Source organism: Phaethon aethereus (assembly GCF_964289735.1).
Source record: "Phaethon aethereus genome assembly, chromosome: 4".
Lineage (NCBI taxonomy): Eukaryota > Metazoa > Chordata > Aves > Phaethontiformes > Phaethontidae > Phaethon > Phaethon aethereus.
The window spans coordinates 2882691-3167156 of NC_138578.1; the positions used below are offsets into that span (position 1 = coordinate 2882691).

The 284466-nt window shown below is 46.4% G+C and overlaps 6 protein-coding genes across 6 annotated transcripts in view; 3 read left to right on the forward strand and 3 right to left on the reverse strand.

The window, feature by feature from the left end:
• Nucleotides 1–9149, forward strand: part of MRPL1 (mitochondrial ribosomal protein L1) — a gene marked incomplete at its 5' end in the record, with an annotated part of 15816 nt that extends 6667 nt beyond the window's left edge. Inside the window, 2 exons of the mRNA XM_081999355.1 lie at nucleotides 6444–6525; nucleotides 8467–9149. Of these exons, the coding sequence (XP_081855481.1) occupies nucleotides 6444–6525; nucleotides 8467–8615 (231 nt within the window). The 3' untranslated portion in view covers nucleotides 8616–9149. The remainder of the gene's footprint in view (nucleotides 1–6443; nucleotides 6526–8466) is intronic.
• A 13321-nt stretch (nucleotides 9150–22470) lies between these two features.
• On the forward strand, nucleotides 22471–193584 carry FRAS1 (Fraser extracellular matrix complex subunit 1). The gene is made up of 73 exons (XM_081999099.1): nucleotides 22471–22561; nucleotides 27197–27228; nucleotides 83155–83262; nucleotides 86447–86539; nucleotides 88422–88581; nucleotides 89177–89310; nucleotides 92011–92094; nucleotides 92733–92834; nucleotides 92938–93129; nucleotides 97342–97431; nucleotides 99025–99172; nucleotides 101489–101632; nucleotides 101914–102048; nucleotides 109496–109639; nucleotides 111361–111501; nucleotides 111926–112066; nucleotides 112975–113148; nucleotides 115573–115713; nucleotides 117766–117909; nucleotides 125059–125211; nucleotides 128072–128218; nucleotides 131693–131839; nucleotides 133303–133443; nucleotides 133673–133813; nucleotides 134443–134586; nucleotides 135208–135478; nucleotides 136686–136770; nucleotides 139687–140013; nucleotides 144816–144969; nucleotides 148782–148960; nucleotides 151800–151916; nucleotides 155526–155646; nucleotides 156131–156268; nucleotides 157065–157097; nucleotides 157824–157955; nucleotides 158677–158802; nucleotides 159629–159876; nucleotides 161414–161562; nucleotides 162004–162166; nucleotides 162923–163058; nucleotides 164109–164305; nucleotides 164704–164857; nucleotides 165431–165694; nucleotides 165808–165996; nucleotides 166392–166511; nucleotides 166952–167131; nucleotides 169214–169338; nucleotides 170028–170168; nucleotides 171116–171343; nucleotides 171628–171741; nucleotides 172999–173149; nucleotides 174002–174161; nucleotides 174634–174796; nucleotides 175265–175511; nucleotides 176445–176789; nucleotides 177082–177242; nucleotides 177614–177761; nucleotides 178689–178894; nucleotides 179375–179531; nucleotides 180197–180397; nucleotides 181740–181927; nucleotides 182114–182389; nucleotides 183216–183448; nucleotides 183820–183980; nucleotides 184779–184993; nucleotides 186403–186553; nucleotides 187606–187713; nucleotides 187871–188030; nucleotides 188426–188542; nucleotides 189202–189368; nucleotides 189676–189881; nucleotides 191086–191232; nucleotides 192167–193584. The coding sequence occupies exons 1-73, from the start codon at nucleotides 22486–22488 to the stop codon at nucleotides 192749–192751; spliced, it is 12000 nt and encodes a 3999-aa protein (XP_081855225.1). The 5' UTR covers nucleotides 22471–22485; the 3' UTR covers nucleotides 192752–193584.
• A 10055-nt stretch (nucleotides 193585–203639) lies between these two features.
• On the reverse strand, nucleotides 203640–208710 carry GSR (glutathione-disulfide reductase; the record flags this gene model as incomplete). The annotated part of the gene is made up of 13 exons (XM_081998675.1): nucleotides 208166–208710; nucleotides 207343–207369; nucleotides 206981–207069; nucleotides 206475–206544; nucleotides 206160–206307; nucleotides 205990–206044; nucleotides 205810–205909; nucleotides 205206–205292; nucleotides 204858–205019; nucleotides 204530–204641; nucleotides 204319–204450; nucleotides 203986–204119; nucleotides 203640–203789 (listed from the first exon to the last, which is right to left on the reverse strand). The coding sequence occupies exons 1-13, from the start codon at nucleotides 208292–208294 to the stop codon at nucleotides 203640–203642; spliced, it is 1395 nt and encodes a 464-aa protein (XP_081854801.1). The 5' UTR covers nucleotides 208295–208710.
• Nucleotides 208711–209052: 342 nt separating this feature from the next.
• Nucleotides 209053–222026, reverse strand: PPP2CB (protein phosphatase 2 catalytic subunit beta; the record flags this gene model as incomplete). Its single annotated transcript, XM_081999100.1, has 7 exons — nucleotides 209053–209125; nucleotides 209743–209861; nucleotides 210732–210893; nucleotides 212359–212448; nucleotides 212996–213169; nucleotides 213424–213633; nucleotides 221925–222026. The coding sequence occupies 7 exons, from the start codon at nucleotides 222024–222026 to the stop codon at nucleotides 209053–209055; spliced, it is 930 nt and encodes a 309-aa protein (XP_081855226.1).
• A 30042-nt stretch (nucleotides 222027–252068) lies between these two features.
• On the reverse strand, nucleotides 252069–253218 carry PURG (purine rich element binding protein G; the record flags this gene model as incomplete). Its single annotated transcript, XM_081999444.1, has 1 exon — nucleotides 252069–253218. The coding sequence occupies one exon, from the start codon at nucleotides 253216–253218 to the stop codon at nucleotides 252190–252192; it is 1029 nt and encodes a 342-aa protein (XP_081855570.1). The 3' UTR covers nucleotides 252069–252189.
• A 3609-nt stretch (nucleotides 253219–256827) lies between these two features.
• The window catches only part of WRN (WRN RecQ like helicase), a gene marked incomplete at its 3' end in the record, with an annotated part of 43843 nt that continues 16204 nt past the window's right edge, over nucleotides 256828–284466 (forward strand). Inside the window, exons 1-22 of the mRNA XM_081999443.1 lie at nucleotides 256828–256935; nucleotides 258260–258375; nucleotides 259321–259466; nucleotides 262261–262409; nucleotides 264731–264880; nucleotides 266832–266904; nucleotides 267870–267981; nucleotides 268580–268982; nucleotides 269898–269978; nucleotides 271206–271350; nucleotides 272542–272617; nucleotides 273630–273697; nucleotides 274069–274177; nucleotides 276537–276605; nucleotides 277136–277218; nucleotides 278377–278483; nucleotides 279210–279397; nucleotides 280273–280450; nucleotides 280991–281172; nucleotides 281605–281706; nucleotides 282076–282168; nucleotides 283518–283659. Coding sequence (XP_081855569.1) covers nucleotides 256840–256935; nucleotides 258260–258375; nucleotides 259321–259466; nucleotides 262261–262409; nucleotides 264731–264880; nucleotides 266832–266904; nucleotides 267870–267981; nucleotides 268580–268982; nucleotides 269898–269978; nucleotides 271206–271350; nucleotides 272542–272617; nucleotides 273630–273697; nucleotides 274069–274177; nucleotides 276537–276605; nucleotides 277136–277218; nucleotides 278377–278483; nucleotides 279210–279397; nucleotides 280273–280450; nucleotides 280991–281172; nucleotides 281605–281706; nucleotides 282076–282168; nucleotides 283518–283659 — 2868 coding nt within the window. The 5' untranslated portion in view covers nucleotides 256828–256839. The remainder of the gene's footprint in view (nucleotides 256936–258259; nucleotides 258376–259320; nucleotides 259467–262260; nucleotides 262410–264730; nucleotides 264881–266831; nucleotides 266905–267869; nucleotides 267982–268579; nucleotides 268983–269897; nucleotides 269979–271205; nucleotides 271351–272541; nucleotides 272618–273629; nucleotides 273698–274068; nucleotides 274178–276536; nucleotides 276606–277135; nucleotides 277219–278376; nucleotides 278484–279209; nucleotides 279398–280272; nucleotides 280451–280990; nucleotides 281173–281604; nucleotides 281707–282075; nucleotides 282169–283517; nucleotides 283660–284466) is intronic.

Consider the following 284466-nt stretch of genomic DNA (forward strand, 5'->3'; position numbering starts at 1 on the left):
TAAAACAAAAAAAAAAAATCAAATAAGCTTTTTTTAAAGTAAATGAACTGTGGGCTATAAGTCTGTGGTCAGTATGCACAGGTGGATCAAAAAGTGTTTGCTTTAACCTAATACTTAAAGATACATTTAATTTTGGTAACTTTAGTTCTAGACTGGAGCAAAAAGTGAGAACTGGTTGCAGTACATCTGAAATATAAAATTAATTTGTGCTTTGCTGTCATATAAGAAATTTGGTTATATAAGAGTATCTCTTCTCTTTCTCTCTCTCTTTTTTTTTTTTTTTTTTTTAGGCCCATAATATGTTTTCCTTAATTATTTTTTTATAATGTATTTTCCCTGCTCCCAACTTGTTGGGGTATTTTGTTTTCATTCTGTTTTGTCCTGCTTGATTTGTAGTTTTCCTTTTCTGTACCAGTATCAGTTAAGGAAGTGTACCAAATAACTAGGTGCTGAAGCTTTGTCTGACAGTGTTAGAGAGAAGCAAGTTTATTAATTCTGGCTAGCTGCCCTGAGTCGAGCAGGTGAATTTCCAGGGCTTGCTCATCTATACGATACTCAAAAGTGAAGTTGTTGGGACTGTTCTGCTGAAGTGTGTTATATATTGCACTTTGATACAGGCAGGAAGTATCTTTAGTTGTCAGTTTAATGGACTCCTAAACACCTCAAATCTGTAGATCAGTCTTGGTGTTGAGTATTGTGGCTGTATTTAATATTTTTTTTGGACTGCTTAAACCTTAATCATCTTATACTGCAGGTCAGCGTAAAACATACCTGTGAATTCCACTTACTGTAAAGTTTCTACTCGTATAGTAAGGAAGAAGAGTGATGTTTTTAATCAAGGTGAATGAAGAGCTCTGAGGTCTTGATGTAGAATTTCAGCAGGATTTCAGTTGGTTCTGTTTGGCCACAGCTGCAGGCCGCTACACTAGGGTTTCGGAAGCGAAACACCACGTCCTGTTACTGATGTTAGACGTTGGTGTTCTGGATAACTTTAGGCTCTGTGTCTGGCCAACTCAGCCCTGCAGCTTCATGGCACTTCAGGAGGTTTGGTGCAGCCAGAGATGTCGCTTTGTACAAGGAAACAGTAGGTTCTTGTGAACAAACTCTTAATCTTGGATCAGAAACAGTACGATGACGGTTTACTTGCAGACAGAGTTCGTATGTGCGAAGTTCATGTCAGCAGCATGGCAGAGGTGACTAACCCTGCACATGCGGTGTGGCATGCTCTGTGACGGCATTGTGTGTCGAGTTGTGTGCGGAGGGATGAGTCAGTGGTTATGGCTCGTGTAAAATCGTCTCCACCCTCTCTAGCTACTATCCTTTACCTGACCTAGTTTTCCTACTGTTTGCGCAGCGGCGCTGGAAGGAAATTGAGTGCGGGCAAGGCTCTGAGAGGCAGTGAGAGAGCCTTGAGGGGTTATGCATATCTGCTCACCGCTAAATCAAGAGCTTTGTAAATTTAAATCTTGTCAGTGATAAAATAATAATTTATGAATTAAACAAAAGCATAAAGATCTATTGCTGTAGTCCAAACGGTAGCGTAGATGTTTCTGGGAGTCTGCCAAGGTGGTTTTTCGCAAAGAGATGTTTTCCCTCAGTGCTGCTGTCTCATGTTGCCTGTTAGTTCAATTATGGCCCGTGGCTTGATGTAATGCTGCATTCCCATATAAGTCGACAGCCTCGGTGGTGTTTTCTATGTAGTGGTTGAGCTGTTTTTGAAAAGCCCAAAAGTTGGAAGCAGTTGAGTTGAATTTGTAGGTCTGCAGTTGTGAAACAGAGAAAATAAAATGTTCTTTTAAGACATGGAGGTTAAAGCAGAAGGCAGACAAATGAGCACACCTGGGGTATCTCTTTCAGAATCAAGCTATCTGCAGAGGGCAGCTTAAAGTAATTTTCTTCAGGGTTTTGGCATAGCTCCTGAGTCCAGATAGGGTGCTGTTGATCACTACAAAATATTCTTATTCCCGCGCTGGAGTTGTCTCCAGAAAAACCAGAATCCGAATGTGTCACCAGGAAGGAATTTCTAGTTTATCTTGCTGTCTGTGCAGAGAGCTGCCTGCAAAATGGCTCTTCTGTGGAAAAGAGTCAGATGGTTTCAGGACGTGAGAGTTTAAGGTTAGTTCAGAAGACTGTATTTTCTGGTAAGGGACATCTTTACATGAGCACCGTGTGATTCGCACGGTCAGAAGTATGGAATGGTGTGTACCGAACCAGAGATCTCTCAAACTTGGTACAGAGAATGTACAGAGAAGTGTATGGAAATGAGAGTTAGGGCAGGAAACAAAAATGCCAGTTTGCACTAGAGGAAGCATCTATCTCCTTTGTCTGTTAATGTGATTGAAGGCTGAAGCGTGAGTGTCCTTTGAAATGGGGGGGTCATGAAGGGAACAGTGCAAAGAGCGTAGGTTGTTACAGTTGTCTTTTGTTAGGTGTTTGAGCTGTTCTCTATTGGAGATACGGCACTGAAAGGCTTGCTTTTTACAAGAGCCTCAGTAAGGGTATTTTTATGCCTAGTGATTTTATTTTCCTGTAGACTGAATGGGGCTACTACCTCAGAAATGCACCGAGCTTGAGTGCCAGGCGAGAAAATGCTATCGGCATGGTCTATGTTATTATGGCTCCTGCACAGAACTCTTGTGTGTTCCCTTATTCTGACCTTCTCTCAAGAGCTGTAGTAGGGAACTTGGAGTAGATTTTTTTGTTGTTGTTGTTCCTTAGCACAACTGTAAGCCCAGTTACGGCGCTCTGAGAACTGACTTAGCTTTCTGATTGAATGGTCACCAGGCAGCCCAAGTCTCTTACATGCCATGAGATAAAGCCATAAAAATTCCCATTTCATTTTTGGAATGGATAGTCTTTAATGACTGTCTTGTCTTGTAGCTCTTCAGGAAAGCTGAAGAGAACCTGAGTTCTGAGTGAAGGTGCTAAAACTCTTCATTTTACTGATTATTGCAGCCTTTATTATAGGACTTTTAAGTCCTGGTGACTTGATGTGGGAAGCCCTGAGTTGAAAAAAAATCTTGGAAGAAACATGGGTGGCTTGATGCTAGTGTATGTATTCGTTCTGGCAACTTCAAAATGGGGCAGGAGGGAAAAATAGGGTATTTGTTCAGGGAATACAGCGTGGACCAAACTGGCTTGCTGTACTAGGCGTTATTTTAGGAGTATACATTGTCGCATTCTTAATACAGCTTACTGGAGAAACGGATTACGCGAGTGAGATAGAGGCTCAAGCTTTACACCTCATCTAAACTTTTTGTATGTTGTGCGAAATGAATGTGTGTGGAGAAAGAGTAAAAGTCTATCTACCCTCCTCCAGGCAGAAGTGGGTAGATGAACACAACATGGTCACGCAGGTGGGTATTACCGGACTCTCACTGGACACGGGAATAAGGGAAGCCGGACTGACTCACTTGAATTCAGTTGGTATTTCATGTTTTCTGTATGCAAACCATTTTTATGAGCAATGCAGCTGTAGTCATATGCTTTGGTCTGCCGTGGAGTTTTCCTGTTGACTTAGGGTTGTCATACCTGTTAAAATAGTTTCACTTACCTTTATTCTTTCCTACTAGTTTTAGATTTATTTTATTTGATGATTAATTAGTGTTAAATTAAATAGTGTTAAAATACTAGAGGGACTAATGTTAGTAGCTACGTGTGTGTTAGATTCTAACTGCCTAGTAGTTAAGTCTGCAGTACAGTTTCAGTGCTCCGAATGATCTCTTGGCAAAGTTCTCTAAACTCAGTTCAAAAAAGCAGTTCTGTGGTTAAAGCTAGTGTTTTAATAGCAGGGCATCTTTTTGTTCTTCATTTGCATATGTAGTCAGCAAATAGCTGAGTGTCTCTTCTGTGTATTCAGTTGCAGTCTTCTAAAGATCCCCAAGAAGATCAGGAGCATTGACACTTCATGAATCAAGTTCTAAATATGATCTGTTTTGGTGAAACTTGTGCAGTGCTGAATATTAATAGGCAATTTGCCACTAGGCAGCAGAGTTAGTGGGAGGCCCTTTTAAAAGCAAATATAACATATGTTTCTTCTTCAAAAAAAAAGAGGAACAAATAACTTCCCTGAACCTTTTTACAGTACCTTGTGCTGCTCTAGAGAGGTGTCCTAAACTTCAAACAGCGAGATGGCTTAACAATTCATTTCTGTGTTCTGATTGTAGTATATACTGTCATTTTTTAAGATGCTTTGTGGTTAGGTTGTATTTATACAAAATAGAAATTGGTTTATAGTTGCTCCTTCTGCAGGCATGGTTATTCCTCAGGAAGGCTCAGGATTTAAGAATACTTGGTTCTCCCCGCAGCCGGTCCAAATAGAGTAGCTTGCACAGCCTTGAAGATGTGGTCCACTGTACTTTGTCAGTTTGGCGAAGGTTCGAGTTAAGCTAAATATCTAAGTGCTGATACACAGTGACTGTGTATACACAAGGATTTACTGTGGAATACTTATTTAGAAGTTGGAATGTTTATTTGGATGTGGAAGCTATTTTGAAATACTTGGAGCCCTCTGAGCATTACCTGTCTTCATTACGGAGATGGCATGTCAAGTATATTATGGTATGTCATCTCTCGGGATGTGTCATGTTGACTGACTGAATGCGAGTCCCTCTGTTGTATTTTCCTGTCTTAACAAATACAGAATATTAACTCATGTCTTCGAGATGGTTCTTGTCTCATAACATGTTATATTTGTAAACCTTTATAAGAAGTTGGAACTTGTTTAGAGCAACTTAAAAATTCTGTCCCTTGGGAATGCTTCTAGACTTTGTTACAGATGAGGAATGCCAAGCAGCTCACTGAAATTGTGCAACTGAAGGTTTGCTAAGACCTGACTTTGTTTAATGTTTGGAAGCAAATGCTATTTGAAGTATAGCTTCTAATTAGTTAGTAGCAATGAATTATTTTGTGTAAATGGTTTTGAGTATTCCTTTATTTTTAATTCAGTGCAGCATGGGGAGTCTGACAGCAAAGTGAAATGCTCAGAATGAACAAACAGATTTTTATGTCTGTTAATTTATGAATGATTAAGCACATTGCAGTCCGCATGACAATGATAAAGACAAATGTGCTCTGGCCTGCCGAACAGAGGAACTGCATTTGGATTGTAAATCTGCCGGAATAGCATGAAGAGAGATTAATGGACCAGATCTGGGAGGAGAGTAGCCAAGTATAACAGTATTTCTCTTGCAAAGTAATGCATACATTTACAATTAAGTGAGGTGTTTATAAAATCTGCTCATGCTGCTTCGAGTGGTGACGGAGAGGAAAAGGAGACCCCAGTGATGCCTGTACGCTCCCCCTAAAGAGAGTTAATTCTGTCAGAATAACTGCTATTTTCTCCTTCATTCCATAGCTGAAACATCTGGAAAAAGAACTTGGTTTTTAATTCGTTTAGAGATATGTGGATGATACGGTGAGACCAAATGGCAAGTTAAATAGCGGGATGTTATAGCAGCTGAACATTAAGTCTGAGAAATGCATGCTAAGGTCTCCAGGAGCTGAGAGGTAGGTCAGCCCTGGCTTTGACCTGAGGGTGTTCAGGTTGATGTGTGTCTCGATCGTGAGTTGCACGTTCTTAAAAAGAGTCCACATGAGATGAATAGCAGTTATGGTTTCAGGTGATTGGTGTATGAGGGAAGATGGAGTTACTAATTTTTTGGCAACGGTGTTGGTTCACTTCCAAGTGTCTGTGGTGCGTGTAGCGAGGGTCACGTGTGTGTTTGAAGTGAGGTGTGCTTAAGTGCTGCACTAGATGAGGACATTGGGCAGAACGGGGAGCCATCAGTCCACAGTTCTTGTTGGAAAGTCAAGAATGCCGTGGATGGGAACCAGGGCGTGTAAAGAGGGTAGGTACAGAATTGGTATATGTTTAGAGCTCAATGCTTCCATGTACTCCGTGTAAAAAAAAAAAAAAAAAAAAAAAAAATATTCCCTGTAGTGTGTTAAAATGGGAAAGAAAAAAGGAAGAAAAGTTTTATAGTTTTTAAATGATTAATTTGGTGCTGTTAAAAGTTCTTAATGCATTCCAGTTGAGATGCTTGTGTTTTATGAGTTGATGTATGTCATCTTTGACAGCTACTTCTTGAAGCTTCTTACCTCGAGTCCTTTGTTTTAATGTGATTTTTGTAAAAACGCTTGTACATATATTGTTTTTTAAGACTTTTTACGTCCTTAAGGCTACATGTTGTTATGGAGCAATGGGAATTTAATGTCATCAGTAGAAATATGGAGAACATTGATGAGCATGTAACCATGTATAAAATACCTTTTTCTCCAAGTCATTTGGATGAGGCTGTTAGTGGCGTTTTTAAGTTCTTAGCAGGGAACACAGAAAAACAAAATCTATCCAAATGTAGAATAAATATGTACCCAGTGCTTTCAGATTTATTAATCTAGGCTTTAAGTATCACTATGGCTAACTATGTGCTATTCTTTTTCAGCTGGATATGCCTACTGAGCAGATAATTGCCAATCTAAAAACAGTTATCCATGACATCTGCACATTCAAGCCATCATCTTACGGTAAGTATCTGTTCTTCTAATGTGGTAGTTGAAGTTAGAGTACTACACAGCTACAGCTGAAGTAAACAAAATGAAGAAATGAATGTTCTTTACCGGCTTGTCATTAAATGACCTTGCTGCTTTGTCTGCCTTGGGGTAGGAGGAGGGAGCTGGTAGGCAACTGGGTAAGTTAGGACCAAAGCACTTTACAGCCTGTAAGGGCATGAATAGCATCTGTTCTTCTCGATGAGAACTCTGGTTGCACTGCGGCACTACGTAAGAGACTGTGTGAGGAGGGGAGTGAGGTGGTGTACAAAACTTAAGTTTTGCAGGCTTGATGTTTAAATAGATGAAAGTCGTACCAGGAAATCCCTCTGAGACATGGAAGTCTTCAGCTTCTGTGCGCATCGGTTTTACGCCACTGACCTGACCCTGTTGTGGCTGAATGCCAAGAATCTGAACCTGGAATCCACCTGTGGTTTCCTTAGTTAAAAAGTATGCCTCGGTTAACATCTAGTCTGGTTAGCTGCCCTGTTTGAAGGTGTACCACCTCTTTTTTTTTTTTCCCCTCCCCCTATTACCAAGGTATTTTGAAAATTTCTGCTGCTCCAAGGAAAGAACTGTTAATTTTTTTTAATTCCTTAGCTAAAGGATCGGGTTACAAAGGAGTAAAGGTTTGAATTCTGCATGTTGTTCCTGTGGGTTCTGCTCGCTCTTCTGAGCCACGAATGTGAACAACTAATACGCTATGTACTCTTCATTGTAACGAACTAAACGTTAAACAAATGTCATCTGTTTAGCTGGAGTGGAAATGGTGATTTATGAACATGTTTTTATGGATGAATAGCCTTGTTTAAGCTAAGAAAACAAATTTTTATATTAATACTGCCTTGATGTTTGCAAAAAGAATCATCTCGCATCTGTTCCAGTGATGCTGTTAACAGCAAACTCCTGTACAGAGAACAGACCAAGCACACATACCTTCAGAAGCGTTTCAGCCCAAATAAAAAGTTTAAGGGGGTGGCTGACTTGAAATATAAGTAAATAGAAGCAGAAAGTAGTGGTATTTTTGTCCTTAATGAGGTTATACGTGTAGTACACCAACCTAGTCAAGTAAGGGTAAACTCTTCTGGTCTTAGTAGTATTTCTACTGATTTTGTCATATCAAGCTTGGTTATTGTGGTGGGTCTTTTTACTGCCTTAGTGAAAAATATTTGCTGTTTATAGGAAGCAAACTTGATAATTAACACATCTTTACAAGAGCGGAGTGTAGATATGCTAGCAAACTATCAATGACTTAAACCAAGTATAGCTAGCTGTTCTTTCATTCCTTTCAGACTTTCCATGTGTAATAACATGCCTTGGTGCAGCTATGTAGTTATCACTAAAACGGCATTCCTCTGAGTCACTTCATCTAATACGAGATTAAAAAAACCACCAGGCAGATGTTCTCACAATATCACGTAGATCAATTTAACCTTCCTTAAAGAAATCTGACTGGTTTTGTAGTTCTTTTCAAAAGGTTCCCTCAGCATTTCACAGTAGGATGCTGAATAAGGAATGATCACTTGGGTGATCAACAAACTTCCCACCCATACCTTGCCAATAGGCACCCCTTCCCAAAGTGAGCTCACCTGTATTTCATTTTTTTGGAGGAGTGTGTGAGTGAAACATTACTTGTATGTTATAAGGCCCAGGGGCACCAGGCATGTCAACTGCTGGTGAGGTGCTGAAGCAGTAAGGTAGCCATCAAGTTAGTACCTTTTATGGCACCAGAGTGCAAGTCGCGTTTTGAACCCAATATGCCAGGGTGGATGTTAAACTCTCTGTGCTTCATGAAGGGATGTGTCTATGTGTATAGTTCTGATTCCGGTCATGGTATGGATTAGTGCTAAGATAAATCAGCCTGGAGACATGAAAAGCGTTAGAGTGACCGAATTGGTGGTGTTCTTTGTTTTCTAGGTCCTTTTGTGCAGAAGTTGGTTATTAGATCTTCAACCAGTGAAGGTTTGCTATTGAACCTTGATGGACTTCTACCTCAGGTGGAGAAAGTAGAAGAAGAAAAAAATGAAGACAATGAAGAGAATGACCAAGAACCTGTTAGTATCTGATGTCTTTCACGATGATCGAGCTTGGAAAGCAGATGGTGTAATTCAAATCATACTTTCTGAAAAGAAGAAATAAATCCACCTTGTGAATTTCGCTTGTAAATTCTGTGTAACAAGAAACATTGTCACAAACAAGAGTCTGTTGTCAAAATGGAAGACACTTTAAATTCCCTTTTTTGGTACCTGAAAGCTCCCTAGTTTGTGTGTTTGGGTTTTTTTTTTCTCTGCACCTAGTAGTTCTTACTTTAATAAAAGTATTTCTGTAACCTCTGAAGTATTGCCATCCAATTTCCACAGTTGTGGCCGAAAGGCCAGAACATGTTATGTCCATAATGCTGGGCTCTTGACTCTTGCAGAATGTTCAATGCTTCTGTTGTCTTGACTCTGTCCCCCGCAGAGCAACTAATGCAGTTACTTGTGGAAAGCTGCTGTATAGCTCGCCGATGAAGGAGATGAGGCTTTATTTACCATTGCGTTTTTCTGTAAATTCAGACATGGTGTTCCTGTTGAGTTGGTGGGAGTGATGTCTGCATGATGCTTGTGATAGCTCACTTTGTTTTCATTTAATCTGCATGCGTAGATACTGGAGGGGTATACTGAGGATTACTGCTCTGCTACTTTGAGCCTCTGAATGCAGGTTAGTCTTTGTAACAAACTGTGATAGGTGACATTTTTCCAAGGCAAAATTGGATGTATTCCGTGGGAGGACTGATCATGCACCTTATCTTTCAAATCATGTTGTTTCATCTATGCGTAACTGATACGACGCCCCTCAGAGAATCCAGTCAGTTAGTGGTTTGTTTGCACTGTCCTGGAAAGAATTAGATTTACAATGTTTTGGGATGAAACCTGAGTGAAGGTACAAAGTTTATAAGTGTCACTTCCTTGTCTGTTTTCTATTGTAGAGGTTGTTCTTCATAGGCTTGCAAATAACCCCTTGGGATAAGTGGGTGGATTTGGGAGAGCGGCGCAGCCTCACAACAAGCAGCAGAAGATCTCTTTTCCTTAGAGGTGACTCTCAGAGGAAGGCTCCTGTGCTACACTTACTGATGATTTTTTTTTTTTTTTTTTTTGGCCTAAGAATGCTGACAGATGCCTGATGTGGATTTAATGTGTTGGTGTGGAATTGAAGAGAACGTATGCAACGGGAGCAGCTAGGAGCTGTGAGGTTGTGATCCTGTGCTAGGTTAGTCACCTTGGAGGGGCAGTAGGCTCCGTAGACCTGGCTAGAAGACACTGATTTTCTAGTGACCGGATGGAGGCTCCCCAACCCCTCTGCCAGTGTATGGGAGGGGGGAAAAAAAAGGCTGTGAGGGTCACCTTCTGTTATCTACCTGCTTAACTCTGTTCCTGTGACTCTTAGTAGCAGTGCATACCACTTAAATTTGGCAGACAAATCTTGAAAATAAAGACTCTCTAATTGAAATGGAGGTCTCGTAGAAATAGCACAGTTTGACATAAGTGGTAGTCACCCAATAAATGAGTTGAACTCTTGTTGGGGTTTGAGCTCTTAAACACCACAGAAGGCTCAACTTGGCAGCGGTTGCATTTTTTGGACAGTTGGCTTTTCGTTCTTTGGGGCTGGTTGGTGTGGGTCAAACATTAAAACCGAAGCACCAACGCTTTTTTGCAACAGACAGTCTTGAGTGTGCATGTAATATCGTCTTGGCATTCTACCCGACTTAATTCGGTCTGTGACAATTGCTGTGACTTCTTATTTTGCTTACCTTACTTTCCTCCAGCATACTTTTTAAATATAATCTGGAGACCAACGTAAATATCCATGCGTCTTTTAGCTGGCCCTTTAAAAATAGGTATGTTTGGCTTTGCTGCAGAATTTCTTTCCCAGTTTTTCCCACTTGTTTCCAGCAGGTGGCATGCCTGTTCCCTTCTGTAGAGGGGTTAGGAAAAGGGTTGGGTTTTTTGCGTTTTTTTTTTTTTTCTGGACTTTGTTACTAAACATATGTGGGTAAAGTTGCACCCTAAAATGTAAGATGGTTCCAGAAAGGATTGGCTATTTACAAAAGGGATGAGGGTATCCAAATCTGGAAGGGTGGTTTGCGTTTGCAGCTTTAAATCATTCCTATTACTGGGGTTACCCGTATCTGTCTGCATAGAAATTCCTGTACCTCCCATCGGAAGCATTTATTGGGCTGCTGTCGGTCGGGGTGCTTGACAGATGACCGTTAGGCCACACTGCGATGGTTTTGATTATGCGGGGTGCTGTGCTCAGAGTTTGATCAGAAAATTCCCTCAGGGGTAAAGGAAGGCTTCACCCTGACTTCAGCAGACTTAGTAGGTAGTGTGTGGAAAAAGCAATGCCAGTGCACTTGAATAGCCATCCGAACAAATTTTGTACTACGGGCTGTGCTCATATGCCTAGTAGGAAGAAGAAAATTAAATCTGTTGCTTTTCCAAGTCAAGAGTTGATGTGACTGGCAAAAATCTTGTCAGCTGTGCTCAGTGATGTTAACTGCCCTAAACATCCCATTTGGTCCAAATGTTCTTACGTCAGGAATGGGTGATGAGGAGGCCAGTAATGGTAGTCATTTTTAAGTATCTTCGGAATGGATAATGTCATCATTTATTATCTTTCCTCCTTCCTCTGTCTGCGGAAGTTCGAGTTGGAGAGTAAAGCTTTTTTAGCTCCCTAGTACTGATATCTATTCATTTCTGGTCTGGAGCACCAGATGCGTTTTGGAAGGTAGGTGAGGGTGGGTAATCAAGAGGAAACAGTGGCTTGGTTTTTTTTAACTGTTTCAAATGTGCAGGTGTCTTTCCGCTCTGCCCTGTGCCTTGATCGATTGTACTGATTTCTGATGTCGTATACCGGAAAGTCTAGTCTATGCCAACGTAGAATGGGGTAGCAACATAATCGGTTTGCAGCAAGAGGCTTGGTTACTTATGACGGGTTTTACCTAGATGTTTTTTTTCTACTGGAAAAAAAAAATATGATCGTTGTGTAAGCCCCTCATCTGCAATATTCCTAGCTCCATTAGCTCAAGTACAGCATCCCCTTCAAGTACATCAGTTACGCTCTAACCTCTTGCTGCCTGGAGGTTGTGCTGAGGATGCATGCTTGCGTGAACGGAAAAGATCAACCCAGGGTGGGGGTGTGTGTGCTTTGTTTTGAGGACCTGTCTCTTAACTTAAGTGCATCTCAAGCCCGTCACGAGCCGTTGATTAACGCTCTGAATTTTAGCAAAAGATAGGAGATTGTTTTACAGGCACGTTTCACCCTGCTAATAACGCTTTGTGCCCACGTCTAAGCAAAGAGTTCTTCTTATGCATGAATTGCATATACACAGAATATTATTAGATATTATCGTAGTTATGTGCTGTTTGCGACCCAAAAGGAACAATACGACGGTAAGTTACCTGTTGGTGTAGAGGAGCAAGGTTTGTTACATCATTTGTACAGGTTTCTTGGTCTCCTCTCTTTTTTTTTTTTTCCTTGGCCTATTTCAAAGACTTTACTATCCATTATGGGAACAAGTAGACCTGCCCTTTTGAAGATGGGTGGCTTTAAAAAAAAAAAAAAGTGATGCTGAAACATAAATATACAGGTGAACTTAAGTTCTACGCTCAGCAGTCTGAGAGCTCACTTTCAAAGAATAAAAGTATGGAATAATAAACATTCCTGCAGAAAGCTGTACTCTGACAATTTGAACACGACGGGAGTACTGTAAATCTGAACCTCTACAAGTCAGGCGACCACAAACAGTAGCTCATGAACTTAGCAAATTGTCAGCTGCAGTTTTTTAGGTGTAATCCTGCGCTTCTGAATGCATGCTACTAATTGATCAAGTAATTTATTACATAGCCCCTGGTCTGTAATACTGTGATAGCGTTATACCAGCTGTCGAGTACGTTGTGATTTTTATCCAGAAATGTTTGATTGACACGGAGGAGAGATGAAAGGGAGGAAGACAACATGAGATTATTCCACTTTAATAAGCTTGGTCTCAAAACATGCCTTGCTGGCTTCTCGAAATGAATGCTAGTGTATTCCTTGCAAAGCATGAGGTTGTAACGCTTTAGTGGTTTCTGATGAGTTAGAGCAGTATATAAATAGGTTATCTGTCCTGAATGTTAAGTTCTTCTAAGTCCTATGTAATAAGAGGCACCCTTTTTACTGGAATTTCTACTAATGAGTGCTTAATACTCCTTTGGTAGGTACATAGAGCACAGATCTTCTATCAAAAGCAAAACGGCAGTAACTCAGGACCCGGTTATCCAAATATGTGGTGAGGCGAGAAAGGATGTGTTACAAGGCGTGAACCAGTCCATGCTAGCTGCTTTAGTGTGACGTTACCTACAGTAAGTGGAAACTTATTTCTAAGTTACTGCATAGTGAAAGGTGCTCTAGGCAGGCTCTTTGCGTATCCTTGGTCGTGAAAGGACATACCCTTGGTTCCTGCAGAGCAGCTGACAAGTTACTTAATGTTATCCCCTGTTAACAAACCATAGCTTGCTCTGCACGCTTGGGTCTTGGCAAGAAGGGGGAGATGTCCGAGAGGGTGGCTGGACGAACGAGACCACCTTCCTATATACCACACAGGGGAAGAAGGGTGATCGTCATGCCTGGAGATGCCCCAGCTCTCTCCCAAAGGGCTTTGTGTCTTTCACTGCGGTTACCCTTCGTTCTCTCCTGCCTAATTTTTAGCAGCGCAATCCAAGCTATGCTGAATGCGGTTGGCAGCTTCATTTCAACCAAAAATACTTCTTGGTGAACTATCGGGTTCTGGCATTTGAGGTCGCAGCCTCTTTGCCTCTAAAAGTGTGCTCTTACTGATGGTGAGAAAGCAGCAGTTGATGTGTGGGGCTCGGAATCCCCACTATTTATGAGTACTGAGAAAGTTCACTCATGTCCCTTGCGGGGGGGGAAAGGGAGTGCTGCGATACATATAGTAGTGCGGTTGATGTACGATTGCCTTCAAAATTGTCTTGTATGTATCTGCTGTGAGTTTAACTAAGGAGAAGTGGGCAATGAACTCTGATTCACAGTTAGTGCCTACAGAAACATTTGCCCAAACAAGGAAGAAATCGCCACGGAGGCAGGGGCGCAGTTGCGAGGAATGAAGGGTTTAGGCTGACGGCTTAAACGCGGACTTGTACGGGAATTAGTTGCACTCCAAAAAACTTTACATCTGTATAGGTCAAACTGAGTTCACGGGGCTTTTGCTATAAATTACGGCGTAGAGGTGAAGTTAGAAGAGCAGGACGGGGATGTCACAAATGCCAGGATCAAAACCGGCGCAAGAAAGGCTAGCCCCTCCGTACCCACTGGGGGTTTGCTGGGGTGCTAGCGGTTAGAATTCACACTAGGCCCACCGTTGCTGTTCTGCTGTGCTGTAGCTGAGCATAGTCTTGGAAGTGGGGGGTTAAAATCAGCTCTATACACCTCCTGAATTTAACTTGTCGGGTACAGACACCGATTTTAATTTTCCCCAGGGACTGAGCCTTCAAGTTCTGCTGTGTGTCTGCCTCTGCTCTGAAAGTTAGGCTAGTCTAAGATGTCGGGCTGAGCGCTTGATTTGAAGCATGCAAAACTGCTTGGAAAGATCTGGGCTAAGCACAAAGCCCATCCAGACGATGTCACTGGTGAGGTCTGTTCTAAAAATCTAATTGTCCCTACAAGGGGTAAGAAGTTTCTAAATGCTGAGACAGGCGTTAGGAAGGCTTACATTCGTATTCTGTGGTACCACTGGTATTGTCAGCCTCCAAACTTTGGGTGAGGCTAATGACCGTAGCCTAAATTCTGCCTGTATTCTTGCATTTTTACTTAAATAGGATGGAGGAAGAAAAAAAAAAACTAAGGCTGACTAAAAATAGTGTTAGGGATAAACATGGTTATTGTACAAGGAGTCATTTCTGTCGGTACCTCAGCTTGCAGGTGACTAGAGGCTCCATCCCACTACTACATGAAGCGGGAGTAGTCGGAGTGAATTCCTGACGTACCTTGCAGGGCTGGCGTTCGGGGCATGCGCAAGTAGTTTGCACGTTGGAGGCGAGTGCTGTGTCACTCAGGTGGAAAGCTGGTTTGGGAGGAGAGCAATGGCCTTACTTCCTATTCCTGTTCTTAGAAAATCAGACTTCTATGCCGTGAGGATGAGCAGCATGGGAATCGGTCCATCAGGGACTCCTATTAGCATCCTGCTGAGAGGAGGCGGCTTCATGGGACACTTGATTTGGGTACACGTATTGTTTTTAAAGGTTTAGTGCTGTCTTTCACCAGTGGCCTTCAATATAAGCTGCTCGGTTTTAGGGTTACCTTTACCCCTAGTGGGTGGTGTTCTACCGCTTAGCCAAGGCAAGTGCTCGTTTGTGAAGGTTTTAAGAGCAAAGATCAGGCTTTCTGCTAAAACTGCCTGTGAAAAATGTGAAAGTAATCTCAAGAGTATGGAATTTCTTAGAGTCAAATCCTGTTCAGTTAAGCATGAACTTCTTTAGCTACAAGAGTACTAGAAAAACAAGGGGAAAGCCCCAGTCTTCCCAAATTGCAGGTACTGGGAAATGCTGGGTTAGGATAAAGGATTACTGCACATGGTGACTATGCAATGCCATATTGTTCTGGTCACCGAGAGAGCTAGACAGGTGTGTGTCAGCGTCCGTGGCGCTTGGAAGCTTTGTGTGGCCCTCAGTGGGGTAGCAGGTCTTTTCGTGAGCCTGTGTGTTGTTCTAGCGGGCATCTTTCTATCAGAAACCTGTGCTGACGGCCTTTATTTGCAACTGGAGTTGTAAAGGTCTTTGTATTGTTAAAATGGAGAAACACTTGGGGGACTGTTCTCTCAGCCTCAAGAAGGCTGGAAAAAAAAACCCCAACACCTTAAAGTTTGTTTTCAGTAAAAGGGATGGTGATTAAAAATACTCAGTTCTTTCCTGGAAGCTTCATCTTGCCAGCAGGAGGAGTCCTGCCATTATATTGCTAGCAGCATGGGCTCCGAGTGACCGGGAGGACGAGTGACCGATGTGGAAATGAGAGATAAATAAGGAAGGCAAGAGGTTTTTCTTTAAGACACCCCTTGTACGAAGTCAGGTCAACTTAATTTCCCAGTAGTAGTAGAAATGGTTATGAGAAAAAATTTGCAAGCGACCTGTACGCAGGCTAGCTGCTTTTTAGAGCTCTTGGAAAAGAGGGCATGCTGACGAGGTACACGCTGACCTTATGCTAGAAGTGCCCTGTGAAAAATTAAGTTTTATTTCAGGGACTTTGAACCGTTGCAAGCACGGTTCCTGTAACAGGGCTTTCCCAAGCACGCCTGCTTTCAGCTCCCGAGGTTTGTTGGGGATGGGGGGGTGGATTTTGTGGACTGGGACAGCGAGATACATCGTCCTAGTTGAAGCTAAGAATATGCACGTGCCACGTAGTAGAAAGACAGTGACTGTTTCTGAGGTTTCTGGAAGTGCCTGCTGGATTTACTACCAGTGTGCTGCTGGAAAGCTGTGCCGCGTGAGAGCAGGCAGTCATATGCTTCCCCCAAAACTGAAGACCGGGTCCGTGTGTGCTGCGTAGCACACGTAAGTGCACATCTGGGTTTGCTATCCCCAGCGGAAATACGGCCCTCCCCCTCCGCCCCGGCACAAAGAGAAGCGAAGTAATTTTGCGCTGGGCGCTCAGTTTGCAGAAGGGTGGCTTTTCTGCTTCGCGAGGGCTTTCCAACAGGATTGTGAAGAGATGAGATGGCAGTGAAAGCTCGAGTTGTTCATATTTCAAGAGAACTAGTTTTAATATGTTTTGGATGTTTTGGTTTTTGGGGTTTTTTTTTTGTCAAAATCCTTATGAGCAGCCATTATCAATGGGTAGTGGCTTGAGAGAGATGCATTTTTTTAATGGGTTAATCGCACTGTGTTTTCAAAATGTTTATTAACGAAATCTGTAGTATTATATGTAGTGCATCGAAGTGGTGTCTTATTCCTTGCCTGTGTGCATAGCCGTGGGGAAAAGACTGAATTTCCTTTGTTTCAGTAGCGATTTGTGGTCTTGGATGTTACGTGAAGGGGTGAAATGTCTACTAGATATAGAGCTTCCAGCCTCTGAAATGCAGAGCCGCCTTAAAGTGTGTCAGAGTGGCCTTCAAATTGTCATTTACTTTCCAAAACCTTTGTGAAAAAAGGTGTTGTAAAGGCTACCTAGCAAGTTGGAGAACTTGAAACTAAAATCAAGGACAGGAATTGTTCCTCTGTGTGTGTGTGTATTGAGCTACAGACACTTAGGTATTTTTAAAGTACATTTTCAAGTTTCAGAGAGAGATTGACCAAGTGGAGAGAAGCTCAGAGTAATAATCTTGGAAGAGTAACTCAAAGGCATCATGTTAAAAACACATCTGTCCTCTCCAAGTACATGTGTTGGTAAACAAAGCGGTTTTGCTTACCTCTGACAAAGGACTGACTGAAATACACCCTAGCCATCTTTGACTACTACGGGTTATATTGGGCTTCATCCGGCATGACAGAGAATTTAATCTCCTAGTCTTATCACAGCATCAGAATGTTACAAAAGGAAGTTGTTTTCTCTTGGGCCAGAGGAAACCCATTCAGTGGTTGATCTCACTTACATAAGGAAAAAATCCTTTCTTCTTTAAATTAAAGAAATAAATCCTTCATCCTTCCGGGTAATACAACACCATCTGTAAACAACCATGAACACATTAAAGTCAAGAGCCAAGCTTCTAGTCGATGACAGTGTCTTGATCTGTTAGGGAATGACTGTGAAGTCCTCTCTCAAAAAGCTTGTGCCCTTTCTTATGGCATTTATTTACTTTGCTTGTGAGAACTGTGAATTACTTATGGCACAGTTGTGGCCGCTGGCACTTCATTGTTCTATGCCAAGCAAAACATCCACCGGTAGAGATTTTCATTCAACTTTGACAGGGTTTGCCGCTCAGAATTCAGCGAAGCACTCTTACCTAAGATGAATTGGTTTTGCTATTTAATATTCATTAGGAGACTTGCTTCTGGTGTGCACTTGTTAACTCCAGGGAAGGGAAGAAGGTACAGTGTGATTTTTTTTTTTTTTTTTTTTTTTTTTTTTTTGGTCATTTGTGGATTGTTCGTACCTGTAGCTATTGCTTCCTTTACCCTCAGTTTTCTCCGTGGAAAAAGCCATCTACGCTTCAATTTTTTTTCTTCTCAGAGATGCTGAAAGCTCTGGTGGATGCAAGTGCAGCACTGATACTGTTTCTCATTGCAGAAGGTCAGTTCGTTATACTGTTCCCTGGACTTCAACCGATAAGACTATTCTTAAGGAAGGCAGAGCAGAAATGGACCAAGATGCCAGAAAAATTCCAGCTATGGCAAGATTCCGCTCCCAGGACAAGCTGGAGATGTTAACAACAGAAGAAGGAAGAGCTGTGCAGAAGGTAGATTCTGGCCTCCTGTTTACATTTTTCCACAGAAGAGCAATGACCAGTTGGACCAGGAGTTAGAAGTTCAAAGTGATTAAATGTAACGAATACATATAAAAATCATTTATGTAACTAATTTCTGTAATTTAGCAGCCTTAAAGAAAAGAATGCATATTCATATCCATTTCATAGTTACTTACGAGGGTTTTTAATTATCCCAGAAAGCAACTGGCTTGAAACAAGCATAGGACTACATCTGAGTCTACTTCTATCTGACAAGTTCTTTTATGAAGGTCATGATCTTCTTTGGAAGCCTTAACCCACAGATTTCTGAGTATGGACCATGTGGGCTAAATTCCAAGAAATTCAAAAGATGCTGAGAGGAGGCCTCAGCCAGCAGAGCTGGAATGAGACGGACCCTTTTCAGAAACATGTTTCTTCAGCTATTCTGTGTAAGTCTCTGCTAGCGCGTCCCTAGCTTTCAATGAACGTAAGTTATGTCGGGCTCGAATCACTGGAACCAGCGATTTGCATGCCAAACTGAGCAACGGATCCTTAACAGCAATGTGCAGAAAATTGACCTCGGCCTAGAGATTTGAAAAAAGGATGGTTAGAAACGGTTTATTCCTACAGCCTCGGTGACTTTTAGCGCTGCTAGTTCCAAAGTACACGGCTGCAGCTGACAGTTGGGTCATTGCTTTGCAAGATGCATCCGTGAAGCTTTCACTCTTAGGGCATTCTCGTATTTCTCTAGACAGTCTTGAAGTTTATTCTGTAATTTCATTTGCTGTTAACTTGTAGATAGACTCAAAATAGAAATGCTGCTTTTGTACTGAATTAGAAGTTCAAAAAAAAAAAAAAAGGCATGTGAAGGACAAGACTTTACAAAACTGGGAATTTCTGAAACAGTGTGGGAGGCCTTGGTGCAAAACTTGAGAAATGTTGTATTTTAAATGCATATTTTCTTTTCCAGAGGGAAAAGCTCTTCATTTATGTTGTGGATTACGTAAATTTCCAAAATGATGTCTATTATGGATCTTGAGTTATTCTGACTTTAACAGCTTCTTTGGAATAGTGCTAATATTAATGTAAGTTACTTCTATGGCCATCTCAAATTATTTAAAACCTGTAACACCATCTGCCTTGACAGATAGTGGCAAAATATCTGTTCTCTCCATGCGACAGAAAATCTACTTTTTCAGGTCTGGTGAGACAAAGATGGTGTGAACTCTGACCAAGAAGCCTTTTGCTTCTCTGTGGGGGTACGTTGGTGAGGCAGGAAGGAATTGATTTCAACCTTTGCTTTTTTCCTGTGTTGCACCGGGACTTACGTTACGGTCTGACATAGCTTTGTGTAAGAATGGATTCCCTCAGGGATCACGTATCTTCTGTGGCTCAGCTTGGATCTTTCTTTCCTTGCCTGCTGGCTATTAACACGTGCCTTAAGGAGCTGCCTTGGTTGACTTTGAGGTCTCCTGAACTTTGTTCTTAAATCCCTTAGTTTCTTAAAGGGCTGTAGGGCTGGTAACGTGTAGTAGTAGGGCCCAGCAGGACACAGCATGGAGGGAAATCCATCACGGTGGGAGGGTTGGAGCTGGTGGCCGTAGGTGAGAGCTGGAATATAGGCGACTCCGGTAGCAGAGCGATCCTGCTGAATAGGTACCAATGTTGATAGGACTAATAAAAAACACACTGAGTGCGAGGAAGCACAGCAGGTCTCGCCTTGCTAAACCTGATTTCCTTAAAGGCAGTTTGAGCACAGAAAATAGCCTTTTTTAGTAAAGGAGTTGGATGCTGGCAGTGTGTTTACTCTCCAGTCCCAGAAAGCAAAACCTTGTTGCTTTACGTCTCTATAGGGTGTCAGCAACTGTCCACTGTGCAGCAGGACCTCTTGGAGGAAAGCTAGAGAAATGACCAAAGCGAGATGGTGGTGTGGGAATGATGAGTAAGTTGGTAGTCCAGAGGTGGGGAGACAAGAGGGAAGGAGATTTAAGTTCAGAAGAGCAGAAAGGAAGGTAGGAGAAATAGGGAGGGGGAGGCTGCAGCCAAACAAGGGAAACAAGTTGTAAATCCATAGAGAATAGTAGCAGAAAGATGGACAGGGTGGGGGGAGAAGACTAGCATGGAACTGAGCACAGCAATGGAAAACACATGTGGAAGGAGAAGACTAATGAAATGGACCTCTCAGGTACAGTTGCCATTGCTTAATAATGGCTTATTTCTGTCTCTAGGGAAGGACCTGTCTTGCTTCTGTTAATGCGTTGGTCAGAATCACAATCTCACTGAGAGCTGGAGCAGATGATAAATTTTTGTTTCAGCTGTTATGTGGAGTGGTGTCAATCAAAATGACCTTATCTCACTAGATGATGCTGTCTCTTGGAGCTTTTCTCCTGCCTGAAACACTCAGATGTCAGAGGCGGTGTTCCTGCACATTGTGGGATGATCCAAAGCTAAGAGCCAGACGGCTCTGCAGCGGTATATGCGAAAGGAGCTGTGCGCTTCGGAAAGGTGGTTATGTGGCAAGAAAATATTGGCGGCGTTGTCTTCGGTTGCCTTGGTTTTACCAGTAGTTAACAGTAAGCGAGGGCAGGAAGCAACCAAAAACGTTCCAAAAATGAGTCGCTGCTTTGTTGAGCACGCAGCTGCTATAAGAGCGTCTTTAAGTGGCAGGCATCTCTTGGACTTAAACCGTCATTAATGAACCCTGCATGCGCCTGGCTCTTGTTACTATTTCCACCTGTTTTGCCTTGCTAGTGCTCTTTTGAGGCTGGTCAAGTTGTCCTGAATTTCACTTGAGTGATTAGAAGGGAATTAGGGCTTGTGTATTTACTCCTTTCATCATTCCTACTGTATTTGAAAGTGATGTGAAATGTTTGGTTAGTGTTGGTGTGTGCAGGGGTAGTTGTTATGTCTCTCTGCTCCTATTTTAATAAAAAGTACCTCCTACTAATAGCTAATCAGTATTAACTCAGTAAAGCCGTGAGAAACTCATCATGCAAATTGCTGTTTGAATCTTGGATGAGTGCCATGCTGTACATATCACTTCTTACACTGGTTGCTGGAATTACAGTACGAAAATTAATGGCATACAATCCTGAAAAAAATTTGACCTCCAACTTCAAGGCGGTAGCATTCATGAGAAAGTGAATCAAAATATAACAGATTGAATGACCATGAGGAACAACTTAAGTTTAGCTGGCGTAGTTGCACTTCATGAGACAGCCTTTTGTTTAAAACAAGCGGGAGAAGGCGGCTGCAGCAGTCCAGCTTTCTTGTACAGCTTGGCTGACTGCTATGTGATAATTGGGATACTGCTGTGCAGCAGGGACATCGAAATTAGCTGGGGGAAAAAAAAAAATGTCCTTCATAGACTGGTATAACTAGGATCTTTTTTTTTAGTTCAGTTTTAGGCTATTGCATGTAGCAATTTAACGGCTCTGACTTCAAAACTTGTGGCTGGTTTTCGTTATCCTGTGGCTTCAAGGAACCCAACTTTCATACTGCAGAAGCACTTGGAAAAGTTGGCTCCCATATCTTCTGTTGAGTGCGCAGTGCTGGAGGTGTGAAAGAGTAAGTTTTTAGAGAGTGGCCGGGAGCTTGGACGTGCCACAGGTACTGGCTGTGTGGGGACGCTCATGAAGAAAGAAAATGTTATAATGGCGAGAGTCAAACTTGGGCTTTGTGGAGCGCTTGGCTGGTTTTTCTTAACTTGGGTGGTTGATGTGTGAGTGCTGGTGTTTGTGTCTTCCTTTGTAGAGGAAATCTGTACCACGGGTGTAGGGCAAAGGAACTGAAATGGAAGGAAGAAATGAAAAGATTACTTCAGTACGGATCTACGCCAGAAGAAAACATTCATGTTAGTAACCAGACCCTCTCCTTTCCATCTTCTTTATTTTTTTAATTGTAAATCCTGCTCCCTCAAGCCGGATGCAACCAACCCTATAACGAAAAGCCTCCCCCCCCACCTCCGGTTACGGGCTTTTCCCTTGCAGCCCGGGGCTGCGGGACCAGGCCCCAGCCGGCACTTGCTCCCTGCCCTCGGCCACACTCGTGGGCTCCCACTCCTGACATGCATTCCCACCCCACACGCCTTTGGCTGTGCCTAGTCCTGCCACAAACGACCCCGTCGCAGCGCGGCCAGGCTCCCGATTTACCGGGCGGGCAGCCGGGGGGGAGGATGGGCTGGGCGCCTGTCGGGGGGGCCGGGGGGGCCGCCGCTGGCTTCGCCGCCCCTGTGTAAGGTGCCGCGGAAGGAGGGGGAAAGCGCTGCCCGAGGCGGGGCCGGGCGGGGCGGAGGGCGGGCGGCCGGGCTACGGCGCATTTCTTGCGGGGCCGCCGCCGCTTTGTCTGCGGGGGAAAGTTTGGCGGCGGGGTGGGGGGCGAGGCGCTGCCCGGGCACCTGCCGAGGGGGCGGCGGCGGGGACAGCCCCCCTTCTCCTCTCCTCCCCGCGCCCGCCCGCCCGCCGCGGCGCCTCTCCCTCTCTTCCCCTGCGGCCGCCGAGGCGGAGGGGCAGCGCGGCGGGGCCATGGGCGCCCCGGCCGCCGCCTGGGCGACGCTGTGCCTCCTCAGCGCGGCGCTGGCCGCCGCCGCCGCCGCCTCAGGTGAGTCGTCGTGCCGGGCCCCGGCCCCGTCCCGCGGGCGGTTGGTGCCGTGAGGAGAAGCTGAGCGCCGCCGCTGAGGAGAAGTCCCCCTCACCCGAGGGATTTGGGGCATCTTTCTGTCCCTGCTCTTTCTCCCCGGCCCGGGCGGGGGTCCGCCTCCCGCCATTTTGGCGGCCTCTCCACAGGCGGGGCGAGGGGGGGCCGGGCGAAGCCCGTTCCCTCACCCTCGGCACCTTTTCCTGGCGGCGGGAGGGTGAGGAGGCAGCCCGGGACGGCAGTAAGCGCCCTGCCGAGCTGAGGTGGGGTTGCCCAAAAAGGCTTTTGGGGGGGTTTAATTATTTAAACCCCGCAAAACCACCCAGTGCCCCCGTGTGAGGTGGGTTGAGCTGGGTCGGTCAGCGGCAGGGCTGGAGGCAGAGCCAGCCCTCAAGCTGCCCTGGCACACTCTCCGCGGGTGTTCGTGGCGGTGGCGAGGGCTGAGCTGCTTGCCCACGGGGCTCGGAAACGCTGCGGTGTGTGCTTGGGGGGGTCTGCCGGCCGCGGCAGCCTGGGCAGCGGTGACAGGAGCTGTGGAGGGCCGGTGGCAGTCGTCCGCCTTTCCTGGTCTGAGGAGAAGGGAGCCGGGTTCAGCTTGGCGTGTGGGGTTGTTGCTGCAAGAGGCATCAAGCATTGGCTTCTTCTGTCATGAAAAAAAGTGTTCTGGCCAGACTTGTAAAAAGCGTGACGTTACGATGCTCTCGGGCAGTAAAGTTACTGATGTTTTGAGTTTGGGAACTCATTATGGATGTGTTTGTGCTCTTGGGTTGTTTTCCAGCTTTTCCTTTGACAATGTGACTGTCGGTTGTTGGTTTCCAAAGTGGCAGACTCCCCCGATACTGCTCCCGCTGTACCACTGTGGTTCCCATTTGATATAGTTGTCCACATAAATAGCTATGTGTGTGTGTGTGAGCTGAGGAGCTGTTAGATACGAATTTGGGATATGTATTTGTTGGCAGTGCCGTGGTTTAAGCCCAGCCGGCAACTCAGCCCCACACAGCCACTCGCTCACTATCCGCCCCCCTCCCCTCCGATGGGCTGAGGGAGAGAATCGGAAGAGACAAGTGAGAAAACTTGTGGGTTGAGATAAAGACAGTTTAATAGGGAATGCAAAAGGTGTGCAAAAAGCCAAGCAAAATAAGGAATTCATTCACCCTATCCCATCAGCAGGAACAGGTGTTCAGCCATCTCCAGGGCAGCAGGGCTCCATCACTCATACGGTGACTTGGGAAGTCAAACGCCATTGCTCCAAACGTCCCCCCCTTCCTTCTTATTCCCCCAGCTTTATATGCTGAGCATGCGCCGTATGGTATGGACTATCCCTTTGGGCAGTTGGGGTCAGTTGTCCTGGCTGCGTCCCCTCCTAGCTTCTTGTGCCCCCCAGCCTCCTCACTGGTGGGGTGGGATGTGAAGCAGAAAAGGCCTTGACTGAGTGTCAGCACTGCTCAGCAATAGCTGAAACGCCTCTATATTCTCAACGCTGTTTTCAGGACAAATCCAAGCATAGCCCCATACTAGCTCCTATGAAGAAAAACAACTTTATCCCAGGCAAAAACAGCACAGGCAGTACTCTGAGGGACTTAACTTTTAGCAAAAAATCCAGAAAGCCCCGAGCCAGAAAATTACCCTGCCAACTATCTGCACACAAGATGCCCAACACAAAAATACCAAGGCAAAAAGAAAAAGCTTCTTCCCAAGCTGCTTCAGTATGTGAAAGGCAGTGTGATTGATTGAGGAAACCCTTTCAGGTGAGGTTTGCAAGAAGTCGCTAAGTCACACTGGTGACTTGCAGTTGCATGCAAAGCCAGGGCACTATAACAAAGAGCAATATTGCTTCACGTGCATGCAATGTCTTGGGCTCGCTCACAACTAGAAATAAAAAATAGCTAAAATGTATTTGTTAACTAAGGATTTTCCAAGTCCTATAAAGATGGGTTATATCTGAAGATCCCCCTTGGTAACTTCTCTACACGTCTTTGCTCTAATGTAGAGGAAGAATCGGACTTTGTGTTTGCTTTCTAGTCCCGCGTGGGCTGGGGTGAGCCTGTCTCCACGGAGTGCAGTGGAGGGAGTAGGCTGTAGAGCTGAGAGAGAAATTTTTTAATGTCTCTTTCCTTCCTGCTGTTGCCTGCCTGGGCTATTCGAGGCAGCTGCTCTTGCACTGCTGCTGCCTTGGTCCCTGCTCCGTGCTCTGGCTCCGTAGACGATGAGCTCTTTGGCACATGACCACGCTTTCGCGATGTGTTTATAGTGCCTGGCACAAAGGGCCCTAGATGTAATTACAGCCTCCTAAAGCAAAAGTAGGAAATGCTGATTTTTTTTTTTTTTTTTTTTATTGTTGGTGATAGTTTTCCCTTGTTTCTTTAAGGTTTTCAAATCCTCAGTGGGTGTCTGGTACCATATTTCACATTTTAGGGTGTGAAACCATTGGTACTTTGTTACTTTGGTACTTTTAAACAACTGTAGCTGCTTAGTAAGCAAAAAAGCGAGGCCAGCCAGTCTTTTTTTAGGATTAAAACAGTCGAGTTGTGCTGGTCTCAACTAACTGATACTAAATGTATTTATTTTTTTTTCCACATGCCTTCCAACAGTACATGACCTTGGGTTTTGCACTGAGTTTTGAGGTGCGCCTGGATGATGAACCTTGAAATTCTCCTCTTTTGCCAAAAGAAGAGTGTGGGGGAGGAGAGAGAGGTGGGGGGCAGGAGGATAATTGGGATTTGAAAGTCAATGCAGTAACATGAAGTCAAGAAAAGGTATGGTCAAGTGTGGTTTGTTTGGTTTTCTTGGGGTTTTTTCCTCCCTGTAAACACAAATTGCTATGAGAGTCAAGTAAGTAAATGAGCAGGTAATTGCTGAGAGTCTGAGCATTAGTGCATTCACATACCTTGGCACTACCATGAACATGCAGAGCTCACTCGCCGCATGCGAAGTGGTTAACCGCACAGTTCGTGGTGTGGTGTGAGGGGGGGGCCGCATGGATGCGAGAGTGAAACCCCGTGTTTCAGCACGTTAGTCCTCCTCAGTGCTCCGTCTGAGCATGTGGTGGGTAGGGCTCCATTTGTTTACTGTCAATATGAGTAGAAAGGCATCTGCTGAACTTGAGAGAAACACGATTGGGCTCTTGTGGCTCATTGCCTTGGCAAGGGAAAATAATTCCTGATGGTGCCTCTGCAGCCTCTTGTAGCTGAGCTGAAGACAGGCTCGAAGGAGGAGCTTTTGATTCAAAGCGGTGTAGCTCCAAGGTTTGCTGTACAAATTTGTCTAATCTGCATTTTTACGGGAAACACCGCTCTTTGACGAGGAAGTTCTTAGTTCTCTGTGTGGTCCCTTGGGGCAGCTTTTCCCGCGTTCTCTTTTCTTTTCATTTTTGACTTTCTTGGGTTTCTTTTGATTTCACATTCTTGTCATGTTTTCAGTAGACAGATATGTGTAGTTGTTTGAGAACGCTGTTTCCCAGAAAATCAATGAGAGAACTGTCATTTAACTTATTCATGGTTTTATTTTCTAACCTCTTACTTGATTTATTGAAGTAGAATATATAAAGTATGCTTGAATGGGTGTATATCTCGCTTGCTTGCTTGGAGAACCTTGCTCTCAGCCGGCAGCGTCAATGGTGAGGACTAGGAAGGCTGAAGCAGGAGGAGTCCCGTCAGCCCGGCCGTTAGGTGAAATGTGCCCCGTGGCCCATGGAGGAGTGATTTAGGAGCGGGAATTCACATCGGCTCTTCTCGCCCTGATTGCAGTTTTATGTGAATATTCGTGGGCTTATTTGTTTCTCCTGTAAACGGTAAAAGGATTTGTAGGAGCAGAGAGAAGAGGCTGCTCTTTTGCATGTGATTTAAATGCTGTGTAACCTTGCATTTTTAAGGGCCGTATTTTGCCCTTGAATAGCTGTGGCTGCCCTTTATTTCAGTGAGAGCTCAGGCAATTATTCAAAGTTGAAATACAATTCTGAGCTTCATCTTATGCGTATATTGTGAGAATTCCCATCTCGGGGTGGGGGGCAGCCTTTCTGACAGCGGAGGGAGAGAGCAAATCCCCCTCGCACGAGTGGCACCAACTGTCTGAATTTGTTACCTGTCTGAGAGAGCGTGAGGTGATTGTGGGAATGGGTTATGGTACTAGGCCTGTTCAAAAGCGGGTGATTATGGGTGATGGTGCAGTCAGTCAGGTCCTTGTGAGGTTCCTGCCCGCCCCTCTCTTACTGCCTTGCATTCTCCTGCTTGCTTTGATTGTTGTCTGTGTCCTTGAATTCTGCCTGAGAAAGGTTGGGCAACTTCTTGCAATTTTAATGCCCTGATGCTTCGTTTGTGGCCTGGCGAAGTGCTGCTAACGCCTGCTTGAAGATGAGCTGCGTTACTTTGGCAGGTCTGCCCTTTCGTCTCTACCTTTTTTCTGCCGCTCTCCAAGTTCTTGTGTCCATCTTGGCCAGAGTCCCTGACGCTGCAAACTGAAGCTCACCCAGAGGTTGCCCTGCTGCACCACAACCGCGTTTGTTTTGTCGCTGGCAAGTGCGTGGCCAGAGGTGGCTGCTCAATGCCGCTCGTATTGTGTTACTCGCTCCTAATGTGTTTTCTTATTTTTTTTGTCCCGCAGGTGCCTGTGTCTACCAAGGCATGTTGTTTGAGGTAGGTAAGCGTGAATGTGTTGTGGTGGGGAAGTGTTTGAGAAGGTGCTGTTGAACTTGACTCTAGTTTCTGGTTTTTTTCACCCGTGCCGCTGCGATGGCTGATCTTGCAGCAGGTCACGGCGTTGCAAGCCTTCAGCCTGCTGGAAAACAGCAGCAAGATTAATACTGCCCTCGGAGAGGTTAGAAATTCTCCTTGGGCCTTTGAACCCAACCACTCTCCTTCCCAGCACAGCTCTTGCCTGCTTCTAACTGGGTCTCCTTTGTCCGGTGTGTGAACAGATGTGAGAGATGTCAAGGTTGTTGGAAGCCGTATGAATCGCAAATGTGCGCTTCTAGGCAGGATAGCGGTTACGTTTTGTAAAATGTCGCTGTCATGTCACGGTATGTTCTGTATTTTTTTTCCCCTAAATTAGTAAGGTATTATTGACAATAGTTTAACACCTTTTCCTCTCAGCTGATTATGGTGAGTACTGTGTACCCTGAGTCTTCTTTAAAAACACAGAATATTTCCTTTTGTAGTCTTCCTTTTCGCATGTATGTAATCCATGAATAACTTTGTACAAGAATCACAGTTTTTAAGAATTTATAAACAGAGTTTTGCCCTGTAACACTTGTCTGCCTTGCTTCGGTACTCTCGACTCAAAGAAAATGTCTGAGCAACTTCCCGTTTCTGCAACGCTTCTCTACCTGCCTTCAGTCCCACAGCAGACTGGTGCAGGGATTTGTCACCGTAGGCTGGGAAGGCAGCGTGCAGCAGCTGTCGGGGAAAGCCCGGATTTTTATTTCCCTCGGAGCTCTCCAGCAAAGCTGGACTCGTGCTCTGCGTGGGTGACAGGTGGCCGCTGGGTATCTTGGAAGTAACTGGTGGCAGGTGGTTCCTTTGGCCTTCCAGGGTCTTGGAAATTTTTCTGCTCCAAGTAGGGAATGTAGGGGGAATTGCCAGAGGCGAATGGTTTTGGTGGGTGCCTTGAGGGGAAGCTGAAGCAGGCTAAATGTGTTTGCTCCTCTTAATAATGCAGCGTGGAGCATCAGTGTCTTAACAGCAGTTGGAAAGTTCGTCTAGATTCCAACTTCAGTGAACTGAATGGCAGGTTGCTTTCGGCTGAGCACTGCAGCTCAGTAAGGGCAGTGTCAGAGCTGAAGGGTGAGCCAGTGAGAGGCTTCATCTGTCACTGATTACTACTGCCATGTCAGTCACAGATTTTTTTTTTTTCCTTTTGTGTTTTCTTCGTGTTCTGATGTGTGTTTTATCTCTGCTCTTTCTTTCACTGCTGCGGTGTGTTTGAAATGCTAGGGTGGGTCTTGATAGATATTCTAGGTTAGATGCTTCCTGTTTAAAGAACTTGCTCCCAGCATCTTTGATTTTTGTCTTGATCTCTGTATTTATTGAGATTATAGTGGTTTTATTAATGAACTACCTTTGGAACTGTGGTAGTTTTCATTAGCTGTACAAGAGGATTGCTCTGCAGTAAAACTCAGAGCAGACACAAAACTGATGCAGGTATACAGCCGACATTTATTATCAAGTAAAACTTGAACAACTCGAGCTTGTCATCCTTGGAACAAGGACCTGCCCTGTCTCTTGTTCATTGTCGTGTCTGAAGATGTGCCTGCTTTCCTGAGTGACGCTTGCTGTGGGAACAGGCCTTTGCTTGCTTCTCCGTGGGTATTTCGGTATGTCTTCTACTTCATAGGCACTAGTGTAACAACTTGTGGTGATTCTCTGGAATTGAATATATATCGAAGGACGGGCTCTGTGGCTTCAGCGAGCAAGCTTGGAATAAGTACTAAAGCCACATAACTGACTGACTCCGATGACGAAAATACTACATGCAGTGAACCAAACCTGTGGGCTAGGTGCATCTCTCTCTGTAACGCTGCTTCACGGGTGATGTCGAGGCAGGCAGTGCTTGTGGATTGGTGGCACATAGCCGTGATAGAGCTGCAGAGCTCGTGTTAGCTTTGCAGAAGGCCGCAGTCTCTCAGACAGCTCGGTTTTGAAGTGAAAGATGACAAGAACAGCAGTCCGGTCTCTGCCATCGTTCTGCTTCCTGCAATTTCCCTGGCTTCAGAATGAGCACTGTATTCAGAACATTTGAAATCTGAAGAGCATGTGCGAGGCACTTGCCTTGCTTGTTAAGCTTGGTGCTTGTAAAGCCTTGATGCAGCTGTCTGACGAAGACTGTGAATTATTGCCTCGTGGCTTTGCTGGTACAGTTGTCTTTACTGGAGCTGGGCAAGAGGGTCTTCCTGAACCACTGGTTTGGGGTTCTTGAGGTGCAAGTTGACATTTCCTATCAGTTACACTGTTGTCTTGATGAACACGATTGTCTTTTTCTCCTTTATCCCAGATCGTGAGGAAAAGTAAAAGCCTATTCCGCCTGTCTCTGTGTTGTGCTGTTTAATTTTTCCGCTTGGACTGGTGGGAGCTGTGTTCGCTGGCCTTTCTGTGCTCGCTCCCTAAACAAGGCCTGGCACGTGCGTTGCAGAGTCGGTGATGTGCTCGGAAGGATGGTGGTGCGGGGTAGTTCTGCTGGCACTTGCAGCTGGCCTGGCTGGGAGCTCTCCGTGGGTCGCTTTTGTAACGCAAATCCCTTGGGTGGGTGTGTTGAGCTGGTGGGTTTGTATTCTGCTGCGTGCGTCTCTTGCTATCTGTCTTTCCAAAACAGATATGCTTGTGCTAACATGGACAGAATAATCTATGGAATGGGAGAAAAATGGCGCTCCTGCGACAAGTTCGGTCCCTTTCAGCTGCGTTTCTGTACCTGTTTGGTAGCATGAATGAACCCTTCTTGACTAGAGCCAAGAAAAGCTTTGGTCTGTTCCCCAAAGCATTACCCAGCCTCCAAGTGTAGCTGGTCTTGAACTTCAGCTTTTTCATGTTGCTGTTTATTGACTTGTTCCTTTTAAGGCTGTAGACAAGGTGAGAGGCAAGAAGCTGGGCAGGGGAAACAAAGAGGAACAGATGGACAACTATTTCTTCAGCAGATACTGAAGCCTCTTGTGCACGCTGCAGCTGCAAAAGGAGCCTTAATACCCTGATTATAGTACCAGGAGGAGGAGTCTGGTGGTAACATGGAGCAGCCCCAGGTTTTGTAAGTGTGATGAGTAGTGGTGTTATCAGCTAAATGAAAAGGAAAATGTAAGCACAGCTTGAACCTGTGGCTTGACAAAATCAGACTGTTAAGATGGCATTGAGAAGGGATTTCATTTGGATATTTTTCTAGCAGTCTTTTCGTTAGCAATGGGCCAGAGCAGTATGTGATTGATTTGCCTTGTGCAGCTGAGTTGGATGTGGGTGACGAGAGCAGAGCCGAGTGACTTCTTCCATATTTGAGGTGCTTCCTACGCTGGCCTTGTGAGTTGGGCTGTGCTCTGAAAAGCCAGCGTGTAAGGGGAGGCCGCACGCCGTGTCCCAGCCTGGGCACCTGCCTGCTCACGGCTATTGCAGCGCAGCTGGAGGGAAGCTGAGCTCGGCTCTGCACCGCCGCGTGCAGCAGTGTGGGAGCTCTGGCTTGAGCTCCTCATGCTTGTCTTCTCTGCCATCGGCTGCTTCATGGGTTAAACTGAGTTTTACAGATCTGGGGCCCTGACACAGGAGAGCGGGGATGGATGTGACAGCAGAATTTGGCTGTGGGATTCCTCGCTAGTGGTGCTGCGATGTGCCCAGAGAGGAGCAGCAAAGCAGACTGGGGGATAATTTTGTGAGTCTAGCGTTTGTACACGGCTTTGGAAAGTTGCATGTAAAAGAACGTGTTTCAGTGAAGAAATCCCAGTGACAGGACAAACGTGCGAGCTAAGGATGTCATCTCTATCAAATCTGCTCGGGAGGAGGACAGTGCCTTCTGGGTGTGTTTGCTTACAAACCATTTACTCACTGAAAAGAAAGCTTTTTCTGAATGACAAGAAGGCATCGGGCCAAACACTGCAGCCTCACCTGATGGCTCTCACCTGGAGTGGCGGCATCACCGTATGCCGGTGCACTAACGGAGCTGTTGACAGCCTCCAAGAGAAAGCCATAGAAACTTGTTCGTGTTTCAGACTAGGGTTAGAAACACTGCTTCCTTTCAGTGTCCCTTGTTACTCAGGGTTTTTCTCAATGTTTCATGTACCAGTAGTTGTAGGTGAGCTGTCGATGGGTTATTGTAGGAATGCTCTTTGCTGCAAGTCTCGCTTTATGGCATTTGGCTGTCTTGCTGGCTTCTGCTGCAAACCCAAACTCTGACATCACTTGAAAAATTCTTGGTGCATAAATCAAACATGTAAGCGTAGTGAATGCAAGCACTGCAGAGCTGCTTGAATTGTTAACGCCGCAAAAGTTCTGCATCTTGCTTGATGGACTTAGCTGTTTGTACATCAAGGGTCAGCTTGTGTTCCTGTGTTTCCTCTGATTTCCAGCTGTACTGAGGAGGTTTGCATTCCTCCCTCTGTCTTTGCTTTTGAGGGAGTTTTCAGATCCACACAACCAGCGCAGCCGATTTCTTTACTTAGCAAAGAAGAAAACACACGTTACGTGGGTTTTCTTCATAGCTGGAGGGTAGTGTAGGCGGGGTGAGGAGACATTCATGCCACAATGAAAGTAAATGTGTGTGGGAGGTATTGATCGAGTCCGTGTCTGCATCTCTCTACCCACTGGCTTGTGCCAAGAAGAATTTTCAGCCCTGGCAGAAGAAGAGGGGAAGCACGGGGCTCTGAATTAAGGTGGGAGTTGGTTTAAATGGAAAACGAGACTTGATAAATGACACTTCATGGTGTCTGGTGGACACTGCAATAAGGAAGGACAAGTCCAGCTGAGCCATCTCCAGTAGATTTTTATTTTGTCTGTGTTAAAATGTGGATGTTATCTGTTGCAAAAGCTGCTGGTAATGCCTGTAAGGATGAATTTTTGGACTGGCAGGTTCCTTTAGAAGCTTCATAAGACACATATGGGGCTTTTTTTTTTAACACTATAAAGCACCAGGCAAGCCAAGCAGCAGTGGAATATGGTTTTGATCTTGGGACTTGGAATGAAAATCATGAACAGAATAAAAAGCCCTAAATTAATCCACAGTAAATGGTACTGTACCTGTGCTTCTACCAAAAATTTTGCTTTCCTTTTTCCTTTTGAAACTGCCTGAAAAAGGATTCAAGTTAATTGAAATGCTTAGTTGACTTGAACATCTTAAAATAAGAGACTTTGGGTTTAGCAGTCAGTCAAAAGAGCAACATGCTTTTTCCAGATTAAAAAAAAAAGAATCGTTGTAGTTCTTCAGGTAGTTCAGCTTTTCATCTTTTTAATTCTGCTCTGCAATCAGTTATGGTAGAGGTCACAAAATAATAAGAATTTTCAAAAAATCATATGTTGACAGATACCTATTGTATAAATACAACTTCTGTCACTTCTGTTATAAATCAGATCAACAAAATGTATGCATTAACTGTAATTTTTTATAAACACTTGCAAGGAGCTGGACTGATAGGGGAGAACACCAGCAAAAGGTAAGGAGTTAAAATGGTCGAGGAATGGAGCTGTGTTACGCTGGAGGTAGCTGCTTGCTCAGCTTCAGAGATTTTTTTTACATAATTACATTTGGCTTATTTAGCTCATTTCAGTAGTAAGTGTAATCAGAGTGGAGAAACAAAGTGCTAGTTTCGAGTTGTGTGCCTGAAGAAAAAAATGCATGAAAATGTTGGTGCTGAAAGTTTAAAGTTTGTGACAATAGAACAATTCCGAGTATTTGATGGTACTGACTGCATATAACACATTATTGTTCAATAAAAAAGTACCCCTTTAAATCTTCTGATAAACTTGATAACATCTTGCAGTTACATGTGTACATTTTGCTGTCAGAAATTTAAAGAAAGCCTGATTTTTATGCTGTCTGAATCAGGTTACTGTTTCCATCTGTAGTTTGTGCAGAGTCAGAAATGAAAGGGGAAATATAATAAACTGAAAATGCTTTTTTTTTTCAAAATTTGAAATCTCCCACTCTAGATAGCTTCTATTCTGAATGAATTTAGTGACTATTTAAAATAAATGTTAACAAGTGCAGAGCATTTCTGATTAGGGAATGTTTCAAATTGGCAATGGAAAATGAGCTTCACTTTGGAAAGATAACAAGTTACTTCTGAAAAAGATATCAGAATTGAAGATTTTAGTTGAAGGTTTTGCTTTCAAACTTTTACAGTGGTCAAAAAGTTTGGGGTTCTGGCTTTTTTTTTTTCTTTCTTTTTAAATAATGCGATTTAAATGCCACTACTTAGCCTGGGGGTACATCCTCTGCTCCACCAGGGAACAAAACTATGCATTTCTGTTTATAATACGAATGTAACGCTGTGTAGCTGTAAGCTCTAGTTTACAGCAGCATCAATCTCCCTTCTGCGTAACGCTCCCATGAACGTTTCACAAAACACCATGATGTTTTCCAGTTCACTGTGGGGGTTTCCCTTTGAGCAGCTTGCACTCCGCGCTTGTGATTCGCTTTCCTGCGGTCCCCCACATTGACATGAGTAGTCGGGACGTCATGACTGACTTGTGTTGGAGACTTACAAGATCAAGGTTGCTTTTTCCTGCTATTGCAGGCTGGATGTATTCTCGTAGACGTGAGTTGACTAATATCCTGTATATAAAGATTTGTATGTATTAAACAGGTACAAATAGAGGCCGTGACTCTTCCAGGACTTCGAAGGGTGGTGATGGAAAGACTGGGGGCATTTGGTGCAGCGGGGGCCTGATTCTGCAGTGTGCTGTTTTGCAGTCTTTTAAGCCTGTTTAGAGCAAGTGCGTAACACTGAATTACTGTTTTATGCGCTGTGTAGGGCTTAATATCCAACTTACCCTCATTTTGTGTGGCTATGAATGGACGTGCAAGGTGATAGGAAATAGACCTCTCAATTTACACGAATGGTCTGCAGCTAAGGTTTATTAATACAATAATGAGATGCCTCTCCTGTAGGAAATCCCTTCCGCTTGTGGGTTACAGAAAGCTGAGACCACCTGAAGATCAAAAATAAAGACAGAAGTGGTGGTTTTGTTGTTGTTTTTTTTTAATAAAGCATGTGCTACATGTGTGTTCCTTCTTTGTGTTCCTTGAAAATAACAGTATAATATTGAAGAATGGGGGTAGGCTCTGTGTTTCATGGTACCACGTAAAAAAAGCTTAGATGTAAGATGAGTATTATTCTCCTGAGGATGTAGTGAATTCTCATCTCTTAATCAGTCAAGAGTTGGGGTGTTTTTGCACACATTTTAATGTGTAATAATTCTGCTTTTATCTGTTAGTGATTCTCATACAGAAGATTTTTACATGTCACGATTTGGTCTGAGAAAGTGAACTCTCATTTTATAAGGAAACAACACTGTTAGCGTAGCTGAGAGCTGGTATGTTCTAGAATTATCACATTGATTTTGTTCTGTAGCAACTTGAAACTTGTTCTGAATACCAAATAACACCTAGTAAAAACTTGAGGACTTTTTCATGTTAGATATGCATCTCAGTATAAGCAGTGAGACACGGTACATACAGACAATCAGTACAGTTCACTTATCGGTGGGTTTTTTTCATTCCTTTTTCACTTTCACCTCTGAAAAGGAGTCCTGTGGAGCTCTGACATCCTTAAACAAGTCAACTCTCTATAAAACTACTAGTGAGGAAGTGCTGAGAGGTGGGTGTTAAAATATCTTAAAAAAAAAAAACAAAAAAACAACCCCACAGGATCTGCCCTTACCCTACTGTAAGCAGAGGTGAATGACACTTTAGTCGGAAAACTGTGGCCCTGAGCTAGAGCCCTTTGACAGGTCGGTAGGCTGTTGCCCTTCAGAGGTTTTCACGTTTCAGGGGTGCTGTGAGGGTATTCGCGCGCCGGAAGCGAACTGCGGCGTTGCTTGCAGAAGGGTAAATGCTGCTGCTCTCCCTTGCTGCCTCTGTGTGTCAATGAAGAAAGCAGCAACTGACACAAGCTGCAACCGGAGGGCTGTTCGTAATATGGCAGGCAAATTCATCCAACGCAAACTTTGTTCAGCAACTGCCCGTATATAGTCCTGTAACGGATGCAGAAGGAGATAAACCTGGGGAAGGGGTTAGGGTGGCTGGGCTGGTCCTGCCTCTGGGGCCAGGCGCTTTTCTCCTACAGCTTGGACCTGTTGTGGGTCTGGCAGAAGCAGCATCTTTCTGTTCCCCTTGTGCTTGGAGCTGGGCAGGAGTTGAGGTCCCCGCAGCCCCTGCATCTGGGAGCAGCAGGGTGCATCTGCAGGGCACCCTCTTGGTTTCTCCGAGCACTGCTCTCGGTTTTCGTGGCAGACTTTTCTACATCGGGCACTGTGCCTTAACGCTTAAGCTGATGGAGCTGAGGCACGAAGAAGATCTGAGAAGATCTATCTGCCATACTTACCCGAGAGAGGTATTTCACAGCTCTCTCTGCAGTGGGCTGCAAATACACTAAATTTATCATCCGGTTCCCTCCTCTTCCGGTCTTCTGTGCCTAGGTACATGTCTGTCTTTTTTTCCTGGTACGCTTGCTGGTCAGAAATTTTTCCCCTCTGTGTAAATGGAATCGCAGGTTCTAGCAGTCCGGGGTGCGGCAGTGAAATTAGGGATCCTCCTCAGTTGTCTGTGCAGGTTTAAGAACAGCCTTTGGCCCCAGGTTTGAACCTGCAGGGTGCTCTTCCTAAACGTTCAGGCACGTACGGTGTTTGTGGCAAAAAGAGATTTTGAGGCAACTCTTCTTTAGATAGCACAAAAGAAACATGGAGAAATTAATGAACTGAAAGAGACAGTTGTATGGGTTGTGGGGCTTTTGAGCTGGAAGCAGAGACTCTGGGCTGTCTACAAGGACTTTATGCAGCCTGGGTGGTTTTTTTTTTTTCCTTGAAGGTGTGAGTGTCTGCTGGCTGTCGTATTCTGCTTTGGGGCTCTTTTCTCTCCATTCTCTGTCCTGGCTGGTGAAAGACTCATGCTTTAATCTTCACTGGGTAGTGGGAGGTGATCTGGCATCAGCCGTATTTGGAGATCAGGGTCTTTACAAGAGCTGCCCTGTTCCACATTTTCCATTTCAGTGATCTTCCTGGATGGTAGCTGTTCAAGCGCAAACACTGACTTAAGTAGATGGTTAACATTTAATAACACAGTTGTAGGAGCTATAGGCAGGAGCCTTGGCAGGAGCTGTTGGATTTCTCATGGATTCATTCACCGGGACCACAATTTAACAATTACCCAGCCTTTATAAATTTCACAAGTCATTGTGCCTTCCCTCTTTCCGGATGCACTTGAAGAGAGTTGTTTAGGAAATAATTCCTTATAATTTGTTGTTTACTTTTCCTTTTTGAAATTCCTTATTTTCTTTGCTGGGTAACTAATTCAGCTTGTGCTTCCTCATTCCTTCCCTCTCCTCAACCCTGTCAAAACCTTGACCAGGCTTCCCGTTTGCATTTTCTCTTTAGAGTAGGGGTTGCGATGTCTAGTTAATTGGTAAGGGAAATGCTAGAAATCAGGTTTTGCCAGTGGAAAAAGCCTATAACACATTAAAAGTGGAGGCGTGTGCACAATGGAAAGGTGACAGCTTAACATCAGCTGGGGACCTGCCTCAAATGTAGTTTCTCACTGGGCTGACATGGGCAACAAACCGTTGTCATAAGCGGGGGGGGGGGGGGCAAACCTGGGCCTTGCGCTCAAGACTTCCCCGTTCTTGGTCTGGAGGTACCAAGCGCCGGGTTTGGAAATGGAAGCGGTGGCCCACAGCTGATAAAAAAGTTGGGAGGAAAGCAGATAGCTGTCTCTCTAGTGGGTTACATGATACAAGCAGGTGTGGTACTCAGCAAATCCGTACATTTATTATATTCTGCTGTAGATTTGTTATATTCTGCTGGCGCTTATGAAAGCGTAAGCCAGCGCTGTTCTCTGTGGAGCAGCGAAGTATGGCTGCAATGGAGGTGGGAAGCGTTCTCGTTCGTGGGGGTAGGCTTATGCGCACCTATGCGTACGTGAGACTCGGCCCCTTTCTCTCTGAAGAACTTTCAGTTGTGCCAGGCCGCGGCAGAGCTGCTGCAAGCCGAAGAGGCTAGCGGGTGTTTGGGTTGGAAGTCATAGCCTGCTGTTCCAGAATTGTTTTCATGGTATCTTTGTGTGTCAAACGAGATTTTTAGTTTTGGAGAATCAGCGCTTGCTTTTCTTCTTTCGCGCGTGAGTCGCAAATGACAGCTCACTCGCAAACTGATTTTCCTCCTCTTCGGTGCAATAATTCAGAGCTGCAGAAATCACCCGGTGGGGCACAGTTCTGGAGACGGTCCTCTTGCCGCTTCTACAGGCTCCTGAAAAATCTGTAATTATATTCCAGGGACATAACATTAATGTTCATCAGATGACTTTTAAAGGTCTTTGATCAAGAAAGTCAATATTGTTTTAATTATCCCCAGACAGCGTTATACAAAAGTCGTGTTTACGCTCCGAGTATACGTGTCCTTCAATAGCTTTAGGAGAGAGAAAATGAAGAGAGAAGGCTGGAGCGAAAAAGTCAGGAGAATGTGGTTCCTATTTGGCGTTAGAAAAGAAATAAAAAGATCATATATTGGAAAGGAATTTGAGAGTTCGCTGCTGTCAAAGGAGCCCACTGAAGGTGATTTAAGCTCACTTGCTCGTAGCTGGCAGAGGGAGGGGAATGAAACCTTCAGGCAGACTTGTGAGAGTAAGTCTGTTTCCAGTCTCACCTTTCTGCTGGCACATACACGCGCGCTTGCCAGTCCCCGCAAGGCAGCGGTTTCTTTGCGTGTGTCTTTCACGTTGGCATACGAGGTACAGGATTGTTGCGTTGCCGTGACCGTAGCATACGCTGCGACCACACGTAGGTACGTCCAGCACCCAGGAGACGGTGGGGAGAGGTTTACCGCTCCCTGAAGAGCAAAAGGAGTTGTCTGACACTTTCTGTGCTTTGAGAACAGATCGCTTTAGCAAAAGAACTTGTGACGTTTGCTTCCTTTATTTGCTGTGGCTCAGTAGAGCAAGCAGTTGCCCTAATGTGTGTGTCTGAGATGTTCTCTCAGCTTCCTAAATACATGTAGATTCTCTCTCTATGTATCACTCTGTACATGTGTGGGTCAGTCCCATTGAAGGCTCTTGTGATCTGGGAACTCGAGCCGCTTTCTTCTAATGTCGGTTTTCTCTGGGAGGGGGGCTGCCAGATACCGAACCTGAAAAAGATACTGTAAACGCCAAAGCGGTTTTTCGGGGTGGTTTTTTGCCACCTGGTGTCTCCTAGTGGAGAAACAAACTTGGTTTTGACTGTTTCATTTAATCTAATAGGTAAAACCAGAAAAGATGTGAAGAGGAAGATAACCCCAACACCCTTTCTGCGGGAGGCAAGGCTGACTTCTAATGTTGTAACAGTAATGTCACGTCTCCTCTTTCTTCTGTCACCTGAGTGCTCGGTGGAGCTGAGCAAGCACGTTGCTTAATGTCTGCGGGCAATTGAAATTCCACCTTAACGGTGCTCTCTGCAGGGCACCTTAGAAGATAAACATGTGATTTCTTTGCATCATAAGAGTGCATCTTTTTTCTGTCAGCTCTGGATTTTGTCAGTGCTTTTAATTTCTATTGTAATACTAGTTACCAGAGGTTTATATCACAGCCATGAAAGTTTTCTTTGGAATGACGCTGGGCATCTTACTGAGGAACTTTGTGCTAGGATTTTTTTGGTAGGTTGAAAAATAATTGGCCCTGGATATGACTGCCAAGAACTAATAGAACTTTGCTGTATGTTTTTGATGACCCTGGAAGAACTTTTGGACTGAATTTGTAAGATAACTGAGGGAAGTGGATCCTCAAGTCCTGTTGGCATTGACTGGAAATTGGGCGCTTTCCTCTAGTAAAGGTACAGGAGAATCCTGGTCTTAATTTTTAGATAGAAACACTGAAGCTACTGGTATGTATCAGCAAGAAACTTTCTCTCTCTATAGAGAAAAATAAACCTAAACCAAGCTGGTTTTGTTTAGAAATGGAAAAGAAACTTAGTACAGACTGAATTTCTTCTGTCCTTCCCATATAAACAGCTTTCTGTCTCTTTGCAGTACGGTATCAGTAGACAGGAAAATGAGTCAGGGCAAACAAAACAGCCCTGTTTAGATGGATCTGTATAACACAAAATGACACCGAATATATAAAAGGCAGTTTGGATGTGATCTATTCAACTGACTCTCAAAATACCAGACAAGTCTATTAAGGCTGAGCTTTGCATCTGGGCAGCTGAATAGTCATGTAGGCAGCAAAAAAGGGCCTTTAGTATTGAAAAGCGTGCTCTGGTTCAGTGGCCAAAGCAGAACTACTTGCATTGGCAAAGCCTAGAAATGTTCATCCTATGTCCTGTTCCTTTAGGTGTGCTTTCAGGGAGACAGCTGGGAGAAATAGCAAAAGCTATGGAGAAAGGCTGCTGAGGAATTGGGGAATTTGTGGGAGTTCTGTCTGCTCCTGCGTGCCCGAGAGCTCACTGGAGAGGCAGCTTTGCTCTCTGCTAGTGCCAGGCTACGCTTGCACATTTGCCAGCCCAGGATGTGTTCGAGACCGTGTTCTTCGTCCTCAAAACATCTTGGGTGAAGATGTTACGAGGAGCTGGTGAATGTCTGCTCAGTCTTTTGAAATGGATTACTGGTGTTATAATCCGTCATAAACCTTAGGCAGAATTGGACTGCTGTGGCTGGACAGTGGTCCCATGTGGAATTTCTCATCTTCCAGGTTGGTTTAGTTTGTTTCTTTTTCCCTTTTTTTTTTTCCCCCTTGAATAAAGGGATGTCCCCATCAGACATGCCAGTCTGAAACCCCCTCACCGTTACAGTTGTTGCACAGGTTTGCTAAATTAATTGATTCACAGTTGTCCAGGATAAATGATGCCCTGAGCTTTTCAGTAAACATTAGCTCTCAAGGTGTTGCTATTGTAACTGCTGAATTTCACAAGGACCCTGAGAATATTCCTAGGTGCTTTCAGGAAGACATACAATAAGTAGAAAAAATCCCAAATATGAAGCTCTTCCAGATGGGTGCATTGATTTTATGTCACTGCTCAGATCTGTCAGTCTTGAAAGCAGCTGTAAAGAGAGCCACGTCATGCTGTGGTGCTCTGAAGTTTACGATGCCAGGATGTCTAGATTTCTGCCATGCGTATTAAATACCTTCTAGTGGGAATATATACAACAGGCTTCCATTGGAAGACCACTGTAATTCTCCTAGCGCTGTGGTTTACTGTTGAGCTGTAGATTAAGGAGACCCATTAGGATAAAATACTTAGTGCACACTCTATTTTGTAATCAGTACAGCTACTTCAGAATCATTCTGTAATGAATCCTCTAACTAACCCCATGAGCTCAGCATCAGAAGTGTCTTTATATTGCCAGTTGGAATACTACGGCTAAAGGAGAGTCCTAGGCATTTTCAGACACCCTTAACTGTGTTTCTGAGGATCAGTAAGGGGAAAAAAGCGTGCTCTCCTCCCTGAAATGATAAATCCTGAACATGATTTCTTCCTGTATTGATGTGAAGAATTTTAAGCCTCCGAAGCTTTGTTAACGCAGAAAAAAGAAGACATTTCATAAGGTGCTTCCTCTGTGTTTTGTGGAGATCAAAATTAAACTTTTTTCGGGCTCAGAATTGGGAAATTTTCATTTAAGTTTGATTTCAGTGACATCAATGGGAGCTGAAAGTTACGCTCTTGCAGCGAGATGACACAGATGAGAAATTTTGGACCTTGCAGCTGTATACATACCCTTTTACTTATCTCAGTTGTCAGACTAGAAATCTTATTTCTAATGGGAATGTAGTTTCCCTTAAAATTTTAACCTTTTCATTTCTTGGTAATTCATCTGTTGTCCTGCATTAATAGATTTGGTCATAATCATGCGGGAATAATTACTTTTGGATGCTTAGCCAGCACAAGACCAATATGCTGAAAGTGAAGTCTTCTTTTGTGGTTCATGGATATTCATATTTTCAAAGGAAGCACAGGGTCGCTTGTTTAGTTATGAACTTGAAAACCTGCGCTGATTTAGACAGAGTTGTCATTACTGACACACTAATAGCTAGTTCTGAGTTAGTGGATGCAGTAAATCCTTTTACGCATTGAGTCTGGTAGAGTGGTTTCAGGTGAAAACATGAGCAAACTTGTTAGCAATTTCTTTCCCACATTGTTTGCAGTTTTATAGATTCGTCTATATATGTAAAAGGCCTGATTTTCTTGAGCATTTAAGGAGTTAATTTACAGTTGCATTCTCTGTATTACGGAGTAAAGGTAACTTGCTATATTTTTATTCCAGTGGAATTATTTTATTTTTTTAAGAAATAGAATTTTCGAAGTGTTCCATTTTGAAAACCTAGGTTTGATTTTAAATTGGAGGCACTTAAAAATTGCATATGCTCCTTTCTATCCCAGTTCCTCAGCAAAACTGTGGGATCATCATCCGGGGTTATGGAAAGGGAACCTAAAAGTGCCTCAATCTACTGCTGTGGGGGAACCTTCCAAAACAAAAGTGAATTATGTGCTTCTGATGCGTGACCTAAGGAGTAATTCTTAAGTCCCTCTTCCGTGTTTTGTTTAAAACAGAGATTCCCAAAATGAAACAATAAACTTAATGAAAATCTGTTTAAAATTTAATGAAATCCTTAGGACAAAACAAAGTCTAGTATGTTACTTTCAAAGACATGTGGAGACATCATATTAGACAAAATGGAACTAATTGAGATACGGTCAAATATAAATTGAACAGCATTTGTCCCAGAATTTAACTTTGCATTACCTTGGCAAATAAATTGAACTCTCTTTATGTGCCTATTACAGACCAGAAAAAAATGAGATGCAGTGTTACAGGGCAAAAGAGACTGAAATAGTCCGTAATGTGCTCCCTGTGCCCGTGAGCACTTTGTACGCGTATTCAGCGCGTGTGACTCGTCTGTCATCGCAAATGGGCTATGTTTGCGTTAGGGAGACTCAGAGCTGTCAGACTGACTTAGTGAGGAATCTTGCATTGCAGACTTTCTTTTGAGAATGTAAACATTATCAGGAACGTCTTGGCTTTTCTGCTAGAAGTTACAGGCGAAGCGTTGAAAGGAATAGCAAGGCGTCATGCTGGAAGCTCGGTTAAACCGCGCCGTCGTGCAAGGAGCTGCGTTTTGCCTTGACAGGTTTTTCAACGGGCAGGCAATCCCACTTCCTCTGAGAGGGAAAATGCAAGTGTGGTATGTTGGAGAGCTGCAGACTTTTGTCTCTTCTGTGTTTACGCTATGTTTCATCGACGGCATGGTCCATGCTTGAATGCCGTGTCCTGGCACAGCTCTGTACTTTTTCTGCTTTAAGCAGAACGCTGTCATCGTAGTCCTGTTAATATTGGGCAAGTTGAAGGTGACACTGTGGTACGTAACATAATGAGGAGGTTTTCAGTCAAGACCCTATGGTTGTAGCCATAAATGAATGTGGCCATAAGCCCTGTTACCTAACGGTAGTAAGTTTTGCAACTGCAGAAGTTTGGGCATGACTGCAGTGTAGTGTTTTGCCATTTTATTTTTTTTTTAATGCTGTAATTTTACTTCCTAAGAGGTTTTTGGATGCTTGAGTGTAATCCAGTAAGTGATCCCATGTATGCGATGTGTGACTGACAAGGTAAAATGAGGGTGTGTCCGTGATGACACGGGGTAGCTGAGACACATTGGCATGGTAAAAAGTAGAACTGCGTTTAAAATTGTTTACCGCTGTAATGTAGCTTTTTTTTCTGTCTGGTCCGTTAATGCTTTGATTCTTCGGAGCAGACTTAATTAAGACAACACTGACCCTACTGTTTCTTTTGGAAGATGATCTGGCTTAACAACCCTGTGTCTGTCCTGCTTTGGTGTTGTGCAGCATTGGGGTTCTCTTTGTCACTTCAGCAACAGCCTGGCCCCATAAGGTCAAGGGGTTCTTTCCGATGAGTTTCAGAAGGATCTGTTGGCTGTAGAACAGTGATGAGACCTCCTGTGGAGAGCAGTGTGCTGGAGTTACCACAGATACTTCCATCTCCTCTGACCTACCCTTATTGCAATACATAAATATCTTTTTGTGGAGGAAGACCTAAGCTCACAAGATCTAAACGTGTCAATTCTCTTCAGGCAGAGAGATATCTGTGAGATCAGAGGCAAGCCTCTTGAAATCCCTAAGAAAAGGCATCATCCATGATACTTTGCATCCTAGCAGTGGGCTGTGCAGTTATATATGTATATAACTATATAGTTCTCTATCTAAATATATTTATAGAGAGATATATATAGTTATACATAGCTGTTTTTTCTGCTGCGAATAGCACGCTGTGTGTTGTCCAGTTATCCACATGGTGTGGCATTTCTGTCTGGTAATAGTTGGATGTGGGTCCCCGTTACGTCACGCTGTGTGTACCTGTCCAGGCTGTCAGAAGCGTTGATTTGTCATATGAAACCCTCTCATCAGCAATTTTTAATTATTATTGTGATGTTGATTTCCCTAATAAAAATAGGAAGTGTTAGTATCAAAAATAAATTGGGAGCCATGCTTTCTGAGCAGAATGTTTTTGCAGGGCTTCCACTGCTTATCAGCAAGGTATCAGCAAGTAGGCTTGGTGCTTTTGAGCCTGTGGCTTTGTTAAGAATATGCAAGATGCAGGCAGCTCTGATTTGGAGAGTGGACTCAGCCTATGTGTTATTAGGCTTGTTTCAGTTTGGAAGCTTAACAATTCTTTGGTAGGTGAAGTGTGTCTAATATTGAAGTCTAGCACAGTGGACCACAGCAGTTTGTTAATATATGATCATTTCCCTCCTTTTAGTCTTAGATGTGAATATGTATTTTGGTTTGCCGGTACCAGCAAGGGGGCTGATCTGATCTTCAAGGTCGTATCTCTTAAACAGTGTCCTGTTTACACAGATGCCTTCTTTAGCCTCTACAAACAGCTGATAAATCCACATGTTCAGGCTGAGGAGATGATAATTTCTCATATGGCAGCTTCAATAAGTAACCTCCTTGTTAAAATCAGTAGTAATGCTGTCTATGTAAAAAGCTGCAGTGAGGTCTTTATGCATAATATTTTCCATGCATTCTGTATGATGCCAGCATGTTTATAACCTTACTGAAGTAATTTCATGCTTCTGTAATTCATTGGCTTTTTAGAGTATTTATAGAAGCCACTTTTTCAAGCACTGCAGTAGAAATGATGAGAGCATCTGGTTAAATCCATCACATCTTGTAGAGCAACCTCTTAACGGTTATTCTCAGTTAGATGAAATAGGAAAAAATAACCTTGGTAATTGAGCCTTTCCCCCTTTAGATGCTTACACCAATATTTTAAAGGCTTTAGATATTTAATATAATTAGAATTCCATAAGTGTCACTGCTGTGCTTTTCTGTGATGGAAACCGCCTAAGTTAGCTACGAGACCTGTAAGAACAGAGACATGTTTCAGCTTACACTTCGTTCCAGGGAGCTCTGCTTACATTTTACTGTAACACAATAAAGAATCCATCTGTGGGAGCTTTAATTTTTCTAAGGAAAGTTTTCTTTCTGTTCTGGAGTCATCTAGTTTCTGTGGCGTTCCAGACCAATCTGTGCAAGCCAACCTACAAGCGGACTGAATTCAGTGCCTCAGTCCAAATGTGTGACAGGGTTATAGGAAAGGATACCAGGTTTGGATAGGGAGACGGTGACTTACTTGGGGTTAGGTTAAAGCCATCTAAGGGCCCTAGACTAAGCTGAGAGCTGGGTAAGGGTTTCGTTCCCTCCTGGCTACATTATGGCCCTTCCCTCTCCTGCCGCAGCTGAGAACGGGTTGATGCAGGTGCTGGCTTCACATTGCAGAACTTGCTTCCTCCCAGGGAAATCCCTGCGTTGAGTGGTGTCTGGTTCGCTGGGAGTGCGGCCTTTCCCGTTATCCCCGATCAGGAGTTCCCAAACACTCATGTTGTAGGTCAGCTGTTTTTTATGGCTGTTGCAGTGACTGATGCTGAGACTGCATCAAGGATCAGAGGGAGGAGGACATCTGAGGGAGAACCGTGCTTTCCTAACATTGCCTAAGCCCGTGGTGGGGGAGTGCTGCCTTGCAAGGGTGTAATTTGGAAGGATCTAATTTGTGTAATCTCTGTAGGGATATAACTCATCTGGTGCAGATTTGGCTGCCAGATAGCTTTGTAGTGTTCTGTGCAGGGGATGCTTTCTGGTATTCACTCTCCCAGCAGTAAGGAAGTGGAAGATGCGTGGAAGCAAGAAAGCTATGATTTGTTGACTTTTGTATTTGGAAACCTCCCTGAGATGGTGTTGACAGCAGCATCTGTCCAGAGTGAGAGAACGGGGCTATGCAAGGATTGCTGGGCAGGTCAGAAAGCCAAGAAATACCCGCCCTGTGCTGGCATGGAGAGTTGATCTCTTTCTTAATCTTTCGGTCTCTGGAAAGTGATGCCAGAGTGATTTAGACGGTGATTGTAGACTTGCCAGTTTACAGTGTTGCAGAGAAACTGGAGGTGAGGCCAGAGTCACTTCTGGAAATGTGATCAGCATACTTCTATTTGGGGAGCCCACATTCCAGTACTCTTCAGCTTTAGAGGGCTGGGTCCTCAGCTACTGTAAATGGCTTTAGCTGCTTTGATGTCAGTGGAGCTGGGCATTTTACCAGCTGAGCACTTGACCCTAACGCTGGCAGTCAGCCTTCAAGCCACTGAGCTTATTTAATACGTAAAGCAGGGCTGCAGAATGGCAACTGGTTTACCAGTTGGTGTTTTCCAAACAGAGCACGGGTTTACCTTTTAACTTTACTTGCCAGAGATTTGCGGTAAGCCCAACTGCTGCTCTGTCTCATGTTCTTACCTCATCTTGGCCCTACACATGAAGTTTTGGCTCCTTTCCTTCGAGCCAAACTCACACATACACATAAAAAGAAATGATTTAGCATTGGATACGAGGCAGTGGTTATAGAGAAAGCTGGCTTTGGGGAACGTGTTAAAGCAGATGTGCTGATAGTGGAATTGGGATTCCTTTCATTTGGCCATTGAACCATCCCTTCATTTGGTTCACCCGAACCCTCTGCTTCCCCTGGTGGGAATGGCAGTTCCTCGTGTTACTCTTGTGCTTCTTAACCATTTTTGTGGGATGGTGTGAAGTGAGGGGTGTTGATAACTGTTTAGGATACTCGGGGGCAGGGAGGGGACTCACCAGTCTGTGAGACCTGCCCTAGCGTGTAGCTGGTGGTAGGGGTAAGAGAAGTTATTAATTAATTTGTCCCTTCCCTCTCTATGCTGTTTGCTCTCCCTGTGCATATGAAGATATCACCCGTAAAGCTTGACTGGTAGGTTTGAACCAACCTGTTCTTGTCTTAAACCAGTCAGTGCTGTGTTTCTTCTGTGCGTTATGAAGAAGTGCCTCTCATGGGGTAAGGCTTCGTCGTGCCAGCTTCCAAATACAAAAACAATTGTTACTTTGGTTTTAACAGACTACCGAGCAAAGCGTAACGCTCACATCCTCTGGGCTTTTGTAGGCATTGCGTGGTATTCGGGGTGTCTGAAAGCTTGAGGTTAACGTTGCAGCAACATCGACACTTGTGTTAGATTAGGGGTGTTGGAGATTGCGTGTAGATGGAGAGTTGTGGGCTTCTTCTCCGCGAGAGATGCTTTTGGTGTCACCCCTCTGCCTTTTTTAGTATCATCTGTGAGCTACTAGTGTGTGCCGAGACCTGCGTTGCTCCATACTCTGCATTAAGGCTGGAGCTGATGGTGTGTGCTGGGCAGCGTGCTCTGGCAGCCAGAGGCTGTAGTCTGGGCTGCAGTATGGGAGCCCTCGGAGCAAAGGCGTTGGGTGGTTTGATACCCCCTCCCTTCACCCACTCTGGTGTCCTCAGCATGGGTACAGTCCGTGACCTGCTGGGGTTCCTGTGACTCTGTGAATTTGACAGAAAGGGCCGTATTCTGTGCTCTGCGCATGTTTCTGCAGTAGTTTCAGTGGGGTTACTCTTACTCTAATCAAACATGATTATCCTTGCCTTCCCGGGCATTTTGAGTGTTGGAAATCCATCCGTGCTTTGCCTCTGGCTTCCCTGGGAACAGCTCCTGGCTCTGCTTTGTGTTTGTGTCTCTTTTTTCCTGGCAAGGCAGTTGCTGTGACTGCTGAGAAGTCAAATGAGGTCTTTTACTGCGGTTTATTTTTTTCTCGGCACCGTCAGTTTGGTTGCTAGGAAGGTGATGATCCCCATGTGTCTGAAGGAATTGGAAGATGGTGTTTTAGGAATTAAAAGAAAACTGCATTTCTGTCTCGTCTCCCCTTCATTTCCCCATTCTCTTAATCGTCGTTTTACATAGACTTCCAGAGGATTTTCTAAGGAGCTTTTGGCCTCCTTGTGTTCCAATTGCTAGTTTATTGACTACGTTGTCCATATGGTGACCTTGAAATGAAAGCAATGCAGTGTAGCAGGTGTGCTGGAGTCTTTTGCTATCATTAACACAGAAGGGAAAGTAAAAACTTACCAGTGACAAGATTTTTTATAGGGAAGTTCCTGGCATCCTTCCCTTCTGCCATTCTCTTTCTCCTAGTGTTTTCCCTGTTTTTTTAATATGAGCCTTGTATATGAATAAATAAAAAGTTCCTGCAGGCATCGTACTTTTCTGCACAGTACTTTTAAAGAGCTACACTTACAGGAGCCTGTTTGCAACGTTAGAGACTTTCGGAAGGAAAAAGCATCTCCGCTGTCACCTGTGAACTTTACACACTCAGTGGCGGCCAGAGTTTTAGTCCTGTAGGAGAAGACAGGTCAACAAAAGAGCATTGTAGTAGTACTTGTTCCGAATCCCTCTAAGAAGCATGCCTGTGTTAGGAGTTGATTTGCAGAGTCATGGGTATTTTCAGTGCATCGATGCTGAAATGCCATCAAGCGAACTGATTTGCAATTGTCTTCAAACATCCATTAAATGATTGAAAAAAACACCATTAAGCTGAATTGCCTGCTAACCAAAACTGTGCAGTGTGGTTGTTGACGGAAGGTGCTAGGACACCTGGGAATTCAAAAGCACCAAAGCTGATTTTTATTCCCAGAGCCCTTCGTTGCAGTGCAGAATTAATTCTGAGATAAGCCCTGTCGGAGGGAAGGTGATGCGATACTCGGCGTCGGGTAAGCTTTTTGACGGGACTTCTTTTGCAAAAACTACTGCTGTGTCTGGAATCCATCAAACCGTTAGCAGGGGACCCTGAACATCCTGAAGACCAAATGTGTAGGTGCTGTATCTAATCCAGCTTTTATCTGGTCGTTCTGGGGAGTATTTTGGCTGCATAAAGCTGTTCTGCAGCACCTTATTGATGAAGTTGCCTTCTGGGCAGAAGGTGAACCTGAGGACTGTGTGTCACTTAGGTCCTGAACCCCGTTCCACAGATGTGAAGGAAGGAGTCTGAAAGGTTTCTTGTCCTTCACGCTCCCGGTGTGGCTCCCAGCTGGGTGGGTCTGCTGTGAAGAGAAGCCAGGGCTCAGGGATATCCACAACAGCTGATTTGTGTAGGGGTAAGCACATACGCCAAACCTTTGAAGTGTTAAAAGTGGGTATGCGCATCATGTGCCAGATTTTTGAGAAAGGTGTGTGTACCCTGTAAAAAAACAACTTGGAAGTTGATAAAAAAGGTGTTTGATTCTATTTTTCTGCCCTTAGGTTTACTGGAGATTTGGTTTCTGCCAGATGTTTTGCTGAGCTTATTTCGTGTGCACAAAATCTGAAATATGATTGTTGGTAAATGCAGTACTTTGGGGAGTTCCTTGGAATAACATTTAAAAAAAAAACCAAACAACAAACGCTGCAGAATTTGTCGGTCCAAACAGAAGAGGTTGTGCATAACGTTTTTTGTTTGTTTTCAAAATGTTTTTTATTTGTAAGGTTTTGGTTCCAGTGTATAGTCCAGCTTCGGTAAACACGTCACCTTTTGTGGGGCTGTAGATGAAGGTACTCTGGTGAGAAACAAACACTTCTGCTGTCCCCTTGGCTCCGGCACCGGCACCCCCCAGTAGTCGAGCAAAGTCCCTGCTCCTCTCCCAACTGAACCGTCCGCCTTTCTCTCAGCTTTAGGTTATCTCTGCAGCAGTTGTGGGAACTGGCACTTGCTGTTTGCGCAGAGCACTTAGGCTGCGGGAACCCTGAGCCCGTCTGGGTCTCCCAAACTCTGTAACACACAGAAGAGTCATTAGCAAAAGTTGCTGAGGACATCGTTGTGAGTAGAGATGCTTAATTTTGTTATTCTCACTTTGAAAGTTTTATCAGAGCTGAGGTCTTCTTGCTGTGGTTTCAGAGGGTGGTAATTGTCCCTTTCAAACGGGTGTAGAGGGAGGCCTGCTCCTCTGTTTAGAAAAGACTGTGTGAATGAAAGCAGCTTGTCTCTGAGTCTTCACGTGTCATTCGCGTTAAGCATCCATCCAGCGTGGGATCATTTGCCAGCCCCGAGGAGAGGAAATCTAATTTGTTCAAGCGAACAAACTGTGGAGGGGTTCAAAAGTTTAGGAGGTGCTCCTCGTGGTTTGTCTCAACCAATTTTGTGAACTAGAAATGCAAAGATGGATTTTCTTTGCAAGGCAGTGATTTATTGTGTGGAGTCAATAAACATGTTTGCACATGACTCCTTTGGGCATGCATAATAGTTTATCTTGGGAACCTACCACAAAAGCATTCATTTCTTCTTATCTTGCACCAGAGGCCAGGGCCAGTTGCACATTTTTGTTTCTGTTGCCAAAGAACTGGCTGCAGGCAGAGACGAATTAGAGGAGAAATGTTCAGCGTCTTCAGGCATTCAGCATTTGACATGTTTCCTACCTGGTCATGCTTCCCTATTCTCAAAGAACAAGCTCTTCCAGCTTTTTGCCTTTATTTGTTCCCCAGTGAAACAAGGTAACACAGTTCAGGGACGCTTTCTTTTTAATTTCTTCTGTTGTTTTTAAGGAGTTCAAGTGTGCTGCTAAAGAAAAGTGTCTTCGAACGTGGCCTCGATAAATTTGGCTGTAAGGTATAGGAGAGGGCAGATTTGGGAAATCCAGTTTTTGTATGCTTTCTTGTTTAAGGTGTCTTTGGATGACCTGTTTAAGAAACCAGGCTGACATAAAATTAGCATGGTTTCTGATGGATGGATTCAAATCTAGTGGGATGGTCTAAAAAAACGGTTCCCTTGCCTGAACTGTTCAGTTCATCTGCCTGATGAACTCTAGTGAGCCCCACAGAGCTTAGTTATTTTAACTTGTGAGCTTTGAACGCTTTGTTGGTAACTTGGCCTGCCTAGTAGGTATTTTAGGAGGCGCGGCAGGGTGGCTACGCTCAGGCAGAAGGGTGTGCTTCAGCGTGACCGGAGGCAAGGTAATGCATTTAGGAGCAGCCAGCGGGGACCCTGTTGATGCGGTGGGTGTGTGAGCAGGGCTGCAGTGCCTCTGAAAAACATCTGAGCACTCATGGTGCATTAACACCGGAGTGCTAAGGGGTGATATAATTTCTCTGTGAATATTAGGGGCTTACGGTTCAGGAGGAACGGCGTTGTATGGACTGGGTATTTGGCATTGCAGTGACAGCTGTAGGAATACTGGTCTGATTTTTCACTGTTCAGTGACACCGGTTTGGGGGCAGGGTGAATGTGGGGGGATGCTCAAGGATGGAGGGCATCTGGAGGAGAGGCATGATGGACTCATATCTCAAGAGACTTGAGCTCAGTCTGAATCATTTCTAGAATCACAGAATCATTAAGGTTGGAAAAGACCTTTAAGATCATCAAGTCCAACTATCAACCCAACACCACCATGCCCACTAAACCGTGTCCCAAAGTACTACGTCTGCATGTTTTTTGAACACCCCCAGTGATGGTCACTCCACCACCTCCCTGGGCAGCCTGTTCCAATGTTTGAAATTTTTCCAAATATCCAGTCTAAACATCCCCTGGCGCAACTTGAGGCCATTTCCTCTCATCCTAAAGGGATGTCCCCTTCTCAAAGGGAAGGCTAAGGGGTAATTTGTAGAAGGCTGTAGAGGGAACAGAAATTCTTACAAATAAAACTGTTCTGTCTATAAGAACATGGAATAGCCAGAAGACAAAAGCTAGATAAATTTAGTTTAGGTAGATTTTTACTGTGAAGATAGGAAATAATTGGAACAGTTTCCAGAAGTGTGCTATGCATTACTCTGTATCGCTAGAAATTTTTAAATCATGGCTGGCTTTTTTCCCTTAAAGTTATGCTATGCTTAAATTGCAGCTTTTGGACCAGAATCAGGAGTTCTTTTATGCAGCGATGTCAACTAGCGCAGGACTGCTTGCATTGAAAAACAGGCAAGCTCTATTTTGGTATGAAATCTGTGAAAGTACAGTAGCACACAGACAGTGTCATGAAGAAGGAGTAGTATTCATCTCACCCACTTTTTAATGTCATGCCAAAGGGGAGGCTGAAGTGCCGTAGTTTTTTCTCTTTACTTCACTGCTACTCCTGTGCATAAGTTAGTAGAAGGTAAAAACCATGCCTGTTCCAGCGTTAAAGGCTGTGTCTTGATTGCACGTAAGTCTTGCTGAAGAAGCTGTGTGCAAAATATGCAGAAAAGGTCTGCAAACATGGATGGTCAAATCATTTGTGTGCTGCTTTACTTCTTGCTGTGGGAAAAGGGAAGGGAAAGAAAAAGGAAAGGAAAGAGGTAAAGCATTGCTTCCCGCCTGCGGTTACTGGTAACATCCAGCTCATTTACAACCTTCTCCTGTAGGTCCTGTTCTCCGCTGGCTGCTCTGACTGGCCAAATGAACGCAGAGATGTTACGACGGCATAAAACTGATGCGAGATCAGAATTATGGAGGTTATAAGCTTGTACCACATTAGAAACACAGCTTGCAGTAACAAGCTGTGCAGCGTTCTAGCTCCTGGGAGGATTAATTACAGATGGTAGCTGTGACGGCTAAATCAAGTACCTATAATGTTGTGTAAACCTCATTAAACAAACTCGGTAGCAGTGCTGTAATCTATGAGAAATGGGATAGGATGACGAGGGTAGAAAAGGCAAATACTCTGTGGGAAGTTTAAAAAAATCTTCAGTGTCTAAATCTGTTGAAGCAATTTCTTCTACCTCTTATGCTTTAGTGGTAGAATTTTAAACCACAAGCTTTTAAACTTCTTATCTGGTAAAGCCTTGGTAGCCTGAATTAATAACAGCTGTCTGCTAATGTTTGCTGAGTTCCTCTTAGTCAGCAAGTCCTGTTTTATCTGATATGCTAAATCCTTCCTGATGTTCTGCAACCAGACGTATTTGATCAACTCTTTCTTCCCTGCGGAACTCAGAGAGGAAGAAGCACAGATGATCAACTTCATTGTTGCTGCTATGGTTGATGATGGTACAGGGTTTATAGGAGGCTTTGATTCTAACTTTGGCTGCAAGTTTGCGTTTTAGTGTAGAAGTTAAGCATTTCTGTATGTTGATCTCATAAGCGATAATTTCTAATTTAAAAGGAAAGTCCAACAAATGCAAGTTCCCCATGTGCCAGCTGTCACCGGTAATGTGAAGGTGTCATTTAATATTGCTCCGAATCGTAGGTAACCTTGTGCTTCTGCAGAAAGGGGTGGTCACATACTCCCCTGCCTCCCTCAGAGGCAGAAGCCTGAATCAGGAAAAAGGGAGTGATTCTCTGATGGTTGAGCAAGTTGAATCTGCTCCGCACAGGGTCCCACGAGGGTCAGCACTGGTGCTGGGAAGCAGGGCATGAAGCGGGACAGGTCAGGGGAGAGAGTTCACGATAGAGACAACGGTGGGATTAGTTACCTGCAACTCATAATTTCACCCTTAGCAACTCAGTTATTGCAGTAGTGACGAACTGAAAGGCCAATTAAATTAACTGAGCTTTTACTTTCCAAACAGGGAGAATTAATCAAGGAGGAAAAGCCAAGCTTCTACTTTGAAGCACTTCTGCTTTTAGCATGCCGTGTCTTGGTGGCCAGTGCAAACAGTTTATGTGCTTGTTTAATTCAGTTGTTTGTTTGGAATTGAAAAGTTGGCCTTGTATTAGACATTTGTGACTATATACACTCACAGCTGTGTCCCTTCACCTGGTTGAAGAATAAAGCGGATAGTATCTTGTCCTTAAAGAAACTGCAGTGTATCTAATACCCAAGGGAGTTTGGTCTCCCTCAAAGCAACCCTATCATCTCTCCAGCCTCTCCCAAATCTTTGTCTATGGACTGTTGCTTTAGTGGTGACTCGTGTAGCTCTTTCAAGATCAGGAGGCTAAAGCTAGGCTGTGGATTTAGGGATCCTGATTGTATTTTGATTCTCCTCTTTGCTCTTTTAGCTGTATGGTGGCTCCCCTTGATTTGTGAAGGGTCAGCTGAATATAGTATTTTTTGAGACTAACACTGAGCATATTGATGCATAAATTTAGGCTTGGGAGCTTGACTTTACTCACCTGTTCTGGAAAATGTTGGCTTTTAAAAATGTAATTTTTCTCTTGTAGTTTGAGAGGGCTTAAAAGAGAAACCGGTCTTGCCTAGTGTTTCTTTTCGATGTAGGAAGCAAGTAAAAAAGTCGTACCATTTAAATAAAAGTAAATTTCAGGCAATCAAATTATTTCAGCTTTCATATTGGTGTTAAGTCAGTTGTGTTTTTTTTAAATGCATTTCTGTCTTTAAAGTCTTCTTTAAGGAACCCGGGACTAGAAGGCTGACCCTGCACTGGCCTGTAGGTAAGTGCTCACAGGAATTGCTTCTGGTTCCCCACAGTTTAGAGGTAGCTGAAGAGATATTTTGGCCTTTGGGCCTCATCAGATAACGTGATATAGTCTCCGTGTTTGGTGGGTCAAACACACGTTTTTAGGAGTAGTGTTGGAATTTTTATAATTTGTCATAAAATCCTGCGAAATTCCTTTTTCTTTTCTTCTCAAAGCTATTCCACGGAATCCTTAGTCCTACTCTAAAAATGCTTTGTAGCTGATTATGCTTTCTTCTTTCAGTAGGCAACAACACAACAACCAAACGCTGCCTGTCCCTTCCCTCCCTTGCTCTCTTCTCCTTGGGTACGGCCCAGGAAATCCACGTATGTTTTGTGCCCTATGTTTGATTAAACTTGAGTAGTTTTACAAAGCTGATGAATGAAGTATCAATGGGATATCTGTTAACTTGTTTTTCAGCAGGGAGGCACATGGCTTTCCTAAGACTGTGAATTAGGCAAGCGGCAATCAACTTGACTACCAAAAATAATAAAATCATGCAAGTCCAAACCCAGCTGAATTGCAAACAACTTTCAATGGTCCTGAGCTTTAGTCAAAGTGAGGATGCTTTTTTTTTTTTTTTTAACAGGTTTTTATCTTTTTCCCCATGGCCTACTGCTGTGACACATACATCAGGTCTTCAGACCCTGTTTTGGGACAGGTTTTGTGTATTCAAACTTTACAGTAAGAAATTTCTGTTGCATTAGACGGGCAGACACATAATGTGCTTTTGCAGATCGGAAGACGGTGCACATTCGCCCTTGCTGTAAAATCATGTACCCCTGTGGTCTGTATTCAGTTTGCCATCATGGTACAAAGGTGGCATTCATCCCATTTTGCAGGTGACGTGCCGAGATGCTAAACCATTTGTTCAAAGCCACTTTGCAGCCTGTGACGGAGCTGAAAACCTGCCTCTTCTAATTTCTGGTCTGTTCTGCAGCCTTCACACCTATTTCCTTGAACTTTTCCACTCAAGACTTTTTATGGCTGTGTCACTTCTGTGCTTGCGTGCGTGAAATGATAATCTGTTTTGTGGCTCTTTTCCCAAAGGGATGAGGAATTTTACCTTTCTCCTGGCTCTCCTGCTGTTCCATAGGTTTACAAAGCCGCCTATTCGTTTTTATAGTGCGTGGCACTGTGGTGTTCTGCAGTATCGGCACGTGGTCTCTAGCACAGATGGCTCTTAAACAAGGCTCTTGCCTGGTGGCGATTGTCCCTTTGTAATCATTGCTTCTTCTAAAGCTGACATAAAATGATACGTTTCTGAGGTTAACAAACAATAAAATCCTTGTTTGCAAGTGCGGGAGATAATAATGGTTTGAACTATTGTCTCTTCCCTAGAACCACTAGCTAGTACTTGACTTCAGTAAGCATCAAGGGCAGAGGCTGTTTTATGTGAGAAAAATAATTTTAAATGGCCCTAAAATCACGAATTACAGGAGATTGCAAGTTTTCGGAGCAAGACTCCTGCTGCAGTAAATACTTTTTAAACTGTGGCTGTTGTTTCTGCATGGTCTGAGTGTTGAGTGGTTATAGCAGAGGCTATAATGATAGCAAGGTCTTTATTCCTTTTTTTTTTTTCTTAAAGTACAGCTTTCTGTTCACTACAGGGATGGTATGTTGTTTGATGAAGTTTCAGCAAAGAAATCACTCTTGTATTGGAGTGGCATGAAACACGATTGCCCAAGAAATATGGGTCCCCAAGCAGGACTCTGTCGGCACAAGGGATGTTAAAAATGGCTTTGCTAATTCTTTTCCGTTACAGCCTGCAGTTCACGTCGCATCTTGTTTCTTCTGCCTTCTGCTCTGGGTCCAACGTGTAGCTAAACTGTTGGAGTGAGGCCTGCGATGACCTGACGTGGGCAGGCGGATTGGCAAGTGCTGCGTGGGCGCTGTCTGTAGGTCTGTAAAACTCAGAAGGGTTCTTGAACAGGGAGGAATTCTTGTACAAACTATGGGCGTGAATCAAGAGGAAAAAGATGACAAATATGACTTTCCACACATTCTTTATAAATTTGGGGATTGTAAAATGCATCTGTTCTCCACTGCTTTTTCCTTGAGCATATTGGCTCATAGCGGAGATGTAATTGCAAAGTTGAAGTCAGTTAAAAGATATTTAAAGTCATTGTGAGGATTAATGGTTGGACTTGATGATCTTGAAGGTCCTTTCCAACCTAATGATTCTGTGATTCTGTGAAAAACCATAGCATTTTGTATGCATGTGGGCGACTAAATTGCTCTCCAGACTTGATCGAGTTATGTGTAGTTTTAAGTGTTGTTTTAGGAAATAGACGTGTAAAAAACGGAGCTGATGAAAGGTGGAGCGATGAAACAACAGGCAGGAGAGATGCAATTCTGATAGTTCAGAAGTCCACAAGGACAGAGAGGAAAGACGGATTAGTATGTGCAAACGTGCAGTCTCCTGTATTTCTTTTTTCTGTGCTTTACACCTAAAATGAGAAAAGGGCTATAAGGATTAGGGGGAAGTAGGAAATGAAAGCTAGTTTAGTCACTGGTAGAAAGTCTGGTGGGAATGGATGGCGAATACCAGAATCTTTTTGGCAAATGTTAGTGGTCAGGCCGCAGGGGACCTAGTATGAAATCCTGCTGCTTGGTCTGTTGCATGGCTGGATAACCCCCATGGGATGAAGTTGTTTTATCGCAGGGAGCGTGGACGCATGGTACGTGGGGCTTTGTGACTGACCTGCTTGCCAAACGCCGTCACTAAAAGTACCAGCCCTATTCGTAATGGTTGTACGGCTGAGAAATGGTGTTCAGCAAGCCTGGAAATGTTCCATGTGCCTCCCGTCTGGTGTCAGCTCAGCGAATTTTGCATCCAGCGTGCATTTTCTGAAACTGTGTTTGCATCTCAGCCCTGTTACATAATTTATCTTGTGACTTGTGAAATTTCTCTCTGTATCTGTGGCTGCTGGGGAAAAAGGCTGTTCACTTCGGTGGCTGAAAACATTTGAGCGTTTAGTAGCTGTAACAATTGGCAAAAAAAAGTACAACATTTCACATCTGTCAAACTGAAATCAAAAGACATGACCTGTAACAGGCTTATTTGGTATTCAGGACTTTATAGCACCTTGTCTCCTACCTGACCCAGCAATTAGCTGTGCATTTGGCTCTTTTTTCCGGTTTTGAACTTCCTGCTGCTAGCAAATGTCAACACAGGCCAAGAGGATATTTTTATATTGACTATACTTGCATAAATGGGCATAATGCAGACTTTTTAACGATACACAAAGAAATAATTGTACCTGCAGTGTTACTGTGTAGAACTACATTAATTTTTGCTAAATGCTGCAAAGATCTAACTTGTATCATTATTCCTATTCATCTTATCCTACCTCATTCATTCAAGTAAGGAATGCGTAAGTCTGCAAGATCAAGGATTTGTTCTGACCAGAGCTGATTTTGCTTAGGGCTGGTTATCTCAGAGCAAGTGCATCGTGCCGTTACACTGGTGCATTCCTGTTTGCCAAGGTATTTATTTTTTGCGTGAGGTCTGTGCCAAGCCAGGTAAATGCTGGCCTGCAGATGCCCTGAAAAGGAACGCTCCTGGAGAAATCTTAGGTTTGTGATCATGTGTTTAACACCTTTTCCTTCCTGTTACTTGGAGTTACCTGTATCATTGAGAACTGCGCTTTTTCAGGAAATGTATTTTCCAAGAAGAGCATTTTCTTGCACTGAAGTTAATTATTCACAAGAATTGCAGAGCTTCTTCTGTCTCCTTGTTCTCATCTCAACTGCCTCATCCCCAGGGTATTCATGGTAATTAAAAAAATCTTGCGTAGACCTCACTTAGTTTTTGCTAGTTGCTAAATATGTTCTTTTTCCTGGAAGCGGGAAATAGCTCCGTCTTGTGAAATACGAGCGAACCATTTGTTGTGTGTTGAGAAATGACTCTTTGATTCAGAAACAGGAACGACACTAAGTGATTTTTCGGGGGCTCCTCTTTCTGCAAAGTCATCGTGTCTGATAAATTCTGCACGTTGCTTGCGCTTTGTGAAGGTACTTTGTGTGTAAAATGTCTAGCGCAATTAACGGATGATAGAATAAGATGAAGGGTGTAGGGTCAGGTTCCAAGTATTGGCATCCCTTCAATGGAAAGCTGAAACATAGATCACCATCTGGGTCAGACTGAAGCCTGCTCTCGTTAAGAGCCCTGGATGGGATCACAGGTAAAGCTCTCCCATCTGGGCAAACATACCGAAAAGGGTATGCGTAGCTCATTTCAGTGAGGCATCTAGGGATAGCTTGCCTCACCTTTTTCAATCATGACTTACCACATTTCCCTGTGGAAGATAACCCTGTTAGCATTAAAAGAAAACCTAGCTAAAAGCATGGATTTTCCTGATTGTGAAATGCAAAGTGTAATGTTCTTCTTTTTATCATAAAGGAAACCTTTATTTTAGGTGACTGAAGAATAGGTCAGACTTAGTGAAATTGCGATAATCCTTTTGCATTGAATCAAATCGTGCTGTCTTGTGTTTTGAGACTGCTCCTGGATATGAGTAAGATTCAGAAACCTTTGCCTCCTTTGTAGCTATTACTGGGCATAAAGCAAGAAAGCATCTGAGAGAGCGTCTGTATTTCACGACCATCACCTCTAGGGATAACCTGCATAAACTCTAGGAGACTTCGATTCATTCTGCCCATTGGGCATCCTTTTTGTTTATTTGGGTCCTGCTGTAGACCTTTTTCTTGGGCAAAGCTCACACTGAAAGATCATCTAGGCATTAGCAGTGGGTAGTAACAAACTGTACCTTGGCTGTCATTCATCTTTGTTCCCCAGCTTGTTTTTTTGTTGGCAGGCCCTACGTCTGCTTTTTGTGAGGTACCTTTTACTACATGGGAATTTAAAAAAACATATTCTTAATTTGTTTCTTCTTGAGATGTCTGTTAAATGTCTGATTTTGGGTGGTGTTTTTTTTAATTTTTTGAGTCTTTTTAGAGCAGACAGTCTTCTTGTGGTGCACTGCTGGGAACTGTGTTTCTCCCTGGAGTTCCTCTGGATTCTCAGTGGAGAAGCAAGATGCTGCGTTTGTGCAGGCTCCAAACCCAGATCCCCCCTTCATCTTCCATTTTAGAAGCTGTGCTGCTGAAGTGGCAGTGTGAGACGAGAATAGGCTGTTACGAGTGGGATGAGAGCCGATGCAGGCTGGAATGCGCAGGGTTAGATTTCAGCAGGAGAAGAGGTTCCCCCCTTACTTACTTTTGGCTCCTCTTTGTCTGGAAGAGGAATTCGTGTGAGAGGAGAGGGGTTTGTAGCAAGAGATAGATGTTAGCAGGGGCTACGCTTCACAGCGAGCTGTGACTTGGGTGTCTCTGCATCTATAGCTGGTGTTTCCGCTTCGTATTTTCCTGCAGATACTCTTGTTTCGGGATGGTTTCTTCCACAGACCAGCTGGTCGTACCACGCACAGGAAGATACTGCCTGGTACCGAAATCTCCCAGGTGTAAAAGCGTCATACTCTTGCATGACGCTTTTCAAATGGATGAGTGCCAAAAACCCTTCAAATCTAATAATCCTACCAGAAACAGGTCTGTAAAGACCATACCTCTGACTTCAGCAGCGTTCAGTGGTTCTGCCTGTTAAAAACATCCTGCCAGGCCTTGCCGCAGGGAAGCCTGCAGGTGGACTTAAGGTCTTTAAGAGAATATACAGGGAGTGCAGCGTGGTGTTGCATGTGTTATTTGTGAGCACCAGTCTTGGTTTTCCTCTCTGTCTGAAAAATCCTGCTGAAGTTTGAAAGGGGAGAGGGCAGCAGTGAATGAAGATCATCGTTTCACAGACAGAGACGAGGGTAGAGTGCGACCGGGCAGACTTTTATATGCTGGTAGGCAGGCAGGTGCTGGGAAAATTCCCGCCCGAAATTCAGATCCCAGCCAGGGCAAAATGCTCCCCACCTCACTGCCCCTGGAAGACTGTAAGACATGGATTCTTTGGGAGGCTTTCCAAAAAGCCAGGACAGTTTGGTACTTTGGAGTCAGTTCTTTTTTCCTTGCTTTAAGAAGACTAAACTAGGTTTTCTGGCCTTACGGGTAAACCTTGACTTAATCGGCATCCCTCTTACCTACCTTTGACTTACGGGAAGCTTCAAAATGTCTCTAATTAGGAGAAACATTTAAATGAAAAAGCAATTAAAAAAGAGTTGTTTCTGATGAGGTTTTAACGCCAGCACTTGTGCTGGGAGCACGAACTTAAAGGAGGAGGGTACTGTATGTGTGCTCTACGGGGCTGAATAACTGGAAGGGTTTGATAGATCTGGTTAGCCACTGGAACATGTTTTGCGGCTCTGGGCAACAGTGAAATTACTGTTGGCTATGTCTTATTTTTTCACAACTCTGCATGGTGGGAAGTAACAAGCCATATCTGCTGCCCACGAATGGAGATGAGAGCAGCCTCAGACTCCCGGGAATTGCCACTTGATTTAGAAGCAAGCACTGGCTGCAGAGCAAGCCACTTCACTGGGAGCCTGCTTTAGATAGCTCCTCACCCATGACCATGGGATCTGTCAGGAGAAGGGGAGCTGGGTTATTTTGGGGACTTTGCAGGCAGCATAGAAAACTGTTTTGGGGAGAGGTTGGCTATAAGTGTTCAGTAGGCTTCAGTCAGTAGGAAGATGATGTTGTAAAGAGTCTTATTGATCACATCTGCACTGTTCGACCAGCCTCAGCATAAATTGATGAGCAGTTGCTCAAATGAAATTATGAGTGCCTGTTTCAGCACTGACAAACAAGTGTGATAATGAATGTTAACAACTTGTACGACTGTGGTTCGTGTGATGCATTTAATTGCAAGTTCCTGCAAGTAAATGACTCTTAGGTATCAGTGTAAAAGAATTAAATCCTAATGGCCTAATGACCATATGATACAAAGCCCTGTGACTACTGGATGGATGATAACGATTCCCTCAGTCGATGGAGATGTAAACAGACACTTCACACACCATTTGCCCTGCAACTGTGCTTTAACCCTGCTTGTAATTGAAGCGTTAGTTGTCCTGAATTTAACCAGATATGAAGAGGGAACGAGTGAAAAAGAAGAGAGGAAACCTGTACTTGCTCATGTGTCTGTAAAATGCTGAACACACAAAGATCAAGTAATTGAGACAAGGCAAATGTTTATACCGGGGCATTTCTAGTGTCTCCATCCTTCGCAGGACTGAAGTTCAGTTTGCCTGGAGGTTAGGATGAAATGAGATGATTGTAGACCAGAGACTTTTTTTATTTTCTTTATCTGCGGGAGAATCGAAGCAGGGCAAGGTACATCTTTGATGCAGGGTCAAATGTGTGTTTAGTTAAGTGTAGATTTTGTTTTTGATTCATTAGCTGGAAGTAGAGGGAGGAGAGCTTGACCGGATGAACACCAGCAGGAATAATTGTTTTGCTGGGAGAAGAAGAAAAGCTAACAGTGGAGTAAAGGGTGTGTTTCTGCTGACTTTTTTTGGACTCCAGTATTTAAGAAGTGAGGAATAACGGCTTTATTTCTGGACTGCTCATTGAGAGATGCTTCAGAAGGGCAGCTGCCTGCTGTTAGCTGGTCCCTTTTAAAGAATTTATTGTGGAGCACCTTCTCTTGTTCCTTTTTACACTCTTGCTCAAAGGTGTTTCCTGAACTTGCAGAATGGAGATCCCCTTATGAGGAAGGTGGTTTTGCTCACTTTTATAAATTATCTCCTATCTATTAGCACTTTGATGTGTTTCAGAGTGGCAGCCTGTTTGTCCTTAGGTGTACTGAACAGCCAGCGTTCTCCTTGAGTTGCCAGCCAATATACCTGGCTCCTAGAGGCAGAGTTTGGAGGTTTTTGAGATTCTTGCTGTTGCGTAACAGACGCTAGTACGTCATCGATGCCTAATACTTTTGTTGAAAAAAATGCTAACAAGGGGCATATTGCAGCGAAAATTTCCATAGGTACCTTAGTTTTGGCTGCTCCCGTCTGTTCTGATGGCAGTGCTTTGTGGGGATCAAAGATCAATTCTTCCTCTTAAGAATTCATTTGGTTTTGTCTCTTTTGCTGAAATTGTCATTTAAGGGGACACTCAGCTCATTTTACGAAGGCCACCAACCAGGAATGACCGTCATTCATTACCAGTTTGCCAAAACAAGAGTGGAAAGCTCTGCTTTTCTGCCAGTTGCCTAAGAGGTATGGTTCCCTGCTGCCTCCTTCCTCTGAATCTGTGCAATTTGCTGTCACATTGGAGCAGTGGGCAAAGTACGAATATTGTGTGTGACAGGCTGCTCCTCCTAGGACTTCCATCTTGCATAAATCACTTTTCTTATGCCTCTCTATAAAATTTAAATGACATCTGGAAGGAAGGGACTTGCCAGACTTATCCATCTGAAATATTAAAGTTGTTTTACATTACATTGGTATTGCTCAAATCAAAATCTCAGCTCTTGGGATGGGACGTGTGACCAGCTAAAATTGAGGGCACAGCATCTACAGGAGACATTTTGGAGAGAAAAGGTAATACTTTTTTTTTACCCTAAGTGTGTTTGAGCTTTAGGTTTTCTTCTGGTGTTACACTGGCTGCTATAGCTCTTCACTGAGAGCAGTGACTACTTACAGTCCTTGGGTTTTGGGTCAGCAAAACTGACAGGCTTGGGTCTGCCTTACATTCTGGTCCATTACGAAAGAGTCCCCGGCTGCCAGCTTCGACAGACGGCGTGGTAGTAGTGGTTACCTTCAGGCTGCTTGCATTTTTTTCTTGTGCTGTTCGAAAGACTAGTATCAGCACCAAAATTGTGGAATGATTTCAATCTAGGAACTGAGGGTTTTACCACTCTGTTATTGTTAGGTGTTAACAAAGTTGCATAGAATGCTGTCCAAAATGATTTACCTTTGAACAGTTAGGTTTTGGAAACAAATGTTTTCGTGAGACAAGATGGTTCGTTGGAATATTTCGCTGTATTTTTCCTCAGAGGTATTTAAAATCAGCACCAAAACGTCACCTCCTTTCAGAGTGTTTTTACATTCTGGAAAAGATTAAAAAATTAAAAGATTCAGAGACTTTGTAATCTGAAGATTTTGAAGACATTTGAGTAATGAGGCGGCACAAAGATGGCAAAATTTGGATATTCCATTTGTCATAATGTGACTTTCCGCAGCTGGTAAAGTTTTGAAAAGTTACAGAAAGTAGCAGTCTCGACCAACAAAACAAAACGAGTGCAGGGGCAAGTGGGAAAGGGTAGATGAAGTAAAATGGCCTGATTATTAAGAATTTAATGCATGATGGCAATAAGAAATGGAAAAATAGCAGCGAGAAGAAAGGGGAAATGACAGGAAAGAAGTACGTTATATGAAGATATAAAAAATTATTCCCTCCGCCGTACTCAAAGCATTTGAAGTAACTTCTGACATTATTGATTTTCTGAAGATACTTTGCCTTTTTCCAACCAGCATCTTGCCAGGCATCTGAATTGCAGTTCGGTTCCCTGAGTGTGCGTAGCAGGGCTTACTGGGGTCACAGTGTAAGGCTGGATTAACATTCCTAACAGGCTGTCATTTTTGGGTAGTCTGTGTGATCTTATCCGCTACTGTCTGGTGGGAACCATGTGCCGATGATTCCTAGCAGGTGATAGAGCTGCAGGAGATTATCAGAAGTGCCGGTCCCTTTTCTTTACCCTGGCCGTGGCTTGGAGAGCCAGCAGGGAGCCTGGGGGCCTGTCCGCTGTCCTTCTGCCCCAGCTTTTCTTTCTTTTTGCTCGTGGAGCTAGATATGTTCCCTTTAGCATAGCAACATGAGTAAAACCCCATCCTTTCCTGGCATCCTGGATGACATATTTTTCATTATCCTTACAGACCCGATGTGTAAATGCAGCTGTAATAATGTATGAATGACTCTGCTACAAAAGTTACACTGGCATAGCTAATCCTCTTCCTAGAGAGGAGACTCTCTAATTTTATAAAACTCTGTTTCCACAGTGCAAATTGTGGGGTGGGAAAGGGTGGGGTGGACGCGATAAGACTTGTGTGTGTAGCTCGTGGGCACTTTCATCTTGGTATACTGTGTCTGCAGACATGGGAGTGGTACCCAGATTAATCATACAGGTAAGAGTAATAAAAAAATCTGTGTGTTGGCTTGCTTTCAAGCCAAGTATGTGCTGAGCTAGGCTCTGAAATTCTGTATCTCTCTGTTCCTCTTCAGGGCATGGGAAAACTCTGCAGATCAATAATGGGATAAGAAGCAATTTTTTTACCCCTCAGTAGACCCCTGTTTCCAGGCACAGAGTGGTTTGGCTGTCTTAATGTCTCAGCCTGGCGGGGGTTGGTATCGGATGGGGAATTTGGGATTTCCCTTGGGCAATCCGCTTCTGCAGGGAGAGCCCTGGCTCTCTCGAGGCTTTCATCAAGCATCTTTCATCGACCGAAAGAAGTAGTGTGGCATGCAGGCATCCTCCCTCAGCTACACGCCACGCTTTGTAGGCTTCAAAAAGACCGATGTCCCTTTGAAGGTGGGGGGAAGCTGGAGAATTTTTAGTGTGCTGTGCTGAGAAGAGTTGCAGGTTTGCTTTCGGTAACCCTCTGTGTTTCTAGGAGTCTGTTCTCAATTTGAAGCTGCCTGGTGCGTGCTTTCAAGGGGAGGGTGCTAGATGGCTGTGTTCAGGCTTCACAGGTGCAATTCTCACTTGGTCTAGCTGCTGTTTTAGAACACGTTTGTCCTGGAAGGTGATAATGCAACCGCTTCCCACTCGTCTGTCACCGCACTGCCTCTGTCTAACATTTCAGTGGTTGTGCAAGGACGCTCATGCATTCCTACAGATACGAGACGATCATGAAAGGAGACTGGTGAGTCAACACCGCCAGATGTGTGTGTTACAGCCTTTTGTACCACTAATGCCAAACTGCGCACAGTTTGATTCTAGGCTTGTATTGTATGGAGGCACAGCAACTTAACGTAAATCCAACTCTGGGATATTACATGGTGATCTTCGGGGGTTTTTTGACTAGAGGGAGGAGATTGCTTGAACTCTTTGGCAAAGGAATGATGGTGGGGACACTGCCCTGCACAGAAATGTTCTTGTTTAGGGTAAGGGCTACATTTACGATAGCTTCTTTCAGGCTTTTTCAGCTTATGGGTAAAAACCCATAAACCTGTACTTCAGGTCCTTGAACTTGAAAGTAAGATTAATAGCAGGACTTAAACACCTATGGGGTGGATTTCAAGTGCAATATTTACTGCAATATAGAAGAGAGCACTGAAATACTTAATGTTCCCAAGCAGCTGAAAGACAGGCCGTCTCACCATGAATGTACATTATGGCAGTTTCTTTCCAGAGCCTTAAATAACATTTCTCATGGCGCTGAGTAGGAAGCATTAGGCACAAGTTCAAGGTTGTGATTTGGGATGTGCTTTTCACTGGTACTTCATTTTCTCTGGGCAGCTCCTGAGTAGCAAAGTTTCTTTGATTCAGGACAAAAATGGCCATCTGGAGAATGCCGCTTGGACATGAGAATGGCATGAGGACAGCTAATACCACCATAGCTGTCATCTCCTCCAGCTGGAGGCGGTGGGGTGGACTGGCTCCGGTGCTGAGGTAAGATGGGAAACATCTGATTCGCACTGGTGCAGTCCAAGAGCTGTGCCACGTCCAGGCAGTACTGAACTGGGGAGTCACCGTTGTTTCCCTTCAGGCAGGAAAGGAGTAAGCCTGACTGTGAGCTCCATTCTGGTGACCCACATGACTTTCCTTTTTTCTTTTTAAGGTAAAACTAACTAAAGTTGCAGGGAAAGAACATGGCCTCTGGAGGTCAAAATCAAATGGTGAATGCAGGTGTTTGGAAAATCCATCATGCTGTTGCGCGTAGACCTCTTGAAAGTACCGCAGTACAGAGGAGTAAAAGAAAACTCTCCAGTGCTGGAGAGGATAGTTTGCCTGCTTGCTTGTCTCTGGTGTTGGCAGTAAAATAGAGTTATTTCTCTTGAGCTAACCCTATTGTCATTAATATGGTGTGGATTTCTCCCTGGAGTTGTATCATCTATTCTTTTCAGAGTACTGCGTACCTGAGCAACATTGCATTTGCACACGTCCTGCATCACCTCTGCAGCGCATCACCTGTCTTAATTACAGTTCCTGGCAGATGCTTCCAGGTGTCTCAGGGTAGCAGAGATGGTTGATTATAAGTTTCTTTCCTTCTCAAATTCCTTGCATTCTTGACTGTAATCTGTTATGCTGTCTTTACAGTGCACATTAGTGAAACTTGGGGTATGTTTTGTTTTAACGTCATTCAGTATAACAGGCTTGTGAATCTGCAGTGTCTTTGAGTTCAGATCAACATTTACTTGTGTGTTGAGGTTTTATTTCTCCTCTTCCCAGTTACCAGGTGCCCAGAGGTAAATATCCTACAGAAAAGAAAGCAAATTCAGTATTCTTGCATCTCCCAGTTCAGCTTTATTTCTTTGCTGGGGGAAAAAAAAACAGGGAAAGATAGGAAGAAAAATATAATAGAATATTCTTCTGAATCCACTACCCTTTTTTTAGTGTCAGGTTGTGCTTTGTTTTTATGCTGCGGATTTGAAAAGCATGGGAAGTAAGGTGCAGACAGGGACGTGAAAGTGTTAGAAGCATTGAGGCCTTAGCAATGGGAACTCCCGTCACTAAGGTCTTCGGGAGAGATGCTTGCACTGAAACAAGGCTTGTGATTCAAGCTGCTGAAAGTACTTGTCGGGTCTTGTAGCTCTGGGCACGTTTCTTTGTGTTTCGCAGCAGTGTTCTTAGAAGGAGGTCTCGTGCAGCAAAGGATTAACCTGCTTTTCCTTTGTAGGTCTTCTTCCTTATAACTAAGTTCATCCCTGCAATCAGATAGGTCACGTTCATACCCTTTGTGGGTTTCCTATAGCTCTAGGAAGTCTCCAGGCTGCCAGTTACATCAGCTGCATTTATGGCACAGTGCAAATCGGGAGGACGAAGGTGGGGAAATGAGAGTGTGAAATAATCTCTCAAGACTTACAGTTGTGTGACCGGGGAGCCTCTCCTCCCTCCCACTGTAGCTCAGACTGGCCAGGACAACAATTAAACCCGGAGTGTTTTTCCAGGTACGCTTTATTCAGAGAGTACTTAAGAGCTTCCAGAAAACAATGTGTACTCAGATTACAGTGCTGCATTCACCCTGCGTGTATCTCTCACAGCTGGATGGAAGTCATTGCCCTAGGAACTCTTTGAAGCTGACCATGTGCTGGGATTCCAGAAAGGGGTCAGATATTTTATGTGGCTCATGAGCTCTTGCAGCTAGCGCTGGTCAAACTTCTTAAGGGCTATGAAATCTCATAGCTGTGGGTTTAATGCCATCTTGGGCTACTAGACACCCAAGTGGGCTTTTATGAGAGGCACTTGTCTACTTGCAGCAGGGCTGCTTGTACCTTTGGACCATCAGGTGCCGTTCACTGTCTCTGAGTTGGGCTGACCACTGGTTTGGTTTGGTTCTCTGTATTTCATTTGCAGCTGATGATGTTGGAGGACTAAGCCTTCTTGAAAACTTACTGTTTTCCAGACCACGTTGCACACTTCAGCCAGCCAAGCTCCTTTGCTTGTTGGGTGAGGACAGTAGTTTTGGTCTCCTGACAGTTGCCTGACGGTATGCCTAGGAATAGGTGATGCATGGATCAGGAAGAAACTGGCCTAAACTTGAAAGAGAAAGACCAAAAAATGCAAATAGATTTTTTTTTTCTAATGTGTGTTGGGGTGCCACTTCTAGATTTCTTATTCTGAGTATCTGAGTAATGGCAAAGTGAACAAAATGCTGGGACAGTCATCTGTGCAGCAAGCGGATAAGCCCAGTTTTGTCGTGACTCCTGAAATGGTGTTATCTGTTCGTGCACTTGGAAAAGACGCTGTGAAGCATCTACCCACCATAACCTTTTCTCAGCAGATTGTCGTCTTTGGCAGTGTGTACGTTTACCTGCAGGATCGTATCTTTCCCCGCACAGAGAAGAGGATGAGTGTGATAGCTGTTCTGCTTTGTGACCCTCTCACAGCCTACGGTTGGCTGTGGTAGAGGTGCAGGGTAGGTTTAGTGTCGCGCTCTCCCTACAGCTGTCTTCATGGCGACTCCGAGCTGTACTCCTTCCTGTGAGAGCGAGTGGGTAGGTGAGAGAGGAATGGGAGACGCACTCTCTATGCTGTGAGTTTCGTTCCTAACCCATTCGGTAGGGAGGACGGTTCCCTAAAGAGGGTTTCTTGTGTCACTTTTCCTAAATCTCTTAATTCTTCAGGGAAGCTGTGAATCATTTCGTGTATAGGCAGCGGTCAAGCATGGGATTTTTCCCAGGCTTTCTCAAAGTAGGTGCAGACGGAGGAAAACTGAAAACCTTATCAGAATCCTGCAGGAACCTGGAGTTAAAAGCATTGTGGGGATGTTTCGTAAGCCCTGTAAAAACTACCTGAGCAAAATTTTGAAAAATCTGATTTCCTTCTTTGAGGTAAGAAATTAATTAAAAATACCTGGGCTCTGTAACAGTTTATCTGTTTCATATCTTCTTTAAGAAGAAAAAAAAAAGGGAGGAAAAAAAGGGAAGAGAAGAAAATTGCAAAGAGTCATCATACCATATCACAGTGTCATTTATTAAATTTGTAATGAGGCAGCAATTATTTCTAGCCAAGCGTGAAGTAGCACGACAAGGATTAGCTCGCGCCATGTCAGTGAGCAATCTTCAGACTGGCAAATATCCATGGCAGCACTGAGAGTGATGTGATGAAAGCTCTCTGGTAGGCTCTTGTCTCTGAATGCATGTGGACATTGATGCCTGAGGCTTTATATACCCGAGAGATGTGCTTCGAAACACACGTTAGCAAGCATTCATTTAAACTTTTTAAGGAAAAACAGAATTAAAAGGGTTAAAAAAAGCAAATTCTCAGGTGTTACTTTCAGTAATATTCAGACTATTCTTGCATGCCTGAGGATGGAGGGAAGATGCATTTTCTTCTTTAGCCTGAACTTAAGGGGTACATATGTTTTGCCTCTGCTAAATATTTCATAGAGCAGCTTCTGTAGATTAAGACAGCACTATGGTGAAGGAATAAAGTGCTTTGATATAAAACTGTCCCTTTTTTAAACCATGAGCATTGGAGAGATTTAAGGACCACCCGTTCTGTTTTCAAGAGTCTAAATAACTGCTTATGCATGTGCTCTTTCTTACCCTTACTGCTCCAGTCACCGTTACGGGCTTGCCATATAAATTGTTCCCGAGCTTTTACCACAGATGTATTTTGAGCAAGGTGTTAAGTAAGATGAGAGAGGAAAATTCATGTGATTGAGCTGTAGAGGTTATGGTAATCTTTGTCCCTTAGCTTGCTTCTATTGTGGACAGTCACATTTTGTAAAACTAGTTTTTCTATAGATGAAAAACTGTAGTAAAGGGAGCAAATTGGAGAGATGTGCGAAGTACGGAGTGTGTTTATTTTCAGAGCAACTCCTGACATCTCCCTGGCATTATATTGGAAGAGCAGTTTCCTAGAATCATGGTGTTACACATTCTTACGCATCAAAAAAATAAATATACTTTAGATAGGCTTATAGGGCTTTAATTTTAAATAACTTTTTTGGCCGTGACCTTTTATACAGTGCTCCTGAATAATGAAAGCAAAATGAACTGTTCCAGCACGAGCCCAAAGACGCCTGCAGTTTATTTCCCTTTGAATGCTGCCACTTATCAATGGATAATATGATTTATTTCTGACTGATGGCTAATAATGCTGATTAACACAACGGTACTTCTGCTGAGACTGGCCGTGCCCGGTTTTGTGCTTTTCTCTTATCTGCCTCACGAGAGGGAGTTTAAATGCCTTACACAACTGTTTCTTATCCTTACCTCCCCAAAAAGCAATGGCTCATGATTCATCTGACCACCCTTTCCAGCCCTGAAGCTGTTTCTTGCCTCCACTGCGCTTGCTGGCAAAGACTGCTCCTCCGTAGGCTTTCTTCAGCAGTTTTTGCCTCGGCTCCCTCAATTTGCTCGCTCCTCCTGAACCTTTGTTGCATTTTCTGATGCCAACTACGCGGTCCCAACCTCCAGTTGAGGGTGTAGACCAGATCTGGCTGATTGTCTGTGTTTTCACTACTGTGACTCAGTCTCTCTTGATTTATTTTGGGGAAAATGCTTATGGATGGCAATTTCGGCATTGCATAGCTTAAAGTTTTGTTGTTAAAAAAGGATATTTGGCATTGGATGTGGATGGGTTCGTAACCTTAATAAAGAACAATGCTGGGCTTGCTGTCAGTAGCCTGTCAGACTGGAGTACAGCGGTGCTGAGTGCCCAGCTGAGGTATGGAAAGGTGGTTCTTGTACTGACAAGAAATCATCATTTCGGGATGAAACTGCAACAAAGTGGACATATTCCCTGCATCATGGCAAGGTCTGCATGTTTCTTTCTAAGAATCCTTGTTACAGCTGGTGACTGGTTGCTTACAGGAGGAATTGCCCTTGGTTCGTCAAGGATGTGTTTGTCCCACTCACCTTGTTCTGCTTTCACCATTTCCCATCTTCAGCTCTTTCTTGTTGACTTCTGAGCCGTGCGTGCAAGCATGTGACTTCGTTATTTAACGGTGCAATAAAGAAAGAGAAGTTCATAGAAACTGAATAATAAGTGAAGAGGAGGGAAAGAATCTAGAGAGAATTAAAAAAATCCTGTTAACAGGGATGCGTGTGGAGGCAGTGAAGAAAACAAAACAGACAGGGTAACCTTATACCCGTGGAATTCCTTCTTTTGTAGAGCAAGAGATAATTAGCTGTAATTCTCCTCGGCTTGTTTTGCATGGGGTACACTTGGGGGTCACTGTGTGCATCATAAAAAAATTATCATTTTTAGAGCGTGTGCGAGCCAGTGAATAGTAAGGACCATGTTGCTTAACTCAACTGCTTCTGCTCTCCTTCTTCCCATGCTGTCACCCTTGACCTGTCCTGATAATCAATCGTCAGCCCAGTGCATGTCTTGGAAATGGTTTGAACTACAATTACAGGCACATGTAATTTTTTCTTTAGGTAGTGAGTGTGCTAGAGGAGATTATTGGTGTACACAGATGGAGGGATGGGCACAGGAAAGTCTTTCTTCGTGTCTTCCCTACTTGTCCAGCAGTAATCTTGCTGGGAGTTATAATCTGCAATTACAGTGGGAGGTTTTGTTTTTTGAAAATATTTGTCACTACCTGGTTTTTGTTGTTGTTGGGTTTTTTTTGAAGTCAACCAGGAAAGAAAACCAGTTCTGGCATATTTCAAGGTGAAATGGTTGTGTGTAATGTTTTTCTCCACGCTGCCCAGACAGTCAAATGTGCTGATAGTGCAGATAATGACTGGACAGATGTAATCCCAAACTCAAACAGTAACAAGAAAAAATGTACTGCGGGAGGAGTTGCTGTTTTTCAGGTGTAAAGGTAGCACCCCCATCTACCCCGGTATTTCCTTCCAGACCCTGTTCCTTTTCCTTCTAATCACTTAATAAAGGAACTTAATTCATTGTAGGATGCTTAGACTGGTCATTTGGGAAAACTCTTATTTCTCCACTTGCCAGGGCCTTGAGATCTGTTCTGCTGCTATACCTGCTGCTGCAGCCTTCTACTGTTGCTACCCTTCAGTGCAAATAATTGTTGTTGAAATGACCGCTTGATGGAAATTCCCCCTCTCTTGCCAGACATGCTGATTGTGTTCAAGCGTCTGTGCTAATCGCTTTTGCAAATGAACTTTTTCCACCCGTCCTTTAGGAGCTGAGCACTCATATTTAATAGATTGATGTGTATGTTCTTTACACACACGATCTGTTGCTGTTGTGAATCCAGTTATTGCCATATTTTGGTTTATCAAAGGTGAGTTGCTCAGGACAGTCCCTCCCTCTGTGGGGCAGGCAGGAAGAAAAGCCCCTTTGTGTTACCTGATTAACACATGGGGAGGAGGAATGCGCTACAGAAAATTTGTTATATAAAATAGAGAGGAAATAAGGCAAAAGACGGATGTACGAAGCTTTTAAAAAACAGTGTCTTACTACATTTTACCTATCAAAAACGGTCACAGAGACCTCTTTCCTTAAAAGAAGCACACAAATACATATATCATCTTTGCCCTTCTCAGGATATTTTAAGCCTAATTTTGTTTTCAAGCCTGTAGTTTCTATGTGCCAAAGTCAATTAATTTAATCGTTTGTAACAGAAGGCAACATGGAGCCTGTGTATTTGCATAAAATACTAAGCTGTTACATACCTTTTGTTGCCATTAATTTCAATTTGTTGGGTCGTAAAATCACCACCTTGTTAAATCACCAGAGGCTCTTGAATCAATACTAGAGGACATGAAGACAGCCTGCAAAATCCCTCTTTCTACAGCCCTTTCCTAATCATTTTTGTTCGGTAATGAAGTTTTTGTCCACGAAGATTAATGACTCTGCAGGACTTTTGCAGGGGTCCCCTTCCCCCTTTGAAGGAAAGAGAGAACCAGTTTATTAATCTACTGCACAGGGAGCTGAGATTGAAGATAAGGACATAAAGGGTTGTGTTTTCTGGGAGCTGTATGAGAGATTGCGGTGCTTGGGTCCACAGTAACAAGAGTGGGATTCGAGCCACATAATTCCTTGCTTTGCACTTTGAAAGGATACCTCCTAAATATCCAGCTTCGAATCGGAGATAACTATATATTTGCTAAAGTGGCTTGCAAAATTGCTCTAGAGGGTATTGTTGCTTTCAAGAAGTAAAAATAGAGTTACGTTTCGCCTGGTACAGTACGTCTGAGGGCCCTGTTGCAAATGACTTCTACTGAAGGGTGATTTCTGTCTTTGCTGAATCAGCTGGCTGAGCTGCAGTGATTTTCATGCCCTGATGTTTTTTTGTTAGAAATGGGATAAAAGGCTTAGCTTATCTTGTTCATTCTTCCCTGGCTAGATACAGTTAACATTGAAGCATTCGGCCCAACATAGCCTGCATTTCAGCAGCACGACAGGATGAATTTGAAATTGTGCATCCTGCTGGCAATATTACTTCATCATTTGACATATCTGTGTTGGGACTACACGGATAGTCCCTCCTCCTTTTGAAAACCTAAAAAAAAAGCTCAAAAGGCCAGCAGTGTTTCCTAGAGGGTACAGTCAGGCTGTGCTCTGTAGGGAATCCCTTGTAATACATGCACTGGGTTAAGTTGGTTTAATGGCCAATTTCAAACCTGTGATTATTTTTTTTCAGACTGTGGTTCTCTACACGCTAGTTGACAGCGGTTGCCTGCAGTTCTGCAGCCTTCGGTATTTGATGTTGTCTGCTAAAGTCCTGGCAGCTTTCACAGGTTCAATTCTCAAACAAGGTGCAGCATCATTTTAAGGAGGTAAAACATAACCTCCTTGGTGCTCTTGGACAGGTAAAGCTGTGCTTTGCCTTAGGTACAGCTGCGTGCTTTGCATGTACACCGGCGCATCACGTAGTAGAGACTGGGGCTCCTGCTGCTTCAGAGATAGCCATTATATGGTAATAAATGCTGTAAGTAAAGCCGTGATCAAGTTTAGGTTAAATTAATCCCTTACCTTCCTTCTTTTCAACAGCTGTTCAAACAAACGCTCTGGGTTTGATATCTATTCAGCAGTCATTTCTGGGGAGGATGTTTGAAATTTGCCAGTTGGCAGGTTAGGAACTCTTTGAGTAAAGGCGGAAAAAAAAAAACCCAAATCAGCAGGAGGACCCGAAATGCTTTTCCGGATGCTACGGAGAATTGCTGGTGTGTGCAGCTCATCAAACTGAACACACAATTTGGCATGGAAAAAATTTGCATCAAAAGAAAATAGAAGAAAAAACCCCAACTTTCTCATTCAATGATCATCTCCCCTGAGTGCCCTTTCCAAGCTTATTGCAGCAGAGGAGGGTGCACGAAGGGTTTGTTCATGGCGCGATGGCATCAGCAGCGTCCGGCAGGGATCAGCAGCGCTGCCATTTCTTGGCTGGCCCAGTTGAGCCACCGTGGCATCGGCTTCTTTTCAGGCCTTAAGATCAGAGCACGCGATGCCAAATGCTGGGGAAGGGTGTAGGAAAGGCTGGTCCCAATGCCAGGAAAATCGCAGTCGGGGCAGAGGCAGGACTGGAAGGGCAGTGCAAGCACGGAGAAGGGAAACGTCTTGCCTGAGATCTCAGCAGTCACCTAAACAAACAGGAATTGAGTGTAGATCTAGGGTTTAACCTTTCTTCTCTTAGCTCCCCTCCTGCCCTAAGCTTCTGACCAAGGAAAATCCCTGTTCTCTGCAAGGATCCAGTGTGTTAATCATACCGTTTCTTTGCCTGACCACTGGTTTTGTCCCCTTTTTCATAACAGCACGGTGCAGGCTTTAGCTCTCCACAAGGGAGGTGCTTTTTTTTCGCTCTGTGTGTGATTTAAGTGCTAAAACCTTGCTGTAACACGTTGATGCTTAAAGTTTATGTGAGTTCAAGGGGAAGCTGGACAAATTCACAGAGGAGAGAGCCACGAGAATTATTAAATGCAGAAACATGACATCGGACTTAAGTCACTGAACTGTAAACTGCATGGAGGGTGTTTTTGGAATAAGTACCATTTTGTGTATTTGTATTCTCAGCTGTCTGGTTTTGGCTGTTGTCAAAAGCAAGCTCCTGGGCTAGATGGATCTTTACTCTCGCTGTGTGCAGCAGTATTAAAATTGCAATCCCTTGCCTTCTAGTAATTGTTTTTACTATTAGTTGTTCACCGTGTCCTTTGATAGACGAACTCAATGTGTGAAGAAAGTCTGCAAAGAAGCTGCAAGGTTTTCCTTGCTCCTGCCACATTGTTGGTGCTTGAGAAAATATTTTTAAAACAAGTCGAGGAAAAATGGAGCTGTGCAAAAATGACTCGCCATCAGTATTCACACCTTTCATTTCTTAACCCCCGTAACGCTGTTTGAAGAGCAGGGTGTGTTGTCGATGGTTAGGTGGTCAGAGCCTCTGGGTGCTTTCCTCCAGCAATGCTGTGTGGTTTTGGGTGTGGGTTTTCTTACCTGGGGCTTCACGATATCAAAGTGCGAAACAACTGTGTATTGCCAGATACCGCTGTTTTCTGGGAGGTGTCTTGTGTTTGATTAGATAAGAGGTGCCTTATTATTGAAGTCCTGAAAAGAGGAAATAATTTATGATTTCAGTTCCAAAGAAAAAAGGAAACCAAGTTCCTGCTTGTGGTGACTGGGTAAAAGCTTAAAAATGGAACCAACTTTGTACCCTCCAGGCCTCAAGAGAACCTCATCGTCTCTGGTTCTCTCAATCTTCTGGTTTGGGGAATGTTGTTAAAATTGTGGGGTTTAATCTTTTTGTTTGTTTGTTTGTTCAAAATTCTCTATTGGTTTACAACGGGATGTTGAATACAAGTTATACTTTTATTCAAGAGGGGAAGAGGGCTCAATTATGTGCAAGGAAGTATAGTCTGAGGCTCTCTCTGGTTGGGGTGATGTTTTCAAGTTGTGTATGTTCCCAGATAAGAAAACTGAACTCAGCGCTGAGAGAGAAACTCAAAACCTTTTCTCCTCCCTCCTCCTTTGTCCCCCACTTCTTCTGGTGCTGATTTTATAACTGGGTTAAAAGTTCCTGGGTTTTATGAAAAAACCATAAATATAATTTAAAATTACTGTTCCCACAGCAGAGATGAAATACAAGATGTGACAGCTGAAAAAATGAAGTCCTTGGATGTTGCTTAGGTTTGGGACGTGAGTGCAGAAGGGAGAGGTGTGTGTGAGAGATAGCAAGTGTTGCTGTGGTCTTCCAAGTATCCGTTATTTATTGGTGCTGGTATTGGACACATGCTTAACATCCTGTCTCACATTTTCAAGCTTATCTCAAATACCTGCGTATATAAATGTAAAAGAAATTTAAAACAGAATGGAAGCAGAAAACTCGTAAATTAAAAGAGAGACCAGCGCTCTCTATTTAAATCCAGTTTGTTTTGCAAAAATGCATTTGAAATTTTGACAACCGATAGGAAGGCTTAAGCATATTGTAGTTTCTAAAAGTCATGTACATTAATGAATGAAAAACAAGCAGGATATATTTGCAACCGTTTTTTAAAAGTCAATCTATTGAGCTTCTGGCTTTTTTTCAATAAATATGTGGAATGCGTACAGCGCTAAATCCATTTCTGGCAATGGTATCCCTCTATGCAGGGACCAAGGAAATAATTATTAATTTCAGTGTATTCGAGTGGTTTATCCTTTTTCCTTTAAAGCTAAGGCGTAAAAAAACAGGGGAAAAACCCCCGTCTTTCGATGATAAAAACTGGGCTGAGATCTACTAGGTCCAAAAACAGTGTGATGCAACTATGTTACCTTTAGTTACTGCTTTTAAATGCAAAATGTTCTCCTAAGATTATTTTCCTTACATACTCATCACAGAGGAAGCTATTTAACTAATAAAGATGACTTTAGAGACAGTACTGCCGTTAATTTTTCATTACAGAAGCGCTGATAGGAATCGATTAGAAAGGGGGAGGAATGCAAAAGAATCAGAATAAAAATGTGGTAAGCTACAGTCCCTTAAGTGATTATACGTAGCACCGTTTCCTCCAGCCAGGGCAAAAACAGAGTGCAGTGTTTAGCATAAAGGATATATTTGACCACAGGTGAATCTCCTTTAACAGCGACCAACCAAAAGGCATTAGCCTTTATAGAGGAACACTGCTGCAGAAAAACGATCGACCTGTAGGTCTGACTAAAGATTTCTCTATGCTGATTTAAATCTGATTAGAACCAATGATTTTCAAACATTGTTTTAATTCATCCACCCTGTCTGCTCTGCGCGTTCGATTCGTTTGGGCCCTTTCCCAGCGACAGTATGAAAGATGTGATAAAGTTTACGACAGCACCTAAGTAATTGAAGGATACATTGGAATATCATAGTCTTCCCATCCCTGAAGTAGCTTAGGACTACTGTAACTTTTGATTTGTGGTACAACTGGTGAAAGACTTAACAGTTCGAAAACGTAGAGAAGCATCAGACTAATGAACCATGAAAACAGTACCTTGTTTTAATTTGTGTAACTTTCTAATTCCCTAGTTGGAAGAAGAGAAAAAGTAGATCCTGATTCCTGAAACAGCGTGTTCATGTTAGTGTGTTGTTCACCAAGCTGTACACTCTGCCTTAACTGCTCTGTTCTTTCCTAGAAGTGTAAAGCTAAAAGTGTTTCCGCTGAGATGAGCTGGATTTCTGTTTGGTTTCAGAGACCAAGCTGCTCCTGTGTTGTTCTGCTTGTGGGCATGCTGGAATAAGCCCGTTAAAAGCCCATTTTCAAGGGTTTTTTTTATTATGTGCAAGCACATAGCAGATTTGAAAACATACTCGGTGGCGGCACCAACAGCTCCCTATTGCAAAAGGTAAAACATAAAGTCTAAACCCAGATGGACACTAGGAATCCTTTATGTGCCCCTGAATTACTTTCAGCTCTTCATCGCTCCATTAACGGATATCCCCGCAGACCACGGAGCACGCTCTCAGCTTCCCTTACGTTTGGGTTTATTCTGCCAATTGCCTGGTATTGTCAGCTAATTGGAGCGGAAATGATAAACGAAAGCGGCGTTACTGAGCTGCCAGGTCTCCTCACTTGGCAGCCGCTGGGTGATTGCTACCAAAAGCGTAATTGCTCTCGGCTCTGCCTACGATCTCAGCAAAGCAGCTGGGTATTCCTGCTCGCCAGCCGTTGATGCCTGCCTTTCCTCGGTTGTCTCCGGCGGAGGACGGCGTGTGACGTAAATCCAGCCCGGTGCTCACATCCTGTCGTGGGGAGCGCTTGGGCTGGGTGCTGCGTTGGTGCGGCGTGCCCAGCGGCGCGGCAGCCCCTCTTCCCCGAGCTGCGGCCTCCCCGCTCCCCGAAGCAGAGACCCTCACATGCCAGAGCAGCCCCTTTCAAAGTTAACCGCGTGAGTTTTACTGGTTTCTCATAAAAGGAGGAAAGGTAGTTAGTAGGGTACACGATGAGCGATAACAACCACCTTGTTTTCGGTATGACAGTAAAAATTTCAAGCTTTGATTCCTGGCTAACATTAAGGCTTCTGCTGTAGACTTCTGTTTTCAGCTTGCTTAGTAATTGCGGCCATACCACCAACCAGATGAAAGGCTTTACGAGTCTGGCATGCTGCAGAGGACAATCCAGCATCCAGTGACATTTTATGGATCGACTGAATATTTTCATGAAGCTGTCAGAAATGGAAAGGGGGCTGAGGGGAGGACACAAACCAGCTGTTGTATGCTTCTTATTTCCACAGTCACTGCACCAGAATAGAGCATGGATTGTTATCTAGTGTGATGATGTCCCGTGTTAAGCGGCGTCTGATCAAATTACTGAGGCTTTTTGTGTATTAATAGCAGACTCTGACTATTTTAGATTTGTTGGGTGGTTTTTTTGCCGAGGTAGAGGAGGGACAGTTGCAGCCATATGAAGTTATGATAGCCAGTCTCAAAGAGGTTTCGAAGTTTCAGTGCTCCAGTTAATATGACAGTGTGACAACAGCAAACCACAAGTGCTCAGAGCTGCTCCGGGCTCCCACTTCCACACTGTGTCTGCTCTTTGTCTCTTCAGCTTATTCTTTGCTTCAACCCTCCTTTGCTTTTACTGCTGGTTGCTTTCCTGCCTCCTTTTCTTCTTAGCCTTTTCTTAATGTGCATTTCTCTTTTGCTCTCTCTCCTGCCTCTTTCTAAACCCTCATCAATATTCTCCAAACCCAGTACGTGCTTGCACTGTGCTCCTGAAGCTTGAGTTTTATTTTATTTCATTTTGTGTCTGGATGCCTGCAAGCCCTAAAAGTTTGTGAGCATATCTCGCTTTTCTGGCCCCTGTTCTGCAAACAAACCAAGTGCTGTAGATATCTCTTCTTGTAGCATGGTATTTTAAAATTCAGTTGAATTAGGTATCATTTCTTCTTTTGATGTAGGGAAATCCAAAGAATTAATAAATTATAATGGCCCTACTTGGCACTTAAGGACTGCTTTCCATCTTCAAAGTGCTCTGTGCGCAGCATTTCATTATTTATACTGTTAATTATATTAGTACTTGTAAGGAAGAAGCCCCTTAAGTTGTCATTGATAAAAGCACATTCTTAACAGGATAGGAATTCAGCCCTTAAATTGTGTAGCAGATAATTTGTCCACTTTGAGGTACAGTGCCTCGGAGAAGATATAAGGCGCATTTACAGCAGTTCTTCGGGTGTCTACAGAAGTCTTGCTTTACTTTTAAAACACTTATACCTGGGAGCTTTAAAGTGGCATTGTAAGTGCTGAGTTAATACTAACGAAGCCTTGCAGCATACCTTGCAGGTAAGTGGGATCCTCATTTTGCAGCTGGGTGATTAGGATCTCAGCTCCTATCTGCAGCGTGACTTAGGAGCCTTTCTTATAATACTGGCGCTTCTGTGTCCCTTCTGAACATGTTACCCTAGCTTGGGTGGACCAAGATCTCACAGTTAGCTGTGGCCAAAACGGAGAAGAACATCCTTGAGCTGTTGGCCCACGTTTGGTTGCCTTAGCAATAGTCACGTCTGAAATGAAAGAAACAAAAAGAATAATTAAAAAACTAGCTGTCTGCGTTCTCCAGGTCGTAAGAGCTCTAAATACGCACCAATAAATCTTCTTATGCTTTTCTGTGTTAGCAGCTGTCAGCTACATGCTTCCATGTAAACAGGGAACACATTAAAATTAGTTTGAAATGTGATGCTAAAAAAGTCAGCACCCAGGAATACCACCAAAAGTAATTGTTGCAATAACCTCTCCGTTCTTTTATGTATTTCCACCATGTCTATGAGGTACATGTACTGCTTTTCTCTCCCATCTCCAAGGAATTAAATGGCCTTGCGCTTCAAATGGCTTAGAGCCAGAGCATTGCATTTTGCTCAGTTTACTGTGACTGTAACATTCAGACATGTGGTAGCATTACAGAGAATAAAACCCCCACCTTTCTGTAAAGAAATGGGCAAATTTAATTGTCACCAGACTTTTGAAGTTTGAGTTTAGGCCTGTTGCTCCATAGCCGAGAATCTTAAGCTAAATGTTGAACTGTCAAAAGAGCTGAACACTGAGACCCGTAAACTGCGTGGAAGGCTGTCATATCCAAAAAAATCAGGTAGTGGTTTCCGGACTATTAACTAGATTCTGAATTCTTAAAACCTCTGTAGAGATGTGCCAGTTTTGATCTGATACCTGGCAAATGGGAATCACTGATGTGTGAAGATGCTTCCAAGCGTCAACCGTGTGGATTTACAAGCTGATTTGAAGCCCACAGATCGGAGCCAGCCTCCTTAGACTATACTAGAAAATAAATAGGGGAGGGAGAAGACCAGAGAGAGGGTTTTCTTATCAGAAACTTGAGCATTTAAGTCTCAAAAGGTGAGTAAGGGTGGCTCTGTGCTCACTTTTTGACGTGCGATTCTTTTGGCTGTTATTCCTCCATGGAAAGTCTTTTTTTTTTTTTTTTTTTTTTGTTAAATAAAGGAGAGAGGCCACAGGGTGAAGGTTTAGGAGAGCCAAGTGATGGGGCACTACATCTGCCCTCTTCCTTTCTGCTCCCCGTGCCCAGTGCTTACCCCCTGGCTGGCTTCTGAGACAGCAGCCTCACCCTGCAGCGAGCTGCCAGTTTTAAAATGCAGACCGCTTTTCACCGTTGATGTCGGTCTTGCACAGGTTTCCTCCTTTGCAACCCACTGTTTTGGGATTCTCCTTCCAGCTGGAAACAAACAAGCGAAGGACTAAATCAATAGATCTATCAAACGGTCTTGTCAAGCAAATTAAACGTCACTTTTTGCCAGTGGGAAGATGTTAGGAGTGCTGGGTATTGTCATGGTTTTAGGGGTCTTAGGGTGGATCTGAGTATGATAAAGCTTTGTTGAAGAGAGCAGAATGAGTTGAGTCCGATGCGTGTGTTAGCTAAGTTAACCTGAATTTATTCTGTAACTGTACCGTAAACCTGCTGGCAGAGATGAAGTCAAGGTTTCTGTTCTACAGCCGCAGCCGTGTGTCTGGGAGAGGAGAACCAGCTGTATTATCGCAGCAGAAATTACCGTCTCTCTTTGTCTTGTTGATGTCTTGCCCCAAGGGGCTGTACGCTTACTGCCGTCTCTCGCTGTTGCTAAGGTTAGTGTTGCCACCAGCATTACATTCACAGAGAACCTCCCTAAATTCCTGATGCCGCCAGTGTTCATTGCCTGTGTGTGTACTTCGCCACGAGGGAAGAGCAGAGTTTGATGTGAACAAAAAGCTTTTGTAAAGCAGAGAAGAGACACGAGGATTTGTTGGTGGTGTTTCTGGTTATCCCGCTGTTTGCAGGTTTGCACTTTTGATCCGGCGTCGGAGAGTAAGCCATTTTTTTTTGACAACGAGCACGGTTTCGGAGGGGAAGCAACTGGCCTTTTCTACTCGGCGGTCGGCCCTGGATGCAGGATGGGTCAAAGAAGAGAGAACCTCTACCGGTGCCCTCTTTCAGTCATGCAGGTGTTGGTGAAACCTTGTCAGACACCTGTGAATCTCCTCGCTCCGAGGCTCGCACAGGCTGCCTTGCAGTACATCACATTCAGGTTTCCGAAGAGGCAGCTTCTGCGGAAGTGCCTGAGCAAGAGGCCAGATTTTTCAAGGTTTTTTTGCTCTCATTAAGCAGTCTAATGGACCTTTAAGGCGCATTTCAGTGTTTTATCATTATGCTTAACAGTTTTAGTAGTTAGCCCTAAATGTGTTCTTGGTAGTGAATTGTTAATCATCTTTTCATATCTTAATTTGCCTAAGTCATATTTTACACTGTGAGTAAATTGACTTATTGGAGTAAATCACTACATCATGTAAATGAGTAGTAAAGTCTGGTCTTCTTTCAAATCAATTAAGAGTGAGGCTTAATGGCTTGGATAGCGGCTGTCTGTACTACACAGGAAAATTTCCTATGTGGCATAAATTTAGACTAGCATACGCACAGTGGTTGTCTAATGGGAAAGAGTTGTTCAGATGAGAAACTGATCTTCCTCTTTCCATTTTCTTTTGGTGGATTTGACTGAAGGCTTTGAAAAACAGATAATTAAATATGAACGTAGCAATTGTATCCTTCAGATTACCTTAAACTGCCAGAGAAAGGATACTTGGCACGGGTGAAGGGACGCCGCGGGGGAGCTGACTGCAGGCAAGACACTTTCCTGGGAAGGGAGGTGGAAGAGGGAGAGGTAGAAGAGGAAAGAAGTGTCACACCTCCTTCCAGAGGAAGAAGTGTGACAGGTAGACTTGGCTGCTTCTCTGGGATGCTGCTGATGCTGTTTGATGTCGGGCCAGCTGGAAGTTGGTGTTCGGGAGCAAAGAGGAAGGCTTTGTATTCCAGGCATTCTACCGAAAGTAATGAGTCCCAAGTGGCTGCTCAGACCTTGGAGAAGCTGCTGGGAGGGAAGGAGAAGTCTGGCAAGTGTCCAAGAAACAGGATGAGGGCCTGAGCTGCCTTATGAAAGCACGGTGGCGGCGTGGGATCGTGACCTCAGCGCAGAGGGAATGGAAACGGGTCAAGCAGGGGTGGTGAAAACCCTTGCAAATTAGCTGTGAGTGTTCCAGTTGAGTGCACTGATCGAGTGGTGGCGACAGCTATTTCCAAATCTGTTGGACTGTCTGCTTGGTCAGAGTCCCCTTCACGACGTTTTGGAATAAATGTGACCAGGTAGAGCCTGTTCATACCTGGTCACGCATTCAGCATTTTTGACTAAATCAATTTAATTGCAGCTTAGGCTCTTTAGACCTTTCCTTCCATCTTACAGCCTAACATAATAAGCACAGTCTACACCATGGTTTTGGCACAAGAACTTTTTCTTCCTGTGATCGTGCAGGCTCAAAATTTTGAATATTATGTCCAACAGCTCCTTTGGATTCAAGCATGTCAATATTTTCCTGTATTCCCCATCAGCTTGTGGGGTGCCGTATGGTGCCGCAGCTCTGTCCGGGAGTGGGTTAGCCTCAAAGCTAGCTCAGGTGCCCCAGCACAAGCTGTGATCGCAGTAGTAACTGCAGTTTGGACAGTCTGAACTTGATTATAGAGAAGTTTTCCAGAGATGCTATTATCTTGCCATTGGAGTTGATGATTTGCCGTGCATGGCCTTGTCTTTCAGCTGCGTGTTTGAAGTTGCTGAACAAATAGTACCAAAGCGGTGCCTGATGAGCGTGTGGGAGGGAGGGGTCATCCACTGCAGACTTTACTCTTCCAATCTGTCCATATTGAGCTGTTTGGGCCGTTTGCTGTTGCGTGAAATAGCACAACCCTTTCTGCTGTACGGGTCTAATTTAAAACTGACGTTTATTTGCAGAATAACACAACTTGGAAGCCAGATTCTTGCCATGACTGCCATTGCCGTAGCAATATTGTCACCTGTGACAATACCGTCTGCAAACATCCTCGGTGTGACTTTCAGAAGGTAAGGGACTGCAAGGGTCCAAAATCCAGCTCACCCGCTCTGTGCAGTGGCAGAAACGTCAGGTCACTCTGGAGTTCCCAGCCTTCCCCTGCTTTAAACCCCTGGGATAGTTATATGTCAAAACGCTTGTTTGGGTGCGTCACACCGTGTGTTACACGTAAAGGAATGGTGGGAGCAATTGGGGTGACTGGTCCTACTGTCCCTGTGGAGGCAAAACTCTTCTTGTATTAAGAGGGACACAAAAAGAGGATGCAGCATGAGGTGTTTCCCTGGAGGAACTGGCAGAGGTGAGCCGGTTGCTTATCTCTGTACACCGCGGTGGCAGGCACTGTATCAGCCTTCTGCGCTCAGCTGCCTCCCTGCAGCTCCCTTTCAACCTGAGGGTCTGATTCACAGCAGGATTTGAGGGAAGCAAGAGGGAGCAGTGAAATCCCCTTTTGCCTCCCGGGGCGTGTGTGACTGCCCAGGGTTAGGCACAGTCTCTGTGCCCTTTCGCCTCTCCTTGACGCAAGCCTGTGCAAGAATCACGCAGGCAAAACCCAGCGTGCGAAGCCTTTGTCTCCTTTGCCACGCTACAGCCAGAGGCTCGGTGTTGGAACAGCTTGCAGGCTGCCTGTGCTCTAAGGGTGGTCTGGTCCCCAAAGGAAGCCCCTGAACGGGGTTTGGACCTCCCAGCATGAGCCCAGCTTCCAGTCACCCTTCATTTGAACGTGGAGCTGGGTCTCCCTCAAACATGCAGATGGACGCTTTCCACCCTGGTGAACAACAACAGAGCTGGGACTGTCTTTCAGTTTCTTCTGCCTTGTGGTGGTTGTTGAGCTTTCATTGTCTCCTGTTTATCTTTCTCTGTCTGAACCTTCATTAATGGTTACAGCTAATTGGCCATGGAATTGGTCTTGCATTAGCATCTGGATTACTGGGGTAGTACGCATGAATGACGGTGAAAATTAGTGTTTTAAAGAGGCACTGCCAATATAATTATATGGCTTAGGAAGCAGGTTAAAATGTTTTCCGATATGACAGCAGCAATGAGGAAATAATTTTTATTCTTACTGGTTTTCCGCATTATTATCACTGTGTATTGATTAAAGCAAGACTGAAATATTAGGAATTTTTGTGCTAAAGAGGAGAGAAATTTAAAAAAGCGTGCTGTTGTGGCACACCTAACAATGAGTGGGCTCGATAAGGTGGTGGTGTTCATTTTTAAAAATTGGATAAATGAAAAAGTGGCAACTTTAAAGCTCATAAAGGGAAATAGATTTATAGTGTGAAATGAATCTGTGTGACTCCTTGACATGGATGATCTTCAAGACAAAGAGTTTAAGTGTTCCATAAAGGTTTGACCATTTAAAATTGAAAAGGATCATCAAGGATCTCTGAAGAAAAAAATCCCATCATCCTTCAAGCATAAACCAACCAGTGTGAACAAGGTCAGAAATCGCCATTCCTCTCCATGGTTTATTTCTTATCTGCTTATTATGAGATTTATGCTAATATTGCTGATCTTGTTTACAGCGACGAGGCGTAAACAAAACCAGACAATCTTTGCAAAAAGCATACCCAGGGGTGTTCTAAACATTTGCATGTAAAACCTACTGCTGTGCATACAGAATGCCTTGAGTAGGTGGAAAATCTGCAAACATTCTTTCTGTTGTGTGAAGCAAAACAAACCAACAACCAAGTACAGTTTCTCCACAGCAGGATCACAGTTGAAAAGGGTTTAATGGTTTAAACTAAGTGAAGTACTAAATTTTGTTTCCCACCTCCTAAAAACACGGCATTGAAGGAAACCTTGAGGTGAGAAACTTTTTTCCATTTGAAAAATCAAAATATTTCTTTTAGAAAACAGAGACAGAAAACTTGTGACATTTCAAATTATTCTGGTCCCATTTATCATACAAATAAAGAGGTGAAAGGTAAGTAAGACAATTTTTTTGGCATCACAGTCTCTTCATTTTTTATTATAACAAAACAAACAATGACTCCCTCCTGAGCAGGAATCCCTTAGACGTTGGACGTACCCCTTTGAAGTGGAAAGGATGGAGTGTGTCTCCTGAGAAACACCTTTGCGATATTTTGAAGAAGGTGACCTCATGGATAAAATTTTTCTACATGTCACTTCCCAAACCTGACACGTTCTTCTCTGGTTTCGGTTTTCTGTTTTCTCCCTCTCCAGCTACCGTGGTCGCATCAGTAAAACTGTTTGGTCCTTTTTTTGTTCTGAGCTGTGGGAGGAAATCGCTGACATCTGTGGTACCTCAGGTGGTGCCAGGGGCCCGCATGTGCGGTTGCCATCAGTGACAGGCATTCTTGCAAAATAAGATCCTCCCGCATCTGATGCTGCCCTGTCTGCGGGGCTCTGTGCCAGGCCTGGGGTGTTTAACGTGCAGCTGGGGGGAACATGAAAGCATTGTTTTGGAGCGTCTGTGGAGTCTCTTTTAATGACGGGAGCCCACGATCCTTCCCGGTGTTGGCTGATGTCTTTACTGATGTGTTTTGCCCTTTGTCTGATGAGTTGCTTCCACCAGCGGCGTCTTGTTTCCCCGCTGCTGAACAGTGCGCAGCAAGCGGTCAGCTTGCTGAGCCCCTGGAACACGCGAAGCAAAGTGGTAGCAGCATCGCCTGACCCTGGTCCAGCTGGAAGCGATCAGTAGCTTTCAGTTAATTTGGAAGTAGTGTTATTTTAAAAAAGTGGTGATTATTTAGCCAAAGGAGTACAGTTAATGGATGCACATTCATTCTGCCTGCCAGCTGTGCTTCTGGCATGGCGAAATGTTAGACTGAGATCTGTCCTGTACATGTAGAAAACTATCTATTGGAAAAATTACATCTGTACCATTTTTCTCAGAGATCCTTCAGTGAGTAGTCTTGGGGTTTTTGTCCTGAATAAGTGCTTTCTATTCTTTGTTCTCATTTGAAAACTAGTTCAGCTGGGGACTTCCTAATTGTACTGTTAGGGGTGTAAATTCTCCTACCGTTATTGTGATGGTAAAATGGTAATTACAGCAAACTGATGTGGCACCTCTTAACAAAGGGATCTGGTGTAGCAGCGTTATATATTTCACTTAATATGTCTCCCCTCTAAACTGAGAGCACCAGGTCCAGCAAGGCCCCATGTCTTGACCTTCGTGGTTCAAGTCTCTGTTTCATGTGAACTGCTGATTGGATTCTTGTCTCTTTTCAGGGAGAAGTGCTCCAAATAGCCCCCAACAAGTGCTGCCCTGAGTGTGCGTCGCGAGCTGAAGGGTTTTGCCAGCATGAAGGACAGATCCACAGCGTGAGTGCTCTATCAAGTTCCTCGTCGGCAGCAATCCTTACCAGTTTTTAGCTCTCCGTGGTTCGCGTCAGTGAAAGATGCCTAGCTGACGTGTGGGAGAAGGATAGTTCATTGGCCTTATATACATGTCACTGTCAGCTAATGTAATATGAGGGGAGTTTGGTCAGCAGGGTTTGCAAAAAGGGAATGTGTTGCTGAGCAATCGTGTCCTGCTTGGCTTAAGGGGAGAAAGCTTCCCGCTCATTCATTTGCTTTGCCGTTGCTGTGGATGATTGAGACAATATAGTAATGTTAGGAGAGGAGCAAAGCACAGTGAACTTGACATATGAGCTATCCTGAAAGAAGGCTTTCCTCTCAGCAGCCATCTATGCCGGTAGAGATTGATTGCTGTCGTGAGACCTGGGTTATGTATTTTGTAATCCTGAATTATTCAGGAAGCAGGTTCCAGGATGTGGTTTCACCTACTGGGGCTGAAAGGCCAAAACAATGTGTCCACAGAGAAGAAAAAAATGAAGATTCATGGGTGGTAGTTAATGAATCATGTCAAACAATACGCAAACATAGAAAAATGGCTTAACAGTGAACCCAAGTCCTACGTCTGGTCTCTTACAGACTTTTCTGTTTGACAAGAGGCAAGTCGGGTCCAAATCTTAAGAAATACGCTAACAGGCCCGCTTACAGTTGAATATCTGCACCTTACACTCTGCACCTGAGATGGATGGTGTAACCCTCTGTTTCAGTGGGAGGCATGACCAGCATGGATCTGTTACAAGCTAGACAAAGGCTGGAACAGGAGGGATAGCACATCCATCCTTTTCTCATATTTCTTTGTGCCTGTGATTTGGGTGATACTATATTACATCATAGTGCATTGTATTGCCTCTTGTTGTTGCTGTTGCTGCATTTTGCTGTGTTGTACTCTAGCCGCAGCTTTTGTCTTTTGGCTCTCTGTAAGCCTGTTCTTTTAGGACACAAGTCAGGTGAATATGTAGGCAGGCCCACAGGGACTATAGGCATATTTGTACCCGTAGTCATACGTCACACCCCAGTTCCACTGTGAGGTGGTTATTAAACAATTTCTTTGTCGGTGCAAAGTCTCGTCGTGATGTTTGGTACAGATTTGCTTAAGGAAGATGTTTTCTCTTTTTCCAGTAAGCCACTGTAATGCTTTCTGACTTGACCTTCATTCTACAAGCATCTAGCTAGCAACACTGGCCCTAGTGGTAGCTCCATCGAAGAAAATCTGTATCCTCTATCGGCAAGAGCTTTTTCACTCCCTGACTAATTCAGTATTGCATGTTTTGTAAAAATTAACGTTCTCTGTTTGCTGGAGAGCTGTTACTTTTTGAGGCCAGTTTTTCCTCCCCTTGCCTCAGGGTAGAGGTATTTGTTTCTGCATTAAAGAATAAGCAGGTCTAATGAGATTTTACTCGTAGGGAAATGCATTAAGCATGTGGGGCGGGTGGTGTTCACCTGACCACCTTGTGGTCAGGTGTATGTTGAGGCCCATGTTGAATATTTCTCGAAAGAAAACATGCCTCTAAATTTAGAGTTTGCCCTACAGAAGCTGTAGCGGAGAGGGGTGTATCCAATAGCCTGGGTCTCTGATGGTGTGTTGTTGCTGGGTGCCGCCCTGCAACAGGAAGGAAACTTAGGCTGATCTCCAGGTTTGCTGCTTTACCGGTATTAACTTACTTTTTGCCCCAACAGTGCAGCCAGGAGTAAGGGCTACAATGTGCAAAGGTTGGCTGGGCCTGCAGAAGAGTAAAGTTTAATACTAGTGCAGCGAGGCTTAAAAGGGCGAAGATGTATTTACAGGTCTCATTGGCAGCTGGATTCATGCGTGTGTTTTCTGTGCCTTTGGTTGCATTGTGCACTGCAGCACGGCACACAGTGGGCCAGCTCTGGATGTGTCCGGTGTTCCTGCGCCCACGGGAAGGTGAACTGCAGCCCCACGGGGTGCCCAGCCCTCCCTTGTGGAAGAGGGGAGCTGCAATACACCGCTCAGGGAGCCTGCTGTCCCAAATGTGTGGGACTCGGCGGTGAGTATCGCACGTGAATTGAGGCACTGTCTGGCTTCAGTGATCCGAACAGTAGGTCACTGGAAATCTCCTTTCAGTCCCAGATCCGGAAAGCTTTTATTTTCTTGTCCAGTTCTGTTGGGGAGACACTGGCATCAAGTGTATCTCTTAATTCTCTTTCTGTCCTGCTACCACACTTACATTTTTAATGGCTTCACCCATAGGCCAAGAGGAAGTGATAAGCTTTAAGCAGTGAGCAGATGTGCCTACTATGTCCTTATTTTGGAGATTAAAATCTGGAAAAAAAGATCCAGATATTTCCTGTGTACTGAGGGTACTTTTGGCACTTGCAGACTTGGACTGCAAGTTCCAAAAATGCTGGAGCTGTTGGATACCTTTTCTCACGGAAGTCCAGTGGGAGAAGTGCATCCAGAGGTCTGAATTCACAACTCTAAAGCCTTTGAAAACTGGTGGAATTGTTACTGTCATTACCTGCTTTGACAAACCAGAACTTTGAATTCTGAGATGCACAAAGTCTGTGTTTTCATTGTGGGTGACAGAAAGGGATTAAAGGGCATTGGAAAAGAAAATTACCCATTGTTTTCATATCTCGTAGAGCCTTGCTCTTTTGATGGACGCTTGTTCCAGGATGGTGAGGACTGGCGCCTTGGTCGGTGCTCCAAGTGCATCTGCAGGAACGGTGCGACCCAGTGCTTCACAGCTTCCTGCCAGACTCTACTGTGCAGCCAGGTCAGGATCCAGCGGCCTTCCGGGGACATTTCTCATGACGGTCGTCTTTCCCTTGGCAAGGTCCATTTCTCGTGCAGATGTACAAATTAGCAGGCAAATCCTCCGTGTGACAAGTGAGAGATTGGAAAAGGGAGTTTTGATGTGTGGAAATACAGAGTGATAGTTATGTTTGTCAGTATACACGTGCTGTCCCTCTCTTCCCTAATATCTTCTTTCCCCACCATTTTACTCTTACCATGCCTTTGCTGGCTAATTTGTCACAAATACTGTCTAAAGAAACTGCTTTTTGTTTTATACTAAAAAAAATTGTATAGGGTTGAGCAGGAAATGTTTTTATTTCTGTGAGGGAAGGAATGAAAACATAAAGATTTTTAATGGGGGTTTATCTTCACAACTTTCAGCATTTGGTTTGCAGTCAAAAAGTTCGGTCTGCAGGTCTTGTTTACTTTTTCTTTTTTACAAGAACTCTAGAAATATAGTTGAAAGTAGTCAAATGCAGATAACATTCCCCTTCTGACTTAAATAGTTTAGAAATAGAAGACAACTGCACCTGAAAGAGTCTCAGAGCACTATTCCTTACGTGTGCTTGTGTTTAGAAATCAACAAAACCAGTAAGATAAGTTAGGCAAGCTCAAGTAGTGACTCATGGTTTTAGTCCAGTTGAGAGAAATGGGGCATTTCTGTCTCCAAGATCTTTGTTGTGGACAAATGATGAGTTCTCAGCACTTGTGCAGTCACCAACCCAACCAAAATACTACAAGATTGTATACAGTGTTAACACAGGATTTAGTAAAGGCAGCAAACTATACACAGTACTCCACATTCTGTACAAGTGACTCCATTTTTTGAATTCTCTTTGTTATATTGAAGCGCTTAAGGGTGTGCCTGTGCTCTTTGGATTTCTTTTCATTGGGCCCATTGTACCAGTTTTCTTGGGCACCTTGGTGTACTGCTTTACAACAGCATGCCATGCTAAGGAAATGCAGGAGCTGGCTCCCTGGAAATCCCTCTTCTGACCTTGACTTGATGTTTTTAGGAGCTGCCATTCCCCAAATACTTTTTAATCTACTACTGCTCTCCAGTGATGGATCCAGAAGCTCCCTAGAAGTGTGTGCTGTGGCTGAGCACACTTCTCGGTAGCCCTGAGAAAAACAAAAGCAGTAGTTATAAACATTTTTCCTGTTGATGCTTACTCAGCTTTCTATTACTGGACCAGATGTTTGTGCAATTAACACCTTTTTTCCTTGATAAAAGGAAAGCCCACCTGTTTCTGTACATGCTAATTCTGTTTTGCTTTGTCCTGAGATACTCAATTAGTATTCGCTGACTAAGTACTGTGCGTTAAAACAAATTTATGCCTGCTTTAGATTCCTCCTTTCCCACTCCAAATGGTCCATGTTACCTGCTGACTGATCGCACTAATGTTTAATCAGCTAATCATTAGGATTTAATTTGTGCAAACAGAAACAACTGTGTTGTTGCTGTGATGTATCTGAGAATAGTTGGCTGAGAGCATCCAAGTAGATGCAGCAGGAAGCCAATTCTGATGGTGTTCTAGATATTTCCCACCAAGGTGCCCAGAGGAAGGGACCTTGGCAGGATGTGCAAGGATCCTGTTCTGCTCTCAGTCATACCTAACATTTTTCTTGTACGTGACTTTATCTGTGTCACTTTCTTCATTCTCCCTGTCAAAAGCAAATACATAAATTCTCCCAGTATTAAATTCTCATCTTCCATCTTTCAGATCACTGTGCCCTTCCCTGGGTGCTGAGGGAGAGGAACTTCAAAAATGCTCGTTGCATGTGGGAGTACACCTGAATGTCCCACCACCTATCCCACCAAAATCCATGAAAGAGTTTTTTTAACTCTGCTGTGAAATCTATCGTTGATAATTTTTTATACAAAGTCTTTCACTCTTTCTTTGAATGCTAGTGATTTGACTAACAAGGCAGATGAGATAACAGTGCTTGGCGTTTCTACACTACTTGCAGTCCACAAGTCAAGTCTTCCAGTCATCCTGCTGTGGCTAGAGGGACGTGCTGGTGAACAATACTATTCCAAATCGTTGGGTGTACGTGGAATTGTAGCAGGGGAATTACAGACACGCTTTGGGTGGATGGAGTTGAGGCAAGCAGGAACTGTTATATTGATGTGAAGTGCCAGCCTATTCCAATGTGATACTTACATCAGTCCTGAAAAAGTTTACGTTAGGATAATCCAGTTTTAAGCGTAATTTAACACCTGTACAGACAGTTATGCTGTATGGGTTTAACTAAAACAGTGCAAATGCCTGAAAGATGGCGAGTGTAATTCACACATTCAAAGCCTCAAAATGTGGCAGTACCAGGAAAAAAAATCTCTTCTCCATCTCGTTTAGTATATATCTGTATACCCAAATACATGTACTTCACCTTGTGTGTGTGTGTCTTCATCCACATCTCTGTACCTATCTGTGTATTTGGACCTCAATTGCCATCCAAAGCAACCCAGAAAATGAGATGAAGGAAGTATCTTTCTATCTTTCTACCCTGATCTCATGCTGCGAAGACTGCCCCCAGATGCTGGACCCAAAATGAAGCCTCGAGCGACTTGTGGGTTATCACAGAGATACTAAATGCCTGGAATTCCAGGCGGTGATGCTGAGCCCCGTGTTAACTGTTCATGCTCTTATTTTACTTGTCTCTACTGCTTTCTATGTAGGATGAAGTTATGGTTATGTCTCCTGGAAAATGCTGCCCAGAATGTGTTCCAAAGCCCTGCTCTCTGTCAGGAAGAGTGTACCAGGTAACCTTTGACAAGTCGCACCGAAAGGCAGTTCTTCACAATTTCTGGCACATCTCTCTTGCCCTTCTCCCCGACATCTGACTTTCCGCCAACACTGATAGCTTAGTACAACCATTGCTTTTTTTTTTTTCTTCCTGGAAAGCCAGAAGAGTTGAAAGAAATTAGGACTAGATAAGAATTTGCTGGCAAGCAGAAAGGAAGTTTGCAAGGTGAAGCAGATCAGGCACTTTCTTTTCACGCTTTTTTGAAGGAGGAAAGCAGAAAGCACTGGTGAAGGTCGAAGTATTTATAGCTTTTATTGTGTCATCTGGAATTAATGTAATGCATTATTTAGTGAATATATGTATGTGGGATTTTCTGTTAATGATTATTTTTTGCTAATAATAGTAGTTAAGGCCTCACCAATGTCACTAGCTTCTAGTTAAGAGGAAATACACACCACAGTGTCATCTAGACCTCGTACCTCTTCTTCCTGCTTGCTGATCATGTAGAGATAGGCATTTTTTAAGAAAAGTTTATTATCGGATACAGACATGCAGAAGGAGCCATCATATTCCATAAGCAGCATAGATTTCTGGAAAGAATTTGGTTATTTATGAAGAGTCTTTAACAACTGTATGCATGTTCTTTTTGAACAGCATGGCGAACAGTGGAAAAAAAATACCTGCACTGCATGTGCCTGTCACAGAGGAGAAGTCAGGTGTCTGAGAGAGACCTGTGACTCTATTACCTGTGAGAAGGTAGTTAAAAATCGTTCACCTCTGATACCCTGGCTGCACGTATCACTGTGCCCGTGCTAACAGGTTCAGACGGTCCTGCTCGATGATTGATGATGTTTCGTAGGGGGAGAACAAAGTGCAGCGTCCTGGGAAGTGCTGTGAGGAGTGTGTGTCTTCCAAGGGAAGCTGCTTGTATGATGGCACTCTCAGGTACCATGGTGAGATGTGGAATAGTACTCGCTGCGACTTCTGCGTGTGTGATGAAGGACAAGTCACCTGCCGGGAAGCAGAGTGTGCCAAAGTGGAGTGTGCCAAGGTAAGAAAGGTTTTCTTCTTTCAAGATGTATCTGTCAAGTCTTGTGATTTTTTTTATCTTTTTCTTTTTTCTCGACTGACATCTCAAGACACTCTTAAGAAGCTGCCCTTCTCTCGGGGCTTGTTCTGTGCAGTTACCTTGAAAACACTTCACAGGAAAGGAGAGTAAACTTTGGATTTTCCATGCAAGTTTGACCGCTCAGTGGGCTTGCATTGTGAAGCAAGCCACTGTGAATTGGTGACTAATTTTAACTTGGATTCTCTCCCATGCTGTTGTCTGCCTGCTATAATGGAGGGTCAGACACCCAGAGTTTTCAGGGACCACCGGCTTTACCAGGAGCTGAACACGGGGAGAGATGTACAGGTCAGAGGTAGTTAAAAGCTTAAGAAAGGTTCCTTCTGTATGCTACAGTGGGCTTCAGTAAGGTAGTTGGATATGGAAGTCGGTGTTCCACTTTTCTCCATTTTTCCCATTACATTCTTGTCATGGAAGGGAAGCTGGTAAGCTATTTTATCCCCAGTGCTGTTTACTCCAAAAATAACATCTCCCCTGCCCCCAGGTTATGTTATATTTCCTCTTACGGTGGATGTGCAAAATATATTGGACACGGTTGAATGCTTCACACACATACAAATACGTTTCAAATTGCCTTTTCTCTGTAAGAAAATGGGATAAGTGTTCTGTGTTGTTTGTCACTGCATCTGTTTTAATTGGTGGGATAATATCTGCTTTATACCTACTACTCCACAGTGTCAGTGAAGAGAGGGGAAGGATTTGTAGCCTCCTGAGTTTTCTCTCTCAGAGGCAATGCTTTTCTGGGGACTCTGCCTGTGTGCTGAATCTTGAGCAGCAGCACCTTTGTGCTGTGTCTGAAATCCAGCCAAAACCTGGACGTAATGGACTCGCTGGATTAGATTGTTTTAATGAGCGTTCAAGAAAGTGAAAATCCACACATGGAGCCCCAAACGATGATCGTGCAGAGAGGACGTATCTAGGAATAAAAGTGTATGCTTGTTCATCTGAGACTGTGCCTTTTAGATAGCAAAAACGCATTGAGCGTGGGACCCAAACTCTAGTGACTGATGTAGTACTGCTGGTGATCATCTGACCTTAAACTGCAGGGAGAGCTTTTGCTGGGTGGAAGGTCGTGGTTGTCATAAAATCTTGTGCACTTGCATCTGTTTCAGTCAGCTTCCTGCGTGCTTATGGCTGTAAATTGGATCATTTACACTAATGATGATGGTGTGCTGTCATGGCTCAGTAGGGAGAATTATTTAATATTCATGCTCATATCTTGGGTACTGACAAAGAATCCATTATTCAAAAAAAGCCAGGGGTATTTTACAGAACAATAGCTGGAGATGTTAACATGGAGGGTTCAAAACCGGGGTGTTCAAAAGCGTGCAGCATTATCACTCATGCAACATTTTTTTCAAACTCAGGCTCTCAAAGGTAACCACCCATCTAAAAACCCAAGCACCTACAAAAGTGATATTATTTGTCAGAGTATGAACCGCTGCAATTTTCATTTGAGTGAAACATGATTGCTGGGAGGACAGAAGGAGGAAGACAGTGTCCGTTGTTGTAGATGAGAGTTATGGTCCCACTTGATAAAAGATAATTTGCCCAAGGATTTAAGATAAACTAGGTTCCTCAAGTCATGTTCCATCATAGTTTGCCTCAGTAGTACAAGGTGCATGTTAATTAAATGCAATAAAAGATTTACTCAAAAAGCAAAGGAAATATTTTCTTTTTCCTTTGCTTTTTCCTTTTTGAGTTGCAGGTCTGTTTTTTAGGCACCTGCATTAATATATCAGAGCTGATGTGAAGCTGGGAGCATTTGGATTCATCTCTTCATTAAAGCACTATTAATTTTCTGGTCACATCGTCCTATTTAATCTGTAATGAGGCCACAGATATGAATGGTGAACCCTCCACCACTCGACAGAGTATAGCAGTGTTACGTGAGGGCAAGGTAGAGGTTTAGCTTATAAACCCTTTCAAACCAACCTGTCCAGCAACCGCCAAGTGAAAGTGCCTGTGGTGATTCTGACCTAAGCTTCAAAAAGCCGTTTTCAGCAGGTTACTGATGAGCTAGGGCATACAAGTTACGTGGCAGGCTGGGTTAGCTATGGATGATGAAGTGGACGCACTCAACCAAAGCCACTCAAACTGTCAAAGCATCAAATTGTCCTGCCGGAGCACTTGCCAGGACCCCAGCAAAGTAAGCACCCTCGTGACGAGGTTCAGAGGAAGACGGGTCGTGGGTGCTAGCAGGGGATGCTGCAGCCTACCTGCGCAGGCTGGCGATGAAATATTTCTACTAGCAGCCCTGCCAGCCCTAGAACCTAAGGGTTGGTAAGACGGAGCTTGCAGGGTGCTGCGTGACTGCCATGCAGCCAACAAGCTGCAGAAGTCTTTCTGATGTTTAGAAGAAACAGAGCTAGGGGTTTGAGAGTTACGGATGGTGTGTGTGGATGTAGGTGTGTACGTGTTTGAGAGAGATTGTGTAAAACATTCTTTTTTTCTTTTCTGCTTCCCAGCCCATCACTGCCTTTCAGTGTTCTCAACCTGGAATATGATGAATCTCTCTTCAGCAAATCCACAAGTTATCTCACATAGCCTCTCCCTTTTCTGAGTCTTGGCAGAGCAGCGTGGTTGCATTTTTTTGGGCTAGGCGAGCCATGTTCCATGGCTAGTTGTTCTCAGTTTGCCTGTAGCGTCTGTTTATGTGGGCGGGTGGGGATGTTGGCAGGGATGGGGATGGGAGGGTTTACAGTACACAGTAGTGACATGAGATCCAACTGCTGCCAATGGCATTTTGAAGTAATGATTTAAGAGCCAAATTGTATAGAACCAGCAGAGAGAGATTTAGGCCGTGTGTGGTCCTCGATGACTAAGAACCATACTGTTTCTCCGCTCTTACCCATTCGCAGAAATGCGTGAGGGTTGCCAGAGCGTGGCCTGGCTTAGTCGTTCTACCTTGGTGAGACTAACGGTAACCGGTGCTGTCGGTGCCCTATCTGTGTCTAAAGTAATTCACATACACAAATGGGTGAGCGTGGCAATGTGGCACAATGAAAAATATCCTGGGGTGACTGCTGGAACAGGTCCCGATTGGTGTAAGTCAGCAAAGCTAGTGGTAAACTTGGCGCTCAGCTGAATTTTGAGAGCCATCAGGAGAAAGCGGCAACACGCTGAAATGGACACCAGTGCAAGCTGTGTGATTTCACTGGATACGCGAGTCCCTCGCAAACATTTAACGAACGGTCGTGACTTTTCTGTCGCAGGTAAGTAATCACCCTGGTTGCAAGGTTAAGAAGATCACGCCCTCTGAGATTTGGGATGGCTATTAACACTGACACTTCATGGACATAGATTAAATGAGCGCTCAGTGCAGATTGGCACCAAATCTAATTTAGTCATTCATTTGTAATTTTTTAATTGTATTGGTTTTGTGTAGATGTGTCTGTTTTCTGACTAGGCTGTATTACCTTGCCTATGTTAGCAGCGCGTGAGAATCTGGTCCAGAAAAGCTACTCAGGTCAGGAAATTGAAGCTGCTTCTTTTGAGCTCTGTCCTGCTTCCCTAGGACAGACTCTCCCTCTTCTCCAGACATTCAGCTTCCACTTGGGCACAAAAAGTTGTGACGAATTTGGGCACTTTATTCCCGTCTCCGGATGCTAAATTCTTACCTTCAAAATGAAGTTATTTAAGTGGATTCTGTGGAGTTTTACAGTTGTACAAAGAGCAAGCGTTTTCCATCTGGGATAAATAGAGCATGTGCTTTAAAATTCTCTTGGGGGGAAAAAAGGTCAAATATTCAAAATTAAGGTAAGTTTCTATGCATTGAAATCTTGACAGTGGTCCGGCAAACTCCTAGTGAGTCACAATAAAAATAACGGCATTCCTATTCTCTGTACTTGCAGTGAATTATATTGGGGGCTTCTTCCTCTGCAGGATTTAGGGATGAAGTAATGGCCTTATCACTGAATTCCCTGGCCTTTTCTGAGGTTTGTTCTGCAACTGCAGTATTCACTAAGCACATTTTTCAAACTGTACCTACAGAGATGAAGTAGGATAGGGAGAAGATAAGGTGAAATGAGATATAGAAGGTTGCATTCCAGGGCAAGAGCTGTTCTGCCTCTGCATTCCACAGTATTTTTGGTGGTGTTGATTCCATTTGAATTGCTGCAACCTTTCTCTTCACAGGGTGAAGAATTAATTCACTTAGATGGGAAGTGCTGTCCTGAATGTACTTCAAGTAATAGTTACTGTGTTTATAAAGAACATACCAAAGCTGTGAGTATCCTCGTACTTTGGAGCGCGTAATAGCGAGTTCTCCTCATAATGGTTTGGAGTAATTGGCTCTCCCTCGCCAGTTCTGAGAAGGATATTATTTGCAAGTGTAGCAGAGAAATAATCCGTTAATGTTGTCTGCGGATTGCTTTCACAGTTTACAGAACACACTTGTTTATAATGTGTGCATCTGCTGCAGAGTTTAAGTTTGCCTTGCTTTCCTTTGTGCAGTATAATCAATCATTTTCCTTTAATATTTAATGTACACACTCATAGATGTTTCCTGCCCATCTCATGGAGTTAAAGATGCCTGACTTTAATCCTGTAAAGTAGAGGCTACATAGCTGGGGCAATGTACAGCTTTCTCCCTCTGTTTCCCACTGATTAGAAGTTTTACTGCAACAGGAGTGCGTGATTTTATGAATATTTTCAAGGAACTTCCCTTCTGAAGTTAAGTAGAAAGGAAACATTAAGTATCTTGGTTTAAATATATCAGTAATGGACTTTTCATTGCTCTGACAGATGAGGACTGGGGCTAATCACTGCTGTTTGCCAACAGATGTGAGAAATAGGAAGTTTAATACTGTCTTGGGTTTTTAATGCTAATACTTCCCTTTCCTTCCTCAGATCTCTCTCTCTGGCCCAAGTGAGGTAAAACATATTAAGGTGTCGGGTTTGTTCCAGTTTGTGCTTTATCTCTTTTAAGAGAGGAACTGGCACGAAAGCTTCACGGCCGTTTGAAACGCTTGCTCTCTCTTCTCTGCCTTTTGATTTCCCCGTGCGGTGCCAGCACAGCCTCTGCCGCTGAGGGCGGCTTCGGTGGCCTTTCGAGACGAGCAAGGGGTGCAGATCGCAGGGCAGGGAGCCGTGGGTGCAAGATCTGTCCCCTCCGTCGACTCGTAAAAGTAAACCGGTGCCAGGTGCGATGGGTAGTTTTGAAGAAAACCGGTGCGATACCCCTTCATCTCTGTGGTGTTCCAGCCAGTCCTTGGTGATGGAGAACAAGGAAATAGAAGAGGGGAGAGGAAGTAAAATGCTATCAAGGTTAGGAAGAGATTTAAAGCGTGGCAAAAAGGTCGTTATGCAGAGACGTAGATTCAGACAGAGGACAGATTAGGGGCATCTATCTGTTCAGATACAGAGCAGATACAAGGACTTGCTACCGGGCTGTGAAAAAGAAGTAGACAGGCGAGGGAGAAAAATGTGGAGTCAGGAGAAAACGCTTTGAGTCAGAGACAACGAAGGCAGGTGAAGAAGTAGAAAAGACTTACTGCTAGCTGGGAAACACCCTGCTTTGGAGGGAGTGCTGAGAGGGAATGCGTTCAGGTGTTCAGGGGCCGAGGGCTCTTCCCAGCAGGCGCTTTGCTGGCTGCCTTATCGCGGCAAGGCGGAGAGGGCCAGAGGGTTACCGGCCCAGAGGAGCGCAGGCCCAGGTCGGCAGGCCTCCGCGCTGGAACAGCCCCAGAAACGTTTCCTTTACTGCTAGCTCTGAGGTAGCCTTGCAGTTTACCCGGAGGTTGCTGTGCCCGGCAAAAACGCTTTGTGCCAAGGCTCTCCTTCGCTACTCATGCTGGCCGTCGGGTGTTTCTTGCGCAGAACAGAGAGGCGTGGGAAGAAGGGCCGTGCAGAGAATGCGAATGCCGGGACACGGAGGTGATCTGCTTCCAGCGCTCCTGCCCGCCCTGCCCGCCGGGCAGCCTGGCTGTTGAGGTGGAGGGTGACTGCTGCCCGCGCTGCGAGCCAGGTACAGACCCGGGGTCGATCGTTTCTTACCGTCGCTCCTGTCGGGTGGGAGCGGATACGTCGCATATACCTCATACACGTCGAACATACCGCCCTCGCTTCCCCAGTACCGGTCCGATGCCTGTGCCGAATTTTAACTCCTCTTTGGTTTGCAGTTGCTCGTTAACTGGTTTCCATATAATTTAATTAGAATTCTCGGAGAGGCTTAGGGCTCCATCCAAAGGCTCCCTCTGACTTCCCCTGGTTTAAATGATAGCTTTCTTTTGGCGAAAGCGTTTCTCCTTGGGGTTGGTGTTTTTGGAAATGTTTTGTCTTTTTCTTTTTTCTTCAACCTGAGTTTTGTAAGGCAGGGGACTGCACCTTTCTGAATCCTAACGTGGGTTTTGGTGTTTCTGGGCTCCTGATTGTCTCTTGGGAGTGGAAAGAAGAACGAACCTGCTTACACTATTATGCCACAAGCTCACCTAGGGCTGAATGGCTGCCAGTTAATAATCGTTTGGAAAGGTTAGGATAGCCGTAGCTTATATGTTAATTTTGCATATAATTTCATTTTTCTCCAGGATATTGTCATCCTCCTTGATTTGCATTTCATAGTTGGTAGGCTTTAGCTGTGGTTTGCTAATTTTTCATGTTGGTAGCTCTTCTTGTTGCGTTCATATAACTTTGGTTTTATCAGAGTGTTCCAGTTAATGTTTTATCTCAGTAAAAAGAAAATAGCTCAACAGTTTAATTATGCTGTCATCTGCAGGAGTGCCTTGGCACATTTGCCGTATTAATGTCTTAAAGCTTGTTATTTACTGCATGCTAATAAAAATGCGAAGCACTACAAATTGAGAAGTGAGGAAAATGGGGTTTGGACAGTTCAGATAAAATTGTCCTGGATATTCGAAAGGGAACAGCATCTGCACAGGCTCCTAAGGAGGGGACAGATTATAAAGTGCTTTCAGCACCCACTTGTTCCCCTTCTTATCGAAAAGTGCCACTACCTACTGGTTACCCTTGAAAATCTGGCCTCTTCGTTCAGCTTCCGTAATGGTAACGTTTTGGAAATTACAGACTTTGAAGTCATAGTAGTGGACATACAGAGCCAAACTTGCATTTTTGTGTCCTAAAAGGTAAATGGAAAATTCATTTACTGAAGCCTGCTGTTTTCCCTCTGTCTTCTTCTGTGTTGCGTCAGACGGAATGAGAACCAAATGCAAAATCCAGCCTGCAGCAATTCAATCTGTGAGCCCAGAGCATCAGTCCTTAACGCATCTGCTTCGTTAAAGCCAGGAAAAATTTATTGCTGCTTCTCACAGATGTGTTGGGGGAATCAGGCAGAGAGAACCCATTCATTCTCAGCCAGTGTAAAGCGTCTAGCCCTAAGCATAGCTATTTATGTGAAAACCAGCAAACATGCCCTCTCACAGAGAACATTTGGTTTGGAGCAGAGGGAATTTTTTTTCTACCTAGAGAAAAGTTGTCCATTCTGTACCTCTCCACGTAGTCAGTTCATTGTCAGACTGGAACGACGGGGCTGCATATACCTTTGGAAAGTTATTGGAAAGAAATGGGTGGAGACAGAGCCTCCTATTCATTCCTCCTGTTTATCACTGTGGATTCATGGTTATCTTCAACGGCATGTCTTCCGTAGCTCTTGATTCCCAACTCTTTCCTTAGGTACATCTGCCTGGAAACCTGCAGGATATTTAGTGTAAATGAAGGAGAGTTTTCAGCATTGGGGCCCTTTTTGCTGACTTGTCAGGAAGGAACAGACAGCTTTTCTTCCAGCAAGCACAAGTAGCTCAGTAGTAAAGTGAAAGTAGTCCTTCTCTTGGCCTCTGCAGAGAGAGCAGCCATGTTGTCGGAGAGAATATCTGTGGTCAGGAAATGATTGCTACGGTGCCATGACATAAAGCTTTTCACTGGAGAGGTCTGCCACCTGTACTCTGACCTGGCGTGGACACGGTCTTGACTTACTGCAGGGTTTGACTGAAGGAAACTCAAATTCAGTTGTTTCGGACCATTAATTCCTGATGACTTACAATTTTTACTGCTGAGAAACCGTGTGGACAGTGAATTTCCTTTTTATCAATAGTCAGAAAATGTGAGTTTGTGCAATAACTTCTCACATACTAGAATACAGCAACATAATATTTAGCCCCTTTTATGCAATCTGGGAAAAAAAAACCCACGCCAAAACTAACACACCTTGAACCACAGACAGAAATAGCTAATAAATTTCACTTTGATTTTGGAGTATGCACTGTTTTGTGCCTTCCTGATTGAAAAGACTGCTGACGGTTTTTACCTTTGTGTCTTTTCTTTGTGCCAGCTGAGTGCCACCCAGACTGTTTGACCTGCTCTCGGTCCTTCGACCACTGTAATGCCTGCCGAGACGCAAGGAGGCAACTGCAGAATGGGCGCTGTGTGGAGACGTGTGACTCAGGCTTCTACCAGGATGGGGGCTCTTGCTTAGGTAATTTCTGCAAGGGGTTATAGCCTGTCAGATGCTTGTCTTCTCTGTGGCTTGCTGTGCTTTATGATAAAGAGATCACCAGGCTCTTTTTTGAAAAAAGCATTCAGGCACATACTGCCTAGCAAGCATGGGCTTAACAGTTCAGGAGGTTTCGGGCGGAAGCAAATTCTCAAAACTCTTTTGCCAAAATGAGGCAAAATTGTCTCCTTTGATCAGAGCAGGGGAGTCTTGCTGCATCAAGACGTTTGGGATTAATACATCTTTACTCTTTCTCTTGGAAGCCTGCAATGAAACATGCTCAGCCTGTACCAGTGGATTTGAGTGCTCCTCGTGCCAGACATCCCTGCTAATGAAGAACGGGCAGTGTGTGACTTTGTGCGGGAAGGGATACTTTCAGGATCAGCTCCTCTGCACAGGTAACTCAAAGCAAAGAAGAATGCAACACTTTGTGATGGCAAAACAGCAGACGAAAGCGGTACCCGAGCTCTTAGATATAGTCTCTGTTGAAGGACCTGCTGTTGACATAGGTGTTAATGTTCACCCTAGAGTAAAGGAAGGAGTGAACAGAGGAACTAGGTCATACAGTGTAAAATTGATTACTGCTCGGGGAAATATTCATTAAAATTCCTCAGCAGATCAGTTCTGTTCGTCTAAAACTCTCTGCTTTTGAACACTGCGGTTTTTTCACCACTGTCCTCTTTCAATTCAGAATTTTCTTTTGGAAATGTAACTGCGTTTTTTGTGGTGTTAAGGGTACAGAGCAGGGTGTATGCACTCATTTTACTAAGGATGTAACACCCTGAGCGATGCCTGGCAATCTGATCCCTGGGGGTTTTCTATGAGTTCAGTGCAGACTAACTGCAGCTGCTAATGCCAGCCCTTTCAGCAGACAGTGATTTGAGGCATGCAGAAAATTCCTTGGAGGGATGGGGGATTGGTAGAAGTCAGAAAAGCTCACAGAAAATACTTTTTTGAAAAATTTTTTGCTTTGTTTTGCCATTCATTTCTTTCATCTGGTGCGCTCTTCCTGAAAGTCGATTGGACTAACTGTTCTCAGGAAGCATATTTACAAAGTAAATTAGTCATTCTATAAAACAGTGAGATGTGTCTAAATCCTATACGTTAGTGATCAGAAAGACTGAGAATAAGAATGTGAAGTTACAGTTTTCTCTTTGATGGAAGTATGATAGTGCTTTTATGAGCTTCTCTTGCTCCTTTGAAATTTTTGTACTTTTCCCAAACTGTAAGGCAGCTGCTTTTTCATTGTGACAGCTTAATTGTTTTCTCTAAAGTTAACACTTTTCTCCTCTTGATGTTGGCCTTTTTAGAAGGCTTCTAATTATTTCTGCAGCTCTAATCCAGCAGAGGAGTGGAGCATGTGCATAACTTAAGCCATCACTTTAATTTCTTTAGAACCAGCCTTCTTGCTTAAAATTAAATGCAGGCTTAGGGCTTTTGGCAGATATCAGGGAAAAGCACTTTATATTGTAAGTCCGGCATCCTTTTCTGAAGTGGTTTTCCTTGAAGAGCTGACCATTTGTTTCATGTTTTGAAAGTCTGAAAAACCTTTGTCCTCCAGCAGTGCCTATAGACTAGGGCCCCATTGTGCATTAGAAGAGAGACACCCAGTCCAAAAGAATTTATAGACTTAAGTATCAAATAATCTTCTACTTAATTTGGTTTTATTTTACCATTTCCTTTCCACCTGCTCCTGGTGTTTTAATTGGCTGTGCCCATGTACTGCTGAAGCGGTAGGGAAAGGCTAAGGTTTCATTTTATTACTGGTTTGTAGATTACTGAGTGTACATTCCATCCAAATTTGCAGTCACGCATGCTTGTAGCTGAAAGTTGCTGGGAAAATTTGTTCCTATTTCCTCGAGGGAATTAAACCAATTTGCTTTAGTTCTGCCTGGCTGCATTTTCTGCATAAACTCAAACCAGTGGAGAAGGTCTTAAATTTCAGATACGGTCCATAATTCATCGCCATTCACTCTTTCTTTGTATCCTCTTTATTTTTACAAATCTCTAATCTGATTGTCCAGATGGGCTTTAGACTGTTTAGAAATATTTTTTTCATAATGCTTTTAACTTCTACACTAGGCATGTTCCACAATCACAAAAAGTATGAACTAGACTGTGTTAATTGCTATGGTTCCAGTAAACTCCCTCTTGAGGAATTCGCTCTGGAGATGAAAAAGACCTGTAAGACCAGGTTTCTTACTCCATCCTATTGTTGAAACACTGTTGTCTGCATTATAACAAAACACAATCTTTCCTTTTGTTCATGTTTTATAACATCTGGTCTAATTGAATCTCTTTTGAATTTCGGAATAGAGTTGTTTGATCTCTGCCCTATTTTAATCTTACACCAGGGTTGTTTCCTGCCGCTGCCCCTCCACCTGCTCTGTAAAGTACTAAAACCATTAAGAGAAAGCAAAGTTGAGGACAAAAGGTAATACATTCAGTTACGTAGGAGAGTATTTGAAGATCATGGATCACTTTGTATCAGGCTTAGAGCAGAGTGGTAGACCAAGTCTTCCTTGTCAGAAATAGGCTGTGGAAACAGTTAAGAACCTGCCCCACCAAAAGCAAAGCAAAAGGAAGCAAAAATAAGACATGTCTGCCTGGTAGAACAGAAGGGCTCGGAGGACTCGCAGTGTTCAGTGCTCTCACTGCTTTTTTCTAACTTAATTATTTATGTTTTCAAGATTATTCAAAAGCCTAGGCAGAACTCAAGTGTTTCTGCTTTGATCTCCCACAAGGCGAATGCTGAAATGTGTAACTTGACACTAACAGACCCAGCTCACTCTGTAGCAAAGCACTTGAATTTTTATTCACGACCTGTTGTTTTTCTCTGCCATACCTGGCTGCGGAGGCTCACCTTGAGGATAAACAACTGAACATGACTAAGCTGAGCTTGCCCGGCTGATGGTGAAGAGGGCAGGGTGGAGGTGGTTAATGGTACCCTGCGGCACGGGGCGATTGGACCCCATCTGTGCTTTGCCAAAGCCAAGCAGTGACTTCTTACTGTGTTCTTGCTGGGATGCCATTTGCATCAGCCCTCCTGCTGTCTTCAAACCGGGGAATGTTATATCTGCACCGATGCAGATGAGAGACAGTTCGGTGAGTGGATCTTTAATTGGTTCTCTGCCTTATGGTCGATCAAGAAAGAACAGAAACATCACTTTGCAGAACCTCTCCTCTCCTAAAAGGCTAGGCTTGTGTCAGTTCTGTGTGACTCCTACATTACACCCCTGCAACTCCGGAGTAACGGAGCAGGGAAAAAGACCCGTTGGCTCAGGAGACTCTGGAGTGCTCTTACTTGAACCAAGAAGCGAGACCCTGGAAATTTTGTCTGTTTAACATTGATTTTCTGGAAAGACATGTTACTGCAGCTTAATGAATACCATCGTGTCAGCTGACGCAGAGTAATTGCACACCCTATTGCAACTGGAAGGTCGACTATATTCTTTTGAACATCTTCCCTTCAGCAGCAGTGTCTGGTTAAGCTGCAGGGTCTTGCCTGTAAGTCCAGTATCCACATAGAAGGGAGGAGGCAGTGCAAAACGGCCCCAACAAATCTGAACTGAAAATAGCCAGGAGGGGTGAAAACAGTTTCCTGGTGATGCAGTCACTTCTGTTGATTTATTTTCACGCAGCCACTTAGTTGCTGTAGGCAAAAGGTGTTTTAGCTGACAGTGGCTCATTGAATGCTTCCATTTTTTCCTCTGCTTTTTCAGTGGAGTTGGTGACTGGCTGTTTGGGCGAGGAGCAGCTGTGGAGTCTGGCAGTGATCCAGTGCTGCAAGAGCCAAAGCTTCTGCAGGCAGGGTGTGCGTGAGTGTGTACAAACACAGGGCAGGAATGGGTTGGGGCTGCTGTTCCAACTGCAGGAACCCGGGTCCTACAGGTTGAGGGTGCACTGCTTACAACTGCAGCTGCGGTTGTACCGTCTGACGGCAAACAGAGTGGAGATACTGGCTGGGATTTAATAGCTGCTGGACTTGTGACATTAAAGTCCTCAAGACGTCAAAATAAACTGCTTGGTGCCTGTCATTGCAAGCACGAGAAGTGAAGTATTGTATCTGTGGAGTGTGAATCAGACTGTGTGTGTTTGTCATCTGGAGACTGGCAGCTGGTAACTCCAGGAGGCACTTGCCACCTCGAATACAGAAACGGCTGTGTCAGAGGGGTCCGTGGAGCCTCTTCCTGGGGAGGACTTGTGTAGCAGAGCTGCTGGTTGGAGCAGTGCATCAGAGCCGAGTCTCTTGCCACGAGCATTTTTTTTTTTGCTGGCCACCTTGAGGAAATTGTTACCAATCCTGTACTTTGAGTCGTTTGCACTGCCTCCAAATGCTAAGTGTGTCTGTCTTGCTAAACATCGGCTGTGTTCTTCCTCCTTTCCTTCCTTTCTTCCAAACTCTGCTACTTAGATTCCCTCCCTTGCTGTCTCAAAGAAGGCATTTGGGCCTGGTCTCTGTCTAGTAGCTTGGAGTCCAGAGCATCTGTTTCATATCAGTTTGCAAAATTCATTGCAGCTTCTCAGAAGGTCTGATGACCACTGGTAGGTTGTACTTCGTCTTTACTTCTCTCACTGTAGCCTTTCTGTGGCTGAGATACCACAGAAGTCGTCCCCCATCTAGGGAGACATGCAGTTTAACACAACACCTGCCTCACTAGAAGACTTGAAAGCTGCTGTGATACCCACGAGTGGATTTGCAGGATCTTTGCGAAGGGCCAGAGAGAGCCAACTGGGAACTGGAGAGAGGAAGTGAAGATCTTCAACTCCTCTAACCTGCAGACTGTGCTGGTTTGTGTTATTACCTGGCTTGAGTCTAGAAGTTACAGGTTTCCCCATTAGAAGTATGGCACTGGGAGTGCTCTTAGCCCACCTTGTCTAAAACACCCTTCCTTCTTGTCTCGCTCCCTTTCTTGGTGGCTGTGTTTAGAGTAACATTTGTGATGAGTTGCTTTTGGCAGCTGAGAACGGGGGAGTGGGCTGGGCTGGCCTGTCTGCTGCTCTGTTAGCCCTGCGGCCACATGTCTGTAGAAAGGCTTAAGACAGCCAGAACCAGGAGGGAGGGAGGGTTGTTTGCACTGCAAGTAGCTGTGGGCAAGCACAGTGGTGGTGGTGACAAAAGCCGAGCAGAATGGCCGGGTGCGGACCGTGGCGGAGAGGCAGTACTGCTGGGCACCATCTCCAGAGAAGAGCCTGGGATGTGGATCCAGCCATGTCCAAAGACCTTTCTGGCGTGGGTGTTGTTTATGGTAGACTTTATACCCAGCAAAACGTGTGGCACTGGCGAGAGGTGAAGACATTATTTTGACTTACACAGAGGCACAGCTTGAGGCAGCTGCTTGAGAGAAGAGATTGAGGTGTGGATGTGCTTGGGAGCACTTGGTCTAGTGCAGGCGGCAAAAGGTGTGCGGTGGGAGCCGAAGCACTTCCAGTGCAAGTTGGCCCAACTGATCTGGCCTTCATCAAAAGTGTGTTTTTAATACAGCTGTATGCAAGGCTGCCTGTTTAAAAACAGAGTCTGAAGGCCAGGCTGCCAGGAGAGAAAAGTGTCTCCTGGAAAGGAGCAGCACCTCCAGAGAGGACTTGAGAACTTTGCATATAGTGGGGTATGTTCAGATGTGTCAATGTATTGAGTCAGGTTAACAGCGAGGGGCTCAAGCCGTGCAGTGGGAAGTCTCTAATTAGAGGATCCAAGTCCTGTTGTCCACTCTTTCAAAAAGGTGTTGAAAGTTAGAGTGAGCTCAGAGAGGAGCAAAACACTCGCATCTGGAAGGTGAAGTGAGGACATTTCAGTACTTGGGAATTTACAGCCTGAACTCAGACTCTGCAGTTAACTTTCGAGTGTAGACATGCCCTGAGAATCATCCGAGCGGGAATGAGATGCAGCCTTTTATCAGCAAGGGAAATGATCGACCGGAGCAGAAAAGCGTGCACAATCTCTGCCTCAGGATGGGATGTTTGGTATTCATTGTGTTGTGATTCAGCCACAGTTAAACGCGGTTGATAGTGGTGAGGGTTCTTTGCTGTAGGAGTTGGGGGGAAGGTCCTTTTGGGTGCAGGATGCCCAGCGCCCTTACGAGACACTCCTCACATCGGAGCGTTCAGGAACTAGAAGAGCCATGGCGTTCTGGAGGGATGAGGAATAAGGGAGAAGGGGGAGATGGAGGAAGATGAGAAGGGGGAAAGCAAACAGCTAGTTACAAGGCAGTAGAAGAAGAGGAGAAAAGGGAAAATAAACAAAGGTGGAAGTGTGGAGAAGGAACACGCAGGATGTCGAAGGACCACGTGCTGGGCATGAACTGAGATGGCCCCTGTCTTGGCCCCCTAAACACTCCCTGTTCTAACCCCGTGCGTGTCACGTCACATCGCTGTGTTTCAGTTCCCTGCGTATGCGATGGAGACGATAACACTTCCCTGCCTTGGGGAGCGGTGAGATCCACTGAGATGGGGTGTTTATCTTACGCTCTGCAGTGTGACTCATACATAAGCGCAAACATAGGTGCTTCGTGTCATTAATTAACAAACCCAAGAGCAACTACAGCCTCAAGCAGGCAGAAGCAGCATAGAAACCATGCAAAACAGGAGTGAGATGGGAGCAAGTGGTGGTCACTGGTTTGCTGTAAACCTACTTAACGCCTGTCCGGATTGCAAACACTTTCACTCTCACCTGTTATTGGGGAGAGGATCAATTGTCTCTCACTTAGGGGGTTTATTTTGGCAAGAAGGAGTTTGTTTTTGTCACTGTTCTGTATGTAAATGTGCTCTTAGTTATGTGGATGAGCTGCTGCGGTGTCCTCTGGTTCCTGCGTTGCACCGAGACCACACGCAGATGAGTTTTTCTTGGGTGGCCGCAACTTTAGATGTGTTTGTGGATGCAGGGAAAATGGCAAAAAGTTCTGTTTTCTCCCACCTGCCGTGGCCTGGGAGCACAAGCATGTACCCGCCTTGTTGTGAAATAATAAATTTAAGAACGTCTTTGGAACATATTTGGGTGTAATCGAGGAAAAAAAATCTAATAGCTAACAGCACTGTAATTTGCACAGTTCCTGCAAGCACTGCAAGCACAGGATTGAACATGAGTCTGTGTCACAGATTCCATAAACAGTAACCACGGTGAGCTGAATTTCCCTCACAGCTGGGCTTGTACAGTTTCGAATAAGGCGGCTCGTTCAGCAGCTCTTTTGGGAGGCAGAATCGATCTCCATACAGTTATTAGTTTAATTGTAAGATGTCATCCTGCTCAAGGCTCGCTCTGTTCTGCCTATGCGTTCCTGTACCCAGATGCCACAGAGAGTGCATTTGTACTGCCTGCATTGCAGGAATGTGATACACTTCAAGAATATCTGAAACGTTTCTGTGTCCCAGCCATGATACATGGCTCATCCAGAGAGAAAAGTAGCTGGTGTCTCAACTCAGAGAGGGAATGCCCCTTCTCTTCTGCTGGCAACGTCAAGGAAAAGATACGCAGTGCCTGCTGTACTGGACCTGAGACCCACTGCCCACCTTTCCCCAGGAGTTCCTCAGTCTGAGCACGTGAGGACTGAGGACTTAGGACTTAACAGTGTTACCAACACTCCTCCTAATCCGATTACAGCTACAGAAACTGCTCTGATGTATACTGCATGTCGTATTGCACATACAAAATGAGGCTGTAAGTTGTACCCCTGAGATGGGGTACATGGAAGAGCAGGGTTTTTTTTGTTTTGTTTTTTCTTTTCTGAAGCAGTGAATGCCTGTGGATTCAAGGAACAAAACTGCAAAAAAGTGAATTACGGCAAACTCTTCACTTTAAAGAGATGAGTGGCAGTTGGTTGTTTCTTAATCCTGCACCTTTCTTTCCTGCAGCTTGTCACGAGTCCTGTTCCTCATGCTGGGGTCCTGCTGAGAACAATTGTTTGTCCTGCAAAGACACATCACACGTGCTAAAAGCAGGGCTCTGCGTGGCCAGCTGTGGGCAAGGATTTTATACGAAGGATGGAATCTGCAGCGGTAAATAGCTCTTTTCTTCTCGAATTGCAAGAAGTTTGAGAAAAGCTCTGCAAAAAAGGAATCAATATTTCATTTAGCCATGCAGCAGCTATGATTATATTCATGTCTAGGAAGCCTTATTTATGCACCTTGTGCATAAATATTGGATGAGGAAAGCTGCTGTTTGTAAGATTATTCATTCATTTAAGCTAATCACGTGCTGAAAGGTTTAAGGTTTTTTCGCTCACTGAACAGCTTGAAAGCCTAACTGAGTTGTTTCTGAGGGCTTGACAAATCCATTTGTCTGCAGAAAGAAAAATGGCCTTTGCCAGCAGGTTTCTGTAAATTTGATTATAATTCAGCATCACGGTTACTAATACCTGCAACAACAGATGAGACTTGGGAGCTGGGAAGGTTTGCTGAGAAAAGGAGAAGAGATGGCTGGAGGGAATTAAAAGACCTAAGTCAAACAATCATGAAAGGGAAAAAAATCTCAAACAAATAATCTTAAAATTTGCCACAAACATTCAGGTCAAGTCTGGGTTTCTGCTGGCAGCCACCTCCAGCTGCTTTGAAGGCCTGTCCCGGATGGTCAGTAGAAGTGCCGCAGGGGTTGTCTGTCTTCATGCCCGTCTGTCTGAGCCACAGCTAGCTAGAGAGGCCTTAAATCCTGGAGCACGTTGACAAAATTGTTGCTCTTCTGGGCACTTCTGGAGGAATTTTCACTTTGACCAGGTTCCCCTTCAGGTTGATGTCTATATCAGTAAATTTTACTCACCTGTGTTTTGAAGCATGCAGGCTTGAAATCTTACATCTGTAGCTGAAAATCATTTAAGCTCAAAAGGAAATTTCACTCAGATGGCACTTGGCCTTAATTTTGATTTTTATTGCCAGTCGTTTCTCAAAACTCCATAGCTGTTCCTCACAACCTCTGGGATTTAGGCCTTTCATCTTCTACCAAAAACATGCATTTTGATACCCAGCTGGAGAGCTGTAAGCTGTATTAAAGGGAGGCTGTCTGACTGGTGAAAAGAAACAAATATTGGTTAAGTGCTTGGCTTGGTAGTTCTGCTGGCTTAGGGAAGCCGTTGTTTCACAGTGCTCTTAGACAGCAGGTCAGTTAACTTCAGAACTGAATGTGCTGGAGACCACAGGAGTCTATAAGGAACATCATCATACTTGATTTTAGATGCATTTTCACACTTAGAACTTTGACTTGAAGAAAAAGGGGAGGGATGAAATTACAATTTTTTGGATCAGCTTTTCCTCCATCTTTTACTTCCTGAAGAGTCTGATTACCGACGCTTGTTGTACAAAGATACGTAAAGAGTTATGAGATGGTTCTTGTACATGAAGTTGTTCAGAATGGTACTCCCTGTTCACAGACCGTTGGTGAGAAGGAACGACATACTACATTAGCTGGAGAGGGTTGTGTCAGGAGCAGAGGGAGTGCTGGTGTAGACCCGTTTCTGGTATTTGTACTTACTCAGAGTCCTAGATGGGATACAGGTCAGTGACTACCTGTCTGCACTCACATGTCTACCTCCGTGAATGTCACTACTTATTCCAGAGAAGTGTGAAAGGTTAAACGTGCTGGAGAGGAACGTTTAAAGATGCTGTTCTCACAAAGAAAAGACAAGGCATGGTTTGGCTTTATTTTACCTGTGTGGCCAGGTGGATGGCTCTGTTATTCTTTGCTTAACTGAATGCACATTTCATTAATAAACTGTCCTTTTTGGCAGCTTGTGACCAGTTCTGTGAAACATGCTATTCAGACCAACCCAGGTGTTTGGCCTGTGCTTCAGATAAGTTGTTACATGATGGGAGCTGCGTTTCAGAGTGCCCGGACAGATATTTCCCAAGTAGCAACGGAAGATGCAGAGGTAAGAGGCATATTTGCATGACCTTTTCTAAGGTTTTCAAGGCACTCTCCACATGCTGTCTTCTTTTCCCCAGGTGTTTACCTGTGGGGAGGGAATGTTAAGAGCACAGAAGTGCAAGTAGGGACGGGGAATTTGATTTTTTGTTTTCTGTGGTTCGCTTGTGATAGATAGTTTTAAATAACCTCTTTGCCTTGCCAAGCATATTAAGACATGCTGAGTTACATATTCAAAACACTGTGTGAGAGTTATTACCGTTAGTAGTTATTAATACACATGCACTTCTGCTCTCATTAGTTCACACAACTGAATATCATGCCAGCTGGGAGTTTTCATGGTTGGCTGGAGGAGGCTGTAGTCAGCAACACCACTCTCAAGGATTAAAAAACGGGGTATTTCAGTTCTGTGTGCTCTGTTTCTTTATCAGCTTGTCATGATTCGTGCTCCACATGTGAGGGACCTCTGGCCACTCACTGCACCTCCTGTTCCTTTCCTCTGGCATTGCGCCGGGGCCAGTGCCTGCAGGGCTGTGAAGAGGGTTTTTACCAGGATCACGACGTCTGCAAGGGTAAGCTATGTACTTTGGAGTAAGTTCCCCAGCTGCTGTAAACCAGTGTATCTATATTGGCTTTTGCCAGGCTGTGCTCGGAGTGCCCGGCTACAATGCTGATCCTTTATCCTGTGCTGAGCTGGTCAGTGAGTAATTCCTGTGTTTGCTTGCTGACTGTTTTCTGCTTTGAGAAAAAGCAAATTTTCTCAAATACTTTCTGCTTTCGCACCCTCAGGATTTAGTGATCTTGGGGACTTTTTTTCTGTCTATGCTGTTGAAATAAATGTACGTTGCTTCCAAGTTTTTCTTGACACAAGTTAAGAGGTGGGTGAAATTCTACACACACCTAGTAGACCTGCTAACGCTGAGGTCATTCTTGCAGCAATGGAAAACCTGAAAATTTGGAAGATGAATTTATGCTTCCTATGAGCCCTTCAGACTGTCATTTCTTGCTGCCCCTCCTAGTGAGATTGTGTTCACCATTGCAGTTCCAGAAATTAAAGGAAAACTGACTGCCTGCGGCGCAGTACTGCAGTTTTTTCCCAACGTTATTTGTTCATTGACTTTATTCAAGAAAAGAGCTGTTACTTGGCGGGGGTGGAAGATGTGTCAAAGCATTTTTCTGAAATCCCTGTTCCTTTATAGAAAGTACAGTGCCCCGTCTCTTTATGGGACAGACTTTTTAGCCTGTGAGTTGCTGCAAAGTGTATGCTCTTTGCCAGCTCTTTGAGTATCAGGCTGTCTACAGTGATACAAAACTGGAAAAAGGAATGAACAGGAGGACCCGAAGCAGTTGTTTTCTCCCCTTCCTGTCTCGTGTTCACCACCAGATGCTCAGATTTGCACGCTTGTCGGGCCTCGTCCATCTCTCTGAGAAAGCTGTCCTCAGAGCTGTGGCTCTGACTGCTCTCTCGACCCGTGCACAGGTTGCCACCCGTCCTGCCGCACCTGCGTCGGCCCGGGGGCCTCTCGTTGCCTGCAGTGCAGGGCGCCAGAGGACGTACTGCAGCCTTACCAGCCCATGGAAGGAGCTGTACGTGGCCTTTGCCTCTCTCGCTGCCAAGCCCGGTTCTACGTGGACAGCACAGGAGTCTGCAAACGTGAGTAGAGGACGGGAACAGCGGTTCAAAGCCTTCGGCACAGGGCTGCGCTGGATTTTAGGTGTTCAGGGTGATCTTGTACGATGCGTGGTTCTTACGTGCTTTGAGCTCCTGTGTTTGCCTTATGACAGCCGTGAACGTTTAAACGCGGTAACTTTCAGAATGGCATATACTAGTACTTTTGAGGGGAAAATATACTCTACGTATAATTTGTGACTAAAGGATTCAGGTGCACTTTTTTAAAAATTATTGTCTTCAAGTCTGCACAGCTTAGCTTAGCTTTCTTTTCATTGAAGTTGAGTGTGTGATTTTTACCACTGACTTATTTTGAAGCAGGATCAATCCTTAAATCCTTTTTGAGAAAAGACTGAGCTGTCTCCTTATTAGCCCTTGGAGCAGGTCAAGACATCCCACGGCAGTCTTTTCTTTTGAGGAAGCTCTCCTGATAGAAGCCCTGCAGCACACGTGTCATCCCTGCTCCTGAAATACCAAGTAGGAAGCATTTCCTTGAAGACTAGAGTTTGGAAAAGAGGCTAACGTGGTGTACATTTGGGATATATGTGATATATGAGCTTTGTGGCAGCCGGTGTGGATATCTGTGCAACAAACATACTGCAATATCTTGAAAATAATGCAGAGAGAAGCAGGCTGAGAGGTTAGACGGTGAAAATCTTGTGCCAGCACAGACCACTCTAAGGCTAAGGAGAAATGATACTTTCAGAAATGGCAATGATTTCCCTGTGTTGAGAGAGCAGTTAGAGAGACAGTGACTCTACAGCACTTAGGTAAAGTAATAGCAATAACAATGCTACTGGTTGTTTCTTCCTGTTCAAAAAACATTTTCTAGAAGTGGACATAATTTAAAATCCATTTATTTTTATTTTATCTCTTCATCTCAACTTGATGGAAAGAGTCTGTACAAGCTCATTCTTTTTGCCTTAGGGGATCTTAAAAAAGGAAGAAGTGGGGGTTTTTTTTGGTGGAATGATTCCATCTTTAACAGTGACCTACGCAGACTATAAAGTGTCCAGTGCTTTGGACTCATTCCTGAAGGCGTTAGTGTAGAGCCTCCAGTCCACGCAGTGGCTGTTCCTTGGCAAGTAACGGGATTTCTTAGCCGAGTCCAGGTTATGGTGTAGAAACTGAGTGAAGAAACCCATATACCAGTGCCTCAAATGGGTGAACAGACCTGTACAAACAGGCCCGAGCAGAGTTCGGTGACAGTGCTGAATTATGTCATTGGGCAAGAATGCCCGCACAGCCTTTCATGTTATTAGCTCTGCTGTATAAGTAATGGCATTAGAATATTCATGCAGAGTTTTTAGGTGCACCTTTTTGAAAAAGTAAGCCCACAACAGATGTGTACCATGCCAGCCTTACCTGTGCAGAACAGAAGCCCATTCACGTGTAGGTTAAAATGCTGGTCTTGAAAGTTTTACCTGTGTGGTTGTGAATTTCTCACCAAATCACAGAAATACCTCTATCTGTATTTTTCTAATGCTTGAGATTTCCCTGATGAAACTGTAAGAAATTTCTCTTTGATCCGATTTGAGTCACTTGAGCCAAAGATAGTCCTGGAGACATTGTGTTTGTGATGAGGATCCCCGACTCCTCTCTCTGGCTCTCTGACAGACAGCCTTATTTCTTTTCATTTCATTTCTCCACTCCAGCCCCGTGTCTGTCTTGTCTCCCTAGAGGGCAGGAAGTCTCTCTTTGTGTTCAACAGAGGCTCACGCAGTGCAACCTCTGGCCTCGAGTCACTGCTCTAATAAATACTAGGTTTTTAACTAATGAGTTTATATGTTTATTTAATCAGATTACTTAGTTTAGGATGGCTTGTTTTAGGGTCTGTACCAGTAAAGGTGAAGAAGTCTTAACTTTTTAACTGCACTCTTTTCATTCTTGCTGAATTATCCTTGTAATGAGCGCTCACTTCACTAGCTGTCAAGTCAGGTGGCCAGCCCACCTCTATATATATTTGCTCTTACTGCTCCAGAATGGTTGATGATAACCATGCAGTGATGCTGGATAGAAAATCCTTCCTGGAGTAACTGTAGGGTGATAGTGAAAGATGATTTCAGAACCTGGTAAGTTTGCAGAACCCCAGAGCTCTTATAGGGAGGAGAACGGTGTTACACGGCGTTGTGCATCTCAGCTTTCCGTTCCAGTAGTGAATCGTGTGGGTGCAAAGAAAGATTAAATGTGCAGCTCTCTGCGGTTGCTCCTTATCTTTGAGAAGCGGGCTATACAGCCTTTGTACTCCTGCCCTTTCTACCTTTCACAGTCAGAGAATCCTGTAAAGGAAATACCTTCCTGTCATCATTGGGGAGAAAGCGATCAAGCCGTACTCTAGGACAGTAACAACCAAGATAAGCTAGAACTAATTTGTCTCTCTCTGTCTTCTTGTTTTTCCCTCCCTTGCAGAGTGCCACTCCTCCTGTGCAGGCTGCGTGGGGAACACTTCCCGGGACTGTACGGCTTGTCTGTCTTCCCACGTCCTGCTTGAAGGCAGATGCCTCTCTGAGTGCCCAGAGGGGCTGTTCAGCCACAAAGATCACTGCTACTGTGAGTGCATCGTGCAAGCACCTGCAGCGTATACTGCTCGATTCCATTGCATGCACGTTTCGTAATGCGTTTCTCATTGTAATTAGAGATGCTGTCAGATTTATATGAGGCTATTGAAGTATTTTCAGGGGAGAATAGGATAGTCCAATTTCAGGAAATGGAATCTCCTCCTAATGGGAGAGAGGCGTACACATTGAATCATACATTATAATCAGTTTGGCGCCTCTGGACTGTTTCCCCTAAGATGTTTTGTGTTTCATTTCAGTAGGTTTGGATGATGTTCTTAGTCAGCGTGCTGTGGCAGAAGAGGTCTTTACTGGACAGCAGTGAAGCATGGGCTGCTTTTATTAGGCTAGATAGGCATATTGTCCCTATGTATTAGCTTTATTTTTAATCCACTCCTGGCTATAAGGCTGGGTTTAGAAGGAAGGAGTTCTGCAGATACAGGAGAAAAGCCCTTAGGTCTATGAAAGTGCCTCATCAGTAGCGGGGACAGCATCATTTATTTGTGTGTCAGCCTTGCCCACCAGTCAGCAAGTGGCCTTCATTCAGCTTGTTTGATCTCATCTAAGCAGATGACTGTGACTACTGACCTTCTGAGTGACTGCAAAGGTTAAATCCTGTTTGCCACTTGCAGAAAATGGTGGCCGTTGGGGTATGCCGTTCATTACGAGCTGCGAAGTACAGTGGGAGAGGAAATGCAGGGCTTTGAAATCTGATTAGTCCCTTCAAGGTCATCTGAAAGTTGTGTGTTGTTTTGTAATAGGTTCCTTGGGTCAGACATCCACGTATCTGTTCTGGCAGTAGGAGAGATTTACTGGTCGCTCCCCTGAGAGTCCTCAAGTTTAGAGAAAGAAACCCCTTCTAAAGTCCATTGCTCTATTTATTCAATTTATTCATCCAAGGAACAACTCTATAAATACATTTATTTGGCAGGCCATTGTAAAGATTCATCAATTTTGAGGTTGTGCACTGCCACCGTAGAGCTGAGGTAACTGCTGAATGCTGCGTTATGCAGTTTCAGGCTTATGTAAATGTCTTAGAAATAAAATTTCAGTGTCAGGAAAGAGGCATCTTTATGCCGCCAGCTTAGATCCCCTGCAGTTTTTTGAACAGCGAAGCTGTTAGTGTAGATGTGTCTAGAAAATGGATTCTTCCATTAGAGCACTGAGTTCACGAGCATGATTTCTGAGAAGCTGAGAAGGTGGTGGGACGTGGCGCGTTAGGTCTTAAACACTGGAGCCTTATGCTGAGGCAGCTGCCAGATGCCCAGCTTCCATGTGGGGAGTGAGCAATTGTGTGTAGCCTGGGGGAGTCCTGAGGTGGGAGATTGATGAAGTTTTGTGCTTTTATTCATAGAAGAGCTTTAAAAGTAGTTTTTAAGAATCTTTTACAGATCATTAGCTGTAGTATTTCTATCTCCCTAGCATGGAAATCCTGGAAACACGGCGTCTTGTCTTTAAAAGTGGAATGATACAAAAGCAGTCCGAGTGAAATACTTTTGAGCAATCATAACCACTTTCTGTGCAATCTTTTTGTTGAGCTTTTAGCAGACAGAATAGCTGATGAGCTGGCGTGGCATTCAGGTTTTATAGGTTTCAGTTTGGGAGGGCTTTGTGCAGAAATCAATCCTGGGTTTTCCACTCGTGAATATTGAATTCATGCTGCTATGATGTTTGTACAATCCCAAGATGTTTAATTTATCTCCCCTGTGCATCCCACTGTCTTGCTTCTGTGCACAGGCATATGCTGGAGGGAGGAATAAAAGGGCCAATCTCTTTATGTTTTGTATTTTGTATAGATCTATACCTTGATTAACGCAGAGAACAAATGACATTTTTAAACTGACAACTCATTTCTCATCTTGTTTATTCAAAATGAGGATGTAAGAGCCTTCCAAATAACAACTCTGCTGTCACTGATGCTATTAGATCATTTCATGTCCCTGTTTTGTAGGAGTAAATGATTATTATAGGGGCTTGCTTTCTGGGGAGGGGAGAGTGTAAGGTGGACTATACCAAGAGCGTAACAAGCGTTGATTTTCCTATCCAGCCTGTCATCCATCCTGCAAGACGTGCCGTGGGCCTTCTGATTTGGAGTGCTTAACCTGCCATCCCCATGCAACTCTAGCTAGTGGAAAGTGCAGGACTAGCTGCGAGGAGGAGCAGTATCTCAACCTGGTGGGATATTGTGTGGGTAAGTAAGAGGAGGTGGTGTGGGTCATACAGCGTGATGATCTTTCTGTGGCATTAACCAGCTACTTGAGCACACACCATGAAGAAATCAAAATGCCTGTTAGGAGTAAGATGTCACACAGGTGAAAATACCATGAGGAAGCTCTCCAGTGTGCACGGTATGTAGCAAAGCCGTTTGCCGCTCCTGCTGTACATATCTTTACTAGAACTGCGTGAAGTTAGTTGCAAATTGTGTAAGGCAGGTAGTAGGGAGAGGGATGCCGGGTTCTCCTTTGCCAGGCTTGCTGCTGCACGGTTTGGTGTGAAGACTTGACATCACGTGTATGGACCAGTATGTCTGGGAATCATCAGAGCATTCATATACTCATTAATATCATAATGAGCGTGCTGTTAACAATAGGACAGGCTGCAGCTCTGCTCTCTTGAGTGGCAATGTGCTTGACTTTGCCAGGGCAAGTGCTTATCTGTGTCTCGCTCCAGTCTGGGCTTTACAGCATACTGCCTGTCACTGTAGAGCCAAGCCTGGGGGACCCAGAGCCAGGAAAGCTGCTTAGGTCCTGCACAGAACTTCAGTAAAGCGAGTTAAGGAAACAGTTGTGATTCGGAGAAGCAGCTTATGGAGTCCTAAAGAAAAATTGGCGCAGCTAGCATTGCTGTGTGCGTTTCTGGGAGGTAGTAGGATTTCTGTATAGGGGTTATGCTTTGTGGGTGCTTGGTGCCTGCCTATAGGCTGTTGTTCTCAATTTAATATAGATGATTCTCCTTCACAGAGATTTCTTCTTGTTTGCATATATGCATTGTTGGTTGTTTTTATGAAAGACTTGTTGCTTTGCTCTCCACAGATTAGTTTTATGAACCACTTCTTCATCTTCCTTTTAAACACAGTTATTGCTTTGTCTGCAGAGAGAAAGAGGGGGGGCGGAAACAAAGTATCTGAGGAGTAGGAAAATATCCTAGAAGTGTTGTACAGCTCCTTAGGTATACAATAAATCAGGTTGGGTAATCATACAGTTGGGTTTCATACAGTGAAGTCATTACAATATGGAAATAGTTCAGCCTTTCAGTGTAAAGAGCTGTCTCTGCCCTGTAAAATTTCAGGGACTACAACGATACTTATTAATGTCCTGTCACGTCACAGCTGTATGCACTTTGTTTCTTCCACCTTATTTTCCCATTACTTTGCATTATGCTCGCTATGAAAAAAGGCCTGTGAAAATGTGGTTTTCCAGCTGTAAATTTCATTGGAAAAACTTAGTACCGTTTGTCATAAGCCAGGATTCTTTTTAAGGAGGGTTTATTATGCTGCTTACTGCGTGCCACGTGCTTTAATTATCCCTTTGAGACTGCTGTTACCTGTAAGTTTAGCAAGGTTTCATGGAGCAATAAGCCTGTTCCCCAAATCCCAGGTGTTTAGGTACATGTCACAGTGCCTGGCAATAATGAGGAGCAGAAATTGGCAACCATGGGCTCACTCAGGCGATATGGTGGGTAAGGTTTGCCCTCCAGACACACTACACTGACAGTGATGAATCGTCTGCAAAGAACCTCGCCTGGCTTTCTGGGCTCCAAAGCAATTGCAGACTGATGATGCATCCTTTTCTTGCAAACTTGCAAGCTTTATTTCGAAGCCCTGTAGGTCATGAACATCGTCCTCTGTTTGGAGACCTGTCTTCTCAAAGTAGAAACATGTTTTCAGGGCTTGGTTCACAGTGCCTGGTATCACCGAGTACCAGTAATGTTCGGATCTGTGCCTCCAAAACAGGAGAGAAGGCTTTCCAGGTGCAACATAGTAAGAGCAGAAGGAGACACTTTTCCTCCTCCCAGGTCTGACCTTGGTCTTGCTGTGTGACTCACTTGTGTCAGTCCTGCCTTGGAGAGGCCAGTACAGATAGTCCTCGTAACGTGGGACCCTCAATGTTCACGTGGTCTTCCACATAGATGCATTGATGTTCCTTTGTCTAACTGAAGTTTTGAAACTCCTTGTAGAGGAACATAGTTATTGGTTGCCTTTAAAAAAAAGGTTTTGCTTTGGTCTCGGATCTGCAGTCTGAAGTGTATTGCTCTTTGTGCCAAATTTATGTCTGATCATTAAGCAAAGAATGTGTGTTGCCATTTCTGCTAAAGAGCTCTACATCCACGTTGTTAAATTTCACTCATTCTTATCATTCAGCACTGATTGAAATGCTAAATTTGCCCTTGCAAGTTATTAATTGCCAGTTAAAGAGCAGCTGTCCCATAAAGGAGAACATTAAAACCCCTGACACTCGCATAATATATGATTTGCATCAGAATCTAACAAAGCTTTTTCCTTTGCTTCCCAAAGCAATATTTTTTACAATTATCTTCCCATTTATCTCTTAATTCCCGACCCTCCAGGCAGAACTATGTTACGACTTATAGGGACTGTTGTGCATTATAGCTAGCTGTCATACTTTATGGACCTGCAGGGGAAAATCTTTCATACAGGATGGAGAAAACTAACTGTCACTTGAAACCATTGCCTGTGAATTAATGTTGTTATTGTACATGTTACCTGAATGAGAATTGGAACATTTGCCTTGTTAATAGAAAAAAAAGATGTTTTCGGCACTTTATCAAATGAGCGTTTCAGATCTAAGCAGAAGGAGGACAGAATGGCCTCAAATTTTAAAAGATCAGTGAGTTTCTAAGCTCTGGTTTGGGCACACTACCTTTGTGTCAATCTTCCTTAAGAAAGCTATAAAATAAAACTCATGAATTGAGCAAAAGTGTATCGACAGGAATGTGGTTTTGGCTTTAGCTGTCTCCTGTTGAGTCTCAGGTCTGCCATGGTTTTTGTTTTCCCAGTTTGAAAACACTCTTTGATTCCTTTCTCCCTCTTATCCAAGACAACTTCAGCTTCAGGAAACATTGCAGTCACCAGTCTAAAAAATAGCGCTGTCGCAAAAACTGTTGTCCTGCTCTTACTTTTCTGATTTGAGTAAGTCATGTGCCTGTCTTGAGGCTTCCTCGTTGGTCTTTTCCTGACTCAGTGGAAGGGCAGTTAGAAAAACGCAAAGGGACCTGTGGCCAAAGAAAGGAGTTCACAGACTGAGCTCTACTGGGTGCTCAGCTGAGGTGTAAAAGGATGCAAAGACTGCCTGCCAGAATTAGTCGCAAGGGCAGCTGGCGTGAAATGAAACTCGAAACACCCACTGATACAGTATCCCCCAAGGTCCTATCTTCATTTCCAGCTGCATCTTCCTCGAAAGGGAACTCCCAGTCCCCGTCTTCAGCTGCTCAGGCCCTTGCTTTCTTAGGCTGTGTGCAGTTGCAAAAACCTTCAAAGATAAACCAGAAGAGCTCACACAGGAGGCTGCCTGTAACAAGCCTTTCTGCCTTGCTCTTAAAATTCCAGAAGGAACACTCTGACAACAAGAAATACATTCAGCTCCTTGTAAAATTAATGAGCTGTTGCCATCCTCTTAGAGAGACATTGATATCATCGTGAAGAGCTGCAGTTTTGCTGAGCAGAGCATGAGGGAAATTGGGGGCTTAGCTCCACTTAGTCACTGGCGTGCAACCTCCTACAGAAATTAACGGCTGAGCTGCCAGAGGAGGAAAATGGAAGAGCATTTCCCTACTTCAGTCTGGGCTCATTTGTGCCAGGCATCATCCAGCTGGATTTCCCACCTCACGCTGCCTAGAGAAGCTCCCACCCTTTTCAGATGATGCAGGCAGATCCCTGTGAACGTGGTTGCACTTCACCAGGAGTTCACCTCGCTTGTTTGTGTGACAGATTGCCTTTCAGGTCTTTTAAAGGAGAGGAAAGAAACCCCTTCCATCAACCAAATCAAACCAAAAATCCTGGTCGGTGCTAGGTGTCCTTCTGAATCAACCATACTGATTTTCTTTCTGGATCTCCTGTAAGGTACTAGAGAATGTTTGCATGCTGCCGTGCCTGTAAATTGCGTGGTTTTAAGTACTGATTTAAAGTAGTACTCTGTTGTAAACCTCATACCTTACCTTAGAACATAGTACGAAACTTGCATCAGGAAATTTTTTTCTAAAGAGCCCTTAAGAGGGGAGGCATATTTAAACAATACAAGAGGTTGATTGCTTAGCAAATGGTGGAACTGAGAGGTAGAAATGCCTCTGGTTTCCTTTATGAGCATTCACAAGCACTTTAGAGGTAGTTTTGTCTCCCCGAACAGCCTTCTCTGTCTTGACAGGCAAGGGAACAGTATATAATAGATACTTTCCATATGTGAAGGGCACTATTTTCATTGTTTTCTTTGCTTGCTGAGAGAAAGCTAAAGAGGATGTGGAAATAAAGTAACTCTGGAAATGGAAATCTGTGTAGGTAATTACATTATGTTTTACAATTAAAATTGCTTTATAGGAAGATAGATGAAGACAGGTTGCTTTATAGGCATATAGTGATAGGTAAAGTGGTTGGTTTTTTTTACACAGAAGTGAATTGACAAGGAGGAAATTAGAGCCAGCTGAAAGGGTAGCAGGAAAAAGTTGTGTTTGGACAGTCAGTAGTCTCAAAAAGATGAGTAGGGAGGCATTGGGACTACGAGCAACGTGGTGACGTGCTGCCCTGAAGAATCCAGTTCGGATACTGGAAGAAGGCTCAGGGAATTAAGTAACTGTGTTGCACTGACCTGCAGCAAACCTGGGATGTGAAGCCTCCGAAAGCCCAAAGCTCGCAGGCAGTAGCTTGCATGCTAGCTGAGCTGGAGTGAGGATTGACAGGGAGAAGGCAGAAGCAGGGAACAAATATGTCTGTGCAGTATTTTTGAGAAGCATAAAGAAAACACTCCGCTTCTGTTAGGCCTCGCTTCAAAGGGAGCCTGCTGTGAAAAATTTAAATAATCTTTTCCAAAAGAGAGCACTTCAGTTCTTCCTTTACTCTCTCACTAGATCCCCAATGTCCCTCAAATTCACCATGAGCATCAGTTCTGTTTTTTTATTCGGTATTGCGTGCTCTTTGATCTCCAGGCTTGCAAAGGAACAAGAGAGTGATGGGGCAGATTTATCCGAAAACAGTAGCTGAGCAAAAGCACTCTTTCAATACATAGGAGCAAACGTAGAGGCTGTAAAGAGAAAACTGTACTGCAAGAGCATGTACTTCTGTAGATACTTAGCTTTTTATATGTTATTTTGGGAGAGTCTAGTTATTTAGAGTAGATACTGGTTATTTGGGCACCCTTCGTTTTCTCTGTCTCATTTTTATGCTCTGCTTATGGAATCTGTTGACCGTGCACAGGTGTCTCTTTTGTTCTCGGTCACTGAAAAACTACTGCTGGCTTTGGTTACTTACTGCATCGAGCCAAGCTCCCTATTAGAGACCAGTGGCTCCAGCAAGAGATTAAACTAGAGGAGTATCATTTTAACAATAAGGGGAGTAGACGTGTTGTCCGGTAAATGTGGAAGCATGAGAAACTAACTGGATTTATGTTAATTTTATTGAATATAAGTGCATAAATCTCTTCACACCACCTCCAGCCCTGTGCATACAAATTACATAACGGTGCTTATGTAATTTGCCTTTTGGATGTTATCTTAGTCCTTGCTCTCTATGGTGAGACGTGTGTGATTCTTTCTGGCTTCAGTGAGGCTACAGGTAGGTGGCAGGTCTTTCCACTCTGATGTCAGCACAGGTTTGGGACCTTTAGCTGTGAAGATTTATGGGATGATGCCATGGGTATTGAGTTCTCCTGTGCAGTCGGAAGCTGCAGTACAATAACCCCTGTAAAGCTGTAACCCCTCTAAGGAGGTTTTGAGGTTTGTCACTGAGTTTGGGAGCATCACCTCATGTGCTGCTTTTGTTTTCTTACCACTGTCCTGACAGTGATGGGTTGAGAATCTACAGGGCCACGATCTTAAGCATAATGGTCTTTCTTGCTCACCTTTACCTCCCCTCTGGCTGTTAATTTCTCATCTGCAAGCTTGGGCGTGTGGGGCAGAAACTAGATAGGTTATACAGCCTGTAAAGTCAGGAGGTGAGAGAGGCAGCTGCTTTAAGGACCTTGAATCCCTGGATGTGGTCAGATTTGCATTAATTTCTGAGCTGCATGTGTGCTTGTCCACCCGTGTTTGGTAAGAATCATCTATGTGTGTCATACAGGAGAAGTCAGGCTAAGGTTAGACTCCAGTGGCTGTTACAGTCTTGCAGGTATGGATGCAGAATTCCCCTGACTTCTATGTGAGCCTGTCTTCAGCTTGTAAAATTAGATTGCGTGACAATCTGTAATAATGCTGTCACGAGAGACAAAAGACAGAAAGTTGAACCTTCAGTAGAAATCTGACAAGAGGCCAGGTACTGAAATCAAGCCTCATTATTACATTTCTTTCAAGAGAGTCGTCATTTCCTTTATACTTTTGTGAATTACCATAATGAGGATTAATTTGGCTTCCAGGTTGCCTTACACTGCACTGTTGTGCATACAAAAGGCTTGTTGTAAAACCTTTTGAAGCGCCTAAGTTCAGGCAGAGGTCAGGAGACACAAGCTTGTGCGCTGCAGAGGAAAACATGAAAAAAGGAAAAGATTTTGAGGCACTCTCATGCAGCTCTAAATGCCACTCGTGGCTTGGCTTTGAGGTCTGCAATAGCCTCTTCACGGTATGGATGTCTCGTTTCTGTGGGAACAGTAAGAACTATGCGAGAAGGTGATAGAGCTGTAGAAGTTGTGCTCTTGGTTTTTCAACGGTGGGAGCAGAGGGAGTTGAGTGCCCACAGATGCCAGCGTAGTTTGTTAAAGACGAACCTGTAGGTAGAAGCACCTAAAATCAGAGAAAGGTTGGGGAAGGCAAAGAGCTTTGAGTTGACTTTGTACAAAGCTTTCCCAAGCTCACTTAAGGATGGGAGAGAGGAGAGATGTGGAGAATGTGGTTGCTGAGGAAAAGCGAAAACGTGATGCTCAGGAAGGGCGCAAGGTGGGGATGAGGGCAAGAAGGAAGGAATGCTTCTTGAACGTGGAAATTTCTGGTCATCTGTCTTGCAGACAGCTGGAAGTGCAGCGTTTAGCACCTGATCCCAGCCCTCGTGCACCAGATAGCAGAAAGGGGCTGTGAAAGTTATGTCCCTGGTGTCTTCCTTAAGTTCTCAGCAGTGTGTTTCCCCGCAGCAGTTCTGTTTTGTCCATCTGTGATCATGGTATCCGTTATTCCTTGCTTCCTTTAGACTGCCACCCTTTGTGCCGTCAGTGTGTGGCCAACTTGTGGGACACTGGCAGCATCTGCCTGAAGTGCCAGAACGCCCGTCACTTGCTCCTGGGGGATCGCTGCATTCCTGACTGTCCGGCGGGATACTATGCGGAGAACGGTGCCTGCAAAAGTGAGTAGTCCCTACAGATGCCTCAAGTAGCTGCAAGCGACCACGTGGATCCTTGCGAGATGTTCTGCAAAATGGTTACTATTTAGGAGAGAAGCTTTGTTGAGCTGGCAGGACACTGCAGCGGGAGCTGGGGATGTCCTGGCTAATAACTCTGCCAGCCGGCTGGGAGCACTCTCTCCTTGCTGCCCATAACCTGTGTCTGCTTCCAGACTGTGAGTTCTTTGAGGCAGACAGTGCTGTGCTGTCCTGAGCACATGCTGAGGCTAGCGGGACCTAACACGCTGTTAGAATACAATTAATAAGCGCAATGAGTACCAGACAGCAGTATGCTTGTGGGGAGGTGAAGGTGAGTTTTTCTTTTTCTCTGATAAATCCCATCTCTCAAAGATGGTGGCACAGAGAATAGGATGACAGTACCCTATGTTCTATGTAGGGAAGCTACCCTGAGATCGCTCCTAGAAAGAGGTGGGCTTCTTAAAGCACAATAAAGGATAACTTCAAACAGGGACTTTTCATGCGCCCATCACCAACTCTCCAGTTTGTATGGTAGCAGCACAGTTCTGGTATGCTGGCGCTTGAAAATATTTTCTGGTTCTGTGCTTCGAAGGGCTGTGCAACTTCTGCTCACAGAAGGCAGAACTCTTGCTGGTAGCAACTTCTCAGGACATTTTGCAACCTGAGATGGAACCTCGTCCTAGGTAAGGTCTCTCACTAAGACTTGTCTTGCTGCAGTAACGGTCCAAAAGGCCGTCATTCGTAGCAGCTTCTAAAACAAAAAGCCAATTTTGTTCAGCCTTTGAGGCTAGTATGATCGATGCAGTGCTCCAGCTGCATGGGTGAAGCTGCACCGATAGCACATTTTATTCTCTAGCCTTCTGTGCCTTCACCTGTCCCTGGATCTCCTCTAGTGTTTGCTGCTGATGTGGTTTCATATTCCAATCACTGTCTGAGCTGTTTTACATTTCTTGGACTCTTAGAAGGAAGTAGGTTGCTTTTCTTGTTACATGGCCGACAGAGACGTGTTAAAGCCCGATGTGTCTTACGCTGAGCAAAGGGTATTGCAGTTCATTTTACTAGAGAAAGAAATCAAGACAAGAAATTCTGCACATTAGAATTAAGATGTAGATGATACAGGTGCTCCTTTGGCAGGAAGTGGCATTTCCTAATCCAGTCTAACAACTGATGGTTAATGTTTCAAAGCTTCTCGCAAGCACTCTGGGCGCTGTGTGTTTACCTGTTTTTGACAAATGAAATCTCAGAGATGTATGTCATTTAATTCGAAAGACCCCTGAGAGAGAGATATTTTGCCATCCTGGAAATTTAAGCCTAGGGATAACATTTCTTCCCCTCAGTGTAAAGGTTTCATTTAAAAGTTTTGCATTATTCAGACCTTGTCAAAGCTTATATTACATTTTGTGCTAGCTTTGAAGATCTCTAGCACAGTGTAATGCAGTCGTTTCTCTGATTTCTTTGCCCACCTTCACTCATGATTAATTTGGCCTGACAGGTGTAATGATGGCATCAATCATTAGGTAAATGCCTATCAAGAAGTAAAACAGACTAATAATTTTGTGAGTATGTAGTCCCTTTGGAGAAATTAATAGGATACATTGGCCTCATCCACTGTGGTATTTTAAATCACATCAGTAAGACTAAGAAGCACAAGAACTGGGCGACAAAGGGATGGAAAGGAAACGGGGAAAGACAAGAAGAGGGGTGGCATAAAAATATCTCTTAAAAATGCAGAGAAAGAAAAAGGTATTAATGTATTTCCTTACTCGAGGCAGTCAGTGGGATTGCTGGCTATGAAGAATTGCAGAAGGATCTTGTAAGACTGAGTGTCTGGGCAGTAAAGCAAGAGGTGTAAGTTTGGTATAGGCAGATGTACCGATGCACACAGGGATACCCGGCTCTCACCTCACGTACAGAACGACGGCAGCCTTGCCATGATTTTGAGGTAGTGATCAATCAGCCTGTGAAAATGGCATCCCAGTGTTCAGCAATGTTGAAAAGGCGAGTCAAATGTTAGGTGCTAGTAGAAAAGGAAAGAGGAATAGAAGAATCCGTTCTGCTGCTGTCTAGAGGAGCTGCGTGCTGTGAGCAGTTCTGCCCGTCTCGGAAGGGAAGGGCAGCAGGACTGGATGTGGGGAATGAACGGCTTCTGTACAGTGAGCAACTAGGTAGACCACAGCGCTTCAACCTGCTAAACAGGAGACCCCAGGAAGGGGGAAAGATGAGAGAAGCCTACAAAGTAATGAGTGAAATGGAGAGAGGGCACGTAAAGATTGACTGTTCTCTCTCAGTGTTGCTTTTTGCAATAGGTAGCAGCTGTGCAACTCCTGCCGAAGGGATGGATGAAAACTTCAGGGAGGTGTGGAGCTGTCAGAAAAGCGCTTGGTGGTTCCTGGGGCGGGATTTTAAATAGACAAAGCCCATCAGGCTCAGGAGGATCTGACCTGATAATAGTTGAGAGAAAGCATGAGAGGGAGGTGCTGATCCATCTTAGTCTTCTCTGATAGACAGGTCTTGGCTGGATCCCGTAGGGTTGTTCTTAAGCGGAAGGGAAGGTTGAGGAGCAGAGGAATGGGTAAAAATAGAAAGAAAGGAGAGGAGGGGAGAAAGCTAGTGTGCATGGCACACAGAGCACAAATAAACCCATTTAATCCGTCTGTCACAAGCTGGGTTGGCTGTTTCTGCTCCTGAGCGCCGTGTACCAGTAAGGGCTTAGACTTAGTAGAAGCTTTTGGTACTCACTATCACCATGCTTAGTCTCTGAGAGTGCTTCTGCTGAACTTTGTGAAACTTGCTCGAAAATCTACTTTTGCTTGAACAGAAACACTTGTTCTTGCTGTCCCTGCAGGATGTCACCCTTCATGTAAAACCTGCACTGGCGGGAGTCCTTTTTCCTGCTCTTCCTGCAACACCAGCCTGGTTCTCTCCCACACCAGTACGTGCGTGCCAGTCTGTTCCCCAGGGTACTACAGGGATGACAGGCAGACCTGCAAACGTGAGTGTCTCCCTCTAAGCCATCTCTCCTTTCCACAATGTATTCACCGACATGTCTTGTCTTGTTCCTTCGCTTACTGTTCCCCTTGCCAGGAAAAGAAAGATTTCAAGTGCCTAAAAATTCCATGTGAGTTGACAGAGGTGATTAGCTGCCTTAGAAACAGAGCCCACAGCATGGTTTAAATTTGAACACAGTTGCAGTTTTGTTATCGACTTCAAAGACAAGAGGCTTTGGGTCCCGTAGTAAAAACCTTCAGGAGAGTTTGTCTAGGCTTACTTGGTAAGTTGTCTAGGTGGTACACAGAGAAGTGGCCAAAAGTACTGGTGGATTCTGGGCTTTGTGAAAACCTGACAAGTTTAGACCAGTTTTAATCAATTCTTACTAAGGCAAACCCCCTCCCCACTGCAGTTACCTGCCAGTACCTGCCGTGGAAGCTCTATTAAGACTGTAGCATTTATGCTACATTTTTCCATGTGTGAAACCTCAGCAGAAACAAGGTACAGCTTTGCAGGCACAGCCCCAACTGACCTGAGCTGTGATATTTTTACCTCCTAATGATCTGATGCAATTGATCTGATGTTAAGTGCAGTAATGTTTTATCCCACTCCTGCTATCCCTTGTGAATCTCCCAGGGCTTCTCTTTTCCTTTATTATTCTATGTTCACTCTGGCTCTGACGTCAGTTGGGTTATTTCTCACATAATTATTGGGCTTAATGTTCCAAAATGCCAAATCATATGGCCCAGAGACATAAAAAATATGAAAAAACCCTGCTTGAATTGACCCACTGTAATACACATACCCGAAAAGGAGCGAGTGCTTAAGTGGTTTGGTTGCTGTGAACCCAAACACTCAGATTTGTTAAGCCCTGCATTATCCTCATTTAAATTATCCTGATTTATGGTAAAATAACTCTATTGCACTGCACTCAATATAGGTATCGGTGTCACCCTGTCTAGACCCAGTTTCTTTACTGATGAGGTCCTAGAGGAGGAAGCTGATATGGTTGTTGGCTTTACCTGCCTTTTGTTGAAATATATGGTTCTCTTGAAACTAATATTTCCATCTTACCAGAAGAAATGGAGACATCTTACGTAAGTTCAAGGAAATAGGTGGAAGACTTTATACTATTCTTCAGTTGACAGAAAAAAAAGGCTATTCAATAATAAAAGAAGGGATCATGGGATTCTCGCTGTCCTGGCTAGTTTCCTACAAGCTCTACAAGATACTCACTGTTCTCTCGTGCAGTATGGGTTCTTTTATTGCTAACTACACCAGAATACCTCCCTTCCTAAATAAAATGCCCTTTTCTGATGAAAAGTTTCCTACTGATAGCTCCTCCCTCAGGCCATCATGGTAGAAGTGGAACGTTCCTGAGGACTGTACCCTTCCTGAATTTGGTTCAGTAGCTCAAACGCAAATACGGTTTTGCAAGCAAATTCAACTACTCTAATCTGCTTATTGCAAATGGCTTTTGAAGAAGTGTATGTAATCCTTGTGGCAGGAGGCTCAAGGCGAAGTGGGTTGGTGCATTGGATTTTTGTCATTCCAAGTGTCACTTGTGCCTTCTCAAGTGAAGTACTGCTGATAAGCCATGTAGATATAAGCTGTCCCAGGCTGCTGGAAAACTACCACTTGGAGGTAATGAAAATTGTTTAAACGGAGGTTGGCTGTTAGGCTGAGAAAATTTGATCTCTCTCCAACATTTATTTTAGTCTCATTGCACTTTTGAGGAACGGGTTTGGAATGAAGTTCAGAGAGGTGCTGAGTGCGCGTATGGACTCACGGAGGTATTTTTAAACTCAATGGCATACTGACCAAGGAAGAGTGCAAAGCTTAACAAGTTCTTCATGGGTTTAAAAATGCAGATACGGAGTCATGCTGATAAAACAAGCAGAGAGGATTGCTTTCAAATGCGGGTTTTGCTTAATGTTCTGGCATGCCTCCATGGGTAACCTGATTTCTATAGATTTAGACCTCATGTGGAATGTTTTACCATACTTCTAATAGTTGGCTTTTTGGAATGTTTTACCATACTTCTAATAGTTGGCTATTACAAATAGTAATTTTCTTCAGTGAAATTAGACTGACACCAGCGCACGTAAAAACAGCTACTAGATTCTTTAGGTAAACATTTTATTAGAAATTCATTTGTACCTCAAGAAAATACCTTCTGTGACATTTTTTAGATGAGCTAAAACAAGTAATGTATTTTGAAGGGCACTGGCTTCTCACTTCAATGAGAGCAACGTAGGTATTTTCACATTTACGTTGGTGTTTTGAGGTTTTGTCTTTATAAAACTCTGTCTCGAATTAAAAGCAAATGGAAATGGACTTCCACAATTAGTATATCACTAAATTAGCATTCCGTGATTAGCATATCACCACCATGTTACCACGAGTAACATGTTGGTAATTAGCACCTGAACTAAATCCTAATTTAGTTGCACTAAATCCTGTGAGAGGTTTTGTTTGTTTTTCCATGAAAAATGGCCAGCTATGCTTTATTCTTTAGTTTAAACAGTTGTGGCTGTGCTTTCAGAGTTTTTTCTGATTTACCGTAAGTACGGAATTGAGCTTGGGCCAAGATTCTGATTCCGTACGGATTTAGCGACACTCGGGGGTAGTTGGCCGGGAATTTAGCAGTCCCTTTTGCATACGGTTGTTTGTATAAAGCAGACATGTGAACCTCCGTGGGTTTTCTGCATATTATTTTTGTAAAGTTTTGTCCCACCAGAACGGGAGCGAGCTTTTCAGTGCATAGGCAAAGGACTAGGAAATATTTTTGAGTCTTTCATAGCACATTGCTGTTAAATCTTCTGCTGTGGATTAGCTAAGAGCTCTGACATCAGCAGTGAGTGCATTTGAGAAGTTTTGACCCTGGACATCAAAGGGGTGAGTTGAAATGTTCTGAACCTCTGAACTTTGATTCTAGATTCAGTAAATCCCTGAATCATTTTTTCCTGGCATCTTGATTTGTTCCCTACAGCTCCAAAATTTCACATCATGTGCAAATGAAAAGGTGGAAACTTTAAGTGAAATTAAATGGGCCTTTGGTCCCATGAAGGTTTGTTGACTGGATTGCAGTGGTCTATTATGGTCTCCTAATTTGTGCATTATGAGTGAAGTCTGGAATCATATGAAACACGGGTTGTTTAAAGAGAATAAGAAAAACAGAGACAGGGAAAGCTCTTATTTGGGGATTTGAATTCAAGGTCCGTGTTCTACCCTGACCTGTCCAGAGCAGAGTGAGAAGCAGTGTGAGGAGACGTTAACAGTCTATTCCAAATGGAAGGAGGCTTTTTGCATTTTGGAGGCTGTGAAAAGGAAAATAGGAAGCAAAAACTCCGAAGTCTCCACAGGTGTCTCCCAAAGAGGACAAGAGGAGTAGCGAGGCTACAGGATAATACCATTTGTACTTGTTCAGTTGGCTGGTGCATCAGTAATTACAGTTATTTTCTTTGTCTTTCTACAGCTTGCAACAGCCAGTGCCTGAGCTGTGAATCGGCCACGGGCTGTACATCTTGCAGAGATCCAGCTAAGGTCCTCTTGTTTGGAGAATGCCAGTACGAGAGCTGTGCTCAGCAGTATTATCTGGATTTTTCCAGCAAGACTTGCAGAGGTGAAAAATACATTGCTGGTTTAAAGAAAAAAGAAAAACAAAATGCAAGTGCTTTGGCTAAGAATCCCTTACATGGCAGCAGGGTCTGTGTAGGTGCCCTGTTTTAAAAAGTGTGTACCCGGGCGGGGAGGGAGTTGTTCAGTGACAGACCACTTGCAAGGCAGTTACGGTTTTTTCTCTTTTTCGGCAGTCTGCTGTCACATACTTCAGCCTTTCAGTGAAACAAGATTATTGCAAATCCTTCTCTTGTAAATGATTTAGTAAGTGAGCCAGCAAACTTTCCAAGGGTCAGGTCCAGCAATTCATTTAGTCATGGGTCAGCTGAATAACGAGTGAGCTTACCAGGCTAAATCTTTTTTAGAGTGCTTATAGGGCCTTGTGTACTTACCTGCTTCTCTCTGTCTTATTAAATACCGCATCACTGGATGACTGCAGAAACAACAGTTTGGAGTGATTTAAAAGACACATGGCTTGAAAGATTTCCAGAACTCCCAAGGAGAGTGTTCCATAATAGAAATAAGTGAGGATAACGTGGCTTTGTTGCAGCTAACACCACTAAGAACGGGATACAAATGACTTGTTCAGTGTTCGTTTCTAGCTGGCGCTCTCAGTACCTGAATTTAATTGAGTAGCATCTGTCTCCTTAATGTTGCGGTTCGTCAGAAAGGTGACGTTGTCTGGTGTTTAGGGTGTTGGAATGAGGTAGGACTCTTGTCCTGGCTTTGTCTTGGACATGCTGCATAGACTGGAGTAGTTCAGCTCGCCTCAATGAGTCCTTGTTTCCCCTTGCCTTTTGCCTGTTTGTCTGTCTCATCAGCCAAGTGTGTCTGTCACTAATTGCTGATACAGACCCTCTAAATGGCACCAAGAAGCAAACAGCGGTGTCGGCAGCCTGAGTAGTCCTTGAGCACGTGTGCATGGTTGGGACTCTGCTGAAGACTGGACGGGAGATAGTACAAGGGCCTGTGAAGGCAGATCTGATCCCAGATGGATCCAGTGTGTTTCTGGCCAGTGGACTTTCCAGAGGGGTACTTGGACTGGGAGGGACAAAGATTTCATTTTCTTTTGGTCAGAGTCATTTGAAAGCGGGGTGGATAATGGCTAATGAGCAGCGAACTCGGCAGCAAAGAAGCATAGCTACTTACGGGATAAAGTGAGGCTTTACAGGCAACACAACTGGGCCAGCGTTAGCAGGTCTGAATGCTGAGCAAGAGCTAAGCCTGCTCAAATTTGACATAGTTAGAACATGTTAAGTCCAAGAGCAGGGGAAAAAAAAAAAACAAACTGTATCTTAAGTTGTAATAAGTACAGATCATGCTTTCTGGTTTTTTTTAGTATCTCGTCAACCGTTTTTACTGTGCTCTGTGCTCCTTCCCATAGCTTGTAGACCCCTAAGCACTTGTATAGGGTGAGCACCCCAGAAAGGGTTGCCCTGCGTTGACTTTTTGGTTTTTTCCTTCCAGAGTGTGACTGGAGCTGTAATGCTTGTAAAGGTCCCCAGAGGACCGACTGCCTGCAGTGTATGGAGGGCTACGTTCTCCATGAAGGAGCTTGTGTGGAGCAGTGCCCTGCAGCTTTCTACAGGGAATCAGACACGTGCCAGAGTGAGTTCTTCTTGAGAGTTACTTCTAGTCACTGCTGCCAACATGCTTCCCTGCTTGTCTCCAATTTGCGCACGTCTTGCATTCAGAAGGCACGCTCTAGCTTCAGGTGTCTCGCTGCCCTCCAGCACACACACCCCCAATGGAGCTGTGGTTCCTGCGGGTGTTACAGCACAGCGCAGGAAGCAGCTGAAAGCGGTGTTGAGCTGAACTCTTTACGTATGACTTCTAGGGTGTGACCAACACTGCCTTCAGTGTCGCCAGCCAGATGAGTGCAGCCTTTGCGAAGCCCCGTTTTTCCTCTTGGACACTTACTGTGTTCACAAATGCGGGAAGCGATATTATGCAGACGATGCACAGCGGAAGTGCGCAGGTAAGCAAAGTGAGGGTAATGTGGTGGCGAGGGCCCAAGGTTGTAGTCTATGTTCTGTACGCTCCTTTTTCTCTCCAGGGCTGGGGCGAAGAGGAAGCGCTTGGATGCTGGGTTAAACTTGCAGTCAACTTGAGGATTAGATAACAGGCTGTATCTGCATTTAGACACGCTTAATTCAGGAGGAATAAGATTCAGTGTAGATGAGTGCCAGTGTGCCTATGTGTGTGCACACTGTATATAAAATCAGGTATTAAACCTACATGTTTAGAAAGGTTTCAGTTGTATTTGTGGCTTAACAAGCTGTGTAGGACTTGAATGTGTATTTGGAGTATTTTTTCCAAATTTGTATAACAGTTATTTAGAAACATGTTTCTTCCATTTGGAAGTTTATCTCGGTTCTCTGAGAATGGGAAACGTTCAGTGGGAAACAGTGGTCAAATGAGGAAGGAAGTTCTGAACGACTCTTTTACCTCAACTCTATGCCCCTTCTTTTTGATTATTTTTGTCAGATAGGTAAGACACAAATAGCAGTGCTGTTCCTGTTCTGAGCCCCGGGGACAGCTCTGCACACCGGTGGCTGCACTGTTTTTGCAGTGTCTCAATGGGATTGTGCTTTCCATTCAATTCAGCTTGTCCTCCTGGATGCTTGGAGTGTGACAGTGACAGCCTGTGCCGCCTCTGTGACAGCACCACATTTCTGAAGAATAAGATTTGCGTTTCTGCCTGTGGCCAGGGTTTCTATGGCAACACATGGACCAGAGAGTGTGAAGAAGGTGGGTGTTTCTCACGATAAAGCAATCGAGCTGGCAGGCTTCCAGCAGCTATTAAGACCAGAAGTAGTGTTCATGCAGTGGCATTTTTGGAATTCAGTTTTGTGCAGTTTCGTGTTGACTGTTAGAAGTTGTCAGCTATTTTCCTCCAACTTTTTTGTTTCATAAAATGTGCACATATGTGGTTTTCTAAATGAAGTTACCTGGTTAGGTATGGAGGCGTCTTTCCAATCGCAGCATCATTTATCATCAATGTAAAACCAATGAAAAAATATCTTGGGGGAAATCCCTTACTAAATCAACTGTAGTACTTATCTTTTCTTTGTTCTAAATGAAAATTTACGAGTCCATCTGCGGGGCAGGCCTGTGTATGTTGGCTTTGAGTTTTGTGATGGGGAACACAAGATGGGAAGAGACTTGCCGAAGCCTCTCAAAGTCACAGTGGGGATTGGGATGGGTTGCAGTTCTTCTTGAGGTGGTGGTTGTCCACCTAGGTCAGTAATGACCCGGGCTTTATAAGAGTCTGGCACTCAGTTACCCCAAAGATGGTAGTGACAGACAAGATGCTAACGCAGCCCGTGGCTGTAATTCATTCAGTAATGCATTTCCCTTCTTTCTTTTTAGCCAGCAAGCATGCCTGGAGCTTCCATGTGAACAGTACCCTCACAGTAGGAATTGGAGGCGTAAAGCCCATAGACCTCTCTCTACTGGGTGTGTGTCATCTGGATGGTGACACAGGACAGCTCTCGTTCCATATCGACAGCGCTCCCTCCAACGGCAGACTGGTGATGGTGGTGAATGGGAAGGAGGTGCAGCTCAGCAAAGGCGACCACTTCAGCTGCAAGGATGTGAGGGAGAGGAGAGTTCGCTTTGTGCACAGCGAAGAGAAATCCAGGTGACTGTGTTGGAACTTTTTTCAGAGCTCTTGCCTTAAAAAAAAGACATATCTTGAGAACAGGTATTTCCTTGTTCCTTGGAAACATTTTTACAGTGAAGCATACTTCTCGCTGCTGTTATATAAATTACCGGTGTAATTCTACTGTACCGTAGTCTAAACGATGGTGCAAAGCTTCTCAGTTTATGGTGTAAGAGGTCCCTGTGATCCAGCTCCCAAACCTGTTGTGCTTTGGGGGTGCAGCAGTCTGTCATCTTCAGGGTACTCTGCTGTGGGTTTAAAATTGGCACATTAGTCTAGTTCTTACAACGGTTGCTGGATACTGTCAGGAAGATGCTCAGATGATGTCACCACTGTGCTCTGCGGCATAATCTGCATTCAGCCGTTACTTCTTTGCCTGCAACATGAGCTCTGTTAGTATCCTGGGATAATTATGGTGATTAGTAGCTGGCAATGCTCACACTGCAAGCATGTTGCAAGGAAGCAGATTCTTCCTGCTGACAGGCAATAAGCCAGCCATCCTGCCAAATTTCACACTTGATTTACATCACCATAAAGCCTTGGGACTAGACTGATATCAGTGGAATTGTTCTGAATTTCTGCTTGTATATATCAGGGTGTTCTTTGATCCATTTTTTTCAATAAGGTTTTCAGCATGTCCTTCTGATGCCAAGGGTTAGCTCATGTTCACTAGACTTAAGGCATGGGTTTCTGTATCATGCTTTTTTTTTGTCTGCCTCGTAGTCACAATGAAATGTCAGGATCTTGTCTTGAGAAACATACCTAGCTCATGTTCAAGGTTATTGGGTGGCATTATTGAAAAGTAAATAGGAAGCAAAAATAATGAAAAGCGGGAGCTTTTGTTCCAAAGCCGGATAAGTGACATTTTTTCTTTAGCAGCGAATAGCTGACATTTAGAATCGGTACTTTATCTTGGAGATGCCATCCTATGTGGGTAACATTAGTTAAAGGGAAATAGAGTATATTACTATATAGTTAAAGGTATTTTATTACATGTTGTGACTCTTGTGTATCTTGAGAAAAAAATACTATAAAAACATACCTGAAAAAAATTAAGCTAAAGCTTCTGTCACTAAGCTACTCATTTTTACTGAAGATACAATATTTTTATCATTATTAAGTCCTGCAAGACCACTTCATTCATTTCTGTTATCCTGTATTTTGGCTTGTTGGGGACTTGTTTTAGGAAAGGACATTTTTCCTTGAAGGTCAGCGATCAACTGTTCTTCTCCCATCCTGAGGTGGTCAACATTCAAGCATTTTCAACACAGGTAATGTAACAAAGCTTGGAAATAGCCACAAATTTTGTACCATTTGGAGCCCTCGTTTCTTGCAGTGATAACAAGTGAGCTGGGCAGAACTTGAGCTTGAGTTCAAGTCAGGCAGATTAGACTCGGCTCTCACTTAGTTGGGAGGCAGCCAAGGGTCATATGGAGAACTGGACTGGGGGTAAGTGACTGAAGAAGCTGGCCCATGTAATTTTGCTTCTGCGGGGAATTGTAGCTGCGCAATCATAGAGCAATGATAAGTGAGGGCTAAGGAGTCCCTACTGTTGAAATTATTCTTTGGATCCGCGGATGGTCTAGTGCAGTCTCTTACTGCAGGGCAATGGAACGATGATGGATCCCTATCAGTTGGGGTGCTTTGACAGTCAAGGACATTTACCTAAATGCTCTGTTCTAGGACAGCTGGGAATTAAATCAGCGTGAGCTATTTAAAATGTGTCTCTTACAGTGCTCACCTCTTCTAGGCAAGTTGATGGAAGTCAAGTGTCCGTATCTCTCATACTATTATTTAAAATCTGCAGCACAATATCGTGGAGGGGCCTCACCCAAGAGATGGTATGTAGGCCGTACGTCTGTGACTCCTTTTCTAAGGGCAGGCTGTCTGAAAGGCAAGGTATGAAGAGATGTGCAAGATACGCATTAAAGGAGAGGGCATAGCATTACAGAAAGGAGGAGTTGTTCAAGCTCAGCCTAGCTGTGTGTGCTGAGCTCAGACTATCAGCAGGTCATTACCATCACATCCCTCTGGACACGCTTTGATTCCCACTCAAGCTCCTGCTGCTGCTGCAAGGGCAGTGGATGTGCTGGAGCTGCCTGGCTCAGCTTCCCGCCTGCTGCTGATCGTGCTGGCAGCGAGATCACCGTGGGGTGGACTCACTTGAACGGGGTCCAGATTTCCAAGGAGGCTTTGCAGCTTGCGCTGAGCTTTTTCCGTCGTCAAACTGTCTAGTTGAAAGCTCAGTCGGATAGCTTTGCTTGAACTGAAGTTGTGGCTACTTGGTATATTCTAGCTATGGAAAGAGAATTTAAAGTGCAAATGAGAGTCTGCTACTCTTAAGGCCCGTTTACATCCTCAGCGAGGCATTAAATGGCTTGATAAAACTGTAACTGGAAATCTGGTGCTCTATTTCAGTGCTCACACCTTCCTGACTACAAGCCTGACTCAGCGTCCATCCTCTCACTGAGTAATTTAAGAAATGAATTTCTTTTAATCATTGCAGTGGTGGATGGGCTTGTGTCTGAAGGTACTGGTGCAATTCTGTGCTTCATGCTGAGTGTAGTAGGAATGTAACCAGCAGCTCAAAAACATGCTGAGCTGCCGACTTGATCACTGCATACCATGCTGGGGGCCGAAACCAGGACAAGGGCTTCTCCAATTTAATGTATTTAGTGTTCCTTATAGCAAAGAACTCATCCTGAGATGCATAATTTCTGTGGTTCTCCGATAATCTTGAGACTTTGCACTGCTTTGTTTTTTTCTGGTTTGGGGTCCTAGAGAGGTGGTAGCTTCAGGGTTATGTTTTTTTCTAATTGCACTTTGTTGCTTTCAATCATTATATTCCATATTAGTCATTCCATAACTTCTGGAAACCAGGTGTTCTAGTTTGTCCTTTAGTGTAAGACAAACTGTGGATTTTGATCCTGTTGCGTGTATATTGATTCTGGCTGCTGCTGAAATCTTTGCTCAGCCTAATCTCTTGTTTACCTCAGTAGGACATTCACCTAAGTAAGAGCTGCAGTCACTGCCCCAGAATACCTAAATGAGGTTTAATAACAGGAATTTTGCTTGCCGATCCGTGATAACCCTGATACGCAGGTGAGGTGGCAGCAGTTAGCTCTCTGCTGAACATTCCCAGGGCTTTGACTCTGTCTCTGTGGGAACACCCCTCTCCCGAGGCAAGGTATAACCGATGGCAAATGATGTTTATTGATGACTTTAAACTTTCTTGACAACGAAGAACTAGGGAACTAATTTAAACCAGCTGAGACGTGGACTCTAGCAGATCTTCGTTCTAGGATGAATAAGGCTGTGCGGACTCTTTGTAAACAAATAAATAACGATGCCGCCGACACCCACTTTTACTGTCCTTGAGATGGACTTTATCAGTTTGAGACAAAAGCTCATCCTTCAGTGTTAGTTGATTGACTCATCTCTTCTTAGAAGCATTAATTCAAGCGTCTGCCTCTCAGTTTGGCTCACTGCTATTAGTAGCCTGTGTAGGTTATTCTCCCTCTCCTGGCATTCTTCCTTGCTTCCGTTTTTCCCTTCCCTGCAACTTGTTTTAAACGGATCACCTGGGCATGCAGGTTGTATGGGGTCTTACTTTCAAGCGTCAGTGCTCTGAAAGATGGCTAAGTTATCCAAGCTGGAGGTTATACACAGGGAAAATGTAGTGTCTCCATCCCCAACCCACCCTGAACTGATTATTCACAGACATAAATCTTAAGCATCTGAGGTGCCTCTGCACATGCGTATAACGTGTAGACCTTCCGAAATAGCTGAAGTCCGCGTTTCCATTTGAGTTTCCATGGATGGTAGTAAGGCAAAGCTGTATTCCTTGTCTCTTATCTTTGCAGACAGCAAAGGGAATACGGGCTCTAACCGATAGCTAAATTACTTTCTGTATAAATGTGGTATCTTTTTTTCTGTTCCTAAGCTTGCTGTGCCATGAGAATCTTCTTTTAACGTAACCAAATCAGTCTAAACTGCTAGATATTCTTAGATCTGCCCTCAGGGGCAGGAGGGGGAGCACAGAGAGCAATTCCCTGCTGCTTAGAAATAGGAGGTTTCCAGGGATGAAGTGAGCTAATTTCCTTAACCCCACATTTTTCTTTCCAGACTTTGATCGTGATCAAATTGCTAAGGTTTAGCAAACACCTAAGAGCTGCTTTGTGTTTCAGGCCCCATATGTGTTCAGAAATGAGGCCCTCCTTGTCCGCAGAGGAGAAATTGGAATTATAACAGAACTGTTGCTCGGTGTGAGAGACAGTGACAACCCTCAGGACGTTGTGCTGATGGTTTTAGAACCTCCACGTCACGGGCAGCTGATCAGACCTCCTGGGGACTCAGCTTCTGCAGTCCCCATATTCCACCTGGATGACCTTGCCAGCGGACTCCTGCATTATGCTCACGATGGCTCTGACACCCGGGATGATGCAGTTCTTTTGCAAGTGAACGATGGGTACCACTTCCAGAACATCCTGTTCCGCATTAAGATTGCTCCCAAGGTACGTGCTGTGACATAAACCCTCGCAGGCAAATTAGCAGTCTGGAGAAGCATCGCGTTGTGCCTTAGGTGTCACTAATCCCGCATTACCGACAGGCTGTGGTCAGAGGCAAGAGAAAGTAGTGGATTTGATTGAGTTTTGGAGGTCAACTGAATTTTTTGTTTGCGACAGGAATGGTTCAGCTTAAATTGTGCAGCTTTGACAATTCAAAGTCCATAGTTATTTGATAAAAAGATTTTCTGGAGTTGCAGGTGAGTTTTTTGCACTGTTAAGGGCAATGAATTAGAGAATGGGTGGATGTCGGGGAGAGAGGGCTGGTGGGATAGGCAAGCCAGTCACCGGGCTGGTGGGAGTGTGATGGGAGACACAGAAGGACCGCGCATGAACTAAACAACTTGGCTAATGAGGTGTATCACTGGCACTTTGGTGGTGGTGGTGTCTCCCAAGGTCAGGATCTCTGCTGTTCACTCAGCGTTGCTCCTCTGAAGTCTTTCACTTGATGCATCTTTCTATTTGATAGCTTCCCTAAGGACAGGGCAGATATACCTGCATTCAGAAATTCTTAAGTAGTATTTTAATTTCTCTTTCTTGCTTATATTGCAGTTCATAATTAAAGAATGGTTGTTTGTCTCGTCTGTATTTGGACCTGAAGTGGCACTTTGAATTAAATTTTATGGAGATTACAGCAGTAAAATTGGAAACAGTCATGCTTTTCCATTTGTTTATGAAACAAACCCCGGCCAAACAAGGCATTAAATATGTGGTGAAACCCGGAAAAAAATAAAGTCGCTGAAGTGCTGGCAAGCATTTCAGTTCTGGTGGCTGTGGTATTGTAATAAAAGAGAAGAAAAAAAAGCTGAAAATGTGACAGAGTAATGAAAAATAGAGCTGTCAGAGAAGAAGTCCACTGTTTGTGGTCTTTCAGTGTATGGATCTGAGAATTACAGAACCTTTGAGTGCCTCCACTCGGTGAAAAGGAGTTAGGAGGAGGTGATATTGCCCCTCTTTTGTCCTCTTCTCTGCTGTGTTAGCTGTCTTTCACAGCAACTTGGCCATGAAAATTTTAAGTAAGGTTTACAAGCACTACGTGCATCTGTGTAGTTACACAAGGAGGGACTGATCCCATTTGGACCCTGCGGGTGCTCCTAAAGCTGCGGTAGTAATTAATGATAATGATAATTAGTGACATGACTCACGTGTGAGTCTGGGAATGAAAAAGGGATTGCTTTCAAGGCTAGTGCTGAGTTACTAGACTCACGGAATAAGAGCAGCCCTGCCTGTGGGTTCTTTACGCAGATCACTTACATGGCCCTAAGGAGCCTGTATAAGATCAGAAGGACTGTAAAAATGCTTGGGACTCCACTCTGTGTCGTTTTTAACATGGGTTTTTTTGCTGTCGATTAAGCAGGTTCTTGTAAATGCCAGTGAGAGTGAATTGTTGAGTATAGTTTCTTTTATGAGCCGACTTTGTGCTCCCTCGTCTCATCTTATCTTTCCAAGTCTCTCTGTGCAGCACTTGGCTACAGAGGAGAACGAAGGTGGTGACAGAGGTGAGAGTGGAGCTGCTTTTAGTATGAGGGTAGAGCTGGCAGATACCCAGCTCCTGCCTCATCCTAATTACTGTCTTGGTGGAGCCGCCTTGGGAGCTGAAACGCATGCGGGGTTTGTTTCCGAAGAGGTGCTGTAGAGACACACACGCCAAGACGCTTGGTTTTTTCCCTTGGTTTTCATCCAAAGATTGCTAAAGAGCCTGGTGGGACCCTGGCTGGAGGTGTGGGTGTTCAAGGTGTGGTTTTTAAACCACGTTATTTATCGGAGTACGCGGAGCTTGTAAGCTCCCGGTGTGAAAGGGCGTTCCTACGATTCCTAGTCAGTGGGCTCAGACAGTATAATAATTCTCAGATGTTAATCCACAGGAGCACCACAGTGAAAGTGTGAAAACATACATGAAGGAGACCATAACCTTCCAAATATTAAGAGTTAGAAGGTTTTGTTTCTTCGCAACGGCTGTGCCTTGTTTTTTCAAGGTGCTTTTTTCAGTCCCTTTGGTTGTTAACAGCCTGCTTTTCCCTGTTTGCCTCCCTCCAAACACTTTGTTTGACCTACTGCAGTCTGAAGAGCTGGCCTCTATTTTGAGAGCTCTTCATGATGATTTGCACTGCTGTGCGTTTTTGTTGATGTTCTCTAACAAATTACAGCTTCTCTGAAGTTAATTTGAGACCTGCCGGTGCTTCATTTTAGGCAGAGCACCACCAGTGATGCTCCAATGGGGAACAAGGAGCCCATGCAGTAGAAAATACGATTGCAGGCTGTGTACTGTAAGCCAGAGAAGGTCAGACCTACCCACATGTGATCTGCCCATTGCTGATGGGTTATGGAAGTCCTTCTTTTCCGAGGGGCTGGGGAGAATGCAGGAAAAAGACAAAAGATGTTCGTTTTAGGGGTGCGTTGGACCTTGCTAAGGGAGATCTCCCAGGATATTTGGCAGGCCCTGCATCTTGCCCTGCCTGGGAGCATGGCCCAGGGAGCATGTTAGCCTCCCTGGGCTTTCTGAAAACACTTTTCCTGTGCTGTGAATTCATTCCTACAGCTTGCTAACTGTGTGCTCAGGTATCAGTAAAAAAAAAAAAAAAATCTCATGTGATTCTAGCTGTTTTGCTGAACACAGAGTGGGCACTCAGATCAGACAGTAGCTTCTTGCTAAACATCTTTTTTAAAAGCTTACCAAGCAAAAAGAGCTGTCTCACAAATTTGTTCTCATTAACAAGCAGGATCACAGAATCAAAGCCAGGTGAAAATGGTATTACAAAATGCCAGGCTGGTTTAATGGGGCCAGTGAAGGAGCATGCAATCATTTAGTTACCAAAAACCCGAAGGGCTCCATGTTTATAGCAAAATCACGACCTTGTGTTTAATTAGCATTCACTGAGAAATACTTTCTTTTCAAACAGTGCATTTAGTCTGTCATTCTTTGAAGTGTAGCTAGGCTGTCTCTTCTCTCCGTATACAATAAACCCAGGGACCTTTCTGACCTTTTTAGTTTATTTCCTCTTCCAGAGTTATGCTTTGCTAGGCCTTTATGTGTCATGATGTGCCCGAATCGATAAGGTCAGGGGAAGGCTATCATAGATATTGGCAGGGTTCTCTTGGCTGGTACAGGGTCTGGTTTTCTTCTGCAGTGTTCTTTAAAAAAATAAAGCAACCATTGTGCTGGGAAACTCTTGATTAACACAGTCTAAGGTCACGTGGCATTTAAAAATTAACACTGCAAAATAAGTGTATTACAAATTAAATGGATGACAGATACGCAGCAGACGTCACAATGGAGATGGGAAAACACCTTTTAATGTGATTCTTATTCACAAACATCGTTTTAGCTCTCTCTGCTGTCTCTGCTGCAGATTCAGAACAACATAGTAATCAGTCATTTATTAGTTCTTGGGGTGACACATGATTATGTGGAGTAGTAAATGAGGAAGAAGATGATCACTTATATGGAGCAGTCAGGATTTTGACTGATTATGCAGTTCACCGCAGCCACTTTCAAGGTGAATCTGCAGAAATCAAGAAGAGAAGTCACATTTACAGCAAGTGGGCTTACAAGAAAGAACCATGGCACAGAAGAGGTCACGGGGATTTTGGTGGCCTATCCAACAGAGCATGAGCTAACAAAGTAATTTAGAGCCAAAAGGGCTAATAAAATCCTTGAATGACAGAGTACTATTACTGAAGTATATGAAAATGGTAGTGAAACAATTACTGCATCCAATCCTGACATCCACATTTCAAGAAACTTGAATGAATATTGGATAAATATTCATTCGGGGGGGGGGGGGGGCGGGCGGGGAAAGCCATAGGAATAATTTGAAGGTTAGAAAACGCACCAAGTAGCAAAAGACTTTGAGAGATGCTCAGGCAGTGTTCAGTTTTACAAAAGCGGTTAAGAGGTGACACCATGGGTCTAAGTCCCCACACAGAGAGAAGATACTTGATCTAAAATTCTTTCTAGAAGTATGTTCTAACTGAGCAAAAAAAGTGATGTGGATTTGGTGGAGTAATTACTAGGTGAAATTTGTGTACCTAATTTCTGAATGTTAAACTGCTTCTCTGTAAGCAAAGGATGGAAAACTGTCATAGTTCATGTTTCTGCCAAAATTCATCATTAGCATTTGCATACCCTTAAGTTCAATTTTCCCCCATCTTGTAGAAAAGCATGAGGTTGGTCTTGAACCTGGGTTTGCTCATGGAGAGGTGATAACGGTTATAGATGTGTGTAAACGTAGTGGAGGTGCCAAAAAGAGATGCTTTTGCATGGGTAAGAGGCTCTTGTTCTATAAGTACCCCTCAAAGGTGTATATTTTTAGAAATAAAACAAAGAGACCTTAGAGAAGCTGTGGATCCAATCAAACTAGTGTAGTAGACTGGTTGGTAGTAGTGAATTTTCCACTGCGCTGTAGAGATAAATTCTGTCAAGACATGGCAAAAGTCAAGCGGAGAGAGAATGAGGATGGCGGGAGAAGACAAAATTATGGAGGGAGACTGAGGGAAAGAAGGTTTAGTGTAAGCAACAGGAACTTAGAAACCAATATTGGAGGACAAGGCCAGCTCTGCAGGGTGAGATTTGGGTCAGAGGGATATAGGTGAAAGATGCACAACCATTTCTTGAAGCAGACGACCAGGGTTGAACGCGTAAGAAATTCCAAAACACTCTGCTTGATCCTTTTCACTTGAAAATATGTTTCCATCAGCGCAGCATTGCTGACATTCAGTTAAGCCTTTTTCTGCTGTCCCTCTGCGTGCAGGATGACAGAAGCCCTCAGCTGGTGACAAATTCCCTGGTCTGGGTGCCGCAGGGAGGCATGCTACAGATCTCCAAGACAATTCTGCACGCCGAGCTACCCGGTGCCCGTGACTCCGAGATAACCTACACCATCATCAAGGACCAGCCAAGACATGGTAAATACCTTTGGAGTTTTGTTGTCAAAAAGCAGCTGTAGAGTGTTGCTTTTCACCCCACATGCCCCAAGGTCTCCATCCGCTAAATAAAAGTGCAGCATTCTGGTTAGTTCTGGGGAAAAGGAAATTTCTCTGGGAGTATTTCTCTCTAATACTGTGCTGAGTAAGTGCTGCTGAGCTCATCTTTTTCCAGTTCAAATGGGCATGCAAAGTAACGAAGCGTTCTCGTCCTGCCTCGTAATCTGAACTTCTGCAACCGTGTTTCTCCAGTGGTGGATTTACAGCCTTGTGAGAGCAGAATCTTAACTTGCTGCCAAAAGATAATATTCTACAGTGAATGTCTGGTTGAAGAGCAGCATAGCGTAATATCTACCTCCAGAAACTGCTGAGCAAAAGTTTACCTTGAAGAATTGGAGAACTCCCTAAATTCCGTGACATTTGATTTGATTTCTACTAATGGAAGGGGTTATTGACTCAAGCAGAAATTAGTGACATTTGCATCCATATATAATTCGTTTTGAGATGCTCTGATCTCATCTCTCAGAGTAACGGCTTTCACAAGCAACCCCATGCATAGGACTGCAGCTTATGGAGTATCTTTTGGACCCAGGCTAAGGAGGAGTGTGGAACGTGCTGAGATACGAACTGAGAGAAACGGGATGGAAAAGAGAAGACGTTATATGTGGAGGGAAAGGAAATATGGACAGAAAAGAAAAATATTACTTGCCCGCTGAGCATCACCATTTTCTGCACTAGAACCATGTCTTTAAATAATATATTTTGCACTTCTATGAAGTGATATCATTGCTTTTAATTTGCTGAGCCAGATAAAATTAGAGGATCCCTTTAGCAACATCAGTGCTGGTTTTTTGCCTTTTGCTGTAAGGATAGGCTGGTTTCTGTAACAGCTGCCGGTACCTGATGGAAAGATAGATTATGTTATTTTTGCAATTTAGAAGAGAAGTAATTAATTTGTATTCCCCCTTTAGTTTTCTGCAGATGAAGGACTGTCTTCTCATTTTTAATAAGCATTTACATGAAAACAAGAATTTTTCCCTGAGGAGCTTGTCTCCTGCTGCGTAACGCTAACCAAAATTTATAATCCTGTATGTGTATCACCATAATTATCTCTACTGTAATTAATTGCAATAACACAAATGGGTTTGTAGCTGCAGGTGAGGAATAAGCAGGAGAAATCAATGATCTTCAAAATGTTACCTACAATACTATTTCACAGAAAGGGAGGAAAAAAAAAAGAGAAATGTAGAAAATGGGTCCTTAATCAAGGAGGGCTTATCTGCCGATCTTGGTATTGACTAATGGAAAAGATACTCATACCCGTAGAAAATATGTAATTTGATTTTTCAGATAGGAAGGAAAACCACTTTAAAATTAGCTACTACATTTCTATAGTGCAAGTGCGTGGACAAAGAAGGCTTCTTGCCCCTTATTTCAAGACTCTAAAACCAAACAAAAGGGATATACTTAGGGAAGGACGATCTCTGTCCAGATCCCCTCCTTCTGCAGGGCTTGATTTGCTTCTGTAGAACTGGGCACCAGAGAGCGGTTGATCTTTCTAAGGATCTCTTCATGCTGGACCTTTATGTTTTGCCCTAGAAATAGAACGAGTGTCTTCCCTGGCTCTCCTCGCAGCACACAGGATGCCTCAACACAGCTCTGTTACGTGGAAAAAATACTCACTTCTATATGTGAGTAGCTATTGTTATCCCTAAGCTGCTTCATGTGACATACATTCTTAGAGGATGAAATTTCTGAAGCCAATGAAAAGTGATACCAGCGTCTGCTCTTCTTAAAATGGATGAGACCGCGGAACCCGACAGCTCTGGAAATTATAGAATCACAGAGTCATTAAGGTTGGAAAAGACCTTTAAGATCATCAAGTCCAGCCCTCAACCCAACACCACCATGCCCATTAAATTGCAGCTGTATAGCCTCCATATATTTCAATAAATTGCCTGAGTGCGCACAAGTTGTACATTCATGCGTGTAACCTATCAACAGGTGCTTTTCTATTTAAAAAAACCCATATTTCAAATGAAATGGTAATCATAAACTGTCTAAGTAAACATCACAGAGTCATTCCTTCTGATCGCGTTAAATATTAATTTATAAGAAGACACATAGACTTGCATCTTGCTTAAAGCAGCTGTGTGTTCTAATTGTTTCTTTTCTTACTTTGTGAGGGATAAACAACTCGCAGGCCCTAACTCCTTTGGGTGTGTGATTAGCATCTTTAGAAATCACACGAAAGATTAAGGTGGTGAATTCCCATGAGCAAAAGCATAAGATTGGGAATGTAATTAGGGCACTGATAAGAGAATATTAGCATAGAGTTTGATGATAAAATGGAAGTGTGATATTTCAGCTTGCTGAATTATTTTTTTATTATTCCAACTGTTTGAGGGTGGTTTTGGGAAATGAACTGGGAGAGTTTATGATGGATATTTTGCATAAAAGAATGATTAATGCTGTAAGGAGAGTTGAAGTGATTTATAATATATGTGGCTTCTGAATTAGTAGCCATGAGGGATACTTTCAAAGGCTAGTAGAAAAGCACAATATACAACTAACAAGTTATTTAAAGAGCAGCTAAATTATGTATAGTCAAGAGTAGTAAGATGGGGGAAATGTATAATTTTTTCACAGATTGTATGTTAACTCCAAAACAAGTAAATTACATTGTAAAATAGAAAAATATGCCATTTATTTTGATACTATAGCTCTTTGTCAGGTTTTAATTTTGTTTATGTGTGTGGTTAGGACAAACGTTCACGTCAATGAAATCGGTGACCGAGGTTTTGATACCCTTCTCTTGGCGGATAGCACTTGGCTCTTGGAGAAATGTTATTAGAGTGATGTTTTTGGATTAAAGTCTGTTGAACATCAGCAGTGACATCAAAATCCAACACTTGCACGGGCATATGTGAGGAAAGCTGATAACCAGTGGGACATGCCCCCATCCTGCTCTTCTCTGTCTTACCTGCGATGAAGGCAGTGATGTTTCAGTCCAGCTGAGAATCTCTTTCTAATACAAAACGCAGAAATAAGCTGAATGTTGGAGATACAAAAGCTACATACTCTTTGAAGTAAGAGCTACAAACCAGGGCATACAGACTTTCTCTACAGCTTATGATACAGAAGTCCTTTACTGTATCTGTTCGAGAGCTCTCTTTCAATTGAAGACTTCTGTTCAGAGGAGTCAGTTGAGTATACTTTTTGGCATAATAAGTACCCAAAAGAGCTAGAAACAAGCTGACCTTGACAAAATTAGTATGCTGTGTTCTGATACTTAAGTTGTACCCTTGAGAGGAAGATGGATAGTCTGCTGCAATGGTTGTTAACCCTGATTGTGTCTCACTTCTCTCTTGTCCCTTCACAGGAACTCCAAAGTGAGGCCTGTCCTTTGCGTCTGTTTTTCTGCTCAGTTTATCAAACGGGCACATTGCAAGGTTGAAACGGGCTGGTCAGTGGGCAGAACGACATTTTGGGAGTTTAAAGTTGCAGTTCCTGTTCTTTGCTTGGCCGTGTATTTCTTCTCTGTACTTGCACGAGTGACTTGATCTGCCCTTTGCCACAACGGGAGATAAAATTTCCCCGTGCCAGGGGGATGTTGCAAGTCCATCAGTGGGTTTCAGGAGCTCCACTGCTATTTCTGTTAGTCACACTAGATGGACAAACACTAAGACTGAGTGGACATTTGTCTTGGACGTTCATTAATTGGTGAAAAGGCATCTGTTCCTCCTTGTTTTCTCACATGTTGTGCCCTGGCTGTTCGTCTTTGCTTTTCCCAGGTGAAGTGGTGCTTCTGGTCCCAATGCCGGCAGATGGCCCAGCGGACTCATGGCAGCTTCTGCCTGATGGAAGAGCAGCCTCACCTACAACCTCTTTTACTCAGCAGGACATCGACGAAGGCATTGTGTGGTACAGGCACTCTGGATCTGAAGTAGAGAGTGACTCCTTCCAGTTCCAGGTACTCCTCATCACATTCCCACGGGGGGTCACGCAGCAGCTCTGCTGGCATTTTCTCTGAGATTACTCAGTCTGCCGTTCCCTATAACTTGTGACCCAAAGTTTTAATAGGTACACATACATGAATACACGCACGCACACACAAATACGTGTGTAAATATATATTTTTATTTACATATGGACTTATTTGTATATAGGTGCGTGTTGCTTGCCTGTAGATGAACATGCATGTGCTTATGTGTCAGGGTGGATGCAAACCATCGTTGTATTCCTTGGAGACTCTTACTCATGCCCAAGAGAGCTTTTGCTGCATGTGGATCCCCAGGTTTTAATCTGTGGCAGTGGAGACAGACAGACAGACAGCTATCCACGGCGCTGAGCCACATGCAGGGGCATTAACCTCTGGATGTCAAATCACAGGCCATATTGCAAATCTGGATAAAATCATCTTTCAAGTAGCACCTAACATTTAAGCTATTTAAGTAATAGCTGGCCTGATTTCCTGTAGAACAATTCCATCTCAGAGAGGAAAGGGTTTTGTAGGGAAGCAATGATGTTGTCCTAGTGGCTGGTAGCTTGACTAAGCAGGAAAGCTCTCTGAGATCAAGAGTCCCCAGAGCGAATGAGCAAACAGAGCTGCACTTAAAACTTCCACAGGATGAAACTAGCAGGCTTGTCACACCCCATCAGCGTGACACAGTGTGTCCAGAGAGTGATTCTTGCTGTGACGGTGATCTCTTCTCCACTGGCGTTTTGCCTGTGGGTTAGCATTGTCCCTTGGGGACACCCTACTGATGTGCTTGGCGTTGCTTTTCGGGAAGAAATAGGAACAGGAAATGTTTTGTGCCTGGCAGTCCTTAGAAAGCAGTAACAGAGCAGGTAGCCGAGAGGGAAGTTCCCACCCGTCTTTTGTACTCTGCTGCCTTCTTTCCCCCACCTTTCCTTGAGATGAAGCTGGTCCCAGGTGACGAGGGAGGAGTGGGGAGGTGGGTCCAGAATAGCCACGCGTTTGGCTGCCCTAGGGATCCTCCAGCTGGGTGCCGAATCTGCATGAGGAGATCCTTCCAGAGTTCTTCTGGCCCACACTCTCCTAAAGCATCCCTGCAACCCAGACATCTGTGAAAGGACTCCCCTGTGCGGGGTGTGTTACTGCAGCTCATACCCTGGCGGCTTTGATGCCTCGTTTGCAGTTCAGACAGGAGGTTTGACCCCTCGGTACTGTGTGGCAACTACATCGCCCTTCATAAAACCTGTAATATTTACTCCGAGTGCAAAGTGTTCTGAGTGCCTTTTTTTAAATTCGTTTTGCAAGCCCCAAAACCAAGCAACGCTCCTACTTTCTGCAGTCCCTAAGCTAATAGTTTAGTTTTTTCCTATAGAGTACTACTACTTGCAAAAAGGCACAAATACTCCCCAGCAGGTGTAATACTAAAATAAATCCCACGTCCCCACAGGTTTAACAGCCATAAAACTCCTCAGGCAGGTCCTGGCTGTTTGCTTGGAAGGTTTAACAGCCTTCCAAAATGCTAAGCCTACATCAGCACTTGCACGCAGTATTTGTTACGTCTGGTTTACAACTCAGAATCTATTACTGTAGCACCGGAGAGGCAATTAAGGTAATTTCTAAAGTAATTAACGTAAGCGATAATGAGGAATTTGTGAGCGTCGATGTTGAACAAGCTAATCTTTAGCTTAATTGCTACATTCCTCTTATAGAGTATGCATTTTGCAGGAGTTAAATGTTTGGGTTTAGTATCTTGGAGCGGTAGCAATAATTGTATGGAGAGCCCTACTGAGAGAGGAAGCCGCGATAGCCTGGGTCACATCAGGAGACCATAACACATCTGTCTGAGTCTCGAACCCTGCATTGGGGCAGCTCAGAAAAGGCTGACACATTGTTTTGGTCAGTATTTTGACAATTACCATTCAGATGACAGCAACTCAGAACAGGTCCAGCAAATGGCTAAAATAATTTCATTCATTTCAGCAGAGCATGCATTTTTATGCATTTTCTTGAAATCAAGCTTGTGCTGCAGTCCGCTCTTGCTCACAAAGTGTTCTGTTGAATTCAAGTGTGGACTTGCATCCCTATTAAAAGATAAAGCCGTAACTGAATCTAACAAAGCAGGGAACTGTATTTCTTTGGGTGCTTGCCTTCTCTCAGGATTGCTTTGGACATTTGCAGGTTTATCGCTATGGGATGGGTTGTGTCCTTTGAATTTTTACAAATGTAATTTTATTTGCTTTATGTGTCTTTACTGCAGGTTTGCTATTATGAGTTAGATACCATTGACTTAACTTTGGTGTTAGAGTGGCATATGGAAAATTTTCATGGGTCTGTGTGAAACATGAGCGCAGCCCATGTTGGGATCACAGGAAGCCACTGCCAAGACAGCGCCATTATTAAAAGACCACTTATTTTCACCTTGTCAGGGTGGGAGGAAGGTTTAAAAACCCATTATTTTTTCTGTCCCTGTGATGAAAAGTTCCACTAAGCTGTACAGACAGTTGGAATAAAATTCAGCAAAACTACAGCAGCGACTGGGGGAAGCAGGAAGGAATAGCAGGTAGGGAACTGACAAACAGGTATCTTTCTGAACGTTAATAAAGAGGTAAACCATTTCTAGATTGTACAGGCAATAATGGAGAAACTTTTTACTATTTGAAGGCCTTAGTTCCCAGCGACTACCATCCATGTGCGCTTGGGGTTGGTGTCTATGGGAAAGGTGTGTCTTTGCCTTCCCAGACCAGGAGGAGAGGAGAGGGAAAGCATGAAACTGGTCTAGAAATGCAGTGGTGTCCTCTGTCAGGTATCCATTCATGTGATCTTTCCTTCCCAGGTGTCCAGCTCTGCCAGTCCACATACCAGCTTGGAAAGCCACGTGTTCAACGTTGCTGTTCTCCCACAGACACCCAGAGCACCTCAGCTTTCCCTTGGCTCCTCTTTGCACATGGCTGTAAGTGTGAACCGACGCCGCTGACTGATGCTTTCTGTATTCCCACTCTCCCTGCAGCAGGGCACAGCGGTCGGAGCCTCGCACAGAGCAGTAATCACTGGGTGTTGGTTCCTTTACTTGCTGTTCTCTGTGCTACTGTGCTTGATTCGAAGATTGAACTGAATCTGCGGAACAGGGTGTATGCACCAGGTAGATAATTGAAGTAGAAATGAGGGAAAGAAAAGATAGGCAGGTTAGAAGAGTAAAGGAGGGGGAGAGAAAAAAAACATTAGAAGTTTAAAAAATTAGTATTAAAAGTATAATAATAATAAAAATATTCCAGACTATGTAGACTGGAAAGGAGAGGAAGAGAGAAAAGAAAAAAATAAGTTTAACATGTTTTTAAAGGAGTTCTTAGCATTTTGAAAACACCTTTTCCTGAGAAGCCATACAGTCAGAGAGACTATAATGAATAGATCTTGCCAGTAATTCCACTGTAAAACTTCATTTGTCAGAACTGCAGCCCACCCACATTAGAAAGGTTTCATTCATCATTCTGACATCAGCAACACAGATTATAATGTATGTGGAAAACATTCAGACAAGCCCATTACATCTGCATCCGTGGAACCTTTTCTTGCAGCATCAACTCTGGGAGTGACCATTTTGCTAAGAGTGGTCTCTCTAATATAGTTATTTCCCTGGTAGTGTTAACTGAAAAGACAACCTCGAAGTTTAAAGCTGGTTTTGTGAGCTCTCTGACTTCGGTGCATGCCTTCTCCACGTGTCCCCATCACACGTGTGGGTGATGTCCAGCTTTCCCCTCTGCTTCTCCTGCTCTGTCCCGTTCTTTGATTCTGTAGGGAGGGATCCCGAGCGCATGAGCTGGAGGGGAGCTTCAGGGCTCTGCAACGGAGGTCAGCGTTGGGACCCTAGAGGCAGGGAGTTTGATTTAGACATCACCTTGGCCTCATAGCTTTGTTGTGGTCTGTGGGGCTTTCAGAGCGGGACCAGGATCATAATCCACTGAGCAGCAGTCCTGAGCTGAGTGAGACAGGGCAAGCTGTGATGAGAACGCAGAGATGAGGACTCGCAAGGAATGTGATCGGAGCTGAGGCCAACCCTTCAGGCAGGAGCTGCCCGCAGGGAGAGGGAGAGCTGGGTCTGCAAACTTGAACGTAGCGTGCAGTCATCTTTGGCGTTATTCGTTCCTGACGACTTATTTAGAGCGTGTGAGATGCCAGCAGTATGCTCAGCATTATCAAACAGAAATCCTGTGCCCTTGGGCGCTTCCTGACAGACAAAAGCACACTTGAGAGGCTCATGCAGTGCAGGAGAGCAGATGTGGCAGACCTCCCAGGGGCAATGGGTCCCCGGGAGGAGCCTCCTTAGGGGAAGCAAAGGGCTTCTAAGCCAGTACAGCCTGCCAGGCACGGGACCAGGAAGGGCCAAAGGAAGAGGTGGGAGAGGGATTAGTGAATAGTGCATGACACAACGGCCTTGTCAGGGTTTAAAATAGTGGTGACCTTTCACAGGCAATAATAAAACATGCTCAGACTGCCACTTGGAGCAATAGCCAGCAATGTATCTTTCTGCTCTTGACTCTTTGTTGTTGTCATTATTGACAAAATTGATGGGAGAGGTGTCTGGCAGAGCCGTGCAGTGCTGGATTTTATAGCTAATTACACACCGCAAAATTCAATAGTGCCATAAAATACATTTTACTGAGGGGCGCCTCGCAACCTGCGAGTCCTACCTCTGGGAGAGACAAATAGGCCTTGGAGGCAACTATGAAGCAACCATAACCTTAAATCTTTTCATCATAAAATTGCACTTCCTTGCAACAACGTGATTGAGCTCTGTTCATCCATCTTCAAACTCGTTCAGAATTAGCCTGGCTTCTCAGCTGAAGAGCACGCACAAAATGTTAAGTCCTCCCCTAACTCTAGCCTTGTCTTTGAGTGTCCTACTGAGAAAGGTCAGAGAAACTTTGGTGGCTCTTTCGCAGTTAAACTGAACGTAACATCTATACTGTTTTTTCTTCAACCAAGTTACCTGTTTCCCCCATATTGTTAAAATGAGGCTGAGCTTTGCTTTAGCTGAATGCAAACTGAGATTGGGTTTGTTAATTTTAAGCCTGCCCTTTTTACACAGAGCTGTATATAGCAGTGCTGATAACGCAAATAAACTTAGTGGCTTTCGGTTCCAGTTAGCCATGTGACACATCTAAGAAGGACTTAGGTTTTATTAATTTATATTTAAATCTAAAACCTTAGGTCAAGGTTTTATTTACTGCTTCACAACAGTCATTCCTAGGCTGTGCTTTCTCTTCCAATGTGTTTGGGTGAAAAACATCGGAGAGATGAACTGGGGGTTCGGTGGCATTTGTGGCGTGCTGAGCTGTTGTCAGGAAACCTCGCCTGGCCAGTGTCCAGGCCAACGTCCAGTCCGTGAGCCAAGGCCAGCAGAATGGGACACAGGTTTGACAGAGCGGCCTTACAGATGTGTAATCAGCACGATACAGTGGGCTCCGCTTGATGTGACCACTGGAAACCTGTAATATGTTCCTGAACCTGATCGTTTGATGGTCCAGAGCAGATGAATTAATTGCCTGTATCCTTAACTTAGCTTGTTCTTTCAGTATTTTCTTTGTGATTATGAAACAAGCTGGATGCTTTTCATACCCAGCTGAACTATTTAATTCAGTGACTTCTTGTAGCTGTTAATTCTGCAGGATTAAGGTTCATGAACGCATGCAAGTTAACTGCTTTTGTACACTTAACTGTGTTCATGTAGCACTGTAATTCCTGTTAACACTGCCCGTGTTTGGCTAACGATCATCTTGTAATGGAAGGATCAGAACATTTTTACACAGATGTAAAACAAAAGGGAAAACTTTGGTTCCTCTATATTCCAATGCAAATGGACGTTTTCAGGATTTCTTTTAAAAGCAAGTGCAGTCCAGCCACATCAGACTGTACCAGAAAACTATGTAGGCAATGAATTATATCTTCATGCAGGGAGTTTTTGATGAAATTAGATTTTCATTTATCTCCTCTTAGCTGCTGTAGGTCAAAAAAGAAACTCCTCCGCCTGTGAGTGTGGAGGTTGTGCCTCTGCAGGGGACAGAGTGCACCAAAACCACTGCCACTTTCCTTGACAGCCTGAAAGTGGGGATAAGCACATAATTTTATGAAGGAGAAGTTGTTTTTCTCTTAAGCCTCTCCTGATTCTCCAGGAAGGACTTAACAGAGGGGGACCTGTACAGAGCTCTCTTCTGTTGAGCATAATAGTACCCAGGTTCTGCGTTACACGTTTGGTTTGGTTCACAGATGAGCTGAAAGTGAGTGTAGGTGGCCTGTAAGACTCTAGCAATTTTTAACCGTTATCGAGCTTTACTGTCCCCTGTAATCTCCTCCCAAATAGTCCCTGTCCTGTACAAGTTTGAGAGACTTGGTAAAGGTTCAGCCCATCCATCCCTTGTCAATTTTAGGTCTAAGAACTAGGCCTTTAAATTCAAAGACTCTCTCGTATTTCACTATAGCAAAGCAAATTCTCTTTCAATGCATTTTTGGGTGAATCTTCCCCTGTCTCTGGCCTTGATGCTCATGGTCTAATGTGTTTATTGAGGTGCTGGAGGACCGTGTGACAGTGATTGAGCCCCATCACCTCTCCTTTGTAGACCCGGAGATTCCCAGTGAGAAAATCCTGTTCAACGTGACTGTCCCTCTCCTTCCTGGCCAAGGCAAGTGTACCTATTCAGAACATGGCAGCTTGCTGCTGAGTTAATTGTCGTGCTTTCTAAGCACATCTAATTTTTCCCTCGGAGTATCATTCTGTGGAGGCATCTGTTATTCTGTTCAGCCTCTGTTAGCTTTCAGACACGTTGCTAATTAACCTGATTTCTTTGGCTTGTTTAGGAGTAAGCCACAGAGCTCAGATGGTTTTCTTACAATTGTCTGGAATATATTGAATGTAGTACCCCATGGCTTTCTGCTTTCCACCTCTCTAGTGAGAGGTATTTGAAGAAATGACTAAGTGAGGCATCTCTATTTGATTTCTCATGTCCCAAGAACCCATCCTCAATGCAGTTACGGCCATCTGACTCATTCAGGAACCACTGAAGACAGAAAAAGAAGTACCTGGGGAGAGAAAAAGAAGCTGTGGCCTTTGGTATCCTATTTTAAAAATAAAATTAATTCCTCCTGTTAATACTCAGCTCTCTGCCTCCATAGGTATCGTGGAGCATAGAGACAGGCCTCTCTCCCCAGTCAGGTATTTCACCCAAGCAGATATAAACCATGGCAAGATTGCTTATCGTCCGCCGACTGCAGCTCCTCACTTGAGAGAGATCATTGCGTTCTCCTTTGCAGGTAAGGAGCTGAATGTTCTTTGTAGTGCTGTGTCAGACTGGCAGAGGTGGCTGGACTGCTGGTCTTCCTCCAGTCCCGGAATGACTTCATGGGTATGTCCATACTCGCGAGGGCACGAGGCTTGAACGATACAAAGGAATTAGGAATCTGCCTTGGAGGAGTCTACCGAGAGTTCACCCGTTTCTTGTGACTTCAGCATTTTCCCCTGTGGTTTGGTAGAGCAATATTCAGTGAATTACGGGGATATGGCTGTGTTCACTGCAGCGTTTGGCATCACCAGCACTAGTACTGGGTGCTGTGCTGGGCAAACTGCTGATCTGCTGTGTGGTTAGGAACTGTTGCCCCCGCCATGCTTGAGATCTTTGCTGCACTGGGGGTTTAGTCCTTGAGACTGAGACTAGAATTGATGAGTATGAACTGAATCGATTTAGCCAGCATATTAGAAGATTTCTCCCATCAGAGGAATAATAATCTGGAGCAGGAGGTAGAGGGGCAAAAACAGGGCAAACCTCAAGCGTGTTTGACCAGTTGATGCACAGCGTTGTGTGATGAAGTGACAATACATAGTAGATGCAGTTCTATGCATCACCTTGCCCTCCACTGACATCAAGAGGTGTTTCACAGTTTGGAGGAGGGATTAGCGTGTTGTCTCTCATTACCTGGGGCGAAGGCAAGGAAAGACTCCAGTTTGGTTGAATGTCAGCACTTGCTCTCTCCAAACGTTGCTCAAATCCACATCAGTATGTGCTTTCCTGTCCTGACCACAATTACTCTGTGCTTGTGTTTGTCCCGCCAGGTCTCCCAGAGTCAGTGAACTTCCGATTCACAGGTATGTGAACCATTTGCTCTTTCCTGCCCAAAGCAGTTTTTATCCTTGTGCCTCGTGTTACCTGTTAGTCCTTGGCCTTTCCTCTGCTGCAAGCACATCTATGGGCATTCAGTAGGAATTTCTGGAAATGCACATGCCTGGGGAATATCAATTCATCTGTGTCCCAACAGTGTTTTGCAGAAGCTAAGCTGCAGCTCAGTAGAGACATCTTTTTCCAGTAGTTGCCTGAAATCTGTCCTAAAAGCCTGATTCATTCCTGTTTTCCCCCAGGGTGAACAAGGACATCAGAGTCTTAAGTTTTTACACTGGGGGTTTTTTTTTTTCAGTATAGCATGGAAACATTTCCACAATTAAATTGCTACTGATCAGCTGCTTGCTTGTTTAACACATCTTTCCCTTTCCATGTGCTTTCTAGCACAGGTATGCAAAGTGATCCACCAGCAAGGAGAGGTCCATGTTCTGACTTATGAGCGTACCTGATAGATATATGGAAGACAGTATGTACACCTGCACACACACAGATTTTTACAAGTTACGTTTGTCTTGCTAGGAGTTGAGTTAGAGGCAAAGATAAATACTCCTGGCAAGTGTGAATTGTGTGTGTATGTCCATAGACAAAGGTGTAGGTTGGCAAGGTAGGAGATAAGTCATGTGGGGTGGTGATTTCCCAAGTGAGTCCCTGAAAACACATCCCTACACTCAGGTGTGTTTTTTGTCTGTATCTAGTGTCCAATGGAGTACACACAACCCCGGAGATGGTGTTTGTCATACATTTGCTCTCTGCGGAGCAGCAGCCTCCAGTGTTCCAGATCACAGCTCCGTTCCTGGAGGTCAGCCAAGGGGGCAAAGCCACCATTGGTGAGTAGGGTGCGAGGGATGGGGTGCAGAGCTCAGCCTGAGGCACAGTGTTTATTGCCAGGAGGCCGCATAGGTGGAGCAGGGGAGAGTTTTGGCCTCACTTGCCTCTGTCCGTTTAGCTGAGGACCTGCAGTTGTGCAGGTGTAGCAGCAACCACTGAGAAAACTGTGCAGTGGTGCCTCAGAAAAGTGCCTGGGGATATGGCAGTACTCCTCCAGCATATGGCAGGTCCGTTTGTTGGCTGAGGCAGGGGAGAGCAGGATGAGGGACCTGCTGCTCCTCTACTTTCTCCCTCTTAGGCTGCTCTGCCATTGCTGAACTATTGGTTAGTGGTGCGATCTGGTACACGGGGTTGTTCAGGGTAAGCCGCTTTCTGCTTGTGTCAGGAGGTTCTCTGGGGTTTTTGTAGATGTCCCCCTGCTATATGAACACGTGCACATCTCTCATAAGCTGAGGGTTTGCATAGCTGCCGTTTATGAGGCATACTAGCAATAAGTTCTCTGATACAACCTCTGATCTGAGCATCATCAGGGGACTATTTATTTCCATGAAACTAGCAAGCTCTTGGGCTAGGGCAGCTCCAGAATTATTTTACTTTTCACGTACTGACCGAATTACAGTTTTTTGACTCCATTCACAAGAAACACATCACAAATCCTAAGGGATACTCCCAGTGTAGCGTCTGAGGATGCTGAAGTTGTGCTCTCTTTCCCTGGCACAGGAATGCAGTTAGCCGTGAGTGACATGGATACAGCTCCCGAGGGTCTTTTCTTTGAGCTGGTGAAGCCTCCTCGTCATGGCATCGTGCTCAAGTACAGCGCAGGCGTGCAGGAGCGCATGAGAGCAGGTGAGTTGAGTGGAAGTCTTCCTCAGCGCAGGAAAGGGGTCAGCATGTGCCTGTCCTCATAGCTGGTGTAGATGACCAGGAGGAGAAAGATGCCTCCGGCAGATATGGCTGCATCCACAAGTATGTGAATTTTCTGCTTGGAAGGGTGTGACTGCAGGCGGGAGTGCATGACAGACGTTTTCCCAATTGCTGTTTAGTTCCTGGCTGAATCAGTGCATTTCCTGGACCAAGTATGTGTGGGCTAGTTGCCAGTCACTCTATTGGGATAACTGTAACCAGCTGCTAATCAAAAGGGATGCTTTGTTTTACCTGGTGAGTTATACCTGAAGTAATTTAGTGAAGTGACGTAGTGAACATTTCTACTGAAATCTCTGTAAACCTGTTGTGATCCAGCAGTCAAATGCTCCTGTGGACTTTTACTGTTGATTTTGGTGGCAGCAGTTTCCAGTGTGTGATCAGATGAACAAGTACTCGCTGGAGGAGAGTAGAGCAAGCAGAAGATGTGGAGAGGGAAGCCGTATCTAGCTATGACAGGCATCAGTTTACAAAGCAACTGGGAAAAAAGGAGGATCTGTGCACTCCCAGAGAATTGTGAAGAGTCGCTGTGTCCGTGAAAGTGTGAAGGTCACAGCTTTTCCTCCGCCCTGCATATAGTAGCTCCTTAAAAATAAACATCTTCGTAACTTGCATCCCTGTAAGGATGGTGTTAAAAGCCAGTTTAGTGCATGATTAAGTCTTTTGCAAAACTGGGGCCTTAGGTCATTGGAATTGCATTGGTGCTCTGAACAGAGTCTTTATGACTTTTGTGCATTTTGTCTTCGGGAAGGTGACTCCTTCACCTACGAGGACGTCACTCAAAATGCTCTGCAGTACGTGCATGACGGTTCGGCGGCAGCAGAGGACAGCATGGAGATCTCTGTCACCGACGGTGTCACCACAGTGACCACAGTGCTGAGGGTGGAAGTGTCCCTGCTGGATAACAACGGTCCGCAGCTGGCCCCGGGCTGCTTGTTGGCAATCACCGTGGCTAGTAAAAGCTCTGTGACTCTCTCTCGACTGCACCTCGCTTATGTTGTAAGCTTTCATCTATTTCTAAAGCCAATGAATGCTGCCAGCCTCCCTTTCCTTATCCCCCCCCAGACCCTTCGCCGCACCCACCTCTCTGCCGTCAGTGTGGATTCTTGGCAGAGAGCTCGAGTTTTGACTGTGTCCTGACTACTGCTGCCAAAAAGGGGATAATAGACTCTTTCATGCAACAAGGTTTTAAGGCTATCCCTGTTTGACTGAAACAGAAGTGAACTGCCATGCTAAACATGAGAACTGAATTAATCCCAGATTTTTGGATCAGACTTGCTAATAAAGCACATGGATTTGCTAAGTGATAATCCCTTGAAAATTTCAGCCCTCTCACCCCCCTTCCAAAATTGCCTCGTTCTTTTTCGGGACATATTTGAAGGAGGGGCGGTTAAGCAACTGAAGATGCTGCACTCCTTGGTAGCTTGGAGTGGGTCCCAGGGGTTGCATGTCATACAAGAGTTACCCTGCTGATGAATTCGGAAGAAAGGTGTTTTACTCCTTGCAGACGATTCAGCAGCAAATGCAGTAGCAGTGGATTTCAGGCGTGCAGATACACTCCCCTTACGGAGGAGGAAGGAGAGATTGCGGTGCACTTGTGAGGCTGGAGAGACCTAAGGTAGTGGCTGTCGGCGAGATGATGAGGGAACTGCAGGGAGTGAGGTAGGATAAGAAGGCAGATGCATGTTTTTTCCAAGGGATCAGCCTGGATAAAAGTCTGGGGTCTGTCATGTTCTCCTCTGAAGGAGGAAGGCTGACATGGGAGCTGTTCAGGTTTAATCTGAGTGAGAGAACAGGGAAAAGAGGATTTCATTCCTGCCTGACCCGTAAGCTGAGGATATGAAGATTTCTGCTTTGGGTCTTATTTTTCAAGCAACCAACAAAAACTTTTAGAAGAAAGTCGACATCTGAGTTGTGGTATTATAGGCGAAAGATGACATCTGAGTTGTGATATCATAGACAACACAGGTTGTACTTAACCGTAGTTAGAGAGCGCCAAAATCAGCTTTTAGTTTAACATAAATCTGTGTTTTGCAGCGTTGCTCCACATTAACCTTTGTTTTACTTAGAATTTACTAAGAATTTAACTTAGCTCTGTGTCTCTGTCTGAAGCACTGGTGGGCAACAGTTACTCCCTATGCCAGACATCAGCTGAGTTTTGGCTCAATTTATCTGGGGTCAGGAAAACATGCAGGACATAAAGGGTCTAGTCCACTAGGAGTGTAAAGTAATGTGAAAACAGAAATATCAGGTTTATGTCTGGGAGATTGTGTCAATGTGATACAAGGACGCAAAGAACACCCCTCTGAGCTGAGAGAAAATGAAAATACATTTTGTGGTAGATTCTGAGAATGTCAACCCCCTTAACTCTCTTCTCATCAATAGAGCTTCATTTAACATTCATCAGCCGTGGGGCGGATCCAGCTACCTTGGTGTATTTCCATATAAACCATCTTATTCCTCCTTCCATTTTTAGTGGAGGGAAACAAAAACTAATCTTGTCTTGTTTTGATTTGGTTTGTTTCTTCATGTTTAGGACAACAATTCTCCTGACTCAGAGATAAGAATCCAGTTAATATCTCTGCCTGCGTATGGAACCCTCTTACGGATGTCTGGCTCTCATGATGAAGAGCTTTCCAAGGTTTATAATTTCACCATGGAAGACATCAACAACCAGAGGATCAGGTATCAAAGAGCTATTCTTCTTCAAGCCATGCCAGTTAAAAGCTCAGTGGGCTTTCTGCAGGGATCTCTGGGCTATATTATCTTAGCACAATGTATCAAAGATATTTTTTCCTTTCTTGGCTCTTGTATCCTATAAGATTATAAATGAGAGCATTTCCTGTGTGTAGAATTAGGTGTTTATGCATGTCTGAAATGCCAGTAGTTGGTGTCGCTCCAAATTATGGGAATTTTTTCTGTGTCTGCGATGTCATGGTGATACTTTAGGTAGGCAACACCTAAAATGGTCATTTAAATGAACTCGGGGAATGAATGCAAAGGAGGGTTGGGAACTGAAATACCGTCTTTCTGAAAGAGGTGTGCGTTCACCTCTAAATGCAGGGATGAGGTGTATTTGCCTGTCAGTGAGACTCCCTGACCCAGATTGCATTCTGACTTTCACAGCTACTCCACCATGTTTGAGACCAGCAATCAGCCAGTTACGGACATCTTCCACTTTGCTGTTTTCGATGCTGATAACAACCGGCTTGACAAACAGATGTTCACCATCACTATCACGTCTGCCCAGACAATGCCGTCGCTCATTGCCTTTGCTGACCATATCACTGTAAGTGGTTACCCAGGATGCTTGGAACAGTGATGAGAATCTCTTAGATGTGAGGAATTGAACAGTTTTCCTGGGCCCAGGAGAAATCACGGTGTTGCCCATGCAATCCTGTGAGTGCAAAGGGTTAACAAATCACTTGGAGGCCAGAGGAGGCTCACAGTGCTGCTGCATGCCTGAACCTCATCTGCTGACATCTGTTCTAGGCAGGAGCTGGGTTCTCCCTAGGGTGTCCAGTAGATATCAGTGGAACAACTCTGATTTATCCCTGTTTAATATTTCGTCTCTTATTTCACCAGCTTGCATGTAAAAGTTGAGCAGGAGACGGATCTGAAAACATCTGGTGCTTGGGAGTGATACATAGCATTTCGGACTCCTTATCAAAGCCTTTTGAAGTCATCTCCCTTCTTTCCAGCTTTGCATTCCCCCTCTCTTGCCTTCAAAAGGCTCCCCTCAGCAAGGGATGCAGATCTCTCCTTCCAAGAGGTCAGCATGACTCTGCCAGTTCTCTTCTTGCCCCGATAAAGCACTCGCAGGCTGCTCTTGGGGGCCAGGCAGGCTTTGTTCTTCCTATCCCACCTCACCTCCCAGCTGATTTCATGCTTAACAGATCTGAGGGCAGGGGTGGGACGGAGAAGTGAGAACACCACGAGGACCGGGGAAGCCTCTTCCATAGAGACACTCATTTAATAACAATTTGTGTGTTGCTGTGTGTTGTGCTCCTTGGCGATAGTTTTGTCGTACGCTTTTGCTTTCCAGGTGGATGAGGGGGGCAGGGTCCCACTGCTGGCTCATCACCACTTAGCTGCTGATTATGATACTGCTGCCAAGGAGGACCTGAGGGTCACAGTTATCACTCTACCTATGTATGGCTACATTAAAAACACTAAGACAGGTAAACTGCTTGGCTATCTCTTCTTCCTCCTGGCTGGTGAAAGGGAACGCAGGAATTGCCATGCTGGAGCACTTTCTAATCTGGCTCGCCGCAGATCCTCCACGCGATGGCGGTTGGCATCAGTTGATCATAAAGAGCATGTAAGGTCAGCGTTACGAGACAAAATCTCTCTGGGGAGCACTTCCTCCCCGTTCGTTTGTTGGAGACTGCTCTATGTCATGAGACTGGGACATTAAGAACCTTTTCAAGACCATGTGTTGTATTTTCACCATGGCTTTATTTTGGCTCTCCTTGTCACACAGAACAAACGTTGCTAAATTCCTCTCAATGTCACAGCAAGCTTTAAGGCTGCGAGAGCTGTGGCAGAGCATGGCTGGTAACGTTCTCTTATCTCATTGTATTATCAAGGAAAGGTAAGACTTACACCATATTGTCCAAAGATGTTCATCCAGGAGACTGTGCGTGGTCCTAACAGGCATGGCGTATATCATCTTACTTAAATCATAACTTGCCTTTGTAAAATACCACCATGGGATGGCCAGTGTAGCAGCTTGTTACAACAGGGATTGCCTTTCTTCTGGAGAGCACAGGTTGCTGACCATTACACATCATCCCTGCTAACTGTGCCCTGTGAATGAACTCCAGTTTGTGTCATTTTGGTAATGGTGAGCCTCTCTCTCCTTTAACAGGCAACAGATGGCTGATTCTCTTTGCTGTTAGACTTAGTTTTGCAAGGTGAAGCTTGATGCAGAGACTGTGTTGAGGCCAGATGGCACATCAGCCATTGTCTCATTGCTGAAGAAAGCCTAAGTAATTCTGGGACGTGGGATTGCCTGCGTTATGCATATAACTGCAGCTTCCCTAATGCCTACTGTAATGCAGCAGATGTTGCTTTCTAAAAGGTCACAAGATGTATGAAAGCCATGCTGTGGGAACGAACACCCTTCTGCACCCTTCGCAATGTGCCATTCTTCTCCTAATCCTGCTGCTTGTATTTTTAATTTATCAGTGAATTGAACGTCCTTTCACTCGTGGTATTCTGGTTTTCAGGTGAGAGTTTTGGCCCGCAGAGTGAGTCTGCTATGACCGCAGATGCATCCTTTTCCCTTCAAGATGTTCTAGAGAACAGCATTTACTACTTCCAAGGTGTCCATGAAAGCATCGAGCCAACAAGTGATGTTTTCAGCTTTTACGTGAGCGATGGCTTCAGCCAGTCTGAGGTGCAAAGCATTAACGTCACAATTCAGGTATGCCTGTGCTCTCTGGCTGCCAGAGCCCTCTCCTTTCACACAAACACCTCATGTAAAGTGCAAGGTTTGCTCTTCTCCTTTGTAGTACATGGGAAGGGGATTAAAGGGAGTTTCCTTCCTTCTATCTGTTTCCTTCCCCTAGTACAGGCACAAAATTTCCCTGTGATGCCAGAGAGCGGTTGTGCATTGCAGCCTTTTCCTTAGAGTTTATTCCTCTGGTTTTTCCTCCCTCCTCGAAGCAGCCATGATGCTGGGTAGTTTTGGAGAGAGTGGTGTAGCCCGTTAATGGACATCAGCATCAATACTGTCATTTGGGAGCTTGTATTTCATGCGGGTGGGCAGTGGTCTTTTCCCTTTGGCTGTTTTTTGACTGTGTGCTTCTGGGACCTGTGCAGCGGCAGAACGATGAGCCCCCGAAGATGGTGCTGGAGCCTGTCAGAGTGCATGAGGGCTCAGGTGTGGTCATTACCAACACCTCCCTCAACCTGCAGGACTTGGACTCCCAGAACAGTGAACTTGTCATCGTGGTTACCAAAAGTCCTGAACATGGTAAGTCCTGACAAGCTGGGGGGAGGAGAGAGAGAGAATGTCTTTGTGCCTCTGTATGTCTTCATATCTGTGTGTGTAATAGCCCCTGATGTGAGAGAGGGGCCTGGCATATTTGTATAAAGCACATTTAATATCTGTTTGGACCAGCAGCCACAGAGGGATTGTGCTTCAGGACAGACCTATTCGTTGAGAGTCGTCCCTCGCTGTTGGTGGGAGAGGGGAAAGGGGGGGCTGCATGCGTTTCCCTGGGAAGTTCCCTTTTGTGTTACTTCATTTCCTATTGCAGGTTTCAGTTCCAAAGAGCTGAGCAGCTAGCACCTATCTGCAGTGATAAAGCAAGGCAGGGTGTCAAATGAAGGCTAGTGTCCTGTTAAACTAGTGAGGGCTGTGCCCCCTTTTTCAGCTCTCGTGTGTAGCCAAATTCCTACCAGTTTTGCAGATAGCAGATAACTTCCTTCCGTTTTTCTGGTAAGGCTATGTCCACCTCTGTGCATCCCATTGAGAGCTGGTCTGGAAGGAGTCCCCAGCAGGCTGTCTTCTCACCATAATTTTCATCCATCCATTGTTTGTCAGGTCATCTCCGCAGGAGGCAGACTGCTGCAGAGCGCCCAGAGCACGGACGTGTGCTGTCCGTGGGCTCATCCTTCACCTACCAGGACATTTTGGATCAGCTGATCGTTTATACTCAGAGCGGTGCAGCAGCACAAACAGATGAGTTTGGCTTCTCCATCACAGATGGTCTCTACACACAGACAGGGAGGCTGGAGTTCTCCGTGGAGCTGCCAAAGAAGCAACCACCCACATTAGCTGTCAACAGGGGCTTGCAGCTCCCGGCTGGTACGGGGAGAGGGAGGAGAATGGGATTGCTTGGGATTGCTATACGGTCCAGTCTAAACCAGTCGCTTAGCTGGATTGGCTGAAGCTTTGTGGACGTTCTTTCTCTGGTCCAGGCTCTGCAGCACACATCACGGATCAGCACTTGAAAGCAGCAGCTATTTACTCAGATGACACAAAGATCAGGTTTGTCATGAAGAGGGATCCCAGCGTGGGCCATCTGCAGTTGACCAAAATTGATAATCCAGTCCAGATCTCCATTGAAGGACCTGTCAGAAGTTTCACCCAGGCTGATATAAATAAGGGTGAGAGTGCTTGATTTTAGATAATCACAAGTAATATGTGTCTGGTTTAGGAAGTCCTGGAAGTAGCTAGGAGTTGGACTCAATGATCCTTATGAGTCCCTTCCAACTTGAGATATTCTGTGATCTTTATGAGAGGGGGTAGATGACTTGAAGCAAGGAAGGGAGAGAGCAAGAAGTAAAATAAGGTGGGTAGGTGAGAGCAGAAACACATATCATTAAGCAAGTGTTAAAAAGCTTCTCTCAGCAGAATAAAATGAAAAAGTAATGGAACCCAAATCCAGGAGCTCTGTCAAGCCCCAGGTCCCTCGGCTTATGATGCCAGCCAGGTTCCAAACTAAGAAGTAAATGATGCAGCCTGTAATAAAGCACCTCTTTTCTCCTGTCCCTCTCTCCAGGGCAAGTGGTGTACAGTCACAAGAAAGGGGATCCTGGCGGAAACTTCGCCTTCGCCTTTGACATGATGGATGCAGATGGCAACAAACTGACAGACCAGTTTTTTTATATTAGTGTATTAGGTAAAAGACAGCACTGAAGTTAACATTTGCTTTGCTACAAAGCTTGGGCTTTCACAGATTCCCAACCCACGTATATGCAAGTTAAGATGTAATTCTTGAGATGCAGTTTTTATTTGCTGTTAATAAGACCTTTGAAGTTTGGGGCACGGGGAGGGTTCGCAGATGTGAGGATTAGTTCTTTGGCTTCTGACAAACTTGCTGGAAAAGGTAGAAAAATTCCCCTTAATATTTTCATACTGTCTAGATTGTCTTTAAGACATTATAATGTTACCATCTCCTCAACTAATGCCGAGGCCCAGAGTACCTGTTTTGGAATTACCAGTCTGGGAGGTGTTTGTGTGTACGTCGTGTTTTGCCGGAGCACAAGTACCCGATTTGAGTAACAACAAAGAAAGGAAGGTGACTGTTTCCTAACTCAGCTTTGTATTTAACTCTTTCAGAGGACAGATTTCCCCCCTCCGTTATCGCTAACGAAGGGTTGGTCTTGGATGAGAACTCGGCGAAGGAGATCACAACCCTCCAGCTCTCTGCCACTGACCAGGACAGTGAGCCGACGCAGCTCCAGTACAAGCTCACCAAGCAGCCGCAGCTGGGGCACCTGGAGCACGCAGCCTCCCCAGGTTAGCCGGGCAGTGTTTTACTCAGTTGGCTACTGCTAGCAGCAAAGCACTGGAGGGCTTCTGAGCCCTAAAGATTCGCTGCAGGAAAAAATGTGCTTGCAGGCAGCGGCACAAAATTATGTTTCCCGTTAGAAATCAAATGGTGATTAGCCCAGAGAGTCGGAGAATAGGATGAGAGGAGGCGAGGCAGCCCGATAATCACAGGGGAGGATTTATTCAGCCTCTGGGTGAGTTTATGCCCCATGGTAACTGTGCCTGGTAGACTTGCAGATCAGTCCAGGTTGCTGCTGTGTGAATCTCCTCTTTCAGGACCTGTTGCTGCATCTGCACGACAGGCAAACCTTCAGCCTTTTCTGTGAACCACATACAGTACAATGCCCAAAAGAATCCATCCCCTCATGTCCGTGGTAATAGAGCCCACCTTGGTGAACAGAGAACTTGCTTTCAGTCCCCCTTTTGGCCAGTGTGTCCCTTCATCCCTAAATGCCAGCCTCTTCTCACAGCTGTGCTTTGGAGAGAGGAAGGGAACTAACCACTGAATTAGTTTAAAAGGAAGCCACACGGTATGGTGGATGTGCTGGACAATGAATTCTGGTAGTTCGGAGAGGGTCAATCCTGTGAAACTCAGAAAATAATTACCAAATTGTGATTGCAAATGTGATCTGAATTTTAGAGTTGCCTTCCATGCCTACTGACAGTATGAGTGTCCTACCCTTCTCTGATTGAATTAGTCTAAATCTATGCTGTCATATAATATGTTCTTCTGATTTAATTATACTCATCTAAGATTATATTTCTTCTTAGAATTAGATTTCTCATTAACATGAGATTAAAGTGGAAATACCTGCTGTGTGTTTTCAAGATGCAGACAGTCCCCATACAGCTCGGTTTTAGTCTGTGGTTTGCCTGATCTTCTCACAGTGTAAGATGCCTGGCAAACACATTGAAAGGGTAGGAGTAATGAGTGGAAGTGATAATAAGGAACCCCGCTGCTGAGAGAAAATTAACAACTTGCAATATTTTTGTCTAAATTGCAAACTAAACACTGAATCTTGTACTTTGGAGACCTGAAGGAGCTGGATTAAGGATTGTATTCCTCCCGGTATTTAAAATGGGCTCATTCTGATTTCTGTGCTTTTTCATGTCTGTGATGGACTAAGAAGGGTAGAGAGTCACACACTGTGGAAGAGTTGTTCTCATGATTTAAATGGCCTAAACCTAAGAAGAGAGTACTGGAGCGTTCAAGAGAGAACACAAACCTTTAAAGCTAATGAGCTCTGAGGAAACCTTGGCCAATCATCCAGTTTTAGCTCATTTATTTTTATCAGATCCTGGTATCGTTTGTAGTGTGGCCAATACTTGTCAGTAGCCATTTAGCATGATAAACTGGTGAAAAACTTTTTGTCAGGGTTTTTGTTGTTCTTAAGAGCAGTAAAACTGTCAAATGCAGCGGTGAGAGTTAAAGGCTCAAGTGCTTTTTAAAATGCTTGTCGTGTACCTTCCTTTGTCTGTGTCACACCTAATGGCCTGTAAGGATGCCACTGTAAGCCAGTGCTGAAAATGGGGTGTAGTCTGTTCTAAATGCAGGGGTACAAGCAGGGGAAAAGAGAGCAGAGACTTTGAAGGCATTTTTGAAAACTGCGGTGAGGCCAGGAAACCTTTTGCCCATACTCAGTGATGCCCTGGTTAGATCAGTCCTGCACAGCAGTGAAAATCGAAGTGTCGCATCCACCGTTTTTCTCACGGCTTCTCTCTCGCTCTCTGCCCTGAGAGGCCCATCCCCAGCAGGGTGTCCTGGCAGTGTGAGGTGCCGTCGTCTAAGTGTAAGTCTGGGAAGAAGTCCGTACTTCTTTTTGCAGAAGGGGTGCTACCTACGTCAATTTAGAAGTTGTTGAGCGGAGTTTTTAGGAGGCCCCATGCCAGCTAAATCCCTGGCTTAGCTGAGGTTCATGGTACAGCCTGAATTGGAGCAGAACAAGCCAAGACTGCGTGCTTATGGCTAGATGTCTCCAGCTAGCTCACTATATTTTTCCCTGCCTCGCTCTTCCTATTGCTCATTTTCCCCTATTGTTCTTTTTCTAGGGAAAAGAATTAGTTCCTTCAGCCAAGCAGACTTGGCCTCTGGCAGCATCCAGTATGTGCATACCAGTGACGTCGAAAAGCATACGGATGCATTCACTTTTTCTGTTTCTGATGGAACAAATGAGGTAAGTCCCCTCGTGTGTTTTCACCCGAGTCAGAGCAGGCTGTGGATTCTCTAGGATGCGATGGGAGTCAGTTTTCCTCTTGCGTGCTTGCGAGAGACGGTTGCACGTAGCAAGGGGAACGGAAGAAGCCACACATGGGCTTGTTGTTTGGCAGTGGTGGGTGCTCTTACTTCCCCTGCTGAGAGAGATCTTACATATCACAGGGAAGGGAGCGAGCCCTGTGCAGGTAAGAAGGAGCCACCTGACAGGTAGCCTCATGAGACTGGTTTACCAAGATTACAGTGTCTGGTTTTTATCTGCTTATCAATTGCTCCTTTGCTCCAGTGCACTGACAACATACCCAGAGGTACAGTTAAACCCTTGAGAAGTGTCTCCTTCCTGTTTCCTGAAAGGGAATAATCATAGCTGCAAACAGAGGGAGAGGGACAAAGTAGAATGAGGGAGGGAGGGAAAAGTGGGTGTCCATAAATATCACAGAAAGAGGAAGAATAAATTAGTGGGGAGGGATAGAAGAGGTCATGTTCACAAGATCTGAGTGTAGAAGCTCTTGTTTACTCACTAAACAAGGCCAAAATGAAGTGACCCAAACTCAGTGGATCACTGCGGTCTCCTTAAAGCGTCACTGTTTCAGTGGAGGTGCACTCTTGGTAGACTGAATTGATCAAGAGAGGCTTTTCTTCCTGTTCCAGGTGAGCCAGACATTCGACATCACCATAAACCCTGTGGATGACTCCTTACCCGTAGTGCAAAGCCTCGGGATGACAGTTCAGGAAGGTGTGAGAAAAACCATCACAGAGTTTGAGCTTAAAGCAACAGATTCTGACACAGAGGTAAGGCAGGACTCCCCCTTGCCTCCTCCCTTCCCTGTTCTTCTGCGCATCTGGGATGTCAGAAAAATGGGCTTGTGTTCAAAGAGGGAGATTATAGCGAGTGTCATCTCTCCCTGTGATCATACCCTGTCTGATCACAACATCAAACAAACAGCTTGTGGGAGGCACAGTTTGTATATAAATAGATGAATGAGCGTTTGAGCAAATCAAAGCCCTGGCTTGAGAAATGTCTTCATCTGGGGCGTCTCTCACAAGCATAAGCAGCAAACCTGCATGGAAAACGTTTGGAAGTTGTGATCAGAGATGGTCCTTGCCCTGTCTCTCCTCCTTTGTGAACATTGTGGATTCGAACTGAGCTTACGCCTAGCCTCGACACTGAATTTATGCCTAGCCCAGATGAAAATGACATTTCCTCTTCCTCCTCCTGTGTCTGGCCGGAGGCTAAGCGGTGTCATGTTGGCTTTACCTCACTGCGCTGCAGCTTCCCTGCAGCAAGAGAGCTCCTGGCTGCCTGCTACTGCCCTGAGCCAAAGATCCTGCCCCAAAGGTTGTCTTTGCTTCCACCCTGACAGAAGTGACAAGGGGCACGTTGCTTAGAACAGCTGCAGAACAGGCACTGCTCTTGTGTTGGAGGGGCTGTCACAAAGGCAGGAGCTGCCTCAGACCAGCCAAACCAATAGTTTGGTGTGACGTATCCAGCCTAGCTCTCCCTGCCTGGGGTTGTTTTGTACATAGCCACCATGGGAGAGAGGGATAAAGACAAGGCAGAGCTCAGGATGAATCAATTCAGCGTGCGGTGCTGCATCTCAGCCCCCGATGGGAAACACTGTGCTAGGAAAGCTGTCTGGGCATAGAGACCCTCTCCAGGTATCTCGAGCTGGAAGGACTCCCCTGTCCTGGTCCTGGGGTCACGTCATCAGCTTTGCCACTCTGTCTCCCCGGTGCAGGCTGAGTCCATTACGTTCACAGTCATGCAGCCCCCTCGGCATGGCCTGATTGAACGCACCAGCAATGGGCAGCGTTACCACCAAGCCACCACCTTCACGATGGATGACATCTACCAGAACCGCATCAGCTACAGCCATGATGGTAGCAACTCGCTGAAGGATCGCTTCACTTTCACTGTGTCTGATGGGACCAATCCCTTCTTCGTTATGGAGGATGGGGGAAAGAAGGTAAGGGGAGGAGAAGGGATGTGAGGGTGACCTTCTGTCGCTAATAGAAAGCTACCTCCTCCCAGAGAAGGGGAGACTTAGCTGCTGTCGCTCCACTGAACATAAGGGCTGAGTATTCTGAGTTATGTGATGCCTTACGCTTCATCCCTGGTGTACCAGTCTGTGTGTGTGCAAACTTGCCCCAGGACCTTGATCCCAACAGAGCTGAAGGTAGCAAAGTTGGTAATATGGTGGATGAGGCTCTGACTCCCACAGTAACAGCCACCTCCCTCAACTTTTGTCAGGTTGTGACAGCAGCACCGCAGCGCTTCAAAGTGGATATTCTCTCTGTAGATGATGGGACACCCAGGGTCATCACCAACCTGGGTTTGCAGTGGCTGGAGTACACGGATGGCAAGGTAACTGCCTGCCTGGGTTCAGCTTAGATTGTTTCTCAGGCTGTTCCAAGAGAAGGAGCTTCACAGGAGAACTCTTTGATCCTTCAGCATTTTTATTTTTGTGATAGTGTACAGGCTTCCCTCTGTGCTCATGAAGTGTCTTGGAAGAGGCAGAGGTGTGCAGGCATGCCTGCACCGCAGCTCCATTAGCTAAACCAGGCAATGTGGCTCCAGGGCACTAAATTGTTTCCTGGACCACCTCCTTCCCTTAGATCAGCAGGACCACCAGGCCTGGCTCTTCTTGGCTCCTGCACAAGCTGTGCAGTACAGTTACAGCTCCTGTCCGCCTTGCTGGGCGGACACGTCCTGCCCCTTGTCCTTCCTCCCCGGGGCGGTATGTTTTAAGCTTTGCTGACGGCAGAGAAGTCTTTATTACGTGCCACAGCAGCCATGGTAGAGATATATGGCCTTCAAAGAAACGTGGTATAGGGATTTCTTGCTGTGACATGCCTTTGTTTTGCTGAAGTCCAAACCAAACCCTAGGAAAAACTCACTCTCGTGCTTGTTTTTGAGGACCCCACATTAACAGCAAAGAAATACTTTGGTTCTTTGTAGCAAAAAGGATTAGAAGACACTGCAGTAAGAAACTGTATTAAGAAGTGGCTACCTCAGCTCTAATTCAGAAAAAGCACTCCTGCAGCCTCAGGCAGTTCAATTCTCTCTTTTTCTCCTGCTGTTAAAGGTGTTTTCTTTTTAAAGAGAAAGCAAAATGTGGTGGAACTGAGGCACATCCGTCTGAGGTCATTTGAAAGAGGACTAGTGCAGGCTCACTGAAGCAGCACGAACTGTCCTGAGTCGTTCAACTTGAGGCTCTTTGCAAATGTCTTGGGCAAAGCCAGGCCTCAGCTGAGCATCAGCGCAGTTCGTGGAGCCGTGGTTTCCGGGGGAAACCAAAAGATTTGTCACGGCTTTTAGCTCCAGCTAGGTAGGGCTGGGCAGCCTGTTCTGAATTTGCTTTTCTTTGAGCCGCAATGATTTTATTATGAAACAAACCAGATGTGAGGGAGAATTTGAATCCTCCCTGTGCTGTCGAACACCTTGTGGGGCACCTGTCTGTTCAAGGCTGCTCTGTGTGCTCTGTGCTTTTACATCCCCATGGTTTTCCCTCATGGAGCACTGTTTGATAAGGGGATGGTTGGGCTTTTTGGGTGAAAAGTCAATCAGACTTGCACTGCTGGATCTCCAGAGTTTCACTCCCTTGGTTTGGCTTTAATCCAGGCAACCAACCTAATCACTAAGAAGGAATTACTGACGACAGATCCTGACACAGATGACAAACAGCTGGTATATGAGATAACAACTGGTCCCAGAAATGGTTATGTGGAGAACAAGCTGAAACCAGGGACGACGGTGACCACCTTTACGCAGGGTATGGAGTTGGGCTGTATACTGTTGCTTTTTTCCCTTTATCTGCTTTCAGTTTGTCAGGATAGCAGGGCGGGGGGGAGAAGACAAGGGGCAAACCTCGAAGGTGCGTCAAAAATAAGAATTGAACCTCTCTCTCAATTGCAGAAATCCTGTAATTTCTCACAGATGTCAACACATGTGCAGTAGCACACCCAGGTTCTTGTTAGAGCTGGAGATTTGACTTGGGACGCTAAAGAGGACTTGTAGATATTGCATGTGGATCTAATCATCACAAGGTTTGGTAGATGTTTAGCCAGCAGTGCAGAGTCACCAACGTGTGGAGGGTTCACTCTTGCAGGACTGAGGGGCCCTCCATTAGGAAGGGGAGATGAGGGAGTCACTGCTTCCTATGCCACTGCACTCTTTCTGATTGCTGCGTAGGAAGACATCTGTGCTATTTTAGGGCTGAAGCTTGGCAAATTTGCATTATACTGCAGGAGGTCAGAGATCCCAGCCCATCTCGGCAGTAACAAGGAGCCCTGTTAGAACATGGCAGCTTATAGAACAGAGGTGAAGTATGTGCTGCCCAGGCAAATTTGTATTTCTTGCATTTCATCAAAGCTACTTTAAACTTACTTTGTTTTTAAGTGTGAACCGTTATGGATAAAGGTTAGGCAAGGGAATGTCTTGTCACAGCTTGTAGGCTGGCTTCTACCACAGGTAAGACCAAAAAAGTTAGAAAAGCTGCTGCAGCATAAAGGGCGTGCGGAGAGCCCGATCTCTGTGGCCGCGCAGATGCATGTCTCCGTGCTGCTCATCTATGAAACTGCCGTTGAATTTCTGGGTTGATTCACTGGATGTCTCCTCCTGGCAGAGGATGTGAACCAGGGCCTCATTCGGTACGTGATGCATGAGGAGAAGGTTCAGGAGACCACAGACAGCTTTCAGTTCCTAGTGAAGGACCGCAAACCCAATGTGGTCAGTGGTAACATCTTCCACATCCAGTGGTCTCTCCTCAGCTTTACATACACCAGGTAAATGGCATGGGGTTTACAGCACTCTTCTGACAGACGGCATCTTATTTGGAGCGAGGCGGGTTGAGCTCCGTAATACGTGATTGGACCTACAGCATGGAAATTAAATTCTGGGGCAGTTAGCATCATTTCTGCCTGTGTTTCAGTGGCACCCCGTCAGGGCTGAGGTCTCACTGCTGTGCACGGTAGCACCACGCGTGGCATTGCTGCTGAATTAACGCTGTTGATTTCGAGGCGGGGGGGTGGGCCAACAGCAGCCGGCGTGGAAATGGGAACTCGTGTGTGTCAGCGAGAAGTGCCTGCCGGGTTAAGCCACAGAGCAGGCTTGCTGAATAGCTGCCATCTGCCCGAGTCCCTGATCATTATTGCCCCTCGGATTTTCCATGGAGGCAGCAGTCAGCCTGAGTCTGTGGTGCTCAGTATCAGCGTAAACACATAGCCCGTTATTTGTATCCGCTCGATACGTTTCCAGCTACAACGTCAGAGAGAGCGCAGGCGCCGTGAGCGTCACCGTGAGGCGGATTGGTAACCTCAACCAGTACGCGATTGTCTTGTGCCGCACGGAGCAGGGAACGGCCACCTCCAGCTCTGCGTCACAGCCGGGAGAGCAGGACTATGTGGAGTACGCGGGGCAGGTAGGTTGGGGACGCCAGGAAAGAAAAGGTCTGACCATGCATGCCATGAAGCCTGGATGAAAGCACTGATAAAAACTGATAGAAACACAAAGGAGACTATTTCCTTTCTAAAAAATTGTGGTTTATTTGCTTTCAGAAGAGGGTCTCTTTTTTTATCGGTTTTTTGTGTTGGCAGATACGCCTCGCGGCAGTATTCTGACAGACCGCAAAAGTTACAGGCTTGCCTGAGTAGGAATGTCGTTCCTGATCATGCAAAGGGCTAAAACCATGACTGGGGTCAGAAGGGGCAGGGGCCTACGCAGTGCATTTGCTGCTGCCTTTGACCTCCACTAGCCATTTATCCCTGCTTAAGGTCAGCCTCTGGTGCCGCCCGTACCCAGGGTGTGTGACTCAGGCAAGGGTGGGGCAGGAAGGACAGAAGGTGTCAGACCCCAGTCCAAAGAGAGCGGGACGCTTGCTGCCTTCCAGGTGCAGTTTGAGGAGCGGGAGGACACCAAGGCCTGCACCATCGTCATTAATGATGACAACGTCTTTGAGGGCGCGGAGAGCTTCGTCGTGGAGCTCAGCATGCCGGCCTACGCTGTGCTGGGGAACATCACCCGGGCCATGGTAACCATCACTGACACGGAGGACGAGCCCACGCTGCAGTTTGACAGGAAGACGTACCATGTCAGCGAGAGCGCTGGTTTTCTCTCTGCTCCTGTTGAAAGGAAAGGTGGGTCGAGCCGGGCAGAACTGTGCTCCCGCGGGGCTCTGCAGCACGGGAGGGAAAGCGGCTCCGCAGGCGCTGCTGTGGTCAGACGTGAAGAGTCTGAACCCGCACAGCAGAGAGGGTGGATGGGGAGCCCTGGAGCCTGTGGCCAACTAAACTGGGGACAGAGAGAAGTGAAGCGCCTGTGGACAGACTGTGAAGTATGTGCGGCTGCCTAGAGCTTGGATTTTAATTCTGTACTTTATAGCTAATAGAAGCGGTTTAGTGCCTGTATACTGCAGTCTTTTATCACACGGCTAGGATTACTGCAAAGCTGCCGAGGAGTCTTTGCGGTAAGTGCCTTTACCAGGCTCAGGCAAACGACTGTTTCCTCTTGGCAGGCAAATCACAGTGACCCCCAAAACAAATGGTGTTCCCTGGGGTTTGATTGTTTATGATTTTGTGGCAATTCTTTGATTTTGGAAGTAGCTTTGTGGTGCAACTGAAATGACAAGCAACAGCACAGGGCAGATAATTATTTTTTTTTAATCTTTCCCAGCTCTGCTGTAAGATTCACCAGCGCAGTTAAAGCTCCTTGCTTTTGGATTAATTTCTCCACCCAGCATGAGCAGGAGCAAACCCTTGTATTTATTTGCTGCTTCTGTGTAAGCTAGATACTGTGTTTTATGGGGACCCTATCACTGTACTGTATATTCTTTAATAGGCAAGTGCCACCCGTTTCCTCATCACAGTAACGAAGAGTGCAGATTTGGCGTATGTCTGGAAGTCAGATCTAAGCCAGCTTTTATGCAAGTTTAGGAGCAGGGGTCGTGTTCTTTTTTACTCCTCACCCTCTTTTCTGAATGCTGCTTTCTTATTTAAGTGAATGCTGGTGTCTCCAGCAAATAGAGTAAAAATATTTCCATGGAGCTACGGGCTTTTTCTGTTGTGTCTTAGGGGATACCAGCAGCACTGTGTCTGCCGTCTGCTACACTGTCCCCAAATCAGCCAAGGGAAGCAGCCTTTATATGCTGGAATCCGGCTCCGACTTCAAGTCCCGGGGCATGGCGGACGACAGCCGCATTGTTTTTGGTCCGGGTGTCACCATGATGACATGTGACATCACGCTGATCGATGACAGCGAATACGAAGAAGAAGAGGAGTTTGAGATCGTACTGGCCGATGCCTCAGACAATGCACGCATTGGCAGCCGGGCTTCAGCCAACGTCTTCATCAGTGGTCCCAACGATGCCTCTACAGTGTTCCTGGGGAATGCTACTTTTACCGTCAGTGAGGCTGCAGGTGAGGAGGAGCAGGGGACTCCCCCAGGGCGGCTCCACGTCGCGTTGGGGTGCTCTTTCACCAGGAAGAGTGATTTAGGGCACAGCGGCAGAACTGTAAAAGATCTGCAGAGGGTTTCTGTTTTTCCCTCTGCCCCTGTGGGGAAGGCTGGGGGTTGTTCTCTGCAATAGCCCATGCTGGGTGCGGGAGCAGCGGCAAAGGGAGGAGGGCGTGCTGAAGGGAAATGAGTGGTTTTGTGGTATGTGGCTGCTTTCTCATCTTGGTTCTCCCTGCTGTACAATTTGTGATGCAGGAAACATTGAGATTCCAGTCCTCCGACAGGGACCTGATCTCTCAACCCCCATCTCGGTGTGGTGTGCCACTCGGATGTCAGACCCTCCATCTGCCAGCCCGGGAATCGATTACGTTCCCAGCTCCAGAAAAATAGAATTCAGGCCGGGCAAGACAGAAGAGGTGAGGAGCCGCTTTGACTCTTGATGAGTCTGCTCTGTCTGGTGGCACTTCTCTCTCGTTCATGTGCCATTTGCCTGTTTTGAAAATGCTCTCAGGACCGATTGAGAATTGTTAATGAATCTGATAGGCACAGACTCGCATGCTCATCAGCACTCCAGCCAAAGAAGATTCAGTCAGGCTGCCTCTCCCAGGCTAAAGATGGCTGCCTGTTCTCTGAGATGATACGCCGGATTGATCTCGAACATTGTTTCCATTGATTAATGAATTCAGAAAAGCCTGACATAATGACTTTACATTAGACACCCAAATGTGAGTGCTGGAAGGATGAAAGCTTTGCATCTCTAAAAGCAGGACTTCTGCTTTCCTTCTAGTTCTGCACTCTGACAATCCTCGACGACGCGCAGTACCCGGTGATAGAAGGGCTGGAGACGTTTGTTGTTTATCTCAGCTCACCCCATGGAGCTGAGCTGACAAAGCCGTTCCAAGCGATCGTGGCCATTAATGACATCTTCCAAGATGGTAAGTTATCCATGGCAGCTCTATCCGGTCCATCCTAGCCTCTTCCTTAACACTTTCATGCAGCAGAAGGCTGGTCCAAGTTAGGTTATTTCTAGGCTGGATTTAGCCTATTTTCCTGGGATCCTCCCATTCCGTTTGGCTGTCCTGTTTCTTTCCATCCTTCACTGTCCACAAGAGTTTGGAGTCTTCAGAAGTGCAGAATGAATTTTCCTGTAGTGTTCCCTCACTTTCAGCCACGCTTTGCCTCCTCTTCTCAGAGCTCAGTCCTCATTCCATGCTTTCTGTGAGCTAAAGTCCCCCTAAGTATGTCAGAAAGTCTCACGGCATGTTTACTTTCTCTTGTGTTTTAACATCTGTCGTGTTTGCTTGCCTAAGGAAAGCACGCACTGTATAATCGAAGTTTGTGGTAGTCTATAATCATTTCGGCCTTTGAGTCTTTTGTTGAGGTCTGCCCTCTTCGCTGCAAGCTCTTTGTTCTGTCTGTCCGCAGACAGTAGGATAATGCCTTGAAACGTAGCATCCATTTCAGTACTGAGTCCTGACACAATCCCTTCCTGACGTGCCTCGCAAACACACCATCCCTGTGCCGCCAGCCCTGTCTTGTTTTCCAGCGCATGGCAACAGCACCAAAATGATAGGGAAGGAGCAAGTTTCCTCAGCTGCTGGAGTTAGGTGGCTGAGAGGTGACGAGGAGAGATGCCTTCTTTCTGAAGGGCTGCAGGGTCTGCTGATCCTGTGCTCTATAGAGGGTTGATGGCAGTAATGGTCACTGGTTTGTTTGAAACCAAATCCTCTACTGAGGCACAGCAAAGCTGCCATTTTATGCTCCGGCTGTCGTACTCCCTGGTTCTCCCAGGGTGTATGCGCCTCGACTAGCTCCTCTGTGGAGCTTCAATGCTGCTTGACTCTTTTGATTACTTCCTGCAGTACCAAGCATGCAGTTCACCAAGGATACGTACGCGGTGAAAGAGAAAGAGGGTGCTCTGCACATCCCCATCTTCCGCACCGGGGACCTGAGCTACGAGTCCTCTGTCAGGTGCTACACCCAGAGCCAGACAGCAGAGGTCATGGAGGACTTTGCAGAGAGGAGAAATGCAGAAGAGTCTCGCATCACTTTCTTGAAAGGGGAGAAGGTGAGCCGAACTTGGCGTATAGGGAGAATGAAGAACCACTGATGGGAGAGTTTCAGATCTCCTCCTCGGCTCTGCATTCTCAGAGGGAGCTGACAGAGGCTGTCCAGACCGGTTTCACAGATGCTTAAAGTCACAAATTCTTCTGGTCCTGGAAACAGGACATGACTCTGAAGGGGCTGTTTGTTTCATGATAAAACCGGTTAAAACGTGAAATGCAAATCCTCTGTGTCAGCAGGACTCGGGATTGTTGTAGCAGCAAGCTGTTGGTTTCTGGAAGCAGATGTCTTGGCTGCTGTGTCTCATCGTGTAACTGTGTGGTTTTGTCCACACTGAAGTAGCAGCCTTAAAAATAGAAGCCTTTCTTCCAGGATTGACAGTACTCGGACGTTAAACCCTAGATAGCGAAGTACGGTGTGGCCTTTAAGTGGCTTCATCGAATGCATGAATGTCTGCTGGTTTCTCCTGCTTACTTGTCTTTAGGTGAAGAATTGCAGTGTTTACATCAGTGATGACTCTGCCTTTGAACCAGAAGAGCAGTTCCGGGTCTATCTTGGTAGCCCACTTGGAAACCATTGGAGTGGAGCTAGGATTGGGAAGATGGACATGGCAACCGTAACCGTCACCAATGACGAAGATGGTAAGCGAGGACGCTCAACAAGGGTGTAGTTGTAGTGCAGGATGCAGTTCCAAGGTAGTCAGCACAGTCTCATCAACAGTTTGTGGTTTAATTTAGTGCACGTGAACGCCCTCAGTCGCACGGTCACAGCTCTGTGTGGAGGTCACTGATGTGATGGCTTTGTGCACTGGACTGGTCTTAAGCAAGGGACTGAGTAACAGTGGCTTGAACCCACCATTTGTCCCATTTCCCGTTCCCCTGCAGTTGCCAGGGAGTTGCTGTGCTTCTCCTGGGAGACGTTGCCTTGCCTCCACAGCATCACAGCCTGGGGACATCTGTGGGGAGGCAGGGGGATGCCAAGTCCCGCTGGTGTGACTGCCGGTGGGGGCTGTAGCACCATCACGTGGCACAGATTCAAGGGCGTGTGATTCAGTGGGTGGCAGGGAATGGGAGAATCATTTGCCATCCTCTGTAGCCAATGTAGCCATTGCCCTAATTCACATCCAACCCTTAGAGCTGCCGTTTTGGCCCCTGCTTTGAGGAGCACCTTGCTCTGAAGTTGTGTAGACAGAGCCTAAAAGGAGCTGAGCTTAGCTTAGCTCACCCCGGTTGCTGAATGCCCTTCGTCTGTAAACAGTCAGCTGGTGTGCAAACCTGGGGCTTTTTCTTCACTGCTCTTTCTTTAGCACCCACCATTGAGTTTGAAGAAGCTGCGTACCAAGTACGGGAGCCGCCTGGCCCAGAGGGTGTTGCTGTTTTAAATATCAGGGTGGTCCGGAGAGGGGATCAGAACAGGACCTCAAAAGTCCGCTGCAGCACCCGCGATGGCTCAGCTCAGGCCGGAGTGGATTACTATCCCAAGAGTCGAATGCTCAAATTCAGCCCAGGTAAAGGGTCCTTGGAGGGGAGGTTAGAGGTGGTCGCGTGACCAGTGACATTTTGTGTATATCAGAAAGGAGCATTGAAGGGAAACATTCAGGAGATGTGGAAAAAGCCACTTTTTGCATGAGGTTTACAACACAACACGGGTCTAACTGCTCCTGGTGAAGTGACCGGCATTAGCTGTAAGAGGGCATAATATACCCTTAGATTTGGGGGTTTAGATTTGATTTGAGGTTTGATCTTGGGCTTATCACAGTCTTTGTGGGGAGAAAGACCTTTGCAGCTCTTCAGTGTGTTACAGGTGGGGTACAAGACTTTTCCTCTTTCCATGCATTAGACATGTCGTTTCCCCTCTCCCCTTCTGTCTGCCTAAGCATTCTCCGTTCAAACACACTGGTGTTCTGAGCACCGGCCCTCTCCGCTCGATACACAAAGTGCCAACCTGCTGCCCAAGCAGGGGGGCAATGAAAAGGAGGAGGAGGGAATGAAAGCCCGGAGGTGGTAAGCTCTTTACCGAGCAGTCTGTAAATGCCTGAGGAGACCGAGGGGTGGTGAGACTTTCTGCTCACTGGAATTAATGTAATTTGAAAAAATGGGAAGGCCATCCCAAATCTTGCCGTTTTCTTTTGTGTACAGCATTTCGTCCCTTCACGGTGCCCCGCTGGATGAGAAGGATCTGGGGTTTTGTTGGGGTTTTTTTGTGGGTTTCTGGTAATGTGTTTTAAATATACTACACAGACCACTTACTATGTGGTCTTTTTTAAGCGTGACTCTTCTGGGCTGCAGCCTTGCATTCTGTTGAGGCTATAATTTTGTTACATGAAAAGGCTGAACTGTTAAATGAAGGGTGATCAGAACAGAGGAAGAATCACTAGCATCTGTCAGGCAAGACTAAAGTGGTCTTCAGAGGATGTAAGACCTTTCAGGATCCAGTGCAACAGCTCAGACCATGTTGCTGGACCAAGAAGCCCTCACCAGACAGTTCTGCATACTGGTGTGAGAGAGAGCAGAGATGCTCGCAGCGGGGGTGGGATGTACTTTGGATCATAGATTTTTACTACAAACAGCTAATACAAGACAGGCGTTATTAATCTCAGATGGCACCTGCTAGTAAATCTTACCACCTATTCAATTGGATCAGTTGTCATAGCTGGAGTTTTATGTATAGAGTAGACTCCTGTGTGGAAGGGGCTAAATGAGCGGAAATAAAATTTATAATGTGTATTTTATCATAATGTTTCAGTAGTCATAGCCTAGACCAGCTGTGCATTTTTTTAATGAGAACTTCAGAGCAATACCTGATGATGAATGGAGTTCTCTCTTTTTCTCTTGCATTTCCTCTCACAGGTGTGGACCATATCATGTTTAAAGTGGAGATCATGTCCAATGAAGACAGGGAGTGGCATGAGTCCTTTTCTCTGGTGCTGGGTCCAGATGACCCGGTGGAAGCTGTTCTTGGAGATACCAGCACTGCAATAGTGACTATTTTGGATCAGGAGGCAGCAGGGAGCCTGATTTTGCCAGCATCTCCCGTGGTAAGTTGTCCATTGCAAAGGATGTGGTTTAGTACCCTTCAAGTACAGACTGAAAACGGCTGCAGGGTTTCTGAAATAAAATTAAGAGCTGCAGTGATGTGGCAGGCTTGGAGTGTGTGGGAAGGATGGCCTTTTGTGCCCCTCCTCTCAGCCCCAGGCAAATACTGCTGTCTTGCGTCCGTGCAGGTCGTCACCCTAGCTGATTACGACCGGGTGGAAGAAGTGACCAAGGACGGTGCTAAGAAATCCCCTTCCCCAGGCTATCCGCTCATCTGCGTCACTCCTTGTGACCCTCACTTCCCCAAGTACACGGTCATGAAGGAACGCTGCAGCGAGGCCGGGATCAACCAGTCTTCAATACAGTTCAGCTGGGAAGTAGCAACTCCAACGGACGGGAATGGAGCCAGGTCACCTTTTGAAACCATCACTGACAACACACCGTTCACTAGCGTCAACCATAAGGTACGTGGCTAGGTACCGGCATGGCGAAGCTGCAAGAGCGTGTGGCGTTAAGTCAGCGAGGGCTCGGGGCTGCTCTGTCAGTCTGTGTACTGTGAGATCACTCACACGGGGAATTTAGTTGTGTTCCTTCAGCTGAAAAGTCACGCACCTGAAAAAGTGGCTGAGCCTAAGAGCTCAGCAGGCTGATGTGACCTGTGTTAGCAGGGTTTGGCTCTGGGGTTGTCTGCTTTCCTTCCGTCCTGCTTAAGTTGCAGGAAGGGCATAGCTCAAGTTATGAATGTTTTAGTGGGTAATGCACGCTTTAGTTGCACAGAGATTAAAACCTAAAATCTCCTCATATTTGGGAGTTGGCATGGATACGGATGCTTCTTTGGGGATTTTTTTTTTCTTTTGGCTTCAGAAAATTTAGCACTGTTCTTCACTGAGCCTGCTAAAAGCACCACTTCTGTTTACGTGGGAAGTAGCTGTGAATACTCGGATACTTCAGTAAATCCCTGGTGACAGGAGACATGGGCAGCCTGGCAGATCGTAACAGCTCAGGCTCCCTCTTACCCTGCCTTTAGTACGTGGGCAGAGTTAGGAAGCTGTAAAGCACCCGACATACTCGAGCATCTACTGCAGTGTAGGCAACGAGGCCAGTCACACTTGCCTGCCCGAGTGGCCACGCAGACATTGGCACGTGCCTGCTCCTAGTTTGCGTTTGCGTGTGCCTCGCCTCTGTGCTGCCTCAAAACACCAGGACAAAGTGATTTTGCTACACGGTCAGGTGTTGCAACGCTGGCGTCTTTGACCCACATGCATGTTTCTCCCTCCTCGTTCCCTGCAGGTGCTGGACAGCATTTACTTCAGCCGGCGGTTCCACGTGCGCTGTGTGGCCAAGGCTGTGGACAAGGCCGGCCATGTGGGGACCCCCCTGAGAAGCAATGTAGTTACCATAGGCACAGACAGTGCCATTTGTCACACTCCTGTGGTCGCAGGGACAGCCCGAGGTTTCCAGGCGCAGTCCTTCATTGCCACTCTGAAGTACTTGGATGTCAAGCACAAGGAGCATCCCAACAGGTATGAGCCTGGAGAAGGGGAGAGCGCAGTCCTTCGCCAGGCCCCCGGGGGTTACAGAGCTGGTTTGGGTCACGAGGAGAACGTGTGTCCGGAACCACATCCCTCCATGCAGTGTGCCCTCTTGAGCAGCGTGGCGTGCTCAGGGTAGCGCTCCCACTCTCTTCCTCACACCCTCCTCTGCTGAGGGGGTGCCCTTCCCCTCAGCAGATGGGAGCTGGTCGGGCAGCTTAAGGAGCAGATGTGTAGATGGGGAGATCTAGCTGAAAAGAAATACCAGGCCGCCGCTAGCAGGCTCACCTTGCCTCTGCTGTGGGGCTCCCGTGCCTGCCAGGGCTGCTTTTTTCAGCTGTCTCATCCGCTCTTTGTTCCAGAATCCACATCTCGGTGCAGATTCCCCATCAGGATGGTATGCTGCCCCTCATCTCCACCCTGCCGCTGCACAATCTGCATTTCCTTCTCTCCGAGTCTATCTACAGGCACCAGCACGTCTGCTCAAACCTGGTGACCGTCAGAGACCTCAGAGGCATCTCGGGTAACCTGTAAAGCCAGCCTTTGCTTTCTGAACTTGGTGGTAGGGAGAAGCCGGTAAAGAAATGCAGAGAAGGCGGCTTTGCCTTCCTCTGGGTTCTCTTGACATTATGTAAATAATAATTAATCTTCCTGTACTAACAGCAGTGAACAGAATTGCCCTGTTGAAGATGAGATGCGATGCGCAAGGGAATGTTTAACAGATAATGGGGTTAAGCAGCATCACTCTGTTTGAGGAGGTTGTAGGTTCACACCGTGCTGGTGATTTTCTGCTTTTCAAATCTGTTTTGTGATATCCATCTGGTTAGACAGGGATCCACAGGAAGTGGATCACTGTGTCTGTGTCACTGAGGTCTCCTATGTGGCAACAAGAAGCGACAAAAGTAAACTCACTGCTGAAATAAATACCAGAGCCGAAAAAAAGAAGGTAGTTTGTGTCGCTGACACTCAGGGTAAATGTGGTCCATGCTTGTTCCCTGGTGGGCAGGGAGTTGGTGTACTTCATTCTGTTCATTTTGTACTCAAGCTGTTTTGCATTTCAAAGTTTAACTTCAGCCTTTGATTAAAAGGTTCCTAAGTTTGGTTTTTAGGATTTTTAGCCCGTTCTTGTAACATTTTCCCCGGTGAAGACCTGTGTATATTCAGTTTGACCTGTGGGATAGTGAAGGGAGAGGAGCCCGTTAAGTCCCTAATACAAAAGAAGTCACTGATGTGATTTGAGAGGGAAAATGGGACCTCAGTACTTGGCCTCAGGCTCTTTAAAATCTGGAGTGATCAGTGTCCTGCTGTCTCTTAATCCCAGAGGCAGGCTTTCTGGATGAAGTGACCTACGACACCATCGTTCTCGGTCCTGGCTATGACCGCCCTTACCAGTTTGACCCCGCAGTGAGGGAGCCGAAGACGATCCAGCTCTACAAGCACCTCAACCTGAAGAGCTGCATTTGGACTTTTGATGCTTATTATGACATGACTGAATTAATTGATGTCTGCGGAGGCTCCGTCACCGCTGACTTCCAGGTGAGATGCCCTATCCAAAACTTTTCCACGTAATCCAGATCTTTCTCAGTTCTTAGGCAAAGCTCCACTTTGTGTTTGTGTATATTTGCTGCTCTGCTCTGTACAGCTGGAGCATGGCTTTTTCCCCCTTTTATCTAGAAAAGAACAATGCTTTGTGAAATGTACTTAATTCATTTTCTTCGGGGTAACATAGCTTTTATTAATCTTCAGTAAAATATTTTTTTAAATATAAGGATGTACTGGAAATACAAAACATTCTCAGCTGTGCTGTATTCTTTTACAATTTTTTGCCTGTATTCTTAGCCAATATAAGTAAGCAAAGAACAGAGCGGAGGCACATCAGTTCGTACTGCGCAGCAGAGCGAGGTCATGGGAATTTTTAAGTAATTTCTTAATTAACTGACTGGCAGACCAAAAGCCAAACATGTTCTTCTATAAAATAGTGGCTTTCACTACTGGACGTGTCTCACTGCCCTCTCATGGATGGATTATACATGTACATCCCGCTTCAGTGAATATCTCTTCTTCTTTAGGTTCTTGTATTAAATTCCCAGTCAGAATGTTATGGCCAACATCATCTCTTTTAGTTCCTGCCAGTCTGGAATACTTTGTTAACTTTCCTTTTATAGCTCAAATTATTTGCACAAATCCAGAGCAGCTACTTGAACTGAACAACTGCGTTAGTTTAGTACATGGAGACTGGCACCAAGCAGTCCGGAATGTCCGTCTGCGCTCTCTCAGGGGCTCGCAGAGTACAGCTGCGCTCTGCAGATAATAAATGGTGTATTTATAGAATAAATGCTGTGGTATTTCACATACTCTTAGGGCCGTCCTGAGCAAGCAGAACTGCTTATTTTTAATTCACAGAATTGGAAACTGGGAGAGTTTTGAGGTGAAGTTATGACCGCGGCTCCTTTTGTACCATGACACCAGCATGCTTTAGCACTTACTTAAAATGCAGGTTTGTCTAAAGTACCTATATGTAAAGGTAAAGAAAGTTCAGGCAGTCGTCTCTGACTTAATTGTAGGAGTTTTGTGGTATGTGAGGAGCACCCTGTGCTTGCATACTTTTTCCCACGAGTTCATTATTGTTTTTCAAACAGCAGTCCTGCAATAACTTTTTTGCTAATTGTTCAGTCTTTATATAAGCTCAGTCTCTATGGAGCAATGACATTATATTGCTTTAGAAATACTTCATCCCCGCTTTAGAAATACTTCGTCCCCACGTTATCCTCCCTGTGTTTAGGACACCCACAGTCCAGAACTAAAAAAGGGTCTTCTGGTGCAGGCACTCTGCCGTTTTTTCCCCAGTTGCAGAGCGGAACGCGAATGCAGCGGGTGCTGTGAGCCTGGGCCAGCATCTCTCCTTCAGAAGGTGCATAACCACCTCTTTGGGGTTTTATTGACAGGTACGAGACTCTGCTCAGTCCTTCTTAACAGTCCACGTTCCACTCTATGTGTCCTATATTTACGTGACAGCACCGAGAGGTTGGGCTTCTCTTGAGCATCACACAGAGATGGAGTTCTCCTTTTTCTACGATACTGTTCTCTGGAGGACGGGTAGGTCAGAGGCATTTGAAGGGGTACGGGAGAATTGGGTTGTTCTCGTTTTTTCCTTTTTCTTCGTTCCTGCACTGCCACCGCAGTCCTGAGCACGAGTGGCACTCACTGAAGTAGAGGGCACGCAGGCTGAGTCCAGGTATGCCTGCGTTTGTGTAAGCTTAGCGAGTGGGCTGCCATTTGCCCCCAGCCTCTCTCTGTTAATGGGAACAGTTGGCACTGAGCCCTAGAAAGTGCTGCAGGAAAAGAGCTCTTCTCTTCATGTAAGTCTCCGCAGCCAGGCAGAGGCTGCTCCCTCTGGGATATTTGGAGTGATTTCACCGACAATTTTCAGCGACTCTCGTGTGGGAGCTGCAATCACATTCCTCAGCCTCCTGGCTCTCAGGAATGGACTTTTTCCCATAGTATCCCCTTGTTTGTTAAAACAGCAGTACTCCCAGCAGCGAGCCCTAAATCATTCCTGTCCTCTGCCGGTGGTTACATCCGAGACCTAACACCCGCACGTCTCTGTGCGTCTTGTCCTGTGCCTGCGCGTCTTCTATTTCCAGCCTGTTAATTTTGCTTTTCCGCAATATTTGGAGCCTGCGTGAGCTGTGAACCCGTGCCTGCAGCCTTGAGCAGTATTGCTGCTCAAAGGGCTGCGAGGAACAGACCTCACCTTGGATTTTATTCTGCCAGTGGTGACACTAAGTCTTGCAGAGGAGGGACTCACAGAGCTGTGTTCATGGAGGGCCACTCGGGAATTAAGGCCAGGAGTACCCAGGACAAATCATCTACAGCTTATTATGTAAAAAAAGTTACATTCACAGACTAATCCTAGGGGGGAACTCAGCAATATTTACTTCCTTTATGCTTGAGTGAGACTTACGCGGCACACACGTGGATAATGGAGGAAGCGTATAGCTGACTCACTGGAGGATGATCCCAATTAAACCATGCTTTTTTGGAGCTCTCAAATGCTTCTGGAGCTACATGGGGCTGACAGAGCCCACCTGAGGACGAGCTCTGCTGTGTGGCCTCCCCAGTGACTTTGTCCTTGCTGCACTCTGCAGGGATTCAGACGGACAGCGTTCTCTCAGCCCGGCTGCAGATCATCAGGATCTACATCCGTGAGGACGGACGGCTGGTTATCGAGTTCAAGACACAGGCCAAGTTCAGAGGTGAGAGCGTGAGCCCTGAAAGAGGAAAAAATCAACATACAAATACAGATCTGTTCTGAAAACAGAGGTAGCAGAACAAGTCCCTCTGTGCTAAGGTGTGCACCATGGGGCCTCTCCGTACCCTGCCTTATCTGTCACCTCCTTGTCCTTACCCCAGGGCTTTTTGTAATGGAGCACCACAGCCTGCCAGATGTCAAGTCTTTTTTAATGACTCCAGACCACCTGGGAGGGATCGAATTTGACCTGCAGCTGCTGTGGAGCGCTCAGACTTTCGACTCTCCCTACCAGCTCTGGAGAGCAACCAGCTCCTATAACAGGTGAGGACTGCGGGTTCAGCCAGCTTTTAGCAGCTTCCCACAGCACAATGTTCTTCTTAAGCAGGCACCGTGCACATAGTTAACAGCAGCGGCGGAGCAGTATATTTAGTTCAGTTTTTTTTAAAATTCCTTTTCATTATTAGTTCTGTCTGTTTATTCTTACAGTCTGTGCTCCTTGCACAGTGGGACAGATTAAACACCACGGGTCACATTTGTCCCTCCTGCAACTGTTGGGAGTAGATGGACGTTTCTGGGGCGAGGGATAGGTCCTGCTATGAACTTCGTCTTGTCTGCTTACACTAATTAGAAAACAGTGGATGTTAGGAAAACACATCAGCTGGGTGAACAGCTTGGAGTCTCGTTTGGTGAGCGCAGTGTCTGCTGTCTGTTCCCAGGAAGGACTACTCTGGAGAGTACACGATCTTCTTAATCCCATGTACTGTGCAGCCCACGCAGCCGTGGGTAGAGCCTGGAGACAAGCCCCTGCCCTGTACGGCGCACGCTCCTGAGCGGTAAGGAGTCCCCATCGTCACGGCAGCAGGACAGTTTCAGCCCGTTTGGGTTGGTCGGACACATGTGGGACACGCAACGACAGCAGCAGGAAGGGAAAAGGGGAGGGGAGGAACCTCTCCTTTGGCTCAGGAGTCCCCTTGTGACCAAAGACCGTCCCCTTCGGGGCGTGGAAGATGGCTGTGCTGGCGGTCGGGGTGCTCCAGACAGTCTGTAGCACGGCAGGGTCCATTACTCTTGAGAAGAAGGCAGGCATCTTCGCTTTCTTTCACAAAAGTTGCCTTCATTTGTGTGCCTGCCTTCGCTCTGTCCCGTCTAGCGAGACTGTAGACTCCCAGAACAGGGGCTGTTGTACATATCGGCCAGCGGTTTTCAGCCTCAGGACTGCAGATACCCGGCGTAGCCTTCGGCCGTCCCCAGGCAGAAGGAAAATCAGACCTGTCGGGAGGAGGCTTCGGCTGGTCGGGCAGCACCCTGCACCATTACTGGAAAACCGGGGCAGGGTGAGGGGCAACAAGCCGTCTCGAACTAAATACCACCGTAGTATAAATAGTGAAGCAGGAGGGAAGAAAGGTGAAGCAGACTGTGTAGGTCACCAGCGTGTAACTTCACGTGCCTCCAAACTAAACCTCTCCTTTTTCCTTTCCTGTCCCAATTTTAGATTTTTGATCCCCATTGCCTTCCAGCAGACAAACCGCCCGGTTCCTGTCGTCTACTCCCTAAACACAGAGTTTCAACTCTGTAACAATGAGAAGGTGTTTCTGATGGACCCCACCAAATCCGAAATGTCTCTGGCAGAAATGGATTATAAAGGGGCTTTTTCAAAGGGTAGGATTTATTTTCTTCTTCTTTCCTGTTCTGCTTGTACCTAATGTTTCTGTCTTCACAATTTCCATTCCTCTGAAAGAGAAGGGTAAAACCCAGATTTGGCTTTGCCTCTTTTAGAGCAAGAAATGGCATTTTGAGCATGTTACAGGCCTGTCACAGCATGACCAGAAGACAAGAATGTGCTCTGGCATGGTATTCTGTCATCTGCACACACACAAATCAAAACCCAGAGCCATCTGTAGTTGGGTGCCTTTGGCTCTAACAGCTGGAGAATTGAACCTGACCGTTTTTCTCCCAACCTCCTCAGGGCAGATCCTCTATGGCCGCGTGCTCTGGAACCCCGAACAAAACCTAAACGCCGCTTACAAACTGCAGCTGGAAAAAGTCTATCTGTGTACGGGCAAGGATGGCTACGTGCCTTTCTTTGACCCCACGGGCACCGTCTATAACGAGGGGCCCCAGTACGGCTGTATTCAACCCAACAAGCACCTGAAACACCGATTTCTCCTCTTGGTAAGAGTTCTGCTGTGCACAAAACCGCGATGTCGAGTGTTGTCTGTGCTTGTGCCTGGAGAAGTCTGGTCCCTCGGCCTCTTGCTGACCTAGCAGACCTGGGAACTGAGTGGCCTTCGTGCCTGTGGGGAGGGGCTGCACATACTGATATTTAGCTTGTGTTACCTATCTCAGTCCACATGTTCTCACCAGCCTGACTGTCCCAGGTGATGGAGCACTGTTGCTTTTCTGTTTGACTTCCCCAGGCACCCCCAAACCCTGCAACAGCCTGCAGAGTCTCCAGGCAGACCCTGCCACCCTCCCGGCCACCTGCACCTTTGTGCAGCCACAGAAAACCAGAGCCAGAATAAAGGGTGTTTCCTCTGCTAAACACTTCCCTCATCTGCCAGAGCACTGGCTTGCAAAACTGTCCTCTGCTTCAGCTTTCTGTTTGTTTTTTCCCCCACCCCCCAACTACGAACAGATTCTGACTCCAAAGGGATGAGAAGTGGAACGTGGTGGATTTTTTGCAGTACTGGGCAGACCTTCGTGCAAACCACGAAGACAAGATCAGTTTCTCCTCAGTCTTCATCCATGAGTATTTCTTAGTCTAAAAATAAATAAATAAATAAACCAACCACAAATTAGGAAGAGAAAGAAGTGATGTACCAAGCTCTTAAAATTTCCCTTGATCTCTGCTTATACCATGCCTTGCAAATGACTGGACTGGCATCATATAAAGGGAGATTTATTTACCAGTTACGTAGAAGTTCTCCTTCATTGTATAAATCTACGATCAGCTCCCAAGATGCGTTCAGCTCTTATTACATGCTTGATAGTTAACATTTGCCAGCATCCTCGCTGGCAGCCCCATTACCACTCACAGGACAAGGGTAACGTTAACGGCGTCAGTTCGTTTGGCATGCGTATTTGCGCAGGCTGGTTCAACTCTTCTCCTGATGTTCAGTTCTACAAACCTAATATTGACACGGTCTGTGCTGAAACAGTGTGAAGCGTCTAGAAGTCATCGAGGACATAAATGTTTTCTGTGCAGTAACCCAAGCGTTTGAAGAAAAGTCCGTGCCCACGTGTGGGTGTGGAGACTGGGCATTCGGGTTCCATTTCTGCAGCGGTAGGCGGGTGTTATTTAGTGACCTGGCTTCTGGCTTCCCTTTGGAAGGATGACAGCTTGCCGTCCTCTTCGTAACACCTCTCTGATTTGCAGGACCGAAGCCAACCAGAAGTGACGGATAAATATTTCCACGATGTGCCTTTCGATGCCCACTTTGCTTCCGAACTGTCCGAGTTCCATTCGGTAAGCAGCATGCCCGGAGTCGATGGATTTACTCTCAAGGTGGATGCTCTCTACAAGGTGCGTAGCAAGTGATACCGGTGGCCCAAAATGAACTTCTTTGTCCAGGATGTCGCAAATTCTTTGTTAATTGTAGACTCTGGGCCTGACAATGCCTAGAGAAACCAAATTCACGCTAGTATAGGTCTTGCAGCCTTCTGCAGTTTAACAGCAACCCGCAACCAACTTTTCCGACGACGCGGTAGGACGTGCTGTCTCCACGCCCACCCGCAACATGGTCTCTGTGAAGCGAGGTGGCCTCACGTACACGTGATCATCTGCGTTTGCAGGTCGTATTGCAGCAAGGCCTCTCCTTGACTTGCCTGGGTACAAATGCGAGGTGAGAAATCGGAGTCTCTGTTCAGCAACGGAGCACGTAAACGGTGCTGTCCCTTCCTCTGAAGGTCTCTGCAGCCCAGAGCTCGCCGCACCCCTTCCCAATTACAGGGGCAGGCGATCTCTGGTTGCGGTTCCTCTCCGTGCGCAGGGGCTGGTGAGTCCGAGATGCGGCAGAAACAGGAGGGACACAGAGGAAGTTCTCAGTCGAGGGCAGAATTTTATATCCCAGTTTCTGGGCTTTTTTGTCCCTGTTTGTAACTCGGCGACCGCCGTTTGCTTAAGGGGCTTCTTGGCATTGCTGGGATTGCACCATAAATTAACGGTGGAGCCAGTTAAGAAGCAAACTCCAGCACAGAAAATGGAGATGCGGAATTTATTCTGGTGATTAAGATTTTTTTTATGCAAAACAAAGATACGACAAGAAGACCGAACGCTTTACTTGCTGATGAATATTACTGCAGGTGCTCGTAAAAAGGCACTGAGCCTTTTTGTTGATATTTGCGCGAGTCAAGAAACGGGACTAAAAATGCCACCAGCTCTACCTTTACTTAAGAAAATCACTTGATCTAAAAGCTGTAGTTAAAAATTTCCTCTGTGTGTCTTCCCTGTCCTAAAGGTGGAAGCTGGACACCAGTGGTACCTTCAAGTCATCTACGTAATTGGCCCAGAGAGCATGGCAGGGCCTCGCGTTCAGCGATCCCTCACTCGCCGCTGGAAACGCGGCCGCAGGGACTTGGTCGACAGCGACGGGAGGCTGATGCTGGACTATTCCTTAATCTACGACAACGAAGGCGACCAGATCAAGAACGGCACCAACATGAAGTCGCTGATGTTGGAGAGGGAGGAAACCGCCATCGCAGCCTCCTTAGCTCAAACGGGCGCTTCCCTGGGGAGCGCCGTCGCTGCCGTCACGCTGCTGCTGCTGGTGCTCGCGGGAGTTTGCCTCCTCGCCAAGAAGTGCCGAAAGCTGCGGAGGAAGCGGGAGGCTGCCGGGGCCGCCCCGGAGGAGCATCCCCTGAACACCAAGGTGGAGGTGCCCAGGGGCGCGGAGAAGGTCCTGGACAGCCGGTACTGCACCGTGAGGAACATTAATATATTGAGGGAAAGCGGGAGCGTCTGCGAGGGGAAGGGCAGGAAGGTGAAGCAGGTGAACTTGGAAGTCAAAGTCCACAACAATTTGCACGACGGAACAGAAGTTTAATGGGGCGCGCCCTTTGGGTTGGTAAAAGCTTTTTATAAATTGTAAAAAAAAAAAAAACAAAAAACAAAAAACGAAAAGAAAAGGAAAGCGATCTTGGCATTTTTATACTCCCGTGACGAGGAGGAGGAGCGGCAGTCGCTCAGCGCTGCGGAGTTCTGCAAGCGCCCTGGTCTGCTGCTTAAAGTGAGGCAGGGGAAGCCCACCTGCAGCCCTGCCGCTCCGAGCCGGGGGGAGAGGCTCGTTTTGGGGCGGTGGTGGCTGTGGGGAGGGGGCGGCAGGGACGCGGGTTGTCGCGGGGGGGGGGGATGTTCGCTGTCCCGCCGCACCGCGCGCCGAAGAGTAAAGCTTGAACCGAAACCGCACCCAGAGCGTGGCGGGGGTCTCCTTTCTCCCTGCGCCTTCCGCCCCGTCCTGCCCCACGGGCGGCTTGCCCGCGTGGGCCGTACCCGCGGCGCGACCCAGCCACACCGCTGCCGGTACGGGCGGCGGCGGCGCTGCCCTCCGACGCCCACCAGGTGGCGCTGCGCTCAGCAGTGCGGCTCCGCGTCCGCCAGAGGGCGCCAGCCTGGGAGGGTAGGGGGGAAGCCGTGTCGCTACGCCTGCGCCAGGGGGCGCCGGCGCGAGGGGCGGGGCGCTACCGGAGTGGGCGGGGCCGAAGCCCCCGGGCCACGGCCAGCCCTGCGTGGCGCCCCGCCGGAGCCCGAGCGTCGTTTGCGAGGAGCGAGTGCTCAGTAATTGGCGCTGGCGAATTATTAAATGCGGGGAAGGCCGCCTCATCGCCGAGCAGGCAGCGGGGCTCGCCTCCCTGCCACGGGAGGTACCTCGTCCCCCAACTCGCGGCAGCCTCTGTTGCTCACAGCGCACTCGGCGTTCATGTGAAGTCATACCTCTCTGTCATCACCCGAACAGTTTTGTCATACCGCAGTATCACCTATGAAGTAGGTAAGGTATTTACAGACATCCACTAATGATTTAAATATTCAAATGAATGATCGCCCATCGTCTGGCACGGACGCCAGCCTCTCCCGAGGCTGTGAATCATCCCCGCTCCTTCCAGCAAAAGCATCAAAAATTAATGCTGACTTTTGAGCTCACAAACACTGAAGTGGTGTAAAAACATCAAAAAAAGGTTGGAACTCAAAGACATCACAGCTCGGCGCCAGTCCGGCACGAGCACATGACGCCACCCGCTACTTCACGCACCGCAACCAGGCTCTGAATTGCTCACTGCCATAACCTGCATGGTAACATCCTAATTACATAACTATTAACTAATACTTAATATGTGTTGGTTAATTAGCTGATAAAGGTGTTGGGCATGGTACAGCCACTGAGCAGGACAGGACTCAAACGCAGATTTGCGGCCTGACAAGTGCCTATCTCAGACGTTTAATTCGGCCTGGTGCATGCCAGCCTCCCCGGCATCGAGGAACAACGCGACTGGACCCCCACCTCCGGTGGGGGTCCACGCGCCCTGCCCGCCCCCCTCCCTCCAGCCCCCAACACCCACCCACCTCCCACCCTCCCCAAAGCCCCCAACGCCCTCCCGCCCCCCAAGCCATGGCCAACCCGGCCCCTGGGGTTGGGCCCAGAAACAGCCGACGGGAGCCCCGTTTCTGAGCCCAAACACGCAGGACTTGCTCGCTGCCCCCGAGCCCCTTTCCCAGCCCCACGGAACGCAGCCCCGCGGCTCCGTTCCCTGCCCTGGGAAGCGTCCGGCTCGCTCCCTGCTGCTGAGCCCCGCACCCGGCCCCAGGCTGCGAGTCCCCGAACCCCTCAGCTCCCCCTGTGCTGTCGGACGGGCCCGGAGCCCCGGCGGGGTCGGGCGGTGCTTGGGAACTGGCCGGGGGGACCCGCGGAGCGGGCCCGGCCCCGCGTGGCCCCGGGCGGCGAGGACAACGTCGAGGGGCACCGGCTCCGGCCCTCCGGGCTTTATTCCCCGGCGCCCCGAGCCCCGCCCGCTCCTCCGCGAAAGCTCCGGCAGCGCGGCCTCCCGGGCACCGGCGCTGGCCCACTCGCCTCCGCCCCGGCGGCTCGCCGGGGCCGCCGCTCGGCCTCAGCCCCAATCTTAGGGCTCCCAGCCGCGGCGCCGGCTCTCCCAGTTGCCCGGCCGGGCCCTGCGACTGCTGCGGGCCGAGTTTCCCCGCGCCTCACCCGGCCCCGCCGCGGGAACGCGGGCACGAATCACCAGCACCAGCTCAAAGCCACGGCCGGCGCCAACGGCGGAAATTAAAATGGTGAAAGACGGCGACTCGGAAAGGCCAAACTTCTGAGGGCAACGCCCCGCGCAGGCGCATGGCGGCGCCACAGCCCGGCCACGCCTTCCCTCCGGACCACGCCCTAGACCACGCCCCGTCCTCGTGAACGCCACACTGCCCCGCACCTGCCGCCCCTACAGTCACGTGCCGACCCGGCGTCAGGTGCGCAGCCGCCCCCGAGGCTTCAAAACCCCCCCGCGGCCGCCAGGGGGCGCCGCCGTCGCGATACCAGCCGCGGCAACAGCACGAGCGGCGTTCTGGTGCCGGCCCGACCGGTCCCGGTCGGCCTCGGGCCGCGGCCGAGCGGATACCGGCGTCTCCGAGCGCGCTCCGGGCCGGGCCGGGACCGGGTGTCCCGTCTCCTCGGGGCGGCTCCGGCTGCGGCTCTCACCGTCCAGGCGCAGGGCGGCCGCAGCCGGCGGGCGGGAACCGGGGGCCGCGGCGTCTCCCGGGCGGCCTTGGGGCCCCGGGACGGGGCCGGGCGAGGGAAACGAGGCAAAACTGGGGGAAAACGGGTGAAAACCGGAGCCAAACTGCGCGACGCGGGGCCGTTTCTTCCCAGCTCTGCTGCAGGGGCACCGGCCGCTGCCCGGGAGTTGCTGCCCGCAGCTCCGGGCCGTGCCCTGCCCGCAGGCAGCGCGTGCTGCCCCCGTCCCCTCCCGGGCCGGACCCCCGGCTCTGGGCTGGCGGCTCCTGCCGGGACCCCCGGGGGGCCCTGGGCCGGCAGCGGCTGGCTGCGGGCCTCAGCGTTCCTGGCGGCGGGAGCTGCGCTGGCCGCCACGGGTGAGTGGTTCTGTGTTGTCCTCCCCCGGGGCCGGGTCCCCCGCGGGCGCCTGGCCGGGGCCCGGTGACTTTCCCCGTGGGTTTCGGCAGCACCGACCCCCGGGGTCGCCTCTCAGGTGGCAGCGGCTGCGGCTCGGCCTGGGGGGCTGGGGGTCCCCGGCAGCCCCCAGTTTCCACCACGGGCTCGGCCCCCGCTAGAACCGTGACCCGGCGACCGGCTGCGGGGCTCGGCACCGCACATCCCCCGGCCGGTACGCACGGGAGCTGGTGCTGCTGGGGGAACTGGCGTCCACCGGGCTCCAGGCCTTCAGCCCTGCCCGGCCTCATCCTCGCAGGCGGGTGCCCAAGGGCCGGAGCTGGCAGCAATGGGCCCTGCGCCAAGCCCTGCTTTGACCAAAAACTTTCTTTTTCAGCTTAAAACATGCTGCAGTGGGAGCAGAGGCCGCACCAGGGACACGCACCAGCGCCTGCAGCCCCGTCGGTGAGACGGTGAAGCCGGCCTGGCCGGGCACGGGGAGCGACGGCCGCCCGGGTGCCACCGGTGCCTCGGGACGTGTCAGAGGCCCCAGCGATGCCGCGTGGCTGTGCCGATGCGTGGGGAAGGCTCATCCTGGCCACCCGGGCGAGGAGCTCAGCCTGAGGTGTTGAGGGCCAAGGGACTCCGGCGGGGAGGCTGTGCCCGGTGAGGTGAGCGCCCCGAGGCAACGGCCGAGCGGAGCTGCCCAGTGGGACCGGGGCGCTCGGCTGCCAGGACCAGCTGTGCCCATGGGGATCTGGGGGAGCCTGGGGGGGCAGGCGGTCAGGAGCTCCGGGGAATGGTTTTGTGCTTGGGGCACTTTGGCTTTGCCCCTCGTCCTCCTGGGGGGGCGGCCGAGGGACGGGGAGGGCAGGCACCGTACGCAGGCAGAGCTCCCCATGGGGCTCTTTGGGGGGCGGAGGCGTCCCGGCAGCGGGGGCAGTGCTGGTGTGGGTGCCCCCGGGGGACACAGGAGCTCAGCACTGCCGGGCAGGGACCCCTGTGGCCAGAGGCTGTTTGTGGGAGAGGAGGGGCCCTGGGGGACCCGTGGTTCCCATCCCCACAGCCGCACCCTGGGCCAGGGTTTGGCAGGTCTGGGCCACACGTTTTGGGGGCTGCGATTGCAAGGGGAGGCAAGAGCGGGTGCTGCTGCCATCAGGCCCAGACCCCACTGGCACTGGTGCGGTGCTGGCCCTGGCCCCAGCCCGGGGCTGCTGGAGTCGGTCTGTGCCACTGCTGCGCAGAATGGGGGTTTCAGCCAGGCCGCAGCTCTCGCCCACCCTTCTGGGGAGAAACGGAGCGTTTCTGATGCCCCGTCCCCATCGCTCCCTCCCCTCCCCTCTCGGGTGCGCGGTGCTGGGCAGCTGCTGCCGAGGGGCCGAGCAGAGCTGCCCCTGCCCGGGAGGCAGCTCAGTTTGTAGGGCAGCAGCTCCGGAGGCTCTTTGGGCCAGACCAGGAGCCAATTGTCCCACCTCTCTCCCTGTGCAGGGACAGATGGACGGATGGATAGAGGAGCCCCAGCAAGAAGCCGGGCTGCCTGTGCTGAGGCCGCTGCCTGCCCTGCTCCTGGCTGGGGCAGCCCTGCCTGCACCTGCCTGGAGACGGTGTGGCACCAGCATGGCTGTTCGGGCCCCCTTGGTTGGTTTGGGCTCCTGTTTGGGTCAGGTCCAGCTCATGGATGGTTCCATCCCAGTTTTGCCTCCAGCCCATTTGTAGCTCCTGTTTGTTTCTGCTCTGGTTTCAGGTCCACCTTCTTTGTGGCTCCATTTTGCTGTGCCTCCAGCTCATGGCCAGTTTCAGCTCCAGTTGGTTTTGGCTTCAGCTTGTTGGCGGCTCCTGTTCCCTGCCCAGTTGGTTCTGGGCTCCAGCCCCCTCCCAGTGGCCGTGGTCCACCTTGGTTGTGCCTCCAGCTCACGGCCGGCACGGGCCGGTTTCAGCTCCAGTTCACCTGTGGCTTCAGCTCGTTTCGGCTTCAGCTCCTGGATGGCTCCGGCTCGCTCTTGCTTCCAGCACGTTGGCGGCTCCTGTTCCCTGCCCAGCTGGTTCCGGGCTCCAGCCCCCTCCCAGGGCCCCTGGCTTTTGGCCAGGTCGTAAATCAATCACTGTCATGACTTGTATATGAATATGACCTGTCATAACTGTACCGTGTCTCAATTATGAACTAACGAGTGGACGCCTCTTCCGGGGCTTGCGCGCGCGCCTTCAATAAAGAGTGGGAAAAGCACCTTTCGCTCCAGAGACTATCTCAGACGTTTAATTCGGCCTGGTGCATGCCAGCCTCCCCAGCATCGAGGAACAACGCGACCGGACCCCCACCTCCGGTGGGGGTCCACGCGCCCTGCCCGCCCCCCTCCCTCCAGCCCCCAACACCCACCCACCTCCCACCCTCCCCAAAGCCCCCAACGCCCTCCCGCCCCCCAAGCCATGGCCAACCCGGCCCCTGGGGTTGGGCCCAGAAACAGCCGACGGGGGCCCCGTTTCTGAGCCCAAACACGCAGGACTTGCTCGCTGCCCCCGAGCCCCTTTCCCAGCCCCACGGAACGCAGCCCCGCGGCTCCGTTCCCTGCCCTGGGAAGCGTCCGGCTCGCTCCCTGCTGCTGAGCCCCGCACCCGGCCCCAGGCTGCGAGTCCCCGAACCCCTCAGCTCCCCCTGTGCTGTCGGACGGGCCCGGAGCCCCGGCGGGGTCGGGCGGTGCTTGGGAACTGGCCGGGGGGACCCGCGGAGCGGGCCCGGCCCCGCGTGGCCCCGGGCGGCGAGGACAACGTCGAGGGGCGCCGGCTCCGGCCCTCCGGGCTTTATTCCCCGGCGCCCCGAGCCCCGCCCGCTCCTCCGCGAAAGCTCCGGCAGCGCGGCCTCCCGGGCACTGGCGCTGGCCCACTCGCCTCCGCCCCGGCGGCTCGCCGGGGCCGCCGCTCGGACCGGTCCCGGCCTCACGGCTCCCAGCCGCGGCCCCACCGACCCCGGTTCCCCCGCCGGACCCCGCGGCTGCCGCGGGCCGAGCTCCCCCCAGCCTCACCTGGCCCCGCCGGGGGAGCCCGGCCCGGCCCGGCCCGGCCGCTGCCGCCCCGGGGCCGCGGGCGGCATCACGGGGTGAAGGAGGAAAGAGGCAGCGACGGCCCCGCCGGGGCTCAAATGGGCTCGGCCCCGCCCCGCGCAGGCGCCCCGCGCTCGCCCCGCCCGCCCGCGTCCCGCCCCGCGCAGGCGCCCTGAGACAACGCCCACTCGCACCTGTGCCAGGGCCCGCCCCGCGCAGGCGCGATGAGGCCACACCACCCGCACCTGTGCCAGGCCCCGCCCCGCGCAGGCGCGATGAGGCCACACCACCCGCACCTGTGCCAGGCCCCGCCCCGCGCAGGCGCAACGAGACCACGCCCTCACACCTGTGCAGCCCCCCCGCGCAGGCGCAACGAGACACCGCCCATCGCACCTGTGGATGGTCCGCCCCGCGCATGCGCAGACAGGCCCCGCCCCCCCCCCGCGCACGCACTTCTTCCGCCGCCAGAACGGCGCAGACGGCGAGTTCCTGTAGCCGGTCGGGGTGAGACCCGTCTGTCAGGATGCGTGGACGGAGTCTCGGCACAGCCCGGGGCGGGTGAGGACAAGCCGGGACGGGGCTGCTCCGGGCCTCGCGGGCGCGCGGAGCAGTGCCCGTTGGGCGCGCTGCGGTTCCCGGGGCTCTGTTCCCCGTCTCCCCCAGCAGAACCGGAGCACCGCCGCAGTGCCGGGGCGGGTCCCGCCCTGTGCCGAGCTCTCGGAGGGCTGAGCCCGGCCTCGCCGTCCCCGTCCTGGCGCCGCGGGCAGCAGCAGCCCCGCTGCCCCCGGGCCGGGAGCGGGGACCGGCGGCCCGAGCGCCGCGCTCCCTCCCCGCTCCTGCGTGGGTCTCTGGTCTCGCTCCCACCGCGGCTCTGCCCGTGCCGGGGTCACGGAACAGGCACCGGCGGCCCTGCGCAGACGCCGAGTAAGGGCTGGAGCCGTTCGGCGGCGCCGGGGCTGACCCCGGGCACGGGCGGACCTGGTCCCGCAGTGCCCGCACCCCGGTGCCGAGCCCGTCAGCACCCACCAGGGAGCGGCGCGGCCCGGCCCGGGGAAGGGGTATCTGGGCTCCTGCGGTGCCATGGACCCCGGGAACGGCGAAGGTGTGTTCTGCCACCCTGCCCTGCAACGGCGACGGGGCGGGTTCCAAGCCCCCGGGAGCGGGTCTGCGGGCCAAACCCCGGCACTGGCGACATCCACTTCGGTGCTGGCCCCACAGCCCGGAGCGCTGAGCCCAGCGGGGCTGGGCTCAAACCCGGAACCTGCCTGACGGAGCCGGGTCCAGCCCCCGCGGCGCAGGGCTGGGACTCCGGCTTTCGAGCCCCAAAGACACAAGACTTGGTCTCTGTCACACAGCCCTAAACCCGGCCGAATGAGCCCGTTTTCAAGCACCAAAACACAGCACTTAGTCTCTGTTCCTGAGCCCCAGCCCCCTGCCCAAAACCCAGGACTTAGCTTCAGGCTCCGGGACATGAGCCTGGCTCCAAAAATGCAGGACTTCTTTGAATTGACTAGCCTGAGTTTCAGGGGCCTAAAACTGCCCAAATGAGCCTGGTAACAAGCCCGCAGAAACATGTGACTGACTTAGTCTCTCTTTCTGAGCCCCCAAACACAGGACTTGGTCTCTTTTCAAGACCTTGGTGACGCAGGACTTAGTCTCAATTTCAGAAACACAGTTGCCTACATGCCCCTGGTTTGAAGCCCCACCAGACTGCTTTTCAGCCCCGTAATTGGCCAAATGAGCTTGGTTTCCAGCCCCAAACCGCAGGGCTTGGTCTCTTCTCAAGACCTTAATGAACCTGGTTTTATGCTCCACAAACGCAGGACTTAGTCTCTGTTTCAGAAACCCAATGTTGCCTGGATGATCCCGGTTTGAAGCCCCACAGGACTGCTTTTCAGCCCCATAATTGCACAAATGAGTCTCGTTTTGAGCCCCAAAACGCAGGACTTGGTCTCTGTGTGAAGGTGCACAGCCCAGCCTCACCCCAGTGTGCCTGTTTCTGACCCCCAACCCTGTGACTTGCCCTCACTCTCCCGGAAAGTCAAGGGAGCCAGGGTTTTGCCACCCCTGAACCTATGGCCAAGTCTGGAAATCACAGGACTTGACTTGGTCAAACTTTTAAGCCCCAGGAGCCTGGTTTCATGTCCTGTAGGCTCTCAACCCCTATTTCTGAGCCCCCACAGCACAGGGCTTAGTCTCCATTTTCAAGCCCCCAGACCCACCCATTCTGCTTTTTCTCAAGGCCAACAAAGGCAGGACTCAGGCTCCATCTTCATGCCTTGAAACGCAGCACTTGGGCCCTGGTTTGGAGCCACTGACAGACTTTTTTCACGTCCCAAAAACGCAGGATCTGCTCTTCCTTTTGAAGCCCTGAAGGCACGGGCTTGGTGGGGTTTAGGCCATGTGCCAGGGTCCAACCACACCACCCGGGCCCGGAGCCCCCAGCCCAGCCGAGTGAGCCTGGCCTGGAGCCGCGAACCCCTTCGCCCTGCGCGCTGAACCCCGGGAGCTACCACCCCCCCGGAGCACCAGGAGCTGCTTCTCCAGGGCGCCCGCGCAGGCCCTGCTGCGACAGAGCCCCGGGCCGCCCCCCGGAACAGGCCCCGACCCGGGTGTCACTTCGCCCCACAACCAGCCCCAGGCTGCGAGTCCCCCCACACCCCAGCCCCCCTGTGCTCTCGGAACGGGCCCGAAGCCCCGGCGGGGTCGGGCGGTGCTTGGGAACTGGCCGGGGGAAACCGTGGGGCGGGCCCGGCCCCGCGTGGCCGCGGGCGGCGAGGACGAGGGTGGGGGGCGCCGGCTCCGGCCCTCCGGGCTTTATTCCCCGGCGCCCCGAGCCCCGCCCGCTCCTCCGCCGAGCCTCCGCGAGCGCGGCCGCTCCGCTCGCCCACACGCCCCGGCCCCGACCCCCGCCCCGGCCGCATCGACCCCTCCGCGGCCCCGGCCTGGCTCCTGCCCCGGCGTCTCCAGCCGAGCCCCTTCCTCACCTGGGGCGGGCGGACACCGCCCCTCCGCCGCCCCGCGGCTCCGAGCGCCCGTGGCCGCCGGCACGGTGCCGGGCCAGGTCCCCCGCACCGCGGTGTCCGCCGCTGACACCGCGGGGCCGCAGCCCCCACTCACGGAGCCGGCCCGGCCCGGCACCTCCCGCGCAATGGAAGCGAGAGAAACGGTGTGAGGACAAGATGGCGGCTGCCGGGGCCACGCCCGCTGCGCCCCGCCCCGCGCAGGCGCTCTGGGGCCCTGCCCCGCCCTGGGGGCGGAGGCTGTGCGGGGGTGGGACCTGCAGGCGGGGCGGGGGGGCGGGGCGAGGGGCCGCGGGGTCCCAGCGTCCGCCCGCTCCCCGGTCGCACCGAGGACGCTGCGGGCGAACCCCGGCTGCGGGAGGGGGGCAGCGACCCGGCCGCTCCCTCCGCCCCCCCCAGGCAGCTTCGGATGAGGGTGACGGCAGGAGTCCCACGGTGTAGAGGCAGCGCGGCGGGCACCCGATCTCGGTCCCCTTCGGTTCCCCACGCAGGGAACGTGGTCTCACGGGCGTGCCTGTGGCTCAGCTTTCCTCTGCCTCTTTTCCCAATTTTCTCAGAAAAAGTGTTTTCTGCCGACACGCAGCCCTGCCTTTCTTTTTTTTTTTTTAGACACTTTGTTCTCTGGCTTTGAAAAGACAAAACTCACAAACGCTCTAAAATATGCCTTAATATTAAGTGACCAAACTTGTCATTTAAAAAGAAAAAAAAAGATACTGACCCCTTGCCATTACAGCATAGTGACTGACAGAGTCAAATTCACTCTGAATTATCTCCAGCTGACCCCGCTAATGTGCCTGCAGATCAGCTGCAGTAATCCCAAAGGCAATCCCTCATGCTTTAGTTAGTACTAAGCCTCACAAATCATTATTCTTTAAAAGACTAACATAGATAATTGAGGATGCCACTAATAGTTGATCTTTTGCTTGTACTTGAGCCTCTTGGCATCTAATATATTCTTTAAATATAATGTTGATAGGGTTAGAAGGGCCGGGTGGGATTTTCCTGCCTGCTATGGTTTGGCCGGCCAGGATGGAGACACCTCAGTAAAGCCTGGAGCCAAACAGCCGGGCTGAGCACCAGCGTCCCCTTCCTTTGGCCACTCACCTCCTTCAGGTTCAGGGCGTTTTCGACCTCAGTGCTAGCTTGATTTCATGCAAACTACTTATTTCTAGCAAAAGCAAAGCAGAAGCCAGCAGCTCCTCAGCCACCCCCACCTCTCTTGGCCAGCTTTGCCCTCAGCCACTTCAAGGGACCTCAAGCTTTGGGAGTTCAAGAGCCACCAACCATGAAGAGCTGATAGCGATGGGGCAACGGAGGGGATCTGGAAGCCCCTGGGATGCAGCAGGGTCCGGGCAGCAGCTCTCCTGTGATCCCACATCCAACAGCGGTGCCGATACACCCCTCCGTGAGCCCGCGGCGCACGACAGAGCGCAGCCGGGTTACCCCAGCACCCACGAGTACCCCAAGCACCCAGGGGTCCTGTCCCGCTCTGCTGCTCCCCCCACAGCCCTGCTGCTGGGGACGGTAGAGGAGTGCAGCCGCCGGCAGCCTTCCCCCAAACGGCACCAAGGGATTGTGCCACCGTCCTCCGTGGCTGGGCACGGCCGAAGACAGAGACTTGGCAGCATTTATTTTCCACTCCAAAGCAAGCCACGCCCGTTTTACAGACACATTCTCCAGGCAACCGCCTGCTGTTCAGGCATTTTTTTAAGACATATAAAACCTTCTCCCCAGCTGCAGCTGCCATCCCTGGGGCTACCTGCACCCACCGCCTCAGCGCAGCGTCACCAGCTCTTCGGCAGAAGTGGGATGGATGGCGACAGTGTTGTCCAGGTCGGCCTTGGTAGCCCCCATTTTGATGGCCACGGCAAAGCCCTGCAGTATTTCATCGCAGCCCAGCCCCTGCATGTGCAATCCCACCACCTTTGGGGAAGAAGCGAGAGGCCGGATGGGACCCAGCACCGGCAAAATCCAGGCTGGGTGCCTAGGATCTTGGCATCCCAGCCCAAGACGTGGGGTGAGCAGATCAGAGCCAACCACGCGGGGACAAGAGAACGAGCCGTGGGTCCCTGCCACCCCCCTGCAGTGCCCAGCTGTCCCCCCAGTCCCCTCCACGCACCTTCTCCTCCTTGCCGGCGCACACCAGCTTCATGACGCACTTAACCTTCCTCTGGGTGACAGCGTGGTACAAGGGGGTGAAGGACGTCCTGTAGATCTTCACGTTCTCCCTCCCATGCGTGGCCACAGCTTCATCTGCAGCAGAAGACATAGCACACAGGTCAAGGGGATGCATCGTATACACGAGGGCATTTATAAAGGGGGAGTCAAAGCACATTTGGCGAGGCTCAGACTGCTCGCCGGATATCAGATCGTTTCCTCGAGCATGAAACCAGCAGCTCTGAGTCACCATGTCCCCAGCCTCTTCGCCCCACCGCCCCGTGCCCATCCCCACCTTCAGTGAGGCCCACGGTGCCGATGGGCGGGTGGCTGAAGACGACGGTGGGGATGTCACGGTAGTCCAGCCGGGAGTCCTGCTTGCCCTCGAAGAGCCTGTGGGCCAGCTTTCTGGCGGCAGCAATGGCCACTGCGGGGAGGGACAGGGAGCCTGAGGTGCAGCGCAGTGTGGCACCAAGGGGCTGGGGAGGGGGGCACGGCCACGGTACCTGGCGTGAGGAGGGCTCTCCCGCAGACGTCCCCGACGGCGTAGACCCCTTTCCTCGTGGTGTTCTGGTACTCGTCCACCACCACGTGGCCCTTGGCGTCCACCTGCACGCCCTGCCGTGGGAAAAAGCAGCCGCCTCGGCACGCGCCCCGGGAGGGATGAGACAAGCCATGCCCACGGGGGAGCCATGCCGGTGGCTGCTGTGTTCCCAGCTGGGGTTGCGCCACAGCAGGAACACCATCCTGCAGCAGGCTTCGGAGACCCACGGGACCTCCAGAGAACTGTGGGCATCCTCGCACCATTGCAGAAGCGACGTGCTGCCATCTCACCACTTGGTCCAGGCACAGGTCCTCGGTGTTGGGCTCCCGCCCCACGGCCCACAGCAGGCAGTCAACGTCCCGGATCACTCCCTCCGTCGCCTTGCGGCCAGGCACTGAGGAGGTCACCGTCACATCCAGCAGCCCACAAGCGGACTTGGTGACTGTCTTGACCTGTGGGGAACAACAGGAGACACGGGCAGAGAAGGTGCCGACGGCTTTTGCCTTGCCACACCGCAGAACCAGGGATGCAGCCAGAGCCACGGCCCAGTAAGCAGTGCCCAAAAAGGCAGCTTCCCCCCAGCCCTGCCTCTCCAGGAGGGATGGGACAAGTCGCAGGGCTGCTCTGCATGCCCATACCTGCGTGTGCTTCCAGACGTCCACACCGGTATTCTCCAGCTCCTGGGTGCAGTTTGAGCTGATCATGGAGTCAAAGGTCCTCAGGACCTGGGCAGGGACCCACCAGCCCTGTCAGATGAGGGTCTGCAAGCCAAGGCACTGCCTGCCTGGCAGCCCCCTCCCCTGGCATTTCCCTGCACCCGTGCCCCATCTAGGCCCAGAGAGGTTTGGGGCGCTTCTGGTTAATGATGAAATTCTCCTCTGTTTGTTTTTCCTTTAGCATTTTTTTTCTTTTTTGAAGTCGCGACTTGAAATAAAGCTCAAGGAAATGGGTGCGGTGGCACGCACGGCTGCAGAAATGCCTGGTGTGCGGGTCGGTGCTGCCGAAATCCTCCTGGCAGCACACCTACGCTCTTCCTACCGCCCTCTCTGCCCCCTCCTGCCCCTCTTCCCACCCAACAGCCTAACACCACCATCCTCTGCATCACCATTTCCATCCTCCTGAGCCTGCGCCGACGCGGACCCTCCTTGACCAGCTCGCGGGAGCGGATGACCAGAAAACCCTGGCAGACCAGGATGCAGCTACCAGGTGGGAAGCACGGCTGGGGACAGCCAGCAACACTACCTTGTCTTGGCGGATCAGCAGGGATGACTTGGAGCCCAGTGTGGAAAGGATCCCCGCGATTTCTACTGCGATGTAGCCGGCACCGACAATAACGCTGCGCCTGTGGAGGAGTGACGACGCCATGTGCAGGCACACCAAGCCACTGGTGGTGGCAGCAGGGGGGGTTGAGCCCCACTTTACCTGGGCAGCTCCTCCAAATCGAAGAAGCCATCACTGGTCATCCCCAGGCTGGCGCCTGCAAAGCAGAGCCCCTTTCGCACCTCTCTCCAGCTCTCCCCCTCCCAAAACCCGCTTTTTGCTTTGGCAGATCTCTCTCCAGGCAGCAGCCCAGGGAATTTCATCAGGCTCACCGGGAATTTCGCTGTCGGGAGGGACGGCCGGACGCCCACCCGTGGCTATAATGATGTGAGGAGCCGTGTACTTTTTCCCATCCACTTCGATGGTAGGCTCGGGATCGGCGGTGAACTTGCCGTAGCCCCGAATGATGTCGATGTGAGCCTTCGGGGAGCAAGCGTTACGGGATTAACATCAGGACAAGGTGCGAGAGCCAGCTAATGGAGCCAGGGCTTGCACAGTTAGAGGACACCTGTAAAGGCTGGAAAAGCTCCCAAAAATCCAGCAGAGCCCGCTTCCTTGCTCAGCTCGTGGGATAAACATATCCTCACCTTCTTTACGTTATTCTCATAGATCTCGTTCAAGCGCCTCACATAAGCGTCGCGCTTCTCTTTAATTGTTCTGGAACAGAGCAGGGGCTTATTGTCACCGCGAGTGAATCAACCTACAGAGCTCAGCAAAAAACAATTCACGCCCTTCAGTACATGGCACCCACGCCACAAAATAAAACGGCCCCCAGTTACCCAGCAAGCAGTAGCCTTCCCAACCAATGCAAGATTTTCGTGCCTGCCTTCCCGGCATCCCTCTTTTCCGGAATCTCTTCCCATGGCCAGTTTGCCACCCCTCCTTTCGAAAATCTAGCAGGAATCCCAGCCGTGTAACCAGCTCAGCATCCATCCACAGGAAGCCTCAAAGCGGACAGGGACCCCTTCAGGGCGGACAATGAGCCACGGGGCCGCAGCGCTGACCTGCGGCTGCTCCCGCAGGAGCGTCCCGCGGAGAGAGCGTTCCGCATCCCGGGAGACGTTCGTTTCCAACCGGCTCTTTCCACATTTACCTCCAGTTGAACTTGATGCCGGGTGTTTCAAAGCCGTAGTCGGCGTGATCATGAACGAACTCCGCGTGGACCGCCGCGTTCCACATCACCTGCCCGCAAAAACAGCAAGTCAGCTCAGGAAAGACCAGTTTGATTTTGTGAAAACCCCTGTCACGCTTCCCAGTGCCTCACCTCTGCCCTGAGCAGCCCACAGGACGTGGATCTGAGCACTTTATGACATCTCGATAGCTCAATATGCTCCGAGCCCCCCACTTCCTCCCCACACCCCGGGCCAGCACCTCCCTGCAATTCGGCAGGCGCCCACACCCAGACCCAACACACAGCCGAGGCACCTCTGGAGCCTGTGGCAAAAGTGCCCTCACCTTCTTTGGCACGCACCCGACATTGACCTAGGGGGAAATAAGAGCAAGTCTTAACATTAAGGCTTAGTTTTTCAAAGGCGACGCTCTGGAGAACATCCCATGTCAGACCAGTACCGAATCCCAGCTCTCTGCCCAGGAAAATAAAGGCAGGATGACAGGTTTTTGGCAAAAGAAGGCTGTAACCGCCTTTGGTGCCTCAAGGTCTTGTGGTTTGCCTGTTTTCCTTCACTTCCTTGAAGGAGAATACAGAAGATGCAGAGTCTTCAAATACAAAGGTTTTTTCCACCGCTAATTTAAAAGGGATTTGCTAGGAGAAGGGTGGTTGCCATCCTTTTCCTGCACTTCTGGTCCTGGTACAGCAACTCTGGCAGTGGAACGCAGTTAAAGCATAAAACCAGAGCCTGCCCCTGGCTCCTTTAAGGAAGAAGTTTGCTTTTTCTTCTTCTTAGCGGCTCACCATGACCCCTCCTTCTGCTTTGCCGCCTTTCAGCGGCAACCGAGGTCGCAGCTGTGCTGCGCAGACCCCGGCCTCACCAGCATCCCCTCACCGGCCTGAAAACAGCCAGAGGGAACCAGCACCCTCGCAGGGGAGAGGGGAATCGGCCCCTTCCCGCTTCCACGCAGCTCAGCGTGACAAGGCAGATCCTTGCGCAATGCCCGGCGACTCCTGCCCTCCGGCTTCCCGCTCTGCGAGACCGGGACCAGCTCCCAGGCACACTGGGACCAGTCCCGGGCAAAACCGGGGCCGGCACGACTCGTGCTCCTTCGCCACCGCCACCCCGGCCACGCATCTCCCCACCCGCGGGTGCCCCTCGAGACTCACGCAGGTACCGCCGAAACGACGGGGCTCTACCAAGGCGACGCGGGCGCCCAGTTCCGCTGCCCGGCGAGCCCCCGCCAGCCCTCCCGACCCACCGCCCAGCACCAACAGCTCGTAAGCGGCCGCCGCCATGGCTCCCGGTCTCGGTAAGGGCCCGCAGCTCCGCTCCGCCCCGGGGCTGTCCCCGCCGCGTTGGCCCGCCCCATCCCAGCACAGCACCACGGGTTGGGGCTGACAACGGCAAGTTTATTGGTTCAGGTATAGCGAGGAGGATTGCAAGCACTTCCAGGACGGATATACAGAGGGGAGAGGGAAAATAAACCGAAAGGAAAAAAAAAAACACACACACAACCGAAAAAAAGGGCAGGATCAACACAGAACGGGAATCGTGCTAAGAAGGGAACGCTTTTATCCGGGTTATGACAACGTACTCCCAAGCAGGAATCGCTTCCTTTCTCGAGTTAAGTTGAGCAGTCTTCCAATAAAATGAAGAGTGGTGGGGGGATGAAGTTAGTGTGCATTTCCCTGGAAAAATCACCTCTAACTCATGCCAGTTAAACACTAGAACTAAAAATTTACAGAGAAGTGTCAAAGGAGATGGAAGTGTTATTAGAGTTACCTTTTCCTCTCTGAACAGTCCAGAAGAAAAACAGTGACTACAAATACAGCAGGCAAACTGACTGTTGGACTGATGGGTATAGGATATACATAGTGTTGTAAGGAATTCAGTCTCAAGTTGTGCTAAACGCTCTTCATCCTCTGTATGGCACATTTTGGTCCATGATGGGGATTTTAAATTGAGACGAACCCCAATTTCTTACAGAAACGTGTAAATATTGTTGCTTTTTAAAATGCCAGGTGTAATTCCTTCTACAAAGGTTAGGAGAGGCTTATAGGAAGTAGTCTGGGGTACGACGGGTAACGTGAGGCTCTCCACGACGAGGTGCTGGGTCAAACTGGAGGCTGCAGGAAAGAAAAAGGCATCATTTTCCCTCCTCCACCAGGTATTTTCAAATGCCACAATAAATGCTAGACTTGCTCTCCTGTTGCTATTGGTTTTCTCATCCCAGCTGCTTCCACATAAAATGTTCCAGGTCCCAAAACAAGGATCTGCGGGAGTTAAAACGCATCAGCTGGTCGAAATGCTGCTTACACAGTGAACACCACCCTGCACTTCAGCAGCCCATCGCTTACTTTCAGGTGAGCCCTGCTGAATGCCAACTTCAGACTTTCTCACCCAGCTTTACAAAGCCTAGTGCTACCAAAAATAAAAACAAACACAGAAATCAATCTGTCTTTACTCTCTCCATCAAGCTTAGGCAACAGAGGGATTAAGAAAATGCAAAAGCTCCAACTCTCCAGAGAGCCAGAAAGAGGAGATAATGCAGTACGCAAGCGAAGCTTTTAAAAGCTTAACTCACTACTTATTTTTAGATATTATTGCAGGTAGAGCATACACACTTAATTCCAGGGTGCTTTGAGCTGGCTTTTCACAAAAGAACCCCTTTGGGCAGATCAGGCATTCCTCACAGTACAGAACAGCTAGAAAGAGAAAGAACAGCCCAAGCTAGGTTACTCACAAGGAATATTTTAAAGTGTCATCTAGTTCCATGATAGCAGCCTGGTTCCCACACCGGTAACAGTAATTGGGCGCACTGAAAATGGTAACCACATTTCGGTCGTGGCACCAATTATAACCCTGCCAGAAAAAAAAAAAAAAAAAAAAAAAAAAACACAGAAAAAGAGAAAAAAGGTCTCTGTTAAACCTCAAAACTCAGCCCGTCTCAAGTTCCTCTTAGGTCTGAAACAATCCAAGGCATTTGTGAAACTGCAGACTTCTCGTAAGTATTTCCAACGGACTTAGTTTCATTTTAAAAGACCTTTACTGCAAGAACAAGCTGTAGTTACTTAACAAAAACAGCTTCAACCACTCCACTGAGAGATCGACCATCTGTCACTTGTGTGTTTATCCTTTTTGAGTACAAGTTATGGATTGTACCACAAAGAAACCTTGAGATTTTTAGGTATGCCATCAGCTTTCATCCACCACAAACGAGAATTTGCCTGCTGGATGCGAGCAACTTCTGACACACAGTACTACTTAAGGGATCTACTTGAACTAGATTTTAAAAATACATCTGCTCCATTGACCCACCTGGCATTTTTCCAGCAAGACACACAAGAATAGCCTATCAACAGCCAAAATTGTGGCTTAATCCCTGTCACATCTGACTGCTGAGTATTACAGGACAGCCTGTTTAATGCAGCAGCAGTCCAAGTAGAGCAGTCAGTGTGTAAGGAGATTATTACTTCCACAAATGAGGTCCCTTCGGCAATTTACTTGGTACAGGGCAGGGGGAAAGGCAAAACATCACTTTATTTACACCTCAGGTCAAAGCATGTAATTTTATGTTGCTTGTTGCTTCCACATGATTCAAGTCCCTCTTTGGTATTTACCTGCGCAACGTTTAGGTGCCAGCTTATGCAAACCCATCAGCAGGTCTCACAGAGGAGACAAGAATTCGCATCTATGTTTTGTTAGTCCCATCTAGCAGAGCGCTTGCCCTACCTCCATGACAAGTTGGTGAGCGCGGGAGACCAGTGTGAGACCATTGGCATGGTTAAATGTTTCGGAAATATCTTGCCCAAACGTGTAGCCAGCACCACGTGGAGATATACCCCAGCCACCACGATCATCCGGATCCGACCATAACAGATCACACATAGGACCCTTGAAAAAGATTAAGTGTTCTACATTAGATCACTAGCAAGACAGTTCTAAAAAGCCACTGTTAAAATATATTTTATTTACAGCAAAAACACTGTCAGCATGTCCTCTGCACAAGACACAAGTTTAACACACATAGTATCGCCTAGCTACCTCACTGCATTGGTCAGCACCCTTCCCAAAGAATCAAAAACGTACACAGCTGACTGAGAAAGGAGTCCATGTAACCAGAAAAGCGTTCCCACCTCCTCTTCCATGCACACTGCTTACCGCTTCACTTCAACTAGTCAGAGACGCAAAGACATGGAGAGCAGGACCACGATCTTACTCCTGACTCTCACAGTATAATAAAAAAGGCCACGTGAGAAGGGATGCACATCCAAGGATAGACAATGGGTTCACTGGTGCCAGACAAGTTGGAATAAATTAAAGAAAGGGAAACGACCCGTAGGACACTATGAATTAACTGTTCCAGAGATTAATGTTAAGCCCTCAGCAGCCCTTCTGGCAGAGTATTAATCATTTCATTTCCTCTCCTAAACAGTCTGTTGTTGGACTTGACGTATTAAAAAATATCCTGGTGTACTTCTAACAGTCACAAAAGCAGCTCAGCGGCTCTTCTTGCTGAGCTACTAAAGGGCAGTAAAGACACTCTAGTATCCATCAAAGCTTGCTGCTGTGTCCTACCCTCCCACCTGAGCTCTGCGGTAGGAATCACACTGACTACGTGTGAAGGTCCTCAGGACAGCCAGATATGCAGCACAGGACAGGGAAAACCCCAGGGCAACATGATAATCATTACACCAAACCACAGGCAAAGGTCCCACCAGGTGTGGAACCCACCTGATTCTCTGAGTAATTTACATAGCTTATTTTCAGCTTTTTGGAAGGCTTGGGCAGGCCTTGCTGCATTGTTCTTGCTGTTACACCAACAGCGTTGCAGGACAAGGGAACTTCATTTTCTTCAGGGAACATTCAAGTCCATTTGTAAGCCCCAACCACTCCAGCACAGAAGACACATTTGCTACCCTGGGAGCTCAGAATGCAGTTTTCTTTGGTTCTGACCTCAGGAACCCAGAAAGTGATGAACAAGATGAGACAGAAGAAAGGATTGGCTAGGGAGGAGGATGGTGACACAGCATGGCTTCACATGGTGGTTATCTGTTCACAAGCAAGTCTGTGATGAGGTTGAAGGCAGTAAACACCTTCCCCTGCCAAATACTATTCTTTGAGTCAGTGTGACAGTCAAAAAAACCTATGATGCTGTGAAAACCCCATAGCTCTCCTTTGAGCATATCGACTTGTGTGTGTTTTCCTCAAATGTATGTTCATCTGCTCTAGCTTTTAGAAAGGCAATAATCCGCTGTGTGACCATGTGTCTCACTGTTTAAATAGATTTCAGTGTGAGGCTACATTTGCATTTTCCACCAACAGATATCTATGTTTGACGCATTTCCTTTCCTGTTACCTCGTGTGGAACTTCCTGCAGGCGGTCCAGAGCCCTGATATGATCCAGTGTATCTATGGATGGAGACAGGCCACCGTGAAGACAGAATATCTGTTCCAGAAAAAAGGAGCAATCTGTTCAGTGCATATTGTTATGGGAAGACTGAGCTCAGAAATAGCTGGTTTTAAACTGTTATCATTCTTTTACAATTCCAGCAGTCTCACAGGTGCAGCAGAGAAACCAAATTTAATTCCCACAGAAGGAAACAAAACTAGAAGGCTGCACCTTGCATACAGAGATCAGAGCAACAGCAAAGATACCATGCCTTCCGTTTTAAGGAGAACCTCGCCTCACGGCCACAACTCAACTCACATCTCCTGCATCACAAGGGGATCCCCACTTGTTGACCAGTCCTTTACAATGAACCATACATGCAATGACCTGACATGCCTTCGGGAGCAGAATCAAAGGCCTTCCCACACCATCAACTTGTAGTAACACCTCACTACACTCTGCCCCAAACCCACAGTAAGTACACGGGCTTTAAAAAAATTCAGATCACAAGTTAAGGGAGCTTATTTGAGACTGTTTATGTAGAGGTTAGACAACACAGTCTGCATGAGTATGAAATAGAGCATTTTTCTTATTCAAAGCTTACCTGGCCATCTACTAGAGCTGTGAGTGGAAGATAATCAAAAAGATCTGTGAAATACTTCCAGACATTGGCGTTGCCATACTTTCGCAGACATTCATCATAAAAGCCATACACTTGCGTAATTTGTCTGCTTTCGTGATTGCCCCTCAGTATTGTAATGCGTTCTGGGTACCGCACCTATCGACAAAGAAAACTCTTCTTTAACACCAGAATTGTACCATCAATATGGAAAGAAACAGCAACAGAGTATTTCAAATGGCAGTCAAGCACTCAGCTCTGTTCTAGAATAGCACGTGCCCATTAACACCTTTCAGTTTTACATCCGCCTACCTCAAGCCAACAGCGGCATCAATGGGAGGAGTGATTCTTTCAAAACTCCCCAAAAGCGTGGTTTTGCCTAAGGCTGCTGTAGAAAAGCTGTCAAACCATACCTTCAATGCCACTAGAAGAGTCACCGTTTCCACCGAGTAATAGCCTCTGTCCACGTAGTCTCCCATGAACAGGTAATTTGTGTCTGGCGATTTCCCACCAATTCTAAAGAGTTCCATAAGGTCGTGGAATTGACCGTGGACATCCCCACAGACGGTGACGGGGCAACGTACCTCTTGCACATTCGATTCTTTCGTAAGAATTTCTTTAGCCTAGCAAGAAAAACACATTTAGGACAAAACAGGAAGCTCCTCCATAAGCGGGTGCAGAGGTTCTTCTACCGCATTCGCACTGGAAACCAGATTTCACTCCAGTAGCTCTGGTTTACCACTGAAAAACAGTTTGTTGGGTAAGCAAAGACAAAGTACATTTTACAAAGCCCTGTGCACAAAGGCAAGCGCGTTTGCTACTGTGAGGCCAGGTCATTAATATCTTAGTGTACCACAAGCACTGACAAACAAATTCAACGAGCTAACTAAACAAATTAATTCCCAGCCTCCCCCAAAATGAAGCTGTGTGAACTTCAAAACTTGCACTGGGTATACGACTTCCATCATCACTGGGGTCATCCATGGATCCTGTGGTTCTTCCCAACATTTCTCAAGCGCAGACGAGGCGAAGCACTACTCCAGAAAGCTTCACTGGCATCATGGGTAGATGTTATTTTCTCAAGCACAAGTTGCCTTTTTTTTTTTTGTTTTTAAAACATACAGATTTTGACAAATTTCTCCATCTACATGTTCAACACAGCTCAGGTCTACTCATTTCAGCTATGTGAACTACAGCAGTGCTCTAACTGGACCGTCAAAGTCAAACACTATTCAGTTTCACAATACCTAGAAGCTTCTACCTCAAGAACCACAGCTGTCCCCTCAGTATTGCAGGCCATCCCACATCCTGTCAGCAGGAGTTCAGCACACAACTTGTATAAACAGAAATTAGTCAATACTCTCGCCATCTGCTGTAAGGCTATAAATACCAGAGGAGATAGTTGCCAGGCTGGTGTGAGCTACAACGGTTTTTTGAACAACTGGATTTGCAAAAGCACACATAAAGCTGGATATTGTTTGATACGCACACTGGTACGAGAACTATGACCTTCTAGACTTTTGATAGAAGTCATCTGACTTGCAACAATTCACTTACCCACAGACTCCCTCCTGCCACATTTTAGTCTGACTACCATCTCAGTTGCTCAACGGATTGCTTTCGATCCCACGCAGCCATGCAGAACCACTCGCGTTGCCACCTTTGCTGGCAATGCAGCAGCAAGCTGGAACAACTCTTCTGCCAGCACTGATAGCTACTCTTCGCTGCCCTCTCCTCCGGGATCCTGCAGGCTTCCCTCACGGCACTGCACACCCATAAACCTCAAGTGTTCTCCCAAGACCTTGATTTCGCAGCAGCGGGTCCGTGCCATGAGGCCAGTGCTACGAACAGGATGCTCGTTCCACAACAAAGCCAGCTCATCACGCCATCGCTGAGCAGAGACAATGTTAAGAAAGGCTGCGCATGACAAAGCAGCTCATCTGGCAGAAACTGGGCAACCGCTACGGCAGCGGATAAGCTGAGCTGTGTTACTCTGCCAAATAACCACCAATGCGAGCACCAGAGCCGGGGGTTGATGGGGCTGCCCCGGCTCTCCAGAGATACTGCGCTTTCAGATTGCATTGCGGTGAGTACGAGACGACTGGAGGCGTCCGTCAGGAAAGGGAAGCTTCTCCGCACATTCCAAGAACACACGGTAACTTAAGAATCCATTTCCCTTGCAGAGGGCACATTTCTTCTTCTTGCTTAAGCTAGAGGAAAACAAGTACTCCTAAGGTTCACTTTACTAACCTGGTACAGAACATCACTGCATATGCAAGAGGCACTTCTCTCGCCCAGGGCACTTTTTGCCTGCCAGTTTTCCAATCCTCTTCCAAGCACAACAGTTTAACAACTTGTAAAGGCAGGTCACACACAACTGGAAAAGCAAAGTCAGAGGCAATTTAAACATATGGAGCCACAACCAGCTTCCCTGGCTGTACCCAGCTGGCAACAAAAGGACCACAGATGGAGAAACGGCATCCCTGGATTTAGTAAGCTCTTCCTCTACACTCAGCACTTCCTCTGCTAACTACAGCCATGTAATGTAGCCTATCTGCATTACCCTATTATCGTTATCAAATATCCTGTTTGCTTTGCTGCCTCCAGCTCATCAGCTGATGCAGAGCAGCCCTCCAGGCACATGTGAGGCACAGAGAACACGCACAGATAGGCTGGGTCCGATCTAAACAAAAGGGATGAAGGATCACCGGTGCTGAAGAGTCACCAGCAGGCGATGATCTGGCTATTCATCACCAAGTCCCTTAGATCAGGATGATGTAGCTCCCACCTGCGGCTACCAGGAAGCAGCTGCTTGCCGAGGACAGCATCAGTGGGCTGCCCGAGGACGCCTGTGTTCACATTCAAGCATTACTGGCCTTGCCTCTTTTAGGGAAGGCGCATATTTGGAAAGAATAACTAAAACCCAGGCAGTCGAGAGCTTGGAGAGCATCCAGCGTGCCCCTTACACAGTATGTAACCTGAGAGACATGACCCTGCTCCTCAAACATGCGTCCTGCACCTGGACTCGAAGACCTGGGGTCTACCTTGCAGCTCTAAACTGATTGCAAACTGCTGAACATACTGTGCCTTTGAGTGCAACAGTAGGACTCAAACTCTGTTCAATATCTTGAAAAGCACCCAGGGTACCTTTTGAGAGCTTCTACTCTTTGAGAGACAAACATAGAAGTCTCAAAACAGCTGCCTAGTGTGTTCTGACTTGCCCAAAGCAACAGATGGGGTTTTGTTGGAAGCTGGAGCAAACTTAACCAGAAAAGGTACAAGGTATTTCCTGTCTTTTTGTATCACGCGTACTGCTCCCTTCCCAGACGTGTATGAATAAATATACTTACCTCAAGCCTCCAGGAAAAAGATGCAGGACACTGTACAGATACCATACATACTTACCAGTGTCTCAACCACATCATCGCTCTCCACCTTTCCGATCTGCCCAGAAAACCCCTGCACCCATCCCAAGAACACGTACAGGTGAAGCAGCACAGGCAACAGAGAAGAGGTCCTTTTGCACAGCAATATGGCAAACATACTCACGTTAAACGCATCCTAGGAAGGCGGGCCAGCCCGAGTCCTGAAATTTTGGTACCAGAAGTATCTAGAAGATTCCCCTCATGAGAGAGGATGAGGTAGCAGCTGAAGAGCAGCAGCTTCTTAGCTGCCTACCAGCTGTTACTGTGTAGCCTGTTTTAGCTTACTATGCAGACAAACATATACGCACATTAAGTCAATCGTTTTAACACCGCTGGTCCAAACCAGGTTTTGGAGCTGAGCTCGGTTGGTCACAGAAGTTTGCCCTGACGTGACTTTCTAATGCAGAACAAGGCCTTTAAAAACTTAAGCATCATTAAAAAGACCCCAGAAAAGCAGTAACTAACCAGTGTGCTCTGCTTGCGTATTTCACTGTGCAGAGCTAATGCTCAAGTCAAACAACTTAAAATAACAAAAGCACCATTACAAAACAAGGATAAAAAACTCTGATGGAAGTAAGCTGCCCTGCATTATCATAATTTACTTAAGAAGGCTGTTAAACAACTATGACACGAAGTCATATTTTAGAAAATGGCGACTAACATTATCAGCTTCCTAAGCATGTGTCCAAGTTGTTTTGGATGAAAACCATACCTAGGTCAGAATAAAAAGGATCAGCTTTTAGGTATTTTTATTAAATAAACCTCCATAGGTCCCACGTCTGTACTCAAAATTACTTCGAAGAGTAGACTATTTGTGGGCTGCGAGCTTGCCCATCATCTCAACTCCCCTCTCTTTCCCAGTTTTGGATTCTGTAGATCACCTTTGTAGACTGGACCACAAGCTTGTCTGCTGTAGAGTCCTCAGTCCGCATGGAGGGAGGCTGGAGAATGCGCAACCCAATAATTTACTGGGTCGTCCTCACAAGAAGAAACTGAGCAGCCTCAGGGGCTTGAACACAACCGATTAGTGTGCTGCTTCGAAACCAGAGATGCTACACCGGCTTTGAGACTGCCGTGAGGATCACCAGGAGACTGATCTCTCTGCGAGAGACTTAATCAAATCCACACCAACTGTTACACTGTTCAGGTTTGTCTATGATAATTGTGTAAACCAATTACATGGGCAAGGGGATTACAATCCAGGAGGCAGATCTTCAGCATTGTGCTTTCTCCAGAGAAAACCAAAGACCCCAAGCACCTGCTTTGCATACAAGACCCTTTGAGAGCACAGAAACTCAGCTCCTTCTGGCAAGATTCAGTCACTGTACCATGAGCTCAGTTTGAACTGTAGAGTCCCTTACTTTGGGAATCGGAGAAGCCAGCCACGGAGTTTCTGATCAAAATGCAACCGAACCATCATTCCATCAGCTGCAACGGACCAAACTCCTATGTCAATAAGTGTGCTAAGGATATTAGAATCTCAGGGAGCTGGGCCCGAACAAGAACCAGCTAGATTCTCCCCAAATGAGATGGAAACAGGGGGGGACAGAGGTGTCCTGCACTTCTGCAACAAGGCAGCAGAGGACACACTGGAGACTCAAGAGCGACAGGGACTGTCATGGCACACACTGTGCTGCTAGAGGTACCTGGGCCAGCACACGCCAGGATGAGCGTCACCGCTGGAGAGATGAAATATTCCTGGCCACGACTCAACACTCAGAATTTCATGGTTTGAACAGCATCCAGGATGCTGCTTGGCTCCATCACTCATACTAATTTCACCAATTAGTGCAGAAGAGCTTGCTAACTCATTCCCCTAATATTATTCTTAGGTGAAATCATCTCAGAGGGCAGGAGCATCATAGATATGTGCCAGCAACAGCAATAGTTCCTACAGCAGCAACTGGCTCCTGCTGCTTGCTTTGAAGGATCAGTTTACAATTACCATTCAATAACCGTACAAGAAATGCAAGTCTTCATTAGCGATTAGAATCCTTCTCCTCCCACTACTTCACAACACAAAGCTCTCAAGCTGCTCACAGCAACGAGACTGTAACCCTTCTTACACATCCAAAGAACAAGGATAGAAAAACAGAAGCTACAAAGAGAGGAACGGTTATGGATGGTTGGTTGCCTGTGTTTAATCTAAGAGACAGCCTTTTACTGGCCTTCTTTCATAGCCTGTTCTATCACCTTGCTGAAAAACCCTTTTCTCTGGGTTAAGCAGGATGGCTCTCAGCTCCCTCACCCACACCAGAAATCATTTGCTGACCCGACTTGAACTTCAAAACAAAAGTATTCAGAAATTTCCGTGTCCAAACTCAGGAGCGCTTCCGATTAAATGAATCCAACTTCTTGGCCTTTTAGCCTGACTTTAGCAGTCCAAAATACAGGTTACAACCTGTGCAAGTTCAAAGGGAGTTTGATACAGCCAGCACTACCCTGCTATCAGTACCCAAGTTAACAGTTTCAAAGCTAGCAGCACCACAGAAAGCCACAACAGCACCTTCAATGCAGTGCAGCCATAATCCAAGGCAGAACTCTATAGTTTTTCACTGACTATTTAATGAGAGTGGAAAAAGGTTTTAACAACCTTCTGCCATAAAAAGAGCCTAAGACCATGATGTTAAGAAAAGTAGGAGATGCAAGATGTCCGACGCACATTTCCCCAACTTGCTGGAAAATTTCTTGTGTCTACGAGCTCCAGCAGTGATCATAATAGTTTGTCCTTCTATTATCCTTTAAATGTCAGCAAGATTCTATCTAGATTTCACTTTAAAGACCAGCAGAGCAGGAAACAAGTGTTTTCATGTTGTCTTGAGATGACATCTCGATTAACCACATGAAGAAAACAAGATCCATTAGCTGCCAAAATTATGTCGTAACCGGGCAGAAAATGATTTTTACAGGTGCAAATTTCAAGAACTTACAGAATGCAGAATAATTTGGCATACCCTCATCAACCCTAGCTACGTCCAATCTTTCCCTCAATACTGTCCATTATGCCAGCAATTAAAACCAAGAAATGACCCACACAGGCAAGACTGGGATTAGTTTCTTTGATTCGTCCCCCCCCTTACAATTTAAACATTTTTCCTTTTTTTTTTTTTTTATTTCTCCTCCCTTTTACTACCAAAGTCTTCCACAAATTTAAACCTCAGGCAAGAGGTACTACTGTGCTTGGCTTCTCAGAAATTAGCCTATGCAAAAAGGAGTGCTAAAAGTGAGACAAGGCTGGTAAGGGTTTCTCCAAATATTATCTCAAGCCAACAAAGTAAACCAGCTTTCTGGCAGGGCTGCTCCACATCAAAAGCAAGCCTGCACACCCTTGAAGTTTTTGTAAGCTCCTTTCCACTACCAGCTGGGTGGTACAACCACTCCCCAAAAACATAAGAATAAGCCAAGTAAGAGCACCACAGAGTATTTACTTCATACCCAAGTCGTTTCCATCAGTTACCAGAACCCTTGAAGAACGAGGTGCTGTGACCCATGACACGTGTTTCACACCACGCAAGACAGGTTCGGGGTTCCCACCTGTCATGTGGATGACAAACACCCTCTCCACCTCCAGCTGCAACGTGGTGTGCTGAGCTGCCACTCTCCCTATTTACTTCGTGACCCCTGACGTACAGCCACGATCCGCTGGCATGATCCTCCACCTTCTCAAAACACAGCAGCCACAGCTCCTTAATTAACAGCGCAGCCGGAGAAGAAGGGAAATGGTTTTCTGTAGCAGCTTGCTGGTTAGAGCAGCAGTTCCCAAGCAGCAATGCTTGGAGCAGCGCACAGATCGTGCTAACAACTTCTTTCAGGCTTATTAGGTGAGCCTCACGCAAGAGACAGCACAGCCACAAGGAGCTCTTACTCACTCTGCCTCACTCTTCAAGACATACCTAGTCTTCAAGCCACTGCTGTCGTTCCCTGCTGCTGCACCAGCCCTTCTCACCACACTCCCTCGGAACTGATGGAGCTCTGGAGAAAAAGTCATAAAACAAATGGACAGCCCCAGCATGGGACTTAAAAAAAAAAAAACCACACACACAAAAAAAACAACCCCCCCCCAAAAAAAAATGGAAAGAGGAAAAGAAAACAGAGGCTGGGTGGGGGCTAGCTGGATGTCAGGACCACTGGTGAAAGCATTTGCCAGGAAGGCTGTGGCATTCAAACAAACGCTTCTGATGAGCAACCCTGGCACGTGACGAGGTTGCAGCATGGACCCTCCGTACTGTTCAGATCTTATCACTGTGGTAATGTACGCAGGATCCGATAGAAGGAAATAGCTGCGTCTCCTGAAGTTGACACTGAGATGCACTGGCCAAAATGTGTTGCCATGAACAACACATGTTCCGCTGCCGAGAGAACCGACCAAGAAAAACAGGTGCTAACGTGACAAGGCCAAGTTCACCATCAGCAACATGATGCTAAAGGTAACGCCGAACTAACTACTCTACCCTCTGCGCCTGATAATTATCAGTTCATCCAGGAAAGGAACCTGAGAGCTTCTCTGGACTGCCTGATGCTCAGCAATGGTCTCTGCTGGTCACTGAGATAAGAAGCAAAAAGAAAGAACAATCTTTGTTACCACTTTAATTCTTCCACTGTCACACCTTGCCAAATCCAAAGAAAATCCTAACTTAGTCATAGATCGGGGTATTGAGGAAGAGTTCACAGAGAGATATTTAACTTTTCCGACAAAATCCAACACAAGTCAAAAAAATCCTGATGGAGACAAAAAAATAAAAGGCTCTTCACAGTTTACGTTAAATAAGTCCGAACAAGAATTTGCCAAAGGACTGTCCAAACCACTGTCCGATATAGTAGATTGTGTCCTTCATCCAACAATTTCTTATTCTATTTTAGTCTCCCTCAGCAGCTTGTAAGCCTCTGTTTAGGTCAGCACTAGAGCTTATCTCTTATCCCCCTCTGCTTTCCTAGATTACACACCGGATGTCAGAAGGTTTCATCTCTGATTTGAGTTTTACTTTTTAGCATGTTGCTACTACACACGATGAGACTTGAGAGACAAGTACTATGTGAGGCCTGTGAAAGACAGAGCAGATTCTTCCTTGCACATACCACCTCTAAGCCTCCCCTGCAACTCGGATGAACCCAAAAGCAAAAGGCAAAAGCCACACTATAGAGGACACTTATGTGTGGGGAAAAAAAAAATCCTATAACCGTGGCATTTTCGACGCCAGAAATACACTGCTACTGGATACAAGAAGACTTCCAACCTCAGATATACTACAGGCACCATCATGGCCTCACAGAAAGCAAAGCGAGGAAAAGCAAACCTGTTTCCCCGTCACAGGATCCCACACACCCCCACTGTCATTTTCCGTACGCTTTGCCCGCAGCAGCGGGGCTGGGCTATCGCTAGCCCCAATCCCCGAGCCAAACTACCCGGCCTTGCAACCTTGCCGGCCGCGGAGACAACTGCTACCAGCAGCGGGCACAGCCCAGCGTGGTCCCCCGGGCTCCGCACTCACCTTCTCGCAGAGGCTGCGGACCTGGCTCTCGCTCAGCTGCCGGCACTCGTTCAGCTGCTCGATCCACTGGTCCAGCTCCTTGGCGAAACCCTTCTCCTCCATGGCGGCGGCGCAGCGCGCCGCGTGGGGCCGGGCAGGGCCCCGCCACGCTCGGGACCCGTGAGGCCCGCCTAACGGTACCGGCGCAACAACCGGGACGCAAGGCCTCCACCTGCTCCGCTCCGCGTAATGGCGGCCCCCCCCCCCTTCCCGGTCCTGCGCACTTCCGGTCACACCCACCTCGCGTGGCCCGCGGGCACTTCCGGCCCTCCCCGGCGCACGCGCAAGACACGCCTTCCCTTGGGGCCCCGCCCCTCGCCGTAACGGTCGCCGCTTCCTCCGCGGCAGGTTGGGGTGAAGCGGCGTAAGGGGGAGTCCAGGAGCTTAACGGGGAGCGGGTCCGGGCCGCCCTCTCTCACCGCGTGTGGCTTTAACGTGACGAGGCGGGGGGAGGTCGGGCGTGCAGCCAGCCCGGGTAGGCCTTGCGTGTGGTGGAGCACGGTTTCTGGAAGCGACCCTGGTGTCGTTGCGGGTCTGCCGGGGACAGGCTCTGGGGGAGGCCGGAGCCACCTCGCAGATGCTGGCCCTGGAAATGTGTGTGAGGAAAAGGTGTGTTCAGTGTTTGTGTACCCTTTCTACGCTACCTGTGACTCAAGTGGCTGCTTCTGTTGTTATAAATACGTGTTGCACACGTATTTACGATACACGGCATCTCGCTGCTGTTGTTTGACAGGAGACGGTCACTCTATTCCACCTAAAGTGACAAACGCGGTACAAACGGAAATAAATCATGGAAAGTAGTTGCAACTGTCACCCTGTAAGAGGCCGATGCAAAGCACAGGTGTGACTACGTCCCACTGAAAAATCCTGAACAGAGGAGACTCGGCGCTGCCGGGGTGGTTGTGGTCTCCTGCCCGGGCACCTCCCGCTCTGAGAAGGAAGGGAATTTTTCTTCATCTTTTTTTCCTTCCTGCCAGGGCTTTTAAGGTGCCAGCTCCGTTCTCTGCAGCTGGCTGCTGCCACCGCGGTGCCAGATGTGGCAGGGATTGGCAGAAGCCGTGCTTCCTCCAGAGTTGTGGCCGGCCCCGATGATCGCCGCTGCACAACTTGATTAAGGGAGAACATGCTGTGAGGTGGGCTGCCCAGGAAGGACTCTGACGCTGGGCACTCTCCACCCATTTTATACAATGGCGATCAAAAATGGAGCGCATGTACCGTGATGTACCAAATGCAGCACGTTATTAATTAACATAAGCATTAAAAGTCAAAATTAACATATTTGCTTAGAATCTGGTACTCCATCTCACATCAGCCCTAAACTGCGACTGACCTGCGAACGTTTCTATTTGCTAGAGCATACCCAGCACTTTATTTGATCTTCAGCGACTTTTGACTCGCTTTACTGTCTCATCAGTACCCGAGTGGTATAGTAATGTATAGTGATAATGATGTAATAACTCTGTTTATTACATTGCGAAGCTGTGGAGCGTGGGGTACACTTGAGTTCCAGCATTTTTCGAAACTTTCCTGGGATTTTTAGCACAGTAAGACAAGCTAAGTCCGTGCGGTGTGTTTTTTTCATGTCAGATAGAAAAGCTGAGAATCGTTAAGGACCTGTTCGGGCTGTGCGGGTGTTCTACCGGGAACACCAAAGCCGGTGGCAGTTTCCTTAATCCCCACTGGGTAAAACAGCTGGACTTGTGGACTTCACCCTGAGGTGAAGGAGAAAATCAAAGGGTTCAAAACATCACAACCCTGAAGCAAACGTTCCAACTAAAAATATATTTAGCAAAGTAAAAGGGAACAATATATATCTATATAACAAAAAAAATTTGTAGCTGCTCTTAAAGATTGCCCGTCGTTTGCCGTTTCGGTACCCAGGTAAGATGCCTGTCAGCAACCATTCACATACACCTGGATGTTTTATTTGTGTGTTAACATGGAAGTCCCGCATCACTCCTGCCGGGAGAAATACCACGTACCCCAAGGCTTGCAGTGAAATCAGAGAACAGCATTAACTAGCTGGTAGCAAGCTAATTAAGCTGGTTAGTTACATACTTGCTAACTCATAAGTTGATTATTATCCTAAGTTCTACATTGGAAACAACTATCTGGTAACTATTTGCCAACCCCTTTCTATCCTTGTATATGGAGACATACATTTATATATCCATATAGATATCTACTCATACACTCTGGTGATAAGTTTTTATTTACTGATTCTTTATCACCATTAAAATCTTTAATGGGAAAAGCCTAAAAGGAAAGCTTGATTAGATATATTTCTCTTGGCTCCTTATCAGGAACTAAAGAGGTTTCTTAGGTATTGATCCGAGATGGCGGGTCCTCTCCCAGGCATCAGCAAAGGACCAGCGACACCTCACACCTACAGCTGTTGCAGCCTGAACCAGGACCGCCCTCGGATCAACCCGACATGCTTTGTTGGAAGAGTGAGCTCGGGCAGAGGCGCGGATTTCCCTGCAAAGGAGTGGCAGGGACAGAGCTTGCCAAATTGCTTGCCAGGCAGCAATGGGGGATGTTCAGCAGACTCCCCGGCAGGGAAAATTGAAAAGCCTCACCGAGAGAAAATTAATGAAGGCAGGAGCGTGCGGTGCTACGCTGCGATCTGGATGTTGGCTGCGAGCCTGGTGGAGAGAAAACCAGCCCAGGCGCGCTGCGGGCGCCCCGCAGCACATGCTCCGCCATGCAGCAACCGAGGGGGTGCTGTAAATTTGAAGCGTACCTGCGGGGTCCCCTCCAGATCACGCTCTCATCGCTGCTGGCCATGTCCTCTGAGGTCCTGGGGCGGACTGAGAGGAAGGATGTGGTTAAGAAATGGGAGTCAGGATGCAGACCTTGCCCTGGACACGGTTTTGCTGCGATGGTTGAAGCGTGTGAAGCTTTATCTGTGCAGAAGATGGCGTATGTCTCTGCTCCCCAGATGGCAAGAGAGGAGTTTGAGGCTGCATGCCGAGGTCCAACACTCAGTGATGCCTCCTTGGCCAGGTCAGGTGCCATGGTCCCCCTTATTTTGCAGTGGTGAATTTTCCTCCGGTTCCTCATCATTTGGTGGACAGGCAGCGAGAGGACTGAGTGCCTTTCCCTGGCACAGGCAAACTTCATGTGCTCAGCGGTCTTCATCATGCTCACGATATGAGCCATTTTCCCCAAATCTTTCCTGGCGGCCAACTTTAAACATCCAAGCAATCCTATAAACCAGTTGTGGTTGTGGTCTAGCTGGCTACCACAGATGGCCAACGCAACTGTTCTTCTCATGGTCGCTCTCGAATGATCTTTCAGTAATGAGAAGGAAGCCATTTGCTCTTGGCAGTGAAGTAATTCAGGGAGAAGTGATAAATCAAACCACAATAAGCTCCAAAATCTTTCTGCCCCTACTCTTATTGCTACTGAATTCTTTAGGAAGCGAACCGTTTCACACATCACAACTACCTCAACGTGGGTCTCAACAGCTTTGGGCTTTACAAAGGCGGTACTACTAAAGGCTGCCTTTCTTCACTGCGCCCAGCGCGTTCTCATCGCCAATCGAAAGGATGCTTACACTTTCCTCCTGCAAAACCTGAAAATACTTTTTCAGGGTTTCAAAATGCTCCCTAGATCTCACCATTGGTGTCTGCAGCTTCCTGAGATCCACAGGGTGGCCTTCTTCCGGCATTTCTCCCAGGCAGCAAATACTGGGATGTGAAATCGGGATCTTCTTGCTCGTGACCTTCATAACAACTTGACACCAGAGCCTGGCGTTTCTCATCCACCCTGTTACGGGGTTTTCCAGTTTTAAGCTGACAGAACTCACTGGGTTTGGACAGGGTCTCCTGGTCGAGTTCAGAGAGAAGCCATTTCTCTTTCTCCTCAGCAGACTTTTCCAAAAACATCCTTCTACCTTTCCCAACAAGGTTTTTAGCTGCCTCAAAAAATATATGCTCAGGGCCGAAGAACAATGCCCTCGAGGCCACGGATGCACAAGTCTTGGTGAAGGCTGCCTGTGCAGAGAGCAGCTCCATTAGGAGCTGGGGTGGCCGGTGGCTCTGGCCTCTGATTTTTGTGAGGCACCAGGCTCGCACCTCCCCAACCAGAAGCAGGCTCAGGGTGCCAGGTAGGTTTTCTCTCTTTTTTGGGGCTCGTTTGCCCAGAGATCGCCCCAGGCAACAGCCTCCAGCCCCTGGCGCTTTCCAGCATTTAGCGAGCCAATTTTCCACCACCTTCTCTAAAATCTAGTAATTTCTGTGCTAAAACCTTCTAAAAAGGCAGTGCTGATGAAAGCGGTGTAAAAGGCCACCAAAAAATAAGTAAGTGCTGGCTCTGCAAAATTAAGCTGCTCATTGGGAGCCCTTGCTTTCTTATTTTCATGATTTTTCCACTGAAACTTAGTCTTTTAGGATGTGATACAAAACGCAAGGGAACCCAAATCAGAAATAATTCCTTACTGCCACCACTGTTTATGGAAGGTGTTGCCTGGGCATATATCATATCCACTGCTTCCCAAAGAGCGGTGTATTCCTAAGAGAGCACCTGCGTTTTAGGGAGGGGGAAAAAAAAAACACACAGTGAAAAAAAAATAAATCAGTAAAGTGCTTTTTTCTGTCAGCAGCTGCGGGTGCACAAACCAGGACATGTTCTTGGACTAGAGTCACCGCACGGCTTCTTGTAGCCATCCTCGCTTGGGGGAATAAAACCCACAATGAAAAAAAGGAGCTACTTGAATTTCCCTTTTTTTTTCCCCCCATATGAATTTCCCCTGCTGCAGATTTCCCCTGTAGTGCACCCCGTAAACCACACCCTCACCCCATGCTGCATGGGCACCCCGAGACCCCCACATGCCACCATGGGGCACCTCATTCTCCCCTGTGCACCCCTCACCCCATGTCCACATGCACCCCAGGCCCCCCACACCCCATGACAGGGCACCCCATACCCCCCACACGTACCCTCACCCCATGCCCCACATGGATCTGTGTCACCCCACAGGCACCCGCGCACTCCCCGGCACTGTCACAGCATTATTTTGGGGCCCATCACACACACACCCCTGTCACCCCTGCCCTCTTCCACAGCACCCGCTGCTGAGCTCCGGCGCTTTCGTGACAGCGGTGGCCCAGCTGTGGGAGAGACAGCGCTGGCAAAGCTGCCCCCGGGAAGGGCGCAGCCACCAAAAATCAGCTGGGGAAACAAATCTGTATAATTTGGGATGATGCACCGATGCTCAGCGGCTCGCGGGGACCGAGCAGAGCCCACCGCCCCCCCCGATCTGAGGCTACAAGGCGACAAAGGAGTGTCTTGGGGAGCAGACGCCGCATTTTTGCCGAGGATGGAAAGCAGATGTACCTGACGGCACCCTCCACAATGCCAGGCTTCTTGTTCCCAGCTTCTCCCCACGGGGTTCATCTCTGCTCCCTCCTTCCCTTGCCGGCGTCCATCACCATAGGCAGCGCTGCTCGTACTGCGAAGAGCAGCAGGAAAGATCCACAAAACCTTGATAAACTGGGAAAAAAAGACGGAGAGAGGTCAGAGGGGAGGAAGGAGGCAAAGAGAGGGGCGACGGTGCCTGGACTGGTGGATAAATCACTGAAAATGGACTCTGTGGCCATAACATATGCACAAGGACAGCTTCAGACGGGAAGGGTGACAGCCCAAGCCCTCGCACAGATTCCCCTGAAATGTTCCTCTTAGACACAGATACGTCTTTCAGGGAATATAAAATGCCCTCCTGCAGCAGCCTGCAATATTTTTAATCCGAAAATAGCTTTTTGGGGGCGGAAAACCCTCAAAACCTGAGAGTCTTGCAACGGGTTTTGTTTGCAAACGCACGCAAATCTGGAATATTTGCTTATTCCTTTTATTGAACCTGCTGGCTGATTTGATTACGTCCCTGGAAAAGCACGAGCAAATTGGTTTTCTAGCCTTTTGAGGTCACTGCCTTCCGCCACGACGTCTCCAGCGACCGATGACAACTTCCCGCTAACGCAATGTGCTGTGAAGACCGAACCGGTGTTAGACACCAATGCCCACAGCTTTCGGCCGCTCGTTGCTTTCAGCAAGCTCATAGCCATAAATCCCTACATTCTTAAATGCAAAATACCGCCATCGGAAATGACTTACCCTCAAGAAACACGTTAGCAACAATTCAATCTCTTAAATTAAGCGGGGTGAAGCCCGGAGGTTCCTCTGTTGCGCACTTACCGGTTAAAAGGGTCTGACGATGAAAGACTAGGAAAAAAAAGGATGTCAAATTGAAAAGCCCGGGGAAGATGAATGCGAGATAACCGAGAGAGAAACATTCATAGTTTTGAGTCTCGGCTGAAATGTTTTCCCCTCCCAGGCAGACAGATTTCCTTCTCATCTTCATGGGAAGCACCCAAAGGAGAGCCGCCGTGCAGGCACCTTGGAGTGGTGATAAATCCGATCATAAGAATGAGAGCACACAGTTAAGACTACACAAGTAAGCAAATTTATTTTAAGACAGAACAAATATCGTGGCAAACAACAATATGCAAATTCCGTTGAGAACAGGGGTAAATATCAGACTTTGTTTTCAAATCGATATAAAATATAGTCAGATTTTATTTTGTCCACAAAGCAGCTCGCGTCAGGGTTGGGGGTTGGCAGGGGATGGGTCTGTTCACGCCGTCTGAGGTGTGTCACCTGCAAAACCTCAGTCTCGGGAGGCAGCTCCTCTGCCAGCAGAGATGAGCGATGCCGGGAGGAGATGGAGGTGCCTCTGGGCAAATTTTCTGTCTCCGTTCTCATTAAAAGCCAATTCTTGCCACAAAGCAAGGGGCAGGTTCATCCCTTCTGAGACCCTCGGTGCCCACCTACCACCTACGTACGAATGGGGCAGTCACAGGGATGCCGGCTGCTTTTTAGGGTCGGGCATCTTTGAAGGCACCTGCACCTTCCTCTTCCTCGCTGGCTCCTGACGGATCGATCTCCCACGGCCGAGCCTGAAAAGCCAGCGAGGGAGCGGCTCACCTCGGACGCCGGAGGAGCTGCCGCGGCGTGAACGGGATGAAATCCCCTCCCGGCGCGAAGGTGCTGGCGCGCTGCTTTCTAGAAAAGCCATCCCAAATAAAAGCAGACATAGAAAACATTAGATTGTCAATGATGCTTTGAAACAAATTCAAGTTTATCTCTTTTTTTTTTTTTTTTTTTGTGAGCGTGTGTGTCGACTTCATACAAACAGACAAGAAAGACGTCGTGAACTTCAAGCTCTGGATCGGCATGTTGTCAGTTAGCATCCGCAGAAGCACCATCGGATACGGAAAAGTTAGCACCAGAGAGTTTGGAGGACCTAACTGATAACACGCGTCATTTGGGAAACCTAGGGACAGGTCGGGAACGGGCGCTGGGGGGGACATGGTACAGTCCATTAGAAACAATACAAGGCAATTCATGAGTTTTCATACAGTACAATACAGTCACTGATCAATAACCCTTTCAGTACAGTACATGACAAGTAACACTTTGCACCCTGTTAACACTAGGAAAGGAGGCTTTGGGCTGGAGGGAGGTGGCTGGTCGTTTAACCCTTCACGCCTTTTAATTTCAGGGTCTGCGGATTGCTTCGGCTGCTTTTCGGACGCGCCTCCGTCCCCCCCCAGCTCGGACAGCCCGTCCGCAGCCCCGCTCCCGGGGGGATGTGCCGGGGGACCGGGATGCCACCAGTCCGTCCACCCGCAGCGAGGTCTTCGCCCAAGTTGTCCTGGTTTGGCCAGGGAAACGGAGAGCCACCGCCCCTCTGCCCCGCGCCGGCCACCGAAACGATGAGAAAACCTCAAACTGGAGTTTCCCCCTGGCCAATTCTGGTGCCAAAACACACAGAAAGGGTCCAGAGGTCGAGTCCAGGCGGCCCCAATGCCAAACACGCTTCTTCCCTCGGAGGTAGTGAGAACAGGGTCCACTGGAAAAGTGCTAAATTACAGTACATTGGCATTTCCATATGTCAACTATTGAACAGCAAAACAGATTGTTTGAAAACAGAATCAGTATCGTACAGTAAGTTCACACTTAATTCTTCACCGTTTCTACACTTGTAACACATGCATTTTATTTCCATTAGTTTAATGCCAGTAGGACCAACATCCTCCAGAACAATGATCTAACATTAAACAAAACTTCCTAAGAAAAACTTTAAGCATCACATAAAATTTCAGAAAAACCTGTTAATCAGCATCACAAGGTACTCAGATTTACATTTAGGAGCTTTCATGCCATGACTTTAAAACAGCTTTTGGTTCATATCCTGGGGGGTGGGGGGAAACAAACCCAAAAAACCAAACCAAGCCCCGAAAAAGGAAGGGTTGGGGAAATCATATTTCTATCTATACGCATACGCGCACGCACACACACGTGCACGTACACGCACGTAGGCGCACGGGTGTGTGCGCATTTTGAGACTGCTTCCTGCGATGCACAATTTGTTTTGATAAACTTGACTGATTTCAAGGGCAATTGCATGGGTCCAAAAAGACTTTCAAGGAAACAAACTCTGAACTGTTGAAGCAAATTAAAAAGTGTCTCGGAGAAAAAGAAAAGGTCTGTAAAACATCACCTGTGTGTCGTTACAATGCACTCCCCAAGAGCTATCTTAAAACCCAAACGACTAAAAATCCCTACACGAGCTTTTTTCCACCTAAAAGGCTCTTCCAAAGCGAGAGGTGCTGTGCTAGGCTTTGCATTCCGGCCTCACGTGTGCCGTGCAGGAGAAAACGCTTCCTTTTACCTTCCCGAAGGACGAGATGCCAACTCCAAGGGGCAAAAAGCTACACCTGCGGGGGAAAACAACAACAAAAAAAAAGACCTCTTCTACGACCCCCTTTCTCGCAAGCTTAATTTCCAAGGACTCTAGGAGACCGGTGAGCTCGCTGCGAGGGTGAATTTTCCCAAGGGTTCACCTATATCCTCGTGACAGCGGGTGGCATGTAGGCTCCCAGTCACCAAGGTACTTTCTGAAGAGGCTGTCCCCTCAGCCGCTATCGTTTTGGGGGGCTCAGATATAGCAGCAACATCGCAAGGTGCTATTTCTTTAAAGCTAGATTTGGGGGGTTAATTTGGCTGGGGGGAGAAAGAAAAAAAAACCAAAAGAAAAATCTAGATTCTATTTACATTTCCATTTTTAAATCCAACAATAGAGGATATAAGAGCATAATACTTTGGGCTGCTCATAGTTTGTGTTTTTTAACCACCTGCAATGCCCAATGAATACCCAAACCCATGAAGGCCTGTTGAAGAAGGAGGCTGGAATTGAACCCAAGCAAAACCAGCTACCAAAACCGGAGTTGGTCAGGAGAAACACTTCATCTGCTGCAGCAAGCAACCCCAATACACCTACTTTTTTGTTGCTGAAGGTTATTTCTACCATGTCCGCTTGCTAGCAGTGAAGGAGAAGACCTAATTCACTTCCCTCCATTCAAACTGATCGTGCTGTAACGGCGGGGTTTATCCATCAAGCGTCACCGGGGAGAAACTCCCATCAAGGAGTATTGCCCAAGAAGGACTTGGATTGACTACCGGCTCATCAGTGAGGACGAGCGGGAGTCCCAAGTGCGGGTACCCCGGCGTGAAGGAAACGCAGCACTCTCGCAACCACCGTGATTTCTTTGCTGCTACGGAAAACCCATGAGGGCTTTTAAAGAAGCAAAAGACCATCACTTGGTTGAGAGCGGATGGTTTGGGACATCAAAACCCAGATTATTCTGCATCCCAGGGATCATCATCCCATTTCAAATCCTAGACATTTATGACTATGTTTACCACAAACTCTACCCTACTGATTTCTTGCTGGCAAGGGAGCTCTGCTCCCTGACCATCCGTACCAAAATACCACAGGGATCTAGCAAGAATAGCGATGCGCATCTGAATTGCCTCCTAACACGAGACCTGATCAACTCCTAACACCGTGTTTCAAATTCAACAGCAAACCCCATGGTTATTATGCTCCATCTTCTAAATAATCTGTTAGTCTTTTTAGTTAAAAATACCTTCTGTAGTTTAAGCCCACCATCAATCTCAACAGCACTTTCAGTACAGGCACAATGATGGCTTTTATTGCAATGGCTTGAGCGCAGTCTTTATCGATGCCAGCATCTCAGACTGGTTTTAACTTCGCTGTCCCATGGACTCACCCGACTAACGCAGACCCGAGTCTCGTACCGAAAACAAGAGCATCTGCCCTATGCTGCTCGCTCCGTGTCTGCTTCGTCTCCCGCATTCCGCTCAATTCCAAGTGTAAATTAGACAATCTTGCACCATCCCGATCCCTTTTAAGACTCCTCCTGTATCTTTGGTGTTTTTAAAAGCCATGCGCTTGGGTCTCCGGATGACCTCAAAGTTTACAACTACCACGTCTGCCTGGATGTCAGTGATGTAGATGTTGGTTCTGTTGTGTAAAATAAGCTTGGATGGGTTCAGTCCCCTAATTTATAAAATGGGTAACGGATATCTAATGGAAGTCAGGCACCAGACAGTGGTCATATACACCTCAAAATTATCTTCTGATGGCCCCTAAATAATTGACACCGCGCCAAAGAGGCTAAATAGACTGGGGGAAAGAAACAGTTCAAAACTCAGTGCTAATAGTACTTACAAAAGTGCAGTGCTCAATATAGTCAGAAGCAAAGTGACTACTAGTACTTAAAGTGCTAGTTTCAAAGTCGGTTTGGTTCAGTGTCCGAAACACGGGTAGAACGCAGGGGATAGCTAGGGATGAAATTAAAAACAGACAGCACTGCAGCTGCACATGCCACACCAAAAGTGCTTCAAATCACACCATTGCGGAGAGATGCATAATGCTACGGCTCAGCTTGTGAACACACACGAGCAAACGACTGACACCTTTTAGGATACGATAAAGAACAGCTCCATTAACTCCATCACTACAAACCCATTCAGAAAGCAAGTGGTCACAGCTTACGGGGGGGGAAAAAAAAAAAAAAAAAACAAACACCCCAAAACCAAGAGTCTCTCGGAACATTTACGAGTCTTTGCAACTATGATACTCAAAGTCTAGCAAAAGCAACCCTGGAAAGCCTGCCCAGTGTCTGCAACAAGCTTCGCCGATGCTTATCATGCACTTTACAGAGGAGTCGCGCCGCAGACTGCCTCCTTTTACACGCTATCTTACAGTTAGCCTAGTTACCTATTTATTTGTGGTTTACTTTTTTTTTTTAGCTTTCTGTCTATGCATTACGCTGGCTTTTTTCTCTTCACCACCCTACCAGTCAAAGGACAATTAATGCAAGAACAAGACATGAAGGCGGTCTAGTAAACACCGACGTTCCTAACATCCCGTCTTTATTTTCACAAAGGAAAACGCTCCGGAGAAGGACTTTGGATCAGCATGCTCCTGGAAAGAGGCTGGAAAAGGAGGATTCATCCTGATGGACGTCAGGCGCTTCCCCTTTCTCTCTTTAAACATGCGCTTCCCACCGACTGCCCCATCGCCTATTCCAGCTGTTGACATCTGCCTTTTTGTTCCCTTGCGTGGAGCTGCAAGCCCAACCCTACCTTCATATGCGTGCTGGAAAAGCGCGGACTCTGCTCGCTGGAAACAGAGCGCAGGAAATCTCCCCGCTAAGGTCTGCATTGGTCCCAGTCCTCACCCCGGGCTGGAAGTGGCTCCTTGCAAGCTGGGACGTGCTCCACCCGTGCCCTCCTATCCCTTTCCCTCGAGGGCTCAGCGCTGGCGAAAACGGGGTGTTTTCTCCCAAAACGGAAGTGGCAAATGAAAAAGGGGAAGGCAGACCTTCAATCCTCACTATGTTTCAGTAGACAGCCCCAAAAAAGGTCACTGAATAGCCTGAGTGGCTCCCCAAGGCCCCGCATGCATCGCCGTCAACTCTCCCAAGTGTTGTACAAGGCAACGTCTGGCTGTCCAGCCTCTGGCGCGTCTGAGCTGGCTACAAATCTTTTTTTACGGAGAAAGCTCTTTTTAAAACAGAAATATCGGCTTGCTGGAGTTGGCAGGGTATTCTGGGTATGCTTCAGGTACAGCTGGAGATGTTTTCCTAATGGGAGAGCAAACACGAAGGAGATGGGTTTTCAGAAGCAGATAACACTAATATCCCGGGGGGGGGAGAAAAAAAGAAAAAAAAAAAAGAGTTACAAACCCAGGTCACTTATTTCCACGACGGCCACAAAGACCTGTATTTAAACAAGCAAAAAGCAAGGTCGCGCAGCCAGGGGCTATGGATGTAGATCCACCTTTGCAGACATGCAACCGGAAAGAAAGGAGCCTGGAAAAGACGCGGCAGCTGGAGAAGGGCAGCGGGAGATCGGCGTCGCCTCGCGGCGAGGAGGGCTTGTGGTTTCTGCGGGCGTACGGCGGGGAAACGTCGCGGTCCACAATCCGGGTAAGAAACCTGCCGAAACGATATATCCGGCCTTGTTGCCAAAGCCAGCGAGGTCCGGGGCAAGGAGACGAGCGCGGGTACGTGGCCGCGACCCGGCCGCCCAGCGAGGAGCGAGTCCAGCAGAGGAGGAGAGCGAGCGCTACGGGGGAGAAGCGCGCCAGCTTGCACACCACGGCTTTACCGTAAATGACGGCGGAGTTTTGCGGGATTAAAAGCAATCGTCGAGCATTATGCTGGGCAAAGCAGCATCTCGCAGGACCGCATTCAAGCCTGACCTTCCAAGACTGGCATGTACCACCGTCTCCTATACGTAGGCACTGGGATAACATTTGGTTTAAGTACCGTTGACCTCAACGTTTTGAGACCAAACCCAAACATTGTACGTACCGAAAACTCGCCAGCGTGAAAACTCCTGTACCGAAATTGCTCATTTTCCAGGTCTTTTTATAACACGTCCTTATACTGTCTTCCGATTCTACGGATATTTGGCAGATGATTTGGAAGTGGATAATAAATCTAATGCTAGGACACTGCGTCAAACTGCACAGTAACTTCCCGCACTGCTTTCACGAGGACGTTTTCACATCACGCTGTATTTTTGCAGCTTTGGTTTGTCCCAAGTACACACCGTTGGCCACGCCTGAGACTCCTTGCAATTTTGCCTCCACCTGGACTGGCAACCCTGTTAAATTATTAAAAAGAAAAGGTATTACAGGTTTTCTGGGAAAAAAGGCTGCGTGCTAGCCCGTGACCTCACCTTCAGCCTGGATTTTAAAGGCATTTGTAAAATCCTGCTTCAGCCGGCACGCTAGACTTTCGTCTAAATATTCTCGGCAACTTTTCCAGTTGCCAAAAAAACAAGTCATTTGAAAGTTTATTAGAAGAAGTGTTTTATTTTTGGAGGCAGAGGCTTTTGCTGCGTCGAAGGCTGCAGATATCTGTGCGCCACAATTAAATGCTGATTTTCAGCAGTGAATAAAGTGATTCCCAGACACAGCCTGTTGCCGAGTAAAATGCGATCCCAGATTGCTTGATATTAGAGGCATAATGCGAGCTGAAGACACAAGGCCATTTTTAATTCTATGCTAATTATCGCAACAAAAAACAGATGCTGCAGCGGAAGACTGATTCTGGGAAGAAATAATCATCCATCTTTTGTAGTCCTAGCTGTGCTGCTCAAGAAGCAGCTTATTTACAAAATGGCAATCTGCAGAAAAAGGCTGCGGTATCGTTGCCTAAAAAAGCTATATATTCAGGTACGTACCGCTAGCGTTCTGGGGGTGTTCTGCCTGGGAAATTCCTCTTTGAAACTAAACGCTATAAACTTCAAGTATGGGAAGCCGCATCCTCTTCAACAAATACCGGCTGTAGGGCTAACGCAGCCCACAGTGCCACAGAAACGATGCTTGGAGATCCCTGCTTTGAAATTCATGCTTTTGGTTTAGAGAAGGAAAATCATACGACCTTTTAATTATTTCTAAGTGAAAAGAGGCTTTCAATAAAAGCGTCAATGATGCGTAAACCAAAATGAAATTCCAAATGCAGACTTCCTGCATTTTGTATGGTTATTTCAACGTGGACGAGAAGCACCTTTCCCCCGCCCCTGCACAAAAATAGCCATCGTGCAGGATGACGTAAAAATGCCCTTTTTTTTTTGGTATTCAGGAAAGAAAAAAACAACGTATAAAGCCACGGACCTGCAGAGTAGTTGTGAAAGGGATGAAAAAAACCCCAGGCAGCAGGCATGCAATGCGCTTCTGCTCCCCCATGTACCACCATGGTCCCCGAAGAGGCTCTAACGCAAGCTTGCACTGTGAGACTATCTCGTGGAGACGTGGACCTGCACCTTTGGGTCACAGCCAAGCAAGACACCAAGCGCCTCGGCAAGTCCTCCCGTTCCAGCAGTTTTTCCTTGACCGCCAAGATACAGTCTCCATCAAAGAGCAAATGCGACCAGGGGAGCAACATGCAGGTGACAAACTTATTCACGGGGACCTCCTCACCGCAGCTGCTGCTTCTACCTGGGGATGCCACCACCATCAACTCGCTGCCGCGGAAAGGGGCTCTGCTCGGTGTTCTCCATCTCTCCTCGCTGGGTATCCACACGCGCTGCTAGACGTCGATGACGCCTGCGTCCAGCGTTACGAGACACGTTCCTGAGGGGCAGCAGAATAACTCTAATACATCACCCTGCTGCAATGACGGTGCCTGAAGACGGGAACATTGGACCACAGGGACCGCATGTTGAAAGCAAAACATTTTATTACCATCGGTTAAGCTTCATAATGCACACTTATGAGTAAGATAGAGGTTATATGGAGATCACTTTGCTCGCTACCAACTACAGCTTCTGGGATTAAACGCAGCAGCTGTTGAGCGGTGCGTAACGGGACCAGTGGAAAGAAAAAGAGAAAAATGTACAGTTGAAACAGCGGGGGGGTTAGCTTAGCAGAAAACAGTCCCCTAACTTGAAATTCAACCAGAAATGATTTTTTTTCTGATGTACAAAAACCCACAGCATCCTAGATGACAGCTGGCGAGCAAGTACTGCCCCTGAAACGCAGCCATTCGACTCAACACCCGCCTCAGCATCTACCACCTTGTACGGGCACCGCAGCACCGACACAGCACGGCGAGATGGGAGGGGACCGCTCTCGCCTGGGGGGGACGACACCTCTACAGTCAGTGGGTCGTGCCTAGCTGCAAAGCAGGATGCTGCAGATACAGGAGCTCCTCGCTCATCTCACCGCAACCCTTTCTCACAGTTACACAGGAGTTTATCGGAAATTTTGCATCGCCGTGAAGGCAGAAAGGTGGATTACAACGCGAATATAACCTGAATTCAGTGCGGCTGGCTAGCTCAGCAACAACGCTCTGCTAATGCTTGTCTGGCGTTGATTCAGACGTGTGATTTTTGGCTTTCTTTACGTGTCCATGCAATGTTTTTGACAGTAAATGCGATCCTGAGATGGCCATAGTTTAACAGCAGCAGCTTTTTTAGCCCAAATCAGTTTACCTTCCAGCCCATCCTCTACAAGCAGCTTCAAACTGCATCAGAGCCTATCCAGAGGAACGCGCTGTTCTGATCTCCCCTTTCCTGATATTAGTTTCTGCATTCATACTAAATTCAAGGGAGAGGGAGAAAATTCCTTCACTAGTAAAAGAGGACTTCAGCTATTGCTAGCACAAAACTATTGAATTTTCTTCTTCTAAAAACCAAACTGCTTGGATAGAAAGGTGGGAAGCTCTTGGAAGACCGAAAGCCCTGCAGGAGGCTGGTGGTTAGGCTGAAGCAAGTGAAAAATACCCAAGCCTTAGCCTCTTGCTTCTTCGCTTTTGCAAAGTGTCTTCAGCCTCACCAAGAGGAAGAGGTTGGCATAGGTTTTAAACAATGAGAGAGAGCAGCTCTAGGGCTTATTGCAACAGCTCAAGGGCTGCATCACGAAGGAGGAGGATGAACTTCATCTTGTGGAGAGCCTGAGAAGGTGAGGACGTATAGAGGATCTCCCAGCTGATGCTTTCTCTTTCTCCTCCTGTGGCACCGAAGGGCTGAGAAGGCTGCAACTCTCTGCAGGTGGGTACTTCAGAGCTTATCTCAGGAGGAGGTTCGGAGACAGACAACACGAGCGGTGGACCAGTCCACACCAGAGAGCTGCCGTGCTCTCCAAAACAGCCTGCAAAGTCCAAGCCGTGCCTCAGTCTTCACTCTTACCTCTTGGCCCATGTCTCAAGAGCTTGCTCCTCTAACTTTCTGTTCCTCTTTTTGGGGGGCTTGCAGAAATACTTTGGGAGTCACATCTTCTCCTTTAAGGTTAGCCAGCAAAAGCAACTGCATCTTTGCCAGGTTTGGAGTTGCAGTCCCTTCCTGTTCTTGACTCATCTCGGAAACGGCAAGAAGCTTTCAGAAACCGTGAGCTGCTGTTGAAACCCTGTGAGGCTGTGGATTGTATAAAAAGGGATAAGCACGTTTAGGGAGGTTATCCCTACTTTAGAGGGTGTCTCCTAAGAGCAGAACAGAGGTGGGAAAAGCAACAGGTTAAACTGCAGTTTGCTGCTGCAGGGAGGAGTAAGTGGGCACCACCTCTGCCTTACGGTCTGGACTGTGGCTTTTCTTGGGGAGGCGCACGTACCGGCACAAAACACGCGCTGTCAAATAAACTGACAGTTTTAAGCTGTTTTTAAAAGAAAAGTCTCTGTAATATGCCTTCACCAAGATAGCTCACAGTTAAAAGCTGGCAGCATCCGTGAAACGTTCATCAGGTGACTGCAGCACCTCCCTCTTCTTCCTTCTTTTCTTCTTTTTTTTTCAATAAGATAGCTAGAAGGAACTCATCACTCGTTAGCTCAAAGGGTCACCCCTGACAGCGCTGAGGGATGACTGTGCTGGCGTAAGCAGAAAATGCTGTAACCGAGCGCAGGGGCCAGGCTGCCTCAAGCTTACGTGCAGACTGCGTGCTGGCAGGCGCTGATCCCAGGACAGAAGTGTCTGGGAGTGGTTGCCGTACTTGAGCACCGGGCAGGAGTTAAAAGTCCCATGAGGCGGAAAAGGAAGGCTAAAATAGTGCGGCTCCTGCAGTATCCAGGATAAAGCTGCTTGCGCCTTCCCTTTGTGGTTATACTGTGATACACGTGTGGTCCCTTGCCTAGCTCAGGTCGCTGTTGCCACTTGGAGCCAGGTCGCACGTGCAGGCTCTGACGAGAGCCACCCTGGTCCTGGTGGCTCCTTGCATCATCACCCGCTGCAGCAACCGGAGCCAGCGCAGGACTGTAAGAGAGTAGACGGGAGGCTTGGCAGAGGCACGGGTCTTATCTCAACATCTTCGTACCTACTTTGCTGTGGGTATGTTCATCCCACGTACCTGAATTTACTAGCCCACTTCAAACCCTTGGGCTGATTCCCAAACTGGTGTGGAAGCGCCTTGCTGTTACACACGCCGAGAAAACCAACTCTAATTATTCCGCAACCAATTTAAACATCCCGGGGAGGTTGAAATCCTGGCAACGTTTCGCTCGAGACGCGTACTTGCAGACCGCAGCCTACTTCTGCTTTCAAAGAAGCAAAATTAAGGTTACACATAACAAAGGATCCAGGCACAGCACCGAGTTGTGGCAAGAAACAGGAGTCTAAGCTCTGAGCAACAGTTGTAGCGGACACAGTAAAGCTCGTCCCTGGGGAAGCTGTCATACGTTGACTACCAGTGAGACGTCGCATGCTAGCTGTTCCGAGGAAGGAGCACGACCAAATCTGCCCCGGGTGACTGGTTCGTGCAGCCCTACTCGACATGAGAACGGTCACAGAGGGAATGAACGGCTGTACGGTTAAATAACTACTCCTTTGCTGCAGCATCACCCCAAGCCCCACAAGAACCTGCCTCAATCTAGAGTTAACACCTCCCAAGGCCCCACCGTCCATTCAACGGCTGCAGAAGCAGATGAGAGCTGCAGAACAGGGTGCCTTTGGTCCCTGGGATAGTTAAGGCCAAAATAGACACAGAGGAAAACGACTGGCTGGGAAAAATATAACCAGCTACGCATCTTTTTGTCCTGCAGCCTATGTAGCAAACGCACGAGGATGGAGGGAAGCGAGGCACATTTGGGCTTTGCACAACACTTCCAGAGAGGTTTGACAGCAAGGGCTTAAAAAAAGGTGGGGAACTTCTGAGGAAAAACCCAATTTAGGGCTCTTGAGCCAGGTCGCCCACGAGACACGAACCAGACTTCTAAATACTCTTAGCGGTCAAACTGGAAAAAGGAACAGCACAACCAGGACCGGGCCCTGCGAGCAAAGCAAGAGCCAAAGGTCCCTATACATTGAGCCATATAAACATCTACAGGGGTTGCTACCCAAGCTGCTTTAGTGACCTTGATGTTCTGCAACCAGACAGAGCAAGAAATAAAATGCCAGTTTAAAGGATACACTCTGAGATAAGAGGCACGAGGTTTGGTAAAACTCGTGAAACACGGTGCCTATTCTCAGCTTATCAGTAAGCATCTGAGCCAAAAAAACTCTTCCCCTAATTTTACCAGGAAGGGGGGCATTGTTAAAAATGCTCAAATTAAAAAATTTCACCACTAGCTACAGCAATGTGCACACAAGCTTCAGGAAGGGTCCAACAAAACCTTTTATATCTCAGAAAGGACGGCAATCACATCAACAGCAGACACACTACAGCTTTAAAGGACTTGAAAGTAAAATAACTTTTGATGATTGGGGTAGAATGGGAGATAGATGTGTTAACACCAGTTGACCAAATCTCCTTGCCGGAGGTAATTTAGAAGCCAGAAACACATAAATGGTTTAGTCAAACAAAGTTTTACGGCTGACCCCTGGGTTTAGTTCTTCCCCTGGTATTTACCGTCGTCAATTTGCAAAAGCGTCGGAGCTCAGAGGAACACAGCAGTCTGCCCAAAATCCCTCCCGGATTGAAGGACTAACTCCTAGACCCAGGCACACTAGTATAATCCTGCACCTGCCACGAAAGGCGAAGAGAGAAGGAAAGCGTTCGGCATGCATTAACTGCCTTATAGGATCTAGGATTCATACTACCACAAAGAACTGAACCAATGCCTTGCCCTCTGTTCTTGGCTGTCAACAGCCTCCGCTCGTCCCCGCTGCGACGCCTAGCTGTGAAAAACTCTTTTAAAAAAGTGGCATCAGCACAATGCTACAGTTTTCAAACTCTTTTCAGAGTTTATCGGCATCTCGGCAAAGAGACTGTCCTCGGAGGCAGCTCAGTTCCCTTGCAAATATCTGTTCTGATATCAGTGCCATAAAGTTCTCGGGAGGGTTCAAAAATCTGGAAGAAAAGAAAAAGCAGCTATCGTGAATGCATCCCAAACAGAAATACATCTGTTGACTGCGCACCGACTTTCATTTAACCCGGAGCACTGCTCCGTCTCCTCCCCTCTGCCCGAACCTACGTGCTGCCTCCGGCCTTGGATCCCCCGGAGCTTCCCAGAGGAGAGACCGTCTTTTTACGTCGGGTCATTCCCAACCACGCGGCAGCGGAGCAAACCCCTCCACGCTACGCTGACAGCAGAAACGACAATTCGCAAAGCAGGACTGGCCGACGGGGAACCTCCAGAGGCAAAGCAACTCCTGTTCAACCACCGGCTACCGAGGGAAGCGACGGCAGCGACGCAAACGCCAGGCTTTGCCCGCTGCGAGCCCTCTGGTTCGCTTCCGTGCCGCGAAGCCGTCGGGGTCTGCTGCTGCCAGCACACGGTGTGCTTCCGCTCAGCCTTTACAGCGTTAACGCGGGACAGCAGCGATAATTAATTTACCTTAAAAATACCGGGACTGTCATCGGCACATTCAGCCTTTCCCCTGGGAAGAGAAGAAAGAGCAACTGCTGCTTGACAGATGTTAGTCATATGCTTAAATGCACTTCTGGAAGGCGCTCGGATGTACGTGTCGAGTGATTATAGAGCGGTGTGAGAACCTGCATGGAACAGGAGGAACTCCTCTATAGTTATACATATATATATATACACCTACACAAAACTGTCAGATCTCCTCGCGATAAAAGCATTACTAAGGAAAATCCAATTAACTTTCCGTGCGGCCGAAGCTTCTGGGAGTTGGAAAAAAAAAACCCAAACGAGGGTTCTTCAGGCAGTTCTCCGGCGTGGCTGGGCGGGCGCTGCTTGCAGTGCAGCCGGGAAGGAGACGGGGACACAACCACGTTAAGACAAGGTAGCTGAAAGGCTTTCCGAGCAGCGTAACACGTAGTTCCGCACCCAGGAAATCAACAGAGGGGCTTAAAACTTACCTGGAGGAAGGAGGGACATCCCCGTGGAAGACAGAGCCGCTTGGGACTGAATGTCAACGCTGAGCGTCTTCCTCATGTGGGGATTTTTGTTTTCCGTGTCCTGATAATGATTTGATGCTCTGACTGTTCAAAGCAGAATGAGCTCTACCTCTACGGAGTGTTTTACTGCTGGAAAGATCATGAAAATCTGAAATTCAGGTGCTGGCCAGTTTTGCTTTGAGATGCCACTTTGGAAGAGATGAGTACTGCAGAAAATCAAAAAGCCCATGGATGTTAGAGGCAGGAAAGACAAATGACAAGCAGAAATGATGATGGCAGGAGAGGAAACGGGAGAGGCGTTGAGGAGAGGAACGAGCAGAGAGAAAGGCCAATTCAGACAAAAGCTTTGTTAAAGCTAGCAAAGTTCATGTAAATATTTTGGTGACTATTCACATCGTTGTATGATGAAGATACACTTTTCTGTAACGGTCCTTGGAGATTCGGGAACGCAAGGGAAAGCCTGTATTTCCAAACAAATTGGCACAGGGAGCTTATATTGTCACTAGATGCATTCTTTAAATTTGTGTTTGAACAGGTATCTTGTTAGTGCTAGAGTTAGCGCTTCTATCGTGAAGATGGGGAGAGCGTCGTAATAGTCAGTATTTAGGAGGATATTTAATATTTAGGAGAATGCCTGTTGATGGGCTATTTTTTCTATGTCCAACTGAAAAATAAGCAGAGGCATGAATAATAGATGCTTGTCGTGCCACCCTACCACGTGCAGAAAATATTTCTATTGCAAAGTTTCGTGGAAGATGTGTGCTCTGGTATTCTAATAGTCCGGATTTTCTAAAACTATTAAAGAAGGGCAAGAACTAACAGTACCGACAGAGAGTGAGAAATGACTGTCTTGGTAGTGGATCTACCAAAGAGGACCCGGCACGACGCAGAGTTACAAACTGGCCTGGAGGCAGCAAGTTGTTGCAAAAAACCTAGCGTACTGGGGGTACAAAGCCGTGCACCATTTGCAATCCTTCCACTTGAAGCTGGTAAGATCACAGTGAAAACACTTCTCCCGATTTTGGATTCTGTAATTCTGGGTTCAAGAAAAAGACAGAGTCATCAGAAAGCAAGAAGAATATGAAGAGGGCTAAAAATCACCCTTGGTGGAAGGCTTTGTATTTGCTTAGAAAAGGATGCAGGAGAGACCTGACAACACTCTGTGATTATGTGAAAGAGCTGCAGCAAGGAAGGGAACAAACCGTTTCCCTAAGGCCTCTCGAGAGCATGGAGCGATAAATGGGATGGTAGCAAGAGACACACGGGCTGGACAGCAGGAAAAGTAGCTGAGAGTAAGCTCGGTGGACCACTGAAACAGGGGAGGGAGGCTGGGAATATCCATCACCGGACATTTAAGAGAGCAGATTTTTTCCAGGTTGTTCAACCTGGGAAAAAGACAGATGCTTTTTGCTGTGTGGATCCTGAAACGTACCATTAGAGGCACCCTCGTACCTGCAAATTTAAGTTTCGAGCCAGGTAGGTTGCTCCTTTGTAACTTTCTGCAGACTACTGTGCACCAGCCCGGCTGAAAACCAGCGTGAGGAACGGGTCGGGTTTAGCTAGTCCCACCTCTGAATGAGGGACCACATCTGATGTTCTCCAGAGGTCCCTGCCAGCACTACTGCAATACATCTTACACAAGGTCCTCTCGTCCTCCTCGCCCTCAGACTCCTTTGGTCCTTCCTCCTTCTTAGAAGGGAAGTTGGAGGTGGGGGTGTTCTTGCAAGGCTTGTGAGACTCCATTCAGGACGGAAAACCCGAATCTATTGAGCAACCCGGTGCTATTGAACAGTACCCTGACATAGCTTCATATGAAACAGCGGAGGAAAAAAAAGTTGGAAAACCGAGCAATCGATGGTTGGGAAGTGCCGGAACTAAGGATTATCTCAGTAACCTTAATTCCGACTGCTTTGGACATGCATAGAGAGCTTAATTACAGCTTGCCTTCCTCCTCCAGCATAAAGGTTCTTTCTCCATTCATCGTTCTGTATGCAGTCCAAGCCTTACCTACGCATGCCGTCCAAAGGCTGCATACGTAGCTACTCGGTACGTTTCACACCGAATTTTTTCTTGTTTTGCTTTCGGAGATCATCAGTATCGATCAGTATCGGACCATCACGAAAACTCTCAACGCCAAATGAACTCGTCTTTATCACACCCCTTTGAGGTAGGGAGGTATCATTCACCCCGTTTTATCGGTGGGGCACATAGGCACAGGCAGAATGAAGCCCAAGTGATCCAGTCTCCATGATGAGGAGGCCCAGCTTGAGATACCGACAGCTTTTCCAGAGTCCTCGCCATTATTACAGCACTTCACTCGCCCAAAGCGCGGCTTTCAACAGCTGCTAACACCCACCGCTTCTTCACATCAGACCTCGGAGCACCAACGCCAGCGCCCAGGAAAACAAAGGTGATACAAGCGGCGATCATCTGCAAAGAGTCTCGTTAAAAATGACACAAACCTGTCTTTGCAAAGACAGGCACGGACTTCGTTTCCCGAAAGCCGCTTTCGTTCCCTCTGATCCCCTCCAGCCTCCACCAACGTCTTTCTTCCGCGGTGGAAAAGAGCAGCTACCCCATCGATAACGTAACCCTGCGTCACACAGCCCCGGCTAGTTCCCGGAGCAGGAGGCAGTCGGAGGAGCGTGCGGAGCAAGGCGCCGGTGAAAAGCACAGGCGAGCATCCGTAAATCGGGATGGCATGAGCAAACCTTAGGGGCCACCAACACTTGCACGCTCCCCTAAGCTTCCGCGGGGCAAGCCTCCCAGCGCAGTAAGAGCCAAGCCTCTGAGCTGTAAAAAGCAAGCTGCAACAGCCGTACCTCCACCCGTCAGACCCGCTTGGCCCCCATGGCTTCGTCGGCAAGACTTGGCGCTCGCAGAGCGTGTTACTGCCGGAGAGAGGTGCCCCAAAGAGGAAGGAGAGGCAGCCAAAAAGAGCCAGCCTGATACCCGAGAGGAGCCTTCGGATCCACGCTCTCTGCCTCCTTCCCCGGCTCTGCGGGACGGCAGCACCGACGGTGCCACCCATCCCCGCTCTTACTCCTCCTCTCCCTCCGCAGCGTGCCAACGACGTGCGCTCGGAAGGACGCCCAGATGGGAATACTTGTAAGGGCCCGAGGTTAACCCGTGTCTTTTAATCCCACATACTCTCCGCTGTTTTGAAATGCAGATTCTATTGCACGCGATTTGTAGTGTAAAGATTTAACGTTAATAGTATAGTACGTTGATATTGCTTGTGAAATCTGTCTCCCTGCTCGTACTACACGTTGAACATCTCCGATACGTAAAACCGAGAAGACGACAGCTAACGTTTTAACGTCTCAGAAGGGAAGGACCTACTGGAAACAGGGAAAAAAATTACTATTTTTAATATGTATATGCATATATATATTTAACATTCCTCTCTCCCTTCTCCCTGTGTTCATTTGTGTCTCACACACATAAATTCACAGATGTTCTATCAGCACCGTGCTCAGTGGGGCTGGGCAGAGTGCCTTAGCTTTAGCCATCTTCCAGCAACCGACACGAAGGGCGATCTTTTCCTCCAGTTAATCTCTGCGTGGCCAACGATCAAGACGAAGAAAGAGCTGGACGCAAACTTCTGCCCGCGGCATGGATTTCCCCCACCGCCATTAAGAAATCCATCTGACCGGCTGCATTTCCAGCCAACAACTCCAAGGAGCGAGCCGTTATCTTGCCCTGTTGAATACTAGTACGTAGGATGGGTCTGAAACGCCTAAAAGACAGAGTATGTCTTTTTTAATTTATGGCAGCTACTCTGTACAGAGCTAGCACTTTCCACGTGCCACTCCACGCCTTTCGAGGTAGCCTATCAATGAGGAAGATGAATTATCGTATCGTTAATGATGGTTTTATTGGGGCGGTGGCCAGGCACCTCAAGGCTAAGCCAGTACCTCCGGATAGTACGAACAGTACGAACACAAAACACGTCCAACGAGCGTGAAAAGGCCAGAAGGAACATCCTAGTAGACCTTTCTAGAAGTTAATGTACATAAGAGAGCTCCGAGGCTGCGGGTTCACGTTTCGCATGATGCCTCGGCACGTGGAAGGAACGATCTAATTACGTCCATCGCAGAAATGCCAAAACGACGTCCGCCTTCTAAAAACCTCATTTTATCCTTTGACATTTCCGGAGAACCAATTTTTTACCCATGTCATCTATCAGGAGTTCCTGACATTTTATTTTACCTCGATGCTTTAAAGTACTGTTGCCTTTATGAAGGTTTTGGAGAAACAGAGCGAGAAAAGATCTGGCTTTAGCTTTTTCCAAACTTCAGCCATTTTTAGGCAAGACCGGATCACCCCAAAACGTCCACAGCTGTGATTTTGCAGCACCGACGGGCTAAGTGATAGCAAACCGCAAGCGTGCAGGATGCGCCGGGCACCTGAGACCCTTCACACAAACCACAGTCCCGCACAGGTTTCACTTCAACCCAGAAGGAAAAAGCCTAGCGGGTGAATCTTGTTTCTCCAGATGCTCAAATTTGCTTGTTTTCGCATCTACGCAACGAAATGTCAATGACTCCAGACGAAAGCGAAAGGACAGAGGGGTCAACAGAAGACATCACCACGCTAGCGTTAATAATGTAAAGACAATATACCCACTGCCCAACGGAGACTCTGCTCTACAGCCGGGAAACAACTTGTGTATACAGCATCACCCGCAGATACGAGGAGGATGGCTCAAACCGGCTGCCGCCTCAAGCCACCGCCACGCGCCCATCCGAGGGGACAAGGTCCGTGGTCCCAGCCTGCCGGGCGTCTACAGGGCCGTATCACGCTCTCCCAGGATCCCTCCGATACGCCGGGCAAGCTTTGCTCCCCGATGACCGCGTCCACGCCGGCGGGATCAACGCCGGAAGGACGATTTATTTCGGCAAAGGCTGGAGGGGGACAGCCTTGCTCGGGTTTATGCAAGTAGCTTACAATGTGCCAAGTGTTGTCTTCATTTCCGCTCTTAGTTGGATAAACTCTTTATTTCAAATACAACCTTTACTTGAAAGGAAGGGAGAGGTAGGAGGGGAAAGGTGAATTTTAGACATGACAACATGTTAAGTAATTAAAAATAAAGGGCATTTTAATTTTGGAGGAAGCAGCACGGAAAATTAAATGGAAGGTATCCTTTTCTTTAAGAAGTATTTTATAAATTGTATCTATGTACTGTATGTACAGCAAATGTAAGAATGCCATGGAACTAAAACCGCTTATTAATTAATTTTTGACCCGGTGCAAAATTTGCCTAATAAAAATACACAATAACAAACTTTTTTCTGCTATAAAAATTACTATGCTTGGATAAGAGGGCTGCAAGCGAAGCGAGCAGTGGGCTTCCTAACCACCGCCAACTCCCTTCCCTGTGCGTTTAGGTCACTTCAATAGGCCACAAGGGAAAAAAAAGATGCAATCATTAAACTATGACACCTTTAGCAGAAAAGAAGGGTCCTGACATTGATTTTGGTAATCGCTTGGGGCTTTCTTTTTCTATAAAGAATGGGTTTTTAATACTTCTACCTGGGATTTTACGAACACGGTAGTGGAGGTTTGCAGAGCCAGAGGACCGTAAGATGGCGTTGAAACACGGTTTGCTCGGCAGTACCTGCAGCTGCCTCTTCCTTACAGCTCTCACCTCACCTCATCGACGCCTCCAAGGAAGAGTTTTGCCTTCTTTTGGCTACGCTCTCTCTTGCAGCCTTGCCGAAAACCTACGGGATGAGAGCGCTGAAAGGCAGATATCTTACAAGGGCCGCCAACAACCAGCTCGCAACCAGCTCTCGGTGAAATCACGCGTTTATCCGGACCGGTAGTAGGAGAAAACTGCCCCCTCTTTAGACTGCGTACTTCAGATAAATAAGATTATTTCACTACGAGCTACTACAGGCTACAATATACTCACATAAATATATTAATGACTATATGTGAATATGAATTTGTATATATCGGATACAGATAAGAACCAGTTACGACGACGAGTAGATTACCAATAACCGCTGCGGCTTCTTGCTGGGTCAAGTCCGTCATCCAGACTTGACGCGAGGAACTCGCGACGGCGGGTTTCGCCATCCCCTCCGGGGCGCCCGGCGGGTCACCCTCACCGCACCAAGCGCAAAACCCTTCCCGACCCTTCGTTAGCACACCCCTGCCTCCGTACTTTACCGAGAAAGCCGGCTCGATCGGCTGGACTCAAGGCAGGGGAAGCCCCCCCCAGCCCCTTCCACCCAGGGTAAGCTTTTTAGGGACCAAGTAGGAGAGAGCTGCTGGACTCGACTTTGTCAAGACTGTGAAAAGCTTGGTTTTTAAGCCTCGAGAGCAACATCGGGGGCCCGATTTGCGGAAGGGGCGAGGAGCCGCAGCGACAGGCTTGCCGAGGACGCTCAGCAGCTCTGCAAATCGCAACTTAAAAAAACAAACAAGCAAAAAAAAATCATCATCGCACTCTCGGTGGCTTGAGAGGATCCTTAATAAAGCGCCTGTCCTCCTCTAACATACGAGCGGAGCTGGACCGAGCAAGTACGACAGGTCTCTAACAGACACGTGCATGCAGGAGACGGCTTCTTTCAGCATTAGGCTACGTTACCGAAGCATCCCCTTATCAGAGCGGGAGCAGAAATGTGCCCCTATAGTATTATTTACACAATATAAAGTGCATTACGATTTAATTATTGAACTGACAGACTTTCTGCCGGGACCATACAATTTCGAAACAGAGGTGAGGGCTTGAATAGGAAATTCTCTCATGAGAAAAAGAGGTTCAGACTGGTGCTCTTCACCCTGTCCTCCTTACGGATTGTTTTTGGCCGTTCTTTCTAGTGCAAATAAGCTTGTATTTTCTCAAGTTTAAGGGACATGGCAGTTTCAGGGCATCAGGAACGAACTTTTAAAACGCATGAAGGATTCACCATTCCCAAGCATCCCGATGGGCCCTTCCGCGTGTGAGCCGCCCGCGTTACCGCCGCTCTCGGAAGCTGAAGACGCGCTGCCAAAATTAACAGGGAACCCGTTTCCAAATCTCACCGTTGAAGTCTTGCATTGCTACATTCCGAGCGAGTCCGTACTCCAACGACAAGATCTGCAAACATCGGTGCTTTCCGTCACGGTGGAAACCCATGGCTACGGTGGTTTACCCACGGGTGATCGGCTACGAACGTGAAGATCCCGATCCGGTTTCGGATACTAAGGTGCATCCCGCGCCGGGGGAGTAAATGCAACAGCGGATCCTATGGGATACCTGCGTGCCAGAGCCGAGCCCGACCTGGTAGGCAGCAGACGCCGAATTCCGGGGTGATATTTAAAATAAACTAATGCCATCGGAAGGCCAATTCATTAGCAACAGATCAAGGGGGTTTTAAAAAAATGGGCAGCAATAAGGAAAGCCATTTTGCATCTTTCTTTCTTTTACAACGGTGAAGAACGTATCCCTTTCCAATCGCTTTGCCCGTCGCAAGTATTTTCCTCACCGACACTACAGGAACACAGGGGAGGCACGATCACTTACAACACACGCGGTCACTCGGGCTAATTCCAACGTAGGAGCTTTTATGATCCCTTGAGGCAAAGGCAGGCTGGGACGGGGAGATGCCAAACTCGTAGGGGAGGAATGCCACGTAGAAAGGGGAGGGAGAACGTAAAAAGTTTGTACATTCATAGCTCCGGTTTGTTGGAATATAAGTTAATTTTTTTACTCCAGGCACTGTGACGGGCAGCAGCAGTCAGCGATACGCTAACGTACGCGTCAAGGACTCATTCATTAAATTCTGGTTTCACACCACTAATAGGATGAAGAGTTATTTTCACGTTGGTTTTGTTGGGGCTTTTTTTAATTGACCTGTTAAACCGTTGGGACCAAAGCCGTAAGAGCGACGATGAACCAGTACCCCGTTTAACCCCGAGCTGATTCATCGCGGTCCGCTAGCTGTGCAAGTGGCGGAGCGAGAACATCTCTCCGAGAGTTGAAAAAGTACCTGAAAGAGCTATCTGTGCAGAAACGGATGGGAATTTTTGACACTACGCCAAAGACTTGGTTGCTGTAACTGCTATGTGTGGTTTTACCTAAAGGGGGAATCACCTAAAACAGTGAAATTAACTTTCTTACTTCTTGTCACAACCGTAACATTTTCCTAAAGGTTCTTTGGTGACTTTGGTGCAAGCTTTTATTTTTTTTCTTTTTTCTTTTTTTTTTTTTTTTTAAGTTAAAACAGATCGACTAGTTTTAGTATCCAAACTAAAGTCCAGATTATCCTGTTGGTTCCCACGCCTGCCTTCCCAGCTTTTCTCGTTATGGTTAATGTCGTTAACAGGTAATAGCATTCAGATCGAGCGTGGCCGTGCAGATGGGTCCAGACTAAGAGCGATGAACGGTCTGGCTGGAGATAAATACGTTTCTCAACCGATTAAAAAAAAAAAAAAAAGTAATGGTTGCATGGAAAAATAGCTGATCCATGTACACACTAGGCCACTCTGTAAAAAAACGATTCAAGCGATTATAAATATCAGATTGGACACAGTAATGCCTACTTAAAAAAAATCTTAAAGGTGGGCAACACATTATTGAAAGTACCTGGAGCTCAATCAAAGTCCCGCTGGTTTCAGAGAGGAAGGAGCCGGTCGCCCGAAGGCTGGAAAAGCCCCTTGTGTTATAAGTATTCGTGTTTTAAGAAACGACAAAGAGTTTTTAAAATCTTTCGTCACCCTCCTAAACAGGTAATGGTACACATTTACCCTCCGGGCAGAGAGTTTATCTCGTGAGATGTAAAATTTACGTGACAGAGACTTCAGCGGGACGACACTGAAACCTGGTGGCGGGCGATCAGGAATCGAATTGCTTGATGCCAGCCCCAGCTCTGAGCGGGTGGGCAGGGGGTGATGGCAAGGCACGGACGTTATCTCCTAACAACGACACCTGTGAAATCAACACGACAGAAAACCCGACACGGCGTTAACCACGGCTTCTGAAACGCGCTATGGGTAAGTATGAGAGAGATGCCTTTTTTAGACAAATCCAATGGTGCACCAAGCCCCCCAAAGGTCTTTCTCGCAGCTGGAGGAGAAAAACGCCCGGGTGTTTTCCTCGCACGGGTAACATCACGACCGCATTAATCTCACGTTTGGGAGAAAAGCCGGGACCCTCAGTCGCGGCGGTCCCTCCACCTCCGAATACCCGCTCCACAGCCGCCTGCTGGAACCCATAACACGCCTAATACAAAAATATCTTTTGAAATTGTGGACAAATGCATTAAACATTAAAAAATCACCAGCCTCGCATGGGCAGAACACGCAGATGAGGAGTGGGTTATTATTCACTGCCATTAATCCAGAAGGCTTAGCACTCAAGTAGAGCTTCGCTATCCTGGGATACTCGGGTTATTCGGTCAGCACAAAACTAGGAAATGAGTAAAAAATCTTCTGCTCTTCACCGGCATGTTATAAAGGTCTGACCAGTCATCGAGGTTTCACCCACAAAGAATATCGTTTCAAACTCAATAACCAGCAGATGCCAATTTTCAAACCTCTACCTCCCCTCATACATGTACCAGCAATTCACACGAGGTTGATTTTTGTCGTAAATGCCCTACGGCTACGCGGCTCAGCCTTTTGACCGAGTACAGGCAGAATTCAGTCCCGGAAAAACCCGTCATAAGCAGAAACCGATACATTTCAGCATCAGGTTTGGGGGGCAGGTGTTTTGTATCACGTTCAAGTGCAACACAAGCCTTATCTAGACTATTTAAAGGTCAGAGTGCCGGATTTTTTTTGTGCTGATACACGTACTTCCATAGTCTTCAACACTCGAAGCAGCTGACTCATACGGAGTCGGGAGGTTGGTACTTTCATAAGACATACGGAGATGTTTTGGGCGTAATTTAACGTGATAACCAGACTCCTATAACATTACGGACTGGAGTTAGCAAGAACTACCGGAAAAGGACTTTACAAAAAAATGGGGCAACTTGAAATTACTATAGGTCAGTCCCTCTCACCAATTTCTGCTTGTTTTGTTTTGTTTGTTTTGCCAGGCGGCCAGTTCAATGCACTCTATTCAAGACCCTCTTGCTCTTCACCACTGTCCCCTCTGGCATCCATTCTTTTTTCTTTATGGCTGTTGTAAATTCTCCTCATCTCTTCTTCGTACTTGATAAAATTTTCCCCAAACCGTGTCCATGCTTTGTACGGAACCGTGATGGTGTTACGGTAGGGCGGCCTCACCTCACTTACCTTCAGGAAAATGCCGTACCTGTTGGATCCCACGTCGAAGTAGAAACGCTTGTTGTCCACTCGGAAGGAGGTGCCCTCGGGGAGCTCCGGGGGCTCATCGCCTCCCCCCCGGCGATCCTCTATGTCCCCCTCGCCGTATTCTTCGATCAGCTGGACCAACGCATCCCTGAACTCAATCATCCCTTGCGCTGGAAGGACAATCGTCTGTTCCTGTCCCAAGCTGTGGCCAAAATAACCCATCATGCCAGGTCCTCTACTCATGGTTTGTCTAATCCGCAAGAAGCGCCCTCGCTGATTCTCCTTCAGGTCCAGGTAATACTTTCTGTTGTCCCTCTCAATGTACTCCGTTTTGAGGACGCTGTGAGGGTGCTCTTCGGACCCGACAGACACCGGAGGCGAAGGCGGCGGGTGCTGCTGTCGCCTCCGGGGATGCTGCTCTTTGCCATTGCTGTGCTCATGCCGGTGACCGTGGCCACCTTTCAGGCCCAGGTGGGCGTAGTGCTCGATGAAGTCCCCCAGGCAATCCTTCAGCTCGGCAGCCACGGACAAGGAGAGGGTCAGCTTGCTTTTCCTGATATTGTCCTGCCTGCCTCTTCCTATCCAGACCTCGGCGATCTTCAGAAAGCGGCCTCGGGAGCTCTGTTTCACATCCAGATAAAATCGCTTTTTCTGGATGTCCACCCTCTTGGAGGCCAGCTCCTGGATCTCCATGCAGCTCCCCTGGGAGGAGGCCGGGTAATGGTACTGCTGCTGGGACTGGGAATAAATGCTCCTGTGCAGGCCAGAGCTTCCCAGGTTCCTTCCTCCTCCTCCTCCTCCTTCTCCTCCTCCTCCTCTCCCTCTTTCCATCTTTACCAATCAGCTGGAAATAATACATAACAGAGACACAGATGACAACATCAGCATCACAGGCCTGCTTGGCTTCTCGGCGGCGTCTCTGTTCGGCGCTGCTCTCCCTACAAAGACGCCTGCATCCCTCTCCGCTGCCACGGCACGCAGCATCGCAGCAAAAGGATCCCGGGCGCTCTTCCCCTCCCCTGCTCCGGCTCCCGCCGTTCGGCCGGCCGATGTCCTCCCAGACGAGGGAAACCCCCTTCCAGCAGCACGCTGGCCCCGGTGCCCTCACCGTCTGTCCCCCCGTGCCCCCCCCGGCCCAAGCATGGCAGCCTGCCCCCCAGCCCCATCTCTCTGGCGCTATAGACCCCTGCAGCTGCCCCAGCGTCCGCTTCCCTGCAGCGGGGAGTGGGAGTCCCGGGGGAGTGGGGGTGCCCCCCATCCCACCCCCTCTGGGGCTCCCGCTCCCCGCTGCAGGGTCCTCCCCCATGCTACTGCATTTCTCCTCCATCACCCACCTCTGCCCTTCTTCCCCAGGGCACCGGGGGGGGCACTGGGGTCCTCCCCAGCGTTATCCCCCTTCCTCCACCGCCCCCCAGCACTGCAATCGCTGCCGCCAGGGCACCCCCCCAGCACTGCCCCCGCAGTGCCCCCAGAGCCCCACTACTGCCCTCCCAGTGCCCTCACCGCTGCATCTCCTGCCCCAGTGCCCCCGGAGCTTCACCTCCTTCCCCCCAGTGCCCCCAGTACTCCCCCACTGCCCCCAGTTGTGCTCTCCTGCCCCAGTACTGTCCCTCCAGTGCCCCCAGCGCTGCTCCCCAGTGCCCCCCACCACTGCATATCCCGCGCCAGTACCCCCAGAGCTTTATCTCCCTCCCCGCCCAGTGCCACCAGCACTGCCCCCCCTGCGCCCCCAGTGCCCCAGTACCGACCCCCAGTGCTCCCAGTATTGCCCCTCAGTGCCCCCAGTGCTCCACTATTGCCCCCTCTAGCATCGCGTCTCCTGCCCCATCGCTGCCCCCCTCATCCCTCCTGCCCCAACGCTCCACCCAGCACCGCCCCTCGCCAGATCACTCACCCCACAGCGCCCATCGCCGCCGTTGCCCTTCAGCAGCAGCCGCCGCCGCCGCCGCCGCCGCCGCCGCCACCGCCTGCAGCCGGCGGCCCCGCCACCCCCCCCGCCGCGCACAGCCACGGGCTGGCGCACCCCCGCCGCCTACTCTGCCCCGCCCCGCCCCGCCCCGCCGGCCTGGCCCGGCCCCGCCTGGCCGAGGACGGCGGCGGCGGCGGCGGCGGCGGCGGGCGGCAGCAGCGCGGTGGAAGCCGCCGGCTTGCCGGAGGGTGCGCGGCCCGCCCGGCCCCGGGACTACACTGCCCACAATGCCCCGCGGCAGCCCGGTCCACCGCCCCACTGCGCATGCGCGTCACCTCGGGTAACCTCCCGCCGCTGGGGCTCGGGGAGACGGCGGCCGGGCGGGCAGGGGGTGGGGCCCGAGCCGGCTGCCTCGGTGACGTATCATCCGCGCGACGCGTCGTGACGCTAAATGGGGTGCTCCGCGGGCGCGGAGCGTGGCGCTCCGTGGGCGGCGGCGCTGGGCCTGAGGCGCAGCGACAGTCCATGAGGACGGGGTGGGTGCGGGGCGGAGGGCTCGCCGCCGCCTGTACGCGTCTCACGGTGCGGCCCGGGAGGAGGCCGCAGCGACGGGGCCGTGGTGGAACGGGCCCCCGAGCCCGCAGCCGCTCGGTGGGCAGTGTCCCGCTGCCGGTCCCGGCCTGCCTCGGGTGCCAGCGGGCCCCTGGGACACCGACTCCGGGGGCGGGGAAGGGTGCGCTCCGGGTCCGGTAGCGGGAGGCGGGGGTGTAAGCGAGCTGGCCTCCCGGGGTGAGGGAGCTGCTGCTGCGCGGGTGGGGCCGGGGTCCTCGCTTCATGTCTGACCGGCGGTACCAGGTGAGGGGCGGTTGGGGCTGCGGCTTTCCTCGCAGGAAACAAGGCGTTTTGGTCCTTGTATGAAGAGCTGCCGGTTGTCCCGAGGGGACGGGTGCTGACTCGGAGGCCGTCCCGTTTGTCCTGTGTTGGCAGCTGCCCGCACCATGTTGCGCACTCACAAGTTCAGGTTCTCGGTTTAAGAAGCTGGGAAGGTGGGTGATGGTGCAGCAAGCCGCGGTGTAGTTGCTAAAGGCCCTCCCGACCTTTTAGGTGGTTGGTTTTGGTTTTTTTGAAAATGTGTCGCTGGAGTTGGGGGGTGGCAGCTGGTGGTGTGCATGCTGCAGGGTGCCCTTTGGTTGTTTCCAGTTTCTCTGCCGCTTTCTGTTGTTTCCAGCAATGCCAGTTCCCAGGGAAAGAATGGCTCAAAATACGGCATCTTGCTAGCAGCTATTTTGTGACTGAAAGACTTTCCGAAGGTGTGTTTGAGGTGGTAGTTGGTTATACTTCTGCAGAAGTAGAGGGGTGACCAAGGGAAAAATTCTGCCTAGCCTGGGTATCAATTAAAAAAACAAAAGACGTTTTTGAGTATTGGAGAACTGAAACAGTGTGTTTTGCCTGTACTTTTTTGTTGATGCAGAAGTGCAGCTGGAAAGTATGCTCTTACTAAAACAGTAGTGCTCGGACTTTGTTGTTAAAGTGTGTTGAGCACCTGAGGATTAGGCAGGATGAAGCAGGATGAGAAATTTCTTCTTATTGAACTATTCTGCTCCATCTCCAGGAGGATTTGTAAATCACACTAGAAGCAGTCCAGGGAGAAGCGGGAACACTTCTGACCAGTCATCGTTTGCTCACAACTAGAGAATCCCACTCCGCTTCCCTGAAAGAAAACCCCAGTCATCAGGGCTGAAAATCTCCCGCTGTTGCGGACAGGGTGTCTTCCTAACATAAATCTCATCTAACTTCTCTGCGGGGTGCCTTCCCGTTCCAGGAGATGCGTCGGGCTTCCTGATGCCGTGAGAATAGGCTATTTCAGCTTGGTGAGATCATTTTCCTTGAATCCGGGGCTGTCAATTTCATAAGTCGTCTCAGCCATTATCCCCCCTGCACCAGAGAGCTGAGCAGCAAGTGCTGTGTTTGGCTGGGGTTTGCCCTAAAAATTCTGTGTGGTTTTTCCTTATTTTAGTTGTTGGCTTGCAGCCCGGAGGCCCTGTGCAGGGAGTGCAGGCCTTGGAGCAATGTTTGTATGAGCCTGATAGTTTTTGTTTTGAGTTTGAAATTTTATTACTTGATTTGTCAGCAAATGCAGATGACCGCTTTTAAGCGTGGTGGCTGGTTCCTATCCTGTTATCTAAAACACCAGGTAGATTTGTCTAATTAGTTATCACTGTGTGGACCAGTAGGTTTACTCTTCTCTTTTGAGTCACTGATACCCGTATAAGCAGACTGAACTTTCTTTCACAGAAGGTCTTTAAGAGGGTTTCCTGTTTTTTCTTGTTTTTCTTGTGAACAAGGATATAATGTCTAAAGGTCTTGTGCCTTTCAAGGCAGGCGGGTCTGTAAATTGTCCTTTCTTGTGCACAAAACGTTTTAAGTTCAAGGTAGTTATGTTGCATAACCTTGTTCTGGCCTGATGATGGTAACAGCTTGTCTCTATAGAAATTCTTGACTGTTCTATTTTATTTTTTTTAAATAACAGAAATGTGGAGAAAATGAATAAAATGGATTTGCGAACTACTACTCAGCAGAATAAATATCCACAGTGGATGCTAACACAAAACCAAGAGGGAGTTCTGGGTGATAAAAAGGTATGTCATCACAAGGGGGAATTTTAGTTGGTTGTATAATGTAACAGCGCTAGATCTGTGCCTCTGATGTTTAGTGTCATAGGACAGCTGTTTTGTCCTATGAACTGTAATTCAATTATGGTACTGTTGTGTTCTCTCCGATAGAATTAGCTTAAAAGTTCTTTTTCTTTAAATTAAAATATCACATATTGGCCAAAGGTGGTTGCTATTACCTCTGTAGAAATTCCTTCCTGATAATATTGAATTTTGGTGGCAAAACCACCAAAATAGAAGGGAGCTTTTGGTGCCTTGCTGACCGGTGTTGTGGGCTGTATATCAGCAAGGACTGGGCGTTTTTCAGCTGTGTAATTTGAGAGCTTAAGTTGAGGATTGACAGGAGAGTTTGTTCTGGTGGGGGCCTCCCCCTGTACCATTTGAAACTGATTTAACAATTAGAAACCTAGTTAATGAGAGCAAAGCAGAAGACTCAGTTCAGCAGTTTTCCATCTATAGAGTGGGAGTAAAGAATTAGTAGCATGGTTATTAAAAAATGTTAGTTAAAACCAATGTGACTTTCATTTCTTGTGGCACAGCCTGTGTACTGTGGCACTCTGCTTCAACAAGCTCTTGGAGGAAGGGTTTCAATTAAACTTCCACTCTTCCTTAATTGGAGGAAATGTTTTGTTGTGCAAGCATAAAACCAGCAGTATCTTTCTTTTTGTTTCAGAATATCGGCAGTCCAGGCAATTTATTGTTTATTAAACTGTATTAAAACCTGGTTTTGTGTAATGTGACCTCTTTTGATTGACAAGATTATGTTCTTCAAGTGTTAGTGTGATATGTAACCATATTTGCTATTACTGGCATCATAGCTGACTTGCGTATTTTTAACCAACCCAAAGGTTTTTTGCACAGGTGGCTGCTATCGGGAGTTTTGCAGTTCAAATAAATTTATCAGTCAGTAACTTAGTAAACACACTTCTGAAAGAGAGGGGGGAAGAAATGCCAACTGCACCTTAGCTTGTGTGCGTAAAGCTTCAATTTATAAACCAGTATTCATCAGCTGATGGAGGGTATCTGTCCTTTTAAATATTGCACGTGATTTTAAATCCATGGGGTTTACTTACACCTCTGAAGTTCCTCACACACTAAATCTGGCAGGGTCAAGTGAAGTGGCATGGCCAAGACATGGGACAGAGGAAATGGGGCAACTGAGCTACCGTGTACAGCTGCAAGGTTTCAGTAACCACCAGTTCCAGCCTTGCTGGGTTACATCATTAGTTGTATGCAGTGACTAAAGTTAGGTGTGACCAGTAAACACGCCTCTTCCAATGTTTTTTGACAGAAGTCTACTGTTCAGCGGAGCGTTTTGGAAGACGGGCTGCCGTTCCTCGCGTTCTGCGGCTCTATCGTTTATAGTTACGAAGCCAGCGACTGTTCCCTTCTTGCAGAAGATATCAGGTAATAGCTCTTCATCTGGGTTGGTTTTTTTTTGAGTGCTTTTTCTTTTCTGAGAAGGGGTTGTCTCTTTTATCTGTCTCCTTTTCCTGGATGATCGTGCATTCAGGGTGTTCAGAGGGCAACAGCATGGCCTGAGAAAACACCCGGTCGTGTTGACTGTGTTGTTATGCGTGCCAAATGTGCCTTACTGGTTGCAAGCACAACTGAACCTATTGCTCATGATGGTGAATTCTCCTTGTGAGAGAGATCCCTGGTTTATCTACAGTGTGTGGTCATCTGAAAATACCTTCTTCCGTTGTGCTATGCAGTTAATAGTTTCCCATTTGGTCTTTTTATGGGAGGTGCCATTGCTGAACCTTGAAGTTCCTAAGCAGAAGCTGTTACAGGATCTAATGCAGATTCTTTGCCTTTCGCAATATGGATAATTCTGTGAACTTCAGTGACTTCGTGGGGATCTATGAGCTGTAAGAAATGAAGCATATGTGTTAATTCATAGTTGGGGACTGCATGTTTGAGGAAAAGGTAGTAAATTCATGATGCGAAGAGATGATATTCCTCCACTCTTGTGTAACGCAGCTCATTACTGAGGGAAAAAATTCTATACACAACGTTCAGTGCAGTGGGGTAAATAAAGAGCAAGCTTTCAAGGGAATATCAACTATTGCATGACCTTTTGTATCTGGCTATTTCCTGAGGCTTGCAATAGTACTGTTTGCATGCAGTAAGACCTTCTAAGGTTTGAAGGGTTTCTTGTAGCTTTTAGGACCAGCAGGTATTTCACCTCCTTACAGTCTTGATAGTAAAATGGTTTCCCGTGTCCTGTACATAGGAAAGATGTACCGGCTGCCGTTTCCTTAATCATTTCTATTTAGGATGACATAAGCCTGATATTTTAAATACTGGTAGAAGAACACTTAAATGTGAAGAACATCCATTTCTTTACAGGCAGAGTTTATCAGACGGGGCTGCTGTTGGATTTGATATTGAATGGCCACCATCATATAGTAAAGGAAAAATGGCCAAAATAGCTGTTATCCAGATGTGTGTAACTGAGGAGAAATGTTATTTGTTTCACGTATCTTCCATGTCAGGTACTGTACTTCTTCCCTTCTTATTATTTAGGGCACGAGCTGCCCTCTGTTTCTTGTGATTAAGTTTGGACTTAAGCCTTGAGCAATAGCCGATATTTCACACTATGTTGGGTAGTAAAAATCTATCCTTCTCCCCGTTCCCTGTTATGAGAGGGATTTATTCTTTGAGTGTTGCCTAGGTATATCAAGGGGATCTTAGCCCAAGTCTTGCTCTGTGTGCTGGCGTACAATATTTTAGATTCTGAACAGGGCAAAAGAATCTTACTTGAGGATTATTTTTTTCCTCTCTGGGAAACAATATTTTAATTCCGTTTTAAAAATTTAATTACCTGCTCATATAATGAGCTGCCTGTTTTGTGTCAAAATCAACAATGAACTTAAATTTAGCAGGCTGTGTTCTCTTTTCAATTTGGCTTGGTAACAAAAACCCTTAAAAATGCTGGCTGTCGTGCTGTTTGTTCCTAATACCTGCGTCTTGTGACATGGGTTTTCAGAAGGAATACTGGTTACCTGGTGTGATGCAGCTGTGGGGTGAGAAGGGGAGTGTGCTCAACAGAGTCTGAATTCATTACGGGTGTGAATAAAAGCCTCCAAATGGGGAAAATGGGAATGAGGCTGCAATTTTACAACTTTAGGTTTGAGTGTTAGATTGAAACTATGCCTGTGAGATGTCTCTGATTTCCCTGGGGTGTGCATGCTGAGGTATAAGAGCGATAATTTTAATGTTGGAGTTAAATTCTTTGTCGTTTATAGCAAATGGGGTGGAAAATTTAATTGCCGGAGGCTATTCAATGCGTGAGGCAGGAAGGTACAAGTGCACAGAAGAAAAAGATCTCAGCAAAGGAAGCTAAGGGAAGAAGCGTCATAAAGAGCTGAAATGCTTTTAATTCTAAAAATGAAGAAGTTTGTGTTGATGATGAGTATGGTTGCACGTGGGCTAGTCCATGTTACTGCAGAAGATGGTGTTTCCTCCTGAATAATTTTCTAATGTTTCAGTTTTTCCGAATGGGAGATGCACTTTGAACCGAGTGAGATGTCAACCTTTTTGCAGGAACCACAGCCAACTACTACTACTTATTATGCAAAATACATTTGATCCAGAGAAATGCAGGTGTTGGCAGAATTAGCCAGTTGATAAGACTTAGCATTTTTAGGTGCAAAAAAAAAAAGCTTCGTTCTGCAGGAAGAAGAGTGGAGAGATCTTGGAGTATGTATGAAGGACAAAAATGACATATGTTTATCAGAAAGATTCTTGATAACTTTCCATTTATTACTCTTTTTTTTTCCTTACAGACTCGTAAGATCATGTGGCCTGTTTCTCAGGTTGTAGCCTCTGTATAGTCTTGAACTTAGACCTTTTTATGTCCTAGTAATTTTTCTAGGAATGGAGCACAAGTCCTCTACAGGGACGTTCCCATTCTTGAAGACTTTCATGATGATTTTCTTAGGTGAAAAACCCTTGTTCAGTAAGTCAGCTGCATATGTGGCATGCCTTTATTCAGCTCAACTGTACTTCTCCTCTACAGAGGATTTTCTGTCTTGTGTTATGGCTGAGGTGCTTTGGCAATGTTGTACTTTGTCTGCATCATACAGCACCAGGCTACTGCAGGTTTGTGGTTTTTTAACAGTAATTTTTAATGCTTGGAGTTGGACTTGTAACTTCACAGTCCACAGCGCAGCCGATTGTGGCGATAGTCGCAAATGTGTCTGTATAGCGTGTCAGTGGTAGCCATGAAAGTGTGGAGGTAGTTGTGTAAAAAATCAGTGAGGCAAAGTGATTGCTGAGGTGTATAAATACATATTACAGAAGCGAAAATGTGAAATTTGAAATCGGAACCAAGCCAGACGCCAAGTACTATGTGTTTGTACAATGCTGCGTGTTAGTAGGTACTAGAATTACACTTGAGACTAATTCAGGGTATCCAGCTGTGGGTTCTTGAAGGTATGTATTTAAGTAAGATGCTCTGAATTTTAAATGGAAGCACGGAGGGGAGAAGGCTGCTTTCCCTCAAGTATGAAGTGTCTGTGGCTGTTCCCTCCTGTACGAAACCAGATATGAAAGCTGCATGCTTTTATTCAGTCCTATGAGCTTGAAAATACCTTTTGATCCAGGATTGCTGTGCCATCAGTTTGGGATAAGTCAAAATACAACACTTAGCATCTGTGTACATCCTTGAATATTTTTTTCTTCTTACTTAAGATGTGTCTCTGGGCTCGGCAGAGGATCTGGCTGACGAATTCTGTTTTCCAAATGCTATTGTTGGGCCAGCTCGGCATTAGCACTGAGTATGTCTCCACAGAATCTGTTTTCCTTGTGATTCCCCATGTTTATGGAGTAAACTCTTTTCCGGGAATGTGAAATAGCAAAAACCGGGAAGGAGTAACGTGGAAAATAGTAAAATAATATTGCATTTGGTTTCATGAGCATCCAATTCTGAGAACTGAAAGATCTTTTCCCATTAGAGCCTGCCTTTTTGTTATGTGATACAACAGTCAGTAAGACAAATGAAATAAGGTGGTTCCATTCTTTTTAATCTATTTCTTTTGAGAGACAGAATGAATTTGCATATTTCAAGTATTTCATTCCTGCTTGACTGCAGATGATACATTACAACCAGTTGGTGTTTCCAGTCATTCCGGCATGCAGTCACATAAATAGAGCAACTTGGGGGCTTTTCCTGTAAAAGCACGGGTTTTTGCAGATGGCTTTTGTGCTAGCGTTTTGTCATTTCCATTAGACTTTCTGGCATCTTCCAGTATTTAGTTTCTCATGTTTGGGCTTAATCTATTTTAGGTTTTCCCAAGGGACTCAAAAGACTGCTCGAAGACGAAACAATTAAAAAGGTTGGCGTAGGAATTGAGGGAGATCAATGGAAGCTGATGAGTGACTTTGAAATCAAACTGAAGAGCTTTGTGGAGCTGGCTGACGCTGCTAATGAGAAAGTAAAACTTAAAACCTCTTTGTTGTGGGAGGGAATCTTGTTATTGTGCTATACAAAAGGAGGCTTCCTTGTCTTCATAGGAGTTCAATTCTGATAGCAAATATATTCTGCAGAATAAAGCAGAGCTGTATTTTACCTTAGTTGGGAGGAAAAAAAGGGGATAAAAAGAACTCTCAAGAAAGTCTGCAGAGCTAAGTACTGTATTTCAGTGAGCCGGTTCCTAATGAATGCTTATCCCCTTTGAGGTCTGGTCACCTTTTGCATTTATAAGGTATGGCTTCTTCATTCAGTTGCAAATGCATGTTCTTTACTTGTTAGTGATGGAAATCGCCAGATTGTGTCAAGCCAGGGTTCTGTACTTTTCCCAGCAACGGCTGAACCTTTAAAATAAGATGCAAGAAATGCTGCGGAGGTAGGGGAGGACCGATGCCTGTTTGAAGGGAGGCAGCCCTTCTGACGTGGCTTGCTTGGTGCTAGAAGGAAGCATCAAGGTCTTCCTTGAATTGCTCCATGCAGAGCTTTTTGCCACATGATCTGGAGCTGTAGATATAACTTCATTTCTATGGCTTTGAAGCTGGTATCGCCTCCGCTCTCATGTGGGTGCAGTTTCCAGTGCCCGATGACCCATTGTTTAGAAGTAGTGTTACATTTGGTGTGCCCTTAATCTCAGTTTAGTTGGATTTTGGTTAGATATCGTGTTATGTAGGGAGCTACGTGCTGTCTTATCAGGGAAGAGAGCAAAAGGTTCATTACCTTCCAAATCATCTTGGCATTCTTAATTCGAGCACGTCCCTTACAACTCGAGCATGTCCCTTACAACTCTTCTCTGTTTTTGTATATGCAAGGCTTTTCTTTACCTGTACTTGGTCTCTCCATGCGTTTCTCTTTCCTTGTGTGTATGTTTTCCTTGTTTGGTAGGTTAATAGCAACAACTGTAGTTTCCTCCTGCAGGACAGAGATTTATGCCCAGAAATAATACTACTTATACCTTTCTCTGTTCTGTGCTTTATGTACCCTGAGTAATTAAATGACAGTGGGGGAGAGGAGAACGTGATGTATCACCGGCATTTGGGGCAGTGATCTCCGTATGAGTCACCTTGAAGTCTCAGTTCCCAGGGGGTTCGAAGTTGTGCAAACTAAACAGTTTTGCTCAAGCAGTAGGAGCTGTTTCTTTTCAGACTTGAGATTTCCCCAGTTTACAACCCCCCACACCCTTTTTTATCCCAGCATCCGGCTCCAGGTTAGTATATTACAAAGATGAGCAATGGGATCTCTGATAGCAGCTTTAAAGTCTTCTGCTAAAGGGAAAACAGACCAAAAATAAACCTGAAAGTGAAGCTTGAAAGAAGAAAGAATAGGGTTATATATCATGGTAGTATGCAAGGGGGAGGGCTGGGGGAACCTAAATTGAACAGTTGGTAGGTTTTTTTGATGCAGAGTTTAAGGGGATGAGCTGATAATGCCGCACTGCTGCCGTTTGGCTCGGCAGTTGTGCATGTTTAGCAAGTGCTCTTTGGCTGGAATAGCCGAAGGCTGTGCCTGTGAGTCCTGGATCCACGGGGTCTGAAGGGAAGTTTCCCAAACTGGCTATTAAGACAATAGTTTGTAGCAACTGTGACTGATAAGTACGATTAAAAAAGCAATAGAAGACAGCAGCGTGGTGGGGTGACTTCCAGAGGCTTCTGATGAACTGCTTCCCGGCAGGCTGAATGGCGGTTAGCATGGTCTACAACAGCGCTCTTCTGCTTGCGCCTGGTTTCGGACTTGCAAAAGATGTCAAAACACTTACAGGCAGACTTGAGTGTTCCTGTGTTTGTCATAAATAAATTTCTGGTATCTAATACTGAGTTTCTCTAATTAGAAAGGCAAATAATAGAAAAATCAAGGAGGACAGAAGGGTTTCTGTTGAAGTCTATGGCTTTGATTTTTATCAACCTGAAGACTACATTGTAGAGGTATTTCGTATTTTTTGGTAGTGTGACAATACCACCTCAAATTGTGTGGACTCATCTGGCCCTAATGCTATCTTTCCCGCTTGACAATGCAGGTATGTCCTCTAACACTACAGTTTCAGGGCAGGGAAATACAGCTTTTGAATGGCCAAACTACCTTTTAATATGATGAGAGCAGAATGAGGACTGGAGAACAGTTACTGCTTTAAGTAACTAGTTTGTTTTGACTAACCCAGAACTCTCTGCCTCCAATTTTTTGTTGTTTTTAAAGTACAAGAATTAAGTACACTTTGCCACTTATAGGAATAAATTTTGCCAGGTCCAATTGCTTGCCCTTTAAACAAGTCCTCTGTTTCTTTTCTTTCCCCAGCTGAAGTGTAAGGAGATATGGAGTCTAAATGGTCTGGTAAAACACCTTTTTGGCAAGCAGCTCTTGAAGGATAAGTCTGTCCGCTGTAGTAACTGGGAAGAGTTTCCACTCAACGAGGAGCAAAAATTGTATGCGGCCACAGATGCTTACGTACGTACAAGAAGAGATCACCATTCCACCTGTACCAGTGAATTCATTCTGTCACATGCTGTTAGCTGCTTTTTTTTTTTAAAGCCTTTCTGCTACAGAACATAATGAACGTAGGGCGACCCTGCGGTCCGCTGTGGATATGGGATGCTTAAAGGTAGAAATGCCACCAAGTAGGTTGCTGTCTGATTCCTTGTCTGTTTTCAGTTTTTAAACCTCAGTATTTATCCAGAGCTTTATAATATCTTTGCTCTTGAAGGTGGTACTGTTTGTACCTGACTCGGTAACCTGTCGTGTTGCTGGAATCACTTGCAGAGGATGTTGTGGTGAACACTTCACATTGAAAATTGAATGTAGATGGAAGAAAGAAACCGTATTCCACAGCAGCCTTGAGCCTCCCACGAGGTCCTTACCTCTTAATGTTTCATGGTGTTGCAAGATTTGCCTTCTTAGTGAAGTCTGCTCGCAAAGCAGAGTTCCTGGAAGTTCTGGTGTGCTCTGAACGTGGCAAGTAACACAGGCACCAAGAAGTATATGCCCAGGAGTGTCTGTGCATTTGGACTCGCTTCAAGTTGTCACCTCAGGGCAGTGAGTTTTGTTGGAGCAATCGGGTGAATTTTATATCTGTCTGTATGGAGTAAGCCAGAATTCTTGCGGCGTGATTATCCCACGTAGGTGTAAGATGGCTGATGTGTATTTAAGTACAATAATCGCCTACGGAAGTGGAGAGTTGGTGATTACTTTTGGTTCCCTTGTCTGCAGGTATTCACTGCAGCTTGTTAGCACTTACGGATGTCTTTTCTATGGGGTTTTTTTTGCTCTCTTGAGCTGCTTATGAACCAAAATGCTGCAAAATACAACATGTGAGATAAAATTAATAAGCAACTTTGAAGAAATCCAACCTTCTCCAGTAGCCAATACAGCAGAACCACAGAATGTATTACCAAAGAGTAATTTAGTTGCATATGAATTTTGGTAGCTCTGTAGAAGTCTCTGCTTTTTCACCATTTTGAAGAAGAGAGCATTGTTTTACTGCTGTTCTGTGAAGGGACTTACCAATATGCTGCTGGGTGCTGCCCGCTTCCTGGGAGAAAAATGTTCTTTACGGCAGCAAAATAAAATCCCCTCAGGCTTATTTTTTTGTGTGTGATGAGGTTAGATAGCGGAAGGGGAGTGGGGCGGTGGTCTCTGTTTCCTTTTCTGACTCAGGAAACATGGCATATTTTCTAGTTTAGTTAAATGTTAAACTGTGGAGAGTTTAGCACGAACCAATACGGAAAGGAGCTCTATTTTTGCTGCCTGGTGCAGCTGCTGTAGCCAGCTTTTTCCAGGCAGCCTCTTTCTTGCTACACTCCGTTCACCTGGCTTGCCTTTTCGAGCCTTACAGGAAAACACAAGGGAGCAACTTGTTTCTTTCTCTTTCCTCTTTAAGATGCTTCGGTTAACATGTGTAACCTAATTAGCACATTCCTGGCTTTAGGCTGTGTTTTCCTGTTAGAACTTAATATTCGTGTCAAGGGAAATATTAAGCACACAGAACCCATCTTAGTAGGCTCATGGCTATTGTCTTGGAGCGCTACATAAAATCTGAAGGAGGTGGAGCAGATGTTGAGACTGGGAGTGGAGTACTCGGAGCTCTCTCTCTGCAGCTAACTGAGTAAGATGGGATGACGTAAGACGCGGGGATCGGTCTAAGAGTATCCACTACAATGCGGACCCTGAGTCAGGACTTGGCCTTTTGCATAGAATTCTGTAAAACGTAACCTGGTTGTGATGAGCAAAGCAGTAAGGCAGAGCGTTGACTGTTGTGCGGTGTGGGCCAACAGGTCAGAATTTGATGTTCGCAGCGTATTCATGCTGTGGCTTGCTGAACTAATTCTTGGGAGTGTTTTGTTTAGTCTCTAGATGTTTTTTCTGTACAGAGTACTGAGCACTCTTTTCCTTTCTTTCGCAGGCCGGCTTCATCATTTATCAAAAACTGAAAAATATGAGTAATAATGACCGGAAATTATTTTGTGTACGAAGAGGTAAATCATACATTCAAACATAAGGAACTTATTTAATGCGCAGTTGAACATTCTATTTCCCAACAGTTTTTTTCACAGTATCTTTGTGTCAGGATTGTCTGGCTCCTAGGCGGTGAGAGATCGTTTCCAAAGAGAGCAGACTGCGGAGGCTCTTAGATGACGTGGGTTAGAACACTGTATAACCATTTTCCATAGTGATGTAGGAATGCGGTCTTGGTATGTTGTTTGTTTCTGCTGTATACAGAGCTGGTAAGAACTGCTGCTGACATTCCACTTTGTTTATGGAAACACTTCAGGGAGTTAATTTCAATTCTGCTGATGCAGGGCCAAAAGTCTAGTTTAAGAAGAAAGAAGACTGCAAAAAAATACATGTTATGAAGTAATGCTTTTCCTGAGCCGTGTAAATTGGACGGCAAATTTTTTAGAGTGGCTTAGTTTACTTACTTGATTAGAAAGCGTTTCTAAGGTCTTTGGGTTTGTTCAGTTCCATACTTCATTAGCAAAGTTAAGTGTTGCATGTAGCTTCTAGGTGAAAAAGAGGCGGGGGAAAGTCTGCTTCCTCTTTGTATTGTCTGAATTTTACCGTTCTAGCCAAGATAGAAGTGGCAGTACTATCACCTTAATACAAGGTGCAATTTTTTTGGCTTTGGTTTAGCCAGTATATCTGTGTTAGCAGCTCTTTTCTGGAAGCTGGAGGGTATGCTGTGGAAGGATCACTTTGTAATGGTCCTGTTCTCTATCCTTTTTCCCTGAGCATATGTAATGGGCCACGGGAAGAGATGCAATGCTGAAATACATAGAAGCTTGGCCTTATTCCATGTACTTGATTTTTTTTTTAAGCACTGGAAGAGAATGTGTTACCAACTGTAGATCTCATAAAAGTGTAGTTACTTGAGTGGAACTTTTTTGCGTATAGATGTTAGACCTCAATTATTATGAAATAACTCTGATGGCACCACTTCTAGATGACGCGCTGTCAGAGGGTGTGAAGGAGCGCTTGACTTCGCTAGCTCAGCAGATAACGGACCTCGCTTCTCACGTCCTTGGCTCTTCTGGACAGCTTGAAAATCTGCAGAGGTTAGTTTTTCACCAGCCTGTCTGTACTTAACTTCTAAGATCAGTGTTTTGTTCTTGACACCGGAGGTCCTACGCAACAAAACACGTGTGTTAACAGCCCTCTCTGTTACCTGAGCATCCTTTTCCAAGAGAAGAAAGCACAGTACGCTCTATTTTCTGTCTTCAGGCAGATAAGAGTTAATTATCTTTATACATAGGAACGTAGGTTTTCACTGGTCTAATTGCAATGGGTTCGACACTGAACTTTGAATCGGTTTGTTGTTGCTGAAGTGCACAGCAAGACCTTCTTATATAATTACTCGGGACTCTGGCATGACTAACTACTACAAGTCTGGAGACTTGATACGAGCGTGGGGGCAATACTGCAAACAGTGTTTTTGGAGAGCCTTTACAGGTTTTCTTCAGTGACAAGAAACAATTTTCTTATTGCAGAAGTGGGGTGCCAATTGCATGTGAGTGGTGAGCTTTTATATAGGGAGTTTTAGACCAGCTATCTAGAGAAGCAGTCTACATCAGAATCGTCAGTTCTGCTTGTGACTAAGATGCTGCAGTAACTGCCTTTATCATTTTGGTTTAACGTTCTTCTTTTACCTTTTAGGGCTGCAGAAATACTAGCTGACCTATCGGAGAATGTAAATGCCTTAAGAAGCACACTGCTTGGTTCAGGTTTCCCTTCTGTACTGGAGAAGAGCTGTGACGCAGCTCTAGCAAATCTTGAAGCAGAGTCAGTGGATGTTGAAGCACGAAAAGCTGAAATGCCTGAATTTGCTGAACAACTTGAAGCTGACTTCAACATCTGCTCTGACGCTACACTAGCTGGCCTCTGGGAGGGAGATGGTAATGAAGAGGCAGAGAGGGGTAATGCTGTGGAAGATGGGGCTACAGCAGCCAGCTCCAAGGACAAAGCAGACAGAGATGACTTCATGTCACTAGACATTACTGAGCAAGAACTTCAGAACTTGGAACGTCAGGCTGCAAAAGAACTGGTCAACGAAGGAGAGGTAAGGAGAAAAGACCTCGTTAATCACAGGCGCTCAGTAGAGGAAAGCAGTCTCATCCTTAATTTCCCTCAAGATTTTAAAAAGCTCGTTTCCTGAGAGAGTATTAAGATGGGCTGGAACAAGAGTCCTATCCTAGCAATAGGGCGAGAGGAGATGGCCTCAAGTTGTGCCAGGGGAGGTTTAGACTGGATACTAGGAAAAATTTCTTTACGGGGAAAGTGGTCAAGCATTGAAACAGGCTGCCCAGGGAGGCGATGGAGTCACCATCGCCAGAAACGTTCAAAAAACATGTAGATGTGGCACTTGGGGACGTGGTTTAGTGGGCATGGTGGTGTTGGGTTGACGGTTGGACTTGATGATCTCAAACGTCTTTTCCAACCTTAATGATTCTGTGTTTCTGTGAAAATAATGCAGATGTCAGTCTGGCTCTTCAAACACAGCCTTGCAGGGGTTGTGTTCTCAGGTGCATGGTTACCAAGGTGTGAGGCACTCACTGTGTGTCCTGTGGGACAAATTCTGCATTCGCATCTCCAACTTGGTCATGAATCAAAAGCAGATCTCTTTGTAAGGGATCTGTAAATAGCAGTCCTTGTAGTGATTGCTGAGTGTGGATTGATGGCTCTTAAATCAGACTATAATTTCCTTATGTTCCAAGTGTTTCACACACTGTCACTCTCTGGTTATACTACTGGTTTTGTCTCTTACTACAGGGTCTTGTTAAGTTCTAACCTTTCTTGATGTTTTTATTTTTTTAATGGTCAGGCTTCAGAGCTTAATGTTGAGCTTACTTATTTTTGCTAAGAAGTAAAAGCATAAGATAGAAGTGATTTATAGTATGTACAGAAGGTTGAAAGGTTGTGGGTAAAATAGAAATAAATTTGCTGATGAGAAGAAAATATATTTTTTTTTTCTTAGGAGGCATGTTCCACAGACAATGAGCAAAATATTTCCTGTGTCATTGAAAGTGATGAAGAACTGGAACTGGAGATGATTAAAGTGAGTGCTTCACAGTTTTGTTTAATGTTTTGGTGGGTCACAGTGGAGCATGCTGTGTTTGAGGGGAGGGAATGTGAAGCGTTGCTTACGTAAGGTGGGCAGAAGACAGATGACTCTGGATATGTAAAGAGTTTGATTTACTCGTGTTAAGACTTCAATATTGCTTGCATCTGACCTCATCTTTACTATACTAGCTTGGACTTGATCCACCCACTTTGTGCATTTGTGTAGATAATCAGTCCTAAAGTGACCCGCTTCCTAAAGCAATCTGCTCCGTGTCATGCATTCAAACCTGTGTCCAGGGGGTTGAGCTGACAGGGTGGTTTCTGTGCCGCAGGTGCTGCTAACCTGGGCTATAGGGCAACAAAGCAATTTGACATGTTTTGCCGGCCTCTCTAAGTGCTTCAACCAGTATAACTTTTATTTCCTGAAAGGAAGATTTAGATGTTGAGTCTTATTTTTCTTTACCCTGGCTTTTTGCCTGATTTCCCCCAGCAGGTGCTATATGTATTTCAAGTCAAAGGACTTGATGTTTCCACCAGAGCACTCAAAAGTGGTTTTCTGGTTGACCCACATGAAGTTTAAGTGTGTTCCTTCAAGCTAAGTAGGAAGTAAGACTCAAAAGGTCTGTGGAAGAAGGTTGAACTTCCTTTTTGGGAAGGACGAGGTTTCTTCTGGATGGTTCTCTGTGCTGAATGTCCATCTTTTTGACCAAAAGTATATTTATAAAAAGCTAACTTGAGTAGAAGGGGGTTAGTTAGGGTTCCTCTGAGTGCCACGTTTTGGAAACAGTGAGTGTAACATGACTTTGGGATACCATCGGTTCTGGTTTTTGTGACTAGCCTCCTAAGGCACTTCTCAGTGTAACTTGTGCCTTCATCTAGTTGAAAGTCAAAAAACCCAATAAGAACCAAAAACAAAACAAAAAAACCAAACCCTCAACTGCTGATTTTCTCAAGTAACAGATTTTAATGTCTTAAATTGAAAGACCTTTTCGCTAAGAAAAAACAAAAGCCATTGTTATGGTAACTTGGAAGTGGCTCTTGGAATTTGAATGCTACTGATAAATAGTTTGACCACTGTGTTTTTCTTTGTGCTGTGTGCCCATATCTCCAAGTTATGCCATAAGTAGATTAAAACTCCTGTGTCCCTATAACCTATTACCTCAGACGTTCATCGTATCTACCCTTTCGTGCTCTGAAATAACTTTTTCTCCTGACTTTTCAGTCTTTAGAAGATGTAGATGATGCGAAAGGAATTTTAACTGAAAGAGGGTCTGATAGAGCCACAAAAGCTCCTGACGCAGAAATGAATGTAGCAGCAGATGGTGATGAAGATGAAGGCGTTGAGGAAGAGGAGGAGGAATGTTTGGGTATGTTCTAAATTGTAGTGCATGATTAAATAGAGAAAACGCACTGTCTGTAGAAGCAGGTGTGGAAGCACGGTGACGTTTTGTGTGTGGTTTCTTAAAGCAGGATGTTAAAGCTCACCTGGGTCTTGAAAGGAGTACTTGTCTGTGTGTCAAGATGAAAATTTAAAGGTGTCCTTGGAAAATACAGTTGACTCCTACCACGATCAGTAGATGCTATGTATGCTTAATGGGAGTACAACTGATCTGGGGATGTGGAGGTCGTGCAGAGTCGAGGGGATGTACTCGGAACACAGCTGAGGGGAAGATGGTACCTCCACTACATGCTTTTGTTCTGTTGTTCCACTACTACTTTGTAGTAGAAATCTCAGGTAATTCTGTCTCCAGGGTGATCTTGACCTAATGCTTGGGAGCCGTGGAGACAAATCAAATGCGGAAAAGGGGCTCAAATGTGAGGTGAAATACATCTGAAAGGCTTCTTCCTTGGTCGTGTAAGTTAGGCTGTGGACCTAGTCACTGAAAGTAACAGCATCAGCCAGGAGAAGAGCCGCTTGCTTCTTCCAAGCAGAACGTGGGCCGCTAGGTGCAGGACGCATGAGTTAGTTATTTCTTTGTTCAGTTCATCTCTCCAAAGAGTAGCCAGACAGGCTGTTACAGGGACTGTGTGCTTGCCCAACAGACAAAAACTAGGTGGAAATGTCATGTTCTCTACTGCTGAATGTTAATTACAGCAGAGATCTCGAATATTTTTCTTCAGTGTTTGCAGCAAGGTCAGGATCCCCTCACGTGTCATTTTTGGACCATGACTTTATTAGCAACTTGCAGTGCTGGCTATTATCAGTGTAACTTCAGCAGGGTGTTTCAAGGCATGCCTAGTAAAACATCTTTAGTACCTTCATGGTACCAAATAACACAGCTATGCATTTACAGTACCTGTTGCTTTATCATCTCATTAATCAAGCCATATGTTCTCCTCCTCATGCAGGGCGTCTGAGCCCCCTGTTTACTCTTTAATCCTTTATTCTAGCCTGTAAATAGCTTTAGAGTTTGATGTCTCTCCTTTCACTGGAGTTGCTCAAATTCTATGCCCTGGGCATCACTAACTATGTGCAGACTGTTGTTTGTCAAGACAGTGCTTCGTCTTTTTCAATTTGAATCACAGATGAGTGTTTTTTCTCCTGTCTCCTGCTAAAGATCCGTTGTTGCCGGTACCTAGTGAAAGCCACATCACGTGTCTGAAGACGTATTTTGGGCATTCTTCTTTTAAACCGTAAGTATATTTTCTGTAAGAAGGATGCTCTAGGGTTCATTTTCTTTCCCTTCTTTCAACACAGATGACTTCTTTAATACTACTAAAAAAAAATGCTAACTAACTAGGACCTGTGCAAAATCCCTAGGAAAAGACAAGCAGCTTTTGCCACGACAAGATGTTGAAATTAATCTTAAGGAGTGTTGTCTACTGTGAGAGTAGAGTATTGTAGTTGAGTTTCTTGACTCCTCTGATGGCATACTTCCAGTGATTGAGGCTTTATTGTGTCTGGTCTCATTCAGGTGTTTTAAACAGTGAGCAAGAAACTGCACAGATCATGTTCTCTGTATGATAAACTTCTTTAGTCTGGCTACACCTTGTTATGTGGCTCTAAGTAGAGGCAGGCTTCTGTATCTAGCGTGGCGTAATCTCAATGCAGCATGTCCTTACGTACTCGAGCGTTGCTGTTACAGTTCTTAAGTTCAATGGCAGTGGGATGAAATCTGGTGGTGGAAAGCCTTCTGTGCAAGACGCAGCCTGAGAGCAACACTTGGGGCAGGGAGAGGGAAGCTGTTTTACTTAAAACATTTGGTAGACTTTTGGAAACGGGTGTGGGGGGGTTTTTTTAGTCGGCTGCAGCTATGTACACTTGCGAGACCACAAAAGGATGAAAATTGTTTGGCAAAATCGAGGTCCTGTTTAGTATCTCTTGGGTTGAAGATAACTGTAGTTTTAACAGTGTTGGTGGACCAGTTACTAACGTATGGGAGACGCAGTTTGTTTTGTCATCTTTCTGGAATGAGTGCATCAAATGTTGCTTGCCTTAGTCCTGTTAGACATCTCCACTGTAGCACCGGTGGGGCTACCTACAGTAGTTGGAACGTTTGAGTGGTTGCAGTGTGCAAAGGTAACTTTACAGCTGCTTTATAGAGTGTTTTCTTTAACCTGAGATTCAACTGAATATGCAGTGTGACAAAATTTCATGTTGTATGTGATGGCAGAAATAAAATATTCCCCTTTGTTTAATTTAAAGGGTCCAGTGGAAAGTGATCAATTCTGTTTTAGAAGACAGAAGAGATAACCTTGTTGTCATGGCAACAGGTAAGCTACCTTTACATCCTCAGGAGCAGCAAAAAATCTTTGGTTTTGGGGTGTCTAGGACTCTAACTTGGAGACTGTCCATGTGGCTCATGTGAGCAGGGTACCCGGATGGACTCTGTGTTAAGTCTGAGCCAGCTATGCTGGCTACTCTTTTTTTCTGTCCTAGCCTTTGTCACTGACCTTGCTGTAGAGAGGTGTTATCGGATGGATGCTGACCGTATTGATCTTGAATCTTTGCTCCTCTACTAGCAGAACAAATGTCACTTTCTTTTTTTTTTAGGGCTCAACAAGGTGTTAGAATTGTGTTATATAGCTGTATGTTACACCTGCATAGAAAGCACAATGTTTCACTTGTGCCTTTTTTCTTCAAGGCTATGGAAAAAGCTTGTGCTACCAGTTTCCTCCTGTTTACAGTGGATATACAGGAATTGTCATCTGTCCTCTTATCTCCTTGATGGAGGACCAGGTGCTGCAGCTGACGTAAGTAACGCGGTAGTAACAAGCTGCTGCTGTATTTCCTGTGGAAACCCACAGATTTTGTGTGTGTGTCCTGGTTTCCACAGACGTTTTGAAGTGATGGCCCATGGACTAAGAAAGTGATATCTGTGTGTATATATTAAAAGACAGGAAGAGTAATAATGAATAATTGGAATGTATTGAAAAGTATAGGACCTGAGCGTGATTTAAATGGTATGGAATAAGGGGTGGATACTGTCCTGGTTTCAGCCAGGATAGAGCTGGTTTTCTTCACAGAAGCTAGTGTGAGACTACGTTTTGGATTTGGGATGAGGAACTGTTGCTAAGTAGTCAAGGACTGTCCAGCTTCTGCTGCTGGCCTGCCAGCAAGCAGGCTGGGAGTGCATGGGGAGCTGGGAGGGGGCACAGCCGGGACAGCTGACCCAGACTGGCCAAAGGGATGTTCCCTACCATATGATGTCGTGCCCTGGAGTTAGCCGGGGGGTGGGAATTGCTGCTTGGGGATGGGCTGTTGATCACTGGGTGGTGAGCAATCGCTGTATTGGGCATCACTTTCTTGTACATTCCTTTGTTGGTATTATCGTTGTTTCTTTCTCTCTTTCTGTCCTATTAAACTGTGTTTATCTCAACCCACGAGGTTTTTTTTCCCTAATTCTCTCCCCCATCCCACTGCGGGAGGGGGAGTGAGGGAGCAGCTGCGTGGTGCTTAGTTGCCGGCTGGGGCTAAACCACGATAGTGTGGCATTTCTTGGTGTTTAAGGTTGGGGGTTTGTATGGCAAGCTGGCTGTGTGTCAGCTGTAAAGCATAACATTTTTCAAGGAACACAGGCCAACTGTGTAAATCGTCTGAGAGCGCTGGATTAGCCTGTCATGTGAACTCTAGGCTGAATTTGCACATGATCTATGCTGGTGGGTGGTTTCTGAAGGTGGATCCTTCTCAAGTTACTTCTGCATTCGCGAGCCCTTTTTGAGCAAATAGAACTGTTGGGGGAGCTCCACAGGCTATTTGAGCCCATGAAGGGTGTCAAAATTTGGTAGAGCTTCCTTTGGGTCTGAAACGTAACATACAGCTGGAAGATGTAGGCCATTCGGATTGAAGTTACGGCGCTGACTTTTAGGACGGGCAGTGTGGTAGGCCTCTGAACACCTGGCCTCCTCACTTTTTAAGAGGTCTGATGGGGGAACTAGCGGGTGACACTGAATTGCTCTTACTTGAGCTGTTATAGGTTTGGTCAAGATAAATCTCTTTGATTTTTAGTACCTGACAATGCTTTCTCTACGTGTACTTCTTATCTGTTACAATAGCTATTCACTCTGACATTGTTTCGCTTAAGGTGTGGAAATGGTGCTGAGTTGTCTAGTTCGTTCCTACCTTCTCCAACTTAGGAAGAACAGGTCTTTTGTGAAAGAGGGGAAATGAAGCTTTTTTTTTTTCAAGTAAGGAATGTCAATTAGGTGTGGTATTTCCTGCTGCATGTCATGACTGTGTGCAGATGAATGGCTGGACAGCCTAAGCTGGCTCTATAGCCAGCTCCTAGACTGAGTATTCATCAGCCCGGTGTCTCTGTATTCAGCTGCTTCTTTGACTTTTATACTGATTTCCTCAGTGGAAAGCATTTATTCACTGCCTTCTCAGTGGGTCATGCGTTTTGAAGGCTGAGGAGGCTGAATTTCTACAACCGAATGCAATTCAGGAGTTAGTCAGTCTAGGTGTGGTTCTGCCAAGGACTGGAGTGTAGAGGAATGAGAGGAGTGACGCTACCGAAACAAAGGGCTGTAATAAAATGCAGTAAATGACCAAGTGAGGAGGACACGGGTTGTGGGCTCCTGAAAGAGGTCAAATATGAAGCGGCTGAGCTGGTAAGTGTAATTATTGAATCTGTTGTTAGAAAGCAGGCACCTGATGGAAAATAAGCAGTCGCAGCACCACTAGCTCACAAAAGACTGAAAGGCGAGGCAAAAAAATGTAAGCTAGTAAGGCTTAAGTCCAAATGTAACGAACTGCGTAAGGCAATAGCTAAAGAGAATACCCTTACCGTATTGTCTCTTTTGGGTGTTTTATTAGTAAACCTAGCAGTTGTGCAAGGAAAACTATCTTTATTTCTCCGATTCCGTGTTGTGCTAATGAAGAGTGTGTGTTGGGGGGACAGCCGTAAGGGAAGCGGAAGAGCATTTGGTGGCAGGAATAGCCACTGAACACCCTTGCTTCTTCAGAAGTTTTTTCCCACAAAGATCATTGGAAGAAAGTAGTGTCTGACCTCTCAGCTTGAATTACCTTTACAAAGTGCTGTCATAAGCTGAAAGCTAAGGCGGGAAGCATTGTGAGTAAATCCGTTCCTGACTGTGCTTTTTACTTCTGCAGAATGTCACAGATTCCAGCTTGCTTCCTTGGTTCGTCTCAGTCGAAAAACATCAAAGAAAGCATCAAAGCGTAAGTGCTAGATAAGCTTTCTGGGACTGCAAGTTCTGACGTAGGTGTATTTGAGAGGTAGGATGTTTCCCTGATCTGTCGTCACTGAAATTCTTAATTCTGGCTCAGAGCTGGATGATATTGATTGCATTCACCCACGCTGAGCGTGTGGGAGGCTACAGCCACCATCTTGTACCCTATGGCCAGGGACATGGGGCTTGACTTAGCTTTACGTTGTGATTTATACATGTTTTTACACAGGTCTTTGACCTATATTTGTCACTAAGTCAACACAACAGTCTCTTCTTGTTCGAAGGGCAGGCTAGTAAATCTTTCTGCCGTTTTTCCTTTTCCTGTAATGCTGTGTACTGCCTTGCTTTCCTACCCTTCTGGAATGCTTTTTGCAGTCTTCTCTCCCTTCGTCTTGTTCCCTATCCAGAAGTCTGTACTTGTTCTCATTTACTTCTTCTAGACAATCGTGAGTTTGTTTCATTTGGTTGAGTTGTCTGGGGTTTTTCTTTTAGTGACGGTGTATTTTCTCAATGTTTCAGGGGTCAGTACAGAGTAATATATATGACTCCAGAGTTTTGTTTGGGGAACATGCAGTTACTTCAGGATCTTGACCAAACTATTGGTAAGTTGGGGATAAGGTTGTGGGTGAGTTGGCAGGCAGCTTAAATTCATAGTTACGTTAAACTTTTTTAATGCTTGAATATTTTTCACCAGTTCCTTGTCACTAGTGAGCTCAGAGGCTAGTGTAGTGACTTCCAATAAATGGTGTCAGAAGATCCTGTCATGTATGGAAAAAAAGATCATATGTGTGTAGTGACTTTACTGTGGTTTTAGCATGGGAACGTTACACAAGCTACTGTGAAGAGGGCTGCTAAAACACTGATCTTTAAATCACGGGAGGTGAAAGATGTATCACTAAATATCTTAGCTTTTTAAGTGTTCCAGTCTGTCTGATCTTTCTCAGAATGTAACAAAGAGATTGTGTTTTGAAACAGTACAGTGCATCTCAAAAATTCTCTTTTCATCAAAGATGATGCAGCTGATGCATCCCTCGTAGTAGAGTGAATTCAAGGCACACAAACTCCAAGAATTTTTTTTTATTAAGGAACTGAGTTTCTAGTGCAGTTGGCAGGGAGAAGATGAGCCATCTGAATTTCTGGAGTCCCAAGAAGCTGTGTGCTTGGCCTCTGTGACATTAGGGTGCTTTGAACATGCAGATTAGAATGGGATATCTGTATTCAAGTTGAGGGTTTTTTCTGATTTGGAAAACATAAGGTTATCTTCCACGGGCATCCTGAACCCCTCTCCCCTCGTATTTTTCTGGACTTTCACTTCTCTCTTCAGTGCAGAGCCGAGACACTCAGGCTTTGTTCTACAATCCAGAAAATAAAACTAATCACATCGATAATCAGCATTTGTGACTATTATGAAGAGAATCTGGGAAGAGGTGTGTGTCTGTGAAAAGGTGCTGTCAGAGGTAGCTCAAGATTTAGACACGTTGTAAGGAACGTTGGAGACTTGGAGCTTGGAGAAGGAAGCACAGATGGCGGGGGAGGTCTGTAAAAGCTCTTAGGCCTTTTTACAAGAGACCATTATAAAAATGGGCTTGGGGAGTCGGTACAGCAGAAGGCATCCTAGGAACAAAAATTTTAAGGAGGCTGCTGGTGCCTTCTCGGGAAAGCTTGAAATTGAGCGGAATGGGGTATTTGTGTGTTGTAACTTCCCACGTTGGTTGGTTTGTGGTGTTAATGTGTCCATGCTGTGGATTTGTGCCCACCAGGTATTACTCTCATAGCTGTTGATGAAGCTCATTGCGTTTCCGAGTGGGGCCATGACTTCAGAAATTCCTTTAGAAGTCTAGGTTCGTTAAAGAAGGCTCTGCCATCGGTGAGGTTCTGCTATGTTTGATTTCTAATATAACAGAAGGCTACTATCACATTTTGTATGATAGTTTAAATTTCAGTCTTTTGATGTTGCTCTCTGGGTGTACTTACCATGCTGTTTTGGAGTTAATGCAGTCCCTGTCAGTGATTGAGCTTTGTGGTTTTTTTCCCAAATGCTTAAATGAAGGATATTCTGAACCTGAACTGCCAGAAACTTTGAAAAATGAAATTATTTTTTTTGAATACCTATCCTGTAGAAGATGATGTCCCTAAGCCTCTGGTTTAATATTGATGGATTTTATTTTCTTAAACAGGCTGGCTGAGTGGCTTGTAAGAGCATGTAACTGCGATGTCTAGACACTCATGAAGCATTAATTGCATAAGCTCAATTATTTAGATCTGAACTTTATATGCTCTTCTTGCAAGCTTTGTCCTATGTCACCTAAGTTTAGCTAACCACATCAGAAAATTGCGTAGACTCATTGAAGATGTAACTAAATAAAACTTAAGTTCACAAGAAAACTGTATTTCAGCTGTTTTCTGTCTCTTCCTGAACAGTGTAGACCACAGCTCCAGAAGCTAAATATTAACCAAATAGGTGATCGTAAACAGATTACAGTGCCTATTTACATGCTGTTTTAGTTTTGACTTGTGATTTTTTGGTTGGGGGAAAAAAAAACCCGATAGGTTGGTCTTTTTGTTTTTCGGACTTTTTTTGTTTTCATTGCAGGTTCCCATTGTTGCTTTAACTGCAACTGCAAGTCCATCGATTAGACAAGACATAGTGAGTTGTCTGAACCTGAAGAATCCCCAGGTCACGTGTACTAGTTTTGACAGATCTAACCTGTACTTAGAAGTTGGACGACAAAGTGGAAATATCATTAGGGACTTGAAGCAGTTCCTTACTAGGAAGGGAAGGTAAGGATTTAAACATGTTCTTGTTGATCCCTCAGGTATATTTCAGGAGCTTTGGTAGTGTGTACGGAGGATTGGTGAGGAAGAGCCTGGGCTTTCTCTGTAGCTTGGCTCTGATATCATAGTAGTCACTTGGGTCCTGTGTGGCTGTGCCCACCCCTCCTCTCCCAATTTAAAAAAAAAAAAGGCAAGGCGTGATGGACTCTTACTGTTTGCATGTTGGTACCTTAAAGATATACAGGATCCTTTGATCCTCAGAGGACCTGCTGACTCTGTAGCAATTGGAATGATTATGATAGATTGGCTGGTGGGTAACTTTGCGAATGGTATAGGACAAAATGTGTGTGAGTCAGTTCAGTCTGTGGCAAGATTTTTTTTTTTTTAAATAGAACTAATATAAGCAGAAGAATTGCAGTCCTTTTCTGTTAGCAGACCCGCTGGTGTACCCATTCTGGCCCTGTTCTCCTTGTTGCAAGCTACAGCGTGTGCCTCTATAGAAATACAAATGAATTTCTCATCGCTCATTTGTATCTTGTTATGTAAAAGTAGACCTTCTGAAGGGGACAGTTGTAAAAGCTTATTTCCTGATGCCTTCAAGGAAACTGAGAGGCCTTATCCTGCTGTTTCTGTAGAGGCCAAAATCTTCTGTGTCTTGCAAAATAAACTTAAGAGCACCAAATAACTTCCAAGTTCATTTTTTCCAAGGACAGACCATTTGTGTACGAGTGGAGCGGTTAAAACCTGTTTCAGTATCTAAATCCCCAAGCAGGTGAACTGCTGGAAAAGCTACATTGCCTTTTCAACTAGGTTCAGACAGGCTTTTTGCAGAAGGGTGGCAGCTTCTGTTCTGTGTCTTCACATGTTGCTGTTATTTATAGCAGTTCTGCCTATGAGTTTGAAGGCCCCACTATCATCTACTGCCCTTCAAGAAAGGCCACTGACCAAGTTGTGTCTGAGTTGATTAAACTCAATGTGGCCTGTGGTGCATACCATGCTGGCATGGGAATCAAACAAAGGAGGGAGACCCATCAGCAATTCCTGAGGGATGAAATTCAGGTAGGTAGGAAACTAAGTCCACTTGTTCCTATTTATAATTGTAGAGCTTCTGTAGAGCATGTGTTTCAGATGTGTTCTGTTTATCTCTCATTCTGGCAAAAAATAGTTCTTCTACGCTGATAGTAATATGATTCCTGGCTTAGGTTTCAAATTCCTTTAGTAAGTCTCTTAAAAATGCATAGCATGTGAGGAAACTAGTGGTAGCTGGAACAATACTCTGACTAGTTTTGTGAGCTGCTTTCTTCCTCCTGCAGCTAAGGGGGCGAAGCATTATCCCAGGACTACTTGTGTTCCTCCTCAGGATAGGTTTTGTGTGTTCGGTTTGCAAAACTGCTTGAAAACAGTCTAGCATTTGCCACAACGCATCATCACTCTTGTGTTTATAACCCTGTGGTCATGCTTGGACCAAAATCAGACTTGGCTTCCACAGTACTGTTGTTAAGCTTGAGTCTGAAGCCGTCGTAATTTAGGCGGAGCGTTAATCCAGCATAGCCTTGATACTCGTTTCAAAACATCCGGCACGTGGCTCCTGTTTTGTAGTGTGTTGTGGCTACGGTGGCATTTGGAATGGGCATCAATAAGGCAGACATCCGGATGGTTATTCATTACGGTGCCCCTAAGGAAATGGAATCCTATTATCAAGAAATTGGCAGAGCTGGTCGCGATGGGCTTCGTGCTTCTTGTCATGTCTTGTGGACTGCAGCAGACTTGGCTTTTAACAGGTAAATGACTGAAGGGTATATACTAGTGGCATTGATGAGATCTTGCCAGACTTTGTCTGGAAAACTCGAGCCTGAGGGAGATTGCTCTTTCCTTTGCCCTTGTTTCCTTGCTCTGTGCCTTCTGACGTGGATTCCTGAAGCTTAGTAGTTTGTGGGGTGGGAAGAAGCTGTGTGTCCTTCTGTCCTGTTTAGAATAATTGTTATACAGAGAGGAATATGAATAAGGTGCTTTTCTGAATACGCTCCGTGCTCTGAGGATGAAGATTGCGGAGAAACAGGCAGGCGGTTTGGGTCTGGTTTTAGTAGGATTATTCTAGCTCTTTCCTGTGAATTTGGCAGGGGCGGTTGTCTGGCATATCTCGGTTTTGGTTTGGGATATGGTGAGAGAATAGCAGTCGGTATTTAAGGCTCTCTGCTTTCCTTGACTGGCAGACATCTTCTGAGTGAGATACGCAATGACAAGTTCCGGTTGTACAAACTGAAGATGTTGGCAAAAATAGAGAAGTACCTTGTGTCGAATAGCTGCAGGAGAAAGTGAGTACTGGAGTCTCTTTGATGCCTTACTGTCATTTCAGTCAGATTTGACAAGAGCCGTTGCAATTCGGTCACAACTGGACGTGGTAACCGAAGGCATCTTAGACTCACAGTGTGTTTTGCAAACATGTTTTATGTCAAAAAACAGTATCAAAAAAATACAGCCTTCAGCATATTTATACATCAAGTGTTTCCTTACTTATTCTGGGGGGGGCGGGGAACAGCGCTCTTTCTCTAGAGGAATCAAGGCCAAATAATTGGCTCCCCAGTGAATTCATTTATGATGCTGATTTCAACTCTGTTTTCTGCAATAAATTTCATGTGTAAATTCTTGGTCTTTTCTTTAATTCCCTATGTTCCCTTGAGTAGAATCATCCTGTCTCATTTTGAAGACAAACAACTCCGAAAGGTTTCGTCTGGCATCATGGGCACAGAAGAATGCTGTGATAATTGCAGGTCCAGGTAAGCTTTCTTCCCTGAAGACTGGTACAAGAGGTTATGTTCTGAGGTTGACTTCGAAGGCATATTACCTATAGGAATTGACTTTTTATGTATCTGATCTTGCAGACCTTCAGTCTGAAGTTTATCTTTGAACAACTGTCTCTAACCTTCTCCTCAATAGCTGAGCAAGCCATGAGTCGGCTTATAAGCTCTAAGTTAGTCTGTGGGAAAGCCTGTAAACACGGTATGGTCACAGTTTCTAAAAGGATTTGGAGCAACGCTCTTTTTAAAGTGTGAAATCTACTTCTGTTCATCAGTAAGTTCTGTTAGCTAATTAATCCCAAGAGAAAACACTCGCAAATGGAGTGTGATACCATGTGTCGAAGGTGAAACTGCGGTGTGTTCAGGGAGCGGTTCTCCTGTTACAGCGTGCGCTGACGTACGTTCTTTCTGGCTTTGGTAATAAGCCTGTAGGTGTGCTGAAGCGAAGCCAGGAGGTCAGTAGTCACAGAGGAATGAGCAGAAACACCTTCCTCTGTTTCTCCTGTGTGCATGTACATGCTTTCCCTGAAGTTATAATAGAGGATTCCTTGTTCTTGCTGGTAGCCTGATGGCTTCCCGATCAGAGAGGAGATGTTATGCTGTGTTGCTTTCTGGAAGAAGGTTATCAGTTCAGCTACGTTCCTCGTATGCTCGAGGATTAAGAAATCTTTGCCTGGCCGCTACTAAAACTAATTAAGAAAAGATTTTGGCATCATAATTTCAATCTTTGCAGTCACATTGCTGTGCAGGTGAAGAGCCACATAGTGAATTTGTGTTGCAGAACTGAAGTCACTTGAAATAAATCATTGGGTTTTTTTCTTGTCCTTGGAAGTTATTTGTGCCAGTAATTTTTTGATGGCTTTTGACAGTCAGTTTATAAATGCCTTAACAAACCCTAGAAAACCTTTAACGTGCGTACTGTTTCCTTTTGGGTTTTTCCCCCCCCTTCGTGTTATTTAAAAGAAGGACGAAAAACCTTTTTGCTATCAGATGCAATTAAAGAAATGTCTTGTATCCCTGAAACAATCCAAATAATCAAATGCTAAATTCAGAAGATTGCTGAGACGACATTGTTCTGTCATGGCAAGTACCGTAAAGAACTGGTTGTTGGCTTGGGCAGCTGTCTTAACCACAAGTGACTCTGAGCTTTGCTTGACCTCATGTTTTTAGTCCTAGTTCTTTATGCTTAAACAGGCTTAATTGTTAATGTTAATTTGAAGAGTGTGCTTTGTTTTTACTTAGTTACCACTTCATAGATGATATTTGAAAGAAGGGGAGGGGACTTGATTTGCATGTGTGTTAAAGTTGGTTTTCTTTGTGCGTTTCAGAGCCTCTTATTTTACGGTCTCCAGTGACTCAGAAGGTGGATTACAGGACTTTGGGAAGCAAGCCTATCAGCTGCTGTCTGCAGTGATTGCCCTGGAAGAGAAGTTTGGAACTAGAGTTCCCATTCTGTTTCTCCGAGGGTCTGTAAGTGATAGTAAGAAACCTTGTATGTGTTCAGATTACACATACAAGAGTTACGAGTCCCTCTTACTGATATACAGAACAATGCTCTGATATACATAGGTATAAATGTGTGTGTACACACACATCTGTAGTACCTTTTTCTTGGGGAGGTGGCTATCTGTAGAGAGACGTCGTCTAGACTGTCTGAAACTGTTCAGCGGCACTTCCCGTGCAGCCAACTAGATTGTTTTGTGTCAAGGCAACAGCCATAAAATGTTGTACCTTTTTTGTGCACGTGCAGCGAAGTTACGCTTTCGCTGGTTATACTTCCCAGCCCTTGCCATGTTAGTTCTGGTTTTCTTAACGGTGCAACTTTCATCCCTCTATGGCCTGAGAGTTCAGGTTAGAATTAGTACCTGTTATTTGCCTTGTGTGGAGCTGTCGTGTATTTTGTGGGTGGTTTTGAGTCAGTTATTGACAATTGTCTAACACATGAACGCCAGCCCAAGTATCGGCAGAGATTCTAAAGCTCTTCTGGTAAGGTTGGAGCTTTTGTTTTCTTCATGGTGAATTTGATGTTTTAGTAGAGACAGTTAAGTGCTTCTTTTTACATAGATGCACGATTTCCATTATCCTGAAAGAAATAGCCTTTTCAGAATGAAGAATAAACACCTATTTGCTGGGTAATCAGTTGGTTTATGTTTGAATAAAGCAAATGATGGCTTGCGTTCTAGCTTTGTACTGCTGGCTGACTTGGAGTAGTGCCATGGGAAGTAGGATACTGCAGTGAATATAAATGCTTTCTGTGTACCTCTATTTAGAATGTTT

Excerpts from the sequence above, each read along its gene's own strand:
- FRAS1 (XM_081999099.1), top strand. The coding sequence starts at position 22,486 with ATGGGCGCCCCGGCCGCCGCCTGGGCGACGCTGTGCCTCCTCAGCGCG. Across the intron at positions 167,132-169,213 it reads GGAGCACGCAGCCTCCCCAG|GGAAAAGAATTAGTTCCTTC; the intron begins GTTAGCCGGGCA and ends TTCTTTTTCTAG. Across the intron at positions 171,344-171,627 it reads TGGAGGATGGGGGAAAGAAG|GTTGTGACAGCAGCACCGCA; the intron begins GTAAGGGGAGGA and ends AACTTTTGTCAG.